The sequence below is a fragment of the Muntiacus reevesi genome, chromosome 3 (assembly GCF_963930625.1).
Source record: "Muntiacus reevesi chromosome 3, mMunRee1.1, whole genome shotgun sequence".
Lineage (NCBI taxonomy): Eukaryota > Metazoa > Chordata > Mammalia > Artiodactyla > Cervidae > Muntiacus > Muntiacus reevesi.
Genome location: NC_089251.1, coordinates 31377996 through 31651071, shown reverse-complemented (window position 1 = coordinate 31651071; position 273076 = coordinate 31377996). Strand labels below are relative to the sequence as shown.

Sequence of the window (273076 nt, the reverse complement as noted above, 5' to 3'; positions counted from 1 at the left end):
CAGAGGCAAAAATGCAGCGTCAATTGTGGATCTGAACAAGGTGAGGCAGAACCTAGATCAGTTGCCTGCTCATGGCTCCCAAGGCACACAGGACCACTGAGTGGACCTGCCTTTTAAAGAGGCCTGAGTAGAATGCCTAGATAAGCCAGGGGTCTGGGCAACTCATCAAGACTCCCCTACCCCTGGGGGAAGGTGTGGTATTGGGGAGCATGCTTGTTAAATTATGTGCATATGCACATGTTCTCAGGAAAGAAAGCTGGCCAGGTCCTGGACTGAACTGGTGTTCCTTACTCATATTCTTTGTCATTTTTTAGAACTCTCTCCTCCGTTAGAAAGATAGTGTACTTTGGGCGGCTGTGTGGTCACCAGTCTTGCTGATTGTGTCCATGAGTGTGCCAGAGATTTCATACAGACCAGGAGTCCAGCTGGTTACAGAAGCCAAGCACACAACTGTTTCTAGAAGAGATGGTTGAAGCTGAGACGCTTTAATTCAAGGGGGAACCATGGGCCCCAACGACTCCATCTTTCTTAACAGGGAATCCCATCACAGGGACTGGGAGGTGTAAACTGAGCCAGAGGAAGTAGAACAGAAACACAGTCCAAGTGAGCCGGTGGTGATGAAATGAGATCCACAGGGATAGTTTCTTCCCAGACAAGGGAGCAGGTGGCAGACAGAGTAATGACATGGGGTGGAGCTCACCTTTCCCCTCCTCGCAGGCAGACCTGCTGTTTAAGATGGAGGAGGTACATAGGCTGCTGAGAGAGTGCTCTGTACTCATGACCCTATGTCAAACTACGTCCTCTTAATTCTGCAGGGAAAATGATCTATGAATAATTGTACCATAGACCAATACCTATTGCATCCTTTTCCTTCATGATGTTAACTCATGTCATATATTACATATTATTTCCTATTATTTCATTAATCAAAGTCTGTTGATGCAGAGGAACTCAAATTCTGGGTCCCCAACTTTTATTTTTTTAAGGAATGGAAATTTAGTAGTATGTATTTTTAAAAATGTATTATGATGTGTATTGATGTTCGCTATGTTCTAAGGTTTGCTCAAGACCCTAGGGGCATACGACACGTGAGGTTCTTGTTCTTGTGGCATTGATATTCTAATGGGAGAGTACAGTGGGAAAGAAACATACAGATAAACAAATACAGTGATTCCACATAGGGAGAATCACATCTCTGAAACTGACAGGATGCTTCACAGTTTCCTGAATTATTACATTTATTGTTCTGTGTAGTATTATGAAGCTCATTTTAAATTATATTCTTTCTATTCCTCTGGGTCCTTGATAGAGTGTGACCCCTAAATGCATGGATTCCTCTTTTCAGCAATGGCCCTTAGCTCTTAAGCTATTATGTTTTCTTTCTTTCTTTCTTTTTTTTTTTGCTATTATGTTTTCAATGGGCTGGTCTTTGTCATCACTTTTTTCCCAGAAATGCTGAATTCCCAGCAAGGTTAAATTAAACACAAGATCAATGACTCAGTTGTGTCACTGATTTGCTGCAATTGTTAAAGAGGCTAGAAATCCCAAGTAAGAGCTTTTTAGATAAGTGGGCTTTGGGGTTATGATGAAGACTTTCACATTTAGCCTAAGGAGACACAGGAGGCTCAGGTTCAATCCCTGGCTCAGGAAGATCCCCTGGAAGAGGGCATGGCAACCCATACCAGTATTCTTGCCTGAATCCTGTGGACAGAAGAGCCTGGCGGGTTACAGTCCACAGGGTCATAAAGAGTCAGACACTACTGAAGTGATTAACACACACGCATGATAGACTGAATAGTGACCCCCCCCCCACCCGATACCCATATCCTAATCCTTGGCACCTGTGAATGTCACCTTATATGACAAAAGGGAAAAAGGACTTTGCAGGTTGATTAAGTCAAGGATTTTGAGCTGGGGAAATGATCTTGGATTACCCAGATAAGGCCCAACGTAATCCTTATAAAAGATCCCTGCAAGGACCCTATATGAAAAGGTCCTTGGAAGAGGGATTGAAATGGGTTGAAGGTACCCCTGGGCAGGGAATGAGGACAGCCTGTAGAAACTGGAAAGGCAATGAATTCTCCCCAGGAGCCTCCAGAAGTAAACAGCCTTGCAAACCTGGATCTTTAACCCTGTAAAACCCACGTTGGACATCTGACTTCAATGACTATAAAAGAGCCATTTTGTGTTACGTTAAACCATCCAGTTTGGGAAATTTGTGACAGCACCAACAGGAAACCAATAAACGTGTGTTTTCATGCAGATAATCCCCACCCCCAGGAAACAAATGTACGAATCCTCCTCATTCTGATTCCAGCTCTTCTATCTGATTGCCCAGCAGCCCTTTACTCTGGAAGCCAGAAAGGATGGCATCATTGTCTAGAGAAGGAAGGTCATATAAGAGAAGGGATCTGATCTTTTTCTCCAACTAAGAGCCTAATATCCTCTGCCTCCTGCCTTGTTTTAAAGTCTCCTCTCTTTCCCTCTCTCTACTTCCAGTTGAGGTTTGCTGCGTTGAACTGGACAGGCTAGACTGGTCTGGAAAGACCAGCCTGAACTAGTCTGGATGTCTGTTTCCTAGCAGCCAATTAAGGGCCCTGTAAGGTATTCTGGCCTGGAGAACTCCATGGACTATATCGTCCATGGGGTTGCAAAGAGTCAGACACGACTGAGTGACTTTCACTTTCACTTTTCAAGGAATAAATGAGTGAAGCAATGCACAGGGAATTCAATCAGTCATCAAGTATTTACTGAGCACCTAAAATTTGCCCAGCACTGTATTGCTACCAGAGAGCCCAAGACAATTAAACAGATTCCCTGACCTTGAGGAAAGACAGATGTGCACACCAGAAATTACAAAAACAATATATAAAATTCCATAAAAGAAGGATCAAATATGTCATAGGAACCCTGGGCAGGGATTAATTCTGCCTAGCCTATCAGAGGTGGCTGCTATAGGAAATATCATCTGATCAGGGCCTTGAAGAATACAAAGGAATTTCACTGAGAAGAAGGAATACATGTTCCAGGCAGAGGGAAACAGTCATGAAAATACATTGTTTAGCAGCCTGTAGTCTGCCTCACCTTCCAGGCGCCTCCATTCTTCATGTGGCTCCACTAACAAAATAGCACTAAGCTTCACAGCCAAAGGGTGTGGGTAGGAGTCACATGTGGAAACCAGAAATTGGCAACACATGATAAGGGACAAATTCCTTCTAAATATAGAATTCCTGACCTCAAATTAGGGGCCACCCAGCCTTCTTTAATTTCTTCTGTCTATTCTAAATCCACTTTTTGTCTTATTGCCTATTAATATATAACCCAATGATAAATGAATGTTTCTACCTCTATACATTGGCAGAAACCACTGTATAACTGTGCAGAAATATATTTTTTAAATTATGAGCACAAGAATTTTGACAGAAAAAAAAAGAGGGGATTTGATAAATGTCTGTATTGTACGTACCATTTAACCTTTTCTGGCTTTTGTCAGAAAACTTGTCAAAGTTAAAATTCACGAAGTTAAACACTAACTTATCAAAATGAAGTTCCCTCCTTCCCTCCCACAGATACTGGGAGAAGGGGTCTGTCTTCAGGTGTTGCTGGAACAAACTATAAATTCCTTTGGCAGCCTGGAGTTTTCTCAGGCAGGCACTTCTAGTGGGGCCTAAGGTCATTCTAAGGATGTGACCTTGAGCTGTTAGAAACCATGTTCGTGCTTGTTCAAGTCTTTACAGACCAAGTTTGAGGCCCCGAAGAGAAAAGGCTCAGAGGAGCCTGGCTAAGTTTGGTGAAGCAGAGAATTGGTGTCTTGCCCTGATGACTTTCTGGGTCCGGGTCCCATTCCTTAGAGAGATCTGCATCTATTTTATTGCTCTTGGGAGCCCCAAGATACCTGCATATTCTCAAAATACATTTTCCTTCACTTAAGCAAATTGTCTGGAATTCTCTCCTCAGAAGGAAGTGATCCCTCACCAAAATCAATCACATTACCTGTATCAGCACAGTCCACATACTTGTCATTTTTAATGGGTCGATGGCCATGCCTTCATATTGATGTCTCATAGCCTGTTTTGCAATGACTCGAGTCATTTCCAGATTTTTATGCTTATCAGTAGACCTACAAGGAACAGATGTAAGAGTTACTTTTTTCCTCCTTGAAAGTGAAAGTGAAAGTTGCATCTGACTCTTTGCAACCATAGTCCATGGAATTATCTAGGCCTTTGGTGAAAAGGTGGGCTGACTTGAGAGATTTTGTTACCCTGTTGCCAGACTCCTTTCAGGGCATTTCAGGGCATTGGTTTTCCCACTGCCCCACCTAAACAGACTTTCATTTTTATTTATTTTTGTTTGTGTAATGATGCCTGAGAATTGTTTCACTGGTATCTTTAAATGGCTAATATAGTCAAGTGGCCCTTAGGAAGCATCACTACACACAAAGCTAGTGGAGGTGATAGAATTCCAGTTGAGCTATTTCAGATCCTACAAGATGATGCTGTGAAAGTGCTGCACTAAATATGCCAGCAAATTTGGAAAACTCAGCAGTGGCCACAGGACTGGAAAAGATCAGTTTTCATTCCAATCCCAAAGACAGGCAATGCCAAAGAGTGTTCAAACTACCGCACAATTGCACTCATCTCACATGCTAGTAAAGTAATGCTCAAAATCCTCCAAGCCAGGCTTCAACAATACATGAACCATGAACTTCCAGATGTTCAAGCTGGTTTTAGAAAAGGCAGAGGAACCAGAGATCAAATTGCCAACATCCACTGGATCATCAAAAAAGCAAGAGAGTTCCAGAAAAACATCCGTTTCTGCTTTATTGACTATGCCAAAACCTTTGACTGTGTGGATCACAATAAACTGTGGGAAATTCCGAAAGAGATGGGAATACCAGATCACCTGACCTGCCTCTTGAGAAGCCTGTATGCAGGATAGGAAGCAACAGTTAGAACTGGACATGGAGCAACAGACTTGTTTCAAATAGGAAAAGGAGTACGTCAAGCCTGTATATTGTCACCCTGCTTATTTAACTTATATGCAGAGTACATCATGAGAAATGCTGGGCTGGAGAAAGCATAAGCTGGAATCAAGATTGCCAGGAGAAATATCAATAACCTCAGATATGCAGATGACACCACCCTTATGGCAGAAAGTGAAGAAGAACTAAAGAGCTTCTTGAAGAAAGTGAAAGAGGAGAGTGAGAAAGTTGGCTTGATACTCAACATTCAGAAAACAAAGATTATGGCATCTGGTCCCATCCCTTCACTGCAAATAGATGGAAAAACAGTGGAAACAGTGTCAGACATTATTTTGGGGGGCTCCAAAATCACTGCAGATGGTGACTGCAGCCATGAAATAAAAAGACGTCTACTCCTTGGAAGAAAAGTTATGACCAACCTAGTTCAGTTCAGTTCAGTCGCTTAGTTGTGTCCGACTCTTCGAGACCCCATGAATCGCAGCACGCCAGTCCTCCCTATCCATCACCAACTCCCGGAGATTACTCAAACTCATGTCCTTCGAGTCGGTGATGCCATCCAGCCATCTCATCCTCTGTCGTCCCCTTCTCCTCCTGCCCCCAATCCCTCCCAGCATCAGAGTCTTTTCCAATGAGTCAACTCTTCGCATGAGGTGGCCAAAGTATTGCAGTTTCAGCTTCAGCGTCAGTCTTTCCAATGAACACCCAGGACTGATCTCCCCTAGGATGGACTGGTTGGATCTCCTTGCAGTTCAAGGGACTCTCAAAAGTTCTCCAACACCACAGTTTAAAAGCATCAATTTTTCGGTGCTCAGCCTTCTTCACAGTCCAACTCTCACAACCATACATGACCGCTGGAAATACCATAGCCCTGACTAGACAGACCTTTGTTGGCAAAGTAATGTCTCTGCTTTTTAATATGCTATCTAGGTTGGTCATAACTCTCCTTCCAAGGAGTAAGTGTCTCGACCAACCTAGACAGCATGTTAAAAAGCAGAGACATTACTTTGACAACAAAGGTCTGTCTAGTCAAGGCTATGGTTTTTCCAGTGGTCATATATGGATGTGAGAGTTGGACTATAAAGAAAGCTGAGGGCCGAAGAATTGATGCTTTTGAACTGTGGTGTTGGAGAAGCCACTTGAGAGTCCCTTGAACTGCAAGGAGATCCAGCCAGTCCATCCTAAGGCAATTCAGTCCTGAATATTCATTGGAAGGACTGATGTTGAGGCTGAAACTCCAATACTTTGGCCACCTGATGCGAAGAGTTGACTCATTCGAAAAGACCCTGATGCTGGGGACGATTGAAGGCAGGAGGAGGATGAGATGGTTAGATGGCATCACCGACTCAATGGACATGAGTTTGAGTAAACTTCAGGAGTTGGTAATGGACGGGGAAGCCTAGCATGCTACAGTCCATGGGGTCGCAAAGAGTTGGATATGACTGAGTGACTGAACTGAACTGAACAGAGGATTAAATTGTACAATATACATACATACAGACTGTAGCACAGAGCTTGGCCTAGAGTAAGCTGTTGTTATTATTGAACTTTTACATTTGTACTTTTTCTCCTGTATTTATGTCAAGGGTTTTATCCATGTGACAGCTCCTTCCCAGTCTGTGTACTGCTTTGGGGCTCTGTTCTTGGGCCTCTTCTCTTTTCTCACTCTGATAGTGATTCCATTTAGTGTCTTGTCTTTAATACTCTCTGAACGCTGGCAGCTCACATTCGTCCCTCCAGCCTGGACCTCCCTCCCATACTCCCCGCATGTCTCAGTACCCATGCCACATGTCCACTTGAATGTGGCATCTCAAACTCACCCTCTGAAGCTGACCTCCTGCTCCCCTTGAAAGCTGTTCCTCTCATCTCAGCGAATGGCAACCCCATCCTCCCAGGTGCTCAGGTTAAACATCTTTGAGTCTTCCTTGATGCCTCCTCTTTTTCTCTTACACTCCCCATTCAAGCCTCTAAATCCTCTGGGCACTGCCTTCAAAATATATCCAAAATCTAGCAACTTCTCCCCACCTCCAATCACCACCCTGGCCAAGGCACCATTGTCTCTCACCCACAGTCTCTCACCTCTCACCTAAGTGCCCTTCCTACTTGTATGCTTGGCCATTGTCAGCATTTCAGCTTTGACCTTGCCCTTCCGCCTGATCACGGAAGTCTGCTATTGTCCCGACTTCATGGTGAGTTAAAAGAACGTGCAGTGGAAGAAGAGGACGTCTTAGTAAAGGTGTGAGAACTATTCACAGAAGCTCTCCAGTGGGGCTCCCCTTACTTGCCCACCCCTAAACCGATCATTGGCAAGAGAAGTTGGCTCACCAGACCAACCGAGACTAATCAGAATTACCCGAGACCCCTGAGCAGTACTGAAGCTCTGTTTGTTGGGTAAGAAATGCGGTACAGAATCTGTCACCATGTGGGAGGTCAGAGAGTCAGTAAAAAAGTCCAATTACTTTTCTGATCTGCTCAATATGTGAAATACGCACGCCTAAGTTACAGCTTATTATGGTGCTAACAGGGTGAAACCTCCATTCCACTGCACACTTCTCATCAGATACTCAAAATACAGATGCTCTGCTTCAAAAAAGGAGCCTCTATAGACCTTATAATTCTAAGACTACATGTGAAATACGCATTTTTCATTTCAGTGCATCACTGTTTCAAGTTTTATCTGCAAGCCAACAACTTTTTGTTTAGTTAATACCTCCATTTTACAGAACCATTTTTAAGATCTGTGGCGGGATTAACTCAATGATAGAGCATTTATAGCCTTAGGCTTCTTAGGGCCAAAGGTAGAAAAGGAAAGCATCACAATGAAACTGAACCTCTTACTGTTTCCCTCTGAAAAAATGCTCTCATCACCTTCTGTCAACTCTTTTCCCTGCCACGTTCAACAGGACGCTTCTCCAGGTCACCAGCATTGCCTTGTGCACCCACAGGGGGTGGCTTCCTCTCTCCAGCAGAACCTCCAAATCTCTCCTTAAGCTTCAGGAGCTAGCATTTCCTCCAACTGCCCTCTCTCCCCAGGAGAGGATGGTTTGCTGTCTCACTAAGTTCACTGTACAAAAACTTGACCTTTAGGCTAATATTTCTCTGACTGCATTTCTTTGCACCCCTTGTTTCTGAAATCGCACCCTAGGGTGGCCAGCCGCTAGCCTTTCCATCGTGCGGTATTTATAGACTGTTATCACGGCTCCCCCTCACCTCACAGGCGGTGGAAGGAAGTTGGCACTTTCAAGCTTATTTCTCCCTCGAGGCCAAAACCTGCCACTCTGTGTCAACTCCCAGTCTAGCTCAAACAGAAGATGTCCACATAAAAGGTCAGAGTTTGAGCTCTTCACACCTCTTAGAGCAGCGGTCCATCCCGCTTAACTGTCAGTAGAGCATCTCCCAGCCTGCTGCTTAAGCAGCTGCTAAAGGACTGCTCGCCTCCGCTTGCACCTGCATCAGGCCACTGGACAAGCTGCTTGAACAGGCAGCTCAGGCTCTGGCTCCTGAGCCCAGGCTGGGCTTGGAGCTACCAGCCAACCCAATCTCTTGTGGGCTTCATTGTGGATGGTTTTGATATTTTACACTTAACAACTACTCAGCAGTTAGATACAGTTCTGTTATTGTAGGTTTCAGTCCTGAGTAAGGCTTATCATCTTGTAATCCAGAGAAGAAAAGAGATAGAAAGAAGATGGCTTTTAGTTAACTATAACACTATGCATGCCTGCATGCTAAGTCACTTCAGTCATGTCTGACTCTTTGTGACCCTATGGACTGTAGCCCGCCAGGTTCCTCTGTCCATGGGGCTCTCCAGGCACGAATACTGGAGTGGGTTGCCATGTCCTCCTCCAGGAGATCTTCCCAACCTAGGGATGAAACCACATCTCGATGTCTCCTGCACCGGCAGACAAGTTCTTTATCACTAGTGCCACCTGGGAAGCCAAAAATGGGAAGTATACAGGCTTATTTCATAGTCACAGCCACTTGGTCCTGCCCAAGCTCCTGGCCTCATTCTGCCTTTCGAGGGAGTTAACTAGTCTTAGGTCTATGATTCTCAAATTTCAGCGTGATAGGAATCACCTTGAGGAGGAGCATGGAAGTATAGATTCTTAGTCCCCATTCCCAGAGTGGTGGGTCTGGTGTGGGGCCTAGGAATCAGCGTTTTGACAAGTCCAATGATTATCCTGATACTGTGGCCACAGGACGTGAGACGCACTGCCCTAAGACATAGCTCAGGACTTGTCATGGCAGATGTTTTCTATGTGGAACCTACTCCTGATGCTATAGCTGGGTTCCCCCGGTGTCATCTGTCTCATTCTCAGGAGAGGGAGTTCTGCTTGGCTCCTCCACCCTCCCCAGTCCTGGCTGGGCCACTCCAGTCAGGACTCAGAACAGACATGCCGGGAGCTGTTCTGAATGCTGCCTGTGGCAGTGGCTGGGTCTACTTCCAGCTCACATTTTTCAGCCTGTCTGAAAGACAGCAGGGCCACCCCACTCAGTCAACTGACTCCTTCGTGGATCACCTCCAGAGTTAAACGCTTTTCCAGGTCTCCTCGGTGCCCTTGTCTGTGCTCCTGTCTAGGACGTTATGATATCTCTGAGCTTGAGAAGTCCACTCTGCGCTCTCCATGAGCCTCTTCTCAGTCATCAGCTCTTTCACATTTATATGCAGATGAACATGAGGCTTCCAGGTGGCAAAGAACTTGCCTGCCAATGCAGGAGATATAAGAGACGTGGGTTCAATCCCTGAGTCTGGAAGATCCCCTGAAGGAGGGCATGGCAACCTACTCCAGTATTCTTGCCTGGAGAATCCCATGGACAGAGGAACCTGGTGGGCTACAGTCCATAGGGTTGCACAGAGTCAGACACGACTGAAGCAACTTAGCAGTCATGAACATGAGGGAAAATATACAGTTAGTGTTCTCGTCAATCTGCAGACCAAATGAATGTGATATAGTTAATGTTGACTTGTAATTATTCTGCTAGCTAGTAATTAGACACGAAGAGTAAGCAGTAAACTCTATTTACAGTAATATTTTGCTGATGGCTCAGATGACTCAGATAGGTTTTTGTAAATGAGACCCAACCCCTGATAAAGTTTGAACACGTCCTTTACTGTTTGCCCATGTAATAGTCTTGTTTCACCACTAGGAGGCAAAGGTGCAGAGTTTTTGTCTTTTTCTGGGCTGCTTATAGCTAGCTACCTGAAGGGCTTCTCTGATAGCTCAGTTGGTAAGGAATCTACCTGCAATGCAGGAGACCCCCTTCAATCCCCGGGTTGGGGAGATCCTGGAGAAGGGAAAGGCTACCCACTCCAGTATTCTGGCCTGGAGTGTTCTGGGATGGACAGTATTCTGGCAAGGACTGTATAGCAGCTCATGGGGTTGCAGAGTCAGACATGACTGAGTGACTTTCACTTCGTATAGCTACCGGAGGAGGTGCCAGAGAGCAGGGGTGGGTTCTAGATTCCCTAAGTCTAAATGCGTGAGGGGCAGTGAAGGAGGCCACTGAGATGGGAAGAAGGGAACCGATGTTTACTGACCATCTCCTATGAGCTAAATTCCACATGAAGCACTTACACACACACAACTCATTAATTATTTTAGCTATGCAATTCACAGATGAGAAAACTGAGAATCAGGGAGGTAATATGACCTGCTCAAAAAGCTGACAAAGGTCAGCTTTGCTGACAAAGGTCTGTCTAGTCAAAGCTATGGCTTTTTCCAGTGGTCATGTACGGATGTGACAGACCATAAGGAAGGCTGAGTGCCGAAGAACTGATGCCTCTGAACTGTGGTGCTGGAGAAGACTCTTGAGAGCCCACTGCAGCCCACGGGGTTGCAAAGAGTTGGACATGACTTGGCGACTGAACAAAAACTACAGCAACAACAGAGCTAAGACTAGTGGAGCACAGATTTGAACAAAAGGCTGTCTTGACTCCAAAGTACAAATAGTGCCAGAAAGGAAAGTCTAGTGTGCCTCACTAAAACTAGACTTTTTTTTTCCTCTTTAAATCAATAACCAGCTTGATTTTTATCATCTGTGGCCAAAACACAGGCGTTTGTGTACTTCATACTTCACACATCTATCCATGTGCATTCGCCTAACCACGAAGCTCGGCACCCCCTTTCTTCCCCCAAATTGAAATAGCCAAGTGTTCTGGAGTCAGGCCTTGAATCCTAAAAGACTGATTGACATCCCAGCCTAGGTTTCCAGAAATAGAGTGAGTGGTGGCCGTGTCATCATGCCATGTTCTGCCCTGTCCAAGCAGGAATGTTGGCGCCTGGGTCTCTGTGTCCCAAGCTCCCACAGGTCTAGCACCATGCATTTTGTTCTGAGTTGCATTGAATCTGTTTTTATTCAATTATGTATATTATTGAATAACTACATTATGGACAACTCCACTTGTTGGTATATACCCCAAAACACTGAGAATAGAAACTGAGCATATATTTGTACACCAATATTTAATAGCAGCATTATTGATAATAGTCAAAAGGTGGAAACAATGCAGTGTCCATTGACTGATGAATAAACAGCCTGTGTATACATTTGATGAAATATTACTCAGCTTAAAGAGGAAGGAAATCCTGACACATGCTACCACATGGATGAAACTTAAGGACATCATGCTAAATGAAGCAAACCAGACAGAGAGACAAATATTGTAGGGTTTCACTTAGATACCTAGCTTCGTCAGTTCTGTGGAGACTGAAAGTAGTACAGTGGTTACTGGGGCTGGAGGGAGGGAGAAACAGAGTGTTAGTGTTTAATGGGTATATATTTTCAGCTGGGGATGATGAGCAGGTTTCAGGAGGGCCGGTGGTGATAGTTCCACAATAATGTGAATGTACTTACCACCATGGAACTAAACACGTTAAAATGGCTGAAATGGTAAATTTTAAGTTCAGTTTACTATGATTTTTTAAAAACTAAAATATTTGCTCACTGAAAATCTCAGTTCAAAGTTAGTGATCTAGCCTTCAAAGTAGGCTTGCTTCCCACTGATAGCAGCCAAGGGAAAACCTCTGTGGACATGAGAAAGAGCCCTGTTGTCTGGCTTGGCAACTAGGGGACCTCAGAAAAGGCTGTCTCTTTCGAGCATGTCCTTGCAAGCTCCTGAGAGCCCCTCCCGTCCTACCCTTCTATTACACTTGGTCAGCCCCCAGCCTGGATAATCACCGTCATATGCTGCTTCTGTGCGAGGCCGCCAAACTTGCCGGGGGAAAGCTGTGTGCCAGCTGGCTGCACTTCTGATTCATGCTCTCCGACTCAACAGGGGCTTCTGTGCTGGTTGGAAATCCCATGTTTCTCAGCTCAAATGCAATCAGTAGCTCATTTTTCACTGTGACTTCCAAATTCTTTCTGCTTTCTTTAAGCTCACCATTTTTCAACATCTCCATTGGGTCCTCAGCAAAACATCTCCCTTTCTCCTTGCTAACTTCATTTTGTTCTTCTCCATTGGCCCTCCATATATGTACGGCTTCTCTGGTAGCTCAGTTGGTAAAGAATCCACTTGCAATGCAGAAGACCCAGGTTCGATCTCTCCCTTGGAGAAGATCCCCTAGAGAAGGAAATGGCAACCCCCTCCAGTATTCTTGCCGGGAAAATCCCATGGACAGAGAAGTCTGGCAGGCTACAGTCCATGGGATCACAAAAAGTTGGATACAACTTAGCAACTAAACCACCTATCTACTCTTCATCCATCCTTTCTGTTTTGTTTGGAGCTGATGCCCAGGGCAATGAGCACCTTCTAGGGACCCTCTCCATTTCCTACTGTGAACCGGCATCAGTGACTTTATATGCTGGGGTTCTGAGTAAAGTTTACCTGGAGCCTTCCCTGGTGATCCAGTGGTTAAGACCTCACCTTCCAATGCAGGAAGTGCAGGTTCAATCCCTGGTCAGAAGACTAAGATCCCACATGCCTTGCAGCCAAACAACTAAAACATAAAACAGAAACAATATTGTTAACAAATTCAATAAAGACTTAAAAATGGTCCATATAAAAAAATCTTTTAAAAAAAGTTGCCTGAAGGAAAGTTTAAGAAAAAAATTTTAACTGCGTTGCCTTGGAGGATCAAGCATGATCTCTTGGGATGGAGCTGACTTTAGTGGTGCCCCAGAATCCTCCTCTCCAGCGCATCAATGCTCATTGTCCTTTTATCCACCATCTTCTCAAATACAAACATACTCAAGGTGTACTCCCCACAGCACACTTTCCCTTGACCTGATAACCATTCAGGCTGCCTTCCAATTCTCTTCTCCCTACCACCAAACTTAACTAAAGAGTTATCAGAGTTTGTCCCCACCTTGTAACTGTGCTCTCTGCTGCTTATAATCTGGCTTCTGCTCCATCCTACACTCTCGTTTTGATACCCCCAGCTGCCAACCCCAGCCACCTTATCCCCTGCACCTTCACATCATCATCCCTATCCTGGAGACTCTGTGTCTCCTCTGTTCCCTCTGGCCGGCCAGTTCCTCTGTTGTTTGGTTCTTCTCCTCTGATGCCTACACATTCTTCTCTGAATTTCTGTCTCCCAGACTCTTCTACCTCTCCAGATGCAGCCTTTTCCACGGATGACTCTCAAATCTAACCCTCACTGCTCTATCAAGCTCACCCCTAACATCCTCCTGTTTAGGGTCATGACCTCTTGCATTTAACTCAACGCATCTTGTGCTAGACCCTTCTCTTTCCCTTCCTGCTCCAGCCATTCCTTTTGATCCCTGTAGTCAGCATCCCCAGGACTCAGTATCCCAGGCTATAAGCCCCAGAGGTATCCACAACCCCTTCCCGCCACCCAACACAGGTCAGTCGCCCAGTGCCACCAGCCCTGTTCCTGTAGGGTCCCTCACACTTGTCTTTTCCTTCCCACTGAGCTGCTGAAACCCCAGCCAGGCTGCTTGCTTCCCACCTTCCCAAATCTGATTCTGTCTCTACGCTCCTGTCACTGTGCATTGTCCCAAAGCACAGCCAGGCAGATCATTCAAGGTGCAATCTCCCTTCGTATCAGATCCCGCACAGTCTGTGTAGTGTGTCCTTGGTCCAGCGTAAGTGGACTGCTCACTGCTACCAAGTGCCCCAGGGCTGCCCCATCTTTGCCTTTTGGCTTCTGCTGTTTGCTCAGCCAGAAATGCCTTCTCAAATCATCTCCTCTGACAAAATCCATCCTTCAAGACCCAGCACAAGTGATCCTTTTAGCTGGACATGACCTCTTCCTCTTCCTGACTTTGGTAGCACAGGTTTCCTGACTTTTCAGTGTTCTGCCTTAGAGCATAATCCTTTCTGTCTGTCTCTCTTCCTTGGAAGCAAAGGGCTTCCAAGCTCTTTGCAGCAACAACCCTGTCTTAGCCACCTTTATATCCTCTTCAGTGTCTTCTCTAGAGTAGATGCTCAAAAATGTTGATTGATTTGAATGGAGAAGATGACTTTACCTTCAGATGGGGGATGAGGTGATGTCTCTTCTCTCAGTACCTCTCTCTGATGACCAGCAACAAAAACACCTTGGCCAGGTCATAGGAAATGCACATTCCTTGTTTTCAGGTCTCCTGCCAGAACTACCCCGGATATGAGGCAGGGCATGTCAGGGTTTCTCAGAATTGCCTTGGCACTCTCTTCCTGAGTCACCCTTTTTGGCAGGGGAGGTGGGTTACAGGCAGCCTAAATTATCCTTTCCTAGTTTAGGAACTCCTGGTCAGTCCCTGGTCCCTGCTGGATGCTGCCAGGAGATACTCACATCCGTGTCAGGCCTGGATGGGTCAGGGCCACCCTCGGACTAAGTGCAGTGGGCTTTCCACACCTGCTCCCACAGGAACAAGAGTGAAGAGCACAGACAGATAATGGGGTTAAGAAAAACCTTTATTAGAAGGGCAACTTTTAAGAAATAAGAAAAACCTTCATTATCTCAGCTCTTTTATACAACTATTTTTGTATTTGCAAGTTTCTTTCTAGCCTTATTCATATGCATAGTCTATTTTTACATATAGTAATATTATATGTATATATATATATATTGCCTTTTTCACTAATTATGAAATCATGTACACTTTTCTATAATTCTACAGCTTTTCTAATAATTCTTATAATGGCTCCACAATATTGCCTAGGCAATCATATATGTATCCTTTTCACTAGACATTTAGATTATTTCTGATTTTTTTTTTAACATTAGAGGTGATACAAATAGCTTTTGTCTTATGTTTAGTTATTTCCTCAGGATAAATACCTAAGAATGGGATTACAGTCAAAGGTCAAACATTTTTATGACTCTTACTCCCATATTGCTTTTCAAAAGGGATGCAGCAATTTATAGATAATAGTATTTCAGTGTTATCATAGTTCATTGGATTGCTAATGCCCACTCCGATCAACACAGACTTGACTGCTTATTATGTGAGAGGCACTTACATATTTATTTATGTATTAAAATTTCATCCTAAACACAACATTGTAAAGCAGTTATACTCCAATAAAAATTAAAAAAAAAAAACAAAAAACAACAACAACACTGCTCATCTTAGAACCTTAGACTTTCAGAGTTGGAGGACATCTGCTCATTTTACAAATGAAGACATGACACCCTGAGACATGATCGGCAGTGGTCATGGATGCATAGCTTGGCAACAATAGCATGTTATATATAGTAAACCTGAATCTGGGGACCTAGAGTCTGCCGAAATTTCTACCCTGCCCAGATGGTGCAGTTGGGGTGTTTGTTTATTTCCTGTTAATGCTTGGCTGAGAGGTGACAGTGTGCATTTGTGCTCTGCCCATGACCACCCTGACAGTCTCTCGCACAGTATGTGTTTGGGCAGTCGTGGCGTGAAAACTCTGAACCTTTAAGACCCCCGCGGCTAACCCAAGACCTCCACTGAGTAATGAATCACTTAAAGATGCTGTTTTCTAAAATGGGCTCCTTTGCTTCCTCTTGGGGTAGTTCCTGCAGACTGTGGCGGGTTAAACGTGACGTGGCCTGTGCTGCCCTGTCCTCCACCTCCCTCCACAACTTAACTCTGAAACCATGTCTTATTTGAGATTCCTTCATGGGATAAAGAGACTGGAAGTGTGAAACATTTAGGTTTGGAAATCATTACATTCTCAAATTTCCTTCTTCTAAATCCTGCTGCAAACTAAACAATTCCTCCTTCCCTTGCTAAAAAAAAGGCAATTTACACCTTTAACATCTTGCCTGGAAACTCCGTGAGCCAGATTCCCAAGTTCATTAAATATGTTTTCTGTGTTTCAAGTTTCTGCAGGCGACAGTTGTACATGACTGCTTTCATTACTGTCATCGTTTCACTGCCATAGGAAACAGGTGGCTATCTTTCCAGCCTCTGCTAAGGTTTCCCTGAAGCCTCCAGCCTGCACCAACAGCCTCCTTGCCACCTTGCCATCCTCTATGTGCCAGGCCGTCCAAAGCCAATGCTACATGTTTTGTATTTCTGTTAATCACCACCTCATTGCATCTTCTGCATACAGTCTTTCCTAGCATAACAAATGACCCCAAATCTTTGAGTCTCAAAACAATATTAAGTTATTATTTCCCTCAATTTTGCAGTTCAGCTGAGAGGCTCCTCTGCTGGGGTCATCAGGGCCCACTCATGTAGCTGCAGTTAAACTATAAGGTCAATGGATTGGTGTGTCCAAGATCGCCTCAACTCACCTGCTTGACAGTAGGTGGTGACGAGTGGCTAGGGTGCCTTGGTTTCCTCCACTTGACCTCTCATCCTCCATGAGCTAGATTTGCTTTCTTACATGGTGGTTGCAGGGTAGTGTTCCCAGAGAGCTGCCCTAAGGTTCAAGGATTATCAAGCCTTTGCTTATGTCATGCGTGTCTTTGTCCTACTGGTCAGTGCAAGTCACAAAGCCAAGTTAGGGTCAACATGGGAGGGGAACACAAGAGGGCATGAGTATCGTGAAGCACAACTCTTTAGGTCATGCTGTATGGTAGACCAGTAGTCTACCACACAGTAGGGACCATTGCTGTTACAGTCTGCCAAACCATGCTTCTAGAATGAATGAATCTCTTTTGGGCTCCTTCAGTACTTTAAACACAGTCTTTTTTTTTTTTTTTTTTTAAATTTTTATTTTTCAGTGGGTTTTGTCATACATTGATATGAATCAGCCATAGAGTTACACGAATTCCCCATCCCGGTCTCCCATCCCACCTCCCTCTCCACCCGATTCCTCTGGATCTTCCCAAAAACACAGTCTTTTTTTTTAAAAAACAGTTATATCTGTATAATTTGCTTGCCATCTATAAGCTTCTTTTAAAAATTTATTTATTTATTTAGCTGCACAGGATCTTAGCTGCAGCACATGGGATTTTTTACCTCATTCCAGAGTGCAGGTTCTTAGTTGCAGCAAGTGAGATCTAGTTCCCTGACCAGGGATTGAACCCAGGCCCCCTGAATTGGGAGCCTGGAGTCTAAGACACCGGACTACAAGGAAAGTCCTTCTGTCTGTAAGTTTCTTTAAGCTAAAACTGGCACATCTGTTTTCCATCCCACCTTCCATTTTCTGGCCTGGTGCAGTAGGCATCCATGCAATACTAACTGTTAGGGGAGGGGTCCTAGCTCACAACCCAAGGTTCTGTAATTTGTAGGATTGGCAAGACCTCCCTCCTGACCTTTCTCATCAGGTACCTGAAGAAACTGCCTGGGTTCTGAATTCCCCTCAGTCTATGACTTTTCCAGCTTTCCATAAATCCATGAAAGGATGCTAACTGGTGGGAATGTGCTTTAATCCAAGCTGGTTCTCAGTCATTCAGTTGTGTCTGTTCTTTGCAACCCCATGGACTGTAATTGTCCATGGGATTCTCCCGGCAAAGAACACTGGAGTGGGTTGCCATTTCCTCCTCCACGGATCTTCCCAACCCAGGGATCAAACCCACGTCTCTTTCATTGGCAGGGAGATTCGTTACCACTGATCTGTGTGGGAAGCCCTTAATCCATGTTAGTCTCTATATAAAAAGTCTTTTCTGTCACAATCATATTCAGTACCTGCTTCCCAGCCAGGTATGGAGTCTCTGAGGTCCCACCTGCTGTCTGCGCAGCATTCAGGGTCATACTTCCCTGATCAGGCATCAAACCCCGTGTCCCTTGCAGTAGAAGCAAGGATTCTTAATCACTGGACTACCAGGGAAGTCTGGCGGACGGATATTGACAGAGACCATAAAAGATGAAACCAAATAGTTGACATGCACTGTGTGCTCAGTTGTGTCTGACTCTGCCAGCCAGGCTCCTCTGTCCATGGAATTTTCCAGGCAAGAATACTGGAGTGGGTAGCCATCTCCTCCTTCAGGGGGAATTGGAGGATATTCCCAACCAAGGGATTGAACCCATATCTCTTTCATCTCCTGCATTGGGAGGCAGATTCTTCATCACTTCGCCACCTGAGGTAGAACATTACTACTTGGTGTGTAGAAGAGAGTATACAGACTGTGGGGGTAGAAAACCAAAGGGTTGAGAAATAAGTGAAGTGATAAATGTGCCTTTAAAAGCCCCCAGCTGTCCCCAGTGGGTTGTCTGGGTACCTGAGATGGCCTCTGTGGACAAGGTTTGTTTCTGGAGATTTCCTCACCCATGGTGAAGTGGTTTTTTGCTTTAAAAGAGATTGAAAAGCGGGTGTTGCCAGTATAAGGGAGGGATAGAGAAGGCGGGATGGGTGCCCCCAGAGGGAGCCCAGGGCTCAGCGTAGCAGTGCTGGGAAGTTGCTGGCAGGGAGACGAGACGGTCATTGGGTTTCTCTGTGTTCCACGTTGCTTGCTACATTTGTGGGGATCCCCTCCACTTCCCACTGGGTGACTCTTTCTTTTTGTAATTTGGGCTCATTGCTCTTGCATTTTATTCAAAGGATGGAGACATGTCAACGTGAGGAAAAGAAGGAATTTTCTAGGCACACAGTGGTCCCAACCTATACAGGAAGCACCACCTTTTTTTTTTTTTTTTTTTTTAATTAAAAGATAGTTGATAGTTTTGGGGATATAATATGTGGTGGTGGTTTAGTTGCTGAATCTTGTCTGACTCTTGTGACCCTGTGGACTATAGCCCGCCAGGCTCCTCTGTCCATGAGATTTCTCAGGCAAGAATACTGAAGTGGGTTGCCTATTCTTTCTCCAGGGAATCTTCCCAACCCAGGGATTGAACCTGCATCTTCTGCTTGACAGGTAGATTCTTTACCACTTAGCCACCTGGGAAGTCCCAAATAATATGTATGTATATATATATATATATATATATATATATATATATTCTTTTTCAGATTCTTTTCCACTATTTGTTATCATGAGACATTGGATATAGCTCCCTGTGCTATACAGTAGGTCCTGGTTGTTATTCTATTTCACATATAGTAGTGTAATTCTGTTAATTCCAAATTCCCACTTCATTCCTCTGCTTCCCCTTTGGTCACCATAAGTTTGTTTTCTATGTTTGCAAGTCTATTTCATTTTGTAAATAAGTTCTTTTTATAATTTAAAAAAATATTCCACATATAAGTGATATCATATGGTATTTGTCTTTTTCTGTCTTGACTTCAATTTAGTGTGATAATCTCTAGGTCCATCCATGTTTCTGCAAATGACATTATTTCACTCTTTTTTTATGGCTGAGTAGTATTCCATTGTATATATATACCACATCTTCTTTATCCATGCATCTGTTGATGGACATTTAGTTTGCTTCCATGTCTTGGCTATTGTGAGTAGCGCTGCTGTGAACTGGAACCACTTTTATTTCCTATAACATAAAATGAAGGCACAGAAGTCCCTGAGGAGGCCCCGAGTTGCACTTAATGGTAGTCATGTACGCCCTAAAAGAATTTGTTATGCAGAACAAGAAAAGGCCCTGGGCCTCTCCTAAGCCCTGAAATGGTGAGACAAGGGACGAACGTAACTAAGCAGAAGAGTTAACCCCAGGTTAAGGACATAAGTAAATGTGAAGAAGCACAAGAAGGAACAACTCAGCATTAGCGACAAGGAAGCTATTTCCTGTTTCTGAGAGCTGTGGACCTCCTGCGTCCTTCACTCCAGTTCTTGGGAGGGCACAGAATTGGGGCCTAGCAGAGAAAGTCTCCTTCCTCATATGAACACAGGAACCCGGGAAACTTCTGTTTCCAGTGTTCCAGGCTGTCTGGTAACTGAAAGGTAAAACAGCTCAGCCTCCCTGACCCCCAAAACCATGTAGGCAGAGCCAGGACAGTGTTCAAGCACGTGTGGGCACCAGAGAGTTGGCCGAATCACCTTTTCTCTTCCACCCTGGCTTGTTGGTCCACGCCCTTTGCACTCTTCCTAAAGCCAGAACCTCTCAAATAATTAACTTTAGTATGTGGAGAAGCTCAGTGGTTCTCCAGTTTGGTCACACATTCTATCACTTAGAGACACTTTAAACAAACTCAGTTCAGCTAGGGTGGATCCCAGATGTAGGTATTTTCTCAAAAGCATGCCAGGTGATTTGCAGCCAGGTTGAGAAGAGCTGAAATGACTAATCTGGAGCCAATTTAGAAAGTCAAGTAAACACAGAATTTGTTGATCTTTGGGGTGTCCGAAAAACACCTTGTAAATAATTAGCCTTTGGTGAACCAGCAAAACCGAGGAGATTCTGGATATTGTGTCCTCTGGGTTGTCTTCTTGAGGTAATTCTTGAGGATCTTGTAGGGGGTGTCATTTAGCCTCTGGCCTCTTAAGCTTTCACAGTATGGCAGAATGGATCACGCCTGTGACCATCTGTACACAGAAAACACCACCGTGAACTATGCAGTCTGATGCAATCTTCATCATGACACTGAAAGACAATTTATTGAAGAACAGTACCACTGTCCAGGATATAAACTTAGAAAGTTTCATTCATAAAGATATTCCAGGCAATTTGTCACAGACTCCCAGAATCCACAAGATGCTATGGAAAGTAAGGACAGCCTTGTCCCAGCACTACCTCTCTTCCTGGTCATCCCATCCCCAACCAGAACCTCTAAATCTGTCTCCTGTGTCATCTTCATACCACGTGTGGACAAGACTGAAAGCCAATGATTCAGCAACTGGAGGGAAGGAGTTGCTTCCTTGCTGCTCAACGTGCAAAATAGCAGTTCCTCTGTTTGGCTTTCAAGTCTGCCTCTTTCAGTCACCACCAGCTATGCTTTGCTGCTGATGTTCTAAGATTTGGTGACTGCATGTGTGTTTCAACTAGGCACCCTTTCGGCCCATCACATCTAAACTCTCATCTTATTCCGAAGACCAGAGTTTGGTTTTTGCTTGCCAATATGTAAAGGACATGCTTTCTGCTTGTCATTTTAATTACTCTCTATTGAACCTTTTCCAGTTCTGTTATGTCATCTGTAAGTGCCGGAAAAGAATGACACACATTATTTTGTCAATTTACTATAATTGGATACAAGGATAGGACCGTGATATTTTGTCTCTAGTATTCTTATCTGCAAGTTATTGGGGGTACGGGTGCAGGATGCAGGCAGGACAGTAGATTCATGACTTCAAGGAATAGTTTCAAGTTCATGAAATTAGTTTTGTTGAGTTGTTATTCCCTTCTTGTTGCCCACAAGTGACACTCGTTTGGCAGGTGTCGCCCTCCTATGCAGCTCTATACATCCTTGTTCAGCTCTATTCCTGCCACTGTCAGCTCACTGCCTGGCCCTAACTTGGTGTCACAAACAACCTTGGAGATTCCGCTATGTATCTCTTCCCTGAATCATTTATCATCAGGGAAATTAAGACTTGGATGTTCAGACTGCAGAATAAAAATGAGACAGGTTCTTGCATTGATTTTTAAAAATATTTTTTCCTGTTTTCAAAAAAGCACATGCCTTTTAAGACATTTTGAAAATGAAAATCACTCCTGGTCCGACCACCAGAGATCATCTCTGCTAATACCTTGGTTTACCATCTTCCATTCTTTTATTTAGGGAGCACAACACACAAAGAGATACAAACTCTTTCCCTTTATCTTTTAAAAATATGTTATTTGGCACACACAAAACACAGACACACCAAGAAACAAAACATCATGAGTAATTGGCAATAATGTCATTTACCTGAGTGCTCTCAGCCTATCATTTCCTCCCACAGGATAACTATTTTCTTGAAGTTTGGGATAATTTTACAAATTGTTTGGCTCTACTTGATTTTAAGCTTTATGAAAAATGGAATCATATTTTTTAAAAATTTATTGAAGTATCATGGAGGAGGGCAGGGCAACACACTCCAGTGTTCTTGCCTGGAGAATCCCCATGGACAGAGGAGCCTGGCGGGCTACAGTCCATGGGGTTGCAAAGAGTCAGACACGATTGAGCAACTAAGCACACGTTAAAGTACAGTTGATTTACAATGTTGTATTAAAATGGTATCATATTATAATCATAAGTCTCTGGCTTTCTTTTTTTTACTCAAAAAATACAGTGAGTCATTTTACCAGGTTATTTATGTAGGTATAATTCTTTCCTTTTCACTGCCGTTCAATGTTTCCACTGTGAAGATATACACAATTATCTAATTCTTCTCTTACTGTACATTTAGTTTGTTCTTAGTACCTTGCTGTTATAAGCAGGGCTTGAACATGCCTCTTTAAAAAAATAAAAAAAGACTTGACTGTGCCAAGTCTTAGTTGTAACATGTGGGCCTTCAGTTTTTGTTGCAACATGTGGGATCTAGCTCCCTGACCAGGGATCAAACCCGGCCCCCTGCCTTGGGAGTGGGCAGTCTTAGCTACTGGACCACAAGGGAAGTCCTTTGTACACAGCTCTTCATGCACATGTCAAGAGTGCCTTTGGGGTGAAATTGTTGAATATGAAGTATGCAAAATTTCATCATTATGAGGCATTGACAAAATAGCTGCTCCAATTTACATTCCCAGCGTTGGTGCATAAGAATTCCCAATTGATCAACCACTTGTTCGACATTTGGAATTGTCAGAATTTAAAATTTTTGCCTTTCTAGTAGCTGTGCAACATTGAACATTAATTTGCATTTTTCTAAATACTAATGAAATTGAGGATCTTCTCATATGTTTACTTACCACATGTGTTTACTTTTCTATAAAATGTCTGCTTTATACTTTTGCCCTCTTTTCTACTGGGTTGTTTGTCTCACACATATTTTTAAGCAAAATTTTAATCATAGTATACGTACTATCTTACACTTTTCCAAGACAAGAAATATTCTTTTACATTGTGATTTTAGTGGCCGTGGTATCTTCTATCTCATGGATATCTCATAATTTAATTAATTAAAGCCCTGTTCCTTTTCCCCTCTCCTCAATTCTTGTTTTTAGAATTAACTCTGATAAGATATTCTACTGCATAAATGTAATTACACATCCACTGAAAGTTTTCATAAAATTAGTTGTTAGAGTGTGGATTTCTGGCTCAAAGAATGTCAATATTTTATAAGATTTTGACATGTATTTCCAAATCATCTTCCAGAAAAGCTGTGTAATTTACATTTCCTCAAAAAAAACCTTTAACACTGGATATTAAATTTTAAATATTTTGCTAATATAAGTAGTAAATATTAACAATAAAGACAATCATATTATCAATTATTATTAATAATAATATTAATAATTAATAGTAGAATATATTTACTGTCCATTGTGTTTCTTCTTTTCCTGATATTAATTCTTTTTCTCCAGTTTACTGTTTGCATTAGACTAAAACTTATATCTAAATACTATGTTCAAAATGCCTTGGTTTACTTCTTTGCCCCACTTGACATACAGTTGGGTTCATTTTTTTCTATTTGCATTTAGTTACAGCTTTTAAGTTTTCTCTACTTTTATCGATTTACTTTTATTATTTGAATGTACATAGTATTAACATAGCAATGACAAGATGGCCATACACTATATTTGCTTTTGATCTTTGTTTTATAACTTAATAATCTACCCTGGTAATTACTTTGTATCAATTCATTAAGATACTCTTCATTGCTTCTCAGTAGCCAATCACGTGTGGGTATCACAGTTTACTCAGCCCGTCTTCTGTGTTTGGGCATTCAGGTAGTTTCCAATATCCTGCAAACACCATTAACGATACAATGAAGATTCTTCCATATGTAAGAGTACCTATTATTTTGGGGATATCATTTTTAGAATAAATGCCTAGAAGTGGGAGTGCTAGTTTGAAAGGTAAATGTGCAAATGTTCCAGTAGATATTGCCGAATACCCCTCCACAGGGGTTGTACTATTTTTCATGCCCTCTAGTAATATTTGTTTTCCTGTAATTTCACCAACAGAGTGAGGCTGTGTATGTCTATCCAGTTGTCCCCACACCATTATTTAAAAATTCCTTTTCACTGCTGCCATTTAACTGGTTATCATATACTGGATTTTTATATTTTTGTTGGATTGATTTCTGTTCGCCATTCAGTTACAATGGTCTTGATATTTACATGTCAGAACCACACTGTTTCCATTTAGGAGGCTCTGTAGTATGTTTAGTATTTGCTGGGACTAAACACCTCTCATAGCTCCTCATTTTCAGTGTTTTAGTAGCTATTCTTGAGTGCTTTTTTCCCATATGATCTTTGGTATCAATTTGTCTAGCTGCATAAAAACTTGTGTATATTTTTTGCAGAAGCCTGTTAAATTCATAAATTAACATAAGGGGAACTGTCATCTTGATGATAAGAGATATTTTAACTGAAACCAAGGGATGTCTTGTTCAAGTATACTTTTGGGTCTTTCAAGATTCTTTTTTATAAAAGAATTTTTATAAAATTTAAAAAAATTTTTTCAAAGAACTCTTTTTTTTTTTCAAATAATTAGATTTATTGAGACATAATTCACTTTCAATCCAACTATTTAAAGTGTGCAGTTCATGCCATATGACACAGCAATCCCACTTCTGGGCATACACACCGAAGAAACCAGATCTGAAAGAGACACGTGCACCCCAATGTTCATTGCAGCACTGTTTATAATAGCCAGGACATGGAAGCAACCGAGATGCCCATCCTCAGACGAATGGATAAGGAAGCTGTGGTACATATACACCATGGAATATTACTCAGCCATTAAAAAGAATTAATTTCAATCAGTTCTAATGAGATGGATGAAACTGGAGCCCATTATACAGAGTGAAGTAAGCCAGAAAGAAAAAGAACATTACAGTATACTAACACATATATATGGAATTTAGAAAGATGGTAATGATAACCCTATATGCAAAACAGAAAAAGAGACACAGATGTACAGAACAGACTTTTGGACTCTGTGGGAGAAGGCGAGGGTGGGATGTTTCGAAAGAACAGCATCAAAACAAGTATATTTTCTAGGGTGAAACAGATCACCAGCCCAGGTTGGATGCGTGAGACAAGTGCTCGGGCCTGGTGCACTGGGAAGACCCAGAGGGATTGGGTAGAGAGGGAGGTGGGAGGGGGGATCGGGATGGGGAACTCATGTAAATCCATGACTGATTCATGTCAATGTATGACAAAAACCACTACAATATTGTAAAGTAATTAGCCTCCAACTAATAAAAATAAATGAAAAAAAAATAAAGGGTGCAGTTCAGTGGGTTTTAATATTTCATGGAGTTGTATAATTACCACCACAATCAACTTTAGAGCATTTCCATCATTTAAAAAGGTAAACCCATACCCAATATCAGTCCTTTCCCAGTACCTCAACCCCTCCAGCCTCTGGCAATTACTAATCTCCTGTCTCTATGGACTTGCCTATTCTGGACATTTCATATATTCAGTTCAGTTCAGTTGCTCAGTCGTGTCTGACTCTTTGCAATCCCATTTCATATATATGGCATATATAATACATGGTCTTCTGTAACTGGCTTCTTTCACTGGGCATAATGTTTTCAAGGTTCATCCATGTTATACCACATACCCCATTAATTTTTTTATTGTTGAATAATATGCTACTGCATGGATGGATTTACTGTATTTTGTTTATCCATTTCTCAGTTGATAGACTTTTGGGGTTGTTTTTCCTTTTAGGCTATTGGGAACAAGACCCAATGTGTGTGTATGGGTCTCTGTGCGGGCATTTATATTCAAGTCTCTTGTGTATACACCTAGAAGTAGAATTGCTGGGTTAGATGATAACTTTATGTTTAACATTTTCAGGAACTGCCAAGCTGTTTGCCAGATCAATTGCACTGTTTTCATTCCTACTTCAATCAGTTCAGTCAGTTCAGTCTCTCAGTCATGTCCGACTCTTTGCAACCCCATGAATCGCAGCACGCCAGGCCTCCCTGTCCATCACCAACTCCTGGAGTTTACTCAAACTCATGTCCATCGAGTCGGTGATGCCATTCAACCATCTCATCCTCTGTCATTCCCTTCTCATCCTGCCCCCAATCCCTCCTAGCATCAGGGTCCTTTCCAATGAGTCAGCTCTTTGCATAAGGTGGCCAAATTATTGGAGTTTCAGCTTCAGCATCAGTCCTTCCAAAGAACACCCAGGACTGATCTCCTTTAGGATGGACTGGCTGGATCTCCTTGAAATCCAAGGGACTCTCAAGTCTTCTCCAACACCACAGTTCCTACTTACAATGCATCAAATTTCCAATTTCTCCACATAATCACCAAACTTGTTATTGTCTGTGATTTTGGAAATGGGAGTGAAGTAGCATCTCAGTGTCTTTGGTTCATATTACACTAACAGCTAATCATGTTGAACATATGTTTTGAAGAAATCCTTTCCCATTTTTCAATTGGGTTATCTGTTTTATGGTTGTTGTATTGTTCATACACTCTGGTTATAAGCTCCTTATCATATATATTATTTAGAAATATTTACTCCCATTCTGTAGACTGCCTTTGTACTTTTTATGGCATCTTTTGACACACAAAAGTTTTAAATTTGGGGTATATATCTGTCTTTTCTTTTGTCATTTGTGTTTGTGGCATTGTGTCTAAGAAGGGTTTGCCAAACCCACGATAATTAAGATTTATATTTATGCTTTCTTCTGAGTATTTTATAGCTTTAGTTTTTATATTTAAGTTGTTGAAGTCCTAAGCAGTACCACAGAAAGTGACGGTATTTGGAAATAAAGTCTTTTAAAAGATGATGAAGTTAAAACTAGGTCATTAGAGTGGACCCTATTTGTATGTGACTGATGTCCTTAGAAGAGCAGGAGATTAGAATACAGACAGTCACAGTACAAAGGGAAGACCATGTGTGAACACAGGGAGAAGATGGCCATCTACATGCCAAGGAGAGAGGCCTTAGAAGAAATCAACCCTGCTGACACCTTGATCTTGGACTTCTAGCCTCCAGAACTCTGAGGAAATAAGTTGCTGTTCTTTAGGTCAGCCTGTGGTACTTTATTATGGTAATTCTTGCAAAGTAATACAAAACCCCCACTTAGTCATTTTATATTATTTTCTTAAATCACACAGATCTTGTGCTTTTTTGGGAGGGAGAAATAACTATATTTCTTTTCCGCTAGTATAGGAGTGGCAAACTGCAACCTATGGGCCACATCTAGTCTGTTGCCTATTTTGGTTAATCCAGTTTATTTGGGACATAGTTGTATCCACTTATTTGCATATTATTTATGGCTGCTTTGGTGCTATAATGGCAGGGTTCAATAGTTAAGCCTGCAACTCAAAATATTTACTATCTGGGGGCTTTAGAAAAAAAATTTGCTGACCCCTGCCTAGTAGCTACTTAGGATGGGCTTATGTGGACAGTTCTTGCATTTTAAAAAGTTTTTTTTAATAGCCTTTGATGCTTGAAAAACAGCATGGATGGATGGATATAAAATCCTTAGCTGGTATTTTCTTTCCTAGAGCTTTTAGGAAATACTGAAAACGCTGCATCACTATAGCCTTGCTTTGCTGTTAAGAAGTCTGATGCCAAATACTTTGGTTACCAAACTCCATAACAAACAACCTACCTAAAAGGAAGGCATAAAGAAAGGACCATTTTGATGATAATTCACAAACTTTGGGGTCAGGAATTCAGGTAGGATTTGACTGGGTGAATACCAGCTGATGACGGCTCATACAGAGAACTCATGATGACTTCACTCATAACAGCAAAGATCAGGCAAGACCCTCTTCCTCTCCGTGTAGTCTCAGAACCTCTCCTCAGGGAGTTAGATATTTTACATAGTGAGTCAAGTCATCAAGGGCAAGTCTTCCCAAAGACCTAAGTGGTCTCTTCAAGACTTCTTACAACATAGGCTCGGAAGTCCCATAACATCACACATTCTATGGGTCAAGCAATTCACTTAGGCCAGCCTGGATACAGAAAATATAGTCATCTTCAAAGTACTGCAGCCTTATTTTCTTACACTTTTAAATAATTTGAATTTTTTGTATGGAAGCCATGAAGATGATTATTTTTATTTGTTTGTCTATAGTTTTAAGAGGGGCTTTCCTGGTGGCTCAGTGGTGAAGATTCTGCCTGCCAACGCGGAAAACACGGATTCTATCCCTGATTGGGGAAGATTCCACATGCCATGGAGCAACTATGGCTGTGTGACACAACTGTTGAGCTTGTGTTCTCAAGACGGCAATCTGCGACTTCGGCGCCATCGTGCCACAACTGTTGAAGCCCGCGGACTCTAGAGTCTGTGCTCCGCAAGAAGAGAAGCCACTGCAAAGAGAAGCCCGTGCACCGCAACTAGAGAGCAGCTCCTGCTCACCACAGCTAGAGAAAAGCCCTCACTGCAACGAAGACCCAGCACAGCCAAAAAGAAATCAATGAATAAAATGAATACTTTTAAGAGACTAGCTCTCAGGATTAAACATTCTGTGGTCATTTCCCCAAGTACGTGTGAGCCCTTTCATTTTGTAAGTAAGTATTTTCTTATTTCCAGAATGTTTCTTATAGTTTTATCATATGTGGAACTTCAGTTACATGTATGTTGGACATTCTTTGACTGTATTCAAAGAATATTCCAAAGAGAGAGAAACAAGCACAGAGGTATGGAGATAGGGAAAGTGGAAATGATTCAGGGGTTCGGATGGGGTGTATGCAGGAAGCGACAAGAGACAGAGGGTAGATAAATAGAAGGTCTCATGTGCCAGCCATGACACCACAAGCAGCAAATTAAAAAAATTTTTTCTGACATGGAAAGTATGGAAAATGGATCAGAAGGAACAAGACTGCAGGAGACAAGATAAGATGCTATTGCATTAGTCTAGGTAAGATGGGTTAAGAGGGACAGATTCTAGATTTATGCATGAGGGGAGTCAACAGAATTGTTGAGTGTGGTGGTGTGTGCATGTGCTCGCTCTTTGCCACCCTTTGCATTGTGGCCTGCCCGGCTCCTCTGTCTGTGGGGTTTTTCAGGCAAGAATACTGAGTGGGTTGCCATTTCCCCCTCCAGGGGATCTTGCTGACCCAGGGATAGAACTGGGGTCTCCTGTATTGCAGGGGAATTCTTTATTGCTGAGCCACTGGGGAAGCTGAGTGTGGTGGTGTTGGGGGTAAAGATTCAAGGATGACTCCTAGGTTCTGGGCAACTGAGTGGACAGGAAGGCTAACGGTTTTATTTATTCATTTTTATTTTTTGACCACTCTGTGCAGCAAGTGGGATCTTTGTTCCCTGACTAAGGATCAAACCCACAACCCTACTCCCTCCATCCCCACCACTGAATCACCAGGGAAGTCCTGATGCTAACAGTTTTTAGAAAAGTAGAGCTTGAGGTGTCTCTAGGACACTCAGGTAGAGATGTCTGGTACACTTGTGTGTGTGTAGAACTCAGGTGAGTGGTCTGAGCTAGTTAACACACTCGGGAGCTGCTGATATAGGTGGCAGATGAAGACAGAGTAGACGCAACAGCTCAGGGAGAATGCACTGTACGGGGTGTGATGAAAGCTGAGAACAGGACCTTGGAGACTGAGGAGTGGTCAGAGGGATTAGGGGATGAGTCTTGTTGCAAAGGCCAGGGGGGTGTCAAAAAGAATGGAATGCCCTGTGTTACCAAATGCCACCAGGAGCTCTAGTAATAGAGGACTCAAAAATGGTCTGGGGCAGTGAGGATGAAGCCAGTGCTTACTGACCGAGAGCAGTGCAGTGATGTGGTGGGGACAGAAGCTACACGCTATAGGTTGGGGAGTGAGAGGGAGCTGAGTTAGCAGAAATGAGTGTAAATAACTTTTAAGACTTTTGTCAAGGAAAAGACAGGGAGGGAACAGTAACTGGAGTATGACTTAGAGTCACAGAGGTTTCTTCCGTTTTCTTTAGGACGAGAAAAACTTCAACATGAATAAATGGTGAAAGCAAAGGGCATGTAGGTAAAACAGGTCGGTAATTTTGAGAGTGAGGGTGATGATTGCATATGTTTGAAAGATTGCAATATGTTTCTGAGGATGTGAGAATTGATGAAATACAGAACTGAGACGGAGAGATGCTAATATGAATATATTTGAAGTGGTTTAATTCCCCGAATGGCTATCCACATACTGAAATTATTTTGGTTTCAATCAGTATAACAAACACAGCAAGCAACATTTTTACAGATTTATTTTACATCATTTACACATCTTTCCTCCAAAGGACAGGATCAATGTTTTATCCTTTCACTACCTCCCACACAGTTGATGCTTAGTGAGTAGTAAGTGAATAAACAAAGTGTCTCTTAACCCTGAGTATCTTAACATATTCAGAACATGGTTAAGACCCTGCATGCAAGTGAAAAAGTCTTCTAAGGATGCAAAACAATCACAAAATTCATGAGTGATAGATGATGCCAATTTTTTTTTTTTTTTTTGAGGAATGTTTACTCTCCTTAACAAAGTTGGTTACCAGCACTTCCTTCACCTTAGGGGTTTAAAAATAGGAAGATGAGAGCAGGAGGAAAAGGATGCTCTAAAGGCAGTCAGGCAGACCACAGCAGAAGGTGGCACGATCTGTTTTACTATAAGGGGCCAAAAAGCAGTGAAAAACCATACTCAAAGCACAGGGCACTAGGCTGTCTTAGCTTAGGGATTTACACCCGTCACCAACATACCAAAAGTCCTTAAATGACACTGTTGTTTTCAGCCTTAAATGATGTTGACAAGAATGATCCTATGGGGAGGGAGGGAGGGAGGGAGGTTCAAGAGGGAGGGAACATATGTATACCTATGGCTGATTCATGTTAATGTTTGGCAGAAACCAACACAATTCTGTAAAGCAAGTATCCTTCAATTAAAAAAATAAATTAAGAAAAAAGAATGATCTTTTGAGTTCTTAAGAAAAAAAAAGAAGACTTGCTGTTCCCCATGTGGCATCATCTCCTGTTTCACGTAGTTTGGAAAGGATTCTATCAAAAACGGATATTAAAAAGCTGATGCAGAAATGGTAATCCTCCATCTCTCTCTCTCTTCGTTTGCCCAAGCTGTTTACCTAGACTTTGATGCCCTCCCCCCCTCCTTTTTTCCCTCCTAGGACTCCTCTCTTTCTTCCTTGCAGGCTGAACACAGATGCCACCTCTTCCAGGAACCTCTCCGCATCGTCCAAGCGGAAGTGATCTCTTCCTCCTCTGAGCTCCCACAGCATCTCATAGCGGCTCTGGCTTTGCACGGGTCACCAGACCTGGTTGTTTACACGGCTGCTTTTCCACCAAGTTATGCGCTCCTGGAGACCGGGGACCGTGACCGTGACGGTGTACCCACACAGCACCTGGTACAGCGTTACAGAGCTGGGCACGGAGTCGGTGCTTAGTAAACAGTCTGCTGAGTTGAATTAATTTGGAAATACCACTCAGGGCAGTGTCTCCTGCTCCAGGCGCGGATGATGAATGATTTATGGGGGTGGTTCTTCGCATTCTTTACCTTGTAGTCATGTCGGGCCGAACATCCAGGTGGCGGGGTACATACCTTTGGAGTTGAAACGCACCTCCACCGCCCGCCGCCGGCTCCCAGGAAAGGCCCGCAGGGAGCAAGTTTCCCCCGCCCTCCCGGAACCGGGCCGCAGGGGGCGGGGTTCGAAGGGAACCCAGCCCGCCGGCCCGCCCCTCCTCGGCGCGGCGGAAGCCCCGCCCCCAGCCGCGCGCTCGCGCAGGCGGCGCGTGCCCGCCCCCAGCCCTGCGCCCTCGCGCCCTCGCGCCCTCGCACCGGGGGCGGGCTCGCTGCGCGTGCCGGGAGGGTAAGCGGCGCGAGCTGGGTGCCTGAGAACGTTCGCCGCGGGGACGGCTCCGGGGCCTGAGCCGGCGCAGTCACCCCCACAGCCGCGGGGGCCTGGCCGGAGGAGGCGGAGGAGGTTGCAGCAGCCGGAGACCTTCTCGACGCCCCCAGATCCGGCCGGGAAGTGAGTACGGCTAGGGTTTGCGGCGGCTGCCCCAGGCTGCGGGAAAGGAGCGCGGTGCCGGAGCCTCGCGCCCGCTAGGAGCGGGAAGGCGCCCGCGCAGCGCCCGCACCTCGGGAGCCTGCGGGGGTTTGCAGGGCCGGGAGCCGCCGGAGACGGCGCGCCGGGAGCCGGGGCCGCTGCACCGCGAGCGCTGTGAACGGAGACCGCGCCGCGCTCCCGGCCCTGGAGGGGCGAGCGGAGAGGATGGAGCGGACTCCCGGGCCGGCATTGCCGGCCTCTGAGCCCCGGGCCGGGGAGGGGGCTCCGGTGTTCCTATCGCGCTTTGGCCGGCGGGCACGGAGCCGGGGTGCGGGCGCTGGGTGATGCTGCCCGAGCCCGGCTTGGTGGGAGGAGGCTCTGCATTAGGTGTTGAAGGGGGCGAAGGAGGCAGGTCCTGGCAGAGGGCAGGTGAGGCAGGCAGGCCCTGGCAGAGGGAAGGGAATTTATTTCAGATCATCCCCAAACACTATTTCCCGAGGCGCCTAACTGTGACCCTCTACACCGAGGTCACCCTTTTAAGGAAAGTGTCCTGAGAGGAGGAAGGATGCAACTAACGTATGTTTGCTGTTAAATTCCTGTGCCAGGCCTTGGGATTAGGAAGACCTTCCAGCAGCCTCAGCAAGCAGTTTGTTGGTTAACTACCTTGGGTAGAGAACTTGGGTAGTCAGCACTGGGGTCGCAATTGTGTAAAGCACAACCATCATTTGCTACGTAGGTGCTGGCAGTTTTTGGTTGTAAAGGTTTGCGTATGAAATACAAAGCAGCTTTGGATTTTGTCTCTTTCAACTTTGTCTTCTTTCCAGTAGTATTGGGAAATTGGAGCCATAAAATTGCTTGGTTTGAGGATTAAAGCAGGAGAGTCAAGGAAGCTTGTGGGAGGTATTTGGGAGAGTTTTATAGACACTTCTGTGTAACATTTAAAGAGAGAGAAGGAAAAAAAGGAAATTGGAAAGAGGAAGTTCCCTTTCTTCCCAAGCAGCAGGCACTGAATACCTGCCTACTGCATGAATGAATGGACCAAGCAAGGTTTTGCTGTATTTTATGTGGAGCACTGTTGATCAGTGTGATGTTAGGGATGCTGATGGACTCCTCTTGTCCCTCAAGTTTCCTGTCTCTTTTTTGCCCTGTAAGAGGTTCTCAGGTCTGGGCTAAGCAGTGGCTAAGGTGATGGAGTTGTCATATCTTGTGGCCGTGCTGCCACTTTCACAACTTTATTCTGTGTTGACTGCCAGGAGCTTACTCCTTGGGTCATTGCTTCAAATCATCCCCTTCTGGCCCTTCTCTCTTCTGTCACTTGAAGAAGGGGAGAATGTCTGTCTAGAGAGCATGCTTTCATTTTTATCTTGGCTCTTGCATCTTAGATCTGTGGTCAGAGAATGTGACTGTGCTCTTGATGAGGGCTGGGACTCTGTGTTTTCCTGCCTTCATTGAATTTCTGGACTCTCAAGCTCCAGGCCGCTGTTTCAGTTGCCTGGGTTGCAGTGCCTGTTGGGTTACTTTGTCTGCCAAACTAAAACTTGACCTTTTATGAGTTCTGGGAGGATTTTTATCATACATCAATGGAATTACCTTTGAAGGGGGTTGTGTAGTCAGCGTAGTGTTGGCAGGACTTTTGAGTGTCCACTATGACTGAGAGAGAAAATTTCTACTTAGGAAGTCAGATTTAAAACCAATGGAATTGGTTTAAAGCACTTACTTTAAATCTCTCAGGACCTGTGTCTCCTTGTATAAAAATAAAATACTAATTCAAATTTGGCCTTGTGTGGTAAGCCTTGAAGAACTAAGTCAATTTCTCTTTAGTTTTAGGACGGTGCACTTAATTAAGAGTGCAACCATCAGGTGTCTACTATTTCTTATTTTGGGGTGCAGTACTTTAGGATGCCTTGTTCTCCGTTTTCTCAGTAATATTGTGTTTTATTTATTTATATACTTAGTTTACATTTAGAAGTGTTCGTCTTTCAGTCATGTCTGACTCTGCGACCCAATGGACTATAACCTGCCAGGCTCCTCTGTCCATGGAATTCTCCAGGCAAGATTACTGGAGTGGGTTGCCATTTATTTCTAAATCACCTTTATTGATGTTTGCACAGATGTCCTGTGCAGAGTTGGTGGAGTTTGAAAAACGTATGTACAAATCTTCCTCAGCTTCTGATGAGGTTGCGTCTGATAAACCCACTGTAAATTGAAAGTACAATAGGTTAAAAATGCATTTAATACACCTCAGCTGCCAAACATCATAGCTTAAGCTAGCCTACCTTAAACATGCTTAGAACACTTACATTAACCTACAGTTGGGCAAAATCATCTAAAACACAATGCCTGTGTTATGATAAAGTGTTGAATGTTCCATGTAATTTACTGAAACTGTACTGAAAGTGAAAAGCAGAATGATTGTAAGTGTCTCAGCTGTTTATCCTGGTGATCTTGTGGCTGACCAGGAACTGCAGATCTTTGCCACTGCCCAGCGTCACGAGTATCTTACTGCATATTGCTAGCCAGGGGAAGGGTCAAAATTCAGATTTGAAGTAGTTTCTCTTGAATGTGTATTGCTTTTGCACCATCGTGAAGTCAAAAATCATGTCAAATGATCGTAACTTGGGAACTGTCTACTTTGTAACCAACTATGCCAACAAAGATAAAGAAATTTGCATCACTCCAGAAACTCCCTCATGCTGGTTTGCAATATCCTCATTTCCTCTTACTTTATTTATTTCTAGTTACACAAGCATCAGGGCCCTGGCATTGGTGCAGGAAGTATACTGCTGGGTTTTAGGGGTTGCCATTCACACAGGAATCCTTGTGAGTGGCAGTCCCTGGGGTTGCGTCCTGCAGCTGTGCAAATGGCTCATGAATGCACACTTTCTCATAAAAGGCCCAAACAGTACATACAGAAGAAAAGCCCCCTTGACCCACTCCCTTCTCCACTGAAACTGCAGTTATCAGTTTGTTGTGATTCTTTCAGACCTTACCCTACGTATTATCATCTACATATAGGTAATAAAAATAGGATTCCCCCCACAACCACATTAATGGCATGATTCTATACACACAGGTCTGCAACATTCTAACAGAATGCCTGAGATCTTTCCATGATGGAACACTAAGATCTACCTGATTCTTCTTGATTCCTACACAATCCCATATGTAGTACGTATTGTACAGTAGTTTATTTAATCCTCTGCTCATTTAAGTAAAGTGAAGTCCTGTCGCTCAGTCACGTCCGACTCTTTGCGACCCCATGGACTATAGCCTACCAGGCTCCTCTGTCCATGGGATTTTCCAGGCAAGAGTACTGGAGCGGGTTGCCATTTCCTTCTCCAGAGGATATTCCCCATCCAGGGATCGAACCTGGGTCTCCCGCATTGTAGGCAGACACTTTACTGTCTGAGCCACACAGGGAAGTCTGCTCATTAGTGGCCGTTAAAGCTGTTGGCCATTTTACACATTGTTGTAGTGAGTAAAAAGTAGAATTGCTGGGTCAAAGGAGTATATGCTTTAAATTAGTTGATGGAGATTTAACCATGTTGCCTCGTGTAGTCCGGTTCATTTATTTTTAAATACTGAGTAGTGTTCAGTTGTAGACTTAAATCACTGTTTATGGGTCCTTTGGTCGCTGTGGGACAGTTAAGTTACTTTGGATACTAATTCATAGGTGGACTTATGTGTTGCCCGTGTATCCTGCCAGTCAGAGGCTTGCTAACAATGTCTTCCGTTGTTTACAAGTTTTACATTCTAATGTGTTTATGAAAAAATTTACATTAAATAAAAAAAAATTGTTTCCCTGTCTAGTTTAAGTAATTTTCTCTGGCCCAGGGTATGAATTAGATATATCTGTATTTTCTTCTAAAATTAAAAAAAAAGGTTTTGCTTTCTGTGTGGTGTTCCTATATGGAATAACGGAGTGATGTGATTTTCTTTTTCAATTTGCATAACCACTTTTTCAACACTTTTTTTCATTTTTTTTTTTTTAAATTATTTATTTAGCTGTGCTGTCAGGAAGCATTTAACAGGAGGCTTCCTGTGTGCAGTTTGGGATCTGTCATGAATCCTCTGTTCCTTATTAATTCCTGAATATTCAGGAATTAAGAGGAGAGGCAAGCCTCTCTGGGGACTGAGGAATGCATGCATTTCCTTCGTTAGTTTTTCCATATGGTGAAAAGTAACTATTTACTACCCTCTTTTGATATGGATCGCCTTTTGGCCTTCTGGCCTCTATTGCTCCTTGCTTCCTTGGTAAACTGGTAAAGTCTGGTCTCTTGATCTTTATGTAAAGAAGCTACTGGTATATATACTCTTATAGAATTCAGTAAAGCACCCTTGTTCCATCAGAGCTTGGGTCCCCGTGTCTTTCTTTCTTTCTCTTTCTCTCTATTTCTGGCTGATTCCCTGGAGTGCGAAGGCTGGCTGTGTAACCCAGGGGATACTAGCCTCTTTCCTTCTTTCACTTTTTCATCGTTGACTCAGAACCACCAGGTTCCGGTCCATTAAAGGACCCTAACACTGTGCCAGGTCTTAGTTGTGACATGTGCGATCTAGTTCCCTGACCAGGGATTAAACCCAGGCCCCTTGCATTGGGAATCTTAGCCACTGGACCACCAGGGAAGTTCCTCTCATATTTTTTTTTATTGTGGTAAAATATGCATAACATAAAATTTACTTTTTAAATCATTGCTAAATGTACAGTTCTGTGGCATTAAATGCGTTTACATTGTTGTGTAACCATCACTCTCCATTTACAGAATGGATTTCCATTTCCATTTTTATCTTTCTCAACTGAAACTCTGTATCCATTAAACACTAACTTCCCACTCTTCTCCCTCCATCCCCTGGCAACCACCATTCTGCTTTCTGTCTCTGTGAACTTGACTACTAGAGGTACTTCACATAAGTGAAATCAAACATTTGTTACTATATTTGTGACAATATTTGTTACAACTGGTGAATAAATATGATACATTATTATTAACTTAAGTTCATGTTTATATTAGAGTTTTGCTCTTTTGTGTTGTGCAGTTCTCTGCGGTTTGACAAATGCAAAATGTTATCACATGACATTTCATGAAATGTCATTGTAGTATCACACAGAATAATTCCTTTTTTTTTTTTCACACAGAATAATTTCACTGCCCCCAAATCCCCTGTATTCCACCCATTCATTCCTCCTTCCCTTCTTCTGAGTTCCTGGTAGCCACTGATCATTTTACTGTGTCTATAGTTTAGTCTTTTCCAGAATGTCATATAGTTTGGATCATATAGTGTTGTAGCCTTTCAGACTGGTCTCTTTCACGTAGCGTTATGCTTTTAAGTTTCCTCTGTGTCTTGTCTTGGCTTGATAGCGTCTTTCTTTTTATTGCTGAATAATAATTCATTATATGAAAAGTACCACAGTTTTGTTTATCCATTCATCTGTTGAGGGACATCTTGGTTACTTCTAGCTTTTGGCAGTTATGAATAAAGCTTCTATAACTATTCATGTGCAGGTTTTTGTGTGGACATAGGTTTTCAGCTTTCTTGAGTAAATACCTAGAAGCATGATTGCTGTGTGGTATGTTTAGCTTTGTGAGAAACTGCCTGTCTTCCAAAGTGGCTGTCCAGTTTTGCACTCCCAATAATTTAAAAAGCATATATCCTAGCACCCTAAATGTACTTAAAAAAATAAGTCTTTGTCAGACAGTTCTGTAAAATTAAGCTTCATCTGGTATGGATTTATATTCTCGTTGTTGCTTTTATGGGCTGTCTTTCTTAGCGTTTTACTTCTATATGTTTTGAAGTTTTGATTTGTGGACTCAAAAAAAAAAAAAAAAAGAGGAAGAGAACTGCTGATTTTGTTTCTCTTAGTTCTGTGGTCACCATTCTCTGGTGATATTTCAAGTGCTTCCATTGATTGACTGGACTCTAGCCAAGAAATCAGATCTGGTAATGGTCAGGGTCCTGCTCTTAGAGGTAATTTGGGCTATTTGAGATCCACTCTTAGTGTGTGTAAGTGTCTTGATTCAATTCCTGGTCGTGAGGCTGTGTTTTTTCTTCTCGCCTTTCAGAGCCCAGAGCGCCATATAAGCCATAGTTCTAGGCAGAGGCCGACAGTGATATTTTCTAGCTTCCTTTGAGCTCTAGCCTCGTCCTTGACCTTGAACAGTGAATCCGGCTCGGGTCTCCCCTTCTCTGCAGCTCCTTGGCTGTGTGTCCCTGTGGCCTTGCAGGAAGTCTGCACCTGTTCTAGACTCAGAGTCCAGCAGACCTGCAGCTTTGGTCCTGCTCACAGTTTTGTGTATCTGTTCTGTTTCTGCTCCAGGTGGAGGCTTATCTTGTTTTTGAGCCTTTTCAGTAGCTTATAAATATATTAAAAAAATATCTTTTATGATGTATTTGGAGCAAAGGGGATACATTCAAGTGTTTATTTACTGTGCTGCTTTGACTGGAAGACTTAATTGATCAGGCGTCTTACTAAGCTTTATACCACTTATCTTGTTTTTTGTGTTACTGCAATGCCTAGACCCTCCAGAGCAAAAGTTGAATAGGAAAAGTTGAATGCCCAATGATAACGGGCATTTTAGTCTTTTTCCTGAATGGAAATACTTCCAGTGTTTCACTGTTAGATATGATACTTACTAAAGGTTTCTGGTATATGTCTTTTGTCAATTTAAGGAAGTTTCCTTCTAGGTTTGTATTTTTATTGGGTGTTGAGTTTTATTGAGGGCTTTTTTGGCATTTGTTGAAATTATCATTGTTTTCTCTTTAGTATATTAACAGTAGGACAGACCTTTCTGAGTTGTAGATAACTGAGAGAAACAGATATATTGCATGATTTATTTGTTAATGCATTTTTAACTTTAAATGAACTTTTAAAGAAAATACATTTTGCTCTTGAGTTTTTATGTATTAACAATATTGTTTCTAAGTCCAACTCTTTTGCAACCCCATGGGCTGTAGACCACCAGGCTCCTCTGTGCGTGGGATTTTCCAGGCAAGAATACTGGCATGGGTTGCCATTTCCTTTTCCAAGGGATCTTCTCAACCTAGGGATCAAGCGTGTATCTCCTGCATTGGCAGGTGGATTCTTTACCACTGAGCCACCTGGGAAGCCTATTCATAATGTTATATATAAGCTGTATTGTATGCTATATTGCAGCATTTCAGTAATAATTAGGTTTGGACTAAATATTCCTGTACTTAAGCCTCACTATAATCAAATAGTGTACAGTAAAAAAAAAATATTTTTTTTGTGGGGTAACTTTTGGGACTCTCTAAGGACTTTTTTTAGCCCCAACCATTCCAGCTTCTTCTGGTTTCTTTTCTAGATTCTTTAAGTGTTTTTTTTTTTTTTTTAATTTTATCTCTGCTTGCTCTGTCTCTACTTGCCAGAGAGAGACTTTCTTCTGCAACTAATAATTACTGACAGTATGTCAAGAGATTTTCAAGATAATGGCTACACTTTTAACTTTACAACTGTGGAAGCATCTGCAATGTTTGAGGGAGGAAAAGAGCTCAGAGAAGTTAAAATTTGTTTAGGGCAGCACAGCTCATTAGTGATAGGAGTGATATTTGAACCAGGTCCGACTTTAAAGCCCATTTTCTTTCTACATCCTGTCTCTAAACAAGACTTTTATGTTCCAAGTTCAACTTGGTCTTTGTTTTTGGCTTACCCAAATGATCCCTGAGCATGGTGATATGATCACTTTGTGTCTCTAATGTGGTTGCCATGAAAGACTGTTGGTTTAGCCAGGTACTTTGTTGCTTTTTTAGCAGTGTGATGTTTTACATGTTCTTGAGCAGTTTCTTATAGTGACTAGACCTTTTTAAACTGCGCAAACAAAAATAGAATAAACAGTATCATGATTAAGCATGTGGTCTCCCAAGTAAACTAATTTTGGACCTTGAGTTTATTTTCCTTTAACTTTTTAAATATTGTGAAATATTGACCCTCAAAGAGGTATAGAGAATAAAAATAGTGAATACCTGTGTACATACCACTTAAGAAACTAGGCTCCTTTAAAAGCTGAACCTCCACTCCTTCCCAGTTGTATCGCCTCCCCTTCTGAGAAAATCACTGTTTTGTACTTGATGCTTTTCATTCCTGTATATATTTTCATACTTTCATTACATATGTAAATAGCCCTAAAATGTACATTATTGTCTTGCATTAAAAAACTCTCTATATTAACAGTATTATTTTTGTCTTTCTGTAGCTTTTTTTTTCTTTCAGTATTTTGAGACCCATCCATATGGACTCTATGTAGCTCTGAAAGTGAAAGTCGCTCAGTCTTGTACGACTCTGCAACCCCATAGATTCTGTCCATGGAATTCTCCAGGCTAGAATACTGGAGTGGGTAGCCTTTCCCTTCTCCAGGGGATCTTCCCAACCCAGGGATCAAACCCAGGTCTCCTACATTGCAGATGAATTCTTTACCAGCTGAGCCACAAGGAAAGCCCAAGAATACTGGAGTGGGTAGCCTATCCCTTCTCCAACGGATCGTCCTGACCCAGGAATCGAACTGGGGTCTCCTGCATCGCAGGTGGATTCTTTACCAGCTGAGCTATCAGGGAAGCCCATATGTAGCTCTAGTGGATTCATTTTCTTGGCTGTACAGGATTCTGTTATTGGGCTAGATCACAGTTTATTTTTATGTTTTCCTGTGGATTGATAATTAATGTGCTCTGTTTTTTTTTTTTCTTGCTGTTACAGAAAATGTTGTTTTGAATATTCTTGTCATGTCTCTGCGCACAGTGCATGTCTTTTATAGTGTGTACTTGGAGTAACCCATTGGTATGCATGCCATGCGCATCTTCAACCTTTGTGGTAATTGCTAGATTTCACCCTGAAGTGGTTTCCCAATTAACATTCACACTAGTGATGTGTGACTTCTGGCCCTTCCCTGCCTTCTCAACCCTTAGTGTTTTAGATTTTATAATTTTGCAAATCTGCTGGATATACCATGCAGTCTTATTTTTATATTTTTTATATTAATCTTACATGTTTTTCTGATTACTAGTGAGTTTGAACATTGCTCTGTGTTTTTAATTGGCTCTTGAGTTTTCCTCTTCTGTGATTTGCTTGTTTTTTATCATTTACCTGTTCTTCTGCTGTGTTGTCTTTTTCATGTTGATTTATAAGTTTAAAATACATTTTTGATGCTAATATTTCACATAGATGGCTTCAAATTTCTTTTTCCAGTTTGTGGCTTTTCTTTAAAAAATTAAAAAAATGTTTTATTTGGCTGTGCTGGGTTTTAGTTTGGGCATGCAGACTCTTAGTTGCAGCATGCGGGACTTAGATCCCTGGCTCAGGATTGAACCTGGGCCTCCTGCATTGGGAGCTCAGAGTTTTAGCGACTGGACCACTAAGGATGTCCGTCTTTTAAAACTTAAAAAAAAAAAAAACCTTTTGGTGCATTAACGGTATAGATTTGTGGTTTTAATTTGTTGTTTATAAATCTTCCCTACAGACCATAGGCCGAAAAATTATCCTACTGTCTTCACATTTAGAAAGGTGGTATAATTGACCAGGATTTAGAGGTTCTGGGTTTCTATCTCTATTTCTTTATTGTGACATACAAGTATGGCCTGAGACTAGACATTTTATTTATTTGGATGTGCAAAATATGAGACCTGGGTTAGGTTATTTCTCAGCCCTCACATTCTGATTCTCTTGCTTTTTTGTGGTCTTTGTAACTGATAATTAATCATTGCTACCAACATCTTAAATGAAATTAAAAATATGAGAACTTAGAAATGAAATTAACATCTAGGATTTTGGTGTGAAGGCTGCACATTGCATTTGTGATAAAAAAGAAATACAAATAATTTGACTTAGGTTGGAACACGTTTAACTGATCTTCCTTTTTTCACTTAATTCCAAAGTCATTTGAAAAAGTAATTCTTATATATCTTTCTAAAAAAGAAAACAACAAACCCTTTTTAGGGTTTTAAACTATAGCTATAGAAATAACTAACATGGATACTTTTTTTTTGAAGTATGAATATGAATTTGACTGTGTGGATCACAACAAACTGTGGAAAATTCTTAAAGAGATGGGAATACCAGACCACCTTACTGCCTCCTGAGAAATATGTATGCAGGTCAAGAAGCAACAGTTAGTACTGGAGATGGAAAAACAGATTGTTTCCAAATCAGGAAAGTAGTATGTCAAAGCTGTATATTGTCACCCTGCTTATTTAACTTATATGCAGAGTTCTTCATGTGAAATGCCGGGCTGGATGAAACACAGGATGGAATCAGGATTGCCGAGAGAAAAGCAGTAACCTCAGACATGCAGATGACACCACCATCATGGCAGAAAGCAAAGGAGAACTGAAGAGCCTCTTGATGTGGGTGAAAGAGGAGAGTGAAAAAGTTGGCTTAAAACTCAACATTCAAAAAACTAAGATCATGGCATCCAGTCCCATCACTTCTTGGCAAATAGATGGGGAAGCAATGGAAACAGTGACAGACTTTATTTTTGGGGGGCTCCAAAATCACTGCAGATGGTGATTGTAGCCATGAAATTAAAAGACGCTTACTCCTTTGAAGAAAAGCTGTGATCAACCTAGACAGCATATTAAAAAGCAGAGTCATTGCTTTGCCAACAAAGGTCCGTCTAGTCAAGGCTATGGTTTTTTCCGTAGTCATGTATAGATGTGAGAGTTGGACTATAAAGAAAGCTGGTCACAGAAGAATTGATGCTTTTGAACTGTGGTGTTGGAGAAGACTCTTGAGAGTCCCTTGGACTGCAAAGAGATCCAACCAGTCCATCCTAAAGGAGATCAGTCCTGGATATTCATTGAAAGGACTGATGCTGAAGCTGAAACTCCAATATTTTGGCCACCTGATGCAAAGAACTGATTGATTTGAAAAGACCCTGATTCTGGGAAGGATTGGGGGCAGGAGGAGAAGGGGATGACAGAGGATCAGATGGTTGGATGGCATCACCAACTTGATGGACGTGAGTTTGAGTAAGCTCAGGGAGTTGGTGATGGACAGGGAGGCCTGGTGTGCTGCAGTCCATGGGGTCACAATGAGTTGGACACAGCTGAGTGATTGAGCTGAACTGATGAATGTGAAAACTAAAGCTTTGTATGACATTTCAAGAATGTACCCTTTATTGGTCATATGCTTTCAGTATTTCCTTACAGTATTTCCTTACTAGGTAAGTAGTTTAGTATCTTTGCTTAGAACTAAAATTTCCTATTTATGAACTAAGCAGCCTGTGACGGATTTTCGGAAAAACTGTGAGGTTTGTATTTAGCAGACTAGAGGTGTCTGTTTCTATTTTTTGTGCGTTACTTTTCTCCAGTTTTCTTTTTTTTTTCTGGCTGTGTCACTCGGCTTTCAGGATCTCGGTTCCCCAACGAGTGATTGAACCCCAGGCCAGGGCAGTAAAAGCCCAGAATTCTAACCACTGGACCACCGGGGAACTCCCTCGTCCTTATTTTCTTATATTTTATATTCTGATTGCTTGGGCACACTGCATTTCTACCTCTTTACCTCCATTCAGTTTTGTTAAAACCCTTTCTTTATTCCAGATTTAAAATATTGCAAATGATTATGACAAAGTATGTTTTCTCCTTCCGACTCTATATTTTTATACTTTTAAATAAAACTATCAGTTAAGAAAAAGGGTTCTTGTCAATAGAATTCTAGCCTAGGCATCATTCAAAAGGGTAGTTACATAATAACATCAATAACAATCATGATAATAATGATAGTAATAGCAGCTAACGTTTATTAGGCTTTTATTTTGTGCCGGGCATTGTACTAAATGCTTTGCATTATTTAGCAGTTACTGTAGGGAATTCCTGGTTAGGACCCCATACTCCACAGCAGGGTGCCAGGGTTTGGTCAGGTTGGTTCAAGTGGTAGGGAATCTGCCTGCAATTCAGGAGCCTCAGGAGACAGAGATTTAAGCCCTGGTTTGGAAGATCCCCTGAAGGAGGAAATGGCAACCCATTCTAGTATTCTGCCTGGAAAATTTTATGGACAGAGGAGCCTGGTGGGCTATAGCCCCTGGGATCACAAAGAGTCAGACATGACTGAGTGAGCACACACGCAAAGGTAACTGAGATCCCACAAGCCACTCGGCAGGGCCAGAAGCAAACAGTTACCGTAGCCCTGAGAACTTATATTTGCTATTCAGAGGTCTGTGTAGCAATGGAGTGCAGTTATTGAATATTTTTTATGGAAACTTAGAGAACTTTTTCAGATTTGTAAAATCAAACAAACAAAAAAACCCCCAAACCAAAACAAATCAAAAAGCCGAATCTCTAGGGCTTTACAAATGTTCACTTTCCCTGGCTTTCTTGGTTTTTTAATTATATATAATCTGAAAAAGAAAAGTATTTGGGGAAGAACAGTTGAGAATTTTCCTGAAATAAGCAAGGAAGTTAATTCTCTTTTAGGGAAATTTGATTAGTTCTGGTTAAGAACTTATTAGTGACAAGCTCAGCCATCTCTGACTTCTTAGTTGAAGGAGCATCCAGGGAAAAGCTGACAGGAGTTTTGCTGGGAGACAGTGAACTTACACACGAAGTTTCCATACCTAGATGCTTTGAAGTAACTGAGAACTGGAAGTTAATCAACAAAACAATCCATGGGAAGTGAAGGATATTTAACACTTAGGTGCAGTATAGAGATTTTCTGGAAACCTTTCTGGAGCCTGCTTTCTTTCCTTCAGTTTTTACTATGGAGTTTATTAACTTCTGCCTGCAGACTTGGTGTAACACATTGCTTCCCTGACAGCACTAATGAGGGCCCAGACATTTTGTTGCACTGGCCTCCAGACCCTGTTTCATTGTGACCTAAGGCCTGCCCAACCCCAGGGTTTGGGGACGTGTGTTTTTCCCTCAGTCCTGGAGTCCTCGTGTTTGCCCTGGAGGGGGCGATGTGACACAGTGGGAAGAGAACTAGAAAATTACTAGCTTTGCAGCGTTAGGCCAAGCTAACTAACCACTTAGGCTATAAATTTCCTCATCTGATTCTGCCATTCACATTCCTTATTTACTTCTCAGGTCTAGCACAGTCTCATCTTCTCACTCTTAGTTTTTTAAGAGTAATGTTTCCAAAGTAGGTGGTATGCAAACTGATCCTCTAGGCAGGGTATAACAAGAAAAAAAAAGGGCAATCAATTTTACTGATAGTTAAACTATAGGTTGACACTTACCTCCATCTGTATATCTGATAATATGCATCAGGTACAGAAAGCGAAGTAGCCAGGGGGAGGATCACGGGGACACTACAGCTGGAGGGGCCAGCAGTGTGAACCTCCATATTTGTTTGCCAAAATCCTGTTTGGATGTGTTACAGTTAACCTCTGTCTGGTTTAGGAGTTTTTCAGAGTGTACGGTATTATCTCATTTGCATGATATGAACCTTGCTGATTGAATAGGCAAAGGGCTTAAAAAGATTCCTGCAAAGAATTTGCAGATTGAAGTTTCAGATTCAACTGAAGATTGAAGTACCAATGCAAGGACACATGAACAGCAGGAAGCATGCAGAGCTGGTACTTCTTTTTATATTATGAGCTTGTTTTCAGTCACATGCAAAGTACAAAACAAATGATCTAAGCAGATGGAAGAGGAATCAGTAAAAAAAAAAAAAAAAAATTACAAAAACCCTTAAAATTATTAAAAATACTCTTTGATATATAGGTTTATATGTACCATTGAGTATATTTGTGCTTTAAGGTATTTGCTTAATGGTAGTTTGAGGCTAATCTGGTCAGTTGAGATATTTTAAAATTAAGCATTCGGAATATGAAGACAAACTTACTAAGCTTTTATGAGGCACGATTATAGTCATGTGCTAATTAATATCTTAAAATTTTATTAAGTTGATAATATTTTTATAAGCTTCTTTTGGAGATTTCTTACTTTAAGAGTAAATGACAGGACTTCACTGGTGGTCCATTGGTTAAATCTACCTGCCACTGCAAGAGTTGTGGGTTCAGTCCCTGGACTGGGAAGCTCCTACATGCCGCAGAGCACCTGGGCTGCAACTAATAGGCCAGCGCTCTGGAGCCCAGGAGCCGCAACTACTGAAGCCTGTGCGCCTGGAGCCTGTGCTACGCAACCAGAGAAGCCACCGCGATGAGAAGCCCATGCATTGCAACTAGAGAGTGGCCCCTGCTTGCTGCGGCTAGAGAAAGCCTGTGTGCAGCAATGAAGACCCAGTGTGGCCAAAATTAATTACTATTTATAAAAAAGAGTGAGAGGAGCTACCCCACGTCCAAGTTAGTGGTATGGACCTAACAGAAGCAGAGGATATTAAGAAGAGGTGGCAAGAATACACAGAAGAACTATACAAAAAAGATATTCATGACCCAGATAATCACAGTGGTGTGATCACTCACCTAGAGCCAGACATCCTGGAATGTGAAGTCAAGTGTGCCTTAGGAAGTATCACTACGAACAAAGCTAGTGGAGGTGATGGAATTCCAGTTGAGCTATTTCAAATCCGAAAAGATGATGCTGTGAAAGCGCTGCACTCAATATGTTAGCAAATTTGGAAAAGTCAGCAGTGGCCACAGGACTGGAAAAGGTCAGTTTTCATTCCAATCCCAAAGAAAGGCAATGCCGAAGAATGCTCAAGCTACCTCACAGTTGCACTCGTTTCACACGCTAGTAAAGTAATGCTCAAAATTCTTCAAGCCAGGCTTCAGCAGTACGTGAACTGTGAACTTCCAGATGTTCAAGCTGGATTTAGAAGAGGCAGAGGAACCAGAGATCAAATTGCCAACATCCACTGGATCATCGAAAAAGCAAGAGAGTTCCAGAAAAACATCTATTTCTGCTTTATTAACTATGCCAAAGCCTTTGACTGTGTGGATCACAATAAACTGTGGGAAATTCTGAAAGAGATGGGAATACCAGACCACCTGACCTGCCTCTTGAGAAACCTGTATGCAGGTCAGGAAGCAACAGGTAGAACTGGACATGGAACAACAGACTGGTTTCAAATAGGAAAAGAAGTATGTCAAGGCTATATATTGTCACCCTGATTATTTAACTTATATGCAGAGTACATCATGAGAAACGCTGGGCTGGAAGAAGCACAAGCTGGAATCAAGATTGCCGGGAGAAATATCAATAACCTCAGATATGCAGATGATACCACCCTTATGGCAGAAAGTGAAGAGGAACTAAAGAGCTTCTTGATGAAAGTGAAAGAGGAGAGTGAAAAACTTGGCTTAAACTCAACATTCAGAAAACTAAGATCATGGCATCTGGTCCCATCACTTCATGGCAAATAGATGGGGAAACAGTGGAAACAGTGGCTGACTTTATTTTTCTGGGCTCCAAAATCACTGCTGATGGTGTTTGCAGCCATGAAATTAAAAGATGCTTACTCCTTAGAAGGAAAGTTATGACCAACCTAGACAGCATATTAAAAAGCAGAGACGTTACTTTGTCAACAAAGGTCCATCTGGTCAAGGCTGTGGTTTTTCCAAAGTAGTCACGTATGGATGTGAGAGTTGGACTATAATGAAAGCTGAGCGCAGAAGAGTGGATACTTTTGAACTGTGGTGTTGGAGAAGACTCTTGAGAGTCCCTTGGACTGCAAGGAGATCCAACCAGTCCATCCTACAGAAGGTCAGTCCCGGGTGTTCATTGGAAGGACTGATGTTGAAGCTGAAACTCCAATATTTTGGCCACCTGATGTGAAGAACTGATTAATTTGAAAAGACCCTGATGCTGGGAAAGATTGAAGGCAGGAGGAGAAGGAGACGACAGAGGATGAGATGGTTAGATGGCATCACTGACTCAATGGACATGAGTTTGGGTAAACTCTGGGAGTTGGTGATGGACAGGGAGGCCTGGCATGCTGTGGTTCATGGGGTCGCAAAGAGTTGGACACAACTGAGCGACTGAACTGAACTATAAAAAAGAGTAAAAGAAAAAAAAAATCCACGAACTTTTCTTCTTCCTGTTTAGTAAAACTGACTGAAGTAATACATAGACAAATGAACAATTCTAATTTGGTGACAAGCTGAAAATCCATCCTTTGTTAGCAAATAATGTTTAAATACTCATAGAAGAAATTGCTGAGGATTTGAAGTAATAAATATTATACCAAATTATGGAGTTTGTGGGTATTCCTGTTTGTCTGAATATAAGTTCGGAGGTTACGGTTTTTGGTAGAGTTCATTTTCATAACATATGGAGACCTGCCTCTTTAACCCTCCAAAGCATTAAAGGAAAGAAAATATACCCTAATGACTTAAAATTTTATTATGAAACAGGACATATAAAGCATAAAGAATAATACACTGTACCCAAATCAAAGCTAATAGAGTTGGTATCCCCCCTGCAGTCACATTATTCTACTTCTCTCTCCAGAGGAATGTAGTTTTTCTGAATTTCTGATGTATGTTTTATGTGCACTTGTAAAGAATTTGATTTTGTCATTATTGGATGGATTGTTTCACAAATGTCAATTAAGTCTAGTTGACTGATTAAAGTTTAGTCCTGCCATATTCATCTTGGCTTTCTACTTGTATCCATCATAGAGGAGTGCTGAATCTCCCAAGTAAAAATGTGAATAAGTCTGTTTTTCCTTTTCAGTTCTTTCAGTTTTGCTTAGTGTATTTTGAGGCACTGTGGTTAGATATGTAGACATTTTGGATTGTTATGTCTTATTAACAAAGTCTGTATGTTATAGGCCCAAAAATACAATTTTATAGATAGTATTTTACCTGTGTTGTACTAAAAAGCAGTTGCTTTTTAAATCAGATAAGAGAATGAAAGAAAAGAAATAATATAATTGTACTGTCTTTAAAAATAAAACTTTTTTTTTTGGCCACACTTCTTGGCTTGTGGGCTCTTAGTTCCCCCATCAGGGATTAAACCTCAGCCCTTGGCAGCGGAAGCACAGAGTCCTAACCAATGGACTGCCAGGAAAGTCCCTAAACTTAAGTTTTTTAGAACAGCTTTAGATTTACTGAAAAATTGAACAGTAATAGAGAGTTCCTAATGCATCCTACACCCACTGTTATTAGCATCTTATACTAGCGTGGTTCATTTGTTACAGTTAATGAACCAATGATGACATGTTACTTATTATTAACTAAAATCCATACTTTATTCAGATTTCCTTAGTGTTTAGTTAAAGGCCTTTTTCAGTTCCATCTAGGATACCATATTACATTTCGTTGTCGTGTCTCTCTGTCTCTTTTTTTATTTTTAGTTGTCGTGTCTCTTAGACTTCTCTAGGGTTGTCAGTTTCTCAGACTTTGCTGGTCAAGTTTTTGATGAAACAAGACAGTTTTGAGGAGTACTGGTCAGGTATTTTTGTAGATTTCTCCTCAACTGAGATTTGCCTGATGTTTTCCTCATGATTAGAAGGGGTTTATAGGTTTTGGGTAGGAAGACCATAGAGATAAAATGCCATTTTCATCACATCATGTCAAGGGTACCTATTGTCAACATGGTTTGTCACTGTTGACCTTGAACTTAATCACTTGGCTGAGGCAGTGTTTCTCAGGGGTCTCCACTGTCAAGTTATTTCCCTCTTTCCCATCACCTCTTTGGAAGGAAGTCACTGGGTGCAATTCACTTTTAAGGAAGGGAGAGTTATATTCCACCTTCTTCAGGGCAGAGTCTCTGTGTAGTTTATTTGGAACTTGTCTGCACCAGATATTGTTGATTCTTCATTTATTAATTTATTCACTCATTTGTGTTAGTATCAACTTAAAGATACTCTTAATACTTAATTAAATTTTGTTGCTGAATTTTTCCATCTTTGGCCATTGGGAGCTTTTTCAGTTGGCCTCTGTGTCCCTTTGATATTCTCCTATCATACGGTTTTGTCCTCCCAGAACTGCTTTCTCTACTATCAGTACCAGACGATCCGTGCTCATCTTGTGTATTTCCTGCCTCAGGCATTTCTCTGGGGAGCCCTGGTTCCTTTTGTTGGAGAACGGTATTATAAACAAAAATTTGGACCCTAAAGGTGCTCCTTGCTTTGTGTACTGTTGTTTCTAGGTCTTCTCAGTTGCCAGAGCGAGGACATGTATGTGCTCAGTGCTCAGTAGCGTCCGACTCTTTGCGACCCCATGGGCTGTAGCCCGCAGGCTCCTCTGTCCATGGGGATTCTCCAGGCAAGAATACTGGAGTGGGTTGCCATGCCCTCCTTCAGGGGATCTTCCCAACTCAGGAATTGAACCCAAATCTTCTGTGTTTCCTGCATTACAGGCAGGTTCTTTACCTGATGAGCCATCAGGGAAGGAGATATTATGTGTATACTAGTGCATATACATAAACATACCTACAAACACTTTTATTTGTAACTGTATATCTATATATGAGTTCTCCGTGAACTCACAGTGGTGTCTCCAGTTGTGGTTCATTCCATTAACCACCTGGATCATTCTGGCTTCTCATCTTGCTTATCTGTAACCTCACACTTCACCATCTGCCATCTGTTTACTTAATTGTTCAATTATGCATACATGCATTACAGTATTAGAATTGTTAGCTCATAACCCTGGAGAAGGAAATGGCAACCCACTCCAGTACCCACTCCATGGAAAATTCCATGGACGGAGGAGCCTGGTAGGCTACAGTCCATGGGGTCGCAAAGAGTCGGACACGACTGAGCGACTTAACTCACTCACTCAATCCTGGGAATGGGCTTCCCAGGTGGCGCTAGTGGTAAAGAACCTGCCTGCCAATGCAGGAGACTTAAGAGACTTGGGTTTGATCCCTGGGTTGGGAAGGTCCCCTGGAGGAGGGCATGGCAACCCACTCCAGTATTCTTGCCTGGAGAATCCCCATGGACAGAGGAGCCTGGCGGGCTAGGTCCATAGGGTCGCAAAGAGTTGAACACAGCTGAAGCGACTGGACACATAGGCATGCATGCAACCTGTGGGAAACTAGAGGACAGTACTTATGTGTATTTTATTTTGCTTTTAATTTTACAGACTCCATTCACTTTCAGAGTTACTTAGGTCACTATCCTTTTCTCCCTGTTCACTGAGGTTGGTTCATTTCTTTGTAATACAGTTAGATTGTTTTGTCATATTCTGCATTTCATCCTGGAATCCTCTGACCTCCTAAATGATTAAAAAAATTTTTTTACATACATTAAGTTTCACTCTGTGTTGTAAATTTCTTTTGTTTTTCACAAGTGTGTAACGTCAGTGTCCACCATTACAGTATCATACAGAAGTTTTATTCTAAAAATTTTGCTGTTTTACCTATTCATTCCTCTTCCGTTTGTCCCAAATCTTTGGTAACCACTGATCATTTTATCATAGTTTTTTTTCCTAGAAGATCTTATGATTGGAACCATATAACATGTAGCCTTTTCATACTGGCTTTTTTCACTTTGCAGTATACATTTAAGCTTCATGTCTTTTCTTGACTTGATAGTTTATTTATTATTGCTGAAAAATATCCCATTTATGAAGGTAGTAGTTGGTTTATCTATTTCCCATTGAAGGACATCTTGGTTCCTTTCAGTGTTTGGCAGTTGTGAATAAAACTGGTATGAACATTTGGGTACAGGTTTTGTGTGAATATACATTTTCCACTCAGTATTTATAGTATTTATTGGTTAAATACCTAGTGGGGAATTGCAATCGCTGAATTGCATGGTAAGACTGTGATTAGTTTTGTAAGCGACTGTAAATCATCTTCCAGCCAGGCTGCCTGTACATTCCTGCTAGCAGTGGATGCAAGTTCCTTTGCTTCACATTCTTGTCAGTTTTTTGGATTTTAGCCATCCTTATAGATATTTGGGGCTTCCCAAATGGCTCAGATGGTAAAGAGTCGGCCTGCCATGTGGGAGACCCGGGTTCGATTACTAGGTTGGGAAGATCCCCTGGAGAATTCCATGGACAGAAGAGCCTGGTGAGCTATAGTCCATGGGGTCACAAAGAGACATGACTGAGCAATTAACATATGCACACGCACACACGTACACACACAGTTGTGTTTAGTGGTATCTCGTTGTTTTACTTTGTAATTTCCTAATGACAGATGATGCTGAACATTTTTTCATATGCTTACCATCTATATAACTTCTTTGATAAGATATCTGTTCAGATCTTTTGATTATTTTTCATTTGGGCTGTTTTCTTATTGTTGAATTATGAAAAGAGTTCTTTTCATAATTTGAATATAAGTTCTCCATCAGGTATATGTTTTGAAAATCTTTCACTCTGGCGCTTTTCATTCTGTTAACAGTATCTTTTGCAGAACAATTAATTTTAATAAGATTCAATTTTTCCTTTCATGGATCATGCTTTTGGTGTTATATCTAAAAAGTGTTCATTCAGTTTGGCCTTGGGCTTAGGTCATTAAATAACCTTTTCTAGGAATTTAACAGTTTCAACTCCTTTCAGATTGAAGAAACTTTGCTTATATTCTCACAGCTAGGACTCTGGTCCTCTCTCATTTTGTAGACCAAAGCTGTACTATGGTTCTCCTTTTGTTTTAAATTTTGCTTCAAAGATGTTTATTATTGCATTGTTCATAATAGTAGATAGTTGGAAATATTGTCAACAGTCAAGGCGCAGATGAATGATTGTGGTAAATTACATTCTCTCATTCAAAAGTATGGTTTGAAGAGTATTCAGGGATATGGAAAAGGTGCTCAAATATATTGTTCAGGTTTTTCCCCAGCTTTATTGAGGTATAATTGACAAATAAAATTGTATATTTAAAGTGTACAACATAGTTTGATAAATGTGTACATTGTGAAATGATTACCACAGTGAAGTTAGTTAGCTCCTTCTTTCTTGTGTGTATATGGTGGTGGTTTGAGATATACACTCTTAGCAAATTTCAAACATGGAGTAGAGCATTATCAACTGTAGTCACCAACCTGTGCATTTGACCCCCAACTCATCTTTTAAGTGAAAGTTTGAATCCTTTGTATCTCCCCATTTTCCCAACTCCGAAGACCCTTGAAACTACCAGTATGCTCTGCTTGTTTGACTCCTTATAGATTCCACATATGAGTGAGATTGTATAATATTTATTTTTCTCTGGCTTATTTCGCTTTGTGTTCTGATTTTTTTAATTGGGTGGAATGAAGTTCCTAAGTTGAGTGATTAGGATCCGCTGAAGAGCAAGCAAGTGTGCATAAATGTATCAGTGGATTTCTCTGCATATTCCCAGGATGAACTACAGGAAGAAGGGGTTGCAGGGTCCTGAGATCACGGCGTCATCGAATTTTATTTGTGCATTCATGTGGACAAAGATTTTGGCAGTTGAAATGGGAAAAAAGGGTGGATATGAGCATGATTATGAGGAAGGAAATGGCAGTGTTTGAAATCAAGGTTAGTATGTGAAGTGGATGATAAGGAGGTGTTGGTTACTTCTAGATTATGAGGCTCAGAAAAGGCAAAGTGCCAGGAGTCCGAGTGGAAGGAAGAAGAGAGATGTGTTTATATTCACGCAAGTGTTTATCTTTAAAGTCGTATCAGGAAGACAAGGACACATAATCAGGTTTGGTAGTAAGACTGGGCTTCCCTGGTGGCTCAGCAGTAAAGAATCTGTCTGCTAATGCAGGCGACATGGGTTCAATCCCTGGGTTAGGAAAATCCACTGGAGAAGGAAATGGCAACCCACTCCAGCATTCTTGCCTGGGAAGTTCCATGGACAGAGGAGCATGACTGGCTGTAGTCCGTGGGATTGCAAAAGAGTGGGACGTGACTTAGAGACAGAACAACAACAACAAAGTGTTGATCTTTAAAGTCCTATCAGGAGGACGAGGACATGTGATCAGGCTAGGTAGGAGCGTTAGATCTTTGTCAGGCGTGGACTATTAAAATTGTAATTACAAAGATAGAGGTATCAGTATCCATGAAGCTCTGGAATGGAATCACCCCAAGGCTGAGGGAAGTCATTTATAGTCATCTTAATTTTTGTGTACCCCATACATTTGGATTTTATGAAATCTGAACTATAAGATTGACTGAAATGGAAAGTCTTTAGTATTTTAGTTTGAGTTCCACAAAAAGCTGACTCTTAGACAAGGATTTGAGTGCAAGTATGAGATTTTGTTTTGCATGTTATTCCTGCAGATACTTGTAGGGGACCAGGAAGTGAATAGGGAAGGGAAGTTAGCAAATAAAGGCTTTGTTATCAAACAAGTTCCTACTGTGGGTAACTGAAGCTTATTCCCACCAGCGAGCTCTGGGAGCTCATATAACACATGTCCTCAGAGTTAACCCTTAAGGGGCTTCCCTGGTGGCTCAGTTGGTTAAGAATCCAACCGCAGTGTAGGAGACCTGGGTGTGATCCCTGGGTTGAAAAGATCCCCTGGAGGAGGACGTGGACCCACACCAATATTCTTGCCTGAAGAATTCCCATGAACAGAGGAACCTGGTGGGCTACAGTCCATGGGATCACAAAGAGTTGGACACGACTGAGTGACTTTCACATGCACAAGGGGCAAGGTAGGTAGAGTATGTATGTACCAACTACATCAATCATTAAGACTGTTTGTAGGAAAGGGTAAATTTATAGTATTTTATAGTATTTCAGGCTTGTCATGCAGAGTATGAAATAGACTTTAGAGGTCAGAGAAAGGCTGGTTTCTCTATTAAAACAAAACAAAAACAAACAGAAATAAAGACAAGCAGATCCTATCAGTCAGTATAGAAGGATTCAGTAAAGGTCAGGAGATATGGAAAATGGGAGCATCCTATAAGCTCTTTCCTTAATACCCTGCCATGCAATTCCCACATCTTCAGCTCATTTTCTTTGGGCCATCAAAACCCCATGCCGACTTACATGAGCTAGTCTACAGCATGTTAGGACTAGTGCGAGGTGTTCTTTATAGAGCATTAAATCCTGGGTCCTGGGCCGAGTGCTGCCATGTCAGCACACTTTGTCTTATCTTACACTTGGCTCAGGTTGAACACTCGTCAATTCCAGGTATGTTCTTCCAGTTCCTGTTGGTGCATATCGTCAGGTCCAGCAGCTATTTTGATGAATCCTCACTATTCTATCCAAAGTGGGGCTAGCCCCTTCCAGTTCTGTTGATGTGAATGAGACTGGACCCTGGTTATTAGCCTGGAAACATGGAGGAAGGTGGGGACAGATTCTCAGGTGAGTCAGCATGTTTTGAAGCATGCATCTCAGATGAGGCCTTTGCATGGGCTTTAGGCTGAGGAGACAGCCCTTGTAGCAAGAGCAAGAGGGCCACTTCTGCCCCAGAATATTCAGGAGAATCTTGGCTGGACTATGAATTCAATCTTCTTTAAGTTGCCTACCTTCGTAATTTGAGCCTGATTTTTAGCACAGTCTGCCCTCAAGTTGTGGGAGCTGAGGGTTCCTTAGAAATTGCTGCCATGGAGATCATCTGGCTGTCATAGCTTGCTTTGAGTTGGTACTTGACTGATTTAAGTCTTGATATTTTCTTTCTTCTGTGCATCAGTCCTTCTTAACAAAAGCTCAACCACTGAATTGTCTTTAAAATTCCTGGTGCTCCTATCTCTCTCAAATGTGAAAGCTATTGCATAAGCCAGTCATCTTCGTCTAAGTGTATCCCTTACTAGTTTCACCATATCAAGAATCTTAGTACTATCCGTGCAGCAACACAGCAGGGATTCTCACCAAGCCACTTACTTCTAGCACTGGGATCCTTGTTGTCTGTTTGGTGAGTGATCCACTTACAGAATTAATCTCAGAGGTCTGTTTTACAGGATCAAATCTGTCTTTTGGATTACCCTAGAAGAAAATGAACTGTAAGGACTCAAGTGCAATTTTTAAAAAAAATTTCTTTTTTAGATCCTAGAAAATACCGATGAAAGAGTGGAGAAGTGAGACAGAGAAGAGAAAGTAGCAGTAGATAAGCACCCGTATCAGTTGCCATGGGTGAGCAAAGTTAATTCCAAAGGGGAGCTCAGGAAGTCAGTGAAACACATGGCCTCAGAGTTAGTCCCTCTGATAGGTAAAGAAGCTGGATTATTTATATATTAACTTCCATCAGTGGGAGGACTGCTGTCCAGGGATGTTAATCCCCTGGTACTTCTGGACTGCACTGCAGGTGTCAAAGCCTTCAGTGGCCAGAAAAAGCCTCAAATAAAGAAATGCAAATACTGACAACCAGAAGCTGATAAGTTATGCATCAGAGTAGTAGTTTGGGTAATGGAATAAAGGCAGAATATCAGCAGGTGCACCTGCTGGTGCAATTCCATTGCACCTGCTAAGTTAACAAATAAGGTCAATATTGGGGCTTCTATTGAATAACAAGCTTTTCTTGCATGTTGGCTTGGTTTTGAGAGTTTTTCTAAAAATGCATACAAGTATTTCTGGATACAAGTCTTGTGTCAGACCTGTGATTTGCAGATATTTTTCTCCCAAAGTGTAGCTTTTGTTTTCTTATTGGTTTCTTTCATAGAACAGAAGTATTTAATTTTGGTGATGTCGGTTTGTTATTATTGTTTTCTTTTGTTCTTTGTGCTTTTAGAGTGATGTATCAGACCATGAAGATTTTCTCTTTTACACTTTTACATTTATGTCTGTCTTCCGTTTTGAATTAATTTTTATTTATGGTGTGAGGTATAGGTCAAGGTTCATCTTTTTGACATAAGCATAACCAGTTTTTCTGACACCAAGACTGTCCTTTTTCATTGAATTTCTTTTGCATCTTAAAAAAAAATCAAGTGGCCATATCTGTGTGCCTCTGTATCCATACTCTGTTCTGTTTCGTTGATCTGTGTACTTGTCCCTTTGTCAATATCATACTGTCTTGATTACTGTAGTTTTTTAGTAATTCTTAAAATTGAATAGTGTGCCTCCAATGTTATTCTTCCTTTCCAAAATTTCTTATTTGGCCTGTACCTTTAGGTTCTCCATATAAAATTTAGGACTGTCTATGTTTACAAAAAATTCTGCTGGGATTTTGATTAGGCCATCTGATTAGATGATACATCTTTCTTCAAATTTTTGACTCCTGTAGTTTCCCAGCGTAGCTGCTTTTATTGATACTGCCACTGCCTGGCTACTGCCACTGCCTGGCTGGAGTGGAAGAAAATGAAGAAAAAGAAGAGAGAGGAAAAAAGTACTGGGAAGTCTCTCCCATTCTCTCTGGATGGGCTTTAGACTTCTTTCTTCTCTTTAAACTGTAGCTAGAGGGTTTTTCCCAGATTCCTCTGTGTGTGTCCCACCGTGCTAGGTTCAGGGGTTCATGCTGTGATGAGTTCAAGCCAGGGGTTCAAGAGGGAAAAAAGGATAAACTCACCAGCTGTTTGGTGGTATTTTGGATTCTGTTGTATTCTTTCCCAATCCACCTGGTGATATTTACTTTCACCAACCTCAAATAACTCCAGCACACATTCCGTGCAGGTGTATAATTTGATGGGAGAGTAAGGGCTTCCCAGGTGGCTCAGTGGTTAAAAAAAAAATCGCCTGCCAATGCTGGATATATGGGTTTGATCGCTGGGTTGGGAAGATCCTCTGGAGAAAGAAATGGCAACTTGCTCCAGTATTCTTGCCTGGGAAATTCCATGGAGAGAGGAGCCTGGCAGGCTACAGTCCATTGGATTGCAAAGAGTCTATTGGATTACATGACTGAGCACAAATGCACAAGGTCAGTTTGAGCTGACTACCTTAGTAATATCTAAAACTTCCTGGGGGAAGATTATTAGTAAATGTATACTGACACAGCATTTTGGAGGGCAATTTGGCAATATCTACCAAAATTTAAAATGTATACAGTGATGAAGAATGAATCTTAGAGTAATTAATAAGGCAGTTGCCAAGGATAAACTTACGATAATGGAAGTGAAACTCAAACCCTTGTGAAATGTGGGATGATTGCTGTCATTTTGACATGGGAACATGCTAACCAGACTGAGCCAGTTGTTTGCAGTAATGCAGTATTAATTACTGTTGCTTTAGGTTGGGTTGGCATACTCTTTCTTAAAGGACCAGATAGTAAAGATTTTAGACTTTGTATGCCAGATGCTTTTTGTTGAAAACACTCAACTCAGCCTTTGTAGTATGAGAGCATCCATAGACAATAGATAAATGAATAGGTGTGGCTGTGTTCCAATAAAACTTTATTTGCAAAAACAGGTGACAGGTCAGATCTGGTCCAGGGTAGTATCGTTTCTCTAGTTTAATTATCCCTGCTTTACATGACCTCTTGCTTGCAGTGCTATAGTATTCTTACATGTAGATGTGGGCTCTGAAGTGGCATTGGCAGTACAATATGTTTTTATTAATTTTTTCAAATTAATCTGGAAATAAAGATAAAATTTAGAAAATTATCCTGAAGAACTTAGGGATCTCCAGGAATTCTTAGATTCTACTTTGGGAAAAATTGATTTAAAGAAAAAAGTTGAAGAAATGTAATAAATTATATATTTTATAAAGGATATTATGATTCTCTCGTTTAATTTGTGTTTAGCATTTAAACTTTGTAGTACGCAGTGAGAGACCAAGTTTTTGGATAGGAGGGAGGAGGTTTTTGAATACCCTTTTTCTTTATAATTACAGGCTACTGGTCCCAACTCTTGCTTTTTCTCTAGGACTTAGATTTCATTAGATTTTTTTTTTTGCTGCTTCTGGTTGCTTTTTCTTCTGCTTACTTTCCTTCTGTTTAAAACTGTTTCCTCTTGGGGACGAATTGTCAGGTAACCATCACTTACTATTTGGTAACATTACAGTGATTTAGGAAAGGGATAGTTTTAATGATCAAAATATTAATTGCAGAATGTTAAGGAATATATTTACATTTTTAGTTTCTTTAGGCTGTAACTAAACTTTCACAGGCACTTTGTTTTAATGGATATGTAATTTGTGTAGTCATCATTTAATTTATGATTCTAACACATTTGAGAATGTTATGTAAATAACTGCATGATCTCCAGTAGTTTAATCTGCTTAGGGAATTATTTAGCATATGCTATTTGTAGATATTTTTTACTTCATAGAGTAAGGCAGAGTTTAGCTGAAATTATCACAAATTTTACATCAGTAAGGTCCATGCAGTGGGCTATTGTGTTTTAGCCTTTTAAGCATAGAGATTTGAAATGTATTTAGAAACAAAAGTTGTGAAAGAAGTTTAATGAAAGGGTTGCAGTTTTGCTCTATTGCTTCTGCATTCTGTGTCCTTGGGCAGGTTAGTGTTCTTTTCTAGATATCTGTTTTCTAATCTATAAAATGGAATAATAATAATGCCAGCACTCAGAATTGTTGGGAGAATTAAATGATATAATGCATGGAAAGAGTTTTATTTTTAAACAAAGTGACTGGCATAGCGTAAGTCATGTGATTAAAGACTTATGTTTAGGAGTTCTTTGAATTTGTGCATGAATTCCTCTTTCAGTACTTTTTAATATAAAAATAAAAGATTTTATTTATATCTTTTATGTGTAAGCTACTTATCTTAATGTTTTTATTATTATAGCCTTTCATTATAATTATTATCTAAATTATTTTTAATAACTTGTTTATCTATGTAAAACAGTAGGAATATGGGGAAGTTGTCTCGACTAATCCAGGACTCTGTAGAGAAAATAAAGTTAAAAATAAGACATGGAAAAAAAAAATAAGACATGGCCCCATATTGTCAGCACAGGAAGCAAGTGTATGAGCTTGTTTAAGTATTGACTTTATGATATTTTAGAAGCTGTCAAATAAAGGGGCAACAGTTTGTCTTTTTCTGCCTGGGACTTCCACTTGACTTTTATTGGTGTCCTTTTAATGTGTGTGTATACAGCTTGGTTTCCTGTACCTCTCCACAGCAGACTGATAAGCACTTGGAAATGTCAGATTACACATTTGTTTACACATTTGCTGACTGTATCCTTCTCTGTCTCTAGGATGATTGAGGAAAGTGGGAACAAGCGGAAGACCATGGCAGAGAAGAGGCAGCTGTTCATAGAAATGCGTGAGTCTTCTGGAATCCTTGTTTGTATTAATGTGTGGGAATGTCTTTTTTCTCCCCTGATCAAATCAGAGCTTTAATCAGTTTTATGTTACAAATTTTAGAAAGAGAGGAATGGGAGTTAAAGAATCATGCAGTTGGAGGACACCAAGCCAGAGCATTACTTTAATTGAATTAACTTGAATTGCTTTCTTAAGCAAGGTTGTAAATAATGACAAATATGTTACCTAGAATATCTGTGAGTTTAAAGCCTGCCAGTCAATTTAGACCTCTTGCAGTAACTCCATTGTTACCATGAGCTTGCAGGTGATGATAAATAATACATTATATAAATTACCTTACTGTAGATAAAGACTCCAGTGTAGGGAGGACTAAGTGTTAGAACAACAGTTAAAGCTGTAGGAAGAAGTAAAAGCAGGAATGTGTACTTTGGTCTGTAACTTTACTATATACCCTTTAAAATCTTCTGTTAAAACATTCTTATATATTGTTATTTATTCTTATATATTCCTTATTCTTCAGCAAAGGAGTCACCTTTTCATTGAATTTTTAATATATTTACTGAGAATCTGTTATGTTCCAGGCACCATTACAGGTGCTAGGGTTATGTGTTAGTCATGTCCTAGTCATGTCTGACTCTTTGTGACCCCATGGACCGTAGCCCACCAGGCTTCTCTGTCCATGGAATTCTCTAGGCAAGATTATTGGAGTGGGTTGCCATTCCTTTCTTCAGGTAATCTTCCCCACCCAGGGATTGAACCTGCATCTCCTGCATTGCAGACAGATTCTTTACCATCTGAGCCATATAGGGGAGAACAAAACACAGTCCCTGACTTCACTCATACTGTTTTCATTTTAAAGGGAAACTGACAAAAATGGAAACCAAATAAATAATAATTCTTGATATTAAGAATTACCTGGCATGCACTCTCATGGGCATGTGGGAGAGCATGATTGGGGAGATATTTAAAGTAGAAATTGGGTATACTTCAAAGAATTGGGTTCATTGCTTAGTGAATGTTATCACTGACACAAACTTCATATAAATTACCATTCTGTCTAACAAACTCAAGAATATGGATGGTCTGGGAGATGTTTGGTGGGTGTGGCTGCAAGAGTCACCTCTGTTTTTCCACAGAAAGAATTGCATTAGGGGTGATGGTATCTGCTATGGGAAGCCCCACTCTTATTTCCAACATCACCCCAAATCTCTGGCATAATTACCTTCTAAGGATGCAGAAACCACTGTTTGCCACCCTGATGACTTGGCCCTGTCATCCAGGTGTTGAGTTGACTTTAGTATGTCGATTTTGAATCTAATGATCTTTCTCTCTGCTCTTTCATTACTTTTAATGGTTAGTTTATAGACTTCTACTTAGGTATTATAGATAATTACATGTATATTGCCTTTTAAAAAGACTTAATTGTTCAGAGCAGTTTTAGGTTCATAGCAAAATTAAGAGGAAGGAACAGAGCTGTCTCATGCATACCCCTTGCCCTGACACATGCATGGCCTCCACCACTGTCAACTCTCACACCAGAGTGGAATGTCCATTACAGCTGATGGACCTACACTGGCATATCATAACAACCCAAAGCCTATGGTTTACATTCTGGTTCATTCTTGGTGGTGTACGTTCTACAGAACTGTATAATTTTTAAAGAAAGGCCATTTTGACTCACTTTTGCAATACTTATACCTCTTTTTCATGACCTACTGACTATACAGATATTATAGTTGAGTTGGGAGGATAGCAGACATTCTTGTCTCGTTTTTGACTTGAATGGGAATGGATATAATATTTCACTATTAAAATGATATTTGTTACAGGTTTTGTACCTTTTATCAAGTTAAGTAACTATTTTTCTGTTCTAGTTTACCAAGAGTTATTACTGTTATTTTCTTTAAATCATGAATGAGTATTGAATTTTATCATTTGTCTATGCTTCTCTTGAGAGGAATGTATTTCTCCTTTTAAAGAAATTGAGATATAGTGACATATGTTTCTCCTTGACTCTCTTAACATACATAATTCTGGAGCCAACAGTCTTTTTCTTAAAGGGCCAAAAAGTAAATATTTTGGTATTTGCAGGCAATATGATTTCTTTGTCATAGCTACCTTTATTATTGTGCCACTCAGTAGTATTCTTAAGCCTTTCTGTTTTAGACAATACCTTTAAATTTCCTGTTTTAAACAGTGATGAAATTAGTTTGTTAATCCTTTGGGTGTTTTTTTTTGTTTTTGATAGCACAGCGTCTCATGTGGGATCTTAGTTCCCTGATCAGGGATTTAACCCTTGCCCCCTGCTTTGGGAGCATGAAATCTCTTTGCTTAATATTTTATCTTTTGGACTTTAACCCCATGAAAGTAAGAATCACATGTATTTATCATGGTAGCCCCATCAACTCAATAAATATTTATTAAAGGAGAAATTATGTAGAAATTTGATAGTTTATAATTTGTATATGGTATAAAATTACTAAGAAAAATGATAAGTGATAGTTTCTCAACTCTGGTACCAAAATAATAGCTTCCTAGTTGAGTCTACAATATATTTGATGCCAGGCCTTCATATTCAGAGATTCTGATTTTATTTTTCCTTTTCCAGTATTTTGCCACTTTTATTGTTTTTTTCCAAGAAACTTTTGGCTTTATTGGTCCTCTCCCTGAATCTTTGTTTTCTACCTCACTATTTCATGTTACTACATGGTTTATTATTTTCTTCTTTCTACTTTAGGCAGTTCTATATTTTTATAGGTAGAGGTTTACTTTCAGATGTTTTTTTCTTTCTTATGTAAACACTGAATGCTTTTTCATGACTTTCTATTTTTGTAGGTATGTGTTCTGATATATACTATTTTCACTATTAGATTTCTGTGTTTTCTAATTTCTGTTATGAATTATTTAGACATATCCTTTTAATCTAGTAAGTAGATGTTTTTAATTATAAGAATATTTAGCTTGATTTTAGAATCTTTGTGTTTCTTGATATTTTATGTTATTTGTTTTTCTGAATATTCCCTGAATGCTTGAAAATAATATACATGATTTCTCTATTATCTCAATCAAGCTTGTTATATTTTATTAAAGTCTTTTTATCCTTACTCATTTGACTGCTTGATCTTAACTACTGGAAGATGTTGAAAATCTCTGCATTGATCATGGACTTAAAATTTCCCCCCTGTAGTACTGTCAGTGTTTTGAAGCTTTTGTTCTTAGATGCATATATACTAAAATGTTCTGTCTGCCTAGAAAATTGAATTTTTATTATGAAATAGGTACACTTTTTATAGTAATGTTTCTTTGCTTTGAGGTCTGATTTGTTGTATATTAATATAACTATACCAGCTTTCTTTTGGTTAGCATGCCTAGTACAGTATATTTATTTTTATTCTTTAAATTTTTTTTGTTATGAATGCTGATATGTTTCATTTTTCTTCCATTATATTTTGTGCTTCAGTTTTGTTGTTTCTCTGTTGTGTTTTGTTTTTTTCCTCTTTCCTTGGCTTTTCTTAGATGAATTGAGCTTCCTTCCTTCCCATTCTACTTTTTTTCCTCTACTTAATTGTGAGTTGTATGTTCTTTTTCTGTTCTTTTTGTGGTTACTCCAGAAATTTTAACATCAATTAAAATGAAGTCCAAATCCTGTCAATATTTATAACTTTGTTCAAAGTAATGTAAGAATATTAGAATGCTTTAGAGTACCTCCTTTATGAAATAGATCCTACTTCTTGTGTTTTTTGAAGTCCACAAATTAAACTTTATTTTTATTCTGTATAATCCATTTTTGTTTTATGCAGCCTATTTGGTTATCACTTTCCTTGCTTGCCATTATTTAAAAAAAAAAAATTAAATCTTGGTGGAATCAGCCATGTGTCTCTACCATTTCCCTTTGTGGGATTTTTAAAACTTTTCCCCCTCATTCACCAACTGTGAGAGTCACCCTTCAGTGATCTTGATTTTATTTGTACCTTCCTCTCTTCTGGGACCTCTGGCTTCATCTTTGGTCCCTAGGGTTTCTAATTGGACTGCCAAGAAAAAAATGAGGAAGTCATTCATGTTCATATTTGTTGCTTATTCAGACTAATATTTTTTTTGAAAAATATTTTTTTCTTAATTAGAAGTACTTGTAAAAGTTTTGGATAGCTCTGAAATGTTACTATACATTTATTAGATTTATAATCTCTCCTCTTCTTTCTCCTTCCCTGTTCCTTATCTCCCTAGTTAGATTCCTTTCTCGGCAAAGTAAATTTATTTCTTCATGCCTCTCATTGGTCCACTGAGCACCTCCACCACATCCTGTGGCCTCCTGGAACACCTTTGGAATGCTTGGCCCTACTTGTAGAGGGCTAAAAGCACCAACATGTTTATACAGGAAAAGGAGTTGACTGCTCCACTACTTTTATCATCTCCCTCCATCAGTCTTCCCTTGCTAGTGTCTACAGTTACATAACCTTTTGACTTGACTTTATATTTTTCGGAAAAAAACAGATCAGAGTCTTTTATACCAGACATTCCAGAACTTCCTAATTTTCAGTAGTTTATTAATTCAGTAAATATTTAGTTGTTGTTTAGTTGCTCAGTTGTATCCGACTCTTTGTGACCCCATGGACTGCAGCATGCCAGGCTTCCCTGTCCTTCACCATCTCCTGGAGACTGCTCAAGCTCATGTCCATTGAGTTGGTGATGCCATCTAACCATCTCATTCTCTGTTGTCCCCTTCTCCCCCAGCATTAGGGTCTTTTCCAGTGAGTTGGCTCTTTGCATCGGGTGGCCAGAGTGTTGGAGCTTCAGCATCAGTCTTTCCAATGAATGTTCAGGATTGATTTCTTTTAGGATGGACTGGTTTGATCTCCTGACCAGCAGTTAGGTGCCTTAGTTAGCTTTGTTATGCCTTACTTTGGGGCATATCGTAATGAATAGTACCACGGTAACATGATCTCTATCTTCTTGGATCTTGTTTTCCTGGAAATGGGAACCAAGAATGATAGGGCAGTAGGAGCCATGTTGAGGGGAGCCAGTGGTGTCCAGGAAGAAATCTGGGAGGAAGTGATGTCCTGGCTGAGTCAGCCCCATATGTGGTGAAGGAAGGGCTGGGACATTATCGCCTATGGAGGCCCAGAGGTGAGAGGCCCTGGCGTGTTTGAGTAATTACATGTAGTCCAGACTGACTGGAGTTGAGTGTGAGATAAAATTTGAGAGATGCATGAGGCAAACCTTTAAATTGAGTTAGATAATCCTGTGTTGCTCTGAACTAACATTTTATTTTTTAGGAATGAAGATTCCATCTTCCTCCTGTGGAGATTTTGATGTAGGCTTCTGATACAGACAGATAAAACCCTTCCATTTGACTGTTTGCTTTCCTTGGGATTTGATTATACTACAGAACATCCATACCCATTTCTCATTAATATAAGTGGAGCCATAATGTGCAAAGAAGGGTTAATCCTTTCTATCCTTTCCCTACCTTTCTCCTCTGCCTCTTGGGTATCCAGTGTCCGATTGGTTTCCTGTCTGTCTAGGACTTTCACTGGGCTTTCTAACTGGGGCCAGAATTCTTCCTGGATATTTAGTTAGGACTCTCTGTACCATTTCTTGATGAACTTGAAACATTGTCTGACATTAGTATAATATTAAAATGACATTTTATTGTATTTCTTATGATGAAATATTCTTGAATAATAATGAAGAGTAATCCTTTCTAAGATCATGATATCTGGTCCCATCACTTAATGGCAAATAGATGGGGAAACAGTGGAACCAGTGACAGATTTTATTTTTTTGGGCTCCAAAATCACTGCAGATGGTGACTGCAGCCATGAAATTAAAAGATGCTTCCTCCTTGGAAGAAAAGCTATGACCAATGTAGATAGCATATTAAAAAGCAGAGACTTACATTGCCAACAAAGGTCTATCTAGTCAAAACTATGATTTTTCCAGTAGTCATGTGTGGATATGGATATGAAAGTTAGACTATAAAGAAAACTGAGCACTGAAGAATTGATGCTTTTGAACTGTGGTGTAGGAGAAGACTCTTCAGAGTCCCCTGGACAGCAAGGAGATCCAACCAGTCCATCCTAAAGGAAATCAGTCCTGAATATTCTTTGGAAGGACTGATGCTAAAGCTGAAACTCCAATATTTTGGCTATCTGATGCGAAGAACTGACTCATTGGAAAAGACCTGATGCTGGGAAGAATTGAGGGCGGGAGGAGAAGGGGGCGACCCAGGACTCCATCATTGGATGGCATCACTGACTCGATGGACATGAGTTTGAGCAACCTCCGGGAGTTGGTGATGGACAGGGAAGCCTGGACTGTGTTGCAGTCCATGGGGTCTCAAAGAGTCAAGACATGACTGAGTGACTGAACTGAACAGAATCCTTTCTAGTTCAGAATTTCCAAAGTAATATTCTAATATTTTAAACTTCTTCACTCGGGGTTTTTCTATTTTGTGTTTGCCAAGCTAACATATTTTCTGATCAGGAATTTAATGCAGGAGACCCTGGTTTGACTCCTGGGTTGGGAAGATCCACTGGAGAAGGGATAGGCTACCCACTCCAGTATTCTTGGGCTTCCCTTGTGGCTCAGCTGGTAAAGAATCTGCCTGCAATATGGGAGACCTGGGTTCGATCCCTGGGTTGGGAAGATCCCCTGGAGAAGGGAAAGGCTACCTGCTTCAGCATTCTGATCCGGAGAATTCCATGGACTGTATAGACCATGGGGTCGCAAAGAGTTGGACACGACTGAGCGACTTTCACTTTCCCTCTGCATAGGGGAAGTGTTAAAAAAGCGAAGGCTATACTTAGTGGATGTGGCTTCTTCTTATATAGATTAGGGAAGATTGGACTGCTCTAGAAGAAGGGAAGTATATGGGAGGCTAGAGTACCTGATTTGTTGAATAATAGTATAGTAAGATTTTAGTGAAGTTCTAAGGTTATTGACAGGACTTCCCTGGTGGCTCAGTCTGAAGAGAACATCTGCATGCAGGAGACCAGGGTTCGCTCCCTGGGTCAGGAAGATGCCCTGGAAATGGAAATGGCAACCCACTCCAGTGTTCTTACCTGGGAAATTGCTTTAGATATTATTTTTGGATTTGGTCTGCTGTTAGATTTTTAAGAAATGATAGTCTGGCCAGAAATTCTTAGAATTTCTGAATTCTGTAATAGTCACTGCTATCTATAAAGTGAAGTGAAAGTGTTAGTTGCTCAGTCATGTCTGACTCTTTGGGACCCTGTGAACTGTAGCCTTCCAGGCTCCTCTGTTCATGGAATTCTCCAGGCAAGAATAGTGGAGTGGGTAGCCATTCCCTTCTCCAGGGGATCTTCCCAACCCAGGGATTGAACCCAGGTCTCCTACATTGCAGGCAGATTCTTTACCGTCTGATCCCCCAGGGAAGCCCCACTACTGTGTGTACATTTTCCCCTATTGCATTTTGAGTGATGTGTGTTCTTAAGGATCAGACTGGCAAAGGAAAGCAGAGTGATACCTGACTCTTGACTGGTTCCTGAAACTTTAACATAGTGATTTCTGGCAAACTGAAGCATTTGGAGTCTTCTGTTTTCTGAAACTAGTTAGCTTTGGACTTGCATGGTATCTGCTTTATTTCATCTTTTGTGGTGACTAATCTGATCCTAACTGCACTAGAGAAAGAGTTTGAAGAGAGTGAGTTATACCAGATACACTGACTTTTTTTTTTTTTTTTTTACTGTAGTTACTTCTCCACTAGCAAACATGGCCTAATAAATGCCTTGCAAAAGTCCGATCAGTTAGATTAGTAACCTTTTGTTTGATCAACTGGGGATGGAACTTTCCTTTCCTAGCTGTTAACATCCTTTTTCTCATTGTTTCTCATAGAAATATATGTTTAGTCATTAAAATTAGCTGTAATTAAATTTACACTGTAAATTTTTGTAAATTTACACTGTAGTTAAAATTACAGTGATTTAATGATGGCTTATTTCTTAAATGCCCTTGAACATTTGTCAGCATTCTTTCTTAAAATCATTGATTTGGTTTTGAATAATTAATGTTTAATGGTTCCAACTTAAAATATTTAGGCTGAGGTAGTAACATAGAAGGGCTTCCCTGGTAGTTCAGCTGGTAAAGAATCCGCCTGCAATGCAGGAGACCCTGGTTCGATTCCTGGGTTGGGAAGGTCCCCTGGAGAAGGGATAGTCTATACATTCCAGGATTCCTGGGCTTCCCTGGTGGCTCAGATGGTAAAGAATCTACCTGCAATGAGGGAGACATCGGTTCGATCCCTGGGTTGGGAAGATCCCCTGGAGGAGGGCATGGCGAGCCACTCCAGTGTTCTTGCCTGGAGAATCCCCATGGACAGAGGAGCCTGGTGGAGTACAGTCCATAGGGTTGCAAAGAGTCGGACATGACTGAGCGATTAAGCATAGCACAGGCGCAGTAACATAGAAACTAAACAAGTGGAAGAAAATCAGACTGAATAACTTCAACATAGAAGTGTAAAACTTTGAAAACTACCAAGTATTATTGAAGGAAATTAAGAAAGTACTAAATAAATGGAAAGATACCCTGTGTTAAAGGATCAGAAGATTTATCATTAAGATGGCAATATTCCCTAAATGGATCCATAAACTCACTGCAGATCTCATAAAAAACTGGCTTCTTTACAGAAAGGGATATGGCTGATCCTAAAATTCATATGGAAATTCAAGGGACCCGGAATAGCCAAAATAATTTCTAAAGAGAAGAGCACATTTTGAAGACTCACACTTCTAAATTTGAGAACTATTGTACAAAAGCCATAATAATCCAGATTGTGTGGTACTGGATAGATATATCATAAGGATATGATCATAAGGACATATCATAACATAAGGATAGACATATCATCAATGGGATAGAATTGAAAGTTCAGAATTAAACCCATACACCTGTGGTTGCTTGATTTTTTTCACAAGGATTCCATGACCATTTAATGAAGAAAGAATAGTCTTTTGAACCAATAGTGGTGGGAATGGTGGGTATCTATATGTGAAAGAATGAATTTGAACTGCTGCCTCATGCCACATAGTAAATTAACTAAAAACATGTCATGTGCTTAGTCGCTCTGTTGTATCTGATTCTTGGCAAGACTCCGCCAGGCTCCTCTGTCCATGGGGATTCTCCAGGCAAGAATACTGGAGTGGGTTGCCATGCCCTGATCCAGGGGATCTTCCCGACCCAGGAATTGAACTAGGGTCTCATGCATTGCAGGTGAATTCTTTATCATCTGAGCTACTGGGGAAGCCCAGGAATCCTGGAGTGGGTAGCTTATCCCTTCTCCAGGGGACCTTCCTGACCTAGGAATTGAACCGGTGTCTCCTGCCCTGCAGCCAGATTCTTTACCAGTTGAGCTGCCAGCAAAGCCCTGAAAATATGTCATAGACCTAAATATAAGAGCTAAAACTGTAAAATGATTAGAAAAAACCATTTTAATAATAATATAGGTATTATTAGGTAATAATTTAATGTAGGTAATAATTAAATAATAGTATAGGTATTAATATAAATCTTCATGAACTTAGATTAGGCAAAGCCTTCTCAGGTATGACACCAAAAGCACAAGTGACTAAAGATTGAATAGATATGGTGGATTAATCAAAGTTAAAAACTTTTGTGCTCTAGTGGATATAACTGAGAAAGTGGAATGACTACTCACAGAATGGGAGGAAAAATTTGCAAATCATATATTTCATAAGGGACTCGTATCTACAACATATAAAGGACTGTTACAACTCAATGTTGAAAGACAAACAACCCAATTAAGAAATAAGCAGAGTGACTCATAAGGGGAAGAGGTTTGTTTTTGAAATAATGAAAAAATTTTAAAAACTGACTGTGATGATGGTTGTACAACTAAATTGAATACTTAAAATGGGTGAATTCTATTTCATAATACCTGGTATATTAAAAAAATAGGACTGAATAGTGTATGTACAGAAGGATAGAAATTTTGTGAGAGCCAGGTGATGAAGAAAATAATTTTAACCGTGACATCAAGGTAAAGGTTGATTGAAGTGAGATTAAAAGAAATCTTTGCTTCAATTTTTGGTCAATAGGTATGTTCACCAAAAACCTGGAAAAATCCTTCCTTTTTTCTTTTCTTCCCCCCTGTACTGTGGAATGAACAGAAATGAAAGATGACTGTAAATATTGGTAGAAGAAGATAATTTATGACAGTTCCCTTTCCATCTGTTGTGTCAAAAGTTGCTGCCAGATCTTACAAAGGCAGTATGGATGAAATAAAAAAGAAACTCACATTGGAGGTCCGACTTCCCTGAAGTGGGCTTAACGTTCAAAAAAACTTTTACAGCAAATTTTGAAATGAAAACAAAGTTTGATTTATAGCCTCATGTAATTTAGGCTTTGTTCTAGTTACTATGGCTATATATCACTTATCACCTAACAGCCATTTGTTTTACATCTTTTTTTGGGTATGAAAACAGAACATCATCCAGTGCTGATGTCTTGACTTTGCTGCATTAAGTCTGAGGCCTCTGTTGGAAGGCTCAGACTCAAGGCTGGGTCTTTTGACTTGCTCACTTACGTGTTTGGCAGTTGCTGCTGACTTTAAGCTGATGGACTCAGTTCCTCTGCCTACCAGCATCTCTGTGTGGTCTCTCCACATCCAGCTAGTTTGGGCTTCTTTACAACAATGATGTCCAGGTTCCAAGCATCCTCAGAGAGTGAGAGCAGGGGCAGGCTGTCCCAGGTTTATCACCCATCTTCAGAAATCAGGCAGTGTTCCTCTGCCATACCCTCTTTGTTGAGGCAGTCACAATGTCCTCCTGCAGGTGGCGGGAAATAATCTTTAGCTCTTGCTGGGGAGGGGCAGTGTACTAGAAGCACATAAAACAGTGGTTTGGAACCACATGGCCCTTTCTTGAAAAACACAGGCTGCCTCAGACATGGAAGGGAACCTTAGAGATCAGCTGGTCCGTTCACTGATTTTTCCCTGGCCTCATCAGTGAGGCCGAGAAGAAGGGATGTAAAATGGGCATATTCATGGTCCATGGTTGGTGGTTAGACTGGGGCTGGAATTTAGCTTTCCTGGCTCTAGGCTGAGGTCTTTCCTACTCTACCACTGATTTTCACTTTGCAGAATATGTAATTCATTCACTCAAATCATGAGTGGTCCTCCCCTCAGAGTTTTCCTAGACTAGCAGACAGACTGATGTAGGCAAAACTGCTGGCGTCGAGCTTGGCATGGAGTGGGCACACAGAAGTGTTTCTTAACCGTTCTTCTCCACCTTGTGTTTTAGCCATAGAAGGTCTAGTTGACATGTTATATAGCCTGTGCCAACACAATAGAATAGAATCACTTCCCCAGTGTCTGGAAATTAAATGGTAAATCTAATTGAAGGTTTTTTATTTGCCCTTTTTCAGGTGCTCAGAATTTTGATGTCATACGACTATCAACTTACAGAACAGCTTGCAAATTACGATTTGTACAAAAGCGATGCAACCGTAAGTCATTTCTACTCATTTCTATGATAGCTGGATTGAGCTCTTGATAGTATAAAAGATTTTACTGTCTTCTAGTCATATTGTAATGTTAATTGAATTATTTTTGTCGTGTTTATCAGAATGTAAGCTTCATAATGGAAAGAACTTCTTGATTTATTCTGGGTGTCCCTCAAAATATTTAAGAAACTCAGTAAGCTAACTAGCTTTGAGATTAATTAATTCTTTAAATGGGAGAATTGATTTCTCCTTGTCACTGTTGTGAAAAGTTCTATATAAAATTAATACAATTTATCAGTTTCTGGAAGGAAAGAAAAGCTAATATTTTGATAAAGGTATAACAAAAATTAACTTTCTTGATTAAACTTATTATAACATAAATCAGCCCTTTCTATAAGCAGTTGCTTCCACAATTGCTACTTATGAAATAAATATATGTATGTGTATATGTATATACACAGGCATGTAAAATTCTTCTTAATTTGTGTACAGAGAACTAATTTAGAATTATTACGCTTTTCTCATATATGTGTTTGTGTGTGTATTAAGGAAAAACTGTTTTGTGTAATCTAAAGATCATTAGCCTTAGAGTGGGAGAATCTGTTTTAGTCTAGGTTTTGTTTGTCATTTATTATAAATCACTTTATATCTAAATACTTCTACACTGCTTTAAGTCCTACTCAGAGATTCTAACTTAAAATTCTCTTTTGAAGATTTTACCATGCCATCCTAGATTGAAGTCATGTTTCTTCTCTGATCTCCCAAAGCATTGTTTTTCAAATTATGGGTTATGACTTGTTAATGGTTCCTGAAACCGTTTTGGTGGACTGTAGCCAGAATTTAAAGCATGTAATGGAGAGAAAGAAGGGCAAAAAACTAGAATATAGCTTATGTAGTAAGGTATTTTTTGGAACATGTTTTTTTATAAATCTAGAAGTGTGTGTGTATGTGTGTTTTGATTAAAATACATTTTTGTGGGTTGTCAGAAAGTTTGAAAACCACTGTCCTAGGGCAACTACCAGTTTTATAATTCTTCCTGTAATTCTTGGAACACAGTAGTCTGTGTGTGGGCTGAGCCACGCTAATGGCATTAGTAATATAAAGATGCATGGTTTTAGTAGTTTTATGTTGTCACATATGATTCTTTAATCCACCTGAAAATTTTTTGTGGGTAGTAAGAATCAAATTTTTTCCATATGTATGTTCAGTTGACCCTACACTGTTTATTGAAGAGACCATCTGTTTTCTCCATTACTAAAAAATCTTTTTCTCATATTCATTAGGAGAAATGTACCAGAATGTTAATAGCTGTGTCCATATATGAGAGGATCTGCTTTTGGACTCTTGTGTTCTATTGGTCTGTTTGTCTATCCTTGTACCAATCCTCATTGTTATAGCTTTATAGTGTGTTCTGGATATCAGGTAGAACAAGTCTCCCTACTTTGTTCTATAGAGACATACTCCTTTTTACATTTATTTTCACACAAATTTTAGAATCTGTTAATTTATACTAAAAACATAATTTTAATTATAAAATTAAAAATTTAATTTACATATAGTAAAATTCATCCTTTTAATTATATTGCTTATAATTATATAATATAATATATAATATAATGTATAATAATATAATATATAATATAGCACTTGGGATTTTCTTGGGATTTCATTGAATCTGTTGATCAAGATGGAGAGAATTGCTGTATTTCCAGTGTTGAGATTTCATTCCATGAACGTGATATATCCCTCCATTTATTTAGATTTTCAATTTCTGCTAGTTATATTTATAGGTATTTTGATAGAGATGGTGAACATCCTTTATTGGTGTTATGCCCGATGTCCGAATCCCCGAGCGGGAAGAAAAAAAGGCTTCTAAGACAATGCAACTCGCAAAAAAGGGAAGTTTATTACTGACTCGAGCCAGGGCCTTCTGCCTCACCCATCACAGTGGTGCAGGGTCAGAAAAAGCCCCGAGCCCAAGCTGTTAGCAAATTTATAAGATATGCATAAGCAATTAGTAGCTGGCTTAAGCGGATTGGTTACATGTTTGCAAAGCAATTCTATTGGTACAGACTTTCGCGGGCTTTTTCAAACCTGGGCGTTCGTGGGCTTTTCAGTTTTCCCTTTGTCTCTTACTGGGCGCATATTGATTGGCTGGCTCCAGGTTACCTGATGGGGGTAGGGAATCTTACCATTTCGGGGGAAGCTAAAACTTAATCCAGGCTGCCTGTCATGGTATTAACCCTGGCAGCCTCACAATTGGAATTATTCCTAAATTCTTGATGATTTGTAATACTATTATAGGTTTTAAAAATTTCATTACCTGTAACTGGTATGTGGAAATTCAGTGATTTTCATATCTTGATTTGTATCTAGCAGTCATTCTAGACTCACATAGTAATTTTAGTGATAAATATATAGAGTCTTTATGATTTTTAATGGATATAATTTTGTCATTTGAATGGTTACATTTCTTTATTTCCAATGTTTGTACTGATAATTACTGCATATTTATATAGTTTAGGATCTGAAATACAATAGGAAGGATGATAGTGGACGTTTTTATCTCATTCCCAGTATCAACATTTTACTATTAAGTAATATGTTTGCTGCAGTTTTTTGTAGCTATCCTTAATCAGATTAAGGAAGTTCCTAGTAGTATGTTTCTTCATTTCTAAAGATAAGGTTTATTTTAAAAGTTTTCTTTTGATAATGATTTCTGACTTAATTTCATTTTAGCCAGAGAACAATGTTTATATGACTTTAATCCTTTAACATTTATTGAGATTAGCTTTATGACTCAGAGTAAGGTCAATATTTTTTCAAGGTCAATTTTTATGTGTATTCTTTTTGTTCTTGAAAGTAAAGCATATTTTCTGATCATTGGGGCAGGACTTCATATGGTGTCAATTATGCCTACTTTATTGGTTGTAAACTTTGTCTATGACTGTTCTTATCTTTTTATATGTTTATTCTGTCACTTGCTAAGAGGATTGTGTTACTGTCTCCCACAAAGCTTGTGACTGTCTTTTTGAGGTTCTGTTACCTTTTGCATTGTGTGTTTTTGAAACAGCAAAGGGGAGGCAAAAAAGTGAGTAGGACTAAGTGCTTATGCACTGAGTTGAACGAAGAGTAGCAGTTGTGGAAAAGTAAAATATTGAGAGACTCAAGACAAGAGTCGTTTTAATGAAGTAGGTACAGATTTCTCTCACACTCAATTCACTGTCTCTGGTGAAGAGGATGTTTCTTTCCTCCTGAAATAGGGAGGGCATTGTTCACATGGGACTTTTTATTCCTGCTTTGGGGAAGAAAGGGGGAGGTCAGAGTGTCCTTTTTGGCATCTGCTGTTTTTCAAGTGTCTTTAGCTCAAACTTGTCCATAGGCCAAAGTGACATATTTTGGGGTGACATATTCTGCCACTCTTCACTATTCTTTTTATAAAAAATATTTATTTATTTATGGCAGTGTTGGGTCCTCATTGCTGCGTGGGCTTTCTCTAGTGGCAGGGAGTAAGGGTTACTCCCTAGTTGTGCAAGGGCTTTTCATTGCGGTGGCTTCTCTTGTTGCGGAGCATGGGCCCTAGGGCGCATGGGCTTCAGTAGTTGTAGCATGTGGGTTCATAGTTGGGACTCCTGGGCTCTAGAGTACACACTCAGTAGCTGTGGTGCACTGGTTTACTTGCTCCACAGCTTGTGTTATCCTCCGGGACCAAGGATCCACCCCGTGTCTCCCGCATTGGCGCTGGGCCACCAGGAAAGCCCTACCCTTCAATGTTCTATTAAATGTAAATAAATGCAAAGTTCTTAGAGCTTTCTGATGAATTGAAACTGTTGAGTTGTTGACAGCTTCTCTTTGTGTTCTAGTTCATCTTGTTGATATCTGGAACATGATTGAAGCCTTCCGAGACAATGGCCTTAATACACTGGACCATAGCACTGAGATCAGTGTGTCCCGCCTCGAGACCGTCATCTCATCCATCTACTACCAGCTGAACAAGCGCCTTCCTTCCACTCACCAGATCAGTGTGGAGCAGTCCATCAGCCTCCTTCTCAACTTCATGATTGCTGCGTATGACAGGCTAGTACCTTCGCTGCTTACTCCATCTTAAGAATATTTCTCTCCTAATCTTCCTTCTTTCGCACTGCCTTGCCAGGGGTTGTCAACTCAGAGTCACAGTTAATAGGGAAATGAATTAGTATAAGTCCCTTCTAAAGACTGATTGAATGCCATAATGACTTAGTGTCCTGTGGCATGTCACATAGTAACCTCTGTAACATTAGGGAGAGTCAGAACACTTGAGACACATTGTTTGGTAAGAGCATAGATACATTAATATTGATGTTCTATATCCAGTGAAATATAGCTAAGTTGTACATTTGATTATGAGGCTCTCTATCTGACATCTAAGCTAATTTTTCTTTATGATGAAATAACAGTTGCCCTTGGACTGTATAGTATCTTGCTTTCTTTTTATTTATGTTTAGGATTCTATTTTAATTTTTTTTTAATGTAGAACATTGTGCTCTAAACCTTCAAACAATAGAAGACTAAAGATAACCCAAAGTAAAACAGAAATGAGTTGTTATATTTGTATTTATGGAGAATGTATGATAAAGAATAAAAAATAAATCATAAATGATGGAAGCACTGAGGTTATATTCTGGGAGCTAAGGATTTAGTTGCTGATTCCTGCTATACTGTCAGCTATCTGATTTGGATGGGTTTATTCTCTCTCCTTCATTTTTTTCTCTGTAGAAAAACAAGTTTAGGTATTTGTAGAATGCTGTTTAGTTACACTTTATAATGGTAAAGCCATTCAAGTGTCAAGGCCAGGTCACAAAGAGGCAGTCACTAAATTCACAACAATTTTAAAGATGTTATCACATTAGATACTCCATCCATTTAATAACAATTTTTTAAAAAGAAATTTGAATTCTTGAAACATGAGTCCCAGAATTCTAGTGCCATTTTCTTAAAGCAGTTTAGATGAGTGAATTCAGTAGTTTAGTTTTATACTGTCCAAGGAATGCTTCTTCTGATCCAAAAACCTTAGTAAAAACTGTTGCTCTGTGGTGAGTAAACAGTACCTTATCATGACACTGACTTGCTGAGTGTGTCAATTCAGGGCCATGCAACACAATGTAAGAAACAGTATTTTTAAAGTCGGAAATAAAAACCATCAGTCAGTCAGTCAGTTCAATCCCTCAGTCGTGTCCGACTCTTTGTGACCCCATGAACTGCAGCACGCCAGGCCTCCCTGTCCATCACCAACTGCTGGAGTTTACCCAAACCCATGTCCATTGAGTCGGTGATGCCATCCAACCATCTCATCTGTGGTCCCCTTCTCCTCCTGCCCTCAAATCTTTCCCAGCATCAGGGTCTTTTCAAATGAGTCAGCTCTTCGCATCAGATGACCAAAGTATTGGAATAAACACCATCTTATAACTTAAAAATGACAAGGCAGAGAGTATAAACTTTGATTCTGTAATTATATCAAATAAGTTAACTACTATGGCTAAAGATTAGAGGAGAAGGGAGAATGAAGAGATAGCAGAGGGAGAATGGGGAGACCAAAGGTAAGGGCAGAGGCACAGAGGTGTCCTAGGACACAGGAGGAGAAAGCTGGACACACACAGAAAGAGATGAAGGAAAACAACAGACGGTGAATCAGATGAAGACAGATCAGTAGAGGGCACACTGAAGAGAACTGGGAAAAATGAGAGGAGATGAATGAGTTCAGAAGAGTGAGGAATAACAGTATGACAGTGGTGACTTCGGTAATTCTCATGTCTGATGCATGGGTGTGGGCATCAGAGTAAATCATCAAATCTTTGCTAATCTTGAAATCTTTATATGGTACAAGTTACTGAGTTAGCACTCTGGAAACTTGAAATTGGCTTTCTTGTACCAAAACAAAAAGAAAAGATCTGGCTTTCAAAATTTTATTTTTGAAAAATCAGGACATTCTGTTGTTGTGAGTGAAAGTCATTCAGTTGTGTCCGACTCTTTGCAACCCCATGGACTATACAGTTCATGGAATTCTCCAGACCAGGATACTGGAGTGGGTAGCCTTCCCCTTCCCCAGGGGATCTTCCCAACCCAGAGATCAAACCCAGGCCTCCCACATTGCAGGTGAATTCTTTACCAACTGAGCCACAACGGAAGCCCAAAATACTGGAGTGGGTAGCCTATCCCTTCTCCAGTGGATCTTCCTGACCCAGGAGTCGAACCTGGGTCTTCTGCATTGCAGGTGGATTCTTTACTAACTGATCTATTAGGGAATCCCATTTTATTGTTAAATAGTTCAAAAAGGAGTAGTCTCTTTATAGAATGGCCACTGTGTTACTTAGGCTGGAGAGTTCCTTTGATATGTAGAATTCATATTGTTTTAATTGATCTTTTCAGACTTTTTCATTGCATAATTTCTCAGTGTTAAAATTTGTGTGTACCAATTACTTAGTTATTAAATTCCCTCACCTCCAAACTCATAGTGAAAGTTTTGGTCACGTTATTTCTGATTATTATAATAAATTGTGAGACCTTAAAAAAAACATGTGGAGCAAACAGGATCTAAAACTTTCTCCATTAAGTGTACATACTTTCTTAGGAATTAGTTTTTTTGAAACTTAGGATTTAAAATACTTCACATGTGACAATTAAAAACATTGTAGAATGCAAAGAATAATATTATAAACTTCTTTGTGTAGGATTTAAGTTGTGAGGAACTAGCCGAAACATCCTGTGAGCCTCAGTTTTTCCTCTGTCAAATCTCGGTACCGCAGTTACAGTACTGTAGGTACATGGTCTGGTCCAAAGGTACAAAAGGGTGGTGCTTTAAACAACATTTTGTTTTTTCTTTGATAACAAGGATATCCAGATTCCCCAGCGTGAGGGATAGGAAGCCTTCCTACTCTTCTTCAGTTGAGCTGATTTAGAGTTTGGGATTTATTAACCTTCTTTCTGTTTCCAGCCCCTGTAGTAGTTCCGTGTCCTCAGCTATAAGCTGTAGGAAGCTTACTCAGATGGGCTTTTCTGGTAACCGGAGAACAGGCTTAATAACAGGGAGCCAGAGACAGGCCAGCCCTCGATCGTGGTTGCCTCAGGGCCCTGGCTGCATTTCTTTACAGTGGTCTTGGCTTTGCCCACCTCTTCTATCAAGTTTATCCTTCTGCTTCAGAAAATGCTTGCTAGCAGCTACTAAATGTTTCCAGTCAAGCCTAGGTAGGCAGAGAGAGCCAGTTTTCTTTCAACACCAAGCAGAAGTACTGGAGTCTCCCTCCAGAAATGTACATTTGGGCCATGTATGTGTAAGTGTTAGGTGTTTTGTTTTGTTTTGTTGTTTTTAGCTTGAACAAAGGATTTATGCCTTTAGGACAGAGGGTAGTTAAATTCTCACCCTCAACCCATGTTGCCTCATCATGGGGACAGTTGCACTGGATATAAAGGTGCTGACTACAGTGTTCACTACTAAGTTCCTTGCAGTGCAGTGTAAACTTCTTGTTCCGCTTCTTGTGAAGTAGTCCTGCTCTCCATCCAGTCCTTAAACCTGAAACTGAGAGTCATTATAGGTCTTCCTTCTCCGTCAGCCCCAGCGTTCAGTCAGTTACCAAGTTCTTTCATTTCTGCCTCTTGAATAGCCTTCAAGGTCTATGAACTCCAGTAACGCTGAAGAAGCTGAAGTTGAATGGTTTTATGAAGACCTACAAGACCTTTTAGAACTAACAACCAAAAAAGATGTCCTTTTCATTATAGGGGACTGGAATGTGAAAGTAGGAAGTCAAGAAACACCTGGAGTAACAGGCAAATTTGGCCTTGGAGTACAGAATGAAGCAGGGCAAAGGCTAATAGGGTTTTGCCAAGAGAACACACTGGTCATAGCAAACACACTCTTCCAATGACACAAGAGAAGACTTTACACATGGACATCACCAGATGGCCAACACCGAAATCAGATTGATTATATTCTTTGCAGCCAGGGATGGAGAAGCCAGGGATGAAGTCAGCAAAAACAAGACTGGGAGCTGACTGTGGCTCAGGTCATGAACTCCTTATTGCCAAATTCAGACTTAAATTGAGAAAGTGGGGAAATCCACTAGACCATTCAGGTATGACCTTAATCAAATCCCTCATGATTATACAGTGGAAGTGAGAAATAGATTTAAGGGACTAGATCTGATAGAGTGCCTGATGAACTGTGGATGGAGGTTCGTGACATTGTACAGGAATCAAGACCATCCCCAAGAAAAAGAAATGCAAAAAAGCAAAATGACTATCTGAGGAGGCCTTACAAAGAGCTGTGAAAAAAAGAGAAGTGAAAGCAAAGGAGAAAAGGAAGGATATACCCATTTGAGTGCAGAGTTCCAAAGAATAGCAAGGAGAGATAAGAAAGCCTTCCTCAGTGATCAGTGCAAAGAAATAGAGGAAAATAATAGAATGGGAAAGACTAGAGATCTCTTCAAGAATATTTAGAGATATCAAGGGAACATTTCATGCAAAGATGGGCTTAATAAAGGACAGAAATGGTATGGATCTAACAGAAGCAGAAGATATTAAGAAGAGGTGGCAAGTACACACAGAAGAACTGTACAAAAAAGATCTTCATGACCCAGATAATCACAGTGATGTGATCACTCACTCCAGAACCAGACATCCTGAAATGTGAAGTCAAGTGGGCCTTAGGAAGCATCACTATGAACAAAGCTAGTGGAGGTGATGGAATTCCAGTTGAGCTATTTCAAATTCTAAAAGATAATGCTGTGAAAGTGCTGCACTCAATATGTCAGCAAATTTGGAAAAGTCAGCAGTGGCCATAGGACTGGAAAAGGTCAGTTTTCATTCCAATCCCAAAGAAAGGCAATGCCAAAGAATGCTCAAACTACCGCACAATTGCACTCATCTCACATGCTAGTAAAGTAATACTCAAAATTCTCCAAGCCAGTTTTCAACAGTTCGTGAACCGTGAACTTCCATATGTTCAAGCTGGTTTTAGAAAAGGCAGAGGATGGAGAAGGAAATGGCAACCCACTCCAGTGTTCTTGCCTGGAAAAGTCCATGGACAGAGGAGGCTGGCGAGCTGCAGTCTATGGGGTTACATGACTGAGCATGTGTGCACGAGGATGGAGGGAGATGGGTTGGTAGCAATAAAGTGGTAGAACTAAAAAAAGAAAAAGAAAAGGCAGAGGAACCAGAGATCAAATTGCCAACATCTGCTGGATCATCGAAAAAGCAAGAGAGTTCCAGAAAAACATCTGCTTTATTGACTGTACCAAAGCCTTTGACTGTGTGGATCACAATAAACTGTGGAAAATTCTGAAAGAGATGGGAATACCAGACCACCTGACCTGCCTCTTGAGAAACCTGTATGCAGGTCAGGAAGCAACAGTTAGAACTGGACATGGAACAACAGACTGGTTCTAAATAGGAAAAGGAGTATGTTAAGGCTGTATATTGTCACCCTGCTTATTTAACTTATATGCAGAGTACATCATGAGAAATGCTGGGCTGGAGGAAGCACAAGCTGGAATCAAGATTGCCAGGAGACATATCAATAACCTCAGATATGCAGATGACACCACCCTTATGGCAGAGAGTGAAGAGGAACTAAAGAGCCTTTTGATGAAAGTGAAAGAGAAGAGTGAAAAAGTTGGCTTAAAGCTCCACATTCAGAAAACTAAGATCACAGCATCCGGTCCCATCACTTCATGGCAAATAGATGGGGAAACAGTGGAAACAGTGGCTGACTTTATTTTTTTGGGCTCCAAGATCATTGTAGATAGTGATTGTAGCCATGAAATTAAAAGATGCTTGCTCCTTGGAAGGAAAGTTATGACCAACCTAGACAGCATATTAAAAAGCAGAGACATTACTTTGTCAACAAATGTCCGTCTGGTCAAGGCTATGGTTTTCCCAGTAGTCATCTATGGATGTGAGAGTTGGACTATAAAGAAAGCTGAGCACAGAAGAATTGATGTTTTTGAACTGTGGTGTTGGAGAAGACTCTTGAGAGTCCCTTGGACTGCAAGGAGATCCAACCAGTTCATCCTTAAGGAGATCAGTCCTGGGTGTTCATTGGAAGGACTGATGTTGAAGCTGAAACTCCAATACTTTGGCCCCTGATGGGAAGAGCTGACTAATTTGAAAAGACCCTAATGCTGGGAAAGATTGAGGGCAGGAGGAGAAGGGGACGACAGAGGATGAGATGGTTGGATGGCATCACCGACTCAACGGACATGGGTTTGGGTAGACTCCAGCAGTTGGTGATGGACAGGGAGGCCTGGCGTGCTGCGGTTCATGGGGTCACAAAGAGTCAGACACGACTGAGTGACTGAACTGAAGTGAACTATGAACTCCCCATCCCCGTTACTACATCCCACACCTCTGATATCATCTTTTGCCTGTACCACTGCTACAGCTTCTGATTTTTTTTTTTGCGTATACTCTTTTTGCCCTCATTCATAGAAACAACATGAACCCACCAATCCACTATCTATCCCAGGAACTTGAACATAAACATTGACAATTATTTTCGTTTATCTCTTGTAACCCATCCCACTGACCTAACTAAAGTGAACCCTGTCCTAATTTTGTGTTATCATTTCATTGTTTCTTAAAAAAAAACATTTTTTTCACATTTATGGACATAGAATGTTATTTAATTTTAAATATTTTTGCAATTATAAAAATAGTGCCGTGCTGATGTACTATTATATTATTTTTTTTTCACCCAGTAATACATTTTAAAGATTCATTCATGTTGCATTTATCTATAGTTCAGTTATTTTAACTGGCATAAAACATTCTGTTGTATCTCTATACTACTGTGGTGTTTTCTAGATATTTGCTCTAAGAAAGAACACTGCTTGTAATATTTTTATATATGTTTCATGGTACATTGTCCAGATGTTTTGCTTGGTTCTAAACTGAGGCATAGTATTGCTGAGCTGTGGGTTATTTGAAAGTTCAGCTTTGAACTGAATTGATATTTATTTATTGATTTATCTGGGCACACTGGGTCTTAGTGGTAGTACGTAAACCCTTAGTTGTGGCATGTGGGATCTGGTTTCCTGACCAGGGATTGAACCCCGGCCCCCTGCATTGGGAGCTTGAAGTCTTAGCCACTGCACCATCAGGAAACTAATTTTTAGAAAATATCAAATGATTCTTCCAAACTGTGCTAGTAAGTAGGAGATCCTTTTGATTCACATTTTGTAAGCCTTAGAATTCTCAGACTGCTTAGTTTGTTAGTTTTGTTGTTTTTCACCCTCTCCTACAGCTTCAGGCTTCCATCAGGAGTTATTTTCTGTCTGCCTGAAGAACACCCTTCGGTATTTCCTTTCTGCAAGTCAGATTGTGACACATTGTCTTAATTTTTCTTTGAAATTTTCATGTTCATACTTGAAGAATATTTTCATCTGGTATATGAGTTTTGGTTGACAATTTTTTCTTTCAACGTTTTAAGAATATTGTTCTAGTATTTTTGTAGCTTCTGTTATTTCTGATGAGAAATCGACAGTGAATGTAGTTTTAGTTGCTTTGATGGTAATCTGTCAATTTCGTTTGCAACTCTTAAGATTGTTTTTTTTCCCTTTTCTTTTTTCTTTTGGTCTTCAGCAATATTACCATGATGCCAAATGCATCATTCTTACATTCCTTAAATAGCAATAAGCAGAGATTTTTTTTTAAGATCTGGGCTTTTAATCCAATATCTAGATTCCCTATGGTTCTTTTTATACTGTTTGCTGTTTCTGGTATTCATTCTTGTTGTATTATTTCCTTTTTGGCTTATTATTTTTTATTATGTGAGAAACATTGCAAAATTTTAAAATTTTTATTATGTATCAGACATTATATTTTAAAATATTTTTCAGCAATACTTTGAGGCCTAGGATAATGTTTTCCTCCAGAGAGGGTTTCTGTTTGCTTTTGCCAGGTGCCTGGAGACTTTAACAGTCCAGAGGCACCCGATTTCAGTTTCCAGTTCAGCCCATGTGAGGTCCCGTGTCACTTCTGCACACTAGTGGTCTAGGTGCAGCCTTTGAGCTTTCAATCCAGAGTAATGGGAGAAGGAATAGGCAGTTTCATCAGGATTCAACATTTCACATATCTCTTCCAGCTCCTTAATACTTTCAGAATTACTACTCTGTAATTCAGCCTTTCTGAGCTCTCTGAAAACAGAAAATTGCTTGCATGGAAAAAGTGGTTTCAACCATTGCCCTCCCCTCCCTGGTCATCCAACTCCTTTGCATTAGGTGACTCAGTTATTAGTCCTCATTTGCATTAAGAGAGATTAAAAAAAGTTTTCCCCCATCTTTTCTACTCAGAGGATGAGGTCATCAGAATAAACTGATATGTCATTGCCAAATATTTCCTCCGTTTTTATTATTTCGGAATGTTGTCAGATTTACTTCTTCTGTCGCTTATTGTTTCTCATATATGCTTCAATTCTTTGACTTTCTTTGCCTCCTTTTGAAAGAGTTTTATCAGTCTGCACTTTTCCTCATTAATTTGTTCTTTGTTTAGAGCTGTTTTACTGTTTGTCCCATTTATTATATTATTTTTCAGTTAACTGTATTTTTCAAACCTAGTGTATCTAATTGATTCTTTTATGTGATTTGTAGTTCTTATTTCATTATTATTAGTTTCAGGTATATAACATAATGGTTCAATATTTGTATATTGTAAAATGATCACCACAATAGGTCTAGTTAACATCTATCACCATACATAGTTAGAAAAATTTTTTTTCTTCTGATGAAAACTTTTAAGATCTCTCTTAGAAATTTTCAGATATACAATACAGTGTTTTAAATTGTGGTACCATGGTGTACGTTACATCCCCATGACTTATTTATTTTATAACTGAAAGTTTGTACCTTTGACCCCCTGTCCCATTTTGCCCACCCTCCACACCTTGCTTCTGGCAACCACCAGTCTGTTCTCTGTATCTCTAAACCGGAGATTTCTTTTTTTTTAATCAACAGGTTACACATAAAAGTGAGATCATATGATATTTGTCTTTACCCATCTGACTTATTTCACTTAGCATACTGCCCTCGAAGTCCATCCATATTGCAAATGCAAGATTACCTTCTTTTTTTATGACTAATATTTCATTGTGTTTGTATGTATGTGTATATATATGTCTGTGTATATATTTATATACATACATATACACCATATTTTCTTTATTCTGTTCATATACTACTTGACTCCTAGATTGTTTCCATGTCTTGGCTGTTGTAAATAATGGTTCAGTGAACAGATAGGTGCATATATCTTTGAGTTAGTGTTTTCATTTTCTTCCGATAAACTCCCAGAAGTAGAATTTCTGGATCATGTGGTAGTTCTATGTCTAAATTTTTCAGGAACTTCCATACTGTTTTCCATAGTGGCTGCACCCGTTTACATTCCTACCAGCAGCGCACAAGAGTTCCATTTTCTCTGCATCCTCATCAACACTTCTTATTTACTATTTTTGATAATAGCCATTCTAACAGGTGTGAGATGATATCCCATTATGGTTTTAATTTTCATTTCCCTGAAAATATGTTTTCATATGTCTCTTTAACATGTTTATTATGTTTATTTTTAAATTCCTAGTCCATTTGCTCTAATACTTTTGAAACTAATGTAAGTTGTCTTGTTTGTTGATTTTTTTCTTTTTTTTTTTATAGATAGTTGTACCACTGAATCCGAGGAGTCATTTTGGGTTGGATATTTGCAGTAGATGTGGGAAAATTGTGGACATGTAGGCTGGAATGTCCACATACATATATGGTTCTTCAAAGTATGGGGTGTGTTGGAGGTGGCAGGAAAAGGGGGCCAAATACTCCTGATGTGGGAGCATCAAGTGTCTGCATCCCAGATGGTGAATTTGACTTTCCAGGTCATTTTGAAGGTATATTAGTCATTGTACAGAGATAGAGCATATTTTAATGAATAATCTATTGGCTTGTTTGATAGTTTTAGTATTTAGATATATGTATATGGGCCTCTTTTTGTAATCATGCTGCTTTAGGGGGAGGCCTGGTACCAGCTATTGATTGAACCATAATGGTTTCTTTTCTTTTTTTTAAAGATTTTTTGATATGGACCATTTTTAAAGTCTTTATTGAATTTGTTACAATATTGCTTCTATTTTATGTTTTGGGTGGTTTTTTTTTTTTTTTTTGGACCATGAGGCATGTGGGATCTTAGCTTACTGACCAGAGATCAAACTCACAGCCCCTGCAATGGAAGGCGAAGTCTTAACCACTAGACTGCCAGGGAAGTTCAGTCATTGTGATTTCTTTTTTTTTTTAATTTTTTTTTTCCCCAGTGGGTTTTGTCATATATTGATATGAATCAGCCTCATTGTGATTTCTGATAGATTATTTTCTAGAACACTTACCTCATTTTGAACTGATGGTCTAAACTTTTATAGTTTAAACCTGATAGGAGATTCTTCTTGGATAATTATTGTATTCTATGTTTTCCTCTGTCAGAAGGAAAAATGTTTTATAATGACTTCCTAAGAAATTGCTTTACACTTTACCTGACTATTGAACCTTATTTTCCCTCTTTTTTTTTTTTAATCAAGATTTGTTTTGTAAATGAGTTGGTGACCTTCACCAAAATGAGATACAGTGAAATTCCACCTTTAATGGAACAAACCTCTTAAAAAAATCATATATGTAATGAAACTAGGCTTGGATAAAAGCTTCAAAGCATATCTACTAAACATATCAGTGAAAGGCCCAGGGTTATTGTTTACCATCTAGAATAACTGTAGAAAACACTCTTTCAAATTTGAGCAATCTGAAGATTCCTTTAGGCTAAAGACTTTGATGCAGCTCATTTATGATGAATTTTATATGAAAAACATTTCTCTGTGGTTTGAAAGTCTGGCTGAAAACCAGTAAAAAATCTTGTTTTAGCGGTTTAATTTGGATATATTAAAAGTTTCCATAGTTCCCTTTTAATACTGGATGCTAGAAAATGAAGCAATATAAATACAAAAAAGCAAAACCAAACTAGTTCACTTTAAATAAAAACAAATGTATTCCTTAAGTTCTGAATGTGCCTAGCACATTTATGGAATGGACATTGCTGAAAAAGGATATTATTAGGTTATGGTCTTCCCCATTAGTGATTTTTAAACAAAGGTACAATTTCCTGGGAGACACAAACATTTCATTTATTTATGTACAGTCTTTACTGATATCTCTGCCCGTTCTTTGATGGATTCAGGATGACGGGGGAAAGCCAAGTTAAAATAGGAGAGAATTAGTGCTGGATAGGAAGCTTTTGATGCCCTCTATTGTAGCCTGTTTAGCTCCTAGAAGAGCTGCTGCTGCTGCTACTGCCGCTAAGTCGCTTCAGTTGTGCCCGACTCTGTGCGACCCCATAGACGGCAGCCCACCAGGCTCCCCCATCCCTGGGATTCTCCAGGCAGGAACACTTGAGTGGGTTGCCATTTCCTTCTCCAATGCATGAAAGTGAAAAGTGAAAGTGAAGTCGCTCAGTCGTGTCTGACTCTTAGCGACCCCATGGACTGCAGCCTACCAGGCTCCTCCATCCATGGGATTGTCCAGGCAAGAGGACTGGAGTGGGGTGCCATTGCCTTCACTGCCTAGAAGAGCTAAGGTTAGTTAATTCTTCTAATTCTTAGAAGATCCGACCATAGATTTTTCAGGATATTTCCAGGGGATGGTGAAGAATGAGCTGGGCTTTTGAATGTTTTATGAAGGTGAAATCCTAAGGGGAAACCTGTTGCAAAATGGAGAAAAACAGTCGCTTTGGTGGCAGAGGAGGAGTGGAGCCGTGTATCCACACAGCTCCCTCTGCCCTGTAGGATACTGCTGTGGATTGTGTGCATTATGTGGTGTGATGGGTAGTGTGACCCCCGAAGCCAGTTCACTGAACCCTAGTCTAAGTACTTGGTGACAGAATTACTTTGAAGTTCATTTGTTTCTCTACCCATCACTTCCTTGCTCTTTAAATTTTAAAGGTTTTGTTCTCTCAAGAGAATTCGAGCATTTGTACAAATTTTCAGCCAGTACTCTGATTTCAGGATATGCAGACCTGCAAAAGGCTTGACCATTAGCTAAAAAATTATTTCAGATAAAAAAATTGTGAGGAGAGATGTTGTTATTTTGGTTTTCATTTTATTTTTTTCTTTTTATCCTTTTTTTTTTAAAAGAAAAGGCAAGAGGAATACTTTTCCGGAGGGTTGCTTTTTCTTTGCCTTTGTTTTTCCCTGAAAGTAAGGAGAGTAGAAATAACAGAGGAACTTCTCCAGGCCATTCAAAACTCACCTCTAAAATAATCTGATGAAGACACTATTTTCATCATGTAACCTCCCACCTTGGAAACACTCAAAGATTCATCTGGTTTTTGAATGAAGCTTGTGCTCCTCAGTTAGGTCTGATGCTCTATGTGTGTGTGCTCAGCCGTTCAGTCATGTACGACTCTGCGCCCCATGAACTATATAGTCCACCAGGTTCCTCTGTCCATGGCACTTCCCAGGCAAGAATACTGGCATGGGTTGCCATTTCTTTCTCCAGGGGATCTTCCTGACCCAGGGCTCGAACCCGCATCTCTTGTGTCTCCCGCATTGGCAGGCAGATTCTTTACCACTAGTGCCACCTGGCAAGCCCTATACTGTCAGTCCTTAAATCCGTACTCACACCAAGCTCTAATTAATACACTTGAGGCACTATTCAGTTTTCCGATATGGCATCCTCATTTCTTCTCTCTGTGCATTTTGGTTGATCTTCTGCCCACAACCCCCTCCCCGTCCCTGGTTTTTACCCACCCTGTAGCCTTTCCTGTTATCAGCAATTCTATTCTCATCCCTATGAGGACTTGTCATGCTTGCCTAGATCATTATTTTGAGTTTCAATTATATAATGCTCTCAACTGCTTCATAATTATACAAATAAGATTGAAGGTCCTTGAGAGCAGAGATTCTACCTTTTATTTCTGCAATGCTGGATTCTTAATAAATATTTGTAAAATTGAAATGAAAATTAACAGGCGTTCTGATTGTGATAAATTTGAATAATACTCTGTGTTGATTTTACTTGATTAAGCTATTTGACATTTGCCAAATAGATTCTTGATTTGCCGTTGATTATTGCATGATACATTCACAGTGAAGTTTTGTAAATGAAGATTAATTGGAAAAATACGAGTTTTTGAAAATCCAGGAGAAATGCTCTTATTACTCTTAGTTAGCTATGTGCGATAATTGGACTGGTAATAGTGTTTCTGAAGTAGAAGTCTATTTTATGCAAGAATACTAATTTATGGTTGGCAGCATTTATAGTTGTTTGCCGAAGATGTAAAAACAATTTGTTTTCTTAAGTAAAAAGTGCTCCCCATAGTCCTGTTTTCGAAAGTATTAATTTGAATAACAAACTCTTATTAGATAGTGCAAAGCTATAGACAACCATTCGATTTGGGTTAGTTTAAGTATCCAAAAATTTGAGACTTTACTAAACTGAAATGAGCAAATTCCCATGCAGAAGGCACAGGTGAGGAGTGCAGAGACTTCTCAAGGTACCTGCATGTTAAAACGTAAGTGTTTATTCAGGGTGACTCACTGTCTGCTTAGCTTGGCACAGAGCTCATCGCGGTGTTGTCTCAGTGTTGGATAAGAACTCTTTTTAGAAGTCATGTGCATGGTTTACTGTTAGACTGTAAACATGATTGGTCTGTGGAGCTGAATCATCCAGGGAAGTCTGAGAATGAGAGTCATCATGTTCCTTCTTGGTGGGGGGGGGTGTTCCTCAGAGGGATTCTGTGTGGGTGGGGTTAAAATAACACATTTCCTCTCCCCTGTCATCCTCAACACATATTACCTGTTTCACTTTTCATTTTAGCATCTTTCTGTAGGGATTCATATTCAGTATTAATTGTGTTATACCTTAAGTATTGACCTATTAATCAACTTTCCAGCTAGGCCAGATTTTAAACGAGTCACATTTTTTGGGTGATGAAACCAGGTTAAAAATCTTTCCAAATCTTGTCTGAAGAGAACTGATCTTGGTATGAACTTGGACTGGACTTTGGAAGTACTGAAAACGTGGTTGTTAGTGAGGTTATATGCTAAGGGCAGGGGACTGTTCAGTTTTAAATGTAACCTGATCAGGGTTTATGGATTAAATTCAGATGTCTGGTGGGAAGGATCAAGAATGAGATTTTTCCAAGAAGAAGGAATCTGCCCCTCAGATAAAGGGCAGAGTCCTAAGGGATCAGGCTGCTAAGTGAGTGCGACTTCTCTCCACTGCCTCTAACTGCAGAGGAAAAAATGCAGAGCTCTAACCAAACACTGCACAAGTAAAAGCGACACCTTCCCTTTGCAGTGTTTGGGGGCAGTTACAGGAAGTTGTTAGGCTTAAAGTAGGCCTAGAGATTTCAGTGCCAAGAAAAGCATTCAGAGCAAAGGAGTAAATGCTGAAGTTTGGCCACAAAGCAAATAGTTGAGAGGAGGGAGCTAACTTTTTTTTTTTTTGGAAGAAAAGTAAAAATAATGTGATTTGAGGAAGTAAGAATTGTGAGACTACCCCTGCATTTATTTTATTGGATAACTATTTCTTCATGCTTTTAGATTTAGATTTTTATATATCTCTTTAAGAAGTATTTATAAAGTATCTTTAAATATATCATTTTTTAACTTGCTTACAGTAATACTTCCTTTTGAAGAGTGAATAAATCTTATGGTAGTTCAAACTGTGAACCTAAAGTTGTAAGTAATGGTAAACATTATAAGTGGGGGAGATTCATAATTTGACCCCACCCCTACCATTCCCAGGGTACACAGTTACATGCTTATAAACAGGTTCTTAAACATAAAGGCTGTGAAAAGAAGAGAAGCAAAAAGCAAAGGAGAGAAGGAAAGATATACCCGTTTGAGTGCAGAGTTCCAAAGAATAGCAAGGAGAGATAAGAAAGCCTTCCTCAGTGATCAGTGCAAAGAAATAGAGGAAAACAATAGAATAGGAAAGATTAGAGATCTCTTTAAGAAAATTAGAGATACCAAGGGAACATTTCATGCAAAGATGGGCTCGATAAAGGACAGAAATGGTATGGACCTAACAGAAGCAGAAGATGTTAAGAAGAGGTGGCAAGAATACACAGAAGAACTATACAAGAAAGATCTTCACGACCCAGATAATCACGATAGTGTGATCACTCACCTAGAGCCAGACATCCTGGAATGTGAAGTCAAGTGGGCCTTAGGAAACATCACTATGAACAAAGCTAGTGGTGGTGATGGAATTCCAGTTGAGCTATTTCAAATCCTAAAAGATGATGCTGTGAAAGTGCATTACTTTGCTAGTGTGTGAGATGGGTGCAATTGTGTGGTAGTTTGAGCATTCTTTGGCATTGCCTTTCTTTGGGATTGGAATGAAAACTGACCTTTTCCAATCCTGTGTCCACTGTTTTCCAAATTTGCTGGCATATTGGGTGCAGCACTTTTACAGCATCATCTTTTAGGATTTGAAATAACTCAACTGGAATTCCATCACCTCCACTAGCTTTGTTCATAGTGATGCTTCCTAAGACCCACTTGAATTCGCATTCCAGGATATCTGGCTGTAGGTGAGTGATCACACCATTGTGATTATCTGGGTCATGAAGATCTTTTTTGTACAGTTTTTCTGTGTATTCTTGCCACCTCTTCTTAATAGCTTCTGCTTCTGTAGGTCCATACTGGTTGGATGCATATTAAAATGACATGAGAACCTTTTGAAAGTACCAAGAACAGGGTGGGTTTTAGGCATCTGAATAGTATCTTTATTCTCATGCCTTATTGAGATTTGTATGGGTTTAGAAAGCTAAGGAAATATGAAGAATTAGCCTGTTGATTTTTTAAAAAATATCCCTATGGTGAATTTGAGATTGCATTGAATCACAATAGGATTCTGATCCATTTATGGAGAATTAACATTTTAAAATAATCAATGAGTCTTTTGTTTCATGAATGTGGTGTAATTGTTTACATTTTCTTTTATTTCTTTCATCAATATTGTGTAGTTTTCAGCATACAAATCTTGAACATATATTTTTAAAAAATTATCTGCATTTTCATATTTTCTTGCTATTGTATTTCCAATTATCTTTTGCTAATTTATAGAAATTTTAATTTTCTGTGTTGGCCCTGTATACTGCAACCTTGCTAAAAGTCCTTTATTATAGTATTTTGGTATGTTCTATACTTTTTTTTTTGGTGGGTTCTTTGGGATTTTTTTATTCAGAAGGTCATATTGTCTGGAGAAGATACAGTTGTATTTTTGAACTTTGATTCTCTGTGTGTTTATATTTTTTCTTGCTTTATTGCAGCAGCTGGGTTCTTTAATGTGGTATTGCATTCTAACAATGAAAGCAGTCATCCTTGACTTGTTCTTGATCTGAGGGAAAAAACACTTAATCTTTCATCATTAAGTATGATGTTACTAGCAGTGATTATTTTTTGAAGATGCACACTGAGGAAGTGCTTTTTTCCCCCAGGTTTTCTGAGAGTATTTATCAGGAATGGATGTTGAATATTATTATATGTACCTATTTGGATGATCATAGGGCTTTTCTCTTTACATTGATTGATTTTCAAATGTCAAACTAGTGTTACATCACTGGGATAAAGCCCCCTGGATTGTGATTTTTAATTCACTTTTATTTATTGCTACATTAAATTTGCTCACATTTTGTTGAAGGTTTTGTATCTGTGGTCACAAGAGGTACTGACTTGCTATTTTATTTTTTTGTGATCCTTGATGAAAGTGAAGGAGGAGAGTGAAAAAGTTGACTTAAAGTTCAACATTCAGAAAACAAAGATCATGGCATCTGGTCCCATCACTTCATGGGAAATAGATGGGGAGACAGTGGAAACAGTGTCACACTTTATTTTGGGGGGCTCCAAAATCACTGCAGATGGTGATTGCAGCCATGAAATTAAAAGACGCTTACTCCTTCGAAGGAAAGTTATGACCAACCTAGATAGCATATTTAAAAGCAGAGTCATTACTTTGCCAACAAAGGTCCATCTAGTCAAGGATATGGTTTTTCCAGTAGTCTTGTATGGATGTGAGAGTTGGACAGTGAGGGCTGAGTGCCGAAGAATAGATGCTTTTGAACTGTGGTGTTGGAGAAGACTCTTGAGAGTCCCTTGGGCTGCAAGGAGATCCAACTGGTCCATCCTACAGGAGATCAGTCCTGGGTGTTCATTGGAAGAACTGATATTGAAGCTGAAACTCGAGTACTTTGGCCACCTCATGTGAAGAGTTGACTCATTGGAAAAGACCTGGATGTTGGGAAGGATTGGGGGCAGGAGGAGAAGGGGACTACAGGATGAGATGGCTGGATGGCATCACCGATTCAATGGACATGGGTTTGGGTGGACTCTGGGAGTTGGTGATGGACAGGGAGGCCTGGCGTGCTGCAATTCATGGGGTTGCAAAGAGTCGGACCCCAAGACTGAACAACTGAACTGAACTGCTTTAAGTGTTTTTGTTATCAGAAGAATGCTGGCCTCATAAAAGAGTTGGTACATGTTCTGTCCTTTTTTACTCTCTGAAGAGAGTAGAAATGCAATTGTTTCTTCTTTAAATGTTTAGAATTTGCCAGCTCTCTGAATAAAGACAATCTCTTTAACAAGTGGTGCTGGGAAAACTGGTCAACCACTTGTAAAAGAATGAAACTAGAACACTTTCTAACACCATACGCAAAAATAAACTCAAAATGGATTAAAGATCTAAATGTAAGACCAGAAACTATAAAACTCCTAGAGGAGAACATAGGCAAAACGCTCTCTGACATAAATCACAGCAAGATCTTCTATGACCCACCTCCCAGAATATTGGAAATAAAAGCAAAAATAAACAAATGGGACCTAATGAAAATTAAAAGCTTTTGCACAACAAAGGAAACTATAAGTAAGGCGAAAAGACAGCCCTCAGATTGGGAGAAAATAATAGCAAATGAGGAAACAAAGGATTAATCTCAAAAATATACAAGCAACTCCTGAAGCTCAATTCCAGAAAAATAAATGACCCAATAAAAAAATGGGCCAGAGAACTAAACAGACATTTCTCCAAAGAAGACATACAGATGGCTAACAAACACATGAATAAAGAGCTTTATTTTTTAGAAGGCTTAAAAATACAGATTCGATTTCTATAATGGATATGGGTCTATTCCAGCCACGTATTTATTCTTGAGTAAGCTTTAATAGTTTGCATTTTTCAAGGAGTAGCTTGTATTGTCCAGTTCATCCAAGTTGTTGAATTTATGGACATAAAGTTCTAGTAATATTTCCTTGTTATTTCTGTAATAGCTAGAGAGTCTCTGCTAATACCCCTTCTTTCATTTTTGATATTGGTAATGTGTGTTTTCTCTCTTTTTTTTTCTTAGTCAGTCTGGCTAGAGGTTTATCGGTGTTACTGGTTTATTCAAAGAACCAGCTTTTGGTTTCATTGATTTTCTTTATTGGTTTTCAGTTTTCAATTTCACTGATTTTTGCTCTTACTCATTAATTTTTTCCTTTTGCTCATTTAGGGTTTAATTTGCTGTTCTTTTCCTAGTGTCATTTGTTGGAAGCTTAGTTTATTGGCTTAACAACCTCCTCATCTAGAAGAAACATTTATTATTTATAAAGTGAAAAGTGCCGACTCTTTCATTGCTTTCCTTTGGCTGCTTGCTTTTGACCCTAGATGCAACTGTAATTTTTTCAGTATCCTTTCAGACAGTTTATATGTATACAGGTATGTGAGAATCTTGTTTCTACTCTCTCCTTTTTAACATAATTGCTAGATTTCATTCTAGCAATTATTTTGTTCAGTGCCTTGCTTTGCTTTTTCACTTAGTAATCTATCTTTGATATAATTCTCTATCTTTCATACGTGTTTTCATTCTTTTTTATGGTAGTCTAATAGCCAGTCTTCTATTAAGAGACATCTAAAGATGGGGCCAGAACCTTGGGGTTTTTACTATTTTTTACATTTTGTTATGGAAATTCTCATTATGGAAAATTTTATGCATTGCAGTTTAAATATCTTAAATGGTTTTTAGCATTAGCTTTGTCCGATAATGGTGACCCTCAGTCTCCCAGGATTCATTTTTTAAGAGTTTTTATTCAGAAATAGAAAACACCTATGGAAACATAGCTGAAACAAAGTACAATTTAATGAATTGGTCTAAAGCAAATATCCATATAAACACTCCAGAGGCCAAGAAATAAGATGTTGTCAGCACCCTGGAAGAACCCCTCGTTTCTCCTTTCTGTGTTACAATTCCTCTCTCTCCCCCCAGAGATAATCAGAATCCTGATTTCTGTGGGAATCTCTTCTGAGATTCATTTTTACTTTCCCTTATGGAGTTTCCTGGGTATTCTTACATCATGCAGTCTGTGTCTGCAGAAAATGTTTTGATCACATTTACCTTAAAAATGTCATCAGCTATGCAGCAAAGCTTGACTTTTCTGTGGGGAAGTGCTTGCTCTCCATCCTTGTTCTGTGGGCCATCAGGCTTGCTTACTCTCGCTTTGAGCTTCCGGAATGTTTTGTTTAGTCATCTTTCTGAGCCCCTTCTGGATGGAGGCTGCATTCATCAGAGTTCTTAGTTGTAAGCAGTAGGAATCATCTCTGGCTAATTCATTAAAAGGATATGGGCGAGCCCTCAGCTTTCTAAGTAGGGTCAGGAAAGTAGGCTTGAAGACCACGCTGCCAGGAGCAGAGCTCAAAATCATAGCACATAAGAGGTCTCAGGAAGCACCTCTGCCACCAAGCTGGGCATGGATATTGCTGCTTGTGCTCCAGACAGCACTGATGATGGACTGTGTGTGCCCCTGTGACAGTCCCTCTCTCTGCTCTCAGACACTGCGTGTAACTGCTCCTCCTGTCGCCATCCTCGCTGGGTGGATTCTTGGGAGTTCTATCTTCTGCATGTTGCTTTCTATTTGACGTCTAGAGCTGATGCATCTTATTAGTGGAGCTTGTGTTATGTGCCCCTGTCTTAGTTTCACAGAAAGATGGGAAAACACATATTTTTGTTTTTTTCTTTCTCTCTTCGTACTTTGGTAGTGGGAAGTATACATGTTGCATAAGGTAGGGTGTACGTTAATGTAGGCTCAGCATTTGGATGGTCAGGGACCAGAAAGAGATATCCACTGTAGAAGTCTGTATCAGAAATCTATCACTTTTAAGCCAGTTTATGTTCTTCCTAGCCACTTACATTGCTTGTATAATGCAATGTATGTTTGACATGGGAATGTTCCTTATTTCCAGATAATAATATTGCCAGGTACGGTGTAAGATATGGACCAGAATCTGTATTCTGATGAACTATATATTTTAAAAACTCCATTCTAATTTTAGCTGGTTTTAGAGAATTCCTGTTTTATCTTACTAGATGTAATAGTTAAAATCAGACTGTAACAAGCATTTGTGTCCTGGCAGTATTTTCACTGAGAATTTTCTGGGTTATCAACCCTTTACCTTTTTTCCAGGTATGATCTTATTGTTTACAAAAAGTTTTGGAAAATAGGAGACACTATGTTAGAATTGGTAAATATGATAGGTGGACATATGATTTTCAAAACCAAGATGATACAGTTCTCATTATTGCAAAGGTATTTTACTCTAAGTTACTATGACACTTTGTAAGCACAAGCTTCATAAAATTAACACAAAAATGGGACTTCCAAAAAAAAAGGGGGGGGGGGGACTTCCCTGGTGGCCCAGTGGCTAAGACTACATGCCCCCAGTGCGGGAAGCATAGGTTTGATCCCTGGTTGCAGAACTAAAATCCCACATGTTGTATGGTGTGGCCAAAAAGGAAGAAAATACTATTCTTCTGTAAACTTAAAAAAAAATTAACACAAAAGCCCGTTATATTTGTCATTTTATATATATGACTTAAAAATCCAGCTAGTGAAGTTTTCATCTTCTCTGAAACCAGGGCATAGTTGAATGGTTGAAGCAGTGGCCACAGGGCTTGGGGCCTTGATGATATTGTCCTGGTTGCGCAGGTGGTGTACAGCCTTACTTAGAGTAGTTCACTCACGTTCTACATTTCATCTTTCTAGTTCCTGCAGAAGAGTTCATGTCCCTGTCCCTTCTCCTTCACTTTTCTCACATTGGTGATAGGAGAAGATGTGACACAAATGTCTCAGATGAGCCTCTAAGAATAAACACATGGTAACGTAAAGGCTGTTACAGAAAAACAAATAGAGATAAAAGTCCTAGAAAATCTTTATAGCAGTATGCATCCTGTTTCCTTAGTACAAAGCAATAAACTGTTGTTACAGTATCCTGATGGGAGGACACATCTTTGAATCACTGTTTGAACCAGGTACGGCCTCAGGTTTGAATACTCAAAACATTTCAGCTGTGGATTTAATAGATCAAGGTGGCGGGATGTTTATTTCAGGTTCCGTCCATTTGGCCTTTGCCTACAAATCCAATAGAAGTTGTTTTACAGGGTGTTTCTAAATTCATTTCCAAATAAACTAGTTTGAACAATTTTCACATAGCATATGTGAAGCCTTAATTAAAGGAAAAGCAAGAATACAAGGTTTCTAAATGTGGTAATATTGTAACATAAGTGCAGGAATCAATTTACCGGTTGCTTGATATTTAGTGATACGTTTGATTTCTTTTGTGGTTCCAGATAGCAATTATTTCTAATATAATTTATTTTGCAGTGAGGGCCGAGGCAAGTTGACGGTATTTTCAGTTAAAGCTATGTTAGCAACCATGTGTGGTGGAAAAATGCTGGACAAATTGAGATGTAAGTATTTTTATATTATTTGAAAGATTCTGTTTTCAAATTAGGACTTTTAAACACTTTTAAATGAATGTTTTTAGAATTTTGGATGATTATTGAACGTTTTTGGTTTTTCTCACTACCATATCACTTTCTTTGCAGCTACTGGCTCAGAATATGCAAATTATGCCACCTACTGGTCAGATGGAAAAGTTGGTTGAATTGATTTGTTAGGTTGTTTTGGTTTTTTTTTTAGTTTAAAGCAAGAAAACTGAAAAGGTTCAGAATAGTAATGTTGACATTTTAAAAATTCTTTTCGAAGCTGGATGCTTTAAAAATTCTCTTAAAAATGTTTTCTATGTTATTAAAAATTATGCTTGAAGTTAATTATGTTGGTCACTTTTAGTTAGAAAGTAAATTTCATTACTTTTACTGGGTTTGGTCAAGTTTACCCTTAATCACTCCATGCTTTATCAGGTGGTATTTCTTGTGATTAAACTTTCTTAGTACCTTAGAGTCAAGTGTAGTTATGTAGAAATTAATAGCCTGTTTATTCAGTTATCGTTCCTTTTTTTTCTTATTGTTTTCAATATTGGCATTGTACTGTTCAGTGGATACTGTTAGAAGGTGGTAAAATGACGTGGAAGAAGGTAAAATCCACAGTTACTTAATTTTTCTGCTTGTCCTTTTCATTTATTCACTCTTTAGATAGTCCCTGACTGCCTCAGATACACCAAGCATTGTGCTGGGTGCTTACTTAACATGTCTTTGAGCAGCACGTGATAGTTTCTGTTTCACAGCTGAGTTAACTGAGGGGGTGAAACTGGGATTTCAACTCAGCCTCGTAGATTCAGAGCCTGCTGTAAGCTGTTTTGTTGTACTCCACCCTGCTTGTCCTGTAACAAGAGACAATGTGTGATCCAGGTGCCCTAATACAAGTACTTGTGGAGTAAGAAACTGGCAGGCTTCAGGGAGGTGAGATTGAAGCTGTGGGTTTTCACGAAGTGTTGAGGTACCTTGTGAATTGCTTTGTTGAAACTGGGTCATCTGTCCCGTAGCATTTCTCATGGACTAGATTTTGATGATTGCATCTGTGTGATGTTCCTCTGTGGCCAGCATTTTTTTTTTTTTTAATTGAAAGATACAGAGGCTTCATCTGATTCAAGTACAAGCTTTTGGGCAAGATCAGGTGCATTTGTTTTCTGTGCTTTTTCTTACGTGTTACCATGACATTTAAAGTTGGAAAGTTAGGTGGCTCATTAGATCTAGATTTAGATGCCTAAAGAAAGGTCTTAGATAATATATTTGGTCAGTGTTATCTAGTTATCTCTTTTCAAAATCAGCTGCAATTTAAAACAAAGTTTTGGTGGAAAAATTGTAGTTTTATTTAAATACTCTTCTGAGTTTTTTTCACATGGTATCTCAAAATATTACCCTTTGGAGTTGAAACTTCTTAGTATTTTCTAAATTCTAGTGTGGTTTTTCTGAGGAAGATAATACAATATGGATGAAATTATGTTTCATTCAAACACAGACAAAAAGAAAGTTGGGCTTTTGTCTGCTTTTTAATGACAATGATACCAGATGAAGAAGTACTGGAGAAGCTGGTTGAAAATAGGCAATTCACCTGCACATTCTAGGTGATTCTGGATTCTTTAAGTATCTTTGATTAAATTTGCTACATTTATATGCAGATTTTATGCTAGATACCAGCAGCTAGGTACTTGCCTGAAAAATCCCATGGACAGAAGGCCTGGTGGGCTACAGTCCAAAAGGTTGCTGAGTTCAACACAGCTGAGCAGCGTAGCACAGCGGCACAAGAAGTTCAAAAGCCACATTAGAAAAAAAAACACAAAAACAAAAACCCACTATCATTTGGATCCCTTCCATACTTCACAGAGAATTAGAATTTGCACTTTTTCACTAATAGTTACAGCAGAGAACTGCAATAATTTTAGTTTTCAATCAGTAATTTGTATTTGGTAAAATTTTAACCTACCTCCACTTTTTTGTTTTAATCATCCAGGGTGGAAACTGCTTTGTATAGTGTGTGCCTCCTGTTTTATTTTATTTTATTTATTTTTATTATTATTATTATTTTTTTTTACTTTTTTTTTTTTGCCTCCTGTTTTAAACAGAGCTTACTGATCATAATTTAAACACTTTTCATCTCTTAGGGATGTCATTCTCTGATACGTTTAGGGCTGATGGTGAAATCTTGGGGTTCCTTCTCATATTTTCAGACCGCTGTGCTTTTTCAGCTCTTGAATTTCTGGTTGTTGGTGGTGGTGGTGTACGTTTGTATCCTTTATCGCTGGTAAACATGATGGTATTATCAGTGCTACAGTCTCTGCAAGTCTCTCTTTGCTTCTGATCCACTTTTCATATGCTACTGATGGAGGAGACATAACCAGCCTTCTTTGTATTCTCTTGAAGTACAGACAGAAGTGATTGCTCATATTGAGAGAAGCACTCACTTTCGTAGTATGATTGTCAGTTTTGGCTGTTGTGAGAATCCATTTGTTCTTTGCTTTCTAGTCACAGCTTTGTCCTACTTAGTTGAGGTGGCTGAATAATAGTGTAGCAGAAATTAGCTGTAAGACTGTATTGTAGCATCAATTGATATTTGACCATTTATTCACTTTTTCTGCCTCCTTATTCCCTGTCTTTGTTCTTAGTTCCTGTAGCCTCCTCCTACTGACTGTACTTTTGCTGTTACCTCTGTTAATGTTCCCATTAAGTTAGATTTTCCTAATTTATGGAATATGCCTTAGCATTTCTACTTTTATTTATTTATTTATTTTTTTTCTACTTTTATTTTGATCTTTCTGCTTTTTACCTGTTTTAGGATTTTTTTTTTTCTTTAATTTTCTCTCTTTCCCCCATTTTGGGCTTCCCTGGTGGCTCAGATGGTAAAGAATCTGCCTGCAGTGCAGGAGACCCAGGTTGGATCCCTGGGTTGGGAAGATCCCCTGGAGGAGGGAATGGCTACCCACTCCAGTATTCTATCCTAGAGAATTCCACGGACAGAGAGGAGCCTGGCAGGCTACATTCCATGGGGTCACAAAGAGTTGGTCATGACTGAATAATGAACACTTTCACTTTCCCCCATTTTACTTGATCTGTTCTTGTTTGCTTGCTTGTTTTCTTGTCAAGATAGCATTTAAAATGACTTAACCAATATTTGTGTTTTTAGTTTGAGACATTTCTTAATTAGACTTTACAGGTCTCTCTTAAGTAAGTTTCTTTTGCCAGGTATCATTCATTTATAGATAAGTGGTTAACTTATGGCCATGAGGGGCTGTGTCCAAGATTCAAAGGCAACTTGTCAGGATTCTAAATACCAATGATTTATAATCAGAGAATACAGACTTTAATTATCAGCATGATGAAGACTCAATAATGTCAGGAACCCTCAGAGAAACAAAATTTACAGACTGTAAGCCCATTATTGGTTAGACCATACTTATCAATTAATTTAACTGTGTGATTTGCTTTGTCTAATTCTGCTGTTTTTTAAGAAACTTAATCTCTTATTCAAGCCCCATATGTCTTGCACTAAAAGATAGGAACAGATGATTCATGCAATTTATTTTTAAGTCCTTGAGAAAACTGGTGCCATCATTTTGAAGGGCAGTCTGACAGTGTGTATCAGAAAAGCTGTAGGAATATTTGTATCCCGTAACTCAGCCTGCTTCCTGTTTATCTTGAGGAATTAAAAATCCCAGGTTATATATATATTTGTTGCAGCACTTTTTATAATATACGAAGACTTGAAACAGCTTTAATGTCCAAAAGTGAGAGCTCAGTTATACTTCGGGATACTGACAGGATTGAATATACTGCCTTTAAAATTATTCTTCAGATCAAAATGCATTTTGTAATGCAAAATGCAAAAAATAATCAGAATGCAGTTTTAAACAAAAGTCATTATGTGCATAAAAAAGAAATATGCCAAAATGATAACATCCTGCTAGGCATTTTCTCTGAGTTGTGGCATAAAATGGTTTTTTAATAATAATTTATATTACTTATTGTTTTTGTGTGTTTTTGATAGACCACATTTTGAGTAGCCGGGGAAAAGATGACCTGAGGTGGTGTTTTTGCACAGAACTGGCAGTTCTAACATTTTAGTTAATTTGCTTCATTGATGTTTCATTAACAAACTATAGGGAGTCAACCTTTGAAGTTATAATTAAACAGTTTCACCTGTTCAAAATTTAGCATCCTCTGCTGTAGTCTTCTAACCACCTGTCACTGCTTATTTATCGTGGCTGGTACTCTTAATCATTCCTTCCCTTCATTAGCAGGAAGTGACTCTTTAATCTGAGTATTTGCTCACATTCATATTTCTCATGTAACCAAAATGTTTTAAAACTGAAAGCAAGAAATGACTGCCTCATCTGCATTTTATGAAAAAGAAAAAGATAAACCAAAAGCAAGGGAGGCCTGGAGACTTGCCTAAGGTAGTTCCTGACTGAGTCAATACTAGAAGCCCAAGGCATGGCTGTCTCCCATCCTCCTGCCTCAGTTCAACTTAGTGAATGATGTAGGAATATTCATGAGTTTGAGAATAAAATTTGCACTTGGATTTAGTTACATATAGATATTTATAAATATGTAGATGTGTATACATTTTGTGTGTGTGTGTGGTTTAGATTGCTCAGTTGGTAGAAAGATGGCGAGAGAAGATGAGAATCATTTGCCAACAAAGCTAACAGAGAAAAGAAAATGGCTTTCTTTTCAATAGACTTGAGTCCTTATTGTAAACAGTCCTGTCACTTTGCAGAAGTGTATGGTTGGTCATGCAGGGCCAAGAAGGGAATGGATAGATGCAATGAAGAAAGCCAGGGTCATTATCACCAGAAAAAAAAAAAAAATCAACATATATGTGAGGATCGTAGAAGAGTAGCATTATTTTGCCACTACACAAAGGACAGAGTATTTTTAAAAGTTTGTACCCGTGTGTGTGTAAGGACTTGATTGTGGATTTTTCACAAGGGAGAAAGCCTATATTTTTATCTGGAGACAACTAATGGGAAATCAGCATACCTTCTTTCAGAGGCATATAAATAGAATTACTGAGGAAATTAACCAGTGATCTGGGAAGCAGTTTTTTCCCTTACTGCCAGAAGGGTTTAGGGCTTTAATTAGAGGGCTAGTTGAATTCTGGGGATATTTTTTATTACATTTAATTAGCTCTTATTTATTCCTTTGCTAAGATATTTTTATAAGTATATAGTAAATCATATTTGCTGTTAAAGATTCATTGTTATATTTCATTTTGTTAGATATGAGAAGCACTTGGATTCATTATTATATTTCATTTATGATTTTAAAAAATCTAGCAATTATTTTCAGTGTTTTTCTTTACAGATATGAGAAGCCTAGCTTGAAAAAAAAAAGGAAAAACTGTTTTAAACCAGCAACTCTACAAGTAATGACTTCCAAGTAATTACTTAACTGTATGTTCAGTTTTAGTCTAGCAGTATTTCTCTTAAAATCAACCACCCAACAAACATATTTCTGTTTGTTCTCTTACTAGGGTAATATAAACCTATTAAGTTATAGTTTCTTTTTTCATGGACTAAAAAGTTTTTTTGTCTTTTCTTAACTGCTGCTGCTGCTAAGTAGCTTCAGTCGTTTTTAACTACTACTTTGTATATTTTATATGACCTAGTAACTAAGTATAACTGAAAATAATGCTTTTTTTTTTGAGGGGAGAAGCTAGCCATTTCACTATCTAATCACTCCTGCTGTGATTGAGTTAGGTATAGATTTGGTGGTGTGGATGTATGCACCTATGTTTTTATGATTGGAAGCTATGTACATGTGTGTATGTATATACTTTGTAGCTGAAGTCTCTGGTCTTGAATATTTCTACCATTAGTGACTACACATTAATAACTGCTAGTGTATCAGTTATGAATACATGGAGTGGCATCAAAAACTTGACTAGGAGTGGCGTTAAAACCATCGGGATTTGTTTTTCTCATGTAAAAATAAGTCCAAAGCCTGGCAAGTTCACGGTTGGCACCGTGGCTCAGGGAATCTCATCAGCATTCGGGTTCCTCCTGTTTCCCTGCTCTGCCATATGACTTGCCTCGTAGGATTGTGAAGCTGGAAACTTAAAATAATCCTAATTTTAGAAATTCCTTTATTCTCTAATCCAGTTTGCCATCAATTTCTGTTGCCTACATTGTCATTCTTGGAGTTGACCACCCTTCCCCCCATTCTGTCACCCCTGAAATTCTGACTCTCACCTCCTTACTTGTGCATTGTTTATAAACTTTTCTAGCTGATGTCTCCAATCTCATTCTTCCTCTTATTCTGCCAGTCATTAACAGTCTGATTTCTTGAAACCTAACTTTCTAAATATTTCTTCCCTACTTTTAAACCAAATCCAAATTGTTTCCTCTTTGAGTTTTCATTCATAACATGATTACTTTTCTTACTGAATCTTTATTTATCTTTCCTTCTCAATATAAATTATCATAAAACATTCTCTTCAGTGCACTGTTTCCTGTCTGTCACCACTAACAGACACACTGTGAACTCCTGCCATGGAGATTTTTATCCTACTCTTTTTTTTTTCCTCTATTGAAATATGGTTGATTTACAATATTATATTAATTTCAAGTGTGCAACAGAGTGACTCGGTGTTTTTAGAGATTATGCTCTATTTAAAGTCATTATAAAATATTGTGTATATTTCTGTGTTGTACAATGTATCCTTGTAGCTTATTTATTTTATACATATTAGGTTTTACCTTTTCATCCCTTAACCCCACTTCCCCCCTTCCCTCTCCCCATTGACAACCACTAGTTTATTCTCTGTCTCTTTCTGCTTTGTTATATTCATTCATTTGTTTTATTTATCTCTGTTCTTCTCTAGTTGTGCCCCAAAACCCCTACTCCCACCGTGTTTTTACTTTGTTCCAAATCCTAGTTTTCAAGGCCAAGCTTTTAAATTTCTTTCTTTACAACCCCTGCCTATGTATTTTTGTATCTATTCTACACTATATTTTGAGAAATATAGTGTAGTGGAATGTCTTTGGAATCAGTGTGAATTTAAATCTTGATCTAGACATAACTTTTTGACCTTAGGAAGTTTAGCTTTCTAAGCTAATTTCCTTAGCTATGAAATTTAAACAATTATGTGCATACACATGTGCACACGCACACACACACACTGTCTTTTTGTGACAGTAAAATGGGGTAATGTTTAGTAAAGTATAGTAGTACTTAATATTAGGGATTGCAAGATGAAAACAAAAATCCCAGGATAACAGTGTTAAACAAAGTTGAAGTTTATTTTTCTCTTATATTAAGGAAGTCCAGGGGTATGTAGTCCAGGATTGATATGGTAGCTTTGTGTTCATCTGACACCCAGGCTTTCTATATCCTTCTTTTCTATCATTCTGGTGTATGATTCCTACATAAAGTTTGAGGTTACCACGTAGTCCAGGGCTTCCCTGATGGCTGAGACAGTAAAAAATCTGCCTGCAATGCAGGAGACCCAGGTTGGTTATCTGGGTTGGGAAGATCCCCTGGAGGGGGGCATGACAATCCACTCCAGTATTCTTGCCTGGAGAATTCCATAGACAGAGGAGCCTGGCAGGCTACAGTCCATGGGGTTGCAAAGAGTTGGACATGACTGAGTGACTGACACTCACTTTTCATAGTCTAAGATGGCTGCTGGAGCTGCAGCCATCATGGCCACATTCCAGATAGCAAGAGGAGGAAGGAAAAAGGGATCTCTTTCCAGTGCAGTCAACTTTGTTTAACCAGCCTTCCAGGAAATCTCTCACAACCTTTCTGCTTAAGTCTCCAAACACCTAGTCACATGACTGAAACGTATTAAAAGAAGGTTGCATAGTGTGATCTCTTAGCTGAGTACATTGCTCCACAAATAAAATGAGTGTTCTATCACTAATGAAGGAGATAAGACTATTGGGTGTCTACTTAAAATTCTCCAAGCCGGCTTTAGCAGTGCATGAACTGTGAACTTCCAGATGTTCAGGCTGGTTTTAGAAAAGGCAGAGGAACCAGAGGTCAAATTGCCAACATCCACTGGGTCATTGAAAAAGCAAGAGAGTTCCAGAAAAACATCTATTTCTGCTTTACTGACTACGCCAAAGCCTTCGACTGTGTGGATCACAATAAACTGTGGAAAATTCTGAAAGAGATGGAAATACCAGATCACCTAACCTGCCTCTTAAGAAACCTTCATGCAGGTCAGGAAGAAACAGAACTGTACATGGAACAACAGACTGGTTCCAAATAGGAAAAGGAGTACGTCATAGCTGTGTATTGTCACCCTGCTTATTTAATTTCTTTGCAGAGTACATCATGAGAAACAATGGCTGGAAGAAGCACAAGCTGGAATCAAGATTGCTGGGAGAAATATCAATAACCTCAGATATGCAGATGACACCACCCTTATGGCAGAAAGTGAAGAAGAACTAAGGAACCTCTTGATGAGAGTGAAGAAGTTGGCTTAAACTCAACATTCAGAAAACTAAGATCATGGCATCCGGTCCCATCACTTCATGGCAAATAGGTGGGGAAACAGTGGAAATAGTGTCCGACTTTATTTTTCTGGGCTGCAAAATCACTGCAGATGGTGACTACAGCCATGAAATTGAAAGACGCTTACTCTGCGGAAGGAAAGTTATGACCAACCTAGACAGCATATTAGAAAGCAAAGACATTTCTTTGCCAACAAAGGTCCGTCTAGTCAAGGCTATGGTTTTTCCAGTAGTCATGTATGGATGTGAGAGTTGGACTATAATGAAAGCTAAGTGCAGAAGAATTGATGCTTTTGAACTGTGGTGTTGGAGAAGACTCTTGAGAGTCCCTTGGACTGCAAGGAGATCCAACTGGTCCATCCTAAAGGAGATCAGTCCTGGGTGTTCATTGGAAGGACTGATGTTGAAGCTGAAACTTCAATACTTTGGCCACCTCATGTGAAGAGCTGACTAATTTGAAAAGACCCTGATGCTGGGAAAGATTGAGGGCAGGAGGAGAAGGGGACGACAGAGGATGAGATGGTTGGATGGCATCACCAACTCAGTGGACATAGGTTTGGGTGGACTCCAGCAGTTGGTGATGGACAGGGAGGCCTGGCATGCTGCGGTTCATGGGGTCACAAAGAGTCAGACACGACTGAGTGACTAAAATGAACTGAACAGACACACCTGAAGCAACTTAGCACGCCACACACACAGGCAGACTCAGCCATAGCAAATGGTGAGGTTAAACTAATGTTAAATGCCTCCTTTCTTTCTGTTCTATTTAAGTTAGCTTAGTGTTTAATTCTTCTTTGCTCCCTATGTATCTTATTTTTCCCAGTTACTTTGAAAGTGTCTTGAGGAATAAGGACCATGTACCATACTTCCTTGTTGTGTTTCAAAATACATAGCAGAATGCTTGGCACCTGGACCACTCAATGAGAACTTAGTATGTATTTATTAATTACTTGATTTTACTTTCCACTAGGACTGTGTTTCTTTTAGCCTCTTGTTAGATTTTCCCCTCCTAATGGTTATTTAATGCTTTTCCCTCAACTGCAAACTAGCAGCTCTCATGAAAGGAATGTGCCAGAGACTTTCCTTTGATAATTTTCTGTTTTCTGATGCCTTAATATTTACTCTGTGGTGTTGATGATCTAAATTTTATCTTTCTTTGATTAACATATTTTAAATGTTTCTTTTTTTAGCTAGTGGTTTGCGATAAAATCCCCAGATTGAACCTAAAGAGTAATGTAAAAATGTACATTGTATGTATCTATTACATACATTTTTCTAACATACCTTTTTATTATTAATATATGGAATATTATTTTTCAAAATACCGTGTTTGAAGAAGCCTCAGGAGATTTTTTTTCTCCACATATTTCACTCACTGATTTGTTTGTAAGAAAGCTGAATAATTTGAAAAGAAAGCTTAGGTTATAGTTGTCAAGTTGTTTTGAGCTCCAGGTTATTTTTCTTTTTCTCCTCAACTGTGGGTGAGAAGAGGAGAATTACTAACCAGGGATAGGAAGCTCTTTCTAAGGAGATAAAGAAATAGCAGTACTACTGGAAACCTCTTTCTCAGCTGCTTGGGACAGGCATTATGTAAAAATATAATCTTACAGTATCAAAGGATCTTGTGTTAGAAAAGATAATGTGAGTTCTTTTTATTCTACTCTTGGAACTTACCAAATGGAATGTTTTAAATGAACATACTACATAAGAATACGTTACATCATTAGTATATGAATACACGTGTGTAATACAGTTTCTTTCATACTCTTCACCAATATACAACTGTGTTCATACACTCAAGTATGTATATTTGTTATGTAAGTACATACATGACATGAATGTAAGAGATAATGATGTGCTGCTACAAATTCTTTTTGGAATAAGGTGAGGTGTAAATAGGTAAAATAAAAAGTTACATATTTTCCAGTTATGTATGCTCAAAAAAAGTAGGTAGGTGGATGTATGTGAATGGTTATGTGATCTTTAGGTAGAGAATTCAATGATTGAGAAAGAGGAGCCTTCTCAGCAAAGTAACCACACAGTGTGAAAGAGATTGAAAGTACATGTTAACTAAAAATCATAGTAACTTTATGATACTCTTTAATGATGGTTTTGGACTAGTATACAAATGACATACAGCTGTTTATAAAAAGTTGGTGTTTCTTTATAGTTTGACTTTATTTGGTTTTATTCTCATAGATGTTTTCTCCCAGATGTCAGATTCCAATGGCTTAATGATATTTAGCAAGTTTGACCAGTTTCTGAAGGAAGTTCTGAAGCTCCCAACAGCTGTCTTTGAAGGGCCATCTTTTGGTTACACAGAGCACTCGGTCCGCACCTGTTTTCCACAGCAGGTAAGGACAGTTTAATAGAACCTAGGACTTGAAGAGCTCTCATCTGCCCCTCTACCTTTAGTCAAATTTTGCCAGATTGCTTCACTCTAGGGATATAGGTCTTGAATATGGGAGGAAAAAGAGCTTTAAATCAGAGGAGGGGGTATAAAAAAGAGGGAGGGTCAAAAATTCACCTGAGAACTCTTTTTGGGAGAGGGGAGGGAAGTCTTTTCTAAAAAAAAATGATAGGATTTGAAATATTTCAAATTACTGAAAGTTTCCAGGAAAATATTTGAGATGAAGTATTTATATTATTGCTACTAGACATATATTACTCTCCCTAGGGAGTTACTAACTGTGAAATACAGGAATTTTGATATAAAACTCTGTACAGTTCAGATCATTGTTTCCTGAGCACCAAAGACAAGCAATGCTATACAGCTCTCAACTGTCAGCTCACAGTCTCTCAAGAGTATACTGCCATTTTCATATAAAAGAAAGATAGATTTGATTTCTTCTTTATTCGTGAGTGTCCTTGTGTGCTCTTGCTCCAGAGGTTAGTGTGAGTATATTCCTGAGATCTTAACTGTGCCTCAAAGAACTCAGAACAGAGTGGATGCTGGCTGTAGCAGCCATTTTTCTTTTTTTTTTTTTCCAGGTAGAGGTGAGATAACAGAGCTTAATGCTACATTTAGAAAGTTCTGGAAAGCAGAGAATTTTTAAAAATCTATGTTAAAGCTTCCCAGATGGTTCTAGTGGTAAAGAACCTGCCTGCCAATGCAGAAGACATATGGGACACTGGTTCAATCCCTGGTTATGGTTCGATCCCTGGGTCGGGAAGATCTCCTGGAGAAGGGCATGGCAACTGACTTCAGTATTCTTGCCTGGAGAATTTCATGGACAGAGAAGCCTGGTGGGCTATAGTCCATAGGGTTGCACAGAGTTGGACACGGCTGCAGTGACTTAGCACACATGTTAAAATTAGTGGTAAAAGATCAACGGAAATAGGATACTGACATAGTTTGAAAGTGTCTCACCATAAAATATTTATTGTACTGGAAACATAGTAACTTTGCAGTAGAGAAACCTGTCAGATACCACTTTAACCAAGTGATCACATCCACGTCTCCAACAGAGGGAGAGGCTGGCAATCCTATTTCCTAGCAGGATGCCCTAAGAAGTAGCCAGTGTTATTGCTGTGGTTCTCTTGAGAGAAAAGCACACAACCTGAGTCTCATTGAGGAAACATTCAACAATGCCAAATGCAGAATTTCTACAACATAACTGGCCCACACACTTTAAAAGGTCAATGTCATGAAAGACAAAAAAAGATTGAGGAGCTGTTCCAGATTATAGGAGTCTAAACAGACATGAAAACTGAAATACAACCATGATCCGGATTTTTGTTGTTGTTATAAAGGCCATTATTGGGACAATAGAGAAAATCTGAATTGAAGCTTGTAGACTAGATAATAGTATTCTGTCAATAACATTGATTTCCTGATTTTGATACTTGTATTTAATCAAGAGAATGTTCTGATTTTGCAGAAATAAAAAGTTATTTAAAGTTAAAAGTATATCTCTTCTGCAGTGTTAACATTTGAGGAATCTGGGTTAATGGCAAATGGGAATTTTTAAATAATCTTCTTATAGGCTTTCCGTAAATCTGAAATTATTTAGAAGTAAAAGGTTAAAATGGCTTCCCTGGTAGCTCAGCTGGGAAAGAACCCCCCTGCATTGCAGGAGACCCCAGTTCGATTCCTGGGTCAGGAAGATCTTCTGGAGAAAGGATAGGCTACCCACTCCAGTATTCTCAGGCTTCCCTTGTGGCTCAGCTGGTAAAGAATCCATCTGCAATGCGGGAGACCTGGGTTCAATCCCTAGGTTAGGAAGATCCCCTGGAGAAGTAAAGGCCACCCACTTCAGTATTCTGGCCTAGAGAATTCCATGGATTGTATCGTCTGTGGGATCACAAAGAGTTGGACACAACTGAGCAACTTTCACTTTCACTTTCAAAAGGTTAAAATATGGGATATTTAGCCAGGCCATAGAATAACATATATCCATACATATATCCACCAAAAATTATATTACAGAACTTCCTGGAAGTTCTGACTTTGTTTTCCTGGACATTGAATAAAGTTTGGCAAGAGTTGACTGGCACATGAATAGGTGTGTGTGTATTTCATAGGTATCCTAACTAAGCGAAATTTATAGTCTGTGTTAGCAAGCCCCTTGTTACCATTATAATCTAGTGTGCACTGTCGCCATTTTCATTGATTTGAAGACCCTTTCCACGCCTGACTTCTCTCAATATCTCTTGTATAGCCCATGGCATCTGACCATTGCTTTTGGCAGGTGGCAGTTATGATGGGTTGTCATTTGCTGTGCACGTGTAATAACTTGATCATAGCTATTGCTGTCGTAGGCACTTCAGCTGAGTTATGTCCCTTTTTGGTACTGCATGTGTTGTCATTTCAGATGTCCTCAGAGAACGTATACTCTGACTCAGTATTAAAAAGTTGTTGTAAACACAGAAAGTTATGGACATAACAGAAATAAATTTCACATTAGTGAGATAAATATTCATCTTTGGAGAAATTACATATTTTCTTACAAAGCAACATCAGGTGCTTTACAGAAGATTTTCTTTCTTTTTTTTTTTTTAAAGGAAGATATCCACAAATAGATGAAGCTGTGTTTTTATCATTGAGATACGACCAAAATCATTTCTTGTCAGTTGAAGCAGTGCCACTGAACCTTGCAAAATTGCCAGATCCTTCTGAATAGATGAAAGGAATTTCAGTTCATCAGGAGGCTGGTGGGACCAATTCACATGTCATGAAGGATTATAGTTAATTAAGTCATTGAGTTAGTTTAATTGGCTGAGTGTTTGTCTTTCTTAGTGGCAGGAAAAAAAAATAATGGTGCATCTTACAAATGATGGTGTCTTAGATTGGATGAAATACAGCATATAACATGGATTTTGATATGAACATCTATGGTAATGAGGCCTATATCGCTGGCTTTCATTAGATTGAACAAAATTTCAGAGAGTTGAAACTGAGATTTTGCCCTAGTTGGGCCTGTGGAAGAGAATGTCTTGCTGAATTATTCCTTAGGTAGAAATGATGATGGCTCCAAGATTGTTTTCTTTTTTTAAGATTACTGTTATGGAGTATAGTTGACTTATGTTTTCATTTTTTTTTTAAAGAGATTTTTGTCAGGTAACAATGCTTACTGTGAACATTGCTGTAGAAAAAGACCCTGCCCTCTGCTATTACTCATGAACTGAGAACAGGGTCTGATGATCCCCTGGCCAGTAGGCAGGGCTGGAGGTTGCTGGGTGTACAGTTTTGGGTTCTCTTGGCTCAGCTACTTCTCTGGGGTTCACTGGCGACCCAGTCTACATGTACTCCCTACTCTGGAGTCTGTGGTTCACTAGTCTTCAGGGTAAGCAGGAAAATTTTTGCCAAGAAAGATCTGAGAACCGTGGACTCCTAGTCACTTTGCTTCCTGCCCTAATGGCAGCCTAAAAGAAGAGGACGATGCCTGCTCAGATGCTGCTTTTGATTCATTATTCTTTTTAAGTATAAGCAAATTTGAGTTTAAGTCATCATTAAAAAAAAAAAAAGCCCTGTTGATGTCCCTATTTTGCTTTAAAAAAAAAAAAAAACACCTTGCAAACTCCTCATTGTCTACTGGATTGTTAGCCACACATTGTGATGCTTATCAATTCAACTATAGCCCGTCTTTTCTTCTTCACTCCTGATCTCTCCTACCCTTTTGCCTCAGGATGCCATGGGTTCTTTTTAGATATTGCCCCAGTGCCCTTTACATTCCCACCAGCAGTGGGTAAGGCTATCTTTTTCTTTGCAGCCTTGCCAACAGCACATATTCTTTCATTTAGGATTTTTTTGCCAGTCTGAGAGATGAGAAATGTTATCTCAGCATAGTTTTGATTTGCATTTCACTTGTTTTGCGTAAGCAAAAGTGATGTTCTTCTCTTCTTTATGTTCTTAGCCCTCACTGAAATGCAGTAGCCCCTGATCTTTTCTTTCTCCTCCAACAAAGGCCTCATATTTCATATCACAGCTAAATATCTCCTGGTCTTAGATGCTCTGAATCTTTCAATGTAGGATTAATTGCTTCCTGTTCTATAGTCCCTGACCAGTTATATGTAGCTCACTAATCATCCTGAAGGGATGCACCTTGGTCTTCTTCAAATTTACATCCTCGTGACTAACAGTCTAGAAAATCATCAGTGCTTACTAGTTATTTGTTGGATTAATTGAGTAGTGGTTTTAAATCAAGTATGACATGAGAAAGTATCTGGGTTTGAATTCTAATCATAAACTTAAAGCTCGTGGATATACTTGCAACCTTACTGTTTTCATTGATACTTTTATTCCATCATTTTCTTAAATGAGACGATCTTTACAATGAGGAAAATACAGAATTTCAGATTTTTTAAACACTTTTTCCATTTTTTAAAAGCTGTAATAAATAAAAGTAGCTCTGACGAAAAGCACAGCAACTTTATATTGTTGTGTCATTGCAAAGTATCCTAATTTTCAAAGTCCAAAATAAATCTGTGATATGGACAAATTCAGAGCCTTTTATTGAAGATCAATCCATAACACTGGTCCCATAACCAGTTAATGTGTGTTTTCCCTTGTCAGACAAGATATTTATATAACTCTACACAAAAGTTTGTATAAAAACATTTTAATCTGAAAGATTTTTAAAATGATATTTTTAAGACTTTTAGCTAAATGTTGTACACAGTTTAACTGATGACCAAGTAAGTCATAGGACAGTGGATAAAAATTATTTACCTATTGCCCATAAGAAATTACCTATTGCCCATAGAGGAGTTTTTAATAAAAATGAGATTGGAAATTGCAATTATGATGATCTAATGCTAAATTATTTTACTTGTTTTCTCATATTATTTTAGTGATACTGGATTTCTCACTTTTAAGAGTTAATTTGTCCCCTCTTTTAATGCAGGAAAGTTGTAGCTCAAAGTGGAGGGAGGGAAGTGAGAATCGATGGCACCTAGACTAGTAATTGCCAGTATTGAGAATTAGAATAACAAAGGGCAGGGAGGGAGGTGACAAACTGAAACACTGGATTAAAAGAAAAATATGAAAGTGCATTCAAAGATAAAAACAGCCGCAGTGTTTTACTGAGAAAGGCATAAATAAATCATGGTGTTTTTGCTCAGTGGATAAGGCAGCTGTTAAAATGATTAGAAAAGAAGACGTAGCAAAACAATAAAGTATTTAATAAGACAAGTTAAAAAGCAGATCATACATTTTAATCTCCCCTATGTACGTAACTCTATAGAAACATATGCATTTGGAGGGAAATACAGAAAAATGAGAATTGTAATAGGAATGTGCATTATATGCAGTTTTATTACAGCTTTTATTATAAATACTGTGCTGTAAAAAATAAAGAGAAATGCAAAGCATTAATTCAAGAGCAGAACCAAAATAAAACAAAAAGGTAGAGAAAGAGGCAGTCTGTTTTTCACATAGTTATTTTCTGAGTCATGAAATTTTAGAGCTAGGAATTCTGTCCCATGAGTTCTCAAACTTTCTGGTATCAGGACCATTTTACACCCCAAAAAACATTTGAGAACCCCAGAGAGCTTTTGTCTATATGGGTTATATCTATCACTATTTCCATGTTAGAAATTAAAATTGATAAATTAAAAATATTAAATCATTTAAAAAGAACAATGACAAGCCTATTATATATTAACACAAATAATATGTTTTATGAAAAATATATTGCAAAGCAAAAAAATTTAATGAGAAGAATGCCATTGTTTTATATTTTTGGCAAATTTCTTTAATACTTGGCTCAATTGAAGGCAGCTGGATTCTCATATCTGTTTATCCATTCAATCTGTTGTGATATGTTGTTTTGGAGTAAGTATGGAAAAAATAATCTGGTCTCACACAGCTGTGTAGTTGGAAAAGGGAGGAATATTTTAAAAGCTTTTGCAGATAATCATGGATATGCCATGTTGCCTCTGGAACACTCCACCATACACTCTTGAGAGAATGAACTGGAAACGGCAGATACTATCTTAGTGTTATTATGGAAGTAGTTTTGGCCTCATGAACTCCCTGGAAATGATTTAGGAACCTCCCATGGGGATCTCCGACCATACTTGGAGAACCACTGCTCTAGCCCTGGAGAAATAAGAAAACTGAAACCAGATTATTAGGTGATTTTCCCCCAAATCACGTAGTTAATGGAAGACAGAGTCCTGGGACATGGTTCTTTTGGCTTCACTCCTCGTGCTTTCGGTGGACCTCCAATTATAGTATGATTTAGGACAACTTAGGACAAGAACCAACTCATTGGAAAAGACCCTGATTCTGGGAAGGATTGCGGGTGGAAGGAGAAGGGGACGACAGAGGATGAGATGGTTGGATGGCATCACCAAAGCGATGGACATGAGTTTGAGTAGACTTGGTAATGGACAGGGAAGCCTGGTGTGCTGCAGTTCACAAAGAGTTGGGCATGACTGAGTAACTGAATTGAATTGAACTGAGGACAACTTTTGGAAACTGATCCTGAGTGTATTTATAAGGGAGTTCTGAGATATCAGATATGTCTGTTCCTCTATCTGTGGACTTTTAGTTTGCTTTCATGTCCTGGCTGTGTAGTGCTGCAGTAAGCAAGCGTTGAGGTGCATGTAGCCTTTCAGACCGTGTTTTCCTCTGGATATATACCCAGGAGTGGGCTTGCAGGGTCATATGGTAGCTGTGTTTTTAGTTTTTTAAGGAACTTTTTCATCTTGAAGATTTTTTAAAAATCTGTAAAACTCCATGATAGGTAAGTCAAGACTTTTTAGGGAAAGTAACATTAGGATTATAAGGGGGCTTGTAAAAATGTAATTTTTAACAAATATAAGAAGATACAGATATATTAATTTAAACATTATCATGAATGATATGTTTAATATTTAACTTCCTCTGACTAGTTTAAAAAAACTCCCTAGCATCTTTTTTCTCAATTTTAAGTGGATGCTTTTAATTTTATTTTGGTTTATTGCAGTTATTTACATATCCACTATAAGAGATATTTTCCATGTCTGAACCTCCATTCAAATGTTGGATGACTTACTGGTTTTATTTTTATGTTGTTCACCCATTCCTCCCAATTTCCATTGAAATCTCAGAAACAGTAGTAACTTGGATTCCTGAGATAGAAAACACTTTGGAAAACTTTAGCCTATTTGAGTAGACATTTCTCAAACCACACCATCAGTGCACAGCTGTGTATAGAGGGCCTTTGGGTGGTAACTTCCTACTGTTAGCACCCTCAGCCCTCTTGCATATATATGAGACCCTTTCCCTCTCTCCATTCACTGCTGGCCTGTCCTCTGTCTTGGATCTGAGACTTTGCTTCAGATTTCTTCAGAAGTAGTCTTTTGAAAGATACCTGCTTTGGGTAGGACTTTTACAAGTCTTTTAAATGTGTTATTCCTTTATTGTCTCATCTGTAAAATGAAACTAGTAATGCCTCTTTTTCTTTTTTCATTTCATATCTTTATTGAAATACAGTTGACTTACAATATTAGTTCCAGGTGTGTGTGTATTAGTCCTTCAGTCGTATCTGACTCTGTGACATCATGGACTGTAGCCTGCCAGGCTCCTCTGTCCATGGAATTCTTTAGGCAAGAGTACTGGAGGGGGTTGCCATGCCCTTCTCCAAGTTTCAGGTGTACAACACAGTATTTCCATCATAGCCTATTTGTTTTATACAGTTGTTTTAAGACTCAAATAAAATAAGTGGAAATGCATTTGAATATAGCAATAGTATTTAGGATAGTGTGTTGCAATGTCTGTAGTATTGCAAAATATTATTTATTTTGCTATAAAATTTCCCATGTAATTCATTACACCTTGGTTGTGAGAACCTAAGTTAGCTTAATGTTAGAGTTCAGAGGTAACTTGAAAAATAAGTTTTTTTTTTCTCTCTTCACAGAAAAAGATAATGCTAAATATGTTTTTAGACACAATGATGGCCGATCCTCCTCCCCAGTGCCTTGTCTGGCTACCTCTCATGCATAGGCTTGCCCATGTGGAGAATGGTAAGCAGAACTTTTATTTTATTTTATTTTTTAAGCAGAACTTTTAATCATTCAGTCCCCTGTGCTACAGAAGTATGTGAACTGATATTATTTGTAATGTTATTAGCTATTGTCACTGAAAATTGTAATTGACATTTGTTGGCACTCCATCATTTGAATTGGTAGTTTCAGCTTCAAAGAAGAATATTTATTTCTCCAAAAAAAAAAAATAGAGGAAAGGGGACATATTACTTAGGATACCAACATAGTAATATCAGGTCAGAAAACTTTGTGTTTCAAGCTCTAGGCTTTTCCCCCCAGATTCCAGATGATTGTTTTCTGCTTGAATCCACCCAACTTAGCCATGACTTCCTTTTTTTCCCCTGTAGTTTATAAAAAGCTTAGCTCCAAAAAATTGAATGTATTAAATATCCACTGTTAAAATTATAATTATTTTGGAATAGTTTAAAGGAAAGTAGCTAAGATAGAATTTGGTACTTGGTTTCACCAATACCCAGTTTTTTGTGTTTTTTTTGTTTTTTTCAGTTTTTTTCTTTACTACTGAATTACTCTCAGTATTCTCTCCAGGTGCATGCATGCTAAGTCGCTTTAGTAGTGTCCAGTTCTTGTGACCCCATGGACTGTAGCCTGCCAGGCTCCACTGTCCATGGAATTCTCCAGGCAAGAGTACTGGAGTGGGTTGCCATGCCCTCCTCCAGAAGATCTTCCCGACCCAGGGATCAAACCTGTGTCTCTTGCATCTCCTGCTTTGGGAGGTGGGTTCTTTACCACTAGTGCCACCTGGAAATCTTTGTTTGACTTGGAATTGAAATGGTATTTACCTCTGGGTAACTTCTTAGGTTTTTCTAGTATTGTTATCAGCTTATCTCCTTGTTTAGGTTGCTTCAGTTCGTTAAAGGAAAGGCCCTAGTTTTCTATGGACCTTATATATTCCTTCTCTCATGGCTCTTGCCTTTCTCTCCTTATTCCACAGAAGAGAAAGAGTGAAAGGTGACAGGCACTAAAAATTAGAGTCCTCTTCTTCATTTTGTAAGAATGAGGGAACATAACCATACTCTCTTAAATTTTCTGCCTCCTATTCATATCTTTTATTTTTTTTAAACTTCTCAGCCTTTTGCCCAATTATGACTTTAGTTCACAAGTCCTTAGATGCACGATTATGTTCCTAAAGTTCTGGAATTTCTTGAGTAGACTAAAACAGCTAAATTTTAAACAGGATTTTTGGAAAGAGATTTGTGCTATTAAATTATAACATTATTGCTTCCTTGGGGGAGCAATACTTTTATAGCCCTAAATGTTTTAGTAGCTTCATATCCAACTCATTTTCATAAAATCACTTTATGCCTATTCTACCAAGTAGTGAAGCGAGGTCTCTCAGTCGTGTCCGACTCTTTGCGACCCCATGGACTGTAGCCCACCAGGCTCCTCCTTCCATGGGATTTTCCAGGCAAGAATACTGGAGTGGGTTGCCATTCCCTAGAGGGAATCTCATTTGTCAAGATGTATTATCATTATCCATATGAACATTTTGTTGTGACTTTCTACATAGTATTTTTGATTACATTCTTATGTGATTAACACTTTGATTACTCTTTAGACATATCTTGGTGACAAAAATTTAAATTTCTTAGAGGAAGTTTATACATTCGATTTCTCATTCCAGATTTTACTCTTTCTGTTATTCCTTAGTGATCTTGTTGCATTATTTTTTTCACCAAGTGCTCAGGTTTTGTCCTTGTTTGTTTTGAGTCTTGATTCTGTAGTTAACCTACATTTTTGGAAGCAGGACTAGAAGTCCTTATGATTGAGATAAGATTGCCTTTGTAGCTATAGGGCCATAAAGAGCTGTTCAAATGATGATTTGACTATTAGACCCCTCTTTCTTTTGACTTCCACTTCTTGTGTTCAGAATTGAATTGGCAAAGGGAACAATGTTGCTTTCAACATTTAAAAGTATAAATACCAATCTGTAATACACAGTTGTGCATTTATCGCCCACTTTCTACTCAATGAACTGGACATTCAGGCCCCAGTAACCCTTATAAATCCTAACTGCCAGCTGGCAGTTTTCCACGAGGTAAGATGCTGAGTGAGGTGGAGAAAAGAATGGCAGGTCGCAGAGTTTCCCTTCCTCCAAATCACTGCCCCTTCATTGGTTAGATTAGAGTACTTTATTTTATGTCAGTCCTTCGAGCTCTTACCTAAAACTAGTACTTTTTTTTTTAATTAAAAAAAATTCTTTTTAACTGAAGGATGATTGCTTTACAGAATTGTGTTGGTTTCTGCCAAGCCTCAACATGAATCAGCCATAGGTGTACATATGTCCCCTCCCTCTTGAGCCTCCCTCCCATCTACCTCCTCAGCCCACTCCTCTAGGTTGTTACAGAGCCCCGGTTTGAGTTCCCTGAGTCATACATCCAATTCCCACTGGCTATCTCTTCAAACTAGTATTTTGATGTGACTTGCCTTACTTTTTTTTTTGAACCAGTTCCCATTTGCACCCCAGTATGTAATAGTATTTAATTCAGCAAACATTTCAAGATCATCAATCCAAGGGACTGTGTGAAATACCACTCGCAGGTAATAGAGACACATAGCATGTCATCCTGGCCCTTACAGATTTTATGTGAGTGAAGGAGACATGTGTCCACAGCTAACAATATACATCTCTTTAAAAGAAATAGGATTGGAAGAGAAATTTGGAGTGAAGTTGTCCCTCCTCCTTACTTATACGTGTACCTAACCTTTGAGACATGAATGACATTTTAAAGAAGGAAATTGATTGGTTTCTAAGGTGGATTGTAATCGCTTCTCAATGGGACATTTTGGTATTGTCTTTTTATTTCATTGAATGGCTGGTTCAGTTCAGTTCAGTCGCTCAGTCGTGTCGGACTCTTTGCAACCCCATGAACCGCAGCACGCCAGGCCCCCCTGTCCATCACCAACTCCCGGAGTCCACCCAAACCCATGTCCATTGAGCTGGTGATGCCATCCAACTATCTCATCCTGTCGTCCCCTTCTCCTCCTGCCCTCAATCTTTCCCAGCATCAGGGTCTTTTCAAATGAGTCAGCTCTTCGCATCAGGCGGCCAAAGTATTGGAGTTTCAGCTTCAACATCAGTCCTTCCAGTGAACAACCAGGACAGATTTTTAGGATGCACTGGCTGGTTAGATGAACTAAATGGAAGACAGTTGCAGTTCTTCGGTTCTAGTTGTGTTTGCACCCTGGCTTTTATGTTACGTTTGGTCTTGCACCGCGCTGACCTTCTTCTGCAACTGACTGACCTCTCTCTCTCTCTGGCCCCCTCCTCGCCCTCCAGTCTTCCACCCCGTGGAGTGCTCCTACTGCCGCTGCGAGAGCATGATGGGTTTCCGGTACCGATGCCAGCAGTGCCACAACTACCAGCTCTGCCAGAACTGCTTTTGGCGAGGCCATGCCAGTGGCCCTCACAGCAACCAACACCAGATGAAGGAGCATTCCTCCTGGGTAACCGCTCTGTGTCTCAGTCTGTGTCCCCAGCGCTTATCTGTTTCATCGGTAACAGCACGAAGGGCTTCTTTCCTGGTAGATGCCTATCAAATAAGGATGTGGCATCATAAAATATTAACCCTGACTTTTATGATGGGGTTTGCACATGTGTTGTGCTTCATCACTTGGTTTGACAAGCAGAGTTGTTGTTGTTTGTTTGTTTGTTTGTTTTAACATTTTGCAACTTTGTATTCACATTATATCACCAGCATCTTCCCTTGATAAGACATTTGCTTTCACAAAACTGAGCTTTGTTTTTACATCTGTGTGGTATGTATTAAAGATGTTCCAGAGTGTATTTTGTGCTTTTCTTGAGCATTTAGGGTTAATGTTGCAGTGCACATGCTTTTGATGAAATCTTTGTGCACATTCTAAATTATCTCATTAACATAAGTTCCTACAAGAAGCTAGCTGCATTATGAGGAAGATTTAAATTTCTTTTTTGCAAACAAATTTTATTCATGCTTATAGGATTTAAATGTTGCAAAGAAAGCTGCATAAGGTGAAGTTAGATTTTTGGCTCTTGAAAATTGGGGAAATACTGTATTTTACAGTTGCCACATTGATATCTCTTTCAAAAGTAGTCTTTTAAATAACAATATTTAGGTGGAGGTCAGTGTTTAACTTTTCTGTGTAGTGTTTATAAATCATGTAGCAAGTGTAGCATTTGTCATTTTTTTTCTTCCCTTCTTCCAGTTTATTTCCAGAGTTTAAAAAAATGCCATATTTTTATTTCCTAGCAGTTGCTATAGCCTTGTTTTAAAACTTTTTCCTGTAGTTCTTGTTTGTTGATTGGTTGGTTGGTTTGCCAAAAGGTAGAAAAATATTTATGGTCATAAGTATAATTGTGGATCTAGGTTCTTTAGCCTGGGCATCGTACTAAACTTTAAGTATTAGAAAGCTTCATTATTGGGGGCTGGGAGCAGGTCTTTTTTCTTTTAGTCTTCTTTAGGTCTTCTTTCTTTTTTCTTTCTTTTCTTTCTTCTTAAAACTCAACCAAGGAAAAAGCAAATAAGGGATTAGTTAAAAACCAAGAGCAAATTTTAATCAAATGTGTTCTTTATTTCCTACATCTTTGATAATGTGTTAGAGATCATTTTTTTATTAGATGGTTCAGTTACAATTAAACCATAAAATTTTGTTAAACTGAACCTCCTGTCCTGAATCTTGTTGTATTGTAAATTCCAATTTTATTTTTGGTTGAGGAGACATTATTTTAAATTTTTTAAAAAGGCAAAGCGGGGAAAACCCCCTATAGTTTATTCTCTTTAATTGGCTAGAAGGGATTTATAGATTTTAAAATTGTTCCTTTTTCTTCAAGTTCAGGTATCCCATGCTGTTAATTGACTTTTTAGTATTTTTTGGCTGTTTCTTGTTTAGAGTGTCACTCTTTACACTGAGATAGCTCTTTGCTATCTCAGAATGATTGGATTCTCTGAGTGTATCTACTGAAAATTCTCCTTCTAGATGTCAGGGCTAGGAGGATGAGGACCTTCTTTTTCACCTTGGTTTAAACTTGCTCATTTAGCTAATTTATAACCCTTGTAGAAATGGGAATGTTACATTTACTTAAACATCAGTGACTGTTTGAATATTGCTTTATGATTTACAGAGCAGTTTTTCATACCTGTTGATCTATAGTATATACCTAAAGTACAGAAATCACAATTGAATTTTTAAATTTCTCTTTGATCCTCACAACACTCTTGTGAAGTAAGTCTTATACCCATCTTTCAGTTTTGTTATTTTTTTCTAGTTTATTCATTCATTTTTGTGGTGGTAACTTAAGATTTCAAGAAAATCAAGTGTTCTCAGCATACTTAATTTTGATGCTGGTGTCATAAATGTATCAGTTAATTTTGATGAATATGTGCCTTATAATGGTAAATGCATCCTGGGAGGATCTTTTAGCAGTGTGTGTGTGTGTAACTTGTTTTTAAGATTAGGGCTCTGTGTGCAATGTTCTTATTCTTTGAGGAAGATATGGGTGAATTTTGAGGCTAATTGGGTAAAGAAGTTTCCACTTAAGAAAAAATATATAATCAGTTTAATGGTAATTTTTTTGAAATTTGTCCACTATATTTGTATTAATATTTTGAGTGAGCGTTTCTCTGTATGTTTACAACAGATGAATTTAGTGTGCATGAATTCCATTGTAGATTTGATATGTGTAGTGTTGGTGCTTGGAATTTTTATTTTTTATTTTTTTAAGAGTTCTCTTTAATGTTTTATGTAAGTAACTATGCAGTATACTTCATTTTTCTTTTAGTCATCAATCTATTCTTTTACCTTTATTATAGAAAAGAAGCTATATGGTACCATACCTGTGATTCATTCTGTCCATTTATTATTTATTCTAAAGATGTTTTTTGAGCATCTGCTATGTTCCAGGCAGTGTAAAAGGCTTATGAGATCTTTCTATGAAGAAACCAGACAAAGACTCCTACCCTCAGTTCAGTTCAGTTGCTCAGTCTTGTCTGACTTTTTGTGACCCCCACGGACTACAGCATGCCAGGCTTTCCTGTCCATCACCGACTCCCAGAGCTTGCTCAAACTCATGTCCATTGAGTCGGTGATGCCATCCAACCATCTCATTCTCTGTCACCCCTTCTCCTCATGCTTCAATCTTTCCCAGCATCAGAGTCTTTCAAATGAATCAGTTCTTTGCATTAGGTGGCCAAAGTGTTAAGAGTTTCAGCTTCAGCATCAGTCCTTCCAATGAATATTCAGGACTGATTTCCTTTAGGATTGACTGGTTTTTTCTTTTTGCTGTCCGAGGGACTCGAGTCTCCAACACCAGAGTTCAAAAGCATCAATTCTTCGGCGCTCAACTTTCTTTATAGTCCAACTTTCACATCTATACATGACTACTGGAAAAACCATAGCTTTGACTAAATGGATCTTTGTCGGCAAAGTAATGTCTCTGCTTTTTAATATGCTGTCTAGGTTGGTCATAACTTTTCTTCCAAGGAGCAAACATCTTTTAATTTCATGGCTGCAATCACCATCTGCAGTGATATTGGAACCCAAAATAATAAAGTCTGTTACTGTTTCCATTGTCTCCCCATCTATTTGTCATGAAGTGATGGGACCGATGCCATGATTTTCGTTTTTTGAATGTTGGGTTTTAAGCCAGCTTTTTCACTCTCCTCTTCCTACCCTGATGGACCTTAAATATTAAGGGGTGTTAAAGAGACCACTAAGGCTTGCCAACAACCCTGTTTTCCTGTTCTTGCCGGGCACACATCTAGACTACATTTTTCAGCCCCTTTGTATCTAAAAGGACCATGTGAATAACTCTTACCAGGGGAATGTGATTAGAGTGATATGTATCTTTCCAGAACAAGGCAGTTAATAGCTGGATGCCTTTTCTATTTTCTCTACCAGCTTAATGGAGAGAATTTCTTTAGGATCCAGAGAGGGTGAAACTATAAAATTTCTTAATGACCCAGAGAGGGTAAAACTATAAAGAGAATTTCTTTAGGACCCAGAGAGGGTGAAAGTATAAAATGAAAGGAAACTGGGTCTTTGAACAATGGGTGAGAAGAATATCCTGCCAGCCTGTGTGACTCTCATGGGAGCAAGAAAGAAACCTTGTATTAAGCCATTGAGGTTTTAGTTTTTGCTACGGTGGTTGATACTAGAAGTGGAGTTCTATTAAAACAAAACCTTTAAATTTGTTTCATTGCCTTAGCTGTCAGGTAGCACCCTGATGAGGACACGACATTGGGGATGGGAAGGACAGAAACCCAGGTTCCGCAGAGGTGACCAGTTTGGTAAATTTGTCATCCATGGTAACTTGGAAAACCTACCTCATGCCACGTTAACTCGTGGTCAAACATTAGAAAAGGTCACAGTGTGTGTTGATTTATTGTTAAGGTATTACGTGAAAGAGAGGAGTTAAGGAAAGAATTGGCTAGTTTTCAAACAAGAAAATGAAAGGGAATAGAGAAAGTTCTGAGAGTTGGGGCAGAGAAAGGAAAAGCAGACTGTTTCTAGAGAGCAGGAGATAAGAGTTGAGAGAGACTTTGAGCATCAAAGACCTAGTAAATATTCTCAGTTGAAAAAAAGCGACCCCGTCCTGTGGCCAAGCTCAGATGAAGGGTGAGAGTCCATCAGAACTGCTGCTCTCACCAGAATGATCTTACTCCCACCTGCATAGCTTCTGATTTACTGGCTCCAGGATACACACAACCTGGACACAGGCCGTTTTTAAAAGTTCCCCCAAGTGATTGATTCTGTTTTGCAGCCAAAGCTGGAAACCGCTGACCTATTGTTTCATCTGGCCCCCAGGTGGCTGCTGTTAGTTGAAAGCAAGAGTCATGGAGGCAAACGCATAAATCAGGATTGAGAATTTTGTCTGGGAAAGAACTTTGTGTGTGGTTTCTGGCACATAGAACTGACTGGAAACAAATAGATCAAAGGCCTGCTAAGTTTTTGGGCGAATTATATTGGCAACGGAACCATGAGCCTGACTATTTGAGCTGTAAATGTAAAACCATTTAAGGACCCAGAACTTGTTCTGGAAAGAGGTGGGTTGTGAAGGTTTTAGAGCCCCTTAGCAGGGCATGCCAGAGCCCAGCTGAACCAAGGAGGATATTGGATGAAGAAGAACCTTCTGCTCTTGGCCTGCTGTTGTATGTTGGGACTAGGGAGGGCAGGTGGAGATGACAAGCCTGTTCAGTTCATCAGATGCAGCCTCAGGAACTGCACGTGGTCTTGATGGAGGAGAGTGTGCAAGAGTCAGAGGTCCTGCACTTGTAGTTAGATGTCCTGACTTAATGGGACTTTAGGTTTGCTTTTGGATAGTCGGGGAGGTTTGAGTGTATTCTCTGTGTAGCAGAAGAAAGATTAGAAGTACTTACCAGTATCCGTGCTTTCCTTTTCTTCCTGGATCAGTTCAGTTCAGTCACTCAGTTGTGTCCAGCTCTTTGCAACCCCATGCACTGCAGCACACTGGGCTTCCCTGTCCATCACCAACTCCCGAAGCTTGTTCAAACTCATGTCTATCGAGTCAGTGACGCCATCCAACCATCTCATCCTCTGTTGTCCCCTTCTCCTCCTGCCTTCAATCTTTCCCAGCATCAGGGACTTTTCCAGTGAGTCACTTCTTCACATCAGGTGGCCAAAGTATTGCAATTTCAGCTTCAGCATCAGTCCTTCCAATGAATATTCAGGACTAATTTCCTTTAGGATTGACTGACTGGATCTCCTTGCAGTCTAAGGGACTCTCAAGAGTCTTCTCCTACACCATAGTTCAAAAGCATTAATTCTTCTGTGCTCAGCTTTTTTTATAGTCCAACTCTCACATCTATACATGAATGACTAGTGGAAAAACCATAGCTTTGACTAGATGGGCCTTTGTTGGCAAAGTGATGTCTTCTGGGTATATAACTAGGTTATGTAACCCATCCTCCTTGTAGCCAGATGGGCCATGGGACTAGTTCTTACCAATGGAATTTGTTTGAAAGTGATATTAGGGTCAAGGTAGTTTACAGCAATTGTGTCTCCTCCAGTCTCTCTGTCTTTACCCTTCCCACTTCCTCTGTACATTTGCCCAAATGAAAGGATCTCTGTTAGTTCCCAGAGGCAGAGTCCTTAGATGAAAGGGTACCTGACTGCCTGGATCAGAACCCGTCTGCCAGTTTATACTCTCACATGAGCAAGAAATCAGAAAAAGGAATGAAGGGTAGGAGTGGGGAGAGTCTTAGAGGCCTTGTTGACAAAATGAGATTTGAGCAGTCTTAGATGTTTGCCTGCACACATCTGGCAAGAGCAGGAGTTTTCAGTGTCATGGCTGTAGAGCAAGACTGTGCCTGAATTCAGGGAACAAAAAAAACCCAGAGTAGACAAAGTGGACAGAGCAAGGGGACAGTTGTAGGAGAGGAGGTCAAAGAGGTAACAAGGGCCTTGGTGGCCATTGTAAGGACTTCAGTTTTTACTCTGAGTGAAAGGAGGAATCTTTAGAGTTTTGAGTAGAAAAATAGCTTGCATTGATTTATATTTTTAAATGATCAGCCTGGATGCCATGTAAAAAGTGAACAGTGGAAGGAAAAGACAGAAGCAGGCCATTTTGGAGATGTAATTGCAGTAATTGAACAAGACATGATAGGATATTAGCAGTAGAGATAAAAAGAATTAGTAGTAGATAAAAAGAATAGAATTAAAATATATTTTATAAATCTGTTCTCATGGGTTGAATGTGGCTTGTGAAAGGAAAGGAGTCCAAGGAAATGCTAAGATTTTGTCCTAAACAGAAGGATGGAATTACCATCAGCTGAGATGGGGAAGGTTCGGGCTAAAGATCATTTAACCGTGATAAAAACAAACAAACCAAAAACCTACAAAAACACTATATCTAGAATACTTTAGAAGAGTCTTCCTCCAAATCTGAATCATTTAAATATGGCCATAAAAATTCTACTAAATATGATGCGTAGTTATTTGAATAAAGTTTTCCTTTTTAAAAGTATAATTTAATAGAAAATATGATAGTCTCTGTGGCTGAATTAACCACTTAAATCCTCGTTCAGATCATAAGCCTGGGATGATTGACAGGAGCCGTCTCTGAATGGGTCTCTGAATGTGGCTTGTGCTTTTCATGGCGTGGATACTGTGTTTTAAGAGAGAACATCCCCGCAGGAAGCAACTAGAGTACCAACGTGCCTGGAGCTCTGGGGAAAGCCGCAGGGCCTTGTCTGACCTGGCTGTGAAGTTATGTCATGATCCTCCACCATATTGTATTGGTCACAGTTGCTAAGGCTGGAGAAGGGACTTCTTCTCTGATGATGGTGGGGTGGTGATAAAATTCATCACAGTGGAGCATGGGTGGCAGGAGAGATCCCTGCAGTTATATTTGGAAAATACAGTCTGCCACCCAGAGGATAAAGCCTTACAATCTGAACAAGGATTTCCATCCAGCCAAGGAGTCTATCAAGTTTTTCTACTAAATTAGTACAGTTTGGCGGCATTAAGTTTATTCATATTGTTGTGCAGCCATCGCTGCCATCCATCTCTGGGACTTCTTCATCTTCCCAAACTGAAACTCTTAACTCTTTTGTGATATGCGAGGAGGATGGAGATACACAAGCCTGCTCCCACTCCTTGCCTTCCCCCCTGCCTTATGTTCTGATCTCTGTGCATTCTGGTCTTCACTTTACCAAGAGAAATTTGACCAATTCCCATGTGGTCGTCACTTCACGGTAGGGAGTATGTGTGTGTGTACAAAGTACACTTGTACCGAAGTACAGTTTGTTGGTGGAATGTCTTGGTAGAGGTAGTTACGTAACTTAGCTGAAGATATGGAAATTTCACCTTTCTTCCCACCAGGTGGCAGACTCCACCTCAGAACAAAGTTACTTATCCTACACTTGAAAACCTATACATGGCAAAGTATTGGATTTAACAACCTCTGTTACTGTGATTGCTTGTTTTCTTTTTTGAGTAAATGTTAATGGGCAACTTATATATGTCCAGTGTAGTTGTTTGGGCAGTAATGATATTAAACCATTTACTTGAAGGAATCAGAGAAGCTTACGTTGTTATAGACTTGAAACAATTAAGACTGTTGACTTTTGTCAGAAGCAGTATTTCATTTTCATGTGATCAGTATACCTCTCCTCCCATCTCTAAAATTCTAAAAGATAGTATGTCTTCATGGAGGTATGTTTCTTGGCCATGCTCCTGTTTATTTCTAAATAGTTACATGTCATAGTTCAACAGCTACTTTGTACATAGTGCAAAACTAGGCAGGAAGACTATTTTTTACCTTTTTAAAAAAATCTTTATTATTTATTTTTTTGGTTGTACCACTTAACATGTGGGATCCTAGTTCCCTGACCAGGGATCAGACCCACGCTCTTTGCGTTGGAAGAGTAGAGCCTTAATCACTGGCCCACAGGGGACATCCCAGGAGGACTATTTTTTAAAGGCATAAAACAGTATCCTCACTTTTAGCAGGTTATAGCAAGAGGTGAGATACACAGGTGAAGAAAATTGGTACAGAATCTAGTCCCTTAAGGCCAGTGCCCTATGCTTCTCAGAGAAACTGCTGAGACTTGCATACTGTGGCTTACACTCCTTGTTGACAGCAAGGAGATCAAACCAGTCAATCCTAAAGGAAATCAACCCTGAATATTCATTGGAAGGACTGATGCTGAAGCTCCAATCCTTTGACCACTTGATGCAAAGAGCCGACTCATTGGAAGAGACTCTGATGCTGGGAAAGATTGAGGGCAAGGGGAGAAGGGGGCGACAGAGGATGAGATGGCTGGATGACATCACAGACTCAATGGACATGAGTTTGAGGAAACTCAGGGAGATAGTGATGGACAGAGAAGCCTGGCATGTTGCAGTCCATGGGGTCACAAAGAGTTGGACATGACTTAGTGACTGAACAACAACAAAATGTTAAACAGTTGCCATTGAGCTGACAGTTGCACTCCTAGGTAGAAATTGAGAATTCTCTTTTGAGAATTGAAGATACTCTGTCCACACAAAAGCTTGTACGTGAATGTTCATAGAGACAGCATTCAAAATACCTAAAAAGTGGAAATAGACCCAAATATCTGCCAACTTATGAACAGATAATCAAAATGTGTTTTGTCAACATAATGGAATATTACTAGGCAACAAAAAGTAATGAAGTACTGATGCATGCTAAAACATGGAAGAACCCTTGAAAATATGTAAATGAAAGCAGCCAAACATAAAATGGCACATAGGGTATGATTCCATTTATATGAAATGTCCACAATAGGCAAATACGTAGAGACAAGGTAGGTTAGTGGAGTGGGGAAAAAGAGTACTGAGTTTCTTTTGAGGGTGAAAAAAAGATCTTCTGAAATGAGATATTAGTTTTGGTTAACAACTCTTTTGAATATATTTTTAAAAAAAACTCACTGAATTGTGACTTTAAAAAGGTGAGTTTTATGATATGTGAAGTATGTATGTCAATAAAGCTGTTAAAAATTGGTCAGGGAAAGTTTTTCTTAAGAAGTGACATTTGAGCTGCGATTGAAATGACTAACTTGAGGTTGGTGGTTATGAATTCAGAGTCAGACCAGTTGGTGTAGTTGTGTGTTTTACTTCCGCCCCCTCAATGTTTGAGAAGTAGAGTTGGTGTTTTGACAAAGGAGTATGACAAAGGAAGAGAGCTGGTGAGAGAGGTTGGAGAGTATGCAAAAAAAATGAATGTAATAATGGGCGTGGCGTGCAAGTTGGTTAGAGAGAGAAATGAGACCGTGAGGAGGATAAGGGACTGGGAGAAGGTGGTAGGTTCAATGAAGTTTAGGTCCCACTGGTGTTGAAGTATTTATTGTTGGAGGCAGGACACTGGAAGGAGTGAAGGAAAGATAGAAGCTGGTGTGAGAGTAGGGTACTTGACTCGAGATTTTAGATAATATACGACAATTGGTAATACAGTGTTCTAGAACAAGACTTGAAACTGGTGGCCGATGCAGAGTGGAGGACAGGTTGTTGTAGGAGAGTTCAGGGAGGACCGGTATATAGGCTTCTTAAAGTGGCTGTAACAAATTACCACAGACGTGGTGGCTTAAAACAGAAATTTATTCCATCACAATTCTGGACACCGTGATCTTTTATTTTAAAATTTATTTTATTGAAGTGTAGTTGATTTACAATATTGTGTTACTTTATACTGTACATCAAAGCAATTCAGTTATATATATATATATACACACACATATTCTTTTTCATGATCTTTTTCACTATGGTTTGTCACAGAATATTGAATATAGTTAGAGCTTCCCTGGTGACTTAGCATTAAAGAATCTGGCTGCCAATGCAGGAGATGTGGGTTCAATCCTTGGGTTGAAAAGGAAATGGCAGAATGGAGAAGGAAATGGCCACCCATTCCAATATTCTTGTCTGGGAAATCCCATGGACAGAGAAGCCTGTCCATGGTGGGCTACAGTCCATGGGGTCACAAGAGTCAGGAACAACTTAGCGACTAAATGACAACAAAAAATTGAATATAGTTCTCTATGCCATACAGTAGGCCCTTGTTTATCCCTTCTGTATATAATAGCTTGCACCTACTAACTCCAGACTCCCAGTCCATCCCTCCCTCATCTCCTCCTTGGCAAGCACAAGCCTGTTCTCTGTCCATTGACACCACAGTGTGAAATCAAGGTGTGAGCAGGGCCACACTTCCTCTGGAGGCTTCAGGGAAGAATCCATTTGTGTTAGGGTTCTTCAGAGAAACAGAATCAGTAGGGTTTACGTTTATATAAGAAGTGATTTATTATAAGGAATTGGCTCATGGCAACAACAGAAGCTGACAAGCCCCAAAATCAGTGGGAAGAGGCAGAAAGCCAAGAACCCAGGAGAGCCAAGGATGTAGTTCCAGCTTGGGTCTGAAGGTGTGAGAACCAGAACTAATAATGTAGATCTGTGTCTGAAAGGCCTACAGGTGTGAGACCCAGGAAGAACAGATGTTGCCATTCAAGTCCAAAAGCCAGAAAACCCAGTGTCCCAGTTTAAAAGAATTCTCTCTTACTTGAGGGAGGGTCAGACTTTTTATTCCATTCAGGTCTTCAACTGATTGGATGAGGCCCACCCACTTAGAAAGAGAAATCTGCTTTACTCAGAATACCAATCTGTGTGTTGATCTCATCCAACAACACCCTTACAGGAGCACTGAAAATACTGTTTGTTTGCATGTCTGGGCGCAAACAATTGCGCATAGATGAGTTGGCACACACCTGTAGCATAGATGAGTTGGCACACAAAGTTAGCCATCATGCTGTTCTTTGTCTCTTCCACTTTTGTGGCTGTTGTCATTCCTTGACTTGTGGCTGCCTCACCCGTCTCTCCTCCTTGATCACATGACCGCTTCCTCTTCTCTGTTTTCTCTGTGTGTCTATCTTATAAGGATACATGTAATTGCATTTAGGACCCATCCAGATAATCCAGGATAAATGTTTCCTTCCCAGATCTTTAACTCAGTTACCTATTTTGCCATAGAAGGTAATATTTGCTCTTCTGACATATTCTCAGGTTCCAGAGGTTAGAATTTGGCCCTATTTTTTGAGGGGCTCACCTTTCAATCAACCACAGTAGTGTTTGGGAAAGGTCAACTATGTGGATGTTGAAATGAGTAAGAATTATGGCAGTAATACTGAACTCCACTAGAGAGGGATATTTAGGGTTTTGGTGACATGAAATTCACGTCATGATCACATGAAATTCAAAAGTAGGGTTTTAAGGAAAAGGGGAGAAAATCTTAGAATAGCTATCAGGTTCTAGGAGGACATCTCCCCCTCACCCCCACTGGAGATCCAGCTGTTTGAGGGATGTGAGAGAAAAAGTGGCTGCCACTTGAATAGCTGCAGAGGAAGCCAAGCCTTCGGGGAAAGCCAGGTTTCCTAGGAGAGCAAGAAGGTGAAAGTAAAACTCAGAGGAGAGGATCCTCAGACAGAGAAGGGGTTTTGCAGATGGTAGACTTGCAGACAAGTTGAAGGATTTGAGAGTGGAGGGTTACTAGGAGATGGGGTCTTGTGAGGCTGTGCAGAACCTTATGAAAGTCCAAGTGAGGGACTCGAGTCTCTTATGAAACAGGTGTAACCTGTGATAAACGTTGCACCGAAATTAGCCCATCTTCTAGGCAGATCATGGTGCTGCTGATGCGAGTATTGTTGGGAGAGGGTCTTGCCAGGAGCACATAGACCTCTGGGTTACCCATCTTTTTTTTCTTATGCAATTTTTAAAAATTTTATTTATTTTTAATTGAAGGATAATTGTTTTACAGTATTGTGTTGGTTTCTGCCAAACATCAACATGATCAGTCATAGGTACATATTTGTCCCCTCCCTTTTGAACCTTCCTCCCTCCCACCTCCCTCCCCATCCCACCTCTGTCGGTTGTTACAGAGCCCCACTTTGAGTTTCCTGAGTCATGCAGCAAATTCCCATTGGCTCTCTATTTTACATGTGGTTATGCATGTTTACATGTTACTATCTCCATGCATCCCACCCTCTCCTTCCTCCTCCGCCATTCATAAGTCTTTTCTCTATGTCTGTGTCTCGATTGCCCTGCAGATAATTTCATCAGTACCATCGTTCTAGATTCCATATATGTGCATTAGTATACAATATTTGTTTTTCTCTTTCTGACTTATTTCACTCTGTATGATAGGCTCAGATTCATCCACCTCATTAGAACCGATTCAGATGCATTCTTTTTTATGGCTGAGTAATATTCCATTGTATATATGTACCACAGCTTCTTTATCCATCCATCTGTCGATGGACATTTAGGTTGCTTCCATGTTCTAGCTATTGCAAATAGTGCTGCAGTGACCATTGGGCTGCATGTGTCTTTTTCCACTTTGGTTTCCTCTGGTTACATGCCTAGTAGTAGAATTGCTGGGTCACATGGTGCGGCAAAAGCAGTTCCAAGAGGGAAGTTTATAGCAATTCAATCCTACATCAAGAAACAGGAAAAACACTGAATAGACAACCTAACTTTACACCTAAAACAACTGGAAAAAGAAGAACAAAAAACCCCCCAGAGTTAGCAGAAGGAAGGAAATTATAAAGATTAGAGTGGAAATAAATGAAAAAGAAATGAAAGAATAGTAAAAGTTAATAAAACTGAAAGCTGGTTCTTTGAGAAGGTAAACAAAATCGACAAACCTTTAGCCAGACTCATCAAGTAAAAAAGAGAAGAATCAAGTCGACAAAATTAGAACTGAAAAAGGAGAGGTTATAACAGACGATGCAGAAGTACAAAGGATCATAAGAGACCAATATGGGTTCCTGGCTTTATTCCCTTTCATGGGGGTGTGAAGACCTGGGGACATGTGACCTGAAGTTCTCCTGATGGCAGCTACACTGACTGCTTCATTGACCAAGGGCTTCCTTCTGAAATTATGAATTTCTTGGGCCCTCCAAGAGGTAAAAGGAGTAGGCTGACAGCATGTATCAGCAATTTCAGTGGATTGAGTGGGATGTTTTACCTATTGCTCTTTGCAGCATCTGAACATTCCCTTAACCTGCTCTGATATTTGGATGCACTATGTATTCTTAAACCCATTTACAACTGCAGAAGTGCTGAGTTTGAAAGCAGAACACTTGAAATGGACCCAGGTGTTTAAAAAGATGGATACTTATTCAAGAAAATATTGGTGTGTAGTTTATGAAATAATAAGGCCTTTTTTTTTTTCAACTAGCCTGATTATTTTTAGAACAGAAATGACAGGGAGGTTTTCCATTGCAAAGAAATGTATGACTTAACTGAAACCAAGCAGTTCTTCAAGTGAGCGGTTTCCTCTGGCAGTCTTCTCATCCGCAGCCCTTTCTCCAGCGTTTGATCTCTTTTGATTCTTACAAGTGGCCACCAGAGCTGAACTGGAGAATGTGTATCCTGCTTCCATGTGTAGAGAGAATTAGAGGAATCTGTAGGACACAACAGTGTGAATTGTTGGTCTGTTTCTGCATTAGCTCAGATCTATCAGTGATGATTGCCAGTGTGTCTAATACATTCTGAGATCTGTAGAACTGTTTCTCTAAATACACTTAAACATGTGTATTGTATATTTATCACCTTTTATCTCCACTTAATGACTACAAAATGTCCAATTATGAAACTTTGATTATCTACAATAAACCCATATTTTCATGAGTTCCACCATGAAAAGGAACCCATATTGTGTGCCGCATGCTCTCCTGAGCTGCTTTTCTTTTTTTTTAAATTGAGGTACAGTTGATTTACAATATTATATTCATTTGAGTTGCACAACACAGTGATTCAGTAAGCTGTCTTCTCTTGCTGCGACCTCTGAGTGTTTTCACATCGTTCTGGGTTTTAGATGACCCTCCCCACCCACCCTCCAGCACTTACAGATTTTTGCAGTTCTGAGTTCCAGCCCAGGCTTCTGGTCCAGGTTAAGACTCCTGTATTCAGTGGGCCTGTAGACATTTCTATCTTGAAGTCTTACTAGCTTTTCTGTCAACACATGGTTCTAATAATTTTTTCAGTCTATTTTCTTTTTTTAAAAAATTTTACTTATTTATTTTTGGCCGTGCTGAGTCTTCATTCCTGCCCGGGCTTTTCTTTAGTTGTGGTGAGCAGGGGCTGCTCTCTAGTGGCGGTGCATGGGCTTCTCATTGCAATAGCTTCTCTTGTTGCCGAGCATGGGCTCTTGGGTGCGTGGGCTTCAGAAGTTGCTGCATGTGCGCTTAATAGTTTCAGCCCCTGGACTCTAGAGCACAGGCTCAGTAGTTGTGGCACAAGGGCTTAGTTGCTCTGCAGCGTGTAGGATCTTCCCTGACCAGGGATCAAACTCGTGTCTCTTGCTTTGGCAGGCAAATTCTTTACCGCTGAGCCACCAGGGAAGCCCCAGTCAATTTTCTTAGACTTCTAAGTAGATAACTGTATTGCCTGTGGGAAACAGTAACAATCATTTCCCAATAGTTATACCTTCATTTTTTTAACCTTTGTTTTGGCAAGAACTTCTGGATCAGCACTTCCCAAAATTGCCTGAAAAGAATCAGCTAGGCAGCTTGTTTTAAATATACAGAGTACTAGGTCTCTGCCCTGGGGAGTTTTAACTTAGTAGGTTTGGGTTGAGGCAGAGGAATCTGTTTTATTTTTAAATAAATATCATAGGAATTTCTAAATCTTCAGATAATGTTGGGAAGCATCGTTTCATAGCTAATATTTTAATAGTGGTGATAGTCTTCGGTGCTCGGCTATGGAGCATCTATATCACATATGATGTTAATTGACTTCTGGTTCTGTTCCTGCCTTCACCTGTGGCATTGTCTGTGACAGCCTTTGGGGATATTGTGTGCCCAGGTGTCAGTGGGCGGTCTTAGCCAGGCGAAGAACTTTCTGCCCTGATAATCATTCCATAAGCATTTCCAGTACCTGTTCTGCTTCAGGCTGCAGAAAGTGCTGCCATACGAAGAAGCACACGGTGGGTCTTATTGGTTTTCTGACCTTCGTGCCTTCTCTAACCTCCACCCTCCCTTTCGCAGGACTCTGGATGCCTATGAAACTTTTTCCATAGTACACTTGTGTGCTGCTGCTTTTTTGTCTTAGCTGACTAGACCCTTTGTTTGCCCAGACATGAAGTATTGGTCAGAGTTCTCCTTCCTCATCCTACCCTGACATGCAGTCTGTTACTTCACGTGAGTCAGAGAACTGTCTGTTCCGTATATGCTAGAAGCAGTGTCTAAATCAGAGATGGTTTATAACACACTGGGGTTTTATCTTGTGTTAATGGAATAATGTTCTGAAAGCTTCTACAGTTGTGTCTTTGGACAGGGACTTTTAGCTATAGGTGGGACTTTTAGCTATAGCTCATAGATAGCGCTGTGATAGTGTTGAACTATTTCCAATTCTTGTCCTACCATATTTTCTTACTTTTATGTCTTTGAATCTGTTGTTCTAGCTATGTTTGTCTCCTCTCTTCCTCATCTTCCCCAGTTTCCCTTGCCAACTTCTGTTCAGCCTCTGAGATTCAGCTCAGCCATTGCCTCTTTTCCTGAACCCCAAGCTGATTTACGTGTCTTTTCATGCTCTGCTATGGCATAGTGAATAGAAGGCACTTATGCTATTGTAATTATCTGTTCACTTGTCTGTATATTCTATTAGCTTGTAAGTCCTTAGTATATTGCTAGCCTGTATACCCCAAGTGTGTGTTAAAGAACTTTATAAAGTTGGCATCTCCCACTTGTTCCAGTTTTTAAACTACTTTTGATCATGAGAATGTTCATTTTGTCTTCCTTGACTTGCAAAAAGTGTGAGAGATTGATAATGTCCAATTTTGGCAAGAATGTGGAGAAGAGAACTCGGTAGAAGTATGAACTGATGCAACACTTGAAAGATAAAATTTTAAATGCATATAACCCTTGACCCAGCAATTCTCCATATAGGAATTCTCCCACAAAGACTCTTGCACCAAGTATATCAGGGTTTAGGTATGAAGAGATGATCAAAATATCCAACAGTAATGAAATGGTGAAATTTATTATGGTATATATGTGTGTGTGTGTGTGTGTGTGTGTGTGTGTATAATTGTAGCTATGGAATTCTGTGTAGTAGTCAAAATAACTTAACTAGATATGTATGTTCAGATACGGAAAGAGGTCCATAATATATATTCATTTTTGTCCTTCCTCGGAAATAACCTCTGCTTTGAATTTAGTGCTTAACACTTCCGTTCATATTTTTGTATTTTTATTACACATGTGTGTGACCATTAAAACATATAGCATTATTTGTCATATTTTTCAATTTATTTTTTATTGAAGGATAAATGCTTTAGAGAATTTTGTTGTTTTCTGTCAAACCTCAACATGAATCAGCCATAGGTATTTATATATATCCCCTCCCTTTTGAACCTCCCCCCCATCTCCCTCCCCATCCCACCCCTCTAGGTTGATACAAAGCCCCTGTTTGAGTTTCCTGAGCCATACAGCAAACTCCCATTGGCTATCTATTTTACATATGGTAATGTAAGTTTCTGTGTTACTCTTTCCATACCTCTCACCCTCTCCTCCCCCTCCCTATATCCATAAATCTATTCTCTACATCTGTTTCTCCATTGCTGCCCTGTAAATAAATTCTTCAGTACCATTTTTCTAGATTCTGTATATTGACTTCATCAGAATAGCATCAACCTGTGGCTTCTTTTGTTCACCTACACCTTGTTTATAAAATGATCTCCATACTAGTATGGTTATTTTCAATGCCGTATAAAATTCAGTTCTGTTAATACACCACATTTAATTTATTCTCTTACTGACTGACATTCAACCTTTTTCTACTTTTCCAAACAAAGCTTTAGTGGATTTTCTGGTACAGGTCATCTCATGCAGCCCAGAGAGTTTTTCTATGGTATAATTCTAATAGTGGGATTCCTGAGTCCAGAAGAGTGTTATAACTTATTTATGCTTAATGTAGCAGTTGTTGGTACTCAAGGGTACCCCTCCCAATCCCAGGGTTGATGTGTGTGGAACCATAAATACTATATTGGCTGTTGTGGTGCACATAGGAATGTCAGTCTGTTGATGTTGAATTCCAGCAAATCTGTATAATTTTTTTTTTCCTGAAAAGGAAACTGTTTGCTGCTCAAGCCAGGTTCTCCTTTTCTTTACACAACTCCAACCTCAGCTCTTACTGAGCCAGTTGAAATAGCAGTGGTTCCTTTTTTATGGGTCAAGAGATAGTAATTTATAAGCATGTTTCAGAAGCCATATGTGAACTAGTTACTTTTTATTCTACCTAGGTATAGTCTCATAAGTGAGAAACAAGGTCAGGAAAGTATTGCTCTTCAGGATAGGAGTAGCATTTAGGGTGTTTTTGCTTGGAAATAGTTGATATGGGCAGCTGAGAGGGGCTCAGAGCAAGTGACAGGGTGATACAGGTGATACAGGTGTCTCAGGCAGATGTAGTGTACATAGGACCTTGGATTGGAGAGGCAGAGGTGCGTGGTGAATTCTTGGAGAATAGGGATCCTGTGTTCATAAGACTAGCTACAAAGCTTTTCCATGAGGTTGGCACCTTCTGTCCCTTCCTTCACTCTTACTGAAAACAAGTCCTGCTTCTCCCTTTCAAGTAAGCATGAGCACAGATAGGATAGATTGTCTCAACAAGGAGCCTTGACTACAAAGATGAGCACTTCATTAAAAATCACCAGAAACAGCTATGCAAAGGAGATAGCAGAAGTGTTTATTTTGGACATAGAATTCAAGTGGACATAGAACAAGTGGAACTAGATTTTAAAATCATGTAGTTGAACTCTCGGAGAGAGATGAACAGTTTTTAAAAAATTAACTATTTTTGACTGCATTGGGTCTTTGTTGCTAGAGCAGGCTTTTTCTAGTTGTGGTGAGCAGGGGCTATTCTTCATTGTGGTGTTGGGCTTCTCAGAGTGGTGGCTTCTCTTGTTAAGGAGCATGGGCTCTAGGTGTATAGGCTTCAGTATCTGTAGCAGTACATGGGGTCGTGAAGAGTGGGACACGACTGAGCGACTTCAGTTTCACTTTTCACTTTCATGCATTGGAGAAGGAAATGGCAACCCACTCCAGTGTTCTTGCCTGGAGAATCCCAGGGACGGTGGAGCCTGGTGGGCTTCCGTCTATGGGGTCGCACAGAGTCGGACACGACTGAAGTGACTTAGCAGCAGCAGCAGCAGCAGCTGTGGCATATGGTCTCTAGTTGCAGCTCTCAGGCTTAGTTGCTCTGTGACATGTGGGATCTTCCTAGACCAGGAATCGAACCTGTGTCCCCTGCCTCAACCACTGGGCCACCAGAGAAGTGCCAAGCTATTTTATCTACCAAAAATAACTAAGTATTGATTCTGGAATTTAAAAGTTTGATTGTCAAAATAAGAAATTCATTAAGTGGCCTGGTTATCTGTGCCTGTAACTTAAGAGCAGATTTGTGAGCTGGATACTAGAGCAGAAAATTGTTGTTAAATACATGGCGGAAGGACAGAGTAATAGGGGGAAAAAAAAAGACTTGGAGGATAGATTGAGGAGTGCCATTAATAACAGTTCCAGAAGGAGGCTAAAGAGAATGCACAGAAATTATATTTAAAGAAGTAAGAAACCCACTTTCAAGGTGGTTGACTAAACACATTTTTCCACTTACCCCTCTGTACCAAGCCCATAGAAATGATAAAAAATTAAGTTTAATAAATTATCTTTCAAGATTGAAAAGAAATGTTCCTGACCTGAAGCCATAAAACATTTTCAAGTGAAGGGTTGTACGTAAAGGAGAAGTTGAAGGAAGGAACTGCTCAACAGTGCCTGTTTGAGGTCATCACTACTACTGAGACCCTGAAGCTCTCTGCTGATTTTGTCAGAAAAGATTCAACATGAGGCCCCCAGCAAGGAGGCCACTATTGGCTAAGATGGCAAGTGAACAGTCCCATGGGAGATGTTTACATGGTCATGAAAACCCAGAGGGAGCTTAGCTCAGTGAAATATAAACAGCAGACCTACACCCTGTGGGTTAGAAGAGTCAGAAAGAAACTTTAAAAATAGGTCAGTCTAATTTCCTTAGAGGACCAAGGATAGACTTTCATGCTTAATACAAGAAGTAGAAGTTATGAAACTATAAATAATAATGAAAATGAAGAATACAGTTGTTGAACAAACTCTCTAGATGGGCTACAGAGCAAACTGGATATAGCTAAAGAACAGATTATTGAACTGAAAGATCAGGGCAAGAAATTCTCCCGGAAACCAACATCAAGAGATGAGTATATAGACAGCATATATGTTTTTGCTTGTTTTTGTATCCATTCAGCCAGTCTGTCTTTTAGTTGGAGAGTTTAATCCATTTATATTTAAAGTAATTATTGATATATATGTTCCTGTTGGCATTTTCTTAGTTGTTTTTGGTTTGTTTTTGTAGGTCTTTTCCTTCTCTTATGTTTCCAGACTATAGAAGTCCTTTTAGCATTTGTTGTAAAGCTCGTTTGGTGGTGCTGAATTTTCTTAACTTTTCTTTGTTTGTAAAGTTTTTGATTTCTTCATCAATTTTGAATTTTGAGACCCTGCTGGGTAGAGTAATCTTGGCTGTAGATTTTTCCCCTTTCATTACTTTAAATATATCCTGCCATTCCCTCTGGCCTGCAGAGTTTCTGTTGAAAGGTCTGCTGTTAACTGTATGGGATTTCCCTTGTATGTTACTTGGTTTTCCTTTGCTGCTTTCAATATTTTTTCTTTGTGTTTAATTTTTGTCAGTTTGATTAATATGTGTCTCAGTGTGGTTCTCCTTGGATTTATTCTGTATAGGACTCTCTGCATTTCTTGGACTTGACTATTTCCTTTCCCATATTAGGGAAGTTTTCAACTATAATCTCTTCAAAAATTTTCTGATTCTCTTTCTCTTCTTCTGGGACCCCTATAATTCAAATGCTGGTGCATTTAATATTGTCCCAGAGGTCTCTGAGATTATCCTCAATTCTTTTCATTCTTCTTTCTTTATTCTGCTGTTTATCAATTATTTCCACCATTGTATCTTCCAGTTCACTTATCTGTTCTTCTTCCTCAGGTATTTGGCTATTGAGTCCTTCTAGAGTATTTTAAATTTCAGTAATTGCATTATTTGTCATTGTTTGTTTATTTGTTATTTCTTGTAGGTCCTTAAATATGTTAAAATGGTTCTTGCATTTTCTCCATTCTATTTTCAAGATTTTGGTCATCTTTACTATCTTTACTCTAAACTCTTTTTCAGGTAGTTTGCCTGTTTCCTCTTCATTTATTTGGTCTTGTGGGTTTTTACCTTGTTCCTTCATTTGTGTAATATTTCTCTGTCTTTCCATTTTATCTTACTGTGTTTGAGGTCTGTTTTCCCCAAGCTATAGGATCTTAGTTCCTTTTGTTTTTGGTCTCTGCCCTCTGTTGGTGATGTTAGTCCAGTGGTTTGTGTAGGCTTCATGTTGGGAGGGACTTGTGCCTGCATTCTGGTGGGAAGAGGTGAGTTTTTCTCCCCCCTGATGGGCAGGGTGGTGTGAGATGGTAGGTATTAGGGTGTCTGTGGGAAACCTGTCTGCTGAGGATTGGGTTTGTGTTCTTATCTTGCTTGTTGTCTGGATGAAGCGTCCTGCCCTGGGTGCTGTTGACAACTGGGTGATGCTGGGTCTTGAATACAGGTAGAGGCCTTTGTGGGAGTTCTCACTAATTACTACTCCCTAGGATCAGAAGTTCTCTGGCAGTCTAGTGTCCTGGACCCAGTGCTTCCTTAGATTCTCAGGCTTGATCTGTGGTCAGAACCAAGATCCCACAAGCCATTTGTCAAGGGAATAAAGAGGATTAAAACTAACAAATAAAAAACAAAAACAAGCAAAAAACTAGGGGAAAAAAAAAGAACCCTAGACAAATGGCAAATGCAATATCAGGTGAATAGTAGCAAAAGCAAAGGAACATATACACACACACAAACAAAACCAAAACAGTCTAAAGAAGAATACAGAGAGTGACCTGGTGAACTAAGGAAATAAAAAATAATACCAACCAATTAAAAGCAACACTAACTGAAACATGAAACAGAAAACAAGACCAAAGCAAAGAGCCAACTGAGGAATAAAGCAAAGAAAAGAAAACACACTAACATGGTGGGGGGAAAAAAAGAAAAAAAATAGAAATGCAGAGTTAAATAGAAGTATTTTAAAAGATTTAAATATATTAAAGAATAACTATGCCAAGAAAAGAACAATAAGAAAAAAAAAGGAAAAAATAAATCCCACAAAATTGGAAAAAGCCAATATAAAGGTAGACATATATAGAGAAAATACTAATAAAAAATGTGATTAAGAAAAAAGTTCTCAAAATCTTAAAGTGCATGCTCCTCAACAAGAGAAGCCACGCTACAACTACATAAAGACCACATGCAGCAATGAAGACTCAACACTACCAAAAATAAACAAGGAAAGAAAATTTAAAAAGAAAATGAAAAGAATCCAGGGACTTCCCTGACAGTCCAGTCATTAAGACTCTGCACTTCCAATGCAGGGGGCCTGGAAGGACTGAAGCTGAAGCTGAAACTCCAGTACTTTGGCACCTAATGAGAAGAACTGACTCATTTGAAAAGATCCTGATGCTGGGAAGGATTGAAGGTGGGAGAAGATGGGGACAACAGAGGATGAGATGATTGGATGGCATCACCGGCTCAACGGACCTGAGTTTGAGTAAACTCCAGGAGTTGGTGATAGACAGGAAGGCCTGGCATGCTGCAGTCCATGGGTCAGACACAGCTGAGCAACTGAACTGAAATGAACTGAACTGGATTCCATCCCTAGTTGGGGAACTAAGAGTCCACATAGTGCATGAAGTGGAGAAAAAAAAAGATCCAAATGATATTAGATTAATCACTTGCTTTAAGAAATAACAGCAGAATGTCTTCAAGGGGCTGAGGAAAATAAACTTGAACTTAAAATTGTATTCTCATCCAAACTATCTTTCAACAGCGTGGATGCGATAATAACATTTTCAGAATTTAAGGACTTTAAAAGCCCTTTGCTGAAAGAGCTATTTAAAGATACATTGCAGAAAGAAAATAAACGAACCAAGAAGGGAGTAATGGGATTTAAGAGAAAAGAAAAAAAAAAAAAAAAAAGGGAGCAGAGAAATCAGAAAAACAATGCTGAATGTAGATAAATATTGGTTGTAAGATATATGATGATTTTTAGTAAGTTGTGACAAATCAGCAAAAATAGCAACTTGGAATTTGTAGTTAGGGAGAGCAAAAAGGGAATTAGAAGCTAACTATAGGCTTCTATCCTCAATGAAAAATATGAATGCAAGATGAAAAATAATAACAAAACTGAAATGCAAAATTCAACTTGAAAAGTCAGAGGAATTCTTGGCTATCAAAAATTAAATCTCAAATTGTGGTATCCCCAGGATTTATCAGATTGGATACTGAAGGTAGGCCAGTGGTTGGTGTTATTAGTGCCTCTGAGGTATAGAAAATCTAACCTGGGTCTACTTAAGGTGAGTAGAACTGGTACTTTTGTAAAGTTTAAAATTTTAGAAGAGCTGCCTCCTTGTGAAAGAGGGCCTCAAATTACTCCTCTGGCCCAGAGAGAGTACAAATAAGATTCCCCTACAAAAAGCACTCTCCACTAAAGGTGAGCTCAAACTCTGTTATAAAGCAATCTACTATGAAGGAGGATCAGCTACCACGACATATAGTACCTTTAGTGTGCCAAGGACTTTAGAAAAGAGTACATTTTAAAAATTAAGGAAATAAGTTTAGGAATAGTGACATTTGAAAAAGGAATAAGTCTATGACAAAGGAACAAACTGAACTTCTAGAAATAAAAAATAATAAGGTTAGACTCAGTGGAGGGGTTAAATAGCTAATTAGAGACAGCTACAGCAAAAATTAGGAAATGGAAAATAAGTCTGAGAAAATTAACCAGGATAAAGAATACTGAACACAGATACTGGGAAATGGAAAATGTGAAAGTCCATTGAAGAATTTGAAGGATAGAGTGAAAAGATCAACCTAGAATTCTATACCTAGCGAGTCTGTTTAAGAGCAAAGAAAGAATATATATTTTCAGAAAAATTCTCAGTGGGTTTGCCACCAATAGACTGTTACTAAGGGAACTAACATAAGATATGCTTTGGGGAAAAAATAAATGGAAGCAATAAGAAAGAAATGGAGTATAAGAAATGGTGCACAGCAGAGGTAGTAAATGTGAGTAAATTTAAATAAACACTATGTGTAAAATAATAATGACTAATAATTTTATTGGTCTGAAAATAAGATGCAGCTGAAGTACTAATCAACCATGCCATGAATATAGTTGAGGCATGGTTAGAATTAAAGGATTTTAAGTTACAAGATGAGAGTACAGATACTGACTAAGGTTGTGTAAAATGTTCATGTTAAATTGCTTAGAGGAGGTCTCTGACTTCTCTGAGGAGGCTTATGTTTCTGCCTGAATCCCCACCAGTGGTGCTCCGGATGATGTTTTCAGAGTAATTTGAAGTGGACAGACAGGAATGGCCTCCAAGACACCAATCCTGAACTTTTTCATTAGGCTGAAGTGCTCCCAAGTGTCAGGGTCTGTAGTCAAGTACCCTGAGGTGAAGACTGTGCTGTGCAAGAAATTAGCTTAAGGCTGGTTAAGAATATAGTCATCTGAGCTTAAAAACATGTCAGAGTATCTTAGTGCCTGGTTCACAGTTATCTATGTCCTCGCAGCTGCCCTCAGTTGGAGGTGTCCCCACCTCTACTCAGCCAAGTGCCCCCTTCACCATCCCCAGTGCAGTACTTGCATCCCCAGTCTGTTTCTGACTTTTTGCAAGGAAGTCTCACTGCCCCGGGCGATCTCTCTGATCCCTTGTATGTTCTCTAAGTTTACTTGGCAGAGGGGCTGTGTTGTACTGTGAAGAAAGTAAGACATGCCTATTTATATGAACTATATATAGTTTCTGTACCTATAATATTGAGACTGTTAATGTCTAATTCATAAAACATTGGGAGGGTTAAATGAGCCTCTGAATATGTGCAAAGCACCTCTTAGATAACCTGACACTAAATTCTCAGTAAACAGTACTTTGTTTCAGACACGGGAAAAAAAGCAACCACCAGAAGAGTCTGCTCACAGAGTATAATTGCCCAAAAAAGGAAAACAAAATGAGAAAAATAAAACTTAAAAAGTAATTAAACAAAAATAAAAGAAGAAACTAAAATAATAACAAGCTATGGGAACAAGTCCAAATATATTTATTAGTAATCTGTGAGCTAAATAAAATTTTCAGATAAAAAGCAACAATTGTCAAGTGGATATTTTTTAAAAATTTGACTGTATGCTATTTATAAGAAACAGCAAAAATATAAAAAATATATACACAAAGTTGAAAGTTAAGGATAAAAAGGCAGAAAATTAACACTGCTATATGTTATATATGAAAGTTGTTAAGACAGTAAATGTTATACATTTGCATTACAAGGAAAAAATATTTTCTTTTATTTTGTATCTATATGAGGTGATAAATGTTCACTAAACTTATTGTGATAATAAATTCATGATGTATGTAAGTCAAATCATTATGCTCTACATCTTAAACTTATACAGTGCTGTATGTCTATATATCTCAGTAAGAAAGAAGGAAAAAAAAAAAACACACCAAGCTAAGAACTCACCAAGGAAACATGGTGAAACTTTATTAACCTCAGAAAATAGATTTCAGGGCAAAATAGATCTCATAGATTTCATTTTATGAGAGGTTAAAATGATATATTTTATGTTATATATATTTTATTACAGTAAAAAAATCTTCACCAGAGGTAAAGTTTACAAAAGATAAAAAGATGAAATCAACAGCTATAAATATACAACAGCATGAATATGCAACTACTAAAAAACTTTGCTTTCTAAAACTGATTCAAGATAGAATAAAAACTGTAAATATTAGTATAATCATTAAAGAATTTGAATTAGTAGCTTAAAATATTTGTACAAAGGAGACAACCAGACCTGAACAACTTTACCTAAGTTTCAACTTTCAAAGAAAAGAATTCAGTGTTATAAAAATTTCCCAAAGTCTAGAAAAAAAAGTAATGAGCATTCTGATTTCATTTTTAAGGCTAGAATTACCTTGGTACCAAAACGTTATGAGGACAAGAAAGGAAAATTACAGGCTATCCTGAACACAGATGAAAGCCTAAACAAAATGTGAAACTTATCTCTTCTGTATCCAAAAGATCATGAACACTCTTGTTTTATTCCAGCATTTAAAGATAGGCTTCCCAGGTGGCTCAGTGGCAAAGAATCTGCCTGCCAAGAATGAGATGTGGGTTGATCGCTGTGTTGGGAAGATCCCCTGGAGCAGGAAGTGGCAACTCACTACAGAGGAGACTGGCAGGCTATAGCCCATAGGGCCTCAAAAGAGTCAGACACAACTGAGCAACTAAACAACAAGAGATAGATTCTTATAATTTAATCATAATTTAACCATATTCATAGATGGATGGATTATGTATAATCAATAAATAGTTATTAAGATCCCATATTCATTAATAATTTAAACATTTACACACATTATACCTTAGTAATCTAGGGGTAGAAGAATCCCCTTAACCTAATATAATATATTTGTAAAAACATAGTATCCATTATATTTACTGATGAAATACCAAGAGTATTTGTTTTAAGATTGAAAACAAAACAAGGAGGCTTGCTATCACTTTTTTTCAATGTTTTCTTGGAGGTCCTAAGCAGCATAGAAAACAAGGAAAACAGATAAAAGGCATTTTAATTGAAAGGAAACAAGTTATTGTTATTTAATGGTGACTATTACTACAGAAAGACTGAAAGAATCTCCAAATAAATCATTAGAGCAGGGACAATAAAAGTAAAAATAGATAAGTTAGATTACATCAAAATTAAAAACTCCTGTGTATCAGAGGACGCATCAACATAGTGAAAAGGCAAATTATAGAAAGGGAGGAGATATTTGCATATGATATATTTGTTAAGAGGCTCATATCCAGATTATATAAAGAACTCCTGTAACTTAAGAACAAAAAATAAAGCAAACAACCTGTTAAAAAATGGGTAAAGAAATTGAATAGATATTTCTCCAAAGATGATTTATAAATGGCCAGTATACTTAACACTATTTAGCCATATATTTTAAAATGGTCAAGATGGTAAATTTTATGTATGTTTTACCAAAATTTTTAAAAATAGAGCAAGATTGCTATATGCAAAAATCTTTCTGTAACTGGAAATAAATAACAGATACATTCATCCTTTGTGAACAAAAATCTATAACTTTATTGGAAGAAATTTAAAAAGGCTTATGAGAGTTTTCTGGTGATCCAGTGATCAGGACTCTGTGTTCTCACTGCTGAGGGCCCAGGTTCAATCCCTGGTTGGGGAACTAAGATACCACAAGCCATTCACAGAAAGGAATGTTCAGTATGTGAAGACGTCAGTTCTCCCCAGAAATGTCTATATATTCAATCAGTTTCCATCAGAATCGCAGCAGGGTTTTTTTTGTGGTAAATGACTGATGGTAAAAGTGGAAGTGTGAAGGGTGAAGAAAAATGAAGACTCACCTAATGAGGAATGAAAGTTTGAGGCACTGGTACTACATGAAAAGATAAGTGGGAGCTGTAACTGCTAAATTATCTTGAGACTGGTATAGGTACAGAAGTAGAGTATCTGTCTTGTAAGAGAAGAATGGGTTGTTTATTAAATGATCCTGAGGCAGTTGTTTATCCATATTGGATTATTTCCTTATACATATAAAAAATCAGTTCTAAAAAGATTCAAATTTAAAAATGAAAGATAAAAACTATAAAATAATGAAGACACTCTGGCAGGATACCTTTATGACCTCAGGAAGGGGTATATTTCATAAAATAGAAAAGGCATAAAATATGAAAGAAATATTGATAAATTGGGACTGCTGTATATTTTAAGATGACCAATCATCAAAAACAACAGAATGAAAAAGAAACCTTAACATGAAAGTTGTTTGTAAGATATACCTTCTGTAAGGTTAAAATACAAAATATAAAAAAACTCTTAGAAATCAGTAAGAGAAAGACTGTTACAAATCAGTAAGTGAAACACTGTTCCAGAGACAGGAACAAGCATTTCACAGACAAAGAACCACAGTGGCTCATAAACACTGGAAAAGATGCTCAGTCTTTCTAGTAAACACTGGAAAAGATGCTCAGTCTTTCTAGTAATAAGGAATTGCAAATTAAAACCATAATAACGTTTATCACCTACCAGATTGGTGAATGTTAGAATGTCTAACTGTAACAAGGGTTGACATTAATGTAGAGAGAATCTCTTCCACAGCTGATGGGAAAGGAAATTAGTGTAACCACTTTATAAAAGCAAGTTGGCAGTGCCAAGTAAAATTGAATGTGTATAACTTATGACCCAATAATTCTTAGGAATAACTCTTAGGAAATTCTTTTAAATGATCACCAGGAGACATGGACAAGAATGTTTTATAGCAGCATTGTGATGGAGAGGGAAAAAAATGGAAACAACTCAAGTGTTCATCAGCGCTGGAATGGCTATATAGATTATGATGTAATTGAGCAAAGAAGTACAGTCAAACAATTAAAAAAAAAAAAGAATGAAGCACAGATCAATTGTAACATAATTTTGAGTAAAAGAAGTTGCATAAAAATATGTGTGTAAGCCTATATAGGTTTTTAAGCATGTATTAAATAAATCATGCATTTTTTTAAAATACATAAATGCTGAAATAGTAAAATCAAGCAAACAGTACAGAATCCGGGATACTGATAACCAAGAAAGGAGCAGGTGTGGTGGGAATGGGCTGTCTTAGATGAGGACTTACAGCCAGGCTTCCAAGTGATGATAATGGTCTGTTTCTCAGACTATAAAATAGGGGATAGATGGGTATTTCACATTTTAGAGCATACACAGCCATTTTATATGCTTTTGATGTATTTTTAAAAAATGTAACCTGTAATATTTTTAAGAGATGATGGGAAATGTTTTGAAATTAGGTAAAGTGGATTAAGGTATTGAAAATGCATGAAGATTGAAAATCGTCACCTAAGAGTGTTTGGAGGAGATTTAATTTACTAGGTTAAGGCCTCCCCCTATATCAGTGTTAGGTTTCAACTGAGGGGAAAAGTATAAAAAACTGTCAGAACTTCTCGGGCCTGGAGCTTAAATGAAGTTTGGGGGTCACCAGTTCCTACACCTGGATTGCTTTTCTTCCTTCCTCACTGCCTGTACTTCTGTAAATATTTAGTGACTGACTGCCAAGTCCTGGTCATTGTACTAGGGGCCAAGTAGGCAGGAGATGTAATGTCCCTGTCTTGGCAATTATAGTAATGGTAGTTTTCAAACTTTTTATTTTTTATTTTTTTTAGTTTTCGAACTTTTGCTCACAGGCTTTGTTAATCTTATTTTCCTAATCAGACTCCACAAGTGAAATCACTTCATGGCCACATTGTAATTCACTCTGTAAGATATTTTTAAGGACGTCATTTATTTACCTTAATTTACAATTTAATTGAAAGTGTTGGCCTTTCCAGGTGGTGCAGTGGTAAAGAATCCACCTGCCAATGTCGGAGACACCTTAGATATGAGTTTGATCCCTGTGTCAGGAAGATCCTCTGGAGTAGGAAATAACAATACTCCAGTATTCTTGCCTGGAGAATCTTATGGACAGAGGAGGCTGGCAGGCTGCAGTCCATGGAGTCTCAAAGAGGTGGACACGACTGAACAACTGAGCGCACACATCCACCATCTCCCGGAGTTTGCTCAAGTTCGTGTCCATTGAATTGGTGATGCCATCCAACCATATCATCCTCTGTCTCCCCCTTCTCCTCCTGCCCTCAATCTTTCCCAGCATCAGGGTCTTTTCTGAGGAGTTGGCTCTTCACATCAGGTGACCAAAGTATTGGGAGTTTCAACTTCAGCATCAGTCTTTCCAATGAACATCCAGGGTTGATTTCCTTTAGCATTGACTGATTTGATCTCCATGCTGTCCAAGGGACTCTTAAGAGTCTTCTCCAGCACCACAGTTTGAAAGCATTTGGTGCTTAGCCTTCTTTATGGTCCAGCTCTCACATCCATACATGACTATTGGAAAAACCATAGCTTTGACTATACAGACCTTTGCTGACAGAGTAATATCTGTGCTTTTTAATATATAGATATATGTTTATTTCCAGTCTTTTTCTCCTTCCTGTACACATCAAGCATTTCTTGATGTTCTCTGTTTGGAATTGGCTTTGCTGTATTGATTTAGTCTATCTATATTTTTGAGACTTGAACTGGGATCTAACCTCAAACCTCGACTTGGAAAAAAACCTTGACTTGTGTTTTTGAAAGCACAACAAGCATGCTGCTAGAGAATATTAAGTGGTGGGAAGGGAAACATTTTTCATTTTAACAATCTTAATGTTTATTGTAAAATATACACATAAAACCTGTGATTTCATGGTTATTACTCAGGATGCAACTAACATAGTCTATGTGATATCCCATCCCACGTAGAGGGCATGAATTAATGGCCCAGGGGTTCTCAGATGTAGCAAAAAAAATCACAGAATAAATACATGGATTACAGGCATAGTGTTTAGTTGTAACGGTGAGTTAAGATATCTCTGGTGTCTCTGATGGCCCCTACTCATATCATAACTCTTAAAAAAAAAAAACCTAAGCTTCTGTGGTTTAGTCAGGAAAAAGCAATCTAGAAAATTCATCTAAGCAAATAATTTATTCAAATAACATCTTTTGTTGTAGGTCGGGTTCTGGAAAAACACAGATAAATAAAATGTAGATCCTACCCTTCGAAAGCACTAGCCTAACAGATGGACAAGTGCAGTGTAGTATTGGCACAGTGCAACTGTGGAAATGTGTTCTTGTCAAGTGGGTAACTTGGAAGAGTGGGCACCGACTTAGGGAGCAGTGAGGGAGGTCTTCAGAGAGAAAGGGAGACTTGCAAACAAGCAGTCTTGAGAAATGAGCAGAAAATTTACAGCGAAGTAGATGGGGTAAGGGAGATCTCAGAAAGGCGCGGGCCAAGGTACAGATTAACTGAGCAGCTTGTTCATGCTGATGTGGGGTGAAAGGTGAGGCCAGAGAGTGGAGCCAGATATGAAAGTGCCTGTCTGGGAATAGGATGGTGTGTCTTTATATCTTAGTCTATAAATGACTGTTAATCTTCGAAAGGTTTCAAGCAGAAGACTGCATGATGTCTGGGGCAATGTAACAGATGGAGCAGAGAAGGGGGAGTCAGGATTACATATAGCTGCTCATTGGGCAGAGAGAGCAGTTGTGGGGAAGTTCAAAATTTCTGTTTTGTTTAACTTCATATAATTTTTAAGAAATTTGATTACATAGAGATTTTTTCCCACAGAATTTAATGTGTTCAAGGAGACTCAAGGAGTCTGTTATAAACAAGGTATTAAGTAACTTTGCCTATATATTCTTAAAGGTAAATAGATTTTGGCTTATTTTATGTTAAAACCGGCTCCCAAGGTGACTCAGCAGAAAAGAATCAGGAAGATCCCCTGGAGGAGGGCATGGCAACCCACTCCAGTATTCTTGCCTGGAGAATCCCATGGACAGAGGAACCTGGCGGGCTACAGTCCATGGGGTTGCAAAGAGTCGGACACAACTGAAGCAACTTAGCACCAACGCATGCATGTTAAAATACATGCAGCCTGGGAATTCCCTCGTAGTCTGTGGGTCAGGACTCTTGCGCTTTCACTGCCAAGGGCAGTTTGATCCTTGTTCAGGAACCTAAGATCCTGCAAGGTGTACAGTGTGGCTAAATAAATAAATAAAAATAATGCAGGCAGGATATTAAATTAAGTGGAGATGTGCTACTGATGAGACACAGCTGCAAACAAATTTCGTTTTCCAGTTAAAGTAGTACATATGGTAACACACTGCAGAGGCAGAAGAATGAAACATTTAAACTTTTTTTGCAACTAGTATCCTGCCAGGAAAATATCAGACAACAGTATTATTAAGGGAATTGAGTGGACAATAAAGTAAGTTTGTAAAGAGCCTCCTTTAAATATGGGTTTTGTATTCTACATATCTTAGTCGTGGCATATTGTTTACTTTTGTGTGTATTTACTATCGTACCTTAGGCCTGCTAGTCTTTGGATTTGCTGTGTATTGCTCTGCCTTCCCAAGAAATGTATTAGTATGCCAACTTATTTCTGTATCTTCGGCATGTCATGATTTAGAGTCACGGATCTGATGCTGATTGCACTCGCTTATGTCTGTGTCCACGGCCGGCCCCTAAACACCAAATGTTCTGTTTCACGTTCATTTGGAGGATAGTTTCTTAATCTCTCTGGGGATGTGGGTTGGTCAGCTAATTTGCTAACATTCAAGAGTTATGAGCTCAGCATTCCTGTAACCTTGTAGTGTTTTAGTCCAGCAAAAATTTCTGACTCTGAGCAGGGAATTAACTAGAGCATCTTACCAGAATAATCCAGAAGCAACGAAAGAGGCAATTCCCGCAAAGGGCACATAAAGTGAAAGTGAAAGTGAAGTCGTTCAGTCGTGTCCGACTCTTTGCGACCCCATAGACTGCAGCCCACCAGGCTTCTCCGTCCATGGGATTCTCCAGGCAAGAGTACTGGAGTGGGGTGCCAAGACGTGTTCAAAAGGAACGTTAACACTAACGGCGTAGTGTGACTGCATAGTAGAAATGAGGGAGTCAGAAACGAAGGGCCACAAACGACCTTGGAACAGCTGTAGATTCCTTTCTGCAAGGCTCAGTAGTGTTCACCATATTGCAGATTAGCATGTATTTGAAAAGATATTTTCAACAGCTCTTGTCATTAACATTCTTTTTCATTCTTTTGAAAATTCAATTCCTATTTCCTTATTTTCTGCTTTGACACAGAAATCCCCTGCAAAGAAGCTGAGCCATGCAATTAGTAAATCTTTGGGGTGTGTACCCACCAGAGAACCCCCGCATCCTGTTTTTCCTGAGCAACCAGAGAAACCACTTGACCTTGCAAATATAGTGTAAGTATATACCTGGAGCGAGATGTGGATTATACTGAAATGGATACCTTGCTGGATTCTTTTGGGTCAGAACTGACTATCAGCTAACATGAATGTTTAACCTTGTGTTTTTTACTTTACTTTTGGGGATCTTAATACTTCAGGCTTTCAGCACCTTAAATCACCATAATATCTGCATGGAAACCTAGCTCCTGAGGCCTGAAGCCTAAGTAATATAGGAATCTCTATCAGAAAATTAACACATTACAAGTAATTATTATACTGGGTTTAACAAGGACGCCTTTTGTTTTTGTGTTCTTTTCAGTAGTAGGGATCTTTTCTCTACAACAATTAATGACCACTGAGATTTTAAAGGTAATTTAGACAACGTGAAAATGAAAATCAACCTCATTTATTCTTTTCGTATTGAGAGAAAATTAGAAAACACAAGACTACAGGGACCAGTTTCATGGAAGACAGTTTTTCCACGGGACGAGGTGGAAGGTGGGGTGGGCATGGTTTTGAAATGATTTGTGTGCATTGCATTTATTGTGCACTTTATTTCTGTTATTATTGCATTGTGATACATAATGAAATAATTACACAGTTCACCATAATTCGGAGTCAGTGGGAGCCCTGATCTTGTTTTCCTGCACCCAGATCCCTCACACGCACAGTTCACGTAGGATTTGTGCTCCTATGAGAATCTAATGCTGCTGCTGACCTGGCAGGAAGTGGAGCTCAGGATGTAAGGCAAGTGATGGGGAGTGGCTGTAAATACAGATGAAGCTTTGCTGGCTCGCCTGCCTCGCAGCCTGGTTCCTCACAGGCCACGGACCAGTACGAGTCCTAATGAATACCTCCATATCGCTAAATAATGTATTCAAAGCACCATTTCTTGTCTTATCCATTTTGGACATACTGAATTCCTTCTGTGGTATAGAGGACCAACCTCATTTATAGTTCTGCATATCAACCCATCCCAGCTTTTCATAATTCTATCACCATTTAAAAAATTATTTACCTTTGTAATCTTGAATGTAATTCTTAAACTTCTATTTCTTATAACTTCTTTTGACTTCCACTATGTAACTTCTGTCCCCTTCTCCCTTCTCCTTTTGCCTCCTAACTTCTATCACCTATGCCATTACTTTTATATTGTCAAAGCTAGTAATGGTTCTGTTCTTTCCTGTGATCGTGACTAAGTCTTCTGAGATTTATTAAGGGCTCAGTCTAAAAGTTGAAAACCAAATAACAGCATTTTTAGTTAATTCCATTCATGACAAAGTTGAGCTGTGTGCTGTCATTCTGGACACCCTTTTGGTTAGTTCCTGTGTCATGGTCCCTGTGCCGCTGTTCTTGTTGGAGTTGAGTGGGATCCTCTTTCTTACCATGGATTGCTCAAAAGTGTGCCTGTTGGCTTTATAGCTAGACTGACTTTCTTGTACTGTTTTTGTGATGGTTTTTGCTTCAGTGTTCCATTGTTTTCTTCTTCCTGGGGAAAAAAATAACACTTTTCTCCCACTATGTTTCATAGTGGATTTTACCTATTGTGTGTAAATTAAATTTATTAACCTTTTCTCTTTTTGGTTAGTGTTTTTTATTTGAATTAAAAAAAAAACTTGCCTGCTCCAACACTGTAGTGATTTTTTTTCCCTCTCTTTTTAAGTTTCAAAGATGTCCCTTTTATATATGTCTTTAATTCATCTGGAACAGACTTTTAGTGTGTAGTGCGATGTAGAATATCCAATTCTCTTTCTCTCTTTGCATTTGAATAACTTGTCTCAAGGCCATTTGTTGGATAATCCATCATTTTCCCACTTAACTACAATGCCATCATTGTCATAAATTAAGTTTCCAAATACACACGTCTGATTTCTGGGCTCTTTATTCTGTTCCTTTGGTCGAACTGTCTATCACTGTGCCAATATCATACTATCTTAATTACTGTAAGGGATTAAGTCACCTTCTTTTTTAGGGATGTCTTGTCTATTCTTTGCCCTTTGCTCTTTCATATAAATTTGAGAATCAGCTTATTGAGACCCTCATAAAATTTTGATCAGAGATTTATTGACTCTAAAGATCAAATTGGGGGGAACAGACATCTTTACAATATTGTCTTCCATTCCATGAATGTTTTATGTCTTCTCACCTATTTGAATATCCTTTTGTGCCATTTAGTAAAGCTGTATAATTTTTCCTCAGAAAGGTCTTGTATATGTTTAATTCTTGTGTACTTTGCATTTGTTGTTGCTGTTGCAAATGGTGCCTTTTTTTCCCTACAGTTATTTTGAGATATAATTTAGATGCAATAAAATGCTCCCACTTTAAGTGTACAATTCAATGGTTTTTGGCAAATGTGTACAGTCATGCACATGGTATCTTTTTTTGAATTATGTTTCTTAACAGTCTGTTGCTGGTATATGGAAACGCACATTGCTTTTGTATTTTAATCCACTAGATAGTCATCTTGCATAACTTGCTTGTAATTCTAGCAATTTGTACTCAGATTCTTTTGGATTTTTCTATAAATAATTATATCACCTGCAAATAATGATTGCTTTTTTCCTTCCCTCCCATTCTTTATACTTTCACATATAATCATACTTTTTTCTTTTTATGGTGCTGGCTAGTGCCTCCAGTGCAATATTGTATAGAAGTGGTTTGATAGGCATTCTCGCATTATTAGTAATACCAAAGCTAGTGCTTTCAGCATTCATTTTAGTATGTTCTTTGATGTAGGTTTTTTGTAAAAGCTGTTTATCAGATAAAAGAGGTTCCCTTTTATTCCTATTTTGCTAAGAGTGCTTTCTTTTTGTCATGAATGATGTCAAATTTTTATCAAAGACTTTTGGCATTAATATGATAGCCTGAGTTTCTTTATTCTATTAATATAGTGAATTACATTAATTTTTTAAAACAACCCTACATTCCTGGATTAAACATAAGTTGACCCTCCTTTTTAATACACTGCTAGATTTCACTTGCTAATATTTTGTTTAGATTTTTTTCTATGTTTATGAGTTAAGTTGTCCTATTACAGCACTTGATATTTTGGGTTTGTTTTTAGGATAAGATTTGGCCAGTTTGTTATCTTAAAAAGTCGAGGAGTATTCTCTTTTTTAATTTTTTTGGAAGAACTTAAGATTGGAATTATTTGCTCCTTGTTTTTGGTAAAACTCACCAGTGAAGCTGTCTATGCCTAAACCCTTCTTTGTCTAAAGATTTTTTAACTGTTAATTCCATTTTAAAAAACACTTATAAGACTATTTTCATTTTGTATTCCTTTATGAGTCATTTTGGAACATTTTATAGATGTAGGAATTTGTCAATCCCATCTAAATTTTTAAAGTTATTGGCACAAAGTTTATAATATTTTATCAACAATATTTGTGCTAATATCTTTTTCATCCCTACTCTCACATATTTATTTTTTTTCCTTGAAAAATCTTGCCATAGGTTTGTCTGGTAGGCTTCCAGAAGACCTCCTTTTGTTATATGAATTATATTTAATTTTTTTCATTTATTTCTTATCTTTATTATTTATTTTGTTAAAGCTTGTTTGGGTTTATTTTGCTTCTTTTTTCCTGACTTATTTAAGATGTGGTTCGCTTACTCCTGGGCTTGCCTGGTGGCTCAGATGGTAAAGAATTTGCCTGCAGTGCAGGAGGCCCGGGGTCCATCCCTGTTTTAGGAAGATCCCCTGGAGACGGGAATGGCTACCCCCTCCAGTATTCTTGCCTGGAGAATTCCAAGGACAGAGAAGCCTGGTAGGCTACAGGTCATAGGGTCGTAAAGAGTCAGATACAACTGAGTGACTAACACACTAGTTTACTCATTTCAAGTCCACCCCCCCGCCCCCGCCAATGTAAGCATTTAAGACTATACATTTCTCTGAACACTCCCTGAGTAATGTCCAAATTTTGTTATGTAATTTTTTATTGTTATAAATATTTTCCAAGTTGTTAGGATTTCTTCTTTGAGAAGTATAATGAATGTCTTAATTTCTAAACACATGAGGGTTTTCTAGTTGCCTTTTTGTTAGTAATTTCTAATTTAATTTCATTTTGGTCTGGAAAATCTTTATTATTCAGTTCTGTCAAATTGTTGAGACATGCTTATTTAGTATAAGATCAAATTTTTATTATGTTCCAAGTTACATGTATGTATATATCCCCTCTTTCTCAGATTTCCCTCCCATCTAGGTCACCGCAGAGCTCAAATCATCCCATTCCCTGTGAATAGCAACTCTTACTGCTTGCTGAAATTCAGATTTTCCATTCATTCAGCAGATATTTATTGAGGACCTTCCAGATACTAAGCAAGGTGCAAGCAGTAGCCACACAGTACTTTCCTTATATACAAATAAGTTTGAATGGCAGTGAGGAAACCAGTTTTATAACATGCAGTGTTTCCAGCTGGCTTCTTGAGGAAAGAGTTGCAAGTATATATAGCTCAGAAGATGAGAAAACTGTGGGGAGTGGGCTGCTATGCGTTTATAGTTGTGATCAGGAAAAAGAAAAGGTTGCTGTTTTGCATGAAGGTAAGGATGAGGGTAGCTCCTGCATTTGAAAGCTTAAAGTCAGTAAAATATTTATTTGGATAAGATCATGATTATTTTAATCATTGTTTTACTGTATTAATTTAGAAGAGTCCTGTTTTGGACGAAGAATAAGACCATTTTTTTGCACTTCAGGAGTCCTTACACATTGTAGGTATTATTTTCAATCAGATTGTTTATATTTGTTTTACTCCTAATCAGTCATCCTGGTTTGAATGAATGCTGTCTTCCAAGGGGATTGAAAGTTGGGAATAGGATCTAAGGGACTGGATGGCCAGTATACTTGAACCTTTCCCTTGGCCACTAGTGAAACATTTTGCAAGTAGATTCACACTTTATAGTTATTTCTTACATAGCATGCTTATTTGCTCACAATTTTTGAAAAAGAGAGATGGGGCATGTTAGAATGCGTGTATCTTTATTTCTCCTTCTCAGTAGAAAATAAAGTGTCTTACTGAAGTTTTAGTTTAATGGTCAAATTTTTTTTCTGTATGTTTTCTGGCTTTCATTTTATATTTAAAATTAATGTTCTCACTTCACAATTCTAAAAATACCTGTCAAGAAATTTCTTATTTCTGTATTTTTTTTCCTTTTTTATTGTAGCTACCATGAGATATTTTGCTAGGAATTTAAGTTTTTTTTTTTTTTTCAAAACAGAGAGCCATTTGTTCCACCCCTGTTATTTTCCTGTTGACTCTGTTGCAATTTTAATTTTGCCTTCCTTTTGACAATTGATACTCACCTTGAAATCTCTGAGAAATAATATTTGTATAAATCACACATCAGTCCTAATATATAAAGTAATTGTCTAACAGGATGTCTTTCTCTTATGGCCTGTCTTTGTCTTGTTGGTAGGTTAAGAAAGGGTTTTGTGAAGAGTAACATATACAGTGAAGCCTTAAAGATAAATAGAGATTAGGTACATGGAAGGCAGAGGGAGGAGCATTTCCAGCAGAGAGGGAGCAGGAGAACAGAGAGCCAGAGGAAGGCAGCAGAGGTAGGCAACGGCCCCCTGAGATTTGGGACATTATCCCAGATTGAAGGGTTTTAGATAGGAGAGGGACATGTCGAATTTTGCACTTTAAGAAATCACTGCTTGTTATGTAGAAATAAAGAGCAGGACAAGGATGAAAAAGAAGAGCCCAGCTAGGTTTTTTTTTTTTCAGTGGACCAGCTGAGAGATGATGGTGGTTTGGATTGTCATTGTGGTAATGGAGATGGAGAAAAGTTTGTAAACATTAAAAAAAAAAACCTTAGGTTTTACCATTAAATGCCCAGAAATAAAACTCCAGTGGAAATTTGGAACAGAAATTGAGATTAAGTTTATTTTAATGTTAATTGCATATGTTTCATTGTTGGCATAGGATAGAGAGTCTCAGATGATCACAAATTTGAGATTCAGGGTTGGATATTTATTGAGCACCCAGTGTTCCGGGCTCTTTGTTCACCTCTTTCATGTACTTTACTTCATTTAACCCTCACAGCAACCTTTGCCCTACGTATAGCATTAACTATTAACCTGCCCGAGATCACACAACGGCAAAGTGCTGGAGTTGGGACCAAAGTCTGGGGCTTTCGAACTCCTTGCCTACTCTTCTTTTATAGTTTTCTAACCTGCTGACCCAGTAAGAAATTGTTACTGTAGAAACATATGGTAATTGAACCATTGTTTGAACCCCTTGGTTAGGTTTAGAATCAAGAAAGAACATTGAGTAGCTGTAACTTGGTTGGTTGGAAAATAGAAGGGAGGCAGTATAATGTGGCAGAAGGAAAACTAGACTAAAACTCAAGAGACATCAATTTACTTTTCTGTAAAATGGTGACAATAAAACTCATCTTAATTATCTCAGGATATTGTTTAAGGATAATGTATCTAAAAGTGCTTCTAAGCGGTTGAAAGTGAAGTCACTTAGTTGTGTCCGACTAGCGACCCCATGGACTGCAGCCTACCAGGCTCCTCCGTCCGTGGGATGTTCCAGGCAAGAGTACTGGAGTGGGTTGCCATTTTGTTAGGATGCTGTAAATACTGTATCCTAAACTTTCAGAGTACAGTAGGTCATGTCATAAAAATGTACATTCCACAAAGCCTGGAGCAGCCCTCTTTGTTCTTCACTGAGTTCTCTGTGCCTAAAATAGTGCCTGGAACATGGTAGGTATTTAAAATGCATTGAATTACTGAGTGACAATAAACATCTAGGCCTTGCCCCTTCTTCTGTTTGTTTTTCCTTCAGTAAATAGCATAGGTCCCATACCTGCAGTTCCCAAGACTTCCACTAGATGTCAGGCATATTTCCTCAATGGGGCCATTGTATTTCTCTTCTGGCGAGTTCAGAATATTAAGTAAACAAGATTTTTCAAATGAATCTCAAACAAACAAACAATTTACTCATCATTAGCACAGTAGCAAGTTTCCTTCTAAGTCTTTGAGAAAAATTAGTTGTTTCTTTTGGTCAGAACATTTTTGTGAAACTTCTAGTCCTTGATGTCTCTGATAAACTTCCTGCTAGCCTAATTCAAGCAGTTGGCTGATGCTTAGCATCTAATTATCTAACCACATAATTCTTATATCTAATTTCTTTAATTAGTAGTTCATCACCATTACATTTGAGTTTGTGGTTATTTGTTTCTGAGAGAAAGCAAAACTTCTGATGTTGGCTTGGTTTGTTTCTCTAAATTCCAGCAGGGAAGGGCAGGACTGGTGTCCCATTGGATAACCTGTGACTAATCTATTGTTTTAAACAGCAGTTGGCAGACTACAACCCACAGGCTAAATCTAGCCTGTCATCTGTTTGTATGGCCCATGTTTTTAAGAATTAAAAAAAAATTTTTTTGAATGAATAGTTGAAGAGAAATAAAAAGAAGAATATTTTGTGAAAGTTATATGAAATTCAAATTTCAGTGTCCATAAATAAACTTTTATTGGGACACAACCATGCTAATTCATTTTGTTGTTGTTGTTTAGTCGTTAAATCATGTCCAATTCTTTCCATCCCCATGAACTGTAGCCTGCCAGGCTCCTCTGTCCATATATTTCCCAGGCAAGAATACTGGAATAGGTTGCCATTTCCTTCTCCAAGGGATCCTCCTGACCCAGGGATCGAGCCCACGTCTCCTGCGCCTCCTGGATTGGCAGGCGGATTCTTTACCACCCAGCCACCAGGGAAGCGCACTGATTCATTTACGAATTGTCATATGGCTGCTTTCGGGCTACAGTGGCAAAATTGAGTCTCTGTGACTGAAACTGTATGACCCTTAAAGCCTAAAAGTACCTTTTATCTGGTGCACAGAAAAAATTGCCAACTGCTAGTCTTAAAAGAAGAGTTGATAAAAACTGCAAATTTAGGGCCGTTTGTGCTTCTTGTTTTTCTTATTTTCTGGAAGCTCATTATATTCTTTGGTTTGATGGTCCAGGTTTTTTTCCCACCCAAGTGTAAAGGTTAATTTGGTAACATCTTCTGTTAAAGCATTTGGATAAAGTTTGTTACCTAGAAACCAGTCTACCTTTTTACTGTTTCTTGCTCTCTCTATATATAAATATGTAGCATGTTTGCACAGCTAAACCAACCAGTTTTCTTCACATCCTTTATCAAAACAGAATTAACTTAGACAATTTTTTAAAATTGCTAGATTTTAAAATAGCACTTTAATATGGCTCTTAATTGTCCTATTTTAACCCCTCTTCTGTTTAATACTGACTTAGACTATATATATGAGCATTACCTTGATTTAATCAAGCCTGTCCTCTTTGTTGTTTCTTTTCTAAACATAGTTTGTTCTTATATTGAATCTATACTTGTATTCATATACAGGTCATAGTTTATTTTTTTGTTGTCGTTTTTTGTTTTTTTAAAGTTTAGACAACTATGCATCAAACATCTGGTGCTTTCAGTGTTTGCAAACTTTTTAGTATAATGTGAAAATTCTGCCAGTTTTGTTCTTATTCATTGACGTTAAGTAGATCAGTAGAAATTCACCAGACCAGAGATAATATAAGACTATCTGTAACCCTCTGAAAAAAACAGGTCAAACTTCTTGTTTATGTTGTTTAGTTTTAAGCACATATTTCTGACACTTCTTTTACAATGATGGATGAATTTGGAATTGAAATGACTTTTGTGACAAGGGTGCTTCTGGCTAACTGTCCTGTGCCGAACCAAATGCTTCAGTGTTTGCAACTTTTTTTATGAGCCAAATTTGATTTTTTTCAATGAGAGTTATTAATTGCCTTTGCTATATTCCAAAATAAATTGTAGAATTTATGATATTGATAAGTTGATTTGGATTGAAATCACTTTCTTCCACAAGTATTTGCTGAACGTGAATTATGAGCGGGGCTCTGTGCTTGGTGCTGGGGAGAGTCTTATTTGAGGAAACTGGCAAGAGGATGCTTTCTCTTAGATTCCTGGGTGAATCTGATGTTCTGTTCACTTGAAAGGAATATCATCAGATCATTCTGGATATCTTGGTCTCCTGAGGCTGAACCTATTTGGAAGGTTATAATTTTGAGCTGTTTCCAACATGCAAGTCTTATACTTTGGCTCTTAGATCATAGTTCATCTGGTATTAATTCTGTCTTGCATTCTGCTGTAATGATTTGGAAAAATCTAGGCATAGTGATATAATCTGCTCACGAGTGGGCCATCAGACACCTAAAATTTCAGGTCTATCTAATTTGACCTTTTCAGAAAAGAAAAGCTGATTTTTGTTCTATTTAGATAGCCTAGAATGTGAAGGCTCTTATGGTTCTCAGGTCGCAGCTCATCTGACACTAATTCTGTCTTGCATTTTGCTGGGATGAGTTTGAAAACCAAGCAGCTGAGGAACACCAGGTTCTCTTAGCCCCTTGAGCTTCGCTCAGTTCTGGTTTTGGTGTGGTCTGTTTGGCTCCATTTCAGGCTAAACGTCCCAGATTATCCTTCTCTTCTGGGATTTGGGTGGCTGGCCCTAGAAGTGCCTCTCTCCAGAGAAGAAAGAGGGACCACCGAGAGCACTGGTACCAAGTGGTCTGTGCCATGATTGCTCACGTGTCATGTAAGATGGTCCCAGAAATAGGATAAGGTGTCTGCCTGAACCTCAGTGTGTGTGTGTGTTTTGGGGACGGAAGGTCTTGCGTATACTCACAAACCTGCACATGTGAGTATATATGTGTACTTCCTGTGTGTGTGTGATAGAGAGGGATGGTCACATGAACAGCTAATGTGGTGACTGATTATGATGCAGTAAGGAGAAATGGCTTTATTTAATACAACAATACTCAAGGTGTAATCCGAGGAGGATCATCACTTATAAGTGGTTGTGACTTTGGCCTGCTCAGTTTCACCCACCCCTTGGGATTTTTCTCATTCTGTTTACCACTGTACTGCCATAAAATCCCCTGTTTTTAAACTCTAATATTGCCCAAGCACAATCCATCAGTTTTCTTTTTTTTATTGTGGTAAAATATAGGTAACATAAAATTCACCATCTTAACCATTTTTCAGTGCACAGCTCAGTAGTGTTAAGTATATTTATATTATTGTGAAGCAGATCTCCAGAACTTTCTCAACTTGCAAATCCGAAACAACATATCCATTAAACATCAACTCCTTTTTTATCAAGAGCCTCTGGTAACCACCATTCTACTTCCTGTTTCTACAAATTTGAGTACCTTCAGTTCAGTTCAGTCGTTCAATCGTGTCCAACTCTTTGTGACCCCATGAATCACAGCACACCAGGCCTCCCTGTCCATCACCAACTCCCAGAGTTTACTCAAACTCATGTCCATTGAGTCGGTGATGCCATCCAACCATCTCATCCTCTGTCGTCCCCCTCTCCTCCTGCCCCCAATCGCTCCCGGCATCAGGGTCTTTTCCAATGAGTCAGCTCTTCGCATCAGGTGGCCAAAGTATTGGAGTTTCAGCTTCAGCATCAGTCATTCCAATGAGCACCCAGGACTGATCCCCTTTAGGATGGACTGGTTCGATCTCTTTGCAGTCCAAGGGACTCTCAAGAGTCTTCTCCAACACCACAATTCAAAAGCATCAATTCTTCGGCGCTCAGCTTTCTTCATAGTCCAACTCTCACATATCTGGATACCTCATACAAGTAGAATCATATACTATTTGCCTTTATGTGACTGTCTTATTTCACATAGCATAATGTCCTCATGGTTCATCCATGTTGTAATATGTGTCAGGATTTCCTTCCTTTTTAAGGTTGAATAATGTTCCATTGTGTGTATATACCAAATTTTGTTTGTTCATTCCTTTGCCAACAGATATTTTGGCTGTTCTGATTAATGCTGTGAAGATAGGTGTCTAAATATGTCTTTGAGACCCTGCTTTCAATTCTTTGGGTTTATATCCAGAGGTGGGATTGCTAGATGATATGGTAATTCTATGTTTAATTTTTGAGGAACCTCCATACTGTTTTCCATAGTAGTTGCACCATTTTACAATCCGATGAACAAAGTATGAGGGTTCCAATTTCTCCACATCCTTATCCACACTTCTTATTTTTTGGGTAGTTTTTTTTTTTTTCCAAGTTAGCCTAATGGGGATGAGGTAATAGAATATTGTGGTTTTGATTTGTTTTTTTTTTTAAACAATTTTATTGAGGTATAATTTACATGTCATGAAAGTCACCCACTGTGACAGTTAAATGATTTTTAGTAAGTGAATATAGTTTTGCACCCATCACCACCATCCAGTTTTAGAACATTTTCATGATTTGAAAAAATTTCCTTATACCCATTTGTAGACAATCCCAGCTGCCATCTGTAGCCCCAAGGTAGCCACTGATATACTTCCTGTTTATACAGTTTTGCCTTTTCTAGAAATTTTATATGAACAGAATCATATGTAGTTTTCTGTCTCTGGTTTCTTTCACTTAGCATAGTATTTTTGAGGCTTATCAATATTGTAGCAAGTATCAGTGTTTATACATTTTCAGTGCTGAAAATATTCCATTATATTATGAATATACCATATTCATGTTTCATTTATCCTTTCACCTGTTGATGGATGCTTGGCTCATTTACAGTTTTTGACTCTTATGAATAATCCTGCTCTGAACCTCTGTGTCTTTGTGTGGACATATGTTTTCATATGTCTCTTGGGTAGATACCTAGGAGTAGAATTGCTGGGTCATGCAGGGTAAGCATATGTTTAACATTTTAAGAAACTGCTGAACTGGTTTTGAAAGTGACTGTACCTGTTACAGTCCCACCAGCGTATCTGAGAGCTTCAGTGTCTCCACAGTCTTACCAGGGCACTGGGTAGGTTGTTGATCTTTTGAATTTATAGCCATCCTAGGCAGTGAGTTGTGGTACCTTATTGTGGTTTTAATTTGCATTTCCCCAATGACTAATGATGTTGAACACCTTTTCATGTACTAATAAACTATTCAATGTATTTTCTTTCTATAATTATCTATTTATATCTTTCACCATTTAAATAGATGATTTAAATAATCTTTTTTTAGGGTAGTTTTAGATTTACAAAAATGTAGCTAAGATAGGACGAGTTCCCATATACTCTGGGCACAGTTCCTGTTAGCATTTTACAAATGAACCAATATTGATATTATTATTATTATTAATTGAATTCCATGCCTTATTGGTTCATTAGTCTTTTTTCCTAATGACCTTTTTCTGTTCCAGGTTTCCATCTAGGGTACCATTACGTTTATTCCCCATGCCTCCTTAGGCTCCTCTGGTCTGTGACAGTTTCTCTCACTCATTTAATAACTGGTTGGTTTGTTGTCTTCTTAGGAGTTTTCAGAGTTCCTTGGAGAAGGAAATGGCAACCCGCTCCAGTGCTCTTGCCTGGAAAATTCCATGGATGGAGGAGCCTAGTAGGCTACAGTCCATGGGATCAAAAAGAGTCGGAGACGACTCAGCAACTTCACTGGCACTATAGTTTACTCATTATTCAAACTGTCCCCAGCAAATAAGTTGAATTAAAAAAAAACAAATGACCAGAGTTCCTTACATATACTGGACACAAGTTCTCTGTCAGATATATAATCTGCAGGTAATTTTTTCCAGTCTGTCTTATCTTTTCATTTCCTTAACAATCTTTTGAAAAGCAAACATTTTCATTTTAAGGGAGGCCACTTTATCAATTTTTTTCTTTTATGGATTATTCTTCTTCTGTCATATCTAGGAAACCTTTGCCTAACCCAGGAGCACAATGATTTTCTCATATGTTTTCATCTAGAAGTTTTATAGTTTTAACCCTTACATTTCAGTCTGTAATCCATTTTTGTGTTAATTTTGAACTAATTTTTGTGTATGATTTAAGGTAAATCCCTTTTTTGCATGTGAACTTAATTATCATTTAATTAGGTAATTATATGAGCGCTATTTGTGGAAAGACTGTCCTTTGCACCTTTGTCAAAATCAGTTCACTGTAAATTTAAGAGTTTATTTCTAGACCTTCAGTTCTATTTCATTCTATCTGTTTTTATGCCAGTACTATTTGATCTTGAATGCTGTAATTTAATAGTGAGTTTTGATTTAGGATGGTGTAAATTGTCTTCTTTTTCAAAATTATTTTGGCAATTGTAGATCCTTTTAAATTTCAAGATACAGCTGTCATTTTTAGCCAAAAATCCTGCTGAGATTTTGTTAGGGAGTCCATTAAAAATGTAGATCAGTTTTCTTCCTCTGTTTCCCTTCTCCCCACACTTACCCCTCTTTTCCCTAGTCCTTTTACTTGTTGGTTGGTAGGGTTTTTGTTTTGTTTTGTTCTCTTCTGTGTTTGCTTTTGAGTGGCTAATCTTGTCCAGAGCACACTTACTTTATATGTTTAACAAATCCTTAACAGTGCCCACAACCATAGGTATGGTTCCTTTGGTTCAATTCATTTTTACCTCCTGATTTAATGCTAATGTTCATGAAAAATCCTTTTGAGATTGTTTTTTTAAGATATGAGTTTTTTGTGTAAATGTTTAGTGCAAATCGCTTGTTTCTGAAAGGGTGTTAGATGTTTGTAAAGAAAATTCAGAACTCTAAGTATCTATGAATTGGTGGTTTCTTATTATACCTGGTCTATCATGTGGGCTTCCTTTGTGGCTCAGCTGGTAAAGAATCCACCTGTAATGCAGGAGACCTGGTTTTGATCCCTGGGTTGGGAAGATCCCCTGGAGAAGGGAAAGACTACCCACTGCAGTATTTTGGCCTGGAGAATTCTGTGGACTGTATGTGTATAGTCCATGGGGTCACAAAGAGTTGGACAGGACTGAGTGACTTTCACTTTCACTTTCATAATGTAACCCAGTTCTTGTTTGTTTGTCCTTGTCTCTTCAGTGACTTCCCATGACACTTAAAAGCCAAAGTCTGTCCAGTGGTCTACAAGGTCCCATAAGCTCTGGCTCCTGGCAGCCTCCTTGACTTCATTTCCAACCACTTTCCTGTTGGGTTCTGTACTTTTTTCTTACTCTGGTTTTGTTGTTCCTTGAAAATGCCACGTATGTTCCTACCATACTTTGCGCTGCTGTTTTGTTTGCCCAGAATGCTCTTCATCCTGATGTTCACATGTCTCATTCCTTTACTTCATTCACATCTCTCCTTAATTGTGAGCTCCTCAAAGAGACTCATCTTGACTGTCTCTAAAATAGCACTGCCATCTCTCTGTCCCGTTGCCTCCTTCTAGTTTCCTCATGGCACTGTTATGTGACATTATACATTTTTGTATTTGTCAATAATCTATACTCCACTAGATGGTAAGCCCTTTGAAAACAAAAGCTTTGTTTCCTGCCATATCTCCAGGGTGTAGAATGGGCCTGGCAAATAGCAGACCGTAAATAGATATTTGTGGAATGAACAAATGCATGTGTATATGCTCACAACTTACTAATAGCAGTGATCTTCATGAAGCATTCAAGCTGCATAATAAATTATATCAGTTTGTGAGGATGAGGAAGGTCTTTTTCTTGTGTTTTCACAGAGCTAGAGCTGACAATATCAACATTTTGGGGTTGGAAGCCATGATCCTCCAATTCATTATGACTACTAAGAAATCCTTGAAAAGTAATCATTCTTATTAATACTGGAGAAATCTGCTTTTCTTTGAGATTCATCTCTCCCCTAGCTAAACCTGGGGTACACTTGTAGCATAATTTCAGATTTTGAACCTCAGACGTTTATTTCCCTGAGTTGAATTTCATAGTAGAATGTATATACTGTGATCTGGTTGCAGTTGAGGATAATTTGAATGTTTCTTAGCTCCTTTATAGGTCTTGTCCACCTTTGATTACTGCCTGTGTTTAGCACCTATTAAATTAGCCCTTTACCATTCTCCTTAAACCTCACCTCTGTGTACAGAGTTGACAAATCAATCTTCTCAAATATGCCTTTGTCATATTACTTCCGTATTTTAAAATCTACAAAACTCCCCTGCCTATAGATTTAAGGCGGCACTCCTCAAGCTGGAATTCAAGGCCCTGTGTAATCGGGACCTACCTTACTTTTGAATCTTATCTTCTACTGCTGAATTATGCAGGATAAAACCTCCACTTTGGCCAGGCCTCCTTCCCAAGCCACAAGGGAAGTAGGCCTCCTTCCTACTCTTTAAAACTTTTGAGAGGGAGGTGGGAGGGGGGATCGGGATGGGGAATATGTGTAACTTTATGGCTGATTCATGTCAATGTATGACAAAACCCACTGAAATGTTGTGAAGTAATTAGCCTTCAACTAATAAAAAATAAATAAATAAAACTTTTATCTCGTCCCATATCTCTGAGCTGGCTCAGGATGTCCTAGCCCAATAACCCCTTTTCCTGAATGCTCTTCTTGCCCCTTCCAAACTTTCCACACTTTGTATATCCATGGGCCAAACTTGAATTCTGCTCCACTCATGAAACCTTTGAACCACAGAGGCAGCTAACTCATATGAATCTCTTCTTTCCTTACTTAGATTCTTTTTCTTTTAACATGATCTTTTATTGAGGTATAGTTGATTTACAGTGTTAGTTTCAGGTGTATGACGTGGTAATGGTTTAGTCACTAAGTCGTGTCTGTCTCTTTGTGACCCTCTGGACCATGGCCTGCCAGGCTTCTCTGTCCATGGGATTTCCCAGGCAAGAATACTGGAGTGTGTTGCCATTTCCCTCTCCAGGCTTATTTAGGTTCTTTTAGCTCTTGCTTGTGTGTGTGTCTGTGTGTGTGATTTTGTTTTGCTTTTTTGTTTTCTATCTTTTGGGGTATCTTAGTTTCCCAATCAAGTGTTGAACCCATGCATTGGAAGCACAGAGTCTTAACCACTGGACCTCCAGGAAATTCCCAGCTTTTGTCGTTGTATTAGTCACTTGGGCACATAGTAAAGTGCTCTCTTCTTTAAGGATTTCTTGAATGTGTATTGAACCTGGATTTCTTGAACATCATAAACACCTCCTTTTTTTTTTCCATTTATTTTTATTATAAACACCTCCTTTACAACAACTTCTTAAGGTCTAGGATTGTATACCCTGAGTACCTGGCATGCTCCAATGTTGGGGGGACTAACTCTACTGATATGTTGTGCTTCTGGAGTACAGGGCCCAGTTGTAAATTAAAATTAAATTAGGTTAAATTTGAGAAGTTTCTTGTCTCTCTCTGATTCAGGGTCACCTTGTCAGACCTTACTTGTTTATCTGACATGATTTTGATATGATCTTCCTGAGACTTTGGAAGGCAATTAAAGTTTACTCGGATTGTAAAAAATCTGTAAATTTTTATTAGCTTTTGGAGAGAGGTTCTTATTTTACCACTTAAAATAATCTTAGGGATCAAGATAAGGTTAAAGTAAGACATGTTCTTTTTGGTTAAAAGGACCTTTCTTTTAACTCTCATCAAAATGTCTATAAACAATAAATGCTGGAGAGGGTGTGGAGAAAAGGAACGTGCTTGCACTGTTGGTGGGAATGTAAATTGATAGAGCCACTATGGAAGACGGTATGGAGATTCCTTAAAAAACTAGGAACAAAACCACCATATGACCCAGCAATCCCACTCCTAGGCATACACCTTGAGGAAACCAAGGAGAAACATGTATCCCATTGTTCATTGCAGCACTGTTTACAATAGCTAGAACAAGGAAGAAACCTAGATGTTCATCATCAGATGAATGGATAAAGAAGTTGTAGTATATATACACAATGGAATATTACTCAGCCATAAAAAGGAATGCATTTGAGTCAGTTCTAATGAGTGGATGAACCTAGAACCCTTTATAGAGAATGAAGTGAGTCAGAAAGTGAAAGATAAATACCGTATTCTGTATGCATGTATACAGAATCTAGAAGAATGGTACTGAAGAATTTATTTACAGGGCAGCAATGGAGAAACAGACATAGAGAATAGATTTATGGACATGGGGAGAGGGGTGGAGAGGGTGAGATGTATGAAAAGAGTAACATGGAAATTTATGTTACCATATGTAAAATAGATAGCCAACAGGAATTTGCTGTATGGCTCAGGGAATTCAAACAGGGGCTCTTTATCAACCTAGAGGGGTGGGATGGGAGGGAGATGGGAGGGAGGTTCAAAAGGGAAGGGATATATGTATACCCATGGCTGATTCATATTCAAAAAGGAGGAAATATATGTATACCTATGGCTGATTCACAGAGAAGGCAATGGCAACCCACTCCAGTACTCTTGCCTGGCAAATCCCATGGACGGAGGAGCCTGGTAGGCTGCAGTCCATGGGGTCGCTAAGAGTCGGACACGACTGAGCGACTTCACTTTCACTTTTCACTTTCATGCATTGGAGGAGGAAATGGCAACCCACTCCAGTGTTCTTGCCTGGAGAATCCCAGGGACGGGGGAGCCTGGTGGGCTGCCGTCTGTGGGGTTGCACAGAGTCGGACACAACTGAAGCAACTTAGCAGCAGCAGCAGCAGCATGACTGATTCATGTTGAAGTTTGACAGAGAACGGCAAAATTCTGTAAAGGAATTATCCTTCAAAAAAAAAAAACTTTAAAAAAAGGAAAAAAAAGAATGAGAGAGGTGACCTCAGTACAGATTCTACATAATTAAAAAGATATCCATAATATTTCCTTCATCACCATATAAAGAAATTCAACAGCTTAAAAGAAATGGAAAAATTTTCTGAGAGACAAAAACTACCAAATTTCATTCAACCTTTGTAACCCCGTATCTTTTATAAAATTGATCATTAAGAAACCACCCTTCAAAGAAAACTCCAGGGCTATATCACTTCACTGGTGAATTATACACAAATTCTTAGAAATGAAAAGGAGAGACTACTTCTCAACTCATTGAGATCATTGCTACCTGATTCTATAACTAGACAAAAATATTACAGGAAAAGAAAACCACAGCCTATATGTCATTATTACATATTTAAATCCTGAGCACAATTTTAATGAAGCAAATGTAGACAAATACATCATAATCAAGTGGAGTTTATCCTAGGACTACCAGCTGATTTAACCTTCAAATAGCAATCAATATAATTCAGATTAATATCATTTAAAATTATATAATCATTTCAGTAAGTGAAGAAAAATCACTGGAGAAAATCCATCATTCATTCCTGATAAGAATTTTCTGAAAATGAGGAATAAAAGAAAACATCTTCACCATGAATGACTTCTAAGAAAGACCTACAGATACCATTGTCCTTAATGGCAAATGTCTGAATGCTTTGCTCATTTATATAAGAAATAAGACAGATGTGTCTACATTTACCACTTAAACATGGTACTCAGTGTTCTTGCTTCCAGGACAGTACAGCAAAAAATAAAGCAAGAAAAAGTAAAAAACAAACAAAAAAACCTTTCTTTTTTTGTCTCACTTATTTTTTCCCTTATGGATAATTTAATGGGATCATTTTAAGGGTAAGATTGAATACATTGTCTCCAAACCTGAATTTAAGAAAATATTCTGTTAGTTTGTATTGAAGATTCTTCGTCATTGGTTTTTCGCTTTTTTAGTATAATTCTTTTTGGAATGGAAGTGACTTCTTTATTCTCTTTAGCCATTTCTTCCAAGCTGTCACCACCTCATGTTTAATTCTGTATAAGCCCAGCTGTTATTTTTCACTCATTTCCTGTGTCCAGTTTATTACAAGAAAAACATTCTTGTTAAGAGCTTCTCCGTAGATTATTCTGAAATGAATATTTAGTGTCTTCATTTTGAGAAATTGATTAAACTACCATTGATGTTATCTGTCTGAACTCAGTCTTTAAATCTAGAACTGATATAACATGTAGGGATAAAATTGCTGCTTCCAGATTGGATGTGGGGTATGAGAGAAAGAGAGAAGTCAATTTGGCCTGAATGATTGGAGGGCTAGACATGGGGATACCTATAGGTGAACAAGTTTGAATAGAATGAGAGCTCCATTTGAACATGTTGAGGTTTCTTTGACACCAAATAGGGATGTCAGATAGGCAGTTTATCTTAAGTCTTGAGGATATTCATGAGTTTGTTGGTTGTTTTGTTGTTGTTGTTGTTTTAATACCTTTTACTTCCCTCCCTCCCTCCCTTCCCACCCTCCCTTCTTTCCAATGGAGAAGAAAAAACATGTAAGGGTCAAACCCTGTTACTAGTTTCTTACTTCTTTAGATGATTCAGTGAATTGATTTTTTAAAAATTCTTTAAAAACATCTCCAAGTACATGCGACTTTGGGGAATATTTTTTGATGCTTTCTGATATTATCAAGTTTTGGTCAGAGGTGGTATAATATTGATCCTCTGGTAGAGTTATTTCATGTAGGGTCAGGCATCTGAACAATTTTTCTAAACATCCTCTGTGTGCTTAAAAAAGATTCTCAGGTTAGTACTGAGTGCAGTGCTCCCCCATATTCCCATTAGATCAAGCTTATTAATTATGTGTGTAGAAAAGATTAAATTTAATTTAAAAGTAAAAATGTTCTAAGTGGTGATTATAGATGAAATGCCAGCTGGCTTAATATTATGGGAGAAGCTTGTGGTACATTTTCCATTGAGAACATTAGACACAGAGGAGTTATTTATGAACACTTGGGACAGAATGACCATGATGTATTCTGGAGTATTGTGTGATGACTCAGAGAACCTTTAGTGATGATGAAAACACTGATGTCAGAGATGTATTTAAAGAGTTTGGATGAAATTGAGTCATCAAAATGAAGCAAAGTTATATTTGTAATTTATTGTGATCTTAAAATGTTAAAAGTGGCAGTGGAAGAGGGCGAGAAATAGGAAAGTAGGAGAAGTGGCAGTAAGCTTTTGATATTTTTCTCTTTTAAAAACAGGAAAAGCAATCCCATATGTAAGGTGACCTTTTTCCAAGGAGGATCTCCAAAACTAGCTTGAATATGCAAACCTTTAAATGGATCAAGTCAGATGTCTTATTGCTCTGGGTGCCCTGCAGTAAGTTACAAGTGAAAAAGTACTGGTGGGTCCAAAAACTTAACATCTTTGAAATGAAAAATACTCTCGACCCCTTATAACACATCATCAAAGTTACTTTCAGTTCCTTGTCTACAACAGCATCCTTTAGCTTCCTGTAACTACATATATTCGTCATTTTCCCCAACATTTATATGGGAACAGAGGAGAAAGTCTTCCCTGGTGGCTCAGACGGTAAAGCGTCTGTCTGCAATGCAGGAGACCCGGGTTCAATCCCTGGGTTGGGAAGATCCCCTGGAGAAGGAAATGGCAGCCCACTCCGGTACTCTTGCCTGGAAAATCCCATGGACAGAGGAGCCTGGTAGAATACAGTCCATGGGGTCCCAAAGAGTCAGACATGACTGAGCGACTTCACTTTCACTTTCAGAGGAGAAAAAATGAAGACCTTGAGTGGAGAAGCTGTAAGAGTACCATTATCAACTGTACTTCTCCTCTGGGAATTCCAGCAAACCATGCATGCAGAGGTGTGGGATGTGAAATGGAGCACATGGCGTTGACAGAGACACCAGTTAGAAAGCTACCTAAGAAACCTTCATGGTCTGTTGTTGAATCCTTACACAGTGTTTAGACCTAGGAACTTTTTCAAAACCAATAATATCAGATATTAATTAGGGATTTCTGTGTAATTGCAGAGAGTAATGGATAATTTATCCATATCTCTGAACCTTTAAACTAATCTACTTTGAAAAAGGTTTGTAGTAAGTTTGAAATCAGGAAGTATGTATCCTGCAACTTTTCTTCTTTTGGAAGATTATTTTGGCTTTTCTTTCTTGTATTTCTATATGAACCTGTGTGTGCACATGCATGCACTCAGTTGTGTTCAACTCTTTGCGACCCATGGACTGTTGCCCACCAGGCTCCTCTGTCCATGGAATTTTCTCAGGCAAGAACACTAGAGCGAATTGCCATTTCCTTCTGCAAGGGATCTTCTTGACCCAGAGATCAAACCTGCATCTCTTGCATCCTCTGCATTGGCAGGCGGGTTCTTTACCAGCTGAGCCACAACTTGTCCATTTCTACGAAAAAGAGAGCTGTGGTTTTGATAGGGATTGTGTTGAATCTGTCAATCACTTTGGGGAAAATTGCTATCTTCACAGTGTTAAGTCTTCCAGTCTATGAATTTGGAATGTTTTTCCATCTTCTTTAATTTCTTTCAATGATGTTTTATAGTTTTCAGTGTATAGGTTTTGCATTTCTTTGATTAAATTTATTCCTGAGTATTTTATTCTTTTACATGCTATTATTAGTGAAACTATTTTCTTGATTTCATTTTCAGATTGTGTACTGCTAATATATAGAAATAGATCTGACTTTTTATATTGACTTTGCTTAGAGCTAGCTTATTAGCTCTAATAGTTATTTTAGAGAGAGAGCTAATAAACCATCATATCAGCCAAGTCCCATCACTTCATGGCAAATAGATGGGGAAACAGTGGCTGACTTTATTTTTTGGGCTCCAAAATCATTGCAGATGGTGATTGCAGCCATGAAATTAAAAGACACTTACTCCTTGGAAGGAAGTTATGACCAACCTAGACAGCATATTAAAAAGCAGAAACATTACTTTGTCAACAAAGGTCCATCTAGTCAAGGCTATGGTTTTTCCAGAAGTCATGTATGGATGTGAGAGTTGGACCATAAAGAAAGCTGAGTGCCGAAGAATTGATGCTTTTGAACTGTGGTGTTAGAGAACGCTCTTGAGCGTCCCTTGGACTGCAGGGAGATCCAACCAGTCCATCCTAAAGGAGATCAGTCCTAGGTGTTCGTTGGAAGGACTGATGCTGAAGCTGAAACTCCAATACTTTGGGCACCTGATGCGAAGAGCCGACTCATTGGAAAAGACCCTGATGCTGGGAAAGATTGAGGGCAGGAGGAGAAGGGGACGACAGAGGATGAGATGGTTGGATGGCATCACCGACTCAATGGACATGAGTTTGGGTGGACTCCAGGAGTTGGTGATGGACAGGGAAGCCTGGCGTGCTGTGGTTCATGGGGTCGCGAGAGTTGGACACAACTGAGCGACTGAACTAAACTGAACGGTTTTTTTGGGGGTAAATTCTTTAAGGTTTTCTATATATGAGATCATGTCATCTGCAAATAGTTTTACTTCTTTTACAGTTCAGATCTTTTCATTTCTTTTTCTTGTCTAGTTGTTGTGGCACACCTTCACTATTGAATGATAATTTGGGTTTAAAATCTAGCTGAGGAATGTTTTCCCTTCATTCTTTGAAGATATCATTCCTCTATTGACTTGTAACCAGTTTTGATAGCAATCTGACTCTCCTTCCTTTTTGTTGACTCTCTCATATTTCACTAGTCACTTTTACCGTTTTTAAAATGACTTGGGTAATCTGAAGTTTCACTCTAATTTACCTGGATAAAAACTTTTTTAAGATGTTTATTTGTATTTGTTTTAATACTCAGAGAATTCTGACTCTCTAGAAGCTCATGTCTTTCTTTGAGTCTGAAAAATCCTTAGCCATTTTCTGTGTTGGAGACTGTTGCCTCTCCTCCATTCCCTCTGGTCTCTCTGGAACTCAGAGTACAGACATTAAAACTGGATTTAACTCTCATGTTTCTTTCTTCTTCTTCTTTTTAAAGTGTATTTATTTTTGGCTGCACTGGGTCTTCGCTGCTGTGCGTGGGCTTCCTCTAGTTGCAGTGAGCAGCGTCTACTCTCTAGTTGAGGTGCTGTGGCTTCTCTTGTTGCAGAGCATGGACTCTAGGGCATCACGGGCTCAGTAGTTGTAGCACACAGGCTTAGTTGCCCCACGGCATGAGGAATCTTCCCAGACCAGGAATCAAACCCATGTCCCCTGCATTGGCAAGTGGATTCTTTACCACTGCACCACCAGGAAAGTTCAGTTCTCATCTTTCTTGACTTGAAAAAAAAAAAGGTACTGCCAGCCTTTAGCTGTATTCAGGCTTATGTTCAGTCTATCTGTGCATTTTTAAAAAAAATCTCAGTAATTATGATTTTCATTTTTTAAAAATGAGAATATGAAACATACTCATTTTAAAGACTTTTTTTAGATGCTCTGTTTTGTCTGGTTTTTTTTTGGGGGGGGGCGGTAGGAGCAGGTTTTGATTAAGTTCTTCCAACCTCCTCAGAGGTGGCCTGCAGTCCTGTGTGTGGCTGGTGGCAGTTTAGCACAGCCTTGCTCACCACAGTGGCTTCTTGTTTATTTTCTTCCTTGGGTGATGTGTCTTCATTTTTTTTTTTTTAATTTAAGGAAAATTTCCCTTTTAAAAAAATGTTTGATTCTAGCTATGCGTGCCTCAATTAGCTTTTATATCTGTAAATCATATTTCTTTGGTCCAGAAGGGTGAGCTCCCAACATGTGCTCAGTCTACCAGTTTGAACCAGAAATCCCTAGACTACACCTTCAGCTGCTTTATAATTCACTGTCATAGCTCTGTCTCCAAAGGTCTCTGTATGGCCTTTTCAACAGAGACTTTGATACACATTTAATGAGTGGTGTGTGGTTCTTTATTCCCCTGGCAAACTCCCTAATGTATTAGGGCATTTAAAATTACCTTTAGATTCTCTTGGCCCAGAAATTAAATACCAAGGCTGATTTAACAGGCAGAGTTGATCTGATGCATTTAGTACATATGAGAAAGACTCCTGTTTTCCTGTACCCAGGTAAATGCCTGAGAACATTATTTACTCATCATTATTCCTCCCACTCAAGAATTTTTACCATCCCAAATGGCCTGTTAGCTATCCTTCTTTGACTTCCCTAGCTGGACATCTTTTCCATTTGAATTCAGTTCAGGTGAGCCTTTCACCAATTTGTACTCTTGGATTTAGCTAACACATTGTTTCAAGTAGATTGGAATGAAAAATAGAATCATAAAATCATAAGAATAAGTTCATTATTGAAAAATGTTGGTTGTTCATCCACTATGACTTCCCTGACGGCTCAGACGGTAAAGTGTCTGCCTACAATGCAGGAGACCTGGGTTCAATCCCTGGATTGGGAAGATCTCCTGGAGAAGGAAATGGCAACCCACTCCAGTACTCTTGCCTGGAAAATCCCATGGACAGAGGAGCCTGGTAGGCTACAGTCTGTGGGGTCGCAAAGAGTCAGACACAACTGAGCGACTTCACTAACACTTTCTTTCTTTCATCCACTATGTGCTAGTCATATGTTAGGTATGCAGTGTGAACACGGAGGTGGAATAAACCCTGTGAGCCCAGCTCTCAGGAAGTTTATAGCCTCTTGAGTGAGGCCAGTCAAAAAGTAAAGGCTGAAGAGTAATTGTGAACCGCGACAACGACTCTACAATAAAAGAACAGGATACTATGAGTGAGTGCGGAAGAGGCTTCTCTTTTAAATTTTGTAGTCAGAAAAGGGGTTTTCAAATTTTTTAAAACAACATTGAAGGCGTCCCTGGTGGCTCAGCGGTAAAGAATCCACCTGCCCATGAATTAGACACGGGTTTGAGTCCTGATCTGGGAAGATCCCACGAGCCACAGAACCTGTGCTCTAGAGCCCAGGAGCCGCGCCTACCGAACACACCTGCCACAGCTACTAAAAGCTTTGCGTCCTAGAGCCAGTGCGCCACAGTTTGTGTGAACTCCTATGGAGAATAGATGGAGAAGGCAGTGGCACCCAGTACTCTTGCCTGGAGAATCCCATGGATGGAGGAGCCTGGTGGGCTACAGCCTGTGGGGTCGCACAGAGTCGGGACACGACTGAAGTGACTCAGCAGCGGTAGCATGGAGGAAAGAGTAGAGCCGCTCTTATTGAAGTGAGTGAGTGAGTGAAAGTCGCTCAGTCGTGTCCAACTCTGTGACCCCCAGGGATGTATAGTCCATGGAATTCTCTAGGCCAGAATACTGGAGTGGGTGGCCTTTCCCTTTTCCAGGGCATCTTCCCAACCCAGAGATTGAACCCAGGTCTCCTGCCTTGCAGGCAGATTCTTTACCAGCTGAGCCCCAAGGGAAGCCCAAGAATCCTGGAGTAATATCCCTTCTCCAGTAAATCTTCCCGACCCAGGAATTGATCTCGGATTCTTTACCAACTGAGGTATCAGGGATGAGGTTGACACCTAATCCCCTTGCTCTCCTCATTGGTTTACTGAAGCACCTCATGGAATCCTTTAATGCCCAGGAAACACATTGTGAAAACCACTGTTCTAGAACCAGCCTCCTTCTTTTCACAGACTGATTAGCTGAGGCCCAAAGGGCTTCAAAGCCCAGAGTCAGAGGCATCAGTTCATCTGCTTAGTACCAGAACTGGTTGCTGAACCTGGTTCTGCCACACTTGTGCTCTTTCCACTCTCTGCTGCCTCTTCTTCCCCTTTGATGTGTTTTTATTATAAAATGAAGGCATTTCCATCTCTGGTATTCTGTAATCCCTTTTTTCCCTCCTGAAATTAATTTTATCCATTGTTGTTCACACTGCCCTTCACTTTCTGTGCTCATTCCTTTTGTTTGTCCTCACAACTCACAGCTTTGAAAGATGTTTTCCATTGCTGTTTTGTTTTTATTATATTTCTATGCCAAGCATTTGAACACTTGCATTTATTTTTTTCTTTAGAATTTTATTATTGATATCAAAATGTTGATGTTAACCAGCTAGTGGTCTGATTTGTTGGATTGCCTTTTCTCGCCTCTTTGTTCATCTCAAATGATAGAGGTCTTTCCCAGGCACCTAGGTTGTTAGTCTGGCTTTCATTCTGACTTACTCTGTTTTTAGTATAAATCCTTGTGTATCTTTTACAGTTTTGTCTTACTTTTGTTTTACTGTGGCAGAAAAGTTCAGGGCCTGTGTTTGAGTGAAGTAACAGGTTTGTCCAGAACGCCTGGGAAGTTTAGGGAGATCGAGAAAATGAAGATGGGTTAGGAGACTCAGGCTGTAGTGTCTGGGTAGTGAGTATAGAGAGAGGAAGATATTTGTTCTAACTTGGGAGACTAGTAGAGGCTTGATGATCTGTGGCCGAATGGTAGCATGAGAGCTATGCTTGGGGAAGTAATTTTAACCATGAGAAATCCAATGAGCAACAGCTTAAAAGTTCTCTGGACACTGGTGGACTAATAGGAAAACCTTTACAATATTTGAGTTACACTAACCAAATGCATGCTGAAAGGTGGTGGTGCCAGTGGAGATGGAGGCCAGGAACAGATAGATGTATGAGCTGTTGGGTAGATGAAGTAGAAAAAGAGGCCACAGGATGACTGTGAGTGTCAGGAACATACTCATCGTGTGAACGCCCTGCTGGAGGTGTCCCTGACAGCCCACTGTTCAGCCTTTCTCTTTCAGCTGCCCTCTGATGATACGCCTTTATGAAGTAAGGAGCTCTTTGGATCTCAGGGGTAGGTATACACCATGGTTCTGCTTTTCTTTTTCTTTTTTTTCTTTCTGCTTATGTTTCCATGAACTCCTCTTCAACAAAACAAAACAAAATTAAGCCTTGCAAAGTCTTCCTACCTCCCAGTTGCTACTACCTAGATGGCTTGGCAGACACAGTACTGCTAGCTGCTTTCTTAGCAAGCAGTTGGCAATTAGGAGAGGCCCTAAGAAAAGAGGTAGGGGGGTGCTCCTTAATATCCCCGTCAGAATGGAATCGTCGACTATGTTAATTAGGTCACTGGTTTGCAGCAGAACCTGGATGCTGTTGCAGGAGGGTGTGTTTCATGTTGAAGCATCTAAGGAGTGGTTCCTACTCTTGCTCTCATCTGCCTTCCTGTCACAGGCTGCATTCGACTGCTTGATGGACTTGCTGACAGAGTGCAGACGTGTGCTTGCCTCCTAATGAATTGTTCTCTTGTACCTGCTTTTTCCCAAAATGCTCTGTGGGATAAACTACCTTGTAGAGAAGATTCTTCGTCATGTGATTGTTCTGTTTCCTTAGAGACAACAGCAGTGCAATGCATTAGATGCCAGATCCATAGAGAAAGAAGAAGCGTTTGCTACAGAACGTAAAGGTTTGATAGCTTTTCCTTGCCTTTATGTTTTTGCTGCTTGAGCTGCTGGGCTGATGATGATTTTGTTTATTTTAGGCAGGATGCTAGAGCCTCTGGAACTTCCCAACCAGTTATTTTAAAGAAGGGAAACCCATTGTATCTTTTCTCGCCTGGTTAATTGCAAAAATACATTAAGAGTCAGCCTTTCTTCCATAATATTTATGTTTCCATTTTTAAAAACAGATTTCAGTAATGAGCATATGAACAGGTCAGGAAATGACGTTGCATCATGCATTTCATTGACCTCTCTGTGAACAGTAACTTGTTAAAGTATTTAAGTTGTCGTCTTTTCTCATCTTTCTAGAAATACAGGAGTTGACATCTTAGAAAGTACTGGCAACTTCCTAAGTTTAATGAACAAGGAGAACAAAGAAGGAAAGATTCAAAGATTCATTGTGGAAAGGTTTTTAAAATAAAATAGTACTTTTCTGAGACTTCTCTAGTGGCTCAGGTGGTAAAGAATCTGCCTGCAATGCAGGAGACCTGGGTTCAATCCCTGGGTCAGGAAGATCCCCTGAAGAAGGGAATGACAACCCACTCCAGTATTCTTGCCTGGAGAATTCCATGTACAGAGGAGCCCAGTGGGCTATAGTCTTGATGATTTAATTATCTCATTTCTAAGACCTTTTGCCTACTTTTTCAGTATAATCATATTAAGTTGAGCAATACTAATAAGTAGTTTGCTAATTATTGCCTCATTTTACAGTTCTATCCTTTCCCAGAGCTAGAACAAGATACTTGGCTTCCTCTGGGTATCTCTCAATACTGTCTAGTGGTGAAAATTCTGTATAAGAATGTGTTTGTGGTGAACCTTTCCTTCCTGAGAAATACTTCGTTCTAAGTCTTATACCACAAATGGCTATGTTGAACTGCCAGAAACAGGAATGAAGGCATGTGTGTCTGTTGCTAGGTCTTTTTGACATTAATGGATTAGTTGCAGTGTGTTTAGATTAGAAGTTGATTTTGGAAATTTTAAGTCTTTTTTTTTTGGTTAATTAATTGTCAATAACCAATAAAGTAAAATGTACTTCCCTAGAAGTCAGAGAAACCTCACTGTAAATATGTAACATAATATCTATGCTATGCTTATAGTATCATATGGTTATTTTCTAATAGTTTTCCCAAAGGCAGTTCCATTGGCTTGTTTAACCTCTTTGCTTTGGCAGATAACCCTGGAACCTAGTGGAGTAAAGGAGATGGTTGGTCTGGTGTGTGTGTGCTCAGTCACTCAGAAGTGTCTGACTTAGTGAACCTTTGGACTGTAGCCCTCCAAGCTCCTCTGTCCATGGGGTTTTTTCAGGCAAGAATACCCAAAGGAAGCCAAGAATCTTGTTCTAGCTCTGCCATTTCGTCCTCCAGGGAATCTTCCCAATCCAGGGATTGAACCCACATCTCCTGTGTTGTAGGTGGATTCTTTACTACTGAGCCATTGGGAAAGCCCAGTTGGTCTGGTACATAGACATAAATAAAGACCAAAATATCACACCACTAAAGGAGGTTAAAAATGATCTGCACTTGTCATAACCATTGTCTCAAGGCAGGGTGCTTTTAGAGAGAGTAATAGAGGGGATTTATTCTTCCCTGAGAACTCTAATCTGAAAAATTCATGTGGGCAGTAGAGAGATGCCTGGGTTAGGATGGTGAATCTGTGACTTTGATCTGTTTGGTGGTGTCAGAACCGGGTAAAACTGGGCTCCAGTGCTGGTACTCTCACTTCATAGTTTTGTGACCTTAAGCATGTTAATTATCCTCATAATAATAATAATAATGTATCTGAGGACCTAGCTCAGTGCAAATGCTCATACTTAATAAATGTTCGTAGCTCATCACCCCTTCCCTCCCAACCCTCTGCAGTGTTCTGAAAGGAAATATATGTAAAATATACAGCAAATCTTGCAAATGTTAACTTCATGGTATTTTTTTAAAATAAGTGTGTTCAATAACCTTTTCTGAATTATTATTATTATTATTATTTTGCTATTTTTTTGGCCATGCCGCACAGCTTCCAGGATCTTAGTTCCCCAAGCAGGGATTGAACTGCCCACCCTCAGCAGTGAGCATGTGGAGTCCTAACCACTGGACTGACTGGACTGCCAAGGAATCCCCCTTTGTGGGATTTTTAATATTCTTTTGCTGTCATGGTCTGTGGTTAATTATTTAAAATAATTGCATTGTAGTCCTGTTATAAATTATTTTATACATTTTTTATTGTGAATGATTATCAAATTAGATTTGACCTAAAAATTGTAATATGTTAAACTAAAATATAGATGTCTGTTATTATGAAGACTAACTATGAAGACTAATTGGAATATAAACTTCTTGTGGGCAGGGACACTTGTTTTTTTTTTTTTTTTTTTTTCCTCAAAGCCCCTAATATTGTTAGGCATTAGTTAGCCATGGATTTTTGTTTGTGTACTGATGTGACCTTTGTTTATTTAAATGGAGTTTGTAGTAATCAGAAGGGCTTTATGGGATACTGAAATGTCAAGAACCATTTCTCTCATTAAAAAAGTGACAGCAGACGAATGGATAAGGAAGCTGTGGTACATATACACCATGGAATATTACTCAGCTGTTAAAAAGAATTCATTTGAATCAGTTCTAATGAGATGGATGAAACTGGAGCCCATTATACAGAGTGAAGTAAGCCAGAAAGATAAAGATCATTATAGCATACTAACACATATATATGGAATTTAGAAAGATGGTAATGATAACTCTATATGCAAAACAGAAAAAGAGACACAGATGTACAGAACAGACTTTTGGACTCTGTGGGAGAAGGCGAGGGTGGGATGTTTCAAGAGAACAGCATGTATATTATCTATGGTGAAACAGATCACCAGCCCAGGTGGGATGCATGAGACAGGTGCTCGGGCCAGGTGCACTGGGAGGACCCAGGGGAATCGGGTGGGTGGGGAGGTGGGAGGAGGATTGGGATGGGGAATACATGTAACTCCATGGCTGATTCATGTCAATGTATGACAAAACCCACTGCAATGTTGCGAAGTAATTAGCCTCCAACTAATAAAAATAATTGAAAAAAAATAAAAAAATTAAAATAGAACTACAAAAAAATAAAAAATAAAAAAGTGAGAAAGAGGACTTCCCTCATGGTCCAGTGGCAAAGACACCATAGTCCCAATGCAGGGAGTCTGGGTTTGAACCCTGGTCAGGGAACTAGATCCCACATCCTGCAACTAAGACCTGGCACAGCCAAATTAATTAATTAATTAAATTTAAAAAGTTTTCTTGTAAGAGTGTGACTTTGGCAAGTCTATGAAGAAAGACATTCCAGAGTAAGTACCTAGAGAAAATTTGGAAGTGGGGGCTTAGAAGAAGCAAATAAACAACTTGCTTGAAAGATGTAGAGGGAAGTGTAATTTGATGGAGAAAAGAATGAAGTAGTTTACAGTGTGTGAAGTAGTTTACTACAAGACACCATACAGTCTTAATGTCTGGTGGAATCTGCTACATAAACTTAAAGATGAGAAAAGTATGATTAAAGTGAGTAAGGGAGATAATTTCAAAGGCAACACAGGTATCTAGGGTTGTGGGCAAAATAGCTGGCTACAAAAATTATAGTAAGTGATTAAATGTATTTAACTAAAAATGGTTGAGTACCTATGTAAAGCATTATTGTGGGGAGTACAAAAAAGTAATCAAGGAAATGAAAACATATTATTTTATTTATAGCACAATAAAATCTTTTTTCCTTGCACAGTAACAGTAATGAACAGACCAAAACATCTGGTAAAAAGTCCCCACATGCGTGGTTGGCAGTTTACTGTCAAGACAAAAGAGAATTGCAGGACTGTGACTTTAACTTCTGCAGTTAAAGAATATTGCAGGAGGAAGAGCAAGATAATGAGCAAATGCTTTTAAAAGTATAGTGCAGGGATAAGTATCTGTCTGTCTGGGTGACTTCCTACAGAAGAGGTACACCAGAGGGCCTACAGAAAATGACAGTTACCCAAGGTGTCACTCGTCTTCACAGGCTTCAAACTTGGCTTTCTTCATGTACCCCTTCGTGTGTGCATGTTAAGTCACTTCAGTCCTATCCAATTCTTTGTGACCCCCATAGACTATAGCCTGCCAGGCTCCACTGTCCTTGGGATTATCCAAGGACTGGAGTGGGTTGCCATGTCCTCCTCCAGGGGATCTTCCTGACCCAGAGATTGAAGCTGCAGTCTCTTACGTCTTCTGCATTGGCAGATGGGTTCTTTACCACTAGTGCCACCTAGGAAACCCACATACCCTTTGACTCACTCACAATTTTTAAGTAGAAATTGTGCTTAAACAAGAGTATTATGTTTTCACATCCTTGGTTAGAGAGTATTATCCAGAAATTGTTTACCCCTGAATCTCAGTCAACTTAGAAAATAAAAGCAAGTAATCACACTCAGTTTTGGTCTGAAGCCAGGTATTAGTTTTTTGGTTTTTTTTTTTTTAATCAGTACTCTGGCTGATATAATAAGTAATGTCTTCAACTAAATGCATTTATTTTGTTAGGCTGAGATGAAGATTTCAAAAGACCTTTGAAATTAAGGTTAGATTTGAAAGTCATTTTAATAGAGATATGTTTTTGAAGGAAACCATTCGTATGAGCATACCTAGTCTTCCTTGGAACAGCCTGCTGCTGCTGCTGCTAAGTCGCTTCAGTCTTGTCCGACTCTGTGCAACCCCATAGACGGCAGCCCACCAGGCTCCCCTGTCCCTGGGATTCTCCAGGCAAGAATACTGGAGTGGGTTGCCATTTCCTTCTCCAATGCCTAGAGGTGGCTAAAAATGAAACCAAATAGTTTGAGAAGCATTTGTAATACAGAGTTCTAAGGGGAAAGAATAAATCACCCAAAACCATACCCTAAGACTATTATCATTTTATCTTTCCTATAGAAGCAACTTTACAAGAGCTATGATCTAACAGCGTGCTATTGGTTTTATTTTATATATATATATTTACTTTTATTTATTTCCTTATTTGACTGCACCGGGTCTTAACTGCAACACGTGGCGTCTCTGATCTTTGTTGCAGCACCTGAGACCTTTTTAGTTGGGCATGCACTCTAGTTGCGGCATGTAGGCTCTAATTCTCCGACCAGGGATTGAACTTGGGCCCCCTTCACTGAGCACACAGAGTCTTAGCCACTGGACCACAGGAGTCCCCTTGCTATTGGTTTTAATTTATAGACCAAACAGTCATAAGTTTTTCTAAAACTAGAGCAAGGATGGTAGAGCTACTGTACCATAATGATTAAGAATACAGACCCAAGAGTCGTGCCGCCTTGGTTCAAACCCTGCTTCTGCCGCCTGATTTGGCTGTGACCTCAGATGCATTACTTCTCTCTGTGCCTTACTGTCTCCATCCGTAAAATAAAGGTAATAATAGGATCTGCCTCCTCGATAGTTGTGAGATTTCTATGAGCGAATCCATGGGGAATATTATTAGAACTGAATCTGGCATGTATGAAGCACTCAGTATTACTATTGTTATGAAAGGCACTCTCCACTGTGTTGATACCATTATGAAATCACAGATGAAAGCATGCTATAGCTACAAGCATACCTACCAAATATAACAGCTAAAAATGTCATTATTCCATTCTTGGAGAAGAGTCTCACTGCAGCTAAATATAACAGAAAGGTTACTTCTTACACACTCTGCACACGACGTCATGCTGACTCATGATCAAATATTTCCTGAAAGCCTAATCTGTGTCTCATAGTATGCCAGGTGCTCGTAATACAGTGATAAAAAACCACGTACATTTCCTGCACTTTAGTAGAGGAGATAATGTAGACGGATCTAAAATGTTTTATTTCCTTTCTTTTTTGGGAATGTGGTGGTAGGGATGTTGGGGGGTTGTGGAAGCTTGGATCAACTCAAACCATTTAACAGGTCTTTTTTCTGCTAACAGTCTCAAAGTTCTCTCTAGGTTTGTAAAAGACTTTCCTTTGCAGTTTGCTTTCTTAGTGATAACAGAAACAGTACAACCTCACTTTAGAAAACTTGACTCGGTATAGTAAGTTTTCTTTCTTTTTTTTTTCATATATATTTTTAAAATATTAAGCATGTTTTTCTCTGAAAATCAGAAAAAATTAAACTTGAAAAACTGGAGGAGGACAGGAAAGTATAAATAGGCGAGAAAAATAATGCCCATAATTCTACTTTTCTTAACATTTTGATATATTTCCTTCAGATATTTTGCTTTACACATCATATTATTTAGCTAAGACCAGGTGTGTATATGTATAAATAATTTTATCTTATAGGATTTTTATAAAGATAAAATAATGTTTTAAAGCTCTAACCATTGTCTAACAGATGCATATCAAACATTTAATAATTGTTAGCTAATATGATAGTTTTCTTACCCTTCTTTTTACCTCTTACATGATGAGCTATTTCTCTTGTAATTGGAAGGCTTTTCGTAAGGATTATTTTTTAATGATAGCCTAATATACTATATTTATTGATGTACTGTGGTTTACTTTTCCTTTCCCTCATATTTGAATACTTTAGATTTCTTCCAGAATTATTCTGTTATAAATATTTTCCTAAATATTTTTAAATGTAAAATTATCTTTACATTTCTGATTAATTCCTTGAAATATATTCCTAGAAAGGGAATTAGGAGTCAAAATGTTTGAACTTTTTAAAAGATCTTTGTGGAGAAGGGAATGGCAACCCACTCCAGTATTCTTGCCTGAAGTCCCATGGACAGAGGAGCCTGGCGAGTCACTAGACAAGCATGCACGCAAATTTAACTGAAAAGTCCATTCTAAGCCATTAAAGATCAAGGTGCAAAATAATAAACCAAGTTTTTAAAAAAATTTAAAAAAAGATCTTTGATGGGCATATTGTCAAATTACTTTCTAGAAATTTTGCTTAACTTTGTACTTACACTCTTGCCTAAAATAGTCAGTTAAGGGCCTTGTCATAAAATCCTCTCTAGCTTTAAGATTACCTTAAATTTTAAAAATATTGTTGTTATTTTTTACAAGGGAAAATGGTCTGTAATGTTAGCAAATTTTTTTGCTTTTCACAATTAGAGTATTGTTATTTGTGTTTCTTCTTTTTAATGGTGTGTTTTCACTTTCACCATTTATCTGATTGAAGTCTTAATGGTTTTCTTATCAGTTTGTATGAATCCCTTGTATGTTAAGGCTGTTAATTCTTGCTTTGTCACATTTGTTGAAATAGTTCCCCAAATGACTTTTTAAATCATTAGAATTCATCCGTCTTTTTCTTCCTAATTTTTCCATTGCTTTTGAACTTAGAAAATCCTCTCTATCCATAGGCCTGTATATTTGCCTCTGATTTATATAAACATTTATACTTAGTTCTTTAGTACACTGAAATTTTATTTTTCTTTATGAGGTGAACTGATCTCAGTGTTTCCCCATAGCATGTTGCAGTTTTTCTTACTTTTATTAAATACTGCATTATATTGTAATTATTTTTTCTGTATTTTTATTCTTCATAACATCTAAGTTTTTGTCCTTTTAATTTTTATCCCCAGCAGTTGGCACAGTACCTACCACTTCGTAGAGACACAACAAATATTCGATAAATGAAAGAAAGAAATACACAGTTATGTATAATTTGTCCTGGAAGATTTTAAAGGCATGATGAGTTATTCTTCATCTATTCCTGGCTTTAAAAATCTTACGAGAGATTCTAGAGTAATTTTAATTTCAAGCTAGTCTACATTCCACAGTATCCACCAGAATGAATTGGAGTGGTCTGGTCATAGGAGAAGTAACATAAAACGAACTTATACAGTAAGTTAAATTTTTACTTTCTAGTAGGAGTTTTGTCTAACCAGTAACCAGAAGCTCTATACTTGTTATCTAAGCCCCCTATCACTGGATATTTCCCCAAGTTTACCCTGCTCCACCTAAGAAAATAAAATGTACCTTTATAATGATCAGAATACTCAAATGAACAGCTACAGTTTAAATGATGACACTCAGATGTTTTCAAACTTCACATTTTCACATGGGTTCCTTTCTCCTATTTTTGACTGCTTGCAAGATACAGGTAAGATATCATTTACCTATACTTAACAATGCCACTTCAGATTCAGCAACTTCACCACTGAAATCTATTCCATCTTTACCTTCCTGCTCATTCTCTCTACCCCCACCAGTCCAACACCAAATCCTGTTTCCTACTCTTGTGAACCCTAGTTTGGATATGTTACCACTATCCACCCAGTAGTCAAGGTAAAAATCTCAGTTATTCTTTATTCACTGACCACATGCAATTAATCTGTCACACCTTATCTATATTACCTCCACAATGTTTTCTCTCTGTCTCTTCCCCGTCTTAACTACCAGTGTCCCCCCTTGTAATCACTGATCTGGACAGTTGCCATAACCTCTTCATTGAGGTCCCAGTTTCCATTCTTTTCACCTTCCAAACCTCTTCGCATAAATGACTTTTTAATGGGGGTATGCATTAGAAAGAATCCTCTTGCCCCTGAAGATTCAGATTCACTAAACTGAAGGTACAGCTTGGGTATCTCAGCACAAAAAGCTTCCCTGATGATTCCTGTGTTCACCCAGATTAAAACCAGTATTTTACAAGCTTCTGGAATTACCGTTTCAAAACCTTACTATAGTCATATCTTTGGCTTAAAAACTTTTAGTGCCTCCCCTACTGCCTACAGTATAAAGTCCAAACTTCTTGCCTTGTGATAGAACAGATATCATTAAACTCTGGCCCTAGTCTCCCTGTCAGATGCTTTTTCGGCTACTCCCCTCCCAGGGCCTTTGAGTCTAGCCAAATAAATTAGAGACCCAAGTATGCCATGTACTTTTGGATTTTTGTACCTTTTTCCATACCATTTCTTCTACCTTGGTTACCCTTTTTTCTATATCTGGAAAACTCTCCCCTCAATGTAACTTTACCTGAAAACTGTTAACCCATTATTCTTCCAGGCAGGGATAACAGCTCTTCATCTGTTGAATTCTCAACACTTTGTGTATACTTGTATTGCTGCTCCCAATGGTTTGCATTTGTGATGATGATGTGTATGATGACACACACATACATACATATACATATAGTTAGGTCATTAAGATAAAGATAGTCTTACTTATCTTATATGAGTAGGTACCCAGTAGGCATGCCCCTTTCCTTTTGATTAAGAATTAACAAATTATATTGGGAATGCCCTGGTGGTCCAGTGGTTAGGACTGCATGCTTTTCGCTGCCAAGGACCTAAGTTCAATCCTTAATCAAGGAACTAAGATCCCACAAGCCTTGCCTCATGGCCAATAATAATAATAATAATAATACTTAACAAATTCTCAAAAAATGTATATTAAGAAAAAAGAGTTAAATTCTGAGTCTTCTTTTCATAGCCACCTCTTCTGACTAGCAAATTACCTTCTATCTAGATCATTCATCTATTTCTATCTCGTCATCCAAAAAATTGGCCTGCCTTGTTAACAAAGATGGAACCCCTCAAATCACAGTACTGAGTGATAGTTGATGGTCACTTGGATATCACAGAATTCATTAGTATCTAAAAATCCTTACCGATATCTTCACCAAAGAAGGATATAGAACATCTGGTAGTCTTTGCTTCACGGTATTCAGTAAGTTTTGAACGGTAAAGATCAACACAACTGATCTGGTGAGTTCTGTCAGTTCTCCTACTTTGTAAGTAAGTTTCTATAACTGGCACCATTAATGTCTACCTCACACCTAAAAGAAGCGTTCTTTTCAGTTTTGTTTTGCAAGAACTATGACAATTTTTTTCTTTGAAACTGGGAGTAATTTTTGATGTATTACATCTCCTGAGACCACATCTAAGCTGTTGGCTTTCTCAGTGGGTCTAGTGATAGATTCTACAGTCAAGACCCCCTTTAAGTTTTCAGATGCCTCTTTGGGTTATAAACACATATCTATTTCCCTAGCAAAACATGTTAGGAGTTCAGAAAGGGTATGAAATTTGTGGGCAATTCTGGTTAATTTACAACTTACAATCTAATCCTTACTGTCTGGTTTTGAATATCAGAAAAGCTTTGCTATGTGTGCTGTAAGATAATAATTGATCATGATATCTACCAAGAGATAAATATAATTATTAAAACCTTTTGTGGTATCAGATCAAATAGAATGCTACAAATCATGAATTTTATCATGTGGATCCATGTTTGGGGAATTAAAACAAACTTGTTTTTTTTTCCCTATTGTCATTTTTCCTCAAAGAATGTAAGAAAGGAAATTGAATGCAGTAGTATCTTCAGTATTAAAATATACTGGGTAACTGCATAAGTTTGAAAGCAACATGAACATGTCCTTATCTTTATTGGAAATGGGTTGCCAATAATAGTATATTAAAGAGGCAAAGCACATTTGTGTTTGCAGGACTGAAATGTTTCTGATGCCTTCAAGAATGAAAAGCTATCATGCTGGATTTGTTTCTTTAACAGGAATTGTCTCCTTATCCCCTTTGGACAATGGATTTAAAAGAATTAGAGGCAAGAATATAAGTCTAGGGTAAAATGAAGCTAATTTTCATGTTCACTTCCATTAATAACCAGCCTAAAACAATGGATTATAACTCAACACAGCACTACCATTAATAGACTTGAAATTTGGGGGCAAAACTGGATGTCTTCCTGGAAAGTAGGTGGTGAGATAAATAATGTGAAATTGAACTCCAGCCTCAAAAGGCATATTTCAATTCTGAATGTCTTACTTTGTCACGCAAAGGAAGAAATGTGTGACAATAAGCATAGTGTTGTGGCTTAAAAATCAAGAGACCTAAATCTGTTCCCTGCAAATTACTTTCTATCTTTGATCCTCTCCATTAAATGAGAAATCATTAAAAATATTTCCCTATCCAGAAATGAAGTTGGTTTTTTAAAAAGAAGTGTAGAGGTAGACCCACCCATCTCTCAGTACTTTGGACCTACCTGAAACTTTTCCCTTGAACCTGTGTTTGAATGTACTATGAAACCTACAAAAATAATAAAGGCTCTGGTCCTTTAATATTCACTAGGATAGGGATTTTCCTGGCAGTCCAATGGTTACGACTCCACACTTCCAATGCAGGGGATGCGGGTTCCACACCTCGTCGAGGAACTGAGATCCCACATGCAACATGGTGTCGCCAAAATATATGGGGTTTCCTAGGTGGTGCTAGTGATAAAGAACCTGCCTGCCAATGTAATGTAGGAGATGAAAGAGATACAGGTTCAATCCCTAAGTTGGGAAGATCCCCTGGAGAAGAAAATGGCAACCCACTCCAGTATTCTTGCCTGGAGAATTCCATAGACAGAGGAACCTGGTGGGCTACAGTTCATAAGATCGCAAAGAGTCAGACACGACTGAAGTGACTTAACATGCATGCACGCATATATATATATTCACTAGGACTTGCTAAGTATAACCTCTAAAAAATAATTTCATAATTGACTCAGCTATTAAGAGATAAGAGGGAGCCAGGAGGTCATTCTCAAACACCTAAATATGAGAGAAGGACTACTCTGCCTCACATTTCTGCTGTTGATGGACAAATTTCTCTGAAAAATACTTCTTTCAGTTTAGGAGAGGAAGTGAGTGATTTCCCAGGAGGAATATTTAGCAATAGTCATCTGGTTCCAAGTGTAAGACAGAAGCCCTTTGTAACTGAACTTTGTGGGTAAGGAGAGGGGCTGAAGAATGGCTGAAAGGCAGAATCACAGATTCCTTTTGGTAAGTTTGGAATCATTCATTCAAGACTCACAGGAGGAAGAAAGAAACCTTGAGTCCAGAAAACTGACCAATAAAGACAAGTTATAAAAAATGCTTACCTTCAAATTTAAATTTGAATTACAGATATGGCCTCATTGTTAACACTCTAGTAAAGGATTGATGAAAGAACTTAGTATTTAACAATTTAATTGTTTCAGTAAATTGTATGCAAACTAAATCTGAGGGAAGACAGTGAACTCTAACCAAATTGCAGGAAAAACAGGCATGTTGCTACTGATGCCATATACCTAGTGTTTCTGAAGTAAAACACCTGGAATGCAGAATTCAGACTCTTGTGTGCTAAACCTATAAAACAAGAGCCACCAGAGTTACATCCCTGATGGCTCAGATGTAGAAGACCCATTTGACCCCTGGGTCAGGAAGATTCCCCTGGAGAAGGGAATGGCTACCCACTCTAGTATTCTTGCCTGGGAAATCCCATGCACGGAGAAACCTGGTGGGCTACGGTCCTTGGGGTCTCAAAGAGTCAGACACGACTGAATAACTAACACTTTAACTTTCAGCCACGTGGGTACAATTTGCTGTTCCTATCGGGTAATGGCTCTAGGGTCCTTTGGCTTTGACCTTCTTGCTGAGTACTTAGGCTGAAAGTACTGATTTCTAGCCCCATTCCTCATGGATCCCTCTGTGCATATCAGGAGCGATGTTAGTAGTTGGTCCTTTGCCCTTATCACTTTTCCATTTGCTTCCCCTCATTTCACTGGTAATTATTAATCTAATGTCAGTGTCTTTTCTTCCAGCCCTCCTCGCCCTCCAATGAACATGAATGACACCATGGTGAGCCACATGTCCTCTGGGGCGCCCACACCCACCAAGAGGTATGTGATGCTTGTCCCCAGTCCCCGCTGGGAGTTGGGTTCTGACCTCTCTCCTGAGAAGCAGAGCGTTCCACAGGGCAGAAAGGACTGGCTTTCCTTCTCTTCCTCTGACTGTCTTTTTATATTATTTTCTATGCTTTATCCTCTTGTTTTTTCCCCTACTAACTTATAAATATAGCAACTGAAGGAGTCTGCTTTTGAGTGGTGCCTGAGGTGGATACTGTCCCTTTGTGACAACCAGTGAACATGGTGTCAAGGCAGATTAGGCTTGTTTGAGATTTCTCTATTTTTTTTAACATTAAACAATATTTTGATGTGCATGAATTTCAACAGTTTTGCATTAGAATTCTTGGAGAGTCAGAGATCATTTCTGCTTTCTGATTGGACTGCATAAGTTGCGCTAATTCCTTATGTTCTCCTGCATCATTCTGTATAGAATTTATAAGCATCTAAGGTGAAAAGTCTGAGTTTCTCTCTTAATTATACAAGGACTTTCCTTAGGGTCCTTCAAGGCACTAGAACAGTATACTCCTTTCTCTTCTTTATTTCGTTAACTCTTCTCCAAAATTCTCTTAGGCAGGACTTGAAAGAGCTGTATGAAATGGTTGACTTCCCATCTGATTTAAGCTGTTCCCTCACCAGAGCAATGCAGAAAATTTCTCAAAGGCACACCAATAAAGAATTCTTTCTAGCAGTCATCGCTCAAAAAAAAAAATACAAAGAAACTCGAAGATATTCCCACCTACTCCCCAAGTCCTTCCTGAAGAAGAGCACTTTGTACTGCAGACCTGAAGAAAACTATGTGTACTGATTGCTTTGGATTAATTTAATTATAGAAATGTCATATACGTAATAATACTTTGACTTAATATATATAATACTTAAGATACTAATACTTAAGAGCAATTATGTTTGTTCACATTGGGTAAAACTCCTTGAGCAGTGTTTCCCAGCCTGGAGTGATGAGAAGCATCAGCTGGGTCACTTGCTAAACATCTACATTTCTGCGATCACACATTTCTCAGATCCAGTGGACCCTGAGATCCTGGGAAGCCACATGTTAAGCAAGTATTCCGGGTGATTCTTATCATCAAGCAAATTTGGGAAATAGCCTTAGAAAGAAACGAAGGAGTAAACCATAGGAATCTGCCACCCTGCAGTAGAGGATTTAGGGACTTAACAAATGAGAGTGACTTGCTAATAGAGTGTTACCCACATGGACACTCAGCACCCTGGCCAGATGACGGTGCTTGTCCGCAGCCTTGTTGGGACACTACCAGCAGGACAGTAGCTACACTGCTTCTTTGGGGCAAAATTGAATGGTATGAGCAGTCTCAACTGTGCACAGATTTCTGAGCCCTTTGACTTTGTGTTTGAATCCTGGCTCTCACCTGACCTTGCACAAGATTTGGTTGATTTATCTGTAGAAGGAGGACAATAATAGTATCTACATTGTGAGGTGTGTATATGAGGATGTAAGATACTGTCCTTATTATTTAGGAAGTGAACTAAGAGAGAACAGGTGAGGAGGAGGGGCTAATTTACAGACGATGCCCTCTCTAAGAGGAACAGAAGGCTAATGAAAGAATACAGGGCAGTAGAAGCTCTCCCACCTGCCTCAATTTTACAGTCACCCTTGCTGGCCTTAGCTTTTTATGGTAAACACTCATTCAGAGCCAGACCCAGAATCTAAATATCAACTCAGTAATGTTTCTGTTTCAAAACTCAGAAGACAAGGTAGATTATTGAAAGAAGTCAGCTTGTGGTTTTATGTTTTGTTAGTTGCTCAGTCGTATCTGACTCTTTGCAACCCCATGAACTGTACCTGCCAGGCTCCTCTGTCTGTGGAATTTTCCAGGCAAGAATACTGGAGTGGGTTGCCATTCCCTACTCCAGGGGATCTTCCCCACCCAGGGGTCAAACCCAGTTCTCCTATATTACAGGCAGATCCTTTACCATCTTAGCCATCAGGGAAGTCCAGGTTTTATGTTTTAGCAACGCCATTTATAAGGATTTCACTTCACCTGAGTTCTCTTCATTTACTAGTTTTGTCATCTGACTTCGTGAGGGCCTGCAGTGTATGATGACCAAGGGCACTGTGCATTTAGGGACCCACAGCTGAATGTAGCTGCCAGAGTCTGTTGGAGGGAGTACATTTTTCTGGATGATATGTCATTGCTTGAGCAGGCTGAAAGAAGGGACTTGGGAGTAATAATCATCACAGCTCCTCTCTAGAAGGACTACGAACCTTAAGCTTGATGTTGCTGCATAAAGCCCCAGCTCAGTAGTCAACGGCCAGCTGCCATTGTCAGTCACAAAATATCTACGATTTCTGAAAGTTGTTTCAGATAATACTGTATAACCTGGGTGAATATTTTAAAGTCAGCAGTTCAGCTAGCATCTCTTTCTGGGTAGGCTTCGTCAGTGCTAGCAGTGGTTGTCACAGACCCTCCAGGGGCTGACCAGCAGACCAAGTGAGGCCAAAGCCCTAAGAGATTGGAGCAAAGGCAGAGCTCCGTGACTAATCATGAAGAGTAGCTGTTAGAAAGGCTACATGGGAACAAGATGCGCCTGTCCAACAATATTGTCCTTAGACCTTTAGGAGATTTCATTTCTATTCAGGATGAAATGATGATATAACATACAGACATTAATTGCATAACTCATAGATTTGGCTCTTCCTGGCCCCAGTTACTCAACTGTATAAATTTCAGATAGTACCCTGTTTACTTCCTCGAGGACTCATCAGTGTTTGTTTTCTCCTTTGAATGTCATCAGACCTGTGTCTCCAGAGTCTGATAAAAGCCAGGAGCCTGATACGTCATCCCAGTCATAGATCCTTCCTCTGCCAGGGTAAAGAGTCCTCGTGGGGCATAAGGCTACTCTCCAGAATAAGGTTTTCTTTAGAACTCAGCATAAGACATAAATCACTGAGTCAGACAAGAACACACACAGTATCAAAAACGCCCCCGGAAAAAAATTAAGAGTTCCAATTTCTACCTTTCTGATAGGCCATGCATATAAAAATAGTCTCAGCCCCAGTGGTGAAAAAAATATTTGATTAACCCAATAAAAGATGGTCAAATGTAATGGTTACTTTTTATAGAAGAAAACCTTATAAAGGGCTGAGATGCTGACAATCATGTGAGAAACTGTAAATTATGTACCTGAAAGGTTCCCCTCTAGGGATTTGCCCTCCGTAATATTTTTCTAATACTCTCATATTGGCATGTCTATAGTTGAAAAGAAATTTCGTCTTTGAGACTGAGTAGTTTCTAGAAATGTGCTTCTGTTAGGGAATCTGAACAGTATACTTAAAAACAAACAAGCTTTCAGAACTTTAAAACAGACTTAAATTGCCCGTCTGCTAGTTAATTTCCTCTGAGGCTTGCTTCTGCCCCTCTATTTCCCCAAGGTTCAGAATGTGATTATATTATTACGGTCTGCACTATTGTACTATTTTAAGTCATACCTTAAATCCAAACCAATATGAAAAATGATGCTGATATTTTTAATGTATTCTAAAGCTTTGACTTTAATTATTTATACACATAAAAATGTTTACAATTCTGTGGGCATTTCATATAACTTTGACATCAACAAAAACCTCTAGGATGAAACTTTTGACTTTGTGCTTTTGTTTGGTACAGTAGTTTTAACTCTGTTAACTTCAGGTATTAAAATCTAACTTTAAAAAGCACAAACCCAGTTAAACCAGATGAAAACATTGTAAAAGTCTTGTGTACAACCTTGTATGGACTTCCCTGGTGGTCCAGGGATTGAGTCTATCTTCCAATGCAGGGGATGCAGATTTGATCTCTGATTGGGGAACTAAGATCCCACATGCCATGGGGCATCTAAGCCAGCACACAGCAAATAGAGTAGCCCTCACGTTGCAGCTGGAGAAGCCCCTGGAATGCACTGCAACAAAGACCAGCACAGCCCAAAAAAAAGGAAGAAAGGGAAGAGCAGAAGCTGAACTGCCACCGAGATGTCCACCCTTGGCTTCTCCATCTCTTGGCTCCTCTCAAGTGTGGTCTTCATTCCCTCCTTCTATGGAACAGCCACTGCTCAAGGTGCCAGTGGCTTCCAACTCACATCCTCAGCCTTGTCACTCAAGAGGTTGTGCCTTTCCTCTCTCGGATTAGAAGACTCCAGGAAAGGATTCTTGTTGTCCTGGATGGCATTACCGCCTATCCTCGTGTGTGTGTGCGATAAGCCAAACTCTCAGACCTGTATCAGGAGAAATAAGGGAGGAGCATTTCTCCTAAAGAAGGTTGTACTGTCAAGAGCAGCAGAGATCCTGTAACTATAAAAGAAAAATACCAGAGGTTGTTGGCAGAGTGCTGTTTGGCTGCCCAGCACAGAGAAGTGTGCAGAGGTGTGCACATGCATGCACACACACACACGCACACTTCCCTCCCCACGAGCTTTCCAGCAGCACGACTAGGAGTGTGCACTCACCTTTCCCGGAGGTCTTATCCCCGCCCTGCAGACAGCATGGGGTCCCGGATATCTGAGTCATGTCCATTCCTCGGGATCAGCTCTTTTGTGATTCATTAACCTAGTCTACCATGGGCCGAATGAGAAGTTTTAAGAACTCTCACATCTTTACAACTCACAGCTACAACTACAACTCACAAGTCTGTAATAGCAGATACCTGAAAATAGGATAATTGTAATTTAGAAAAGCGGGGCGGGGGAAGGAAAGTCACAAGAAATAGGACATGTTAAGCCATATCTGCCCATTTCCTCCTGAAACACCATGAAAATGATAGTCAAGAGATTTTTTTTTTTTTTTAGTAGAAACCCACAACAACAGAGAAAAATGGGTGAGGAAACAATAGCAAGAACACTTTGGAAGCAGCAGAGCAGATGGCTGAGTGGTAACTGATTTTTCCAGGCTGGAGAGAACTAAAACCTAAGCCAACTGAGAAACCCGGAGGAAAGCCCACCCAGGAATGGGAAGGCTCTGTAGGGGGAATTACAGAATGATGGCTCATAGTCTGCGTAAGAAGCACTTACAGCCTCAGAATATCTACATAACTGGCACCTGCCCCTGCCCTATCCTGCCAGAGCTGAGATTTATGCCTGTGGTTTCTGGAACAATACAACCCCCATAAAAACCCAACTTGTCCTAATCATCTCACCTTGGTGGGCTGAGGCCACTGGCTTCCAGACAATGTGTCTCTTTCTCTTGGAACATCATATTAAAGACTTTAAGAAAGCCCCGCTGCATCCTATTATTCCTCTCAAAGTGCCTGGGGCTCCAGCCAGAAGGGGCACAAGATCCAAGTTCCAGGATCCCAGAGATTACAGTTTAACCAGTGGCTTTGCTCTGTAGCCATGTAGCAAAGATGGATGTATTCCCTCCCTGGATGGAGAGAGTTTTGCTACCATTGACACTTCTCCTTGACTTAGCTAGTTCCAGTCAATGTTACACCCCACTCCCAGTATTAGTTTCTATTTTAGTCATAACTCTTGGCTACAAGTAATAAAAGCTCAGTTTGAATTGACTTAGGGAAAACAAGAAGATTGTTTTGTTTTTGTAACCAGGCCGTGGGCAGAGCAGGGGGTAGTGGCTGGGCCCCTGGGCGGACAGAGCAAGGGGAACTCTAACTGGTGTAGGTGTTTCCCCCACCCATCGCCTCCTCGCTTCTCTATGCGGCACATCTGCTGCTTCTTTCCTAATGTAACTATCATTCCACGCAGCAGGAACAAAGCCAGGAGACCCGTGTGTTCACGTTTCGCAACCTCATTACTCTGTGTGGATCCAGTTTGAAAACTTTCAGTGGAAGTTACACTGGATCCATCTTGGGTCATGTTACCCACCCCGGTGTTTTGTGTTCAGTGGCCCCACCTAGAATAACAGGGCTGAATGCGTAGGGGTCAGTTCACAAACAAGGGTGAGGCTCCTTCCCTGGAGAAGGTGAGTGCTGAGCAGACACGTCACTATAAACTTCTTTTTCAGGTAGTTTCTGAAAAAAGTGCACCATGAAAGTATGTTACATCACACCTCCGTTTGCATGGATTTGTTTCAGGAGACCTTTGTTCCCCTACCCCCTTAATTTTTCTCAAGGGTTAAGTAATTCTTGCTATTCTGTTCAGTTTATGGAGATGATTGTGTGGGACATAACACCACCTTTGAGTGGTGAACAGGTCAATACAAGAGCCAGAGATCCTGAGTAGGTCACCAGTTGCGAGGAACCTTAAGTGAAGGCAAGATTTTATCCGAGCCTTTTTACTTTAATCCATACTTCACAGGAAGGAGAAGCAGTTTTTAAAGGCCAGGTGCCACAGTATAAGTACTACTTCTGAGCTATAGAAACGTGACCAAGTTAAGAGGTAGTTGTCCTATACTGGTTTTAAAATGGCTTTCTGACTGGGCGCCAAGATAAAAACCTTATCTTGTTATCTACAGAAAGCAGTGGAGTGACAAGCCACAGAATACTGCCTTTTCAGACTGAAAACAAAAGAGATGTGGGGAAACTGAGAAGAGAGACAAAATGAAATTGGTCAAGGCAGGCGCTGTGCATGTGTGGACTCGGGCCACTGATTCTCTTTCTGTGAAATGAGAAAAATAGAGTTTGGTGGAAAGCAAAAACGAATGAGGTTTTCGGCATCGCCCTGAAACAGCTACCTTGTATGAATTCTTCGTGACAACCTCTCCAAGGCAACTCAGCAATTATTTTTTCTCCAATTTTTTTTTTCCCTTGAAAGACAGAAAAGCAGAGTAATTGAAAATTAACACATAATCTTATGGAACTGCACAGTCTCAGCGTTGGCACGTTTCCAGAGTCTGTCTGGTGGCCTGGGCAGCCTGCCAATTTTCAGTGGCTTCTGGGTTGGGATTAAATTCCATTTCCATTCAAGCATTTAAGGTAAACCCTTCAGCAGTTCTAACTCAGGTTAGTACAGATTAAAAGCTTCAGTATTTCCAACTCCATACTCCCAAACCTTGATGTGAATAGTTTCCTCCTCTCATTGGACTGAGGCTTCAGATCCAGAATGTGAGCAAGAGTGATGGACCATCAGCAGAGCAGAGAGGAAGAAGGAGCTGGCCTAGGGGGAGAGACCGTGAGTTGTGTTCTCACGTTGGGATTGAGATGCTTAAGGGATCCTGGGGGTGAAGACGTGCTTGGTACATTTTGAATGTGGGGGTGCTGAGGAAGGGAGTGGTTGGTTTTCTTTCTGGCTTGAGTTAGGTACCTTTGGTCAAAACACAGAAGGGAGATTTGGAGAGGAAGTTAGCAAGGTTATGTGAGTTAGAGGAGCCTGGGGCATGTCAGGGAACCAGACCATAGCATGAATTCTTGAGATCTAACAAATGGCCAGTAGAACACAGTCAGTCTCTCGCTCGCTCTCTCACACACACACACATTTTTACATATGCTTTGGAGGTTGTTGCCTTGGATACCTCTTGACTGTCCCTGCTGCTAAGAAGCTGACTAGGTGCAGCACACTGCTTTCTATTAAGATGCTCTACGAGCTTGCACACACGACGGAAACTCCTACAGCAGTGCTCAAATTCCTGTGCTGGTCTGGTTTAGACGGGCATAGTTTTTCATCCTTGTTCACATCAAACTATTAAAATATTTCAGTTTCTTTTAATAAGCAGACATTTAAAACAAATCAGTGCTGTAGTATAAGGTCTTATCTTTTTCCTGGACCTTATTAGGAAAACTCTATGGTCTGCTCCCAACCAATCCAGTCTTGTTTTTGCGACCAAGGGGATTTTTTTCCGAAGTGCAGGTCTGATTATGTTATGCTCCTGGATAAAAATCTTCAGTGGCTCTTCCCTTCTACAGCGCTGTCCAAGAGCATGGAAATGTTCTGTGCTAACCCGTCTGGTAGCCATTAGCCATGTGTGGGTACTGTACACTTGAAATATGACTGATGCAACACAGTGAATTTTTAATTTTACTTAATTTAAATTAATTTGAATTTAAACAGCCACAGGTGGCTAGTGGCAGTGCAGTTCTGCAAGATGCAATGCACATTCTCCATTTCTGAGCTGACCCTTGCCAGCCTCTGCAGCCGTACCTATTCCATGGTTTCTATTTGGCATCTACTCTCAGAGTTACTCAATCACTCAGAGTTCACCAAGCAGGTCGCCGCATATGCTGCTCTGCCTTGGTGCCTCCCGTCCTTTTTCCTGTTATTTCCTCCTCTTTGTCGTCTAATTCTGCCTTCTCAACTTCACCACCTCCAGGAAGCCTTCCCTAGTACCCTAAAGCTAGGTGAAGTGTTTGTCTTCTGTGATCTGTAGTATCTTGTACATATCATAGAATTGTTATTAGCCATTTGTTTCATGCTTTTCAAGACCCTAAGCTCCTTGAGGGTGAGAATCAACCAGGCTTGATTCAGAAACTTACTCCTTTTCTCCAAATCTTGCTGCTGCTTGCCCCTTGATCAGCACTTCTGCTAGGAAAGGGGTTTTCTTCTTCAGTTATTTCAAGCACGTAGCATCTTACAGCACTGCCTGCTTGTTTCATTGAGGGCTGAGAAATAAAGGACATGGATTATCCTGGAATATCATGTTCTGATGCAGTACCACCTAGCTCACTCCTGCTGGCCCCTCCTGGTTAGCTGTAACTTCCACTCTATCAGTGAGAAACCTGGCTCCCATCAGTCACCATCCGTTTACATATTCGGTCAGTGGCTTGTAGTGTACATAGCAGTTTCAGAATTGTTGATTTATTTTTTTAAACAGATGATTGTTGAGTCATATATTATACAACTCATCCATTTAACACATACCATTTAGTGGTTTTTCATATATTCAGAGTTGCAAAACCATTACCACGATAGATTTGAGAATATTTTCATTACCTCCCCAAATTGATTTGTTACTAAAAAAAAATCTCTGCAGTGTGGAGACTCGACTGTAGAGAACTAGAGTGGAAGAAGAGAGACCAGTCACGAGGCTCTTGGGATAGACCAAGTGGCGTTGAGGGAGGAATTCCAGATGAGAGGGTATGGCAGCAGTAAGGGTGGTGAGAGCGGCTGGTTTGGGGATCTATTCTGAAAGTAGAGCCGGCAGGACCTGGTTAAGAGATTAGATGTGGAACATGAGGAAAAGAGAGAAATTAAGAAGACTTCTCAACTTTGGGGCTTGTTGTCTGGGTGAATGAGAGTGCTGTTTATCTAAACCAGCCAATGGGGGGAGTGGCAGGTGAACCAGCAAAGTGTGGAGAATTGAGCTGTGTTTTGAACACGTTGGGCTTGAGATGCCTGTTAGGCAGGCAAGGGGAGATGCTAAATGGGCATCAAATCTACATGATTCTGGAGCTCTGGGGAGAGGTCAGGGCTGGAATACGAAGTTGAGAGGATTACAGGTAATACCTTTTATGGAAGATTGTTCTAAGAACAAACAGAAGATCTGTAAAAGTATCTGCTGGGTCACAGTACTTTGTTGATAGTAACTACTATGTTATGGTATTTAATCCTCCCAACACTCTCTAAAGTAAATATTCCATGAGGTAGACTTGGTATTATTATGATTTTACAAATGAGACGACTGAGACAGAGAGAGGTTGATGTCCAAGCTCACATGGCTAATAAGTATCAGAGTTTGGATTAAACCCAAGACTGCCTGACTCCTGTGCCCGAGTTCTTGGTTGCTATGCTCTGTTGCCTTTTACTTAGTAAATAATTCCGCTACCAGGGGTGTGCACTGGCTCCAGCATGCTTGCTTATAGTGCCTCTGACCTTGTCCCACCCCTGCTTACCCTTCATCCCAACCTCCTCCCACCCCCCCCACCCCCGCCGTCAGATCCCTTCCCCTTGCTGCCGGTGCCCGTGGGTGTGTTCTTAACCTTGGCCAGAGGCGCCCTCTCTTGCTAACACTGGAGATTCTGCTGGAGCCATGAGACTGTCACCTAGGCTTCCAAGCCCCTGTTGTCTTGGAGAGCCATTCTCACACTGCAGTGTGCAACTGGAGCCCTGGAAGCTTGTTTCAAATGCATATCCCCAGGCCTCGTTCCCAGATAATTTGATTCAGTACAAGCTTGAGGTTTCTAAAGGAAGAGGTCTGGGGAAATGTGTTTTTAGAAATGCTGCCTTTGACCCTGCAGTCCCATCAGGACCTTCTGTCCCCAACTATGCTCGTTATTACTGTTGTTTTAGAGCTGGGAGATGCCTTATGAGGGAAAGAACTCTCTTTAGGGTACCTGGGGAGAAATGTATTCATCTCATGGTCACTTCTCTTTTTAACTTTGGTTCATTCTAATCACCCTTGCCTTTGCTGGTCTCCCTAATTGGGTAAAATTCTACTATTAGGTCCTCTAATAGGAGAACAGTGTCCTTCTCATCATAACACTCATTACACTTGGAGTTTTCCTTATTTGTGTGACCATCTCTTTTCTACTTGACTGTTGCTCTCTTGATGTTAACAGTCAAGTAGAAAAATCCACGTCTGGGTTTTGCTCATGTCCTCCTGTCCTGGCACAGTGCTGACTCTAGTCAATGCTCCAAACATTGACTCACATGCCCAATCTTCATCAGAAGTGCCATTCAAGCTGTTGTGTACTCAGGCATGCAAATCACCTACTTTTATGGATTGAATTAACTTTTGATAGCAGAAATAGAACAGTTATTTTCATTATTTTCTTTGTTATAGGATTCCAAAATATTCCAAAGTATTGCCTTTGTTTTAGAAAAACAGAGTTCTAAAGCAAAATCTGTTTGGAAGTTGGGATTGTATATATTTTGCATATACACATTGCAGCACATTTAATGCATGTATGCATAATCAAGAAAGAGTTTAAATTCAAGAAGTAAATCTGAAAAACAGGTACATTTTTTAATGTGAGTAGAATGGTATAACACCCATTGTTGTTCAGTTGCTAAGTCATGTCTGACTTTGCAACCCTATTGATTGCAGCATGCCAGGCTTCTCTATTCTCCACTATCTCCTGGAGTTTGCTCAAATTCATGTCTATTGAGTCGGTGATGCCATGTAACCACCTCATCCTCTGTCGCTCTCTTCTTCTGCTTTCCGTCTTTCCCAGCATCAGGGTCTTCCAGTGAGTTGGCTTTTCATATCAGGTGGCCAAAGTATTGGAGCTTCAGCTTTAGCATCAGTCCTTCCAATAAATATTCAAGGTTGATTTCCTTTAGGATTGACTGTTTTGATCTCCTTGCAGTCCAAGAGACTCTCAAGAGTCTGCCCCAAACAAAATTGTCAGAAAATTCATGGGCATTTAAATTCCTCATTTGCCATAAGCAGCTACTGTTAATGCTTTTCATTTTGGCTTAGATTCCTAATTATCTGGCAAACAACACTAGTTCTGAATAGCAGTCTTCGTATCACACTAAAATGGAGTTTAATGGACTGTTGCTTCTATAGTAAATGTCTCCAATTTCTGTTCTGCCATTTCCTTTGGAGCACATCATGGTCAGGTTTGCATGCCCGTTACTCTGCCAAAACCACTTTTGTCAAGGAGACCAGAGACTTCCACATGCTAAATCCAGTGTTGAATTCTCAGGACTTACAGGCTTGACCTGTCAGTGGCATTTGATGTAGATGATTGCTCCCTTGTACTTGAAACACTTTTTGCGCTTGCCTGCAGATACTATGCTCTTCTGGCTTTTTTCCTATTCCTTCTTGGCCTCCTTTGCTGATTTTTCCATAACTCTTTGACCTGTAAATGTTAGCATACCAGAGGGACCACTTCTCTTTTCTGTCTGTACTCAACTCACTGTAGGTGATTCCATCCATACTCATGACTTTCGATAAAATCTGCATACTAGTTACTCCAAAACTTCTTTTTCTGACCGAGGCTTTTTCCTTGAACTTTCACCTTTTCCCTCACATATCTTCCTCTTAATTAATACCTTCACTTGGGTATTTAATATATATTTCATAACTAGCATATTTTAAGCTCAATTTTATATCTTCTCCCACCAAATCTGCTTCTCCCATATTCTTCCCCATCTCTGTGAATGGCAGTCCCATTTTCTTAGTTGCTTGGTCAGAATCATTAATTTTTCTCCCATCTAAACTGTCAGGTTATTAAATCTATCCAAAAACACTGTCAGAGTCTATCTAAGATCTTGTTATTTATTATCACTTCTACGGCTACTATTTCCTAGCCACTCTTATCTCTCATCTGGAATGTCAAGCCACCTTCTAATTGACTGCTTCTTCCCCCTGCTCTCTGGCACTTTATCCTTCCTGTAGCAAACGATCCTATTAAAATACAAGTTATACCTCACTTCTGCTCAAAACCTTCCAGTAACGTCTAATTTCAGAGTAAAAGCTAAAGCTTTTGTCCTGGTATGCAGGATTATATAACCTACTTCTCAATCTGTCTGCTGTAAAGATCCAACTTTGTTTTGAATTCTAGTTTGAAGTGCACTGATGCTTTACAAATATATGATAAAAATAGTTACTACAGAGAGAACTTCCACTCTGGTCATGGTGAAGTAACTGGTATCAGATTAGCTCTCTCACTATAAACCGCTGGAAAACTGGTCTGAATGCAAGAACAACTGTTTTCAGGAATTAGACAGTAAGTAGCCTAGGACTGATTCCTGAGATGGGAAACAAGTGAGATAGCCCCATGAACACCCAGACTTTCTGCAGGAATGCATTTGCCAAACACCAGTGCAGGATATAAGCAGAGCAAGGCGGTCTTGCTGAGAATAAGAAAGTAGAGATTGGAGTTGGGGAGCAAAATTTGCTGAGCAAAACACCAGAGAGGAGTACATGTTCAGAGAAAGAGCTCCATAAATCTGAAGAGAGATCTCTTGAATCTTTGGCTGAAAACTAAGCTATATTTGCATGTAATGAGATTTCACAAGATCTGAGAGAAAATAACTCCTGGGGATTTGAAAGTGGAACAACTACCTGAGCTCACACTGTAGAGTTCCAACCAACATATATAGTTTGAGTTCTAACCAACCAAAGTAAAGAGACAAGATTGAATGCTTGAGTCACTCACTGAAGACCCTAGAAGGACCACATCATAGGAGCGGGGTCAAATTGGCCCTAAATAAAGTTACTCTAGATCTGCACTAATGAAGTTTCAACACAAGCCTCAAAAGGATCAAGCTGTTCACAAGGAAATTGACTGCCATTCTTAAGAGGAAGACAACAAAATCCAGACATTCAGCAACATAATACTCAGAGTTTGCACCATTCAGTGGAAAATTGAAAGATATAAGAAGAAGCAGGGAAGTGTGACATGTAACCAGGAGACAATTAGTCAACATAACCGAGCCAGAAATAACACGTGTGATGCAACTAGCAGACATGGACTTTCAGGCATCCATGATAAGTATCAAAAATATAAAAGCAGGACTTCTGTGGTGGTGCAGTGGTTAAGACTCCGTGCTCCCAGTGCAGGGGGCCAGGGTTCCATACCTGGTCAAGGAACTAGATCCCACATGCCGCAACTGAGGGAAAAAAAAAGATCCTACATGCTGCATCTAAAGGTCCCATATGCTACAGTGAAGAGTAAAGATCCCGAGTGCCATGACTAAGACCTGGTGCAGCCAAATAATAAATATTTTTAAAATATATTTATAAAAGAAAATATCAACATAATGTGGAGAAAATGTGAGAAATAAAAAAGAACCTAGTATAAATGTGATTGGAATTTTTTGCATGTATAGTCTACTTCCATTAAAACCTTTAAAATAAAAAAATAGAGCTTACAGGATTGAAAGGGATTATACTGAAAAATTCAGTGAATGGACTTAACTGTAGGTCAGAAATTACAAAATGAAAGTTCACTGAACTTAAATCAATACAAACTTTCTAAAATGAAGCAGAGAGAAAAATATTTGAAAAACAGAACCTCAGTGACCTTTGGGACAATGTCAAACAGTCTAACGGGGGAGGAAAAATTCATGGAAATAATTTTTTTCCAAATTTCTGAATAAATTTTTACATATTTAATGAAAACTACCAACACACAGATACAAGATGATCAACAAACTGTAAGCAGAATGAACACAGAGGAAAACATACCAACATAAATCACAATGAAATCTCAAAAAAAAACTGCAGTGATAGAAGATATTAAAAGCAGTTAGAGAAAAAAAGACATGTTACATACGGGAACAAGAGGTAAAATTTTCCAATGAGTTCTCAATGAAAATAATGTAAGTTAGAAAATAGAGTGATATCTGAAAGTGCTGAAAGAACTCAGTTTTATTCTCTCTAAAATACAGAAATTTCCTAGCTTTATCCACTGAAAAACCTGGAAGTGGTGACAACCCAAAAGCAGTGAGCACTCTAGTACCCTGATTGTGGCTTCTGAATGCTCTTTCTCAGTAAAGGGGCCCTGGGACCCTTGGAAGAATGGTTGATTCTAAGTGTGGAGTAGGATATATACAAGATGAGACTGAGGCATCTTATTGTACAAACAGGGAAGCTAATAAGCTCTAGTGGAACCTGCTTCCTGGGTTTCCACTGGCCAAAGTTAGGACAATTTGAATACCATTGTAACGGATTGAAGCACATCAGATACACAAAAATCTATGAGTTTATAATGATATTAAGACAAAAACCCTCCTAAGGGACTAGCTCATTTTTCTATTGTTGCTGTTAAATAAGAAATATTAACCATTTGTTTTACCTTTCCTGAATGAGCAGTGTTTCACAGTAAGCAAATATAAGAAATGAATAAACATGCAAAAGGTGATAAAGCTAGTCAGCATTTTGTAACCCCTCATGAAATAATATATCTAGGCAAGAATCATTTTAAATGCTAAAATTATTAGGTGAAAAGTTGATGGGCATGTTTGTAATAGAGAGATGTAACCAATAGTATCTGAATCCACTGATCAGTATTTCCATTCCCTTCCATTATGTACCTCCTGTTTTGATTTATAAGTACATCATATTATATATGATGGAGCCTAGCCCTGTCTCAACAACAAAACAAAAGCAAAATCTTTAGTCCAGCATCTAGATCTGGCCTCACAGGGGCTAGAGAAACAAGTTTAATGATGCCTCCAAAATGTAGGATATGCAGCAAGGTAACATGTTTTCTTCATAGGTAGATGACGGGGCGGGGCGGGGGGGGGGTGGGACAGGGAAAAGGAAGAACTGTTACAGATTAAAAACAGAAACATTAAAAAAAACACACATTAAAAAAACACAAGAAACGTATCAACCAAATGCCAAGTGTGGACCTTATTTAGATCTCGACTTTAAAAGGATATTTTTTAAGATTTAAATTTTCAGATGGACTAAAATATTCAAGAATTTTTGTTAATTTTTTCAGACATGATAATGGTGTCAAGGTTGTATAAATTTTTTCTCTGATGTACAGACTCAAGTATTTGCAGACAAAATAATAAATTGGTGTTATTCTAGCCACACCCTCCACAAAAAGTTGGAAAGAGGAAGAATAAATTAAATAAGTTGATGATGTTGGTCTTTGTTGAACTTTAGTGATGGGTCCATGAAGTGTGCATACTCAGTCACTTAGTTGTGTCTGACTCTTTGCAACCCAGTGGACTGTAGCCCGCCAGGCTTCTCTGTCCATGGGATTTTCCAGGCAAGAATACTGGAGTGGGTTGCCATGTCTTCCTCCAAATGGTAGTCATTAAATAACTTTTTCTATTTTGTGCATATTTTAATACTTCTCTAGTGAAAAGTTAAAAAAAAAGATCATGTGCTTAAGGATTTTCCAAATGTCTGCAAGAAAGAGCCTCACTCAGATTGTATGCAACATTGTCAATTAAATACAATTCTAGCAAGTTTTGTATAAGTATCAGTTTTATGGGGAAAATAGAGTGATGCTAAAGGCAGTATCCTTGTAGAAATAAAAAGGCTTAATTGGTAACATGAAGAAACTGAAAACTCTGACAGGCAGACAGAAGCCATAGGAGCATTAAGGGGCCACTCAGTGATTAAATGGACCCACTCTGCCTCAGTTTTCCTGCCAGAGGGCATTCCCTACAAGATGCATCCATCACAGAGCCCAGAACCTGGGCAAGCCTGGTGGGTAAAGCTCCTCGGTGGCCCCCTCATTGGTTTCTCCTTTTCACGGGCTATAGTAGCAGCCCGCCCACCAAAGCCGTTTTCCAAGGGGCTGCTTTTGTTGAAGGGATTGATGAGATGTACTCCCTATGGTCTAACACCAGATTCCATTATGCCTTGTGGTTATTCATTGTTTTCCTTATCATGATTTTTTTTGTTCTATTTTTCTTTGACGTTTGCCCATTTTAATCCATGTTCTTTTCTTGCTCTGTATGTGTGTGTGTCACGCTTGCTGTCTTTGCCTCCGTTGTTCCCAGGTTACAGTATAGCCAGGATATACCCAGTCACTTGGCTGATGAGCATGCGCTGATAGCCTCCTATGTGGCCCGTCTGCAGCACTGTGCACGGTCAGTGGGAGAGCAGCAGCAGGCGGGTGGCCAAGGACTGATCAGAGGGAGGGAGAGCTCTGCTACCCGGGGTTGCCAGCTGGAAAATACTCTGCATGTGGGGTTTTTCTTGAGAAGCTACCAGCTATGTTTGGCAGAGTTTAAATAATTGCTAAAGCATTAGCTTCTAAAAGAGAAGGAGCCTTGCCAAGCCTGGGCACTTACCTAAACACAGAGTCAGAAATTCTTCCTTAAAGTGGAGTGCCCTTCCTTCCTTCAGACTACACTTAAAAGAGTGTAAACCTCAGAGATGTGCAGTCCCAAAGCCGTGTATTCACAGAGGCATTTGATACAACCTCTTCCTGTTCGTTCTTGCCTAAATAATGAAATCTTTCGGTCAACGTTCAAAGTCTGGGGTTGATCAGCACACCTTGTCTAAGTTGGAGGCTTTGACACCATCACCTTGTTACATCTTTATGTGTTGCATCATCTTCCATTCCCCAAAGCCCTATCATTGTTGATAATTTAAACCAGTGATTTTCAACAGTAGTATGGAGTCACTGTTACCTGAGAGACTTTTACCAAACCATATATACCTCCTCATATTATAATAATTATATGTATTATAATTAACTAGAAACTGCTGTTAATACGGGAATATGTCTGATCCCTCAGTGGGTTATGGTGGAAAAACATTTGATAACCACTAACTCTAGCAAAGTTAACCCTTTAAAAGAGTTAATAGACAAGGTGCCATTGCATTCAGGTAGACCCAAAGCCACCTGTCCAGTCCATGCCCACCCCTGCCACCATTCTGCAAGGAGAATGGCAGGTAAAGTTTAAATAATCTAAAGTTTAATAATCCCTCCCCTTTACATAGCAGCAAAGAGTCTCTGTGCCAAACAGCCTGAGATTCTTACTCTTAGAGAAAAAACTAATATATAAACTTAAACACATGGGAGAGGCTAGAGACTTAAATTCTGATCATAGCTTTGCCCTTAACATGCCTTGGCTCCATAGGAAGCACTTATTCCCCATGATAACAGAAAAATCAGTTAATAATCAACTTTAAAATATGTATAATTGAAAAGGACTGTTTTAATTATTATACTTTACAGCACTTCACATAATTTCCCCAGTATGACCAAATGGTGTTTATTACTTCAGGCATTTACCTGTCTCTAAAGCATTAGATTATAGGGTTCTCCTATCTCCCAGCTATAATTAATAAACTTATTCTGTGGAGGGGAAGGCCTGCAAATTGTGCATTGTATCATAGAGGGATGAATTCTGAGCACTCTGTCGCAGTCCCTTGATCTCTGGGAAGAGAGTTGTCTCACCCTGGCAAGACAGCTTATTTAGTATCAGTAAGGGTAGTTGTCCAAGTGATTAAAAGTTTCCATGGTGAATACAGCAGCAGAATATTTGACAGACACTACTACCTGATATTTCAGCCCAGGAAGATGTATGCTAGGTTTAGCTGAGACCCTCAAGTCTCATGGCTTAGAGATTAGGCTCCCTGAGCGAGAATTGGTGGCCAGGAGCCCTGGAGGAACGTGAGGATTGGGTGAGTATTGCATCTTTTCTTGATTTATAGTTGAAGGAACTGAGCTTTGTACAGAAATTTCGAGGTTAACTATTGATAATCCTGAATATTGAGATGTAAAATCAGCTGAAGTAGTAGAATAAGGAACCTTTCTAATTTCCCTTGTAGTTTCATTGACCTTAAAACCTGTCATCAACAAAAAGTTCTAGTTTCTGGCTGAAAAGCTTGGCTAGTTAAAGCGACCATGTCCTCCACACTCAGGTAGGAATGACAGGTCAAATTGACCTTCCTAGGGAGAGGGAATGTGATGGAGAAGGAGGACCTCTTTTGCAAAGAGGAACCTATTGTGTCACAGAGGACAGCCACTGTAAGTCCCACTTCTTAAGCTGCTGTTCCCTCCACAACAGTATCTACTTGTTTTGGTAAATGTTCATTTTGTTGTTATTTAAAAGATAAAGAGAGTCCTCTTGTTTCAGACAAATATAGGCATAAGTACTATAGTTCAGCCCTGACCTTGGGGCCCTAAGCCTAAAGTATTAAAGCCAACTATTGGTAGCATGTTCTTACTGCAAGATCATCTTTTGAGAAATGATTATATTAATATATGCTAGAGACTGACACTTGCACACCTAAAATTATATAGTGTTGAGAAGTGTCATTGGCAGAAGACCATGATATTGACAGTGGCAACACAATTTTTAAAAAAATTCATCCTAGAGGAAAGACCAACTGAAGCTTAAAGAGTTAGTCACAGAGATAGAAATACAGGATGGTAAAAAAAAAAAAAAAAAACCTAAGAAAAATATAGTTGATTTTGTATATGAAAAGTCCAGATCTCTGTTGATTTACCACCATCCTTTCCAGATTCCCTTCAGTAATTATAGCAAGGTTTGATGAATATTGAACTCATGTCTTATAAATTTTTTCATATTTCATATTTTGTCATACTGTTAAATTGCAGTCAGGGGTTTGAAACTCCAGGAACCTGGAGCCAAAGTAGAAACAAGCCATGACAGTCATCTCTCATCAGTTAGTCATCATCATTATTGTTGTCTTAAAGCTTCTGTCAGAACTGAAACAAAATAGAATTATAAAGCCACAGTGCTGGTTAATCTGAAAGTGCCTTATATGGATAAGTTGACATCACACCCTAAATTAAAGCTGTCAACCATAATCGGCAGAAGGTTCTATATGAGCAGAACATATACACAGAAGTAGCCTCCTGCTCAAGAATCCTTTTATCCAAGGTAGTGGCACTACCTTAGTGGAAAATGAGAGTGAAAGTCACTCAGTTGCGTCCTACTCTGCGACCCTGTGGACTATACAGTCCATGGAATTCTCCAGGCCAGAATACTGGAGTGGGTAGCCTTTCCCTTCTCCAGGGGATCTTCCCAACCCAGGGATAGAACCCAGGTCTCCTACATTACAGGCAGATTTTTTACTAGCTGAGCCACAAGGGAAGCCCAGGAATACTGGCATGGGTAGACTGCCTTAGTGGAGTTTAAAGTTCTTAGAACACTGGAACTGTTGTTAAGAGTAACAGACTAAATTAGTTCACTCAAGTTGGGGCTACAGTTGTAGAATAAGCATGGTAAAAGAAGAGAAAGAACATTGGAGGGGAATGTTTGATACCATGGAATATTCCCCAACTTTATCATATTGTGAACCTGGCCTAGTTTAGGTTCCTCAGTTTTGCTCAGCCAATGTTAAGTGTACTTCCCCAGCTCTCTGTTTTTCATGATGCTTTAGTTTTCTCTTGGTCTTTTGAATTCAAGACCTATATCTAAATGTCATGAGGTTTTCTTAAAACAATCGATTGGAAATAGCTCCCTAGGCTTTATAGATGCCCTTTTTTCAGACTTTGCGTTCAAAAAGAAGTGTCCCCTCTGAAGGTGTAGGAGCAACAGGGATATACTGCCCGAGAGAGATGGTATGCGTGGCCTTGTCATTTCTCTAAATCCCTCTGGTCTCAGAAGACCATTAGTATCTATAACTCAGGTCTCCATTTCTTTTGTTACCATTCTTTTTCATAAGCATTTCTCCCATCTGTTCTTTCTGAGAGAGAAGCAAGAGTAGGGGTTGTTTAATAGATACCTGTTGAATTTTTATCTCCTTGGCAGTGTCCTGGACAGTCCTAGCCGACTGGACGAGGAGCACCGGCTTATAGCCCGCTATGCTGCCCGGCTGGCTGCAGAGGCAGGAAACATGGTAAGTAAATAGAGGATTACAGTAGAGTAGCAGAAATTTACATTATTTTAATATACAGATGGAAGGGGAATGGTAAACATGAAACTCTGGAGAGTAGATACCTCAGAGACAGGAGGCGGGAAACAGATTTAAGGAAGGGATTGCAGTGGCCTTTAATTTTATCTATAATAACTGCTTTTAAAAATCAATCAGTAAAAGAAAATCAAAGAACCAAAATTTGGTTCTTTAAAAAGATTGATAAAATTAATAAGCCGCTAGAAATTCTGATCAAAAAGAAACGGAAAAAGAAAAAAAAGAAAAGGAAAAGGATGTGGTGAAAAGAGAAGTTTTATACACTGTTGGTGGGAATGTAAATTGGTGAAGACTCTGAAAAACAGTATGGAGTTTCCTTAAAAAACTAAAATAGAACTACCATGTGATCGAGCAATTCCACTCCTGGGTGTATATCTGGAAAATAATGAAAACACTAATTCAAAAAGATACATGAACCCCAGTGTTCATAGCAGCACTCTATACAATAGGCAAGACATGAAAGCAACCCTAGTGCCCATCAACAGCTGATTGAATTAAGAAGATGTGATTCACACACACAAACTGGAGTATTACTCAGCCATACAAAAGAATAAAATATTGCCATTTGCAGCAACATGGGTGGACCTAGGAATATTATGTTTAGTGAAATGTCAGAGAAAGGCAAATTCTATACAATATCACTTATTATGTGGAATCTAAAAAATAATACAAGTAAGTATATATGCAAAACAGAATCAGACTTGGGACTTCCCTGGTGATCCAATGGCTAAGACTCCATGCTCCCAGTGCAGAGGGCCTGGGTTCGATTCCTGGTCAGGCAACTATATCCTATATGCTGCAACTAAAGATCCAGCATGCCACAGCAAAGATCCCACATGCCCACAACTGACTTGGTGCAACCCAATAAATAGACAGCTAAAAAAAAAAATGGGAACAGACTCACAGACATAGAAAACAAACTTGTGGTTACCAAAGAGTAGGAGGGACAAGTTTTGGATATGGGATTAGCAAACTTCTATGCATAAAATAGATAAGCAACAAAGGTTTACCATATAACACAAACAGTTATACCTATTGTAATCACCTTAATGGAATATAACCTGCAAAAACCCTGAATCGTTATACTATATACCTGAAACTAACACAATATTATAAATCAACAATACTTCAGTTTAAAAAAAAGATAAAAAGGAAAGAAAGAAAATGCAAATTACCAATATTAGGAATGAAAGAAGGGACATCACTACAGAGCCTATAAACATTATAAGGATGGCAAGAATATTATAAATATCTTTGATATTATGAATAAACTTTGATGACTAGATGACAAATTTCTTGAAAGATACAAATTTACATAACTGACATAATAAATAGAAAATCTAAATAGTCCTGAATCTGTTAAATTGAATTCGTAGTTGACTTCAAAAACTCCAAGCCCAGATGGCTTAACTGTTGAATACTATCATATGTTTAAGGAAGAAATAATAACAATCTGGCACAAACTATCAGAAAACAGAAAAAGAAGGAACACTTTCCAAGTCATTTTATCAGGTCACCATAGCTTGAATCCAAAACAGTACAAGGCCATTACAAGCCAAGTTCTGTCATGAGCATAGATGCAAAATTCCTTAAGAAAATATTAGCAAATTGAATCCAGCAACATATAGAAAGGAAAATATTCCATGATCAAGTGAGATTTATCCTAGGAATGCAAATTTATTTAACACGTGAAAATCAGCCAATGTCATTCACCATATTAGCAGTTTAAAGAAGAAAATTATAATACTTCAATAGATACAGAAAAGACATTTTAACAAAGCCAGCAAGACTATATAAGATTTCTTAGAGGGGTTACAGGAATCACAAACCATTGGGTCCAATATTATTCTGGAGTTCTGGAGTGAGATTAGACTGGACAGGCAGGCCAAGATCTTACAGGACAATATCCCACAGTGTATTGTTTACTCCTTCCTAGGGAAATAGTTATGAAAGCTGCCAATAGAGAGTTTTGCTTCGTTTCTCTCTCAAAATGTAATTTATTCCTTTGGATTTGTTTAGACTTCAAAATCTTTTCCTTGAGAATCTAATAAGTCATACATCTGACTCTAACATTCCAACTCTAAAGGTTAGGGAAATGGAACAGAATGGGGGGAAAAAAGTCTTGGAAAAAGACTAGTTTTATTTGATTAGTCAAACCAGTCAGTCACAAATATTTATTACTTTAGAAATTAAAATTTACAAATATTAATTTTTTTGAGATGGAGTAGTGTTGTGGTTGGAGTTTTAAAATTAAGTATACTTAACACCATTATACAGTCTTGCTGACTTTAGTACTTTTTAAAGTACTTTTTAAATTTTGTAAATAGAAGCTCCAAAGCCATTTGACCCTGAAAAGGAGATCCTAGTACTCTTTTACTCCAAACAAGATAAATCTGTTTACACCTGATAGTTTCTGATGCCAATTCTCTAATTCATGTGAAAATAATCCTTGTTAGAATGGTCTTGAGACTAAATTCTGATATGGCCCCTTTCATCTTCAGTTTATTTTCCTAAGTGTAGTTATCTTATAAATATTGGGTCTCTCAGGGTGGAGTCTTCTTAACTAGATTTCTATTAAACAGACGACTTCTAATCTGCTAATCTCTCACTGATACAGGTGCTTTGCATAAAGTGGGTGTAGTGCTCAAAAGAATTTATTTATAGCCTGCCAGATAGGCTTTGTATTGATTTTTTTTTTTTCAAAACACTTCACAAAGAAAGACCATTAAATCACTTTAGCAGCCGGCATTACACCCTATGAAGTGCTCCAACATCAGACCCTCACATCTCCCCAGGTGGTAGACATGGCCACTGAAACCTCTTCCAAACAGAGACTGATCCCAAACAGAGAATTTATAGATTGCTTAGATGAACCAAGAGAGAAAATTTGTTTTCCTGACATGCCTAAGCTCCTTTTTAAAGCAGAAATACAATGTGTGGCAAATCTTAAAATTTCATCACAAACATCACTAGCATTTGATGTAGTCAGATGGTTTTTTGCTTATTTGTAAAGTTTCTTTATGAGAAAATTAAAAACTCACTATGGACAACTTGGAAAAAAAGTGAAAGGAAAAGGAAACCATTATCCATTGTCATGCTATCTAACATTTTCACATTTTTGAGATTTTTTTCACAGAACCTGGTCCCAGACTTCACAGCCTCATCATCACGTCAGCTGCTCCACCCATACACTATTCCAGATATATCCTTATGGCTTCTTAGAATTAAAGATAATGGTATTTTCATGTGTGTTTGGCGCACATGTAATTATTTTAAACCCCTACAAAATCGTCATTGTCAAACCTAGCTACATATTATAATCTTGTGTGCAGCACTTAAAAAATATAGTTTCTTGGCCTTGCCTCAGATCACTGAATCCAGAATCAATGGGTTTAGCAGGGTCTATTGATTTTCATTTAAAAAGCAAAAAGAAAACTTTCAGTCTTTTGATTTACAGTTACCTTAGGAACCACTGCCCTAAAAAACATTACTGGGTTTTTGAGAGAGGGAAATATTAATAATCCATAGCCTTCCAGTTAGTCTAGGCAAGGATGAGGTGATGGGAGGGCTGCCCTGGAATGCAGTGAAGTCTAACTGACATCAGGCATATCTGTAAAACTCATTCTGCCAAGTTCATCCAGACAGGAAACTTCCAATCTCTTTTTAGGAGGTTCCAGAAGTGCAATCCAGCAGATTACAGTTTGTTGACTATGTTGACTTTCCTTGGTTTAATGGTTTTTGTTGTTCAGTCACTCAGTTGTGTTTGACTCTTTGCAACCCCATGGGCTGCAATACGCCATCCTTCCCTATCCTTCTTTATCTCCAGGAGTTTGCTCAAACTCTTTGAGTTGGTGATGCCATCCATCCATCTCATCCTCTCCCACCCTCTTCTCCTTTTGCCTCCAGTCTTTCCCAGCATCAGGGTCTTTTCCAATTTGCCCAGTTTTGCTCAGTGGGGTTTTGTTCCTTAGCCTGTATTTTTCAGCTGTGTCTCATTAAAGATGATGGAGCTCTGTAAGATTACCTAAACCTGAGAAAATACTGGAGTGGGTAGCCATTCCCTTCTCCAGAGGATCTTTCCGACCCAGGGATCAAACCGAGGTCTCCCGCATTGCAGGTATATTCTGAGCCACCAGGGAAGTCTAAGAGAATACTAGGGTAACAGAGGAAGGGATCTTTTTCCATAAATACTCTAATTTTACAGACAAGAGAATAAAGGTGTATAGGAAAATAAAGTAGCTCAAAGTTTACATGACGAGTAACTGACCCTAGGATTCCTAACTTCCATTCTTATTCCACAAAGTGAATCCTCCAGTTGGTAGGGTTTGTTTGTTTGTAATAAACTTCATTACAGAACAGTTTCAGATTTATAGAAAATTTCTGAAGCTAGTTCAAAGAGTTTCCATATAACCCATGTTCCTTTTACCATGTTGTAACATCTTACTTTAGTATAGCATGTTTGCTGCAACATGTCAATGTATGATTATTAACTAAAGTCCATGCCACCTGCAGTGCAGGAGACCTGGGTTCTCTCCCTGGGTTGGGAAGATTTCCTGGAGAAGGAAATGGCAATCCACTCCAGTATTCTTCCCTGGGAAATCCCATGGACAGAGGAGCTCGGCAGGCTCCAGACCCTGAGGTCACAAAAGAATCAAACGTGACTTAGCAACCAAACAACGACAATGTGCTTAATTCAGATGTTGTTAGTTTTTGCCTAATGTCTTTTTTCTTTTCTGGGGCTCCATCCAAGATACCACATTTCACTAAGATGTCATCTCTCCTTAGGCTCCTCTGATCTGACACTTTCTCTGACTTTTCTTTATTGTTTTTTGTTTCTTTTATTGAAACACAGTTGATTTGCAATATTGTGTTAGTTTCAAGTATAGAGCAAAGTGGTTCAACTATATTTATATATGATATATAGGATTATTTTCCATTATAGCTTATTACTGACTTTCCTTGTTTTTGATGACCTGGACAGTTTTGAGGAATGCCCTTTAATTGAGACTTGTCTGTTTTTCTCATGATTAGACTGGGATTGTGGGTTTTGGGGAGGAAGAGGTAAGTGCCACTTTCCTCACTTCACATCTTGCTTGTTTAGTATCAGCGTCACTTATCTCTGTTGATGTTGACCTTGATGATCTGACATAAAGTTTCTCTTTTTTCCCCTTTCTACACTGTCCTCTTTGAAAGGAAGTCACTGTGGGCAGGCCACACTTAAGGAACAGGGAGTTAGATTCCACCTCCTTAAGAGCAGAGTATGTACCTATGTTATTTGGAATTAATTCAGTGTTTCCCTGTTCAAAATCCTGCAGTGGCTGCATGCCACATGTGGGATGGGATGGAAACTCTCTACCCCATGATAAAAAGGCCCTTTGTGATCTGGGCTCTCCCAGTTTATCTCCCACCCTTGCTTCACGGCCAACTCCTCTCCATCAGTGCTGACTGAACGCACCCACCTGGAGCACTGTGGGCCTTCACCCTTCTCTGCCCAGCAAGCCTGAGCCACCAACCCCCAGACCTTCACCTGGCTTGCTTCCTCGTTTCACTGAGTCTTTTATAACTACCTAATTTTAAAAGTCTTGTGTTTCAGTTTATTCTGTTTCATTACCCTGTATTTCTTCATCAAATTTATCACTACTGATGTCATACATATGTATATATATTTCTTACCTTTCTTTCCCAGTGTAATGTAAGCTGCTGCTGTTGCTGCTAAGTCACGTCAGTCGTGTCCGACTCTGTGCAACCCCATAGATGGCAGCCCACCAGGTTCCACCATCCCTGGTATTCTCCAGGCGAGAACACTGGAATGGGTTGCCATTTCCTTCTCAAATGCATGAAAGCGAAAAGTGAAAGTGAAGTCGTTCAGTCATGTCCGATTCAGCGGCCCCATGGACTGCAGCCTACCAGGCTCCTCCATCCATGGGATTTTCCAGGCAAGAGTACTGGAGTGGGGTGCCATTGCCTTCTCTGTAATGTAAGCTACATGAGGGAAGAAGCTGTATTCAGGCATCCCTAACCTACGAGCCAGGGACTGGTGCCTCCTGTCAGATCAGCAGTGGCATTAAAGTGCACAATAAATATAATGCACTTGAATCATCCTGAAACCATCCTCCCGCCTCCCCGTTCCATGGAAAAATTGTCTTCCATGTAATGGTTCCTGCTGCCAAAAAGGTTGGGGACCACTGCCTTATTCACTAATGCATCCCTAGTTTCTGGAACAGTATCTAACACATAGTAAGTGCTCAGGAAATATTTGTTGAATAAATGAATGAACTACTTAATTTTTGAAAGAAACCATCTTTAGGTCTCTTCTGGCTAAAGTATTCCATGTTTTTTTTAAACTAACTGTTCTCTCGTTTTCTCTGGAGGCATTTTAAGAAGGGATACCTGGCTTTATTTATTTATTTATTTTTTTAAGGAATACTGTGGTGTCTAAGGTGGTCAATAAATAAAACCCCTACATTTCTCTATTATTTAATGTACCTTGGCTATGTTTGATGTTTGTCTGAGTGAAATAAGCCAGCATTCGACTCTCTCCACTGGGGGCTCTCCCTGTTGTTACATCCAGGTGAAGGAGCGAGGGTGCAGGCTGCTCCAGGTGGGACAGCAGCTAAGGGTTTGAATCTTCTTCCACCTCTACTTCTTCTTTTGTGTGTGTGTGTTTAATTTTTATTTATTTAGTTATGTTTGGCCATTCTGGGTCTTCGTTGCTGTGCGTAGGCTCTCTCTAGTTGCAGAGGTCAGGGGCTACTCTGCATTGCGGTGCACAGGCTTGGCATTGCCGTGGCTTCTCTTGTTTTGGAGCACAGGCTCTAGGCACTCGGGCTTCAGTAGTTGTGGTGCACAGGCTCAGTTGCCCCATGGCATGTGGGGTCTTCCCAGACCAGGGATTGAACCAGTGTCCCCAGCATTTCAAGGCAGACTCAACCATTTGACCACCAGGGAAACTCCCACCCCTACTTCTTTATGTTTGAGTCACAATGCTTCTTGGTGCCAAAGAATATTGCCTGGTGTTAGGAATCACTATTTTTTAAAGTTAATTTTTGTTGGCATATATATAGTTGCTTTACAATGTTGTGTTAGCTTCTACTGTACAGCAAAATGAATCAGCCACACATATACGTGTATCTCCTCCCTTTTGGACTTTATTCCCGTTCAGGTCACCACACTGCATTAAGTAGAGCTCCCTGTGCTGTATGGCATGTTGTCATTTGGAATCACTGTTGATAATAATTCTTGATTCATGTGTTAACTTCCTCTGTGAAAGATGCTTCAGCACTGCAGTCAGACACTCAAAACTAAAAAGATTCTTTAGAAATGTCCAGTGAAATACTTTGGGGATTTTTGTTTACTTGTCAGTATATGAAACCACTTCATTTCAGAGTTCATTTCCTCATCCATAATTTTCCTTGGTCCCACTCTGATAAGGAACCATTCATTTTAACTCCAGTCTTCAGGATTTGTAAATCTATTATTCATAGCAGGTTTAGTCTCAGGCTTGCCATTTTTCTGAGGTTCAGCTCAGGCTCTCACATGCCTGTGCATAGATAATAGAGAGAACTTGCTCATTTGGCCACTGGTCCACTCTTCTTGTAGGAAGAAAGATCACTTTTTTCCCTTTTAAAAAGGAAAAGTATTTGGTAATTTGATTAAGTAAAAAAGCCTCTGACTCAGATTTGCTATGCTGTTTTGCTTATGTTTATTTAGGAAGTTTCACATGAAAAGAATTACTGATTGCATCTTTAAGTACTAGATAGGAAACAAAGTTTCTGCTTCATCATATATCATGTTTATACATGGAGGGAAGCATAACCATACCAGAGCCTTCATTAGAGCTTCCACTGTGGCTAATCAATAAAAGGGAAATGTCACCTAGTCATCCATTTTCATATTTTGTGTTGATTGACTTCCATATTTTTAAAGGAGGTAATAAGAGTCAAAAACGTCAGTGGATTTGAAAATCAAAACCATAATGATTTCTCCAAAGGTATTTAGATGGCCAGTAAGCTCGTGAAAGTATGCTGAACATATTACTCATTAGGAAAATAAAAATTGAATTCACAGTGCGTGTGCGTGCTCAGTAGCTAAGTTGTATCCAACTCTTTGTGACCCCATGGACTACAGCCAGCCAGGCTCCTCTGTCCGTGGAATTTTCCAGGCAAGAATACTAGAGCGGGTTGCCAATTCCTTCTCCAGGGGAACTTCCAACCCAGGGATCAAACCTATGTCTCCTGCATTGGCAGGTGGATTCTTTACCACTGAACCACCTCGGAAGCCCAAATTCACAATAAGATACATTTTATACTCTCTAGGATGACTGTGGTCAAAAGAATGGACAATAACAACTGTTGGCAAGAAAGTAGAAAAATGGACCTCTCATATATTGCTAGTGAGAATGTAAATTATTTGTATATCATTAAAAGTGCAGCCATGTAGGAAACAGCCTTGGCAGTTCCTCAAAAGACAGTTACTATATAAACCTGCAGTTTCACTCTTATATACCTCCCAAAATGAAAGCATATCTCTATACAGAAACTTGTCCACAAATGCTCATAACAGCATTATTCAAAATAGCCCACCAAAATGGAAACAACCCAAATGCTCATCAGTTGTTGAATGGATGGACAAAATACTATCTATCCATATGTTGGAATATTATTCAACCATAAAAAGTAGTGAAATACTGACACGTGCTACAACATGGATGAACCCTGAAATCATTTACTAAGTGAAAGAAGCGATACTTAAAAGATCACATATTGAATGATTCCATTTGTAGGAACTGTCTAGAATAGGCAAACACATAGATACAGAAAGTAGATCAGAGGTTGTCACAAGGTAGTGGAGAGGGATGTGGGGAGTGACTGTGGGTTTCTTTTGGGGGTGATAAAAATGTCCTGAAAGTAGATGCTGATGATGGGCTCACAGTCTTATAAATATAGTTTCAAACCACTGAAATGTATACTTTAAAAGGGTAAATTTTAAAGCACGTAAATTATATCTCATTTAAAAAAAACCCCACAATTTAGGTACTTCATGTTCACTTGGATGGTTAAAACCAAAAGGACAATGACAGGTATTGGCAAGGATATGATAAAGTTGGAACCCTCCTTTACTCTTGCTGGGATTGTGAAATGGTTCAGCCACCTTGGGAAACAGTTTGACACTTTCTCAATATGTTAAATACAGAGTTACTTAGGAGTGTAACTTAGGAGTTCCACTCTTCGGTATTTAATCAAAAGAGATGAAAACACATATCAACACAAAGATTTGTAAATGAGAATTCAGGGCAGCTTCATCTGTAATAACCAAAAGCTGAAAACAGTGGAATACTATTCAGCAATAAAAAGGAAGGAACCCTGATTCATGGAGCAACATGGATAAACCTCAGAAACATAGTAAGTGGAAGCCAGAAACCAAAGAGTACATGTTGTATCATTCCATGTATATGTATATAGAAAAGGCAAAACTGTAGACAGAAAGCAGATCAGTGTTAGCCTGCGGTTGGGGGTGGGAGTGGTAGTTTACTACAAACTGGCATGAGGGAACTTTCCGTGGTGGTGAAAAATGTTCTAAAACTGGACTGTGGTGCTTGGTTTGCATAACTTTAAATATACTAAGACTCATTGAATTGTACACTTAAAATGGGTGAATTTTATGGTATGTAGATTACACCTCAAAAATCTTTCTTTAAAAAAAAAATCAGTCCATCTGGGGCTCTGGATGTATTTGAATCCAAAACCAAAAACCTTTCTTCCTCACTCTAGACCCGTCCTCCCACCGACTTGAGCTTTAACTTTGATGCCAACAAACAACAAAGACAGCTTATTGCAGAACTGGAAAATAAAAACAGGTAAGAATGCAGAGAGAGGCCAAGCCAGTTTATAAGCCCAAGATTATCGTGTGAGTATCTGATTCTCGTTTTCCTTGCAGTCTAGATGGGTTTTGACCACAAAGGAAGATTCCACCTCCGTTAAGATAGGCCAGCCCAGGTCTTGCCCTGGACACTAATTTGTGCGTGAACTCTGCATGCAGTTCATTCTGGCAGTCCGCAAGCCTGCTCACGTGCCCTCAGGGAAATTCTTTTCCCCACCCACCAGTGTGTTCCCCTCTCACCATTCCTTTCTCCACTCTGCTCCAGGAGCCTCTGCTCTGTCTTGCCACCTCGTCCTGGCCCGTGATGCTACGTGCCACTGTTGGGTCTCACAGAAAAGCCGTTCATAGGCTCGGAGCCCAAACAACACAACATCACGCCCTGAAAAGGCAGGAACCAGGATGAGGAGGTTGGACAGAAGATAACAGGCATCGTGGAGGAAGGGGCCGCCATCAGCTCTTGGGGCAGGGGTCGGGGGTCAGGAGAGGAAGCGAGACGGAGGAAGACGAGGAAAATGGGCACTAGACCTGCATTCGGAGGCTGCAGGTTTCCCCCAGAGAGGAACTGAGTATTCTAGTTGTCATTTTTCTTCTGTGGAGATTTTTTGAGTTCTTGAGAAGATTTATATGACTTTTTCTACCACAAAGGGGTGTTTCATTGAGGAAATACGAAGTGTGGGTATTTTAAGATGATGTCCATTTCACGTTGGTTGTTCAGAAGCACTCGGAACAAGATAGATAGAGGCAGCACTAGTGGAATAAAAACTTCTAACAGCAGAGAGAGAAAGAGACCGCTGGGAAGCATCACGTAGCCATCTCTTTCATCCACCCTGTCTAGAGAGATCCTGCAGGAGATTCAGCGTCTCCGTCTGGAACATGAGCAGGCGTCCCAGCCCACCCCGGAGAAGGCCCAACAGAACCCCACGCTGCTGGCCGAGCTGCGGCTCCTGAGGTGAGTAAGAGTCCTGCCTGCACTGCCATTCCGATGTTCTAACCTGCTCCAATAGGAGTCCATATCTCAGGAAACCAAACTAGTAGGATAGGATCCGTTCATCCGTACACCTAGTCATGTTAAAACGAATAGCTGAAGCATTCCACTCATTCTGCTACTGCTTCAGATGTTTGAGTTCCTTTATTAATCATTCTGCGATCTCCTGCCTTCATTCCAGAACTAGGTAAACACCAGCCTCCAGCTCCACCGCAAGCAGAGCAGTGTTTATACTTCTGTGATCGCTTTAAGAAGCCCAGTGTGCTGCACTCCATCTTCTTATCTTGAAATTAGCCTGACTTTAGAGACTCTTGGCTAGGAATAATGCTCTCCCTGTGCTTCGAGTATGTTCTCTAGCACTTCCTAAATCAGGAGTCCGTGGTGGGAAATCCCCTGAGATGTGAAACCAAGTGGGAATTCCTTACACCGTGGCTGTGGTACCTTCCAGTTCAGTTCAGTTCAGTCACTCAGTTGTGTCTGACTCGTTGAGACCCCATGGACTGCAGCACGCCAGGCTTCCCTGTCCATCACCAGCTTCCGGAGTTTGCTCAACGTCATGTCCATTGAGTCCGTGATGCCATCCAACCGTCTCATCCTCTGTTGTCCCCTTCTCCTCCTGCCTTCAGTCTTTCCCAGCAACAGGGAAAAGGAACCTTCCACTTCAACATAAACTCTTTCAAGGAGTGAGAGACCAAGGATGTGGGATCAGGATTGGGGTAGAGAGCAGCTTCAGCTCCCACTTGGTACTGTTTTCAGGGGAATGAGGGCATCTTCCAGAAGAGTGTGACATGAGCATGATCCGGGCAACGTTGTGTGTGTGTTAGTTGCTCCATCATGTCTGACTCTTTGCGACCCCATGGTCTGTCCATGGAATTCTCTAGGCAAGCATACTGGAGTGGGTTGCCATTCGTTTCTCCTGGGGATCAACATTCATAGCGTCTTATTCCTGTCAGTGTTAGAAAGATGTGTGCACCTTCTTCCATAAGTGATGCCATTATGGAAACTAAATGAGTGACTTGATTCTCACCGGATCTGTGGATTCCCAACAGTGGATTCTTTCTGCATAGGTTGTAACGTTTGACATCCCACAAGTCGATTTCTAATGTGCCATCACCGGGATTTCTACAGAGCTGAAAGTCCTTTCGTAGTTCTTCTTTTGATTTAGATCATTTAGCTTCCCAGCCATGATTTCTTCTCTTAGAGAATGGAGATGATTGTTTTTTTTCTAACTGTCCTTCTGTTTAGATTTATGTCATTAATAGATAAGTCATCAGGAATTTAAGCTGTGCAGAAGAAAATCTTTAGAGATACAGAGATTCCCATTCTCCAAAAAAGAAATTCAGTTGAGTTTCTGAATTTAGTCGGGCTGAGATCTTGGTGGCTCTGGTTCTGCTGTCGAACATTTGGGAAATCAGCACAGTTGGTGTCATACCAGGAAGGACGGGAAAGCAGAAGCTGCTGACTCGGAGCACAGCTCCGAAAAGATACAGCCAGCTGTTTTCTTTCCCCACCTCAGCTCAGGCACAGGTGACTATCTTGTATCTAGAAAAGCAAAAAACTGTCATACTTTAGTTTCACTGTTGCTGGGACTGAGATTGCTGAAAGGGCTTCTTTATGCTAGAGAGATCTGAAAAAAACGTAGACAGCAGAATAGACAAAGGGCAGGATCCAACGCTGTGACATCAGGCAGTAAGAAGCAGGAATTTAAGTCCAAGGAAGGTCTAAATTCTGAGAAATCAGAAAGTATCTGATCTCAAAAGCAGCTTCTGTGTCACTGAAAAAAGGACAGTTTAATAAAGTGTGCTAGAGCAATTGCTCATGCATAAGGACACACATATTGGCTTTTTTCCTCACACTTATGTACAAAAAACACCAGCAGACGGATGAAACATGGAGACAAAAATGTTAAAACTTCTAGAAGAAAACGTAGAAGAATTTCTTTAGAATTTTGGAATAGAAACTAATTTCTCAGAGTTACTAACCATGAAAGAAGTTGGTAAATGCATCTAGATTAATATTATGAACTTTTGTTTATCACAAGACACATGAAGGGCAGGATTCATTTGTAGGTCCTCACATCCTTCTGGTTTTGATCTGTGTATATGAATACAGGAACTGCCAATACCCAGCTAGTAGAATAAAACAAGATAGAGAATCTTATCCTTAGGGTTAGTGGTTACGAATCCTGACTGCCAAAATTGTCTTTCCCCCCCTTTATTATTTTTAGTGGTATATTTGTTATTATAATAATAAATGAAACAAATGAGTAAGATATGAAACATAATGCTAAAATGAACACCCAGAAACCCACACCCTACTTGAGAATTCACATATTGCTAAAGCCATGTCATCTGTGTAAGTTCCCCCATCTTGTCTCACTTCCTTCTGCCTTCCCCCCTGAGATAACCTCTATCCAGAATTTGCTTTATCATTCCCTTGGTTTTTAAACAGTATTTTCAGATATATGTGTATGTTCACACAATAGAGTGTCTAGTTTTGCTTTTTGTTTTTTGAGCTTTATTGAAATGAAATTATATGTAGTCTTCTGCGACTTTATTCCCACTTAATATTGTTCTTTAGGATCATTCCATGTAGTTGCAAGAATTAATAGCTGTAGTTCATTCATTTTTGCCATTTTTTATTGTAATTACTTGATCTGCATAGCACAGAGAAAGAGTACTGCATCCAGTCTTGTGGTTCAGGGAAGAAGGACTTTCTAGAAAATTGAATGAGTCAACTCCTTATTGAGTTTATACCTGCAATGGAAATTTAGGGAGTATAAAGACAAGAAGACAATGAATCTATCATAAAAATTTATAATCTTGTTTTGGAAACAAAACATAAACTGACTTTCTAATTAGCTCAGTAATACTATACAATGTTAATAATAAGTAGTGTGGATATTAGAAGAAATTTAGAAGCTATTTGTCCCCCAAAGGTGGTGGAATTTGGGCTGAACCATGAAAGGTAGGTATGGTTTGAATGGAGTGTGGGACAAAACATTTAAGATTATATACAGAGTTAGGGTTCAGCAAGATTCCCCAATAAATATAACACATTTCAGAGAGAGGAAAGAATCTTGAAGCTAAGAATTTGTTTTCAGCCATCCAGTGAATTAATCTTTAGAGTGCCAGTGATGGGAGATAAAATTAGTTGGATAATTGAGACCAGATTCTGAGAGCCTTAAGTGATAGGTCATTGGAAATCCTTCGAGAGCTTCAAATAATGATTTCATTAAGTTCATGATGTTAATTGAGTCCACACTGGATACGTGATATTCTCTTAATCATTCAGTATATGCAAAGATGAGTAAGGCTCATCCCCTGACCTCAAAGATTTTGCGTCATGGTGTGAATGACAGCAGCACAAGGTAAAATAAATTAAGTGCCCCAGAGAAGCACCGGTTGCTATAGTGATTAAATAAGTAAGATCTGATACTCACTGAAGTAATCAGGAATAGCTTCCTGAGAAGAGTGACGTTTAGGATGGGCACTAAGGAGAAAATAGTATTTGGAAGAGAGCAGGGGAATACTGAGTCGTAAAGTGATGCCGTCTGCTTAGGAAAAAGTGAACCATGGCTGGAGGTCCAGACACAGAAGAGAAAGGGAAATAAGGAACTGAGGATCGAATGTAGGTAGAGTTTTGTAGCAGTATTCTCTCTGATAGAAGTATAATGTGAGCCATCTATGTATTAAACTTTTTCTAACAACCATGTTGAAAAACTAAAATAAAATAGGTGTCGTTAAAACTTCTTTTATTTAACCTGCCTAATCTAAAATATTATCTTTTCAACATTTAATCAACATTAAAAATTATTGTGATATTTTACTTTCATTCACACTAAGTTTTTAAATCCAGTGTGTAAGTTACACTTACAGTGCATCTCAATTCAGACTAGTGCTGAGTAGTCACTTGTGGCCAATGGCTACCACATTGGACAACAGGAGTCTAGACTATGCAGGTCAGAGTCAGTGATGCTAGAAATTCTGTTTAGGTTATTACATGAAATGATGAAAGGAGTACAGCTTTCCTTTGAGTGGCATTGTAAATGCCACAGAATGCTTTCATGTCCATCATCTTACTTGATCTTCAAGATAGTGCTGTTGTTGGGACTTCCCTGGTGGTCCAGTGGTTAAGACTTCACCTTCTAATGCAGGGAGTGTGGGTGCAATCCCCAGTTGGGGAGATATGATCCCGCATGCCTCACCACCCAAAAATCAAAACATAAAACAGAAGCAATATTGTAACAAATTCAATAAAAACTTTAAAAATGGTCCACATCAAAAAAACTTTTAAAAAATGTTGCTGTTAGTAATTTGTTATTAGTTCCATTTTAGAGAAGAGAAAATTGAGACTAAGACAGGTTAAGTGACTTGTCCAAGGTTGCATAGTGAGTAAAATGGTGAGCCTCAGTCTCTTGATTTATATTCCAGTGCTTTTTCCGAGTCATCATAGATGAAATCAGGATTAGTCAAGCTAGGAGACCATTGCATGTGTGAGGTGAAGCATACTTGGATAAAGTCAGAGAAGCAGGAATAGAAAGATAGACACCTGATATTCAGGAATCATCTGAACTGGGTGACTGATGAAATCTAGGAAATGAACAGGAAAGTATCAGAGAGGATCGAGTTTTTCAGCCATAAAAGCTTAGAAGAAAAAGTAGGAGAGTTGGGAAAATTGAGAAAGAGAACCATTTAGGAAGAAAAGTCTTAAGTTTGGGTTTGGACAGATTGACCTAGACTTGATAGCATGAAATCTGTCCTCAGGGAAACCACGTTCACCGAGACAGTCATCCTCAAGTCTGTCACACTTTCAGAGCCTGATGGGTGGTTCTGGAAGCACTGACGACTGAATCCTGTCTTATCTGAGCAGTTTTCACACATTTTTCTCCACTGTTAATTTAAATTTGAACTAATTCGTGTAAATGAGGTATTTGACTTCCTGAAGAATTAAAAAAATGACTTTAATGATATTAACAATACTTTTTTGCTCTACAGCAATGTATACTTTCCAAGGCACTTTTACATGCTGTTCTCATGGCAGTAAAGTGGGCAAAACAGATACTATCACCATTTTATATGTCCAGCATCAGAGCTTCGTCTCTTCATTTCTCATGAGCTTTTCCTTTCTGACAGGCAGAGGAAAGATGAACTGGAGCAGAGGATGTCAGCATTGCAGGAGAGCAGGCGGGAGCTGATGGTCCAGCTGGAAGGGCTGATGAAGCTACTGAAGGTAAGAGCAGCGGCCAGTCTCCTCCTCCCACCTCAGCTCTTCTTGTCCTTCTTCACCTCCAGCTCAGCTTCTGCCTTCCCTGTGATGTCAGAATAGGATGAGGCTAAAGGGTTAACTATTTAAAGCCCAATTACAAAAAATTAGTAACCAGAACCAGAGTGATGTGCTTTTATGAATAAATAAGAATGTTTATAAATAGGATATTGCCTATATATAAATGAATGTTTCTCAGTTATATAGTTTCTTTTAAGACAAAGCTTCAAATAGTGTACCTGAATACTTACCAAATATTGTGTGCTATTTTAATAAGTATTATAGAGGAAAACCACCCTAATCAAACCAACTCTAATTGATAATTTTGCTCTATTAGGAGCAATAAAATAGCAGATAGCTCTAGGTTTGGTATATTGGGACTTGAAAAATATAGAATAATTTCAGTCCTCACTACTTTTTATTGAAAAATCTATTACAGCCCCCATACCCTAGAGCAAAAGCATGCTTGGCATTTAAATGTCTTCACCTGGACAACTTGCCTGGCACTGAGCGGAAGTATTTACCAGCCCTGTAGCAGCAATACCAGGGTACATTTGTTTATGCTGTGAATTCCTACTGTCTTTCTGTCTATACTCTGAAACAATTGCATTTCATGGTATGTCACAGAGTTAGAAGCCAGAAAGAAGCCAGGCTAAGGGGGTGGATTTAATCCTGTGATAAGGTGAAGTCACTAAAGGTTTTGAAAACAATAGTTTAGGAAAATGTACACAACAGGTCAGGAAGAGGAGAAACTAAAGGATAATAGGAGGCTAGTGAAATCATTCAGGCCTGGAGTGACAAGGGTCTAGACTTGGAGGGGAAATCCAGGAACAGATCAGCTGGAAGACTTTTCTTCAACTTCATCATCAGCCCGTCCTTTAATAATAAAGCTTGTGGTATTGGCAGCTTGGGTAAATGGAGTGTTTGTGTTTTGAACTGACTTTTGGCTTGCTCAAGACAATCATTTCTTTTAGTCTTGAGCTGAGTTTTTTCTAGCTTTGGTCCTGGGTATTAGGGTATTTGGAAACATGTTTCTACATTAACCCTGTTAGCAGGATTTCTCCTGAGAAATAGTTTGTCTGAATGGGTCTTGTTTAAAGAAAACCTTATGCCTAAAACCTGGCCCAGATCCCTCAAATAGCTGTCAAGTACCCAGCCAAGCAACCCGGTCACCCGCTCAGGAGAGCAGGGGCGAACTTAAACACATTGGGCCAGCGCAGCATCTGGAGCTATGCGGGGGTGTGAGAGCTCTGCCGCTGTGGGGTTAGTCCACCCAGAGGACAGAAGGTGATAGGGGATTTACCTCCCTTTCAGAAAAATGTTCTCAGATATTACCCAGAACATAAATGGGAAGGTACCCCAGGGTGATTTTTGTAAAAGGCAAAAATGTTTATGCAAACTGAAGGGAAGTCAGAATGCATTTCCCCTAAGTACACAGAAGGCTTTCCCGTCAGCTGGTGGGCCTCCCTGTTCCTCCGAGTTCCTGGCCCTGGTCCCATGTGCATTACCCTGACCTCGCTGTGTACCCCTGATACTTGTGTTCAAGGCCTAAGCAGAGGGAGCTGGTACCTGCAACTCTGTGCCCAAACCCTCCGATTCTTTGTATTTCCAGCTGTTGTCTTTTAATTACAATTTCAGTAAAATAAGCAGGACCTCACTGCTCTGTTTTGTAGGATCCCCTCCCAGGCTCTTAAATGCCTTATCGGTATCCTCCTGACAGTCTGTGGTCATTCAAAAAGGGAGAAAGGATTTGAAAACAGAAACCAGGAATGTCGTCTTTTTTTAATCCATCGATTAAAATTCACAGTTGAAAATCTCAGACCTTGTGTCCAGCTTCCTGAAAAGGTTACAGCATAATCTTAATTTGTGTATTATATGCACTCCTAAAAGGTTATACATAGGAATCATTGACTTCTCTTAAAATCTCAAAGATGTTTTCCTACTATGAAAACTACAATTACTAACAAATAGTAGAAGTACCCTTCAGAATTCTAATTTTAATTTCAAAGGACTGTCTTGCTTTCACTGATGTTCAATCCGCTAGCATTTAGTGCCCTCATACAACAGCTGTAAGTACTTAGTCAAATGGACAATTGAGCCACATGATCTGGGATACTCATGAATTAAAATATACCACACAGTAAGTTTCTGTTTCACAGGGAATTCTTTCATTTTACTGCTCCAGGGAAATACTATACACTGTGTCTGTTTATCTGGAAATCGATAATTTGGAGAAGCATACATGTGAAGTGTCACCATTGTTTATTAATTCATTCAGCAAAAATCGTAAATTTGGGGGAGGGGAGAGGAGGGATAAGGCAGGGTAAAAACCATTTATTTAGCAGAAACATATTGAGTTCCTAAGAGTCCTGTTTAGCTATGTGGTATATAATGGTGACTAAGACTCGGTCCCTGTCACCAGGGAGTATCAGGCACCTCCTTATTGTTGTTTTTTTCCAAATGACATAATACAGACTGACACTCAAGTACCCATGTTTCAGAATGTATCTTTTCTTTACATTCTTCCCCCCACCCCGGCCCCCCACTTCCCCCCGATGAATGAGTATATATGGATAACCTCTACCTCAAACTTACTGTTTGATCCAGAAATAGTAGTATGTTTGTGTTTGTTTCTTAATCATGTTCCCAATATTTTTCTGCCTCTTTTTCCATTTTCCCAATATTGCTTTTGAAATACATTTACCAAATGAATTCTATAGTTTTAAATTTTAACCTCATTTGCAAATGAGATTTGGAGTATGAATTTTTAAAATATAGATGACAATGACTACAATGGCTGTGGCATCACTCTGGCCACTGAGCCAGATATCCCCCACGTGGATGGGTCTCCCATACTTTCAGGTAACTTGAGCAATCCTAGATTTGTACTTTATAATTAAGGCATTATTACTCCCCTTTAAGTCAACTTGGCTCCTATGCCTGCCTTGTCATTAGTCAGTCTTTACTGACCCCAACTAACTGATAACAAAAAGGTTCTAAGACTTTATATCTGACCTGTTTATTATGTTGACAGAGCCTTTATCTGATTAACTTTGGTAAATTTGTATTAAACAGCATCCTAAGTAACACCTCACCAACTTACTGCCAATCCCAACGCACACGGGGGCTCTGTGAGTCCTAGAAACACTGCCCTGTCCACTCACCCATCCTAACCTGACATGCATCTACTGCAAATTAACACGATTTTACGTCGTTGGATAAATTCTATAGAGCAGAGTCACAAATGTGCAAACATGAAACCTTGCTTTCTGAACTTCCCTATTCTGTTGAGCCAGGGTGATGTCTTCAGTACCCAACCTGGAGAAAGCAGTGAGAATAAGGTGTCTTAGAAACAGTGCTAAGACATTATATACTGGTCTTTTGATCTCAGATGCAATTCCAACTTGTCAGGATTGCCCTGTCCCTCCCCTACCAATTTCCATTTCAACATTTAATGCCAGCAATAAAAACACATTTTGAATTGTTTAATAACTCTTCTGTGGCTGTTTGCCTTGACGGATGAATGGAAGAAAAGTGTGCTGCCTCACAGGGTTGCCTGACTAAGCAGGAACGTCGTTCCCCAACTGTAAAACTCTAGCCCCTTCTAACTGGAGCCGTGCACACCAGATGCAAAAGCTGGAACATGCTAACTTCTTCAGGCGAACTCAGCTAACACTCAGACCCCTCTTTGCCTGGGTGCTTGTGGCTCTAGGTTTGGCCAGTCATCTAGCAGCTGGGGCTCTGATAATGAAGAATATCTTCTGGTGCTGAACTGGAGTTTCCTCAAGAGATTTTTGGTGCCCATTTAATTTCCAATGCATGTCTCTCCCTTGCAGGAATAAAATGACTCTCTCCAGATTCTTACTATTCCTCTCCCTTTCATAATTCCTTGTCTTTACTGAAATCATTCTCACCATTGCTCCCAGATCTATAGACTGAGAATCACCCATCTATTCCCAGGACTTCCTACACACATGTTTAGTAAAGACAGTCTGCATGGATGGATCCAATTTAAATGGAACCATTGCAACAGCTTTTAGATTTGTGTATTTGGGCCAAGAGCAGAGGTGTCATGACCACAGTTACCCATGATGAGACACAGAAAAAGGAAGCAAAGAGACCCATTAAAAGACAAAGTAACTTAGAAGCACAAGACTGAAGAGAGAGGAACTCGGAAGTGTTTATCTCCGCCTCGCTGTGCTTCGTTCTTCAGTGTCTACAGCTGCCTTCTGAGAGCTAAGGGTTAGGAAAGGCCTTCTCTGAGCACCATCACTGTAAGGCCCTGAGAGACGAGACCATCCCTTACCTTCATGTTTCTAGTGCTTCATGCATAGGGAGGAGTAAATGAACCTGTGTTGGAGTATGACCTGGAGTTCAGCCAGGTCAAGAACTCTCTTTGAAAAGCCTCTTAGGTCCTTGAAGCAGTTTCCAGTTTAGAGGGGGAAGGGTAGGGGATGCATGTGGATCCTTGAGAAGGACCACACAGTGACCAAAAGCTCCACACGTGAAAGAGAGGAGACTAAATAAAAGAATCTGTGGTCAGGTGGACTCTCTAGTGTCTAGGAGGTTCTCAAGAGCACTTGTTCTCAAACTAGCAGGATTCAGAATCCACTGAAAGGCTTATGAAACAGTGCTGCCCTCGCCCCCAGGATTCTAATTCTATTGGTCGAGGGGGATACGTGGCAAAGCACGCATCTCTGACAAGTTTCCAGGTGATGCTGCTGCTGCTTGATCTGTGTTCTACACTTTGAGAACCACTGGCATAGAGGAATGTACCTAAGCACATGTTAATATTGTGAATGATGAAACAGAATGATCATTGAGCTTTTGAGTCATGGTTGAGCTGCTTCTTTCAGTTTACGCCAAATAGTGATGTAACCTTGGGCAAGTCAGGTCTTTTTTGTGTATAAAAGGGGAAGTTGGACTAGAGGCTTTATGAGGTTCTTTCCTTCTAACTCTAGAAGTTAGCATTTAAAGAACTGGATGTGGCAAAAACTTGCCATTTGCACTGTCCGCCTGATGATGCTCTGATGGTGGTCAGGCTCTTGGGTCTCTGAACCTATGAGTCTGACATGATTTACCCTGTTCTGTCACTTTTTTGCAGATGTTTGTGGTGATGGGCATTAATCTCTCTCCTTTTTTCCCTCTACCGTTTTTTTTCATCTTCACCACCTCTAGGAGGAAGAACAAAAACAGGCAGTAAGTGAACTTCAGAATTCTCCACCTCTTGCTTCCTTTGCATGTTCTTCTTTTCCTCATATAACTGTTGCATACTTTCTCCTCTCCTCCCTGCATCCAGATCATTTCTGCAGAGTTGGTCTTGTGTAAAACCCTCATCAGTTCTCTCCCTGGTGTTGTAAAATAGCCTAAAAACCCTCGTCATGTTTACCTAATAGAGCATGTTCTTATTTGAAACCAGAGCTTGTTGAATTTGTCTTCAGAGTACACATCTATTGTGTTTATTTAAATATGCATGATTAGCCAGGCTACAATTGCATTTCCTGCACTTACGTTCTCTGCCACTTCATGATTAGGGTGACTTTAATTGCTTGAAAAAACTTCCAGGATGGTGGGGGTGACCTTGGGGCTAAATACTATATTGTGAATGCCTGTGCATGAAGATGTGCATCAAAGTTCCTTTGATGACTTTAGATGTTCTTTAGTCTTGAATAGTCTTCTCAGTGTTCCAGCTCCAGCAGCCTTCTTAACAAAATTACCAGTGAAAGCTAAGTGGTTGATCATGCTGTAAGTGATTTCCTGTTCAGAACTACTCCAGCGGGATCTTTGGTTTTTCTGAGCTGCTTGATGTTTAGGGAAGGTTTATGTTTGTTTTTATTTTTCCTGATAGCCACTAACCCACACTGGAATCAACTGAGGGTCTATCAACAATGGTAACACTATATGTTTATATAACATAGTAAAGTTTTCAAGCATACATTTTTTCATACAAGCTAAAGCTGATTTTTAATTTAACCTCACGGCTTCTTTTTTTAAGTGACATATGTCATTCAATGTACTCATTTCTTATTCAAATGTCCTCATTTCTTATTCAAAAGCAAATTTATCCATGTTTTAAATTAAGAATAGGAGTATAAAACATTATATTTACTATTATTTCCAGTTAAGGGAGCAGTGGAATCATAGGGAAAGGATAGAAGAGGTGGGTAATGAGGGGAGGAGGCAAGAAAATAGAAAAGGAGACTGTCAAAAAGAGGGAAAGAAGACAAAGATGAAGTCAGAGTAGGCAACAAGCTCATACATCTCAATAGGTTTAATGTAACAAAATCTTGTTTTTGTCTTTGATTTATTTGGTTTTGTGTTTTCCTCACTCACACATCATGTATTACTTTCATCTTATGGCACCTTTGTATTACTGGGAACATTCACATGGGCAGAGCAGGAGATGATCAGGATGGAAGGTCAAGCCCAGCCCTTAAATGCATTTCCCAAGAAGTGGCACATATCACTTCTGCTCTGTTCCATTGGTCAAAACAAGACATATGACCACACTTAATTTCAGAGAAGTAGGATCCTTCAATAACAAACAATAGAATGGGAAAGATTAGTGATCTCTTCAAGAAAATTAGAGATACCAAGGGAATATTTCATGCAAAGATGGACACAATAAAGGACAGAAATGAAATGGACCTAACAGAAACTGAAGATATTAAGAAGAGGTGGCAAGAATACACAGAAGAACTACACAAAAAAGATCTTCATGACCCAGATAATCACAATGGTGTGATCACTCATCTAGAGCCAGACATCCTGGAATGCAAAGTCAAGTGGGCCTTAGAAAGCATCACTGTGAACAAAACTAGTGGAGGTGATGGAATTCCAATTCAGTTATTTCAGATCCTAAAAGATGATGCTGTGTAAGTGCTGCACTCAATATACCAGCAAATTTGAAAAACTCAGCAGTCCACAGGACTGGAAAAGATCAGTTTTCATTCCAATCCCTAAGAAAGGCAATGCAAAGAATGCTCATACTACTGCACAATTGCATTCATCTCACACACTAGCAAAGTAATGCTCAAAATTCTCCAAGCCAGGAGAATTCTCCTTCAACAGTACGTGAACCATGAACTTCCACATGTTCAAGCTGGATTTAGAAAAGACAGAGGAACCAGAGTTCAAATTGCCTACATCCGTTGGATCATCAAAAAAGCAAGAGAGTTCCAGAAAAACATCTACTTCTGCTTTATTGACTTTGCCAAAGCCTTCGACTGTGTGAATCACCACAAACTGGAAAATCCTTAAAGAGTTGGGAATACCAGACCACCTGACCTGTCTCCTGAGAGAAATCTGTATGCATGTCAGGAAGCAACAGTTAGAACTGGACATGGAACAACAGACTGGTTTCAAATAGGAAAAGAAGTATGTCAAAGCTGTATATTGCCACCCTGCTTATTTAACTTCTATGCAGAGTACATTATGAAAAACGCTGGGCTGGATGAAGCACAAGCTGGAATCAAGATTTCCGGGAGAAATATCAATAACCTCAGATATGCAGATGACACCACCCTTATGGCAGAAAGTGAAGAAGAACTAAAGAGCCTCTTGATGAAAGTGAAAGAGGAGAGTGAAAAAGTTGGCTTAAAGCTCAACATTCAGAAAACTAATATCATGGGATCCAGTCCCATCACTTCATGGCAAATAGATGGGGAAACCGTGACAGACTTTATTTTTTGGGAGGTTCCAAAATCACTGCAGATGGTGACTGCAGCCATGAAATTTAAAGACGCTTGCTCCTTGGAAGGAAAGTTATGACCAACCTAGACAGCATATTAAAAAGCAGAGACATTACATTGCCAACAAAGGTTCGTCTAGTCAAAGCTATGGTTTTTCCAGTAGTCATGTATGGATGTGAGAGTTGGACTATAAAGAAAGCTGAGTGCTGAAGAATTGATGCTTTTGAACTGTGGTGTTGGAAAAGACTCTTGAGAGTCCGTTGGACAGCAAGGAGATCCAACCAGACCATCCTAAAGGAAATCAGTCCTGAATATTCATTGAAAGGACTGATGCTGAAGCTGAAACTCCGATATTTGGGCCACCTAATTGGAAGAACTGACTCATTGAAAAACATGCTGATGCTGGAAAAGATTGAAGACAGGAGGAGAAGGGGACGACAGAGGATGAGTTGTTTGGATGGTATCACCAACTCAATGGACATGAGTTTGAGTAAACTCCGGGAGTTGATGATGGACAGGGAGGCCTGGTGTGCTGCAGTCCATGGGGTCTCAAAAGGTCGGACACAACTGAGTGACTGAATTGAACTGAACTGATGATCCTCTAGTTTGTTTAGAAGAATTAGAAAAGCAGGTGCTGGTAATGCCCAGAGATGTGCTTTACAGCTGAAACCATTTGCTGGGAACTTCCTCCAACCATCCACCCAGACCAGCATCTCCTGAGCCCACTCTGAATGTGCCAGCAAAGTATGTGATCAAGAATATCTTATTGAGAACACCTTTCAGAGGAGGACAAACATAGTGGATATTTATTTTAATCGAAGCATGAAGGGCTTCCAAGAGAGACTTCATTTTTAAAAAATTTTATGGATTACTGTGTAACCCAAGAATCAGAAATGATCACTTCTGGCATATTACTTCTCAGGTCAATTTAAAGCTGACCTTGAGCAGACAGGGGATTAAATAACAACATGTTCATTCCAGTGACCTTTGATCGTTTGTGAGATCATACTCTCCTTGAGGCTGGCAAAATGAGAAGTTAGACCCAGATCTCTGGAGCCTGCCGTGAACAAGCCACTTGTGTACGTGTGTTGGGAGTTCTCTGTCGCTGAGGTCCTGAGCTCACGTTGTAGTCCTCACTGTCCCAGAGGACTGTCCAGAGCATGAATTGGTACAAATTGTTTTTCCCTCATCCTTCCCCACTGTGATATGAGGTAAGAAATCCTGCTGTGTGGATACAGGTAGAAATTTTCTCTGTCTGCATCACAGCTTTAAATTGGACCCACCTAAGACTTAACTGCTGCTGCTAAGTCACTTCAGTCGTGTCTGACTCTGTGCAACCCCATAGACGGCAGCCTACCAGGCTCCTCTGTCCATGGGATTTTCCAGGCAAGAGTACTGGAGTGGGTTGCCATTGGCTTCTCAGTGAGGTGCAAATTTGAATGGACTCGCTTTACCTAGTTCACCAACATTTGTAACATGTACAGCTGGGAAGACCATACAGCTTTAGAACTCAAGCATCTGCTTTAATCTGTATCATTACTGATCGAAGCACCAAGAGGATTTACCACAGAACTAAGTCGTCACCCTTTCTTCCTCCCGGGTTCAGACTGGTAGAGTTTAATTTCTTCTCTATCAAAATGCATTACCCTGTATGGGTTGTAAAAGAGTTATGGCTTTTTAAATGAAGAATTTACTAGACATCTTTCCCCTGGGTCTGTAAATCCATTATCAAGAACTTTTTATACTATTTGCCTTTTTCCCTTTCAGGGATTATTTTGGCTTTTGGGGAATTTGAGGGAAATGCATGATAACTGACCTTAACTGTGATTTGGGGCTTGTGGTTCTACCTTCAGCCTCCACCACTTTTCCAGTACTTTTATGACATTAGTACTTCAGCTAATAATTCTTCTGTCTTTCCTCCCCCCCTTCCTTCCTACTCCCCCTTCTTTTTTCTCAGATCCTAGGTTTGTAATTAAGGGTAGAACTGCCTGGCTGTTTCAGATAAGACTTCACTGAGTGACTGTTCGACCCATGATATACCCTACAGTTTAACAGACGCAGGAATTAGATTATATCAGTTGAGTCAGGGTTAATCAGGCCCATGATAATTGTCAGACCGTAATTAAAGGACCTTGTCTGCCTTTTTCACTACTGCATCCCCTAGCCACTAGCCCAGCGCCTGCCACATGGCAGATATTCAATAAATAGTTGCTGAGTGAAAGCTTGTATTAACCAAATGTATAAGATATTGACTTAAAAACTGTGCAAATGTATAGGTTTTTTGTAAGGGACATAACTGGTTCAAGTACCTAAGCAGTAATTTTGCTCAAGGTACTTCCATATAATAGGTAGATCTATCCAAGAGACTAAATGATGGTTCAGAAATGTCCTTTATAAAAAGAATCAGAAAAACAATTTTCAGCATTACCAAAAGAATAGGAAGAACAAGCCAATATGTTAGTATTTTAATTAACTCTCTTACTATTTCTCTCGAAAGAACAGATAGATTATGTGGAGTAAGAGCATCCTCTTTTTTTAAGCACAAATAATCTATAAAATGCAAGATACCTGTAGTTGTTTGTATTCATTGAAAATACTTGCTTAGTAAGAACCCAATGCCCATAACCGGAAGTGTGGTTCAGAGGGGTACACTAAAGTAACAGCAGACTGGTGAAGACCCTGCTTTGATGGTGGCCTTGAACTGTGGACTACTCCCTCAAGATCAAACAGTCTCCCAGTCTACTCTGGAGGGATTTCAGTGTACAGATTTATTCTCGGGACACCTTCAGGGTTCATTTTTCTCAGAGACTCAGCGTTCCGTAAAATTTCACTGCTGCATTGTAATGCCAAATAAAATGAGCTATCCAAGGCAAGGGTTCATGTTACTCATGAAGTGTGTATTCCTTTAAACATTTTTCCAGTTCCTTCTATTAGAAGATCATTACTTTTTATATGCAGACCAGCATCAGAGTTAAAGACTGTAAACAGTATTGCATTAAGATAGGGGACAGGGGTGACCTTGATCCCAATTTGTAGAGTAGTGATCCAGAGAGTTATATAGGTGGTACTCTAAAAACTATGTAATTAGAGGATCTTGGGGATTTCACTAAGAGAACATGCCCACACTTGGCATCTCTCTACTTCAGCCAGTTGGGATAGCAAGTGGATCTTGCCCCAGGCCGTTTCTGATTTCCAGAAGCAGACAAACACCCCACATGACTAAACCAGAGAAAACATGGTGTGGGCTAGCTCTCAGAAGCCCCCTTCTCTGACCATGGCTTCACCAAACACAGCCATGGTTGACCTGTGATTCTGCCAGGACAAACTTCATGAATGTTAACTTTGTAAGTTTAAGAGAAAGTACTTACAAAAAAAGGCTAAACAACAGCAAATAAAACCCTCCTCATTGTCCATTAAAGAGATTACTGGTGAACCCCTTGATGTGTTCATGGGTCAGTTTCCCTCTTGGTTCACTTCATCTTTGAACTCAGTTTCACTGGAAAGTGATTCACATGCCTCTTAAAAGTTTTCTGGAACTTCTTAGCCCCACCATATTCTGCAACAGAAGCCCAAGTCTGCTTCCTGACAGGCGAAGGATTGCCATTTATTTATTTAATCTTTAAGCAATGTCTTATTACATATGTTCATTGAGCAGTGGGTGAGCTTGGCCTTTTGGAGGATCAAAAGAGAAATCCTACACAAATACCACCCTCAAATAGTATGAACATTATTTCATGGTTGGCATGATGCCCTGTATTCAGAAACACAAGCCAGGTCAGTGATAACCAGAGCCTTAGGCACCATTGCTGCCCTCCCTTCCAAGTTGGCCAGCTGCAGTAATGGATTTTGGTAAACAAAGACCAGTGTGCTGTACTCTGTGACTATGGCCCAAACCTTTAGCCTGGATCCCAGTCCCACTGTTTGTACATCTTCCCATAGATGGCCTCATGAAAGTCTTCAAACATGGTCACATTCACCAGTCTTGGCTCCTGTACTTATTATAGGCACCTGGTAGCTTGTTGGGGGTTTTTTGTTTGTTTTCTCCAAAAGAAAATGTCATACCAACATTGAAAAATAGGTACTTACATTTCATTTCCCCCAAACTCCTGAAACAGAGAGAGCTTATAGCCTGAAAATATAAGGGAAATAGCTTTGGCTCTTTGCAGCACCCCCAATATTTTTCATCACTGGCATCAATCACAAGCTGAAAGGTTTCCTTACCTACTTTGTTTATTTTCCTCCTATTCTATATTTATATCTTTTGTTCTTGTGATCAGAATGCATACAATATATGAAAGATATATACCAGGGCCTCTGAAAAAGGTTTCTACACACCAGACTGGGGAAGTTCACTCTCTAGTAGTCTAGGATGTAATATCTCCCCCCAGAATACTACAGTCTGGGTCTCATCAACAGAAAAGAAGGTGACTTCTAGGTTTTGAGCCCAGGAGCCTGGGAAATTGACTTAGAAAAAAATGGAACCAGGGAGATGATGTAGGATACAGGAAAGGGACTTGGATCTGATGGTGAACATACCGAGCTACAAAAAGTAGGCAGACAGTCAAGCTTTTCATTTGGTCTATTAGATATTTGGGGTTAGGCTGCTGGAAATTTAGTGGAGAAACAGGGCTAGCAACATAAAATTAGAGTTGAACCCATAAACATGGCAAAACCCATTGTAGACAAAAAGAATAAAGAGGAGGTAGGATTGTGGGTTCTCATGAAAAACCAGAAAGTTTCAAGGAGAAAGTTAATAAGGCAATTAAGACAAGGATTTGACAATAAGGAAGCAGCCTTGTAAAGGAAAGTTTCAGTACGGCAGAGTGTAGACAGCTCTGAAAGATGGACTTTTGTCTTCTTGTCCAGCCTGCTCAACCCCACCCCCACTGGTGTCACCTCAACAAAGGAAGGAGTTTACCTTACAGAGTTGTATGTGAATAGATTGTTACAAAACCTCATGTCTTTTCTATCTCACCATGTATATAACCTTTACAAACCTCAGTTTTCTCATCTATAGATTTCCAGTCCACAATTCTTTGATCCTTTCATCACTGATACCAATCGGTGTATTTGGGGGAAGGCTATGAACCAAGAAGGGTCTACGGAAATCCTCTTGGGTTCATTTGACTGATGTTTCCTTTTGTGACTTTGAAACCCTCTGACCTTCAATTCATTTCCTGGGCCCTCTAACCAACTCCTTCCCCAGGGTTTATCATGCCAACCTTCTTCCTTCCACTTCTCTAGACAAAAAAAGCCTCCTAAGAAAACAACATCAGCTTCTTCCATAATCCCTCTCTTTTGGCTTAGCTCTGGGATTCTGGGATGCCTCCCGCAGAAAAAAAGAGTTCCCTATACTATTTCTGTGAGACCTCACTCAGCATCCTCACTTGGCATGCGATTGGATCCGTGACCCTCCACTTGGAGAGCATCTGTCGGTGTTTCCATGAATCCTGATGCCATACCAATCTCTAGGGTTTTATAGCTGACCTCGGGCTGGTTCTGATGTTCCAAATTAACAGCAGTGCCAAGGTAGGGAGCTTCCTGGCTTAGCGTCCTTAACTGAAATGAACATCTGCTTAATTTCAGCCAAAGAATCATATTATAAAGAGTATGCGAGACTCCTTTGCACTCATCTCCATTTGTTGCTAATCATAATTTGGCAGTTAGAATTACTCCCATTTGGCGCTGCAGTATAGATTGCCCAATGCTTTAAAAAAAAAAAAAAGAAGAAATACAGAAGCATTCTTTATAAAATTAGAGACAATGCAGAAAGACAGTTACCTGCAGCTAAAGTGGTACCTTTAATTCAGCCACTATGGAGAACAGTATGGAGGTTCCTTAAAAAGCTAAAAATAGAACTACTGTATGACCCTCCAATCCCACTCCTGGGCATATATCTAGAGAAAAACATGATCTGAAAGGTTAAATGCAAAAAAAAGAAAAAAAGAAAGGATAAATGCACCCCAGTGTTCACTGCAGCACTGTTTACGATAGCCAAGACACGCAAGCAAACTAAATGTCCATTGACAGAGGAATGGATAAAGAAGATGTGATATATGTATACAATGGAATATTACTCAGCCATTAAAGTGGTACCTTTAATAAGAACCCATGCCAACTCATTATTGCTCTACAAAGCTGGCTAATCATAAATCCTTCCATGCTTTTATTACTATATATTCATATTAACTTATATATATATAATATTCAGTGTTTATCCACTGCTTTCATATTTCAAATTTCAGCTCCCGTATTTAACCAGCTCAGATCTCAGGAAACCAAGCAAGAATCTAGGAGATTTTCAGGCCTATAGCTGCCCCCGGACAGCTCCCAAATGTGCAGAAGAATCTCAGAGTTTATTCTTGGCCCCTTGAAGATCAGTTTCTAACCTGATCTGAAGCTAGTGGTAGCCCCACTTCCTTCTATAGCAGCTCACCATTTGGGAAGACAGGCCCTGGACAGGCCACTCTCTTTAGGACCTCATAATGCTATCACCCTCAACCACATTTTCATCCTCAGCACTATGGACATTTGGGGCCAGATTACTTTTGTGCGTGCGTGTGTGTGTGTGTGTGTGTGTGTGTGTGTGTAGTGGATGGGGGGGTGAGGAGTGTTCTGTATATTATAGAATGTCTAGCAGCATCCTTGATCTCCACCTACTAAATCTTGGCGATGTGCCCCACCCCCACCCCCACCCCCACAAGGTTCCTAGCAGGTACAGTTATCCCCAGTGAAAAAGCACAGCTTGGGACCTCCCTGACTGTCCAGCGGTTAGGGCTCTGAGCTTCCACTGCAGGGGGCACAGATTACATCCCTGGTAGGAGAACTAGGATCTAAGAACCTTTCTCTCTGATACGACTCTGAGCCTTTGCAGCATTCTCAGCATCCCTTATTCTGAGGTTTAGATATGGGATGGATGGGGAAATATTTCTAGTCACCTTTCCCCACAAATTACCCCTTTGTCCACATGCCCTGCTTCTGTTAATGTCATTGCCAGCAATCCCCACATGCATGCCCTCTTCCAGTCCCCGCTCTCCCCACTCAGTTGCCAAAGTCTAGTCAAATTTTTCTCCAAAAGCTTGCTTATGTCCCTCTCCTCCCAGTTCCTGTCACCATTCTTCATTCCAGCCTCCATCATCTGTCACCTGATCTCCTGTCTGCAGCTTCTCAATCCGACCTTCACTTTGCCTCAGAGCCAGACTCCTAAATCCGACCAGACTGACCACACCAATCCCTCCTTGGAAGCCTTCACAGACTCCATCTGCCATTGCTCATAGCAGGGGCACCAAGCTTTTTCTTAAAGAGTTAGGTAGTAAACATTTTAGGCTTTGTGAACCAAATCAAAGGCATTATGTAAGGACTTATATAACCATTTAAAATAAAACCATTTAAAAATGTGAAAACCATTCTTAGCTCACAGACTAAAAAAGCAGGTGGCGAGCTGGACTTGTCCATGGGCTGTAGTTTGCCCATCCATGGCCTAGTAAATAAACATGATGACCGTTTATTTAAGGTTCTAGATGATTGTGGCCCACACTTGTCCTTCCCACCATGTGTCCTCTGGGCTCCCTGACTGCTAGTGTCCCCACATGCTCCCTCCCCACCCCCACGCCCAGCCTCCTCTCTAGGGGAGCTTCTGTGCCCTTTGCTCACCTGGATTGCCCTTCCTGAGCCGCTTCTGCCTATTGAAATTATACCATCCAAGACACTCTCAGATGCCACCTCACCTGTGAAACCTTACCCTGTTCTGGAAGGTCAGAGTTAAACCCTCTTGCCTCTTATTTTCCTTTTCCTTTGTACCTCTGCTATTTTATCCTCCTTTGTAGGCCAGCTGCTTACATGCCAAATTGCCTAGGAGGCTGTGAACCTGCAGAGAGTGGAGACCTTGCCGCTTTATACCATTACTTTGCACCTGTTGAAATGGAATCATGGCAGGTCATACCCCATGAGCCAGGATGTGAAGCATCTTATGCCTATCCTCACTAACCTGTGAAGATACACTTAATCTCCACTTTACATATGAAGAATCTTAGCCCAGAGAGGTTAAGTAAGTTGCCCAAGGTCACACAGCTAGTCAGTGGCAGAGCTGGAATCCAAACTAGGTCCACCTGACTGCTAAACCTGGATTTTAACCACCTTATTATATAGAACAGGGACTCAACAAAGAGTGGCAGTGCTGGATCAGGTACCCCAACTCATCATACAAGTTTTACTTACTTACCCAGAAGCAGCATTTAAATTTGACTCACTGAACTTTAAAATATCTTTGATAGGTTCTGGCTGCCTGACCCATCATTGAATTCATGTCTGCATTAAGGACTCTACTCTCCTGGAATCCTGTTGTCTTTTGGTTTCTAATACACAATCTCAGTGTTTGGTATTCATTTTATAAGGATTTTTCCCTCAGTGAGGTCCCGGATCATTTTGCTGAGAACTAACTTTGAAATCCTATGATGAGAACTAATGGGACTCCATTTCAAATAGACCTGGGCAAACTAGGAGAAACAAACAGAAAGAGGGTAATTCTAGTCTTGGAATTTATGAGTTTCCCTATCTAAAAGTTTAAATTTCAACTCTCTTTTGATCTTTGGGTTTATGGTGAGTTTTAAGAGGTTGTTCTTCTTAGACAGTCTCAGGAACTTAATATGCTTTCTTCCTTCCACCCAGAAAGATACCTAGACACCTTGCCCCCACCCTTTTCAGCCTCAGGTAAACTTTGTCTTCTATGTAATTTAGTTCGACTTGAATAGGGACAGAGTCATGAAAACTGAGAACCGTAACCTTCTGCCTGTTGATAGCATCGTGATCACAGAACCTACCAGTCCTGCCACTGCTATTTCCCATCCATAGCAGTTAACCCCACAGTGGGTGACAGGTCACGGGTAAGCCCTGAGTTTCCTAAAGTGAAGTGGGAACAGACAGGTGTCTGCCCTCTGCAGAGGGACCTCAGGACAGGTCTTTCGGTGGCCCCATCATTCCAGCAGACACACACCATAAATGTATACCAATGGTGTTGAGAGAAGAGACACATCATCAGACTTGGCCCTTCTCTAGGGAGTTCAGAAGCCAAGTTCATCCTTAAAAGCTGCACCACCCTTACACTCAGAGGTAAACACTTTGGGGAGGGAGGAAGGTTTCTAGGCATGTTCTTTACCTGTTTTTAACTCACCCCAGAGGGAACTGCGGCCTCTACTTTGCTCACTGCCACGTGACTGTCTTTCTTCTCTCTTCAAACCTGTTCTCCTGTGTGCTCACCTCCATCCCTGGGCCTGATTCCTCAAAGTCTTAGCTCTTGTCATATTAGGCAATTATTTTCAAATCTTGCAGCAGGACAGACAGTGCAGCATCAGATAATCCCTCTCCTTTTACTTCCACATTTGATGAGACAGCTGCATTTTCCCAGCAGAAACACCATCAGCACCAGCTCAAAATAGTCTTGGCTTGTTTTTTTGTTTGTTTGTTTGTTTGTAACTTTTTGTTAAAGAAAAAAACATACAAAGTCCATTCTCTACACATCCCAGTTCTCTCTGTGTTCATGGTTGCCTCCTCTAAATTTCAGACTTGTAGTTCCTTTCTCCCAATGTTGTTTCCTTGGGGTTTTGTTGTTGTTGTTGTTTTTCTGAGTGGGCCTCTGAAAATCGGCAGCAAAGAGGCCAGTTTGTTTATTTTGAATACACTGCAGCAAAATGAAGGTAATTGTCCACACAGGCCATCTGCTACCTGGCAGGTGTCCATGAGTCAGAGAGAGAAAAATGGAGACTCAAGTGTCTCCTGTTACCATGATAACCGCTTAGCTCAGAGTTGTCACTGGGCGTGTGTGTGGAGGGGATGCTGTTAATAGTTGCTCTGGCGAGGGCATGAACTCTAAAGATCAGGCTTTTTGCCATGAGCCTCCGTGGGTTTGATTACCTGATGATAACGTGTATCAGGGAGATTAAAAAAAAAAATTAATACTTTGTTCCATCAGGAAAAAGAAGGGAAGGAAATAGTATTTATGGAGCCCCTACTGTGTGCCAGGCACCTTGCCGGAGATGGCCGAGCGTGGCCAGGACAGCACACACATCATATTCCTGCTGCAAAAAGAGCCTCACCCCTGTGCGGCCCCGCTCTCTGCCACAGTGTGAGTCCCTGTCTAACTCACAGTGTCCTCAAGTCACCTTCTCTGGCATTCTCTGCACCTGTTTTGGCTCCACTATTAGATTTGCACTCAAACAGAAGACTAAGTCAGAATCACCGTATTCTCCTTTCTCACATTTCTTGGTCGTGGTGGAAATTAATTTCTGTTGCATGGCCTCGGCAGTCGGAAGTCTCAACTGATGCATGTTCCATCTGACCTGAGAAACTTGGTGCTGGGATCCCGGTGTGCTTAGGAGTCTCCCTGAAGTATAGGACGATTAGAACACCCAGGCGGATTTCCTCGGTGGTCTGGGAGAGACTCTACCTTCCACTGCAGTGGGTGCGGGCTCGTGGGTTCAATCCCTAGTCAGGGAACTAAGATTCCACATGTCACAGGGTGTGGCCACAATTTTTTTTTAATAAATAAAACTTCTTAAAAAAAAAAAAAAAGATGACAGCCCAGGTATCCGTCTTAACCGTGTTACTAATTTATGTGTGACCTTGTGACCTCTCAAGGCATCTCTCTCCTCGATATAGATAAATGCTGAACTGAAATAGAGCCTATCTTCCTGGAATCATGAGCCCTCTGACATGATGTGCGTAACTTCCGAGCTTTTTTCTTGAAACACGATATGTAGCTTTCTCGGGGTCTCAGAGTCTTTGCTGATTGAGAAGAAGCAAAGGGCCAGCAGAGGAGAGAGCCTCTCCGATTGTAACGTTTCTCTAGAATTGTTCTCCACTACAAGGGACTTCTGTACTCAGAGAACCTGAGTTACAGGGCGTTTCTAGTATTTAGTTATTGGTTGGACACATGACCAGCCTGTGCTGTGTTCAGCCCTTTGTAATAGGTTGTATTTCAACAAGGTCCCACTGTCCTTGCCTCAGGAAACCTTAAAACCGGGGAGCGTGTCATGAAGCCTCCCCAGGCTGACCTTCGCTCTCCCAGCAGCTGAAACCCAGAGGCACGCAGCGGTTTTGGACCCTCGTTGGACAGCTTATCCGCACCCCCTAAGAGACACCTGAGTAGTCCCTCCACCTTCGCTGATTTCTTTGAGAGTGTCAGGTTCCCCATAATCTCTAGGTTCCAACAGTGATGCTCCCCCCAGCCCCCAGTCGTGCCACTGCTTCTAGATCGGTTTGTTCTGTGTGGAGGGAGCACTTGGCGGTCTCTGTGGGGAGGGCCTGCCTCTTGGGACCCTGCTGGGCCTTTGAGACAGGGCGCTGTCACTCACTGCAGTGCTTCCGTCTGCACTGACCAGTGCGTCTGTCTGGCACAAACCTGTCAGGAGGGCAGAGAATGAGCCGTCTCTACCCGGGCTGCAGGTGCCTGTCAGCGAGCTGGAGCGCTGCCATGAGCCCTGTGACTCTGCCTCCAGCTGCGTGTGCGCCAGACGCTCCACTCTACTTGTGGAGTTAGAAGGACCGTGTTTTGAACTGTCTCCTTGAGAGATGCTGCGCCCAGCAGCCTGCTCCCTGCACCTCCCCACCGGCTTTGTGTGCAGGAGGCCTGAAGGGCGGCATCTCTGGTGTGGACTCTGCTCATGAGAAAGGAAAATTAGAAGCAGAACAGCCTCTGTGACCCTGAGGTGGCTGCCATGCACCCCCAAAGGACAAACCTTCACCGACAGGGTGGTTGTAGCCGAGGCAAAGCCTTGGTGACTCGGCATTTCTGAGATGAGGTCAGCTTGGTGAAGGGCATAGCATCTTCGAATTTTACATCTGAAAAATGCTTCACAGGTCACCAGTGAAGCCACTCAGTTTAGAAGCCACTCAGATTAGAAGACTGAACATCAGAAACGTTGAAATGCGTATGCTATACAATCGATAGAAAAGCCCAGGTCTCCAGACTTCAAAGCTGTTCCCTCCCCACCGAGCCTCAGTGCCTCCTTGGCGTTCACCCAGGGTGAGGGTCAGATTCCATCTTGGTGCCTGTGGCGGTCCCTCCTCTACAAGTTAGTGGATTCGCAGCCGAGAATTGTCTCCAGGTCCCGTCATCATCGACAAAGTGAAGAGGTCGAAACTTTCAGCTTCAGGACAGGCTCATATGCTGAGGGATTTAGGCACATTCTCAGATCAGGAAGAATTTTTCTTGAACCCGTATCCTCGCCTCTCTTCTCATCCATGGTCCTGGTTCCAGGGTCTTTGGCATCTCATGAGGGCCTGTGAGCCTGGTCGCATCCCCAGATTTTCCCTCCTACTCCCTCTCCATCAAATGCTCTTCAGATGCAGCTGATCTAATGATGTATAAAGAAAAAAATCAAGCTTAGCTCCTAAGTTATCTATGGCTGCACGTACACTGAAAGTTAATGACTTAGAAGAACAGACTTAACTCACAGCCTCTGTGGGTCAGGGGTCCAGGCGCTGTTTAGCTGGGTTCTCACAAGCTGAGGTTCAGGGTTTCTCACAAGGTTGCAGGCACCTCAGTCAGTTCAGTCGCTCAGTTGTGTCTGACTCTTTGCGACCCCATGAATCGCAGCACGCCAGGCCTCCCTGTCCATCACCAACTCCCAGAGTTTACTCAAACTCAAGTCCATCGAGTCAGTGATGCCATCCAGCCATCTCAACCTCTGTCGTCCCCTTCTCCTACTGCTCCCAATCCCTCCCAGCATCAGGGTCTTTTCCAGTGAGTCAACTCTTCGCATGAGGCAGGCACCTCAGGGCTCAGCAAATCACATCGTTGTTGGCAGGACCCCTTCTGGGCTGCAGGATTGAGAGTCACAATTCAACGCCGGCCTGATGGCTGGAAGCTGCCCTCAGCTACTTGCCAGCTGAGCCTGTCCACGGGGCGGTTCAGAAGATGGCAGCTGGCTTCCTCAGCGTGAGCGGGGGTGAGAGGAAGAGAGAGCACGTGTAGACAAGACAGAAGTCATGTCTATCATCAACTGGTCTCAGAAATAATATCTCATTGGCCTGCTTCAATTAGACGCAGTCACTACAGCCAGCCCATGTTCAAGGGGAGGGAATTACATCAGACGGTGACTGCAGGGAGGGAGGGTGTCTCTGGAAGTCCCCTCTGGGGTCTGCCCACCACAGTCAGTTACCTAGTTAAAGCATTTCACATAAAGCTTTATTGATGGCGATAGATTTAGTCCTCCCCAGAGCTCACTGCCCGCTCTGGCTCCGTTCCCGCTTTCCATTACAGGAGGAAAAGGGTCAGAAACTTGATACACCTCCTTGTCATTTAACAAATATTTATTAAGCCTTTACATGTGGTAAGCACAATGGTAAGGAAGATAAATTTGAGAGGTGAGATTAATGCCGTGCAGGGGTCCGAGGGAAGTGACAGTGAAGCAGTCAGCCGGAAAGCCAGTGGGAGCTGGTCAGACACACGGAGGGGGGCAGTGCTCCTGGCAGAGAGAACAGCAAGTATAGAGGCCTGAAGGCAGAAGAGAGGGCTGTGTTTCCAATATTTCAATAGACTGTTGTTCTCGAAACCATGCAGGAGCAGTCAGTTGACCTCCCTTGCACGGACATGTGAAAGTGAAAGTGAAGTTATGTCTGCCTCTTTGCGACCCCATGGACTGTAGTCTATCAGGCTCTCCGTCTATGGAATTTTCCAGGCAAGAATACTGGAGTGGGTTGCCATTTCTTCCTCCAGGAGATCTCCCCAACCCAGGGATTGAACCCAGGTCTCCCACATTGTAGGCAGATGCTTTACCGTCTCAGCCACCAGAGCCTCATCCCAAATCAACCCTATTCCTGATCCCCCGCCTCGGGCCTGGCTGAAGTCCCTGCATATCGGCTGCCTGTGACTTGTGTCTCTGCCGGGGCTTTGGGGATGTACTGGCCCACAAGGATGCCAAACCGGCATTGTTCTGCTGGACCCAGAATCCACAGAGGGTTCCTGACAGCTCTGTCCTAGTTGTATTTAAATCCAGCATGATCCTAAAGCCAGGGACTGAAGCTTGAGATCCATGGAGAAAATTGTGCCTTCCCAGGGGTCTGAGAAGAGCTTTTCTCTTTCCACTGCTCTGAACAAAGACAACATCAGGAGTCTGGTTTCTATCTTCCTCGGAAGGCATGTCCTGGGCAGTGATCCCAGGAAGGGGGGCTGATTATTTTCAAGCTGATGGTGGGCCGTAGGATTCATTTCCTGATCTTAGAGTTTTAGCCACATGTGGCTGTCTACTCCGTCCATTCCTCTTACCTCATTCGCCATCATCATTTTCCTATTAATCTGTTTGCAGAGGTTCAGTTTCATGTTCTTAAAAAGCAACCTATTTGTTCATCTCCGATCTTTGGGCTCTGACATTAAGTCCTCAGGCAGCGATGCTGGCTTCAGTCTCCCTGAGTGAGGTTTATTGAGTCTTTGCCACATGCTTAATGCTGGGTTGGCCCTTCATACGGTGAAGTCAATTTGAATTTTACAGGCCATGTACTTAGGGGGAAAAAATTATTTGAGTGGCCTTAGTTTCCCTCTTGAGTTCTCACTTTCTGAGCTGAGTTTCTCACTTTCTGCATTTCAGGCAAACTGAAGTCAGTCACATCAGAGATATTTTTTTTTTTCTGGCTGAGCTGGGTTATGATGCACAAGTTTTTCTCTAGTTGTGGTGTGCAGGGTTCTCTTATTATGGAGCATAGACTCTAGAGCTTGCATTTAGTACTTGCAGCATGCAGGTTTAGTTGCCCTGTGGCTTGTGGAATCTTAGTTCCCTAGCCAGGGAACCCATGTTCCCTGCATTGGAAAGTAAAGTCCTAACCACTGGACCATCAAGGAAGCAGAGATTTTTAACCCTCTTCTTGCACCCAAAATGAGTGCCCCATCCTAGAGACTTATACAGGGTACTGTAGCATCAGTGGAAGAGTGTCCATAGCTCCAAGGCAATATGTTGCTGGGGCCATCATGTCCTTTGCTTGTGGCCAGGCCAGGTTCTCACAGGCAGCAGCCCCCATTCTTTGGCTAAGGCATCTGAGTTCAGAGACTCCCCCAGTATCCAGGCTCCACGCCTGACCTCACTGATGCTCTGATTCCTCTGTGACTGAGAGTCAGCTTTGGACTCGTTGCTTCTCACAGTATCAGCCTATTGACTGCATGGGATCCTTCCTTGAGGCTGCTCAGGCAACCTAGGAAACAACTTTCATTCTGTTTCCTTCCATCTTGGGAAGGCCCAGGAAAGGCCCAGGCATTGCCAGGATCCACCACTTCTGTGATCTCCTGCATCCTCCACTGTGCCAGCTTAGGACTTTCCTACATAGCCAGGCCTCTGCATCAGACTTTCCTGCCTTCTCTGCAGATTCTCTCATCTTTTTCCCAGTTTCCTTATCTTGTTTGGATTGAGACTGAAACTGCTAGGTCTGATGCTCGTAAGTACCTTCAAACTAGGTTGAATTTTATCCTTTATTATTTGCCCCCTGGCTTCCCTGGTGGTTCAGTGGTAAAGAACCTACCTACCAATGCAGGAGATGCAGGTTTGATCCCTGGGTGAGGAAGATCCCCTGGGCATGGCAACACACCCCAGTATTCTTGCCTAGAGAATCCCATGGACAGAGGAGCCTGGTGGGCTATAGCCCATGGGGTTGCAAAGGGTCAGACATGACTTAGTGACTGAGCACACACACATATTGCCCCCCCCCATAAAAATGGACAAAAAGGCTGATAATAGTTATAGGGTGAAAGGTGATTGTTTCCCAAAATGCAGTGATTAATAAGTGATAGTGTAATCTAGCCAAAATGGGACTCCTATGGTGTTTATAAACTAGTTGGAAAGGAGATATATACCCTGAAAGAATAATAATAAATGTTTTATAGCCACAGAAAAAAAATAGAATATTTCACAAGATCGAACATTTGAATTGTCAATGGAAAATTATTATAAAAGTTAAACAGTGGTAAAGACATCAAAACGAGATTTTTGTAGTATTCCATTATATGAATAAGCCTCATTTCGTTAAGTCATTTGCCAGTCAGTGGACTTTGGAGTTATTTCCACTTTTGGCCTATTGAACTGTTGCTAATGAACATGTGTGCACAAGTTTTAGATGGGCATATGTCTTTATTTCTCTTGGGTACATACTCAGGAGTGAATTTGCTAGGTCTTATGGTAAGTTTGCATTTAACATTTTAAAAAACTACCAAACTGTCTACCTAAGTGGTTATACCATTTTACAATTCTGTCAGCAATGCACAAGGGTTTCCATTTCCCCATATCCTTGTTAGTCTTTTTGATTGTAGCTATTTCAGTGGGGTAAATGGAATCTCTTTGTGATTTCGCTTTTCATTTCCCTAATGAGTACTCATATTGAACATTTCTCATGTAATTTTTAACTCATTTTATATCTTACTCCATGAAATGTATATTCAAGTCTTTGCCTGTTTTGTAATTGGGTTGTCTGTCTTCTTATTCAGTTACAAGTGTTCTTTATATGTTCTAGACGCAAGTTCTTTCTTATAGTTTATTCTGTATTTATTTCAGCTTTATTGACATGTAACTGACATGTAAAATTATAAGATATTTAAAATATATACATTGAAGTGACTTAATAAATGTATATACATGGTGGAAGGATTTCCCTATCTAGTTTATTAACACATTCATCACCTCACATATTTATCTTTTGTGTGTGTTAGAGCATTTGAGTTGTTCTCTCTTAGCAAATTTCAGTTATACGATAGTATATTATCAACTGTAGTCACCATGTGACATTAGATCTTCAGACCTTATATTTCAGTCAAAAGTTTACACCCTTTTACTAGCCTCTCCCTATTCCTCCACCACTCAGACCTGGCAACTAGTTTGCTATTGTCAGTTTCTGAGTGTGGTTTTTTTGTTTTTTGTTTTAGGGTCCACATAAAGATGATACCTTGCAGCATTTGTCTTTCTCTGTCTGGTGTTTTTCACTTACCATAAATAACACAGCAGGATTTCCTTCTTTCTTGTGACTAAATAATATTCCATTGAACATACATAATACATCTTCTTTATCCATTCATCTGCTGATAGACGCTTAGGTTGTCTGCATATCCTAGCTATCATGATTTTTGCTACAGTGAACAAGTGTGCATGGAAATTCAGATATTCCATCAAAATCCTGTTTTCATTTTCTTTGGATATATACCCAGAAGTGGGATTACTGGATCATATAATAGTTCTATTTTTCATTTTTTTAAATTATGGATACTTTATTTGTTTGTTTTTGTCTGTGCTGGATCTTCGTTGTTGCTCTCGGGCTTTCCTTCTAGTTGCTGCTGGTGGGGACTACTCTTCTTTGCAGTGCATGGACTTCTCACTCTGTTGGCTTCTTATTCCAGGGGCTTCTCTTGTTATGAAGCACAGACTGTACCACACACGGGCTTCCATAATTATGGTGCATGGGCTTAGTTGCTCTGCAGTATGTGAGATCTTCCTGGACCAAGGATTGAACCCCTGTCCCCTGCATTGGCAGATGGATTCTTAACCACTAGACCACCTGGAAAGTCCCCTGTTTTCATTTTTTGAGGAACTTCAATCCTATGGCTGCACCAGTTTACATTCTCACCAGTAGTGCACAAGTGTTCCCTTTTCTGCACACCCTCACCAACACTTGTTACCTCTTGTCTTTTTGCTGATGACCATCCTAACAGATATGAGGTAATATCTCATTGTAGTTTTTTGTTTCCCTGATGATTTGTGATGTTGAGTACCCTTTCAATATATACCTGTTGGCCATTTCTGTGTCTCCTTTGGGAAAAAGTCTATTTGGTTTCTGTGCACATTTTTAAATCAGATTGTTTTTTCAGGATTGTATGAGTTCTTCCTATATTTCAGATATTTACTCCTTATCATACATAGGACTTGCACATATTTTGTTTTTTCAGGATTGTATGAGTTCTTCCTATATTTCAGATATTTACTCCTTATCACACATAGGACTTGCACATATTTTCTCCCATTCAGTAGGTTGCCTTTTCATTTTGTTGATGGTTCCCTTTGCTTTGTGGAAGCTTTTTAGTTTGATGTAGTTTGATTTGTTATTTTTCTTTTGTTGCTTTTGTTTTTGGTATCAAATCCAAAAAATCATTGTGAAGATCCACAATTCCATTATCAGAAATAATTTACAAACATTTTCCCAGTCTGTGGCTTAGCATTTTTATTTTTGTTAGTGTGTCTTTTTTAGTAGTTTTATCGAGCTGTAAGTCATATATTGTACACTTCATCCTTTTAAATGGTTTTTAATATAGTCACAGAATTGTGCAACCATGATCCATTTTAGAACATTTCCTCTCCTCCAAAAAGAACCCCAAACCCATTAGCATTCACTCCTCATTCCTCCCAGGCACCCAGTCCCAGACAACCACTAATCTACTTTCCATCTCTATGGATTTGCTTATGCTAGACACTTCATATAAATGGAATCAAACAATATGTAGTCTTTTATAACTGGGTTCTTTCACTTAGCTTAGTTTCAAGGTTCATGCGTGTTCTGGCATGTATCAGTACTTCATTCCTTTTTATTGCCTAATCATATTCCATTGAAAGAACATATTACATTTTATTTAAATCATTCATCAGATGATGGACATTTGGATTTGTTTTCACTTTTTGGCTATTATGTGCAATACTGTTATGAACACTTGTGTACAAATTTTTGTGTATACATAGGTTTTCATTTATGGCCAGTATATACATGTAAGAGTAGACTTGTCACAATATTTAAACTTTTGAGGAAGTGCCAGACCATTTTCTAAAGCAGCTGCACCATTTTTACATTCCTTCCAGCAACTTATGAGAGTTCTGAGTTTGCCACATTCTTGTCAACACTTGTTATTATCTGTCCTTTTATTATAGCCATTTAAAAGTATGGTTGTGAAGTTGTATCTCATTGTGGTTTTGATTTGCATTTCCCTAATGGCTAATAATATTGAGCATATTTTCATATGCTTATTCTGTATTTGCATATTTTCTTTACAGAATTGTCTATTCAAATCCTTTTCATATTTTTAGATTACCTGTCCTTTTTTTTTTGTTTTAATTTTTTAAGTTTCTTGTCCTTTTATTATTGAGTGTAGGAGTTCTTTACATATTCTTTTTAAAAAATTAGTTGTGTTATTGAAATATAGCTGATTTACAGTGTTGTGTATGTATTCTTAATATAAATCCTTTATAGGATACATGATTTGCAAAAATTTTTTGCCATCCTGTGAATTCTTTTTTCACTTTCTTAAAGGTGTCCTTTGAAAATAGTTTTTAATGTTAATGAAGTCCAGTTTATCTGTTTTTTCTTTTGTAATGTATACTTTTTGTGTCAAATCTAAAAAGTCATTGTCTAATCTTTTCTTCTAAGAGTTTTACAGTTTTAGTTCTTATATTTGGTATGGTGCATTTTGAGTTAGTTTTTGTATATAATGTGAAGTAAGGGTCTAATAAGTTCATATTTATTTGTATCATGGAAAGATCTCAAAAAGTATGCTATTTTTGCTGTATCAGTTCAGTTCAGTCACTCAGTCATGTCTGACTCTTTGTGACCCCATGAACTGCAGCACGCCAGGCCTCCCTGTCCATCACCAACTGCCAGAGTCTACCCAAACCCATGTCCATTGAGCTGGTGATGCCATCTAACCATTTCATCCTCTGTCGTCCCCTTCTCCTCCTGCCCTCAATCTTTCCCAGCATCAGGGTCTTTTCTAATGAATCAGCTCTTGGCATCAGGTGGCCAAAATATTGGAGTTTCAGCTTCAGCGTCAGTCCTTCCAATGAACACCCAGGACTGATCTCCTTTAGGATGGACTGGTTGAATCTCCTTGCAGTCCAAGGGACTCTCAAGAGTCTTCTCCAACACCACAGTTCAAAAGCATCAGTTCTTCGGCACTCAGCTTTCTTTATAGTCCAACTCTCACATCCATACATGACCACTGGAAAAACCATAGCCTTGACTAGACAGACCTTTGTTGACAAAGTAATGTCTCTGCTTTTTAGCAGAAGTTAAACACAACATTGTAAATCAACTATGCTTCAGTAAAAATTTTAAAGCATGCTAGATGGTAAAAGCAGATTGCCAAATGATATGTGCAGCATGATACCCATTCATGCAAAATTTAAAGGCATGAAACGTCATATATTATTCATAACAGCATATGTACACATAGGTAAAAAGTTTCACACAAAATCTATGATAATGGCTGCCTCTGAAGGGAAGAGAAGAAGGGACTGGAAAGAATTAGTAGTCAAGGGGTCTTCAGATTTATCTGCAGTGTTAGAATAAATTTCACACAATATTAAATATCAATTTGAAAGGTCTGTTACATTGTACTTTTAAGCTTGCCTTGTATTTTTCAAGTTTCTCAGATTAAAATACACAGACACCAATCAGAGCAAGAATGATGGAAAACAGACCACTTCCGCTCGGTCCAGCACTCACATTGGGTGAAGCTGAGCTGAGGCCGCCTGTCAGCCTGTTTGGGGCGGCCAATTCTATCTGTATGTGAGGTTTCTGAGCCAGCTCCCCAAAGATAATTATCTTCCTTTGAACTTATTTGCACACTTTGGCTTATATTTTCCCAGTCTTACTTCCAAAGAGAACCCTAGTCTTTATGCCACCCTCAGCTGCCCTTCCTCTAAAGAGCTGCAGAGCCCAAATCTCAGTGGACTCCCTTTAACTGGAGTTTTTAAGTTTTATCGCATGGCTCTAAGCTTTCTCCAAAACTGCATCAGAACCTTCCCACGGAAGGCTCGATTTCCCAATAAACGTGTGTCCATTCTCACCCAGTCCCCACGGAATGGCTCACAGAAGACCGCACTGTGTGCTTGACGAGGGCAGCACGGCAGGCCAGACGACTCAGCTCCTGGGACTGCCTGCTGCTGGGCTGCTCGCAAACTCATCAGGCACGTTCCCTGCAGCCCAGCAGCTGCAGAGTTGCAAAGCACATGTCATTGCCCTGGGCTGGGAGTAGAAGGGCTTGTTCCAGCCTCTCCTGCTGACAAGCTGTGCAGCCCTGACACAGAGCCCTTACTCTCTTCATCCTCCTCTGTCTTCTCTAAAATGGATACTACTCGAGTCGTTACAAGACTCAAATGAGATGATGCACATGAATGTGTTTGCAAACAGAAAAGAAAGATGTTTGCATATTATTTCCCAGCTGTGACCCCAGCCCCTCCCAAATCCTCCACCAGCTACCCCGCTCCATCTGTCCACCTGGAAGGCCCTTCTACCCTCCCTCCCTGAGCACGCCTCCACTTTCCCTCCGCTTTTAGTTTATTCTTCAGTGTTCTTGCTGTCTCTTCTCCTCCTCCCCCTTGTTCTCTCCCTTTCTCCCTTTTTGTTTCCCTGCTCCTTTTCTTCCTCTGTCCAGTCCTGGAGGCAGCCTGACTCTTTTCTTTCAAATCTGATCATGCAGTGCGTTGCACCACTGAACTGAACCCCTAGGTTGGCTCAGGTTGACTGAGAAAAAGCACTTGTCCCTTCCTCAAAGAGGTAAGGAGCAGGAGATGACAGGCTTTATCTCCTTGATTCTCCCAGGCTCAGGCCACAGGATCACCGCATACATCGCCCACTCACGGAGGCAGCCGCCCCATGCCCATGCCCGTGCGCTCCACCTCTGCCGGCTCCACCCCCACCCACTGCCCGCAGGACCCACTGAGCGGAGTTGGCGGGGACATGCAGGAGGCCTTCGCCCAAGGTGAGTTCGGGAGCAGAGGAAAATGAAGCGCTGAAGGGGTTTGGAAACGTGGACAAGACTCCTGCTGCGGTTCTCCCCGTTTTCTTTTGTGCGCTTAGCTTTCAATGATCAGTTTTTCATGTACAGTAAAAGCAAGTCTCGTGCTGGCCCCTTCTCATTCGATGGGCTGGTCTGCAACAGGAGATCTGCAGGCTTGTATGTGTGTGAGGTTCAGGCCTCCTGGGTTTCTGTGCTCTTTTGGGGGTGGGTTGTGGGAAGTGCCTTGTCATTTGGGCTTTGCCTCCTTCAGAGGAGTTGGATGGATCATTCCCAAAGTCGAGTGCTCAGCCTGCAGGGTTTAGAGCAAGCAGGAGAAGGAGGCTAGAACTCTGAATCCGACCTTGCTGAAGGCGCCTTGTCGGTGGAGTTAATGGCCTGCCGTGTTCTGTAGTGGGCGGAAGACGAGGCTGCTCAGGAAGTCTTGTCTTGTCTCGGGGCAGAGACGAGAGCAGGGAGGTGGAGGTGAGAGTAAGTCCTGCCCAAGGGTTTGCAGTCCACCTCTTTGATTGTGGCTGAGAAGTGTGGAGGTGACAGGGTCCTGCCTTCACAAAGAGAAGAGGGAGGAGAACCACGGCCTTGGGCACCAGTGCCTGGGAGCAGGTGGAGCTGCTCGGCCCATCTTCCCTTAGGAGTCCACACTGAGTCCGGGGGCCAGCTGACTGAGGCCTCTGCTCAGCTCTGTCTCCCCCACCACCGCCACCACCCACTTACCCACCAGGCATCGCCATCTGCTCTGCCTCTCCTCAGGTACGAGGAGAAACCTCCGCAATGACCTGCTGGTGGCTGCCGACTCCATCACCAACACCATGTCATCCCTGGTGAAGGAGCTCCACTCAGGTGACGTCCAGAGCTCCCACCCAGCCTCCCACCTCCCCTCCTCGCCCCTGCCTTCCTTGCCACCCACCCCCCATGTGGTAAAGCGCCTCCCTCATTTCACCACACGGCCTCCTTGCTTTCCAGGAACTCTCTGGATGCCTTCCCCTGTGAGCCTGTCTCCCATACGTGGTCACACACTTAAAGTTTCTCTTAAGAGCACACCTTGTGGAGCAGACAAAGTTCTGACGTTAAAAGAATTTGGCTCCGTCGGGCCCCTTCCTCACTTACTGTGTCTTCTGCCTGTACTTCCTCCGCAGCTGCTCTCTCCCTAGGCCTGCTCGGCTATCTCGCTCGGAGCTTTCCTGGATGACAGGGAACCGAATCAGCCACAAAAGCTTCTGGACTTCGTTGCGCTGCTTTTCTGCTTCTCCTATTTGATTTGGTTTCAAAACCCTATTCTTTCCTTTTATCCGTGACGAGGCTCTGGTTTCCCTGGAAGTTCATGACCTGAGTCTGGTGCTTCCTTCACTCCACATGTTCAGTCTTATCTATGACTTCTTTCTCAGTCTGTCTGTCTCACAGCTATTTCCCATGATTTTCCTGAGACCCTTACCTCATGGTATATTTCCCCCACATGAAATCCAAGCGGGGGAGAAAAAAAAATAGGCCATTCCCATATCATCATATCTGCAAGAATCCCCATGATTGCATCAGTTTTGAAGCCGCCAGATATTTTACTTTTTTTTTTATGGTGGTCAGATTCCCATATTATATATTAAAAAACAGATTTCCTTCCTAATACTGTGGGTCACTCATACTGGTGGCCCTCTTTTGTTTCTTTTCACCTAATATCGTGCTTTTGGATACCTTGAAATAGCTTAACAAGGTTGTTAAATAAAGATATAAAGCAGTTTTTCCATGGGCTTTTCAGATACACGTACTTACTCAAACATAATACATTGAAATCATCCATCCATGCACTTAGGGAAGGCAAGCCTTGAGTAGTCCTTCAGACCTTTGTGGGTGAAACCAGACACTTTTAGAGTTGTCATGAGACAGGCTGAGGTCTGGCCAATGGCTTCGCTCTCAGATCTGCAGTTTTTGTTTAGAAGAGAATAAGGTTGGTTTTCCCAGTACAGTTGATAAGATGTCAGTTCTCCTGTTGAGGGAGCATGATGGTAACACTGTCTCCATTCTGGTACCATTTCTCAATCCTTTTTGGAAGCACTTTCCCCTTCCACACACACATATACAGAAGGGAAGACTGCCTTTGAGATGACCTCATGGGTGATCAGAAAGTCCCTTCCCTTATATAGTGCCCCACTGATGCCAGATATCCCACTTTTGGAGGGAATTTCTTAGGGGATTTCAGGCCATGGAAATTAACCACAGTTGTGTCTCATGGCTGGTTATTAGGGTTTGTGCAAAATACGTGGTTCATGAGCTCATCACATGAGTTTGAGGGGTAACTAGACATCATTAAACACAAAGCACATAGAGACCACACAGCCTCAGAAAAAAGCAAGTGTGTGGGAATGTTCAGCCATCTCTCCTGATAGGAAAGGATGGTTTTAACAAAGCTGTGTAATGTATTTGGAAGGTACCTCAGAGATCACATTGTCCCCTCCCTTTACTTTAATTTTTTAATGTGGAATCTTAGTTCCCTGAGCAGGCATCAAACCCGTACCCCCTGCATTGGAAGCACGGAATCTTAACCACTGGACTCCAGGGAAATCCTCCACTTCCCTTACTTTAGAAGTGCAATGAGTGATTATCAATAAAGAGATCTACCTGAAGTTATCCAGCTCGAAGGGGCCAAGCTGGTCCTAAGAGCTTGGGTGTGAACGTTAAGCTGATGCTCTTACCACCGCACTCCCCTCATCCTCATGCAGGATAAGGGGTCGAACCTGCAATCCCACCAAGACCTCTTTCATGGATGCTTCATTCTCCAACGCCCTGAAGTCCATGGTGGACGTAGACTGGGTCCACATCTGGCACAGTGTCTCTATCAGACACAGAAGCAAACTCCTTTACGTGCAAGGCTGCCAGCTTCTCAATGAGTGGAGGAGCCTTGCCCGACACCAGCACGTTTTTACTGTCACTGTTGAGGTTCTCTTGAGGACTAGACCTGTTGCTCAGATTATCTTTATGTGTATCATGGACATACTGTTTATATCCATAGCTTATGTTCCTCATCTTTTATTTTTCCACGAGTAATGGTCTCTTAGAGTTGAAAGGATCTCAGAAGCCGCTTAATCCAGCCTGCTGCCAGGTGTAAAAGTCCTTTGTTTGACTGTTTCCAGTGAGCTCATTCATGACCATGCTTGTGCTCTCCTCCTTGGGGAGTTCTTGCTTATCAAAGAGCCAGAATCTGCCTTTCTATAATGAATTTATTCTCATTCCACCCCCCCCCCCCCCCACCGAAGCTGCCAGAGGGAGCTCAGTCCTTCCTCTAACGTTAGCCTTTCCAGTATTTGAAGGCAGACAACGTGGCTCTCCCACGGCTTCTCCTTTTTAGGCAGCTGTTCGCTGTTCCCTCAGCCATTCCTCACGTGACACAGGTTTCCCTGGACCATCCCGCATGTCCACACCAGGGTGTGGCCCAGTGTTTCAAGGCCCCACTTCAAAGTGAGTTCCTGGGACTGAGCACATCTCCAGATCACAAGGGGTCTTCCCCCAGAGACCCCCTCCCCCAACCCAGAACAGTGAGCTGCCACCTCCCTGATCAGGCCTCTTGGGAATGCAGCCTCAGATGGCATCAGCTTTTTTTCCACATTGCCACTTGGCAGTGTTTGGTCATTTTAAGTTTGTTGTCTGCTAAAACCTCTAGTGTTTTTTTTTTTTTTTAAACGGAAGCCAGTGTTCATCTAGTTATTCCCTGCTGTACATTTTTATGGTGCTTTTCTTGAACCTGAGTGCAAGGTATTCACCATATTCTTAGTAGATGTCATCCCTTAGAGAAACTAGCAACAGTGCCAGAAGCTGGGTGGGGGTGACGTCAGACCGCACTACTCCTCTGAGCCCAGGGCTTACGGGGACCTGATGCTGCAGCATGGGCCACGTGGGGCACAGACCAGGTGACGGCAGCACTCTTGGAGGTCTGCAGCCATGACCCTTTAGCTAGGGTTTCGTCCCTAGCCTGCTAAGCGCCTTCCTTCTCCCTCTGCCTATGCTTCTACTGGCTGAAGGGTCACTGGCCTCCTTGGACTTGTTTTCACAGCAGGGGAAGGTGCAGAGGAAGAAGAAGAGAAGATGCAGAATGGGAAGGACAGAGGTAAAGGCAGCTTCACAGGACCCTTAGCCTGATGGGGGCCAAAGCCCTAGCCCCCCCTCCCTTTTGTTCCTTCCTTCCTGCCATCACCTCTCTCCAAAGCTTTCAGACCCCTGCGGATCCTTCTCCCAGCCTTTCCCAACTGGCCACCAGGTTTTTCCCTAGAGGTGTTCGTGTCAGTGGATCAACAAAAAAAAAACTTCCTGGTTTCCTGACACTATGAAAGATGGATGGGATGCAGGAAGTGGATACAAGTAAAATGCCAAACATGACCCCTTGCCTCAATTTAGGATAGAGTTAGGAGAGCAAAATTAAGATACGCAAAATAGGAGGTAAAAGGAAGTGGCAGGAAAAGTTAGTCATCAAACTTTAAGTGTAGGATTTTAAATACAGGAAATTTTCTTAAAAGGCAGAAATTATTGTGGACAGAATAGCCAAATGGTTTTGTCGCTTCTCAGAGGAAATAAAAGCAATAGAGAAACGGTATCAACCTAAGACAGTAAGGTTTCCTCATTTTATTGTATATAAAACCTTCTTAATAACTTGTTACATTCAGAGAGCTGTGCTAAATGATTTCCATGTATAATCTCATTCAGTCCTCAACAACTTGGTGAGATATGTAATATAATGATATCTCCCATTTTACCAGTGAGTAAATAGGCTCAGAGAAATTTAGATCAAACAGCTTGCATGCATTCCAAGTCGCTTCAGACGTGTCCAACTCTTTGTGACCCTATGGACTATAACCCACCAGGCTCCTGTGTCCATAGGACTCTTCAGGCAAGAATACTGGAGTGGGTTGCCATGTCCTCCTCCAGGGGATCTTCCTGACCTAGGGATTGAACCCGCATATTTTACATCTCCTGCCATCAGCAGGCAGGTTCTTTACCACTGGCCCCACATGTGGTAAGGGTTGGATTTGAACTGTTTTCCTAACTCTAGACTTCATGCTCTTAATCTTCATGTTTCTACATTATCCTAAACAAATAATACAATTCTCTTTGAACATTTGAGAGTCAGCTGTTATTTCTGTGATGTATTTAATACATCTATTGCTGACTTCCTTCAAGATGTGAACTCCCCAGGACAGAGATTTTAATCTGTTTTGTTCAGGTTGTATCCCCAGTGACTAGAACAGTGGCCAGCATGTTGTAGGATATCAGTAGATTCACAAACATAAGGAAATAGACAGGGTGGCATGCAGGAGAGCACTTTGTCAGAGAGAGAGGCAGGTGGCCACCCTGAGGATGCTAAAAGTGGAGCATGAGAGGGAGCTGGCCCAGCTTGCTCAGGTCCCTGTTGGAGGCTGTGGACTTAACACACTCCTCTTGTCTAATTCCATGGCCCCATGAGGAAAGGATTCCAAAGACAAGGCTAAGGGCGGTTAAACAATGTGTCTAGGTAGTAATCGCCTGAACCTGGACTCAGCCTAGGTGTCTCTAACGCCAGCACCCATCTTTACTCTGAATGGACTGGGAGACCAAGTGCAGTGAAAGAAGTCTTAAGGAAGAGTGGCGAGAAGTGGATACAGAAAAGGAGGCTGTGACGAGAACAGGGGAGCACCTCAGAAGGGGAAGGTCCAGAGCGTTTGCCCATAGCAGCTCATGTGGATGAGAGAGAGGGGTCTTTGGAGTTTGTCAGCAAGGACACTAGAATCACCAAGGGTGAGACAGGGGTAGAAAAACATACTTCAGGTGCTGCAATCATCAAGTGAGTCTGAGCGAGGCCTGGGAGAAAGTGGACAAGAGCTATGATGAATTAATGAGAATGATGTATTTGGCATAAAACCGTCAAAAGGTCAGCAGTGGTGTTTGAAACGTCTAGAAATGCTGCAGAGAAAAGAAGAGAAACCTGACTTTTGCATGCCGATGAGGGACTAGGAAGGAGGTCGGAGGGCTGTATTGCAAGAGGTGAAGAGAAGAGGGGAGACACAGAGATAGATTTACGCTTATGTAAACACACCCTGCTAACACATGCATGCACACACACACAATCCAGCCAGATCCCGGCTTTCATGTGGAATGTTCTTGGCTGAAGACATAACAGCTGCTTCTTTGGCCTCTCTCCCCTTATACCCTCCCTTCCCCAATAGTTTTTCCCAGGGCCTCTCCTCAGTCTCCCTTGCTCCCCCAAAGCACACAGAAGACTGCCCTGATCGCTTGGGCCTTTCCTTGCCCACAGACTCTAGCCTTAGGCCTGATTCAAGTCTGGACAGAGGCTGTGTCTCACACAGGGACTGGGTATGGTTTCCCTTGTCTGGTACCTGCTGGCTTCAGGGACCCTCTGTCTTTGCACCTGTGTTGCCCGGTCAGCATCTCTCTGTCCCTCTTGCTTTGTATGTCTATGTGAAACCTTGTTGTGAGAATGCCTGAATTTCCATTTCTGTGGGTTTTTTAGGTGCCATCCCCAAGGGGCAGAGTGTTAAGAGTTGAGGTGAGAGATGGGTAGGGTTTAAAAAGGATATTTGGCTGTCAATACTGTATGGGTCCCAGGATATGACCCTGTAACTAACATGTGGCTGTTATGTAGGTGTAGTTCTCAGCCAAGTGTTTTTATGGATGAAACTTCTGTTTCTCCACTGTGATCTACGTGTGAGATTTTAATACTGTAGACCGAGGTGGCAGTAACTACTGTCACCTAGGCATTAGAGAGCAATAACTATCAACCAGAAACAGAGAAAAGATTGGCTTCTTCGGGGTTGAAATCATGCTGACATAATATGAACACAACCAGGTCAGCACCCCATGAAGTATAGTCTGCTCAGTGGAAACCATGAGAGCCAAATGGACACTTTTGAAGAACTCCTGACCCAGCCCAACTTCCCAGCCACATTCACCCTGGCGTCTCCCTGCCCACCCTGGCTCCCTGTCCGGGAGCATCATGGGGAACGATTCTGCTCCGCACTGTAGGAGTGCCCTCCCCTCACTTTGGGTGGTCAGTCCTTGTAACCAAGAGTGTACAGATGAAACATAGGCTAGCATAACTTACCCATGTTACTTCAGATCCCTCAATTCATCTCTCCTACTCCACAGCCTCATTTTATGCCCCTGTGTCCTTCAGAATCACCTCTCCCAGCACCTGCCATCATGGTATTGGGAGCTATAAATCCAGTTTGCATGCTTAATACTGGTACGTGTCTGGGAGAGTGACAGCAGTGGTCCTTGGTAAGAATAGATACAGGCTTTTGACAGTCCAGGCGATGGTTCAAGATTTCAGGGTGAGCAGAAGTCTGATTTAGAGTCCCCGGAAGATGCATCTGCAGGAAGGAAATGCTGCTCTTTTCAACATTTAAGCCATTTTCACCTTGTTCACTTTCAGGACCACATGGACTGTGTCCTCTGATGTAACTACTCCCTAGGTTTAAGGTGGATTCCTTTCCACTTTCATATGATTTATCTTCCTCCTGAGAGGCATGTGTATCCATGGCTGCATTAGGTCAGTCGTAGTTGCTGGTTGTAGGTCATGTGACTTCCCCCTTGTTTTCAAACCGGGTTGGAAAAAGTTGATCTAAGAGGAGACAAAGAGCAAGTCCAGGAGCCCATGGGTCGGGGAGGCCCCAGGAGAACCCCCAGGTGGCAAGGAGACCCCGACTGTGACCTCCGTCTGTCGTTTGTGTCTGTGCTGCACAGGTTAGCGGAGGAGCCCAGCCAGAGAGGAAGCGCGGGTGAGTACAGTGTTCCCTGCCCTCCCCCATGGTCCCCTCCCTCCTCCCTCTTCTCCATCACAGTTCCCAAGCCAGAGCTGCCCCGACACGCGTGATGCAAGTTGAAGTTTCCTTTACAAGCCCTGCTGCACCTCCTCTCTTTGTGCAACTACACCAGCACACCTGCTCGGCCCCATTTGCAGACCCTGGCCCATCCTGCAGTGCTCTGAGCCTGGGCTTCAGGCAGGTGTCACCTGTGTTGGGATGCAGGTGGCAAAAGTCACTTCCCCGGGCTGCCTGTCTTTCCTTCTTGCTCCTGATTTCCCCTAAGCCTCTGTCATTTCTCTCCAGATGTCCAAACCACTGCCGGTGCAGGGTCACACTGGTAACTCCATAAAGTTGTTTCCCATGGTGCCCGGCCAAGCTGCACCTTCTCACTTCCTAAAAAAAAAATAATAATAATAATAAAAGTTCAGATTTCCTCACAGGCAAACACCCATTGCCTTGAGAGTTAGCCTTTCACGTTTTTCCATCTTAGGACCTTAACTCTTATCTAGCTCCAGTTCCAAGGTATTGAGGCTTCTGGGTCTGCACTGAGAGCTAAAAGGAAGGAACAAAAATACTTAGACAACCAATCTGTTCACGAGAAGAGTTCTTTCAAGGATAGATGCCTTTGGTGCAGCCTTGAGATTCCTCTTTATTTTTTTAGTCTTTGCTTCCCTCCCCTCCCCCCACCTCATGTGTTTAAAAGTTAGGCCATCTTCCTCGGTTACAGATCTTCCAGACAGAAAAGCCAGGGCTGCAGCCCACAGTCCAGAAAAGGACATTTCCCAGGCCCTCCTGAGCATTCTTGTCTTGAGGCAGCTTCCAGGCCTTTCCCTGACAGCCCCGCTTTTCCTCATCTGCACCAGACCCTGGGTTCTGTCCTGCTTGCCCTCCCGGACCTGCTTTCTCTGAGTCTCGCCCGGCTCAGGGACCGTGCAAGCTGAAGACGGGCAGTGGCTGAGCTGTGGAAGTTCTCTAGCCGCCCTGGAAATCACAGCGCCTCCCAGGCTGGGCAGGCTTGTCCCTGAGCTCACCGCGCATGCGGGCAAGGCCCTTCCTGAAGCAGGCGGTAGCTGCCGCAGCTATGAGGCAGTCAGGAGCTGACTTGCCCTTGGGGAGCCTGCCAGGGCCCCTCTCCCCAGGGCACACAGGAACTGGGAGACGAGGAAAGGCGTGTCCACCAGCTGGCTCACCCCTTTTGCACACAGGAAACTAAGACCACTACCCAGGAGCTTGGTGCCAGCTCTGACTCCTCTGCTACTAGTGCTGTCCTCTGACCCTGGGAGGGGGGTGTTGTGAGAAACTCTTGAAGCAGGGAGAGTTTCGGAAAGTTAAGGAAAAGCCTAAACGCTCAGGTGGACTCTTAAGTTCTGCTCACTTTATGTGTGAGGCTGAGGCTTTCTCCCCTTCTATCCAGGACTTCTCAGCACATCACCAACCTCTTTGCCCTTCCCTTCAATCACAATTCTTCACCCCATGAAACCAACATGTTCCAAGCCTTGCGTTGCAAACACAGTTCTTTCTCTCTTGGAAACATTTCCTGACCCTGTGACCTAAGCAAGGACTCCAAAGACCCAAGATACCCCCAGAAAGAGAACACCCGCTTCCCTAAAAGGGGTGTGTGAGTCCTGTCCCTCTTCGAGTGTCCTGAGTTGACAAGGTAAGTGGCCGGACAGCGCCATCCCCGTGCATTGCCAGGTCCTGGCGGATGTTAGCCGCCTTTGCCTTGAGACCCTGCACCAGGCCCCGGGAGTGACCGTGCATCTGTCCTGCACAGGCACAGGGGACGTGGAGCGAGCTGGCACCGACCCACTCGAAGAAGGCGAGGTGTTCTCCCAGAGGCGCATTCCTGTCCATCTTTCCGCTGCACACCTGGACCAGGCTTGCAGGCTGCCAGACGTTACCACTTGCCAGGGAGAGGGGAGCCCAGGCCGGTGGGAAGTGGGAGGGACCTCCGGTGCCGCCTCGGGCGCACCCCCCACCCCACCCTCGCACAGTCCTGCATGAACTAGCATCTTCATCACTCTCCTCCGGGCATCGTCTCATCTCTGCAACGGGAATTTACTGGAGGTTGAAAAGAGAAAAGAAACAGCACGAATCTCGTATATGTGTGTGTGTGTGTGTGTGAGAGAGAGAGAGAGAACGAGCTGATGGAGTTCTTGCTGGAATTTACTGGAGGTTGAAAAGAGAAACAGCACCAATCTTTGTGTGTGTGTGAGAGAGAGAGAGAGCTGGTGGAGTTCTTTCTGGCATTTCGCCAGCACGCGGGCTGCTCCCCGGAATGGGGGCACGAGTTTCCTCCCGACCTTTGACCTTTAAAAACCAACAGGTTTTCTTCTCTCTGTTGTGCAAAGACAGCTTCAGGCTCTGCTCGGTTCTACAGACATTCACACCCCTGGCCACAGGGCTAAAAATAGCTTCCTTCCTTTCTCTCTCGCTGCTTACACTTCCGCCCGATTCGACGCCGCTGCGCTGCAGCCCCGGGCGGTAAGCGGGAGCAGAGAGCGAGCGAGCTCTGCCCCTGCAGCCCCGACGAGTCCTCCTCTTTCTCCACCTCGTCCTTTCTCCTCCTCGTTCTCCACCTCCTCCGGCCGCTGCAGGAGAGCAGGCGAGCGGGTGTCGTGGAGTCGGGGCGACCAGGCGGGACGCGCTGACCGGTGACCGCCAGAGGGAGCGCCGTCCGGGGCTGGGGCCTCGCTCGTGCAGCCTCTTCGCCTCTCCCGATGCCATCCCGCTCCCGCACACTGGCTAATCAATCCCGATTCCGGTGATTTTCATTTATTTCCCCCCCTCCTCCCTGGGCTCCAGGATGTTATTTTTAGTAGCAGAACTGCTATAAATATTTATAAAGGGCAGTGACTGGAATGAAGCGAGAGGCCCCACTGCCGACTCTCGCCTCCCCCCACCCCCAACACGCACGCCCGCTGCAGACCCCGGCCCGCTGTCGGAGGGAGGAGGACTGCGCCGAGCCCTTCGTGGGCTCACCCACGGCCGCGATCAGTCACCTGGGAGCCTCGTGAGGTAGCAGTCGGGGTGAAGGAGCAGGGATGGGGCACTCCGCAGCACTCCCTCCCTTCTCCCTTCGTGACTCTACTCCTGAAGGAGGCCGAGGCTCGCGTGGGAGCACCTTGCCCAGCAGCTAAGTGCGATAAGACCAGACACCAGGGGCAGGAGCAGCTGGGAACACTCCAGATGTGCCAGAGCAGCAGGGAAATCGGGAGCCAGAGCTGGTGTGAAAAAGAACGCACTCCTCTGGGAGCCTCGGGAGAAACCCCCGTGCCTGGGGGAGAACCTGCGGCCCCAGCCCCCAGCAGTTCCCATGCACTGCGGAGCCCAGAGTGGACGAGCAGTGAGCTGAGGCCCCAGGGATGCCAAGGCAGCTCTCCTGAAGGAACATCTGTGTCAGGGTGCAGTGATGCAGGAGATATGGGGCGGGGTGGGGGTGGGGGGGAGGGTCCCAGCTTCCCTGGAGGGCCAGAGAGAGATGGGGGAGAGAAACCAAATGGAATGTCCTGGGGGACAGTCAGTGCCAACCAGTGGTGAGATAGGTGTGGAAGGTCTAGGTAGGCGGGGGCCTCAGGACACCCTTGGGTGGTTCTGTGGTGCCTCCACAATCCTGACTTCCCACACCTAGTACCCTGCCCCTGAGGACAGGCAAGATCCCACCTCCTGATTCCTTATGTGGACTGCTTGCTTCTTAAAGAGTGAAAATACTCAAAGGAACAGATTAAAAGCACCAGTGGCTTCAAAACAGCCAAGGGCTTGGGCCGTCTGAGGTGCAGGTGTGAATAGCAGTGTCTCCTGGGCCCCCGCAGACCTGACCACCTTCTAGCTGTCTCTCACTCACTGCTTCGCCTTTGCCAAAGAGTATAGTCAGAGTCTTCAAGCACAGGAAAGGCTCCAAACTTCCAACCTTCCTCTTTACCAGCACCCAGAAGATGCTAAGTGGACAGGAAAGAGCCATAGGCACTACTCACGTATCTGGGTGGTCCATTTTCATATAAATTCTTTTCCAACTGGAATATCTTACCATTATCTAAGGCCCCTGCTGTGCCTCCTGGCTGCTTGGCATCTGCTTTTGAATGCAGACCCCTACCAGAAGCTTGAAGCTGGGTCCCTGTCGTTAACACTGACCTGTAACAGGATACGTCCTGTAGTGGGCACTTCCTTCTTAATTTCTCCATGACCATTTAGGAGCCAGCCTGCTTTAACCTGCTCCCCTGGTGGCTCAGACTCAGTAAAGAATGTGCACTCAGACTCAGGCACTCAGTAAAGAATGTGCCTGCAATGCAGGAGACCAGGGTTTGATTCCTGGGTTGGGAAGATCCCCTGGACAAAGGAAATGGCTCCCCACTCCACTGTTCTTGCCTGGAGAATCCCAAGGACAGAGGAGCCTGGCGGGCTATAGTCCATGGGGTTGCAAAGAGTCAGACATGACTGAGCAACTAAGTACACACAAAAATGACCTTTTGAGAGAATTGGCATATACTGTCAGCATTGTGGGCCCCTTGGGCTGGTGCTGATCTGTAGCTAGGAAGACCCCTGGAGAGGTGCCAGAAGCATCCTGGGTCTCAAGGAAGTTGAGACCCCACCAGGTTCGGGTTCATAAATCCCACCCATGCTGAGGTTCCATTTATTGTCACAGCCCTCTCCACTGCTGGGTGTGCTTCTTCCACCAGCAGACTCCCCCTCTTCTGCATTGCTTACGCCCTGCTCCTGTGGTCCATGACAGCTTCAGAAAGGTACAGTTGCTATGGTAATGCCCAGAGCCATCTGAATTCCTGCTGCACCTTCTGGAAGACAACGGTTTGTGAGGAGCCGTGCAGTAAATTCCAAACCTAGCCTTTCCTGACCACCTCTGTCAGGGGTCAGGTGACTGCTGCAGGTGGAGCGGGGATGTGGTTAGCCCACCTTTCTTGGGCAGACATTCCATCACTGCAAGCTGCATGCAACTGGACCTCCACGTGTAGTCCTCCACGTGTGGATCAGGAAATCAAGTGAGTCTCTTACTGAGGGGTTTTAGGTGTAAGAGACAATGCCGGTGGCCCTCAAACTTAGTATCCCCACGGGCTTATTAAAATATGGAGAGCTGGGTCCCACCCCCAGAGTACCTGGGGCAGAGCCAAAGAATCTGCATTTCTGACAAGCTCCTGAGTGATGGTGGTGGTGATGGTGTTGTAGGTCCAACCACAACGTGAGGAGCACCATACTAGGAGGAGAAAAGCATTCATATCAGAGCAAGAAACCATGGCCAGTCAGGTGGAGAAGGGACAGCGTCAGTTGTCTATTCTAGAGAAAGAGAGACTTCCCTTCCGGGAGGGCTCTGCTATCACATTTCTTGGCCAGGATACCAGAAGGACTGGTGATCCTAGGCTGTTTCTTTTTGGTTCCCCACCACTCCGTAAACAAAGACCTTCCCCTATGAGTGAGGGTGGGGCAGCGTCATAGGTGAAGCCTTGAACTTGCAGACCAACCTCACAGATGCCTGGTGACTGAGTGAGTCCTACATGGTCTACGTTCTCAGTGTCTGGGCGACCAATGACCTACCTGGCTCAGGAGGGAAGGGGAAGAGGGAAGAAAGGCTGTTGCTGGCACTGAGCCCCCACCATTGGAGTTTTTACACCAAGATGCCTTCTCCAGAATGATGTTTGGTCGTCATGTCCAACTCTTCACAACCCCATGGACTGAAGCACATCAGGTTTCCCTGTCCTTCACCATCTCCCAGAGTTTGCTCAAGTTCATGTCCATTGCATCAGTGATGCTATCCAACCATCTCATCCTCTGTTACACTCTTCTCCTTCTGCCTTCAGTCTTTCCCAGCGTCAGGATCTTTTCCAGTGAGTCAGCTCTTTGCATCAGGTGGCCAAAGTATTGGAGCTTCAGTCGTCCTTCCAGTGTGTATTCAGGGTTGATTTCCTTTAAGATTGACCGGTTTGATCTCCTTGCTGTCCAGGAACTCTCAAGAGTCTTCTCCAGCACCACAGTTAAAAGCATCAATTCTGTGGTGCTCTTGCCTTTTTTATGGTTCAGCTCTCACAACCGTACATAACTACCATAGCCTTGACTATATGGACCTTTGTCAGGAAAGTGATGTCTTTGTGTTTTAACACACTGTCTAGGTTTGTCATAACTTTCCTGGCAAGAAGCAATCATCTTCTAATTCCCTTCTCTAGAATGTAAATACTGTATTCTCCACTAAATGATAATCAGGCCCCAGCTGGACTGCTTACCTTCAGCCTATGTGAAACTCCTATTCTCATGGGTATTGTTGTAAGCGAGAAAATGATGAGTAGATAACCTGACGGGGCTTCCCAGGTGATGAATTGGGAAAGAATCTACCTGCCAATGCAGGAGACGCAGGGTTCAATCCCTGGGTTGGGAAGATCCCCTGGTATAGGAAATGGCGACCCACTCCAGTATCCTTGCATGGGATATCACATGAACAGAGGAGCCTGGTGGGCTACAGTCCATAGGGTTGCAAAGAGTCAGACACAACTGAGTAAGATCAGGAGAGAAACTGATAGAGATTGCAGGCCCTCTTCCCAGTTAGAAATAGTACTAATAAGTGTCAAGGATTCTGACATCTTCTCTGCACACTTAGCCTTGCCTGGGAAATGAGGTCTCTAGGTGGTGGGCTTGGTGACTGTTCCACTGACCGTGTTGGCAAACAGGTGGAGGATACTCTGGTGTCATCTCCCCCGCCATGTGCCCTGTGGCAGGACAGTTTTGGTAGAGCCTGATGTGAAAAGATGGACATCAAATCAGTTTCCCAATTTTAGAAAGCACTGTTAATTCCCTGAATATTCACTAGAAGGACTGATGCCGAAGCTCCAATATTTTTGACCATTGGATGTAAAGAGCCGACTCACTGGAGAAAACCCTGATGCTGGGAAAGATTGAAGGCAGGAGAAGGGGATGACAGAGGATGAGTTGATTGGATGGCATCACCAACTCAATGAACATGAGTTTGAGCAAACTCCAGGAGATGGTGAAGGATAGGGAAGCCTGGCGTGCTGCAGTCCATGGGGTCACAAAGAGTCAAAAATGACTGAGCAACTAACAACAGTTAGTGTCCCAGCTCTGTGAAGGTTTGGGTGGGTGTGACTGCTTCCATTTATAAAATGTAGAATCCCTAAGGAAGACCATGAGGAAAACTGGGACTTACTGGGGTGGGGGTGGGTATCCTTTGAAGAGGCAGAGTCCAGAAAGCCACGCTTGAATTTCTGAGACCATGCTCTAAGCAGAGCCTAGCACTGCTAAAGGTAGAGATTAAGAAGGAACATGTAGCCTAGCATGGGACTGTCATTCATTCGAGAAGATACTTGATGAGCACTCTGTACTGGGTACCAGATGCCCTCAGGTCTTCAGGCCTCACTGAATGCAGAACCTTAGACGTTAAGGTTGAAGCCTGGTCTGAGGTCATAACTAGGGTTATGAGTAGGGGAGTGAGCCTGGAGGGATTACATTGGCCTCTGAAGCCTGTCAGCTTCGGGATGGTGGGTGCTGCCTGAGGTCGTTGCCAGGAGGAAGGGAAATGGTCATCTAGAAGTGTGGATCTCTGGACCTGTGACGGGGAGAGAAGATTGGAAAAAGACCCAGAAGCTAAGGGTCATAACTAATGTGTATTTTATAGCCCCAGGGGTCCAGGCATACTCCCAACGAATAAGGAGTTCATTCACAATGAGTTATAACCAGAATCCTCTGCAGTCCCAGCAAGTGTTCTCAGACACTCTTCACCCAGCTTTAGTGGAAGCGCACAGAAACCTCAGGACACGCACACACACTCCTTCGCCCTTGCAGCCTGACTTGCAAAGTTTCGATGTCAAGTGCTGCTGTTTTCTCTGAGAGTAGAGCCTTCAACTCGGCACCTGACTTGGGGCTGGGAGAGCATCTACACAGCAGGCCTCAAGATCACTTGCGTATGTTGGGCTTTTCATTCAGGTCCCAGCTCAGGGGTAATGCCTTCAGCCCCATGCCTGATCCAAAGCCCTTAATCACTTTAGTCTCTTTCCCTCCCCACAGAGTTGGCATCCTTGCCCACCAGCCACTCAGCCCCTCACTGAAGAAGAATTGTCTGTGTCCTGAATCTAAAAACCTCTAGAAATCTTCCCTGGGAATCCCAGGCCAGGGGTCCAGGCCCCTTCAGGCTCCTCCCTCCTCTACAGAGCCTGACCGCCACTGGGGAGCAATAGGCAGTGTACCTTTGGTTCACCTCATCAACCCCATGGAAATGGACTTCCCTGGTCCCTGGACTACCACTTCAGTGGTAGGGAATCTGC

The 273076-nt window shown here is 40.4% G+C and overlaps 1 protein-coding gene and 1 long non-coding RNA gene across 9 annotated transcripts; one reads left to right on the top strand and one right to left on the bottom strand.

Moving 5' to 3' along the window:
* The first annotated feature begins 31971 nt into the window (after positions 1-31971).
* On the top strand, positions 31972-266679 carry DTNB (dystrobrevin beta). Of its 6 annotated transcripts, XM_065928698.1 has the most exons (21): positions 31988-32184; positions 60000-60067; positions 71467-71547; positions 75408-75621; positions 97229-97314; positions 108021-108175; positions 116168-116273; positions 119593-119759; positions 151682-151806; positions 191225-191302; positions 207560-207649; positions 211295-211382; positions 221225-221310; positions 222169-222282; positions 227454-227550; positions 232762-232782; positions 256824-256983; positions 257770-257859; positions 261059-261112; positions 264739-264773; positions 266575-266679. In XM_065928698.1, the coding sequence occupies exons 2-20, from the start codon at positions 60001-60003 to the stop codon at positions 264741-264743; spliced, it is 1884 nt and encodes a 627-aa protein (XP_065784770.1). In that variant the 5' UTR covers positions 31988-32184; position 60000; the 3' UTR covers positions 264744-264773; positions 266575-266679. The 6 variants fall into 6 exon arrangements, with proteins under 6 accessions (XP_065784773.1, XP_065784768.1, XP_065784770.1 ...); XM_065928700.1 differs by lacking the exon at positions 261059-261112 and having other exon boundaries at positions 31990-32184; positions 266575-266678; XM_065928699.1 differs by lacking the exon at positions 232762-232782 and having other exon boundaries at positions 31995-32184.
* Positions 194837-196564, bottom strand: LOC136163890 (uncharacterized). 3 transcript variants are annotated; one of them, XR_010662311.1, is made up of 3 exons: positions 196453-196564; positions 195767-195871; positions 194837-195611 (listed from the first exon to the last, which is right to left on the bottom strand). It is a non-coding gene; the product is annotated as an uncharacterized lncRNA (long non-coding RNA). The 3 variants fall into 3 exon arrangements; XR_010662309.1 differs by having other exon boundaries at positions 194837-195535; XR_010662310.1 differs by having other exon boundaries at positions 194837-195535; positions 195767-195963; positions 196453-196552.
* Positions 266680-273076: the final 6397 nt, after the last annotated feature.

Excerpts from the sequence above, each read along its gene's own strand:
- DTNB (XM_065928696.1), top strand. The coding sequence starts at position 60,001 with ATGATTGAGGAAAGTGGGAACAAGCGGAAGACCATGGCAGAGAAGAGG. Across the intron at positions 71,548-75,407 it reads TGTACAAAAGCGATGCAACC|TTCATCTTGTTGATATCTGG; the intron begins GTAAGTCATTTC and ends TTTGTGTTCTAG. Across the intron at positions 75,622-97,228 it reads ATGATTGCTGCGTATGACAG|TGAGGGCCGAGGCAAGTTGA; the intron begins GCTAGTACCTTC and ends TTTATTTTGCAG.